Source organism: Gopherus flavomarginatus, chromosome 25, assembly GCF_025201925.1.
Source record: "Gopherus flavomarginatus isolate rGopFla2 chromosome 25, rGopFla2.mat.asm, whole genome shotgun sequence".
NCBI lineage: Eukaryota > Metazoa > Chordata > Testudines > Testudinidae > Gopherus > Gopherus flavomarginatus.
Window position 1 is genome coordinate 6,917,232 of NC_066641.1, and position 214,756 is coordinate 7,131,987.

General features: G+C 52.7%; 3 protein-coding genes across 5 annotated transcripts; all 3 read left to right on the plus strand.

The window, feature by feature from the left end:
- Positions 1-1,333: 1,333 nt before the first annotated feature.
- ACE (angiotensin I converting enzyme) lies at positions 1,334-58,524 on the plus strand. Of its 2 annotated transcripts, none has more exons than XM_050935141.1 (25): positions 1,334-1,826; positions 15,580-15,747; positions 22,765-22,858; positions 24,128-24,271; positions 25,155-25,346; positions 27,216-27,313; positions 28,805-28,977; positions 30,077-30,300; positions 34,423-34,567; positions 36,630-36,728; positions 38,610-38,732; positions 41,421-41,632; positions 42,450-42,586; positions 43,042-43,200; positions 46,580-46,667; positions 47,366-47,509; positions 48,326-48,517; positions 49,784-49,881; positions 51,052-51,221; positions 52,177-52,400; positions 52,652-52,796; positions 53,137-53,235; positions 54,745-54,867; positions 56,829-57,040; positions 57,739-58,524. In XM_050935141.1, exons 1-25 carry the CDS (start codon positions 1,614-1,616, stop codon positions 57,921-57,923), a joined length of 3,861 nt encoding a protein of 1,286 aa, XP_050791098.1. In that variant the 5' UTR covers positions 1,334-1,613; the 3' UTR covers positions 57,924-58,524. The 2 variants fall into 2 exon arrangements, with proteins under 2 accessions (XP_050791098.1, XP_050791099.1); XM_050935142.1 differs by lacking the exon at positions 1,334-1,826 and adding an exon at positions 2,905-2,926.
- Positions 58,525-78,033: 19,509 nt separating this feature from the next.
- On the plus strand, positions 78,034-180,673 carry KCNH6 (potassium voltage-gated channel subfamily H member 6). The gene is made up of 14 exons (XM_050935143.1): positions 78,034-78,109; positions 84,102-84,332; positions 123,041-123,196; positions 137,033-137,244; positions 158,372-158,797; positions 161,577-161,976; positions 162,825-163,024; positions 168,794-169,046; positions 170,449-170,642; positions 172,823-172,922; positions 173,778-174,074; positions 175,689-175,869; positions 177,885-178,080; positions 179,278-180,673. The coding sequence occupies exons 1-14, from the start codon at positions 78,034-78,036 to the stop codon at positions 179,560-179,562; spliced, it is 3,207 nt and encodes a 1,068-aa protein (XP_050791100.1). The 3' UTR covers positions 179,563-180,673.
- A 5,681-nt stretch (positions 180,674-186,354) lies between these two features.
- On the plus strand, positions 186,355-210,406 carry DCAF7 (DDB1 and CUL4 associated factor 7). Of its 2 annotated transcripts, XR_007771516.1 has the most exons (8): positions 186,355-186,720; positions 195,176-195,334; positions 196,157-196,268; positions 197,357-197,475; positions 199,837-200,046; positions 200,819-200,936; positions 202,081-202,310; positions 210,118-210,406. XR_007771516.1 is itself a non-coding variant. In XM_050935171.1 (7 exons), the coding sequence occupies exons 1-7, from the start codon at positions 186,583-186,585 to the stop codon at positions 202,251-202,253; spliced, it is 1,029 nt and encodes a 342-aa protein (XP_050791128.1). In that variant the 5' UTR covers positions 186,355-186,582; the 3' UTR covers positions 202,254-202,505. The 2 variants fall into 2 exon arrangements, 1 of the variants encoding a protein (XP_050791128.1); XM_050935171.1 differs by lacking the exon at positions 210,118-210,406 and having other exon boundaries at positions 202,081-202,505.
- The last annotated feature ends 4,350 nt before the right edge of the window (positions 210,407-214,756 follow it).

Sequence of the window (214,756 nt, forward strand, 5' to 3'; positions counted from 1 at the left end):
TGTGTAGATGGGTGCTGGCTGTGTCCCGTGCCGCTGCAGCAAGACGGGGTGAGCTGGCTACATGCCTGCTTCTGGGTGGGTAGGTATGTGCGCGTTGTCCCAAGCTTTACAGCCGCGGTTCCATGGAGGACGGAAAGTGACGACTTCGGGACGTGTGATGTGACTGGTGGTCAGTAGCCCAGCGCGAGCCATGGCCAAGGTGACCTCAGCCAGCTGCCAACTCATGGAGCTCTAGAACAAAGGAGCTGCCAGAGTGGAACGGCACGGCGATTTGTCTACGCTGAAGTGAGCGCTGCAGGGGAAAGGAACTGGCTCAGCCACTGATAGAAACTGCCCCTCTCCTTCTGCCCGTGAGCCCCACCCTGCCAGCACCACCCCCGCCTTGCCTGGCTTGTGAAACTCATGCAAGCCCTGATTGCCACCTGACCGGATACAGAATAGACCAGTGCTTCTCATTCTTTTCCATATTCCCCCGGCTTCTCCTCATATCTCGGTGGGATCCAGCCAGGACCCCCCTCCCATTTAGTGCTAGGAGAAGGGAAAGGGGGTTAGTGACCCCCCTAGAGGATGCTATCCACAGGAAAAGGGCAGACAAGTCCACCCAGCCCTGGCCTGGTGGGATCAAGGGGTCAGCGAAGGCTCTTCCTGGGGCCTGTTACTCCCCTTGCTCCCAGCAGTGGAATTCCACGGACCCTGGTTTGCATCTCTCCAAGTGCCAGTGGGCTCTGGGCGCAGCCTGCAGCCGGGGACTCCCGAAAGCCACCCTGAGGGTCTGCTGAGCTCAGCTGGGAGACTAGGGGAGGGGAAGCGAGAGCGGCTGGGACGGGAAAGAAACGCCAAAGTGAGGATGAACCTATGCCAGCTCAGCCCAGGCTGGCATGGCTCCCCGCCGTTCAACCGCATCCCTCCAGCTCAGCACAGCCCAGGCCTTGGTGCACCCTCAGCTGGTGGATGGTGCAGGGGAGAAGCTGGAGTCTGGGTGGGCAGAGGGCTGCATGGGGAGGCAACTGGCTTCCCAGAGGGGCAGGGCCTGGCATTCCCCTGGCAATGGAGTTGGAGAGCAAGGGGCCCAGTGCCCAGGGGAGCAGGGATCCTACTTTCATGAAGCTGTAAGGAGCCAGATCACAGAGCCCCCTCGTCTTTCCGTCTCCCTCCTTCTGCTCTTTTCCTTCCCACCTGGTCCTTCCTCTCTCCAGCTTCCCCCTTCCCCTGTCCCGTCTGCCTCCCTTTTCTCTCTCTCTCCTCCTTCTCTATCTTTCTTCCCCCTCTCTCCTCCTTCCCCCTTCTTTCTCTCTTTCTCCTCCTCCTCTATCTTCCTTCCCCCTTCTCCCTCTCTCTCCCCTTCCCCCTTCCTTCTCTTCCTCCCCATTCCCCCCTCCCCAATTCCCTCTCCCCTCCCCTCCCTGTGCTGCATGGAAGGACTTTGGCACCGCGAGTGGCTCGTTCATCGGGCTCCCGCTCCGAGCCGCCGAAAGGAGAGTAAAATGTTCCCGCTTATCTGCTGGGAGAGGCCGGCTCGGTGGGCAGGGTCTGGGCAGAGCTTATAAGCCGCCGGCCGCCGCGGGAGGCTCCCTGGCCAGGCGCTCCGGGTCCGGGCAGACGCGGGTGCCAGGATGCCCCCAGCTCTGCGGCTGCTGCTGCTCTGGCTCGGCCGGGCGGTTGCCCTGGAAGCCGGGCTCCTGCCCCCCGACACCGACGCCAGCGAGCCCGGGGCTGCCCTCTTCGCGCAGGGCTACAACAGCTCCGCCGAGGTGGTCCTGTTCCGGAGCGTGTCCGCCAGCTGGGACTACAACACCAACCTTACCGAGCCCAACTCCCAGCGCCAGGTAGGAGCCCCGGGCGGGGTCCCTGTGGGGGGGTCTTTGGGGCCACGCCGCGGGCTGGCGGGGGAGGGGGTGCAGCCCAGAGCAGCCCCACCTGGGCGGCCCAGCCCCTCCTGGGGGAGCAGGTGCCACTCAGGGTCGGTGCCGCCCCCCCCCTCGCCCCTGCCTAGGGGGATCGGGCACTGGGGAAAGCAGAGCCAGCCCCCCACCCCCGCCCGGCTCCGGCTGACTCTGTGCCGCTCCTGCCTGGGGCTGGCACGGGGGGGGGTTGAGCAGCTGACTGGGACCGGCTGGGAGCTGCGGGGAGCGCACGCGGTCATCGCTCAGGACCCTGCAAACTAGACGGGGCGAGCGGCTGGCCGGGAAGCCGCGGGGATGGGCGGGGATGCTGAAGAGCGGCTCCGGTTCAGCCCTTTCCCCGGGGGCGGCGGGGAGGCTGGTGCCCGGAGCTCCCTGGCCGTGTCCCCGCAGCGCTGGGATGCCGCGAGTCGGTGCCCTGGCTGCCGGCTGGGGATGCTGGGGCGGACGCGTGGCTCCGCTCTGGAGACTTGTCCTAGCTCCGGTCGTCTCCTTCCTGCAGTGGGATCCCGGCTCCCTCTGCCTGCCCATGCTGGGGAGAGGAGGGAGGGTGGATGGGTTCCCCTGGCCTGGGGATTCCCGGCTGCCATAACAGCTCTGAGAGCTATGGGGGTACAGTAGCCACAGGCTGCTCTAGCCTGAGCCGCGGGCAACGGACTGAATGGATACAGCCCCTGGCACCTGCCTTCGGACCCAGGCCCTGAACTAAAGTTTCATTCCTGTGCCAGTGCCCCCTGTGTGCCAAAACCCTCGCTGTGCCAGAGGGCAGCCCCTTGCCCAGAGCTGCCAGGATTGGGGCAGGGTTGTGTTGGGCAGCTGAAGATCTGGCCCATAAGTGATTTTGTGTAGTGTGCATGTGCCTACATGTTTACCGAGGACTTGGCTGAATGTGTTTGTATGTCAGGACATTTCTGTATGTGTCCAACTTTGGTCTAGGTCGATGAGGCCAACCCTTCGATCACCCCACTGACTCCTGTTGGGATGTACCAGGCATGTCAGTGAAGCAGCTAACACTAGATGTGTTTGTAAGTGTGTGTGTGTGTGTCATAAATGTCCATATACATATGTGTGTGCAAATATGCATGTATATGTGGAAGTGTGTGTACAGTGTATAGATCTGGCCACAGGGGAGTGACTCGACCTGTATATATACATTACTCTGTTACTCTGTCCAAGAATATACACATGTGTACATATCCATATCTTTGTATATTCTTGGACAGGGTAACAAGCCTTGCGGATGGTGGGAAGCGGTAGACATGGTATATCTTGACTTTTGATACTACCTCGCAAGACCTTCTCATAAGCAAACTAGGGAAATGCAACCTAGACAGAGCTACTATAAGGTGGGTGCAAAACTGGTTGGAAAACTGTTCCTAGACTGTAGTTATCAGTGGTTCACAGTCATGCTGGAAGGGCATAATGAGTGTGGTTCTGCAGGGATGTTCTGGGTCCGGTTCTGTTCATTATTGTCATCAATGATTTAGATAATGGCATAGAGCAGGGGTTCTCAAATTGGGAGTTGGGACCCCTCAGGGGGTCGCGAGGTCATTACATGGGGGGTCGTGAGCTGTCAACCTCCACCCTAAACCCTGCTTGCCTCCAGCATTTATAATAGTGTTAAATATATTTTAAAGTGTGTTTAATTTATTAGGGGGGTCGCACTCAGAGAGGCTTGCAATGTGAAAGGGGTCACCAGTAAAAAAGTTTGAGACCCACTGGCATAGAGAGTACACTTATAAAGTTTGCGGACAGTACCAAGCTGGGAGGGGTTGCAAATGCTTTGGCGGATAGGATTAAAATTCAAAATGCTCTGGACAAACTGGAGAAACGGTCTGAAGTAAATAGGATGAAATTCAATGAGGACAAATGCAAAGTAGCCCACTTAGGAAGGAACAAGCAGCTGCACACATATAAAATGGGAAATCACTGCCTATGAAGGAGTAGTGCAGAAAGGAATCTGGGGGACATAGCGGACCACAAGCTTAATATGAGTCAACAGTGTAACACTGTTGCAAAAAAAGCAAATGTCATTCTGGGCTGTATTATCAGATGTGTTGTAGCCAAGACACGAGAAGTCATTCTTCCGCTCTACTCCGCGCTGATTAGCCCTCAGCTGGAGTTTTGTGTCCAGTTCTGGGTGCTACATTTCAGGAAAGATGTGGACAAATTGGAGAAAGTCCAGAGAAGAGCAACAAAAATGATTATAGGTCTAGAAAACATGAACTATGAGGGAAGATTGAAAAAACTGGGTTTGTTTAGTCTGAGAAGAGAAGACTGAGTGGGGACGTGCTAACAGCTTTCAATATATAAAAGGTTGTTACAAGGTGGAGGGAGAAAAATTATTTAACCTCTGAGGATAGGACAAGTAACAATGGGGTTAAACCATCCTTGCTGCAACTTAGGTTGGACATTAGGAAAAACTTCCTAACTGTCAGGGTGGTTAAGCACTGGAATGAATTGCCTAGGGAGGTTATGGAATCTCCATCATTGGAGATTTTTAAGAGCAGGTTGGACAAACACCTGTTAGGGATGGTTAGACTTAAGTTCCCTCTAAGCTGTGTGGCTGTGCAGCAGGCTATCAAGGGCCAAGCAGGTGCACAGCCACGGGGGCCTGGACTGGAGAGGAGAGAGGTGCCTCTTCCCCAGCCCCAGCCCCGGAGCTGCCACAGCCAGGGAGAGGCACCCGAGGGAAACCTCTCTCCCCGCCACAGCCCCAGGGCAGTATGCACCCCAAACCCCTCGTCCTCAGTCCCACTCCAGAACCTGCACCCCCAACCAGAGCCCTTACCCCTCACACCCCAAGCCTCTGCCCCAGCCCTGAGCCCCCTCCCACACTCCGAACCCCTCGTCCCCATCCATGCCACACATCACGTCCATATTGGTGCACATAACAAAATTTATTCCGCACATGGATGTAAAAAATTAGAGGGAACATTGGTCTAGGTAATACTTAGTCCTGCCATGAGTGCAGGGGACTGGACTAGATACCTCTCAAGGTCCCTTCCAGTCCTATGATTCTATGATTGGGGGGGAGGGTGTGTGTGTATGTGCACATGCAAGATTCAGATCTAAAACCAAGACCCAGGAGGCCCTTATCCAACACTTCCCCTTTGCTGATGACACAGCAGTGACAACCCACACAGAAGCTTATCTTCAAAACCTAATGGACACTTTTTCCAAAGCCTGCCAAGACTTCAGGCTTACTATAAGCCTAGAAAAGGCAAACATGAGCCAAGGAGTTGAGGAAGCATCATCTATCAAGCTCAACAGCCATGACCATGAAGGGCAGGGATAGCTCAGTGGTTTGTGCATTGGCCTGCTAAACCCAGGGTTGTGAGTTCAATCCTTGAGGGGGCAAAATCAGTACTTGGGAACGAAGGGGGCTGGGTTCCATGACCTTCTGGGATCTCTTCCAGTTCTTTGTAATAGGTATGCCTCCATATTTTTATTTAAGTGGTGAACAAGTTCACATACCTGGGGTCCACTATCGCAGTCAACCTTTCACTTGAAATGGAACTCAACATCTGCATTGGAAAAGCTGCCACAAAACTTTCTAGACTGAACAAGAGGGTCTGGCAAAACAACAAACAGACAGAACACACACACATCTGTGTGCATCATGCATGTGTTCTCAGCTCACCTTAGTATGGGAGCTAGTGTGACCCACTCACCTTCTGGGTGTGGTGTTCTGCCCCATCTAGTGGCACTGAGACCACTTAGAGAGAGAGATTAATGAGTTTGCTCTACACAGTCTTAGCTAACAAGCAGTTGCCTTTTAGCTCATGTGGTAGAGGCACTAAGCTCCGAAGGTCCGAGGTTCGATCCTGCCTGCCGATGACCGGGGTCTGTTGGCGTTACACAAGACATGGACCTTGTACTCTCACCAGGAAAAGAGGCTCAACAGCTTTCTATACGCGTTGCCTTTGTCAAATCTTTGGACCCTCCTGGAGGGATGAAGTCTCCAACACTGAGGTGCTCAAACAGGGCAGCATACTCAGCATGCAAACACGCCTCTGCAGGCTTGAGCATGTGTGCCAAAGGAATGATGGGTGGATCCAGAAGTTCATCCTCTGTGGTGAACTAGTATCTGGAAAAAGACCCAAAGGATGCCCAACATTGCGTTTCAAGGATGTGTGCAAGCAAGACCTCAAAGAAATGGACGTGGACAACTGGGAAGGTCACACTCAAGACGGCAGCCTTTGGAACAAAGCTTAACAAAGGTCTCTGGAGTTCTGAGAGGAAGCTGCTCAGCTTTGCAGAGGAGAAAGGATCTCGCAGATGGCAGAGCCCAAAGGGTCAAAACATCACCTTTAAATGTGACAGATGCGACAGCGAATGTCTCTCTCAAATGGGTCTCTTCAGCCAGGTTCGCAGCTGCCATAAAACCAACGGAGTAAATTCTTTACCCCTCAAGAGTGTGCATACCCAGGGTCTCTCAAGACTGAAGAATGCCTACTATGACATGCATATTCATATGTGTCTGCATTTATAAGAATGTGTGTGTGATATGTGCATTTAAAATATGTGTGTGTGTATGTGTGCACTATGTCCGTCTCCAATGTGTGGTCAATGTCTCCTCCCCATGCATGGAGGAGTCTCCACAATGGCCCCTCACGCATGTCTGGAGGGCCAGCTGTCTCTTTTTCAGAAGGGATTGTCCAGAGGCAGCTCATTCAACAGAGCAGCCCCCTGAAGGGGGGGTTGCGTGGCCATTCACAGTCCTGCCAGGGCAATCAAGAAATCACAGGGAGTGCTTCACTCAGAGGCATCTGCACTCTGTTTGCATTCTCCTAGTCTGGCAGGGCTGGGGACATTACAAGGGCAACATCCTGCTGCTTGATGACTGAAAAGCGGCAGCTATGAAATGATCTCGCTTCAGTGCTTGCAATAAGATCCCCATGGCAGCTATGGCACCTGTAATGGCAGGCTTGCAAACAACTCCGCCCCCTGGATTAAGTCTCCCCCTGCCCAACGAGAGTCTTGTACCCCTTTTAATGGCACAGGAAAAGGGAAAGTGAACTTACGCAAAAGCAAGCAGTAGGGAACCCCAGGCCCCTGCTCTAGCTGCTGGGCGCCACCGCTTCTGCAGGCAAAATGTCATGCTCACCAATGTTAGTGGAGAAATCAAGCTGACAAAAAGGAAAGAGGTCAGAAACCTTGGGTCCAGCCAAATCATGCCCAGCCTGGACCAGCTGGGAGGTCAAAGGTGGCCCTACGTTATCTTTATCTCTCCCTCACTCCTGGGGGAAGCTGAGCACTTGTTATGCTCCCCCATATATTAGAGCAGCCTCAGGGCTGCTCTAACCTACTCCAGTTGCAACAGTCCCTAGGGCTGTCCTGGTGGCTAATGTTCCCTGGAATGCAAGGCCCTTTTGGAGTCTATGGCACAAGGGGTCAAGACTCAAAGCTGAGACGCTAGCCCAAGATTTCAGTGTGATCTCATGCACCATGGGCCAGAACTTCAGCAGCCTGGGCTCTGCCGATCCACCTCAGCGTGCGAGCTGAGACTTTGTGTTTTGTAATAGACGTTTAACAACAGGCACCACATGACTTTGGAGGCTCTGACATTTTAAAAGGAAAACAGGAACAGGGACAGCAAACAGGAACTGTGCTACCAATGTCACAGTCGGCTTAGGAAGGGAGTGTGGGCTAGTGGTTAGCACGGGGGATTGGCAGTCGGCACGGTGGGGAAGGGTGACAGCTTTCTCATAGCATAGCTGGGGCTCCTCCTCAAAGCCCTTGTTTTGGGAGCAGAGCCCTGAAGCAAGGCTGAGTCTAGCAGGCCTCCTCGAGTGACTTTTCTTATCAGCCAAGCCAGGCAGAAGGGAGGGGTGAATCGAGTGGGGCTCTCTCCAGCCTGCCCGAGCTGGAGGCGCTCTGAGTGTCCCTTCCAGGGGGTCTGAATTGCTTAGCTGGCGGGAAAGCGCCAGAATGACACATCTCTTCCATTATCCCAGCCCGCAGCCAGCGGCGTTTGCACCAGCCCGTTGGGTTTCCGCATGACCGGCGCTTGCCTACAGCTCAACAGGGATAAAGAGAACAGGCCGGGTCCTTCGCCGTATAAATTGCTGGAGCTTCGTTAACTTCAGTGGAGCTGTTGATTTATACCAACCAGGGATCAGGTCTGGTAAACTTTAGCTTGTCGAAGCTTCAGCAGAGAGTGTCCTGGGCAAACCCCTTCCTGTCCCCAGCGGCTGATGCTCCAAAGGTCCAGAGGAGACTGATTTTGTCCTCAGATCTACCCCTGCGAGCGGGGAGCCCCTGAGACTGGAAGGGCCCTGGGATTGCGGGGGGGAGGAGACACACCTAATATAGCCTAAAATGTGGGCTGCTATGTGGGCAGGTCTCCTGAGGCACCTGGTCTCCTTTCTGTTTGGTGACTGGCCATCTGGAAGAAGAAGAGCAAATCTGGGCTCCCCTGTGCGAAGGTTTCTTCGAACGGCTGCATGATCAAAACTTGATTTGTGCGACCGCAAAGGGGGTCGAAGCAAAGAGCCGTTCCACACCCCCAGGTGGGGTGACCAGCTGTCCCTCTTTTATAGGGACAGTTCTCATATTGGGGATTTTGTCTCATATAGGCGCTTATTACCTCCCATCCCCTGTCCTGATTTTTTACACTTGCTGTCTGGTCACCCTACACCCAGGCACGGCCGCATGCACCGTTTAGCTGTATCCACCCACATCTGCTACCCAGGAAATGCGGCCTAAGTAATGAAGAGGAGAATGAAATGAAACAACCCAGCCTACTTGGAGACTTGGCTGAAAAGGCTTAAATAGCAGCTAATGAGCTATCCAATAAACACCAAGAGACTGCCCCAAGAATACACACTTAGCATGTTTTCCTTCCCCTGCTGCTATGTTGTCAGATTTGCATCAGGCCCGTCTTGTAAAGTCGGCATTTCCGCCAACAAAATATTAACACACATTACAGGCGAGAACAGCTACCAGAAAGCCTTTCGACCCTGCAGATTGACAGCCGGTCCCCGTGGCCACATGCCTTCTGCTCCTCTGCATTTGTGGGTGAAGTTCATCAGGCTTGGACTGAGTCAAACCCTGGGCTCCTTACTCAGACAAAACTCTCATTGAAGTCAACGGATCAGGCCCTGAGGCCCTCACCCAGACCCTGTATAACGATGGGGCTTGCTGGAGTTGATGGTGAATTCCTAGCAATTACCCACTGGAACAATTGAACCCGGGTCACGGCGGATTCTCCATCTCTGGCCATTTTAAAATCGAGACTGGGTGTTGTTTAAAAGATCTGCTCGAGTTCAAACATGAATTCTTAGGGGGCAGTTCTAGGCCAGTGTTGTGCAGGAGGCCCGACGAGACGATCGCAGTGGTCCCTTCAGGTCTTGGAATCGATGAAGAAAAATAAGTCATCCCAAATTCTCCACCCATTTTTAAACAACTCCCAAGAACCCCTTTGTTGAGTGGCTGGGCTCCAGGAGAAGTTTTATGAGTCTATTACAGGCTTTGCATCAGCCAGCCCAGGATTTTTAGAGTATGAGGTGCCAGGTTCAGTCCCTACAAACGACCCTGCGTCCTTGCAGTTTGTTTTTGAGACCTTGTGTTTTTTTTTGCAGCGAACTCTCCAGGTTGCATCCGTTCCCAGAGTTGCTCAAGCCTGCGGGTAACACAGCCTTGGTTGTTCTCCACAGCGTACCTTCCCTATGACAATGGCCAGCATCTGGTCACTGGGAGAAGAGGAGGAATCTTGCCAAGAAATAAGATTGCCTCCCTGCCTGCGGCCACAGTGCACATAGGAGAGGCCTTTGCGAATGACTGAGCAGCGTGATGCGAACGGGGCTCTCCCCAGAAATGAAAGCACTAACAGGGCGAGCTGCCCATCCCTGGCTCACCTCCTCTATCCTGAGGTGGACGAAGTCTGTCTCTGAGGCCAAGCCATCCCCTGAGATTGCCCACACAGGGCCCACCTAATGCCAGGTGTGACAGCAGTACGTGGGAGGTGGACACCTACCTGCCGGTGCCTGAGGCCACCAAACAGCTGATGGAGATGTGGCTATAGCTCTCTGTCACTAGGGCTAATGCCATTGGCTGGATGTGCTCTGTGGTCCCCAAGGCGCCCGGGGCCCAGAACTACTCCATGCTTTTCAGGGCTAGGGTCCTTTAGGATGGCATTCATCTCTCCCTGCCGAAACTCTGCCTAGGGGGGTTTTGTGCAGGGATGGGGAAGGCTGAAATGAACCATGACTAGCGTTCCTAGAAGAAGAAGAAATGAGCCCTCGACGGGAAGGCCAGTACTGGCTGCAAACCAGCCCCTCCACATGTCCTATGTGAGGGTGTCCCTGTTTGGCTGGCCCTTTAAGGGGAGTCAGGCTTAGCCTCATCTCTGACAGATCGGTCTATCCCCCCTGTAGTGGGGTGGCTCCCCCACTCCAGCGGAAAAGGGGTTAAAGTCAGCCCTAGGGGGAGGCTGTGGCTGAGAGCTGCTAAGCTGGGCTGATTGGGGAAGTGGCTGCAGCTGGGCCACGCCCAATCAGGCCCCAGCTGGCCTGTATAAAAAGGCTGAGAGGCAGGTACCTAGAACTGTCTCTCCAGCTTGGGAGAGAGCAGAGCCTAGCTGCCTTGCAGAAAGGGGACTGGGAGTGCAGCAGGGTTGGGGAAGGGCCAGCTGAGCAGGGGGGATCCAGGCTGGCAACTCCCCAGGCCCACAGAGGTACTGGGAGTCAGGCAAAGGCAGCAGGTCTGAACCCCCTTGCCTATGATGAGTGGCTTTTACACTGCAGTCTGCCCCAGGGAGTGGGAGCTTAGTGATGGCGGGTAGTAGCCCAGACTGAGGCAAGGTGGGGATTAGAGGGTTGGGTCTTCCCAGAGGGGAGGGAGACTGGTGGGGTATTGCCAAGGGGCACTGGGGTCTGGGAGAGACATGTCAGCTACAAGCAAGACACCAGCCTGCACAGGGTACCCAGGCTGGAAAAGAGCTAATTCCCTGAGATGACCAGCAGGAGGTGCTGTAGGGGTGAGTCTGGGTGCATTACACCCCACCTCCTGGCCTCGCACACACACCCAGGTGATCCTGGTCACTAGGAATTGGATGGCTTCAGTCAGTTGTCAGCTGTAGCTGGGAAAGAGACAGGTGGCTTCCATAAAAGCATGGGAGAGCCCAGTGAGGGAGCAGAGCTGCTGAAGGAAAGTTCTCTCCTGTGATGGGCTGAGAGGGGAGAAGGAGGCTCCTGGGGCAGGCTTGTGGGGGAAGGTCAAACCTGTGGCCTGTAGGTAGACTGGGAACAAGGATCTCAGCCTGTGGGAAGGACTCTGGGGAGCAGTGGAGTTAGAACAATTTGTAGAGTGAGGGAGGGGGGTGCTGAGAGCCATTGAACCAAACCACAAATATTTATGGTGGAAATCGCTTCAAGCCGGGGGGAAGCTCTGAGGTAGAAGCTGGAGCTCCAGGGCGAGAGTCGGGAAGGTCAGCAGTGTACGAGCGAGCAGGATGAAGGGGGAGTCCAGGGGGGTGAAAGGCATGTTAAGGTTTATTTTGGGGGCTTCCTGGTGGTGAAGCAGAGGTTCTGTCCCACTTCTTGGCTGAGCTGGGTCTCAAGCCCAACCAGCAGTGGGGGTGGAGCCAGCAGGTGCAGAGCGGGTCTGGCAGGAAGCCCTGATACAAGGTGCCGATCCCCAGAGCAGAGTTTTGCCTCCAGGGGAACTGAGGTAGGGTGAGTAGTGCCACAGCAGGCCAAAAGGGGGCATTGTGGAGACCAACCCTGCCACAGGGGGTTGTGGACTAATGGCTCCATCTATACTTGGATTCTCCTCCCTCCATGCCACAGAGGAGGTTCCCTCTCTGTCGCATGGAGTGGTGTGGAGACCTCCCTGTGTGCCTGCCTTTCCTGCCCCTCGCTGCCGGGCTTGGTTGGCAGGAGGAGCCTGCTGTGACCCCTCTGTGCCAGGTGGAGTGTGAGAAACAGAAAGGATGTGGAGCTGCCCCTGAACTTGCTGGAGTGTAAACAAGAATGCGGAGTGGGCAGTGGGTGATGGAGAGTTTCCAGGCTCATCATCATATCTGCCCACCAGCTGCTCCAAAGTAAAAGAGTCAACTCATCCCTTTCCCTGGGCTCTTAGGGTGGGAATCAGCCCATTCCGGAGCCACCTTTCCATCCCTGCAAACTGAGTGTTTAACATTGCTCTGTATTGTCACCTGACAGCTACTCAGGTGACAGCTGTAGGTGCACGCAGCCTGCCAAGCAACAAGGGGAGGGGCTGGTTGCTGCCTTGCTTGGCACGTGGGTTTGATGAAGCCAGGTTCCTGAAGGCTAACAGTCCCGTTTTGCTCATTGGAGGGAGCCCTGTGTCTGTATAAAATGAACACATCAGTAGCATTTACAGGAATCGCAAATACTTCCGGGTCATTCAGATTTTTTTCAGAGCACAAAGCTAGATCTACGGGTCTCTTTCCAATTCAAAGCCAGCTACCCTGAGGCCGTTGCCACCTGAGAGGGGCTGTGTGACGTCAGATAGTGGGACTGCCTAGCAGCCTGGTGCCCACATCACTAAATAACCCCCCAGACTCCTCACTTGTTAGTAATGTTATAATTAATACTTAGCTCTTAGTTAGCCCTTACTGAGGAGGCCAGTGTCATTGTTCCTGTTTTACAGGTGGGGAAACTGAGGCACAAGATGGCAAAGAGACTTGCCAAAGGCCCTCTAGCAGGTCAGCGGTAGAGATGAGACTAGAACCTAGGTCTCCCAGGCCCATGTGCTAGTCACAAGACCATGCTGGCTCCTGAATGCAAATGGGAGTTGGTTGACTGGAATGTGTGCTCACAACACACACATACTAACATTGAATTCAGCTCTACATTCAGCTATCTCTTCATATGCAATAGATTTTTGTCTGATACATCTAGATGCTGCTGGTGCCTAGACTCAAGAGTGAGGGGCACGTTAGAAATACTTTAGGTAGACAAATGACTAGAGTGATGGGTATGTAACTATGAAATGCTGTTCCTTTTTGTTTTCAGTGCACTGTGCCTTTAAACTTCCCGGAATTCTGCCCATGCGTGTAGAGACATTTGCTGCAGCCTGTTCCCAAGTGAAATGCACACACTTCACTCTCTCCACTGGAGACTGTTTTTTTGTTGGTTGGTTTGTTTCCTTAGTTTAAAGTAAAAGTCCCCATATTGGCAATTTCAGCCATTCCAAAGTCAGGCTACAAAAATCATGAGATTGGGTTAAAAAGCAAGAGTTTTAAAAAATGTAGGGTTCTTTTTTCTTTTCTTTGCCTTGTATTGTCTTTAGTTTTTCGGGTTCGCTTGCCTTATGTTTTCAAGGTTTTCTCTGCAACCACGAGAGCTAGAAACTTGTTTTAAAAAAAAAATTAAATGGAAACCAAGATTCTATCATCACATGACTCCAGGAGTTGGTTCTTTAAGAAAAATTCCAAACATTGCAAGATTTGTGATTGGATCATGAGAGTGAGCAACGCTGAGCTATCTTTGAACCAAAGATGGGATTTTTCCAAAGCGCTCAACCTTGGCTCCTGTCAGGGTCAAGGGGAATAGGGCTGAGACTATTCCCCTAAGGTTGGACTCTCTGTGTATGAAAATATCTCAATTTCCTGTTAATCATTTATGGCCCACTTATAAATGGAGCAGGTTTTTCCCCTGCAAACAGTGTGGTTTATTCAACCTTGCCTGTTGCACGTGCCAGGGCTGCAAAAGATGCACATTTATCCACAAGCCACTTATAGTGCACCTGCTGCCCCTGTTCAGTTCAAAAGTGGGACCTCACATGACACCCTTTCTGTAGCTTGTGTGCCAGCTGGAGAAGCTCCAGGCAGGGAGTAGAACTTGGAGCCATTTCTACATTAGCTGGAAACCGGCTTCTCCTCTTAGAAATGTCAGAGATCAGTGCAACCCTGTGTCTCACCTGATTATTTCCCCCTTCCTAGCCAGATCTCCTGCAAAGCGCAGTCCTTACACAGTGACTTCCTCATGAGCCGCTGAGCCACAGGGCTGGCGAGGTTTTCATCTGCACAGCTGCAGTGCTAGGGTTGCCCAGCATGTCTGGGCAATGAGCCATTGGTGTTGGTTGCCAGAAGCGAGTGGAGGGCAGCAAGTGAATGAACGGGGCAAGCTGCAGGAACCCAGGATAATGAGGGAGGTCATTTCAACAGCTGGGGGAATTGCTGCCGATGGGGATCAAAGCAATCATGACTGAAAGGAGTCCTGCCACCTGATGGGCCAATGGCCTTGCTGGGCATGAATGGTTACACCCATTATCTGAACAAATCCTGGATCTTAATACTGGGGGAAAGTTATTTACTTATTCCTATAATATAAGAACTAGGGGCAACCAAATGAAATTAATGGGCAGCAGGTTTAAAACAAATACAAGGAAGTTCTTCACACAGTGCACAGTCAACCTGCGGAACTCCTTGCCTGAGGAGGTTGTGAAGGCTGGGACTATACCAGGGTTTAAAAGAGAACTAGATAAATTCATGGAGGTTAAGTCCATTAATGGCGATTAGCCAGGATGGGTAAGGAATGGTGTCCCTAGCCTCTGTTTGTCAAAGGATGGGGATGGATGGCAGGAGAGAGATCACTTGATCATTACCTGTTAAGTTCACTCCCTCTGGGACACCTGGCATTGGCCACTGTTGGTAGACAGGATAGTGAGCTGGATGGACCTGTGGTCTGACCCAGCACAGCTGTTCTTATGCATTAGTTGTACAAACCCAGGGGGTTGGCCATGCCCGTACTCCTGCAGCTAGCCTGAGCTGCTGTGGCCACACCGCTATTTTTAGCAAGCTAGAGCATAGGCACTGACTTCCCCTCTGCCCAGTGGGTGCTCGACCCCCCTGCCCCTGCCCCTGCCCTTGCCCTCATTCCACCTCTTCCCCAAAGGCCCTGCCCCATCCTGCCTTTTCCCACCCCAGCCCTGCCCCTATTCCACGCCCTTCCCCACTGTTCCTCCTCCCTCCTGGAAAGTCCTAAGCACCACCAAACAGCTGTTAAGCAGCAGGGAGGGTGCAGGAAGCACTGGGAAAGGAGCAGGGATGCGGCATGCTCAGGGAAGGGAGAAATAGGCGAGGAGGGGGGAGCTTGGCTGCCAGTGGGTGCGGAGCCCCTGCTAATTTTTCCCTGTGAGTGCTCCAGCCCTGCAGCACCCACAGAGTTGCTACCTATGAGCTAGAGCATCTGTCTACCCCTGCTGGAAAGCACCCTCTCAGATACAGTATAGACACACCCCTTGTGAGTGCTGGTCCCTGCCCCAAAGAGCTGACTGTCTCTTTAGATAAAACTCAGTAGAGGAAACAGACAGTGGCAGGTGAAGTAGCACCCCGGTGGTCACACAGCAGGTGGGTGGCAGGAAGAGAACCTGTATCTCCTGAGTCCCAGCCCGGTGTCCTATCCACCAGACCATGCCTCTGTTACAAAGGTGGTTCTCATTGTCTCCATTGTACAGGTGTGGCATTGAGGCAGGGAGCCATAGTGTGCCTCCCTCTTTGCTGGGCTTGTTGTCCCTGCTGGTTGGAGTTGCGTAGGTCTGCCAGTCTGTGGCCCACGCTGGGGCTCGTTTCCGCTCCCTAGAGCCCCACACCGAGTGGGTCACACGCGCTGCAGGGCAGACAGTCCCTGGGAGCGATGGCTAAATGGTTCTCCCAGGGAAGGGGAATATCTGTCACAGAAGAGGCTTTCCTCCTGCCTTCCAGATCTTGGCCTCCCTGGAGGAGCAGAACTTCACAGAGGCCTGGGGGAAGAAGGCAAAGGAACTCTATGGCTCCATCTGGAAGAATTTCACAGACACTCAACTGAAGAGTATCATTGGCTCCCTCCAGACCCTGGGGCCTTCCAACCTGCCCCTGGACAAGCGTCAGCAGGTAGGCGTCGTGCTCGGGTCTCAAGGAGCGGGTGGGGAAGCGACACCCAGTGAAGCTAAGGGTATGTCTACACTGCAGTTAGACACCTGTGGCTGGCCCGTGCCAGCTGACTTGGGCTTGAGCAATGGGTTTTTTTTTTAATTGCAGTGTAGATGGTTGAGCTGGAGCCTGGGCTCTAGGGCCCTGTGAGGTGGGAGGGTCCCAGAGCTTGAAGTCTACACTGCAAGTTCACAGCCCCGCAGCCTGAGCCCGCGAGCTCAAGTCAGGTGGTACGGGCCAGCCATGGGTGTCTAACTGCATGTAGACTTACCCCCAAGTCACTGAGGGGTTGGGGAAGAGAGCAAGAGAATGATCGGGGTGGTGTGTGTGTGTGTGTGTGTGTGTGCGCGCACGCACGCATGGAAGGGGTGGAGTCTTCAGGGCTCAGCTGGGTCTTGGGTAGGCACTTCAGTGGGTCTCGGGTAGGTTTTGCAGGGGTCTCAGGTAGGCGCTTCAGACATAGGAGGTCATCAGAAAATCCATCTTTCGGTTTGTGAATGGAGCCCCGTTGATGGGGAGTCACCAGCTCCGTCTAAAATATGGAGCTCTGCAGCTAGGATTTTCCCAGCTGCTTTTCTGCCTCCAAAGGCCCATTGGCCCCACTGCAGGCCTGCTGTGAGCGGGTGCAGCTCCACCCGCTTGGATGACGGGCCACCTGCCTGAGCCTGCCTTCAGGAGGCGCGAATCTCCATTCACTCCAGCATGAACAGGCAGGGCGAAACCTGGCAAAGAGCAAAGCAGCGGCAGTAGCAGAGTCCAGCGACTGCAGGCGAAAGGCGGGAAACACCAACCCAGACATGCTGGGCCTGCTTCCCACTGTCTCCCCCTCTCCCCCCCCGATAATAACTCTGTGCACAGGGGCCCTGCCGTGCACAGATCTAGGTCTGCCAGATCTGTGCTACCTGTACAAGCGCTCCCGGTGCCGGGCATGTTCCGGGGCAAAGCTGTGGTGGATGGAGGCATGGCTGTGCTGGACTTGTGCTCCAGTGATTCTGCATCCCCGCATGGCCCCATAGGCACAGATCAGCCGGGCAGTGGCAGATAGGAGAGCCAGGTCTCTGATTCCGTGCCTGACTGTTCGTACCACGGCAGTTTGCGTGCTCTGACTAGGTCTCTTATCCAGCTATCAGCTTCAGCGCATGGCCTATGTCAGGGGTTCTCAAACTGGGGGTCGTGAGGTTATTACATGGGGGGTCATGAGCTGTCAGGCTCCACCCCAAACCCCGCTTTGCCTCCAGCATTGATAATGGTGTTAAATATATATAAAAGTGTTTTTAATGTATAAGAAAGGGTCGCACTCAGAGGCTTGCTGTGTGAAAGGCGTCCCCAGTACAAAAGTCTGAGAACCCCCTGGCCCTACGTGGATTTAGTAAATATAGAGTCACGATTTATAACCAGCAGTAAGGCTGTTTCCCCAGCCCAGGAAGGATTAAATACTATGCCCAGGTCACTGGCAGACCCTTTCCTCAGTATATGGTTTGTTCATTCCAAGAACGAACTAGCAAAGTGACCCAGAACAGAGCTGGTCCCCTGGCCACCAAAGGCTGCTGGGGTCAGAGGTCTTTCTCTCTGCTCCAGGACCAGGCCCAGGAGTCCGCCAACTTCCCTCTTGCAGCTCCCGTTCCAGCTGGGTGTGATAATCAAACAGGACGGGCTGGCCCGGTCAGGCCCCTGACCCTTATAAGAGCAGAATCCCTCTTAGTTAGTCACCATGGTTGTCCTTTAAAGGTAAGTCAGTGCATGCCAGTGCTGCCCCAGGGGGGAGCAAGTAGGGCAATTTGCCCCAGACCCCGGGCCCCACAGGGGCCCCCATGAGAATTTTTCAGGTCCTTCACTCGCTCCGGGGGCCCCAGAAAACTCTCGCGGGGCCGGAGCCCCTGGAGCTTCTTCCGGTCCTGGTCTTCGGCAGCATGGGGTCTTTCCGCTCCAGTGTGGAAGGACCTCCACCGCCGAATTACCACCGAAGACCTGGCACTTCGGCAGCAGGTCCCACTTCGGTGGTAATTCAGCGGCGGGGGGCCCCCACTGCGGGTCTTCAGGGCACTTCGGCAGCGGATCCGGGAGTGGAAGAACCCCCCCGCCACCAAAGACCGCAGGCCCCCTGAATCCTCTGGACGGCCCTGGTGCATGCTCATGTACTGTGTGACGCCACGAGGAACCCTCACGCAATTAGAATAAGGCCAACGCAGATGTGGAGGGAAGAGCGGAAAGCCATCAGGGTCATCACATAGGAGCATGAGGTAGCAGGCAGCGTGTTCACATTGGCCCAAAGGAGGCTGATGTTGAAACGGATGGGAACTGACCCTCCAACTCTCGGGCCAGGAGAGGTGCGAGCGGGCCAGCGAAGGCAGAGAGCAGAAGGAGACGATGCTGTGTTGGGCGGCGTGTCAAGTGCCTAAGGAACCACAGGGGAGGGTGTGTGACTGGGAAGTGGATTCTCTTGGAAGAAGTAAACACTGCGAACGAATTGAAACCCAGCGGGTGCCGAGATGCTTCCCATGGGAAGGAGAAGAACCAAGGAGCCAGAAATAAACCGACGGACCCCAGTCCCGCGGAGGCGTGAGACACTGTAGGGAGACCAGAGGGAGGCTGGGTGCCAGGGCCTGTGTTTTTCAAAGGCCCTAGTGATTCCGGGGGCCCAAGCTGAGATTGGTCTGAAGGGGGCCTGGTTTGCAGAGGGCAGATGCTTGGCAGAATCAGGCCCCTTAAAGGCCTCCCAAATTGGGCACCCTCCCCCCAAAAAATCACTCGTCACTTTGGTACATGTAGCCCCAGTGGCCGAGGGGCCCTGCCCCAGGCTTCAGATTGAGGAGAAGAAAGGGGAACGGTTCCTAGCAGCTTGATTTAGAGTCTGAAATTCTGCGCCTCCAGGAGGTGCAGGCCCAACCTCCCGGCCCACGGCGCTGGAGGGCAAAGGCGGCTTTCGGTCACCTTCTCACCCTGGGCTGTCACAGAGGTCAGCGTGGGCCCTGCTCTAAAATCAGCTCAGCCAGCAGCCTCATTCATGACACCCGCCCAGGGCGGCCTGTTGGGCCAGAGAGTCGATGGTGTGGAGAGGCATGGAGATGCCACTCCATCCTGAGAACCGGTCCCAAGCCCTCCTGCAAAGGAAGGCTGGGCCCCCCGCTGTCTACGTAGGTACTTCTCTGCCCCCATCCCCATAGCATCTGAGCCACTCACAATGGTTAGTGAGTGCAGCCTCCCAACATGCCTGGGAGGCAGGGCAGGGCTCTTCTCTCATTGTACAGGTGGGGAACTGAGGCCCAGAGAGGTTAAGTGACTTGCCTGAGGTCACACAGGGCTGTGGCAGAGTAGGGGCTGTCAGGACCATCCTGCCTCTCTTACAAGGTCGCTGTGTCAGGACTGTAGTTTGCTATGGGGCAAGGAGGCCAATTCCATCCTCTCAGACTTTTCACGTGCACTCCCTTTGGCCCCTGCCCCCAACTTTTCACACCTAATGGTCTAGTCTAGATGCTGCTACAACTCCCCTCAACCCCCAAGATTTTTTCTGAAATGACGCCCCTGCTGCCTACCACGACTTTCGCCTTTTCTGATTCCCAGGGCATCAATGTTTCCAAACCTCAGGGCTTCGATCGAAATTACTTTTTCTGCACCTTGCTGGCCAGGTGTGTGGCCAGCAACGGGTGGGAGCCCCCGCCGGAACGGCTGCAACCGCCGCTTTGTTTCATCAGCGACTACTGCTCTTGCCTGGCAAAAAAGCCAGCCTAAGCCAATTTGCCATGCAGCTTGGGCAATGCGTTTGCACGAACGCTCAGCCCGCAGTGGTAAGAGGCTGCAATGCTGATCTGATCGCACTTTGCATTGGTGTAAACAACTCCGTGAGGCAATGGGGAATCAGGCCTTCAGGACAGAGCAGTGAGGGTACAAAGGGCAGGCGTCCTGGAGGCACAGACTGGTATCACATCTGCTACACCATGCCAAGGGGCACTCAAGGGTAGCTGGGGACAAGCACTGGGGTAGTGGCCTCAAATGAACGGGTCAGAGAAGCAAAGACCGCACGTTTTTATTTTGATCCGGGGAGGAAACATCATTGAGATATGAAGGGAACAGGGAGGGCAGGAGTTGCAGCCAGGCCAGTTTACACACTGTCAATAAAATGAACAATGGAGCGGGACAGGGTGCTAAAGAAAATACAGGCAGGAAAGGGGAGAGAGCAGAAATGAAAACAGCAGCAGCTTTGGCAGGAAATCACTACCCAGGCTAGAATATTTCCAGGCCGTTCCTGTGGTCAGGAGAAGCCCCACGGGATGGTCATGGTTGTTACCCGCTCCAGAAGTCAGCAAGCTGAGGGGAAGGGGGAGCAATTAGTCAGGCATGAGTCAGCAGGAAGAGCACCACCTCGTGACTGACTGGCCGCAGCTCGTGGGCGCTCCGGGGCTGCCTCCCATCCATGTGCAGACCCTGCCCAGATCTGAAGAGCCCACGGGGTTAGCGGTGCTGGGAATGTGGGCAGCGGGTTGCTCTGGGGAACACTGGAGACTGGGCAAGTTACTGCTCTCCGCAGAAACCATTTTTGCCTGGCTCCCTGGCGGGCAAGTGGAGTCTGGTTTAAAAGCAAGGGGTGACTCCAGAGACCCCGAGCTCTGCTAAGCCAACCTTCCTCCTAACCCTGAGCAAGTTTAACCAGACTCATTCTGCCTGTGCCCACCAGCACCCCTTCCTCCCAGCAAAGCAAACCTCACCGTGGCACATAGCCTGGCCCTGTGCTGGCGCCAGCAAAGCTCCATGCAGCTGAGTAGGAGGCAGACAGGGAAGGCGCAGGGGGCTTGTCAGGTAGGAATTGCGAGGGTCCAGGCCGCCTTCTGCCCAACAGCTTGTGTTATCATTTAATCAGGTGCAAAGTGCTACCAAAGCCGAAGTCTGCACCCACTGGGACTGGTGAGAGTGTTACACACTCGCTCTGTGCATAGTGAAATCATTTGCACTGGTGAGAGTATTTCACATCTGCAAAATGTAGCAGTAGAGGGAAAGGACATTATAAATAGCTGCGCTCCTGGGCACCTGAAGAGCTACTGCTTCTTTTAAAAGGACTTTCAGTTAGGGTATTCCCCCAGAGCAGGCCTTTCCTCCCAAAGGGCTTCATGGCTGTATCAGTGAGAATCATTTTACCCAGCACTGCAATGCAGCCCCCTCTGGGGCGCAAGGTGGCAGCTGTTCAAAACATGACGCCACACGGCAATTTAGGACAAGATGCGCTAATGACCGTTCCATTGAAAGCTTAAGGAGAAGTTTAGGGAGCAGGATGTGATTTCCCAAACTGGAATTCGGCTGGAACAATGGGGCTAACAATTCTACTTATCTGAAACCCACCGTGGGATCTTTAGTGGTCACGAGTGGTCAGGACCTCAGGCCTCCTCCTCATCATCCAAGCCACACTTCCAGCAGCATCGAGAATGCTCCCATAGCTTCACGAGAAGAGCACCAGCAGAGCCTAGAGGCCTCCACCAGGATCAGGGTCCCATCCTTGTGCTAGGGGCTGCACACCCGCAGAGTGAGAGTCCCTGCTGCAAAGACCCAACCACCTAAATAGACAGGAAGGGAAACAACTTCAGACAGCCAGTGGCAGAACCAGGAATAGAGACCAACTCTTGTAACTCAGCATCCTATCCACCCGGCCCCCCTGCCTGCTGAATACAATTCCAGCAGCACTTTGCTGGCTTCCTGGTCAATCCAAGGAACTGTATTCCCTGCAGATCTGAGTGCTGCCGAAGTCAGTCCTATGGGGTAGGTGGGTCCACAGCCCAGCGTTCACTGGCAGCTGGCTAACCTGGGCTATATTAGGACGCTCCCCGCCTACAGAATGGTTCCCTGATCAGAAAGTGTCATAGACCGTCGATGAGGCAGCTTTTCCTGGCATAAGGGGAGGTGGCCATGCTGGGATGTAGGTGCCTTGGCAGAGCAGGGGGAGGGCAGGGCTGGATTGGCAGGGTGGTGCAGATCAGGCTGGTAAAGATGAGGAGTGGGTGTGAAAACTGGCAGAGGAGAGGTTGTTGCAGAGGACTCATGCGCCTTAGTGAAGAGCTGTGGGTGGGGGGCGGTGGAGCAGGACTAGAATAGCGGTGGGGGCTGTAGGTTGAGCTGGGGGTGTACTGGCAGAGTGGTGAATAGCAGGGCCGCTCTAGGTCAGGATTGAGTTGTGTTGGTAGATTGTGGGACAGGGAAGGGATCCTTTGCACAGCATCTGTCCACCCTCTGTCTGCCACAGTATTCATCTGGCCCTCGGGATGGGCATCCCTCATTTTCGATGGATCCCACATAAGCTTGACATGGTCTCACTAAGGCTGGAGGCAGGAGAGCTGACTCAGGAACTCAGGGTCACTGACACTGTTCGTTACACCCCATCACCACTCCTCATTGTGGGCCGCTGAGCTGTCTCGGCCTGGGGCAGGTTGGGAGATGCATGGCCTGGCTCCTCCTAACCAGTCAGATCAGCTCCCCATTTTAACGAGCACTAACAGCGCACGCCCACAGAAAAGCACACTCCACCTTCATGCATGCACAGCCCCCCTTCTGCCAAATCACTCCTCGCATACAGCCCCCCCAACCACACGCGTGCCCAGCCTCCTTCTTCCACACACATTAAACGACACCAGGCAAACCACACACACAGCCACCCCCTACCTGCATTCCCATTCACCCTCACAAACTCTCACACACAAAAGTACCCCCACAAAACTACATGCACGTACAATTTTTTTCCACCACAACATACTTCTGCACGCAGGTGTGCACCCCTCCCGTCTACACATGCACCAAACTACATGCATTCACAACCTCCCTGGAAAAATGACGTGCACAGAGAACCACGTACCAAAGTGAAAGGAGCCTCAGAGGCGCTGTCAATACGTAGGCGGGGTATCCCTGTGCCTGAACTCTGACTGTATTATCCATGTGTTGAAGGAAGCCCTGATTCCATGTCCTTCGACCCCTAACACTTGCTTTTCCCTCCTCCCCCAGTACAACACCATCCTGAGCGAGATGGACAATATCTATTCCACCGCCAAGGTGTGTCCTCCAAACCAGACCTCCAACTGCTGGGCTCTGGAGCCAGGTATGGTGCCTTCCCATCCCAGCAGGGTAGGAGCCCTCGGCCCAATGACCCATATTCCGTCGCTTTCTGAACATCGAAGCTCCTTGCTCAGGGGGTGGGCCTGAGCCTGCAAGGTGCTGAGCGCCCTCAGCCTCTGCCGGAGCCAATGGGAGCTGAGCGCGATCAGCACCTTCCAGATTTGGGTCCCTTCTCGAGGAGGCAGGAAAGCAGCGCAAAGCCTCCTGCTTGCTCAGTGGCCCCGATCCTCCTGGTCTGTGGGAGTTTGGTCACTGACTTCAGTGGAATTTGGAAGCTCGAAGCCAAGGTTGGTAGTTGAAGGGAAGGAAATCAGACTCCCCAGTTCAGCTGGGTACGCGATGGGCCCTTAGACACTTTCTCTGAAGTCTCAGGCACTGGCCGCTCACCACAGGCAGGTGACAGGGTCCAATGGCATGGGAGCTCCTACGCTAGACAATCCTCCCTGCCCCAAACCCAGGAGTGCCAGCTCCTGCTCAGAGGGGACTGGAAGGCTGCCACTGAACTGGAGATGGGGCCAGGGGAGGAGAAAGGGGGTGTCAGGCTGCTCCTGGTGGACGTTAGAGTCAACAAGCCTTCCTGCATCACAACCTCTGCTCCGTATCAGAGGGTTAGTCGTGTTAGTCTGGATCTGTAAAAGCAGCAAAGAATCCTGTGGCACCTTATAGACTAACAGACGTTTTGGAGCATGAGCTTTCGTGGGTGAATACCCACTTCGTCAGTTGCATCTGATGAAGTGGGTATTCACCCACGAAAGCTCATGCTCCAAAACCTCTGTTAGTCTATAAGGTGCCACAGGATTCTTTGCTGCTTTTACAATCTCTGCTCCCTCCACAGCCGCAGGATCCTGCTCCAGTTTCAGATGTCCAGTGCCTCAGGTGCGGGGGTGGGGCAGCTTGGATCTGGGGTGTTTGTTCAGCATGTTACAGGCACAGGGGCCATTGGGGTTTGGTCTGCAGATATCCCACCATTCCCAGAGCTCTGGCCCACTGTGAAGCCAGAGGACTGTCTGGCAACCCGATGTTTGTGAGTGTTTGGGTCCCAGCTAAGGCCCGTCTCTGCTTGATCCACATGCCGTAGAGAACCTGACGGGGGTTCACACCCCTACCTCTGCCCCAGCCTGTGTCCATGCAGCTGGGGATCTGTGCAGCCCTGGGAAGTTGGGGAGACCTGTTGTGAGTGGAAAGAAACTCCCCCCGCGCGCCACGAAAGCTGGCGTGACTCTCTGTCGTCTTTGTCTCTTTTGTGCCTCAGAGATAACCGACATCATGGCCAACTCCCGTAGCTACAAGAAGCTGCTCTACGCCTGGGAGGGCTGGCACAGCTCAGCTGGAAACCCCCTGAGGTCCAAGTATGAGGAGTTTGTGACGCTGAGCAATGAGGCCTACAGTATGGACGGTGAGAGGGACCTAGGACATTTGCTGTTGCAGGCATCTCTGTCACCAAGCAGAGGGTGGGGGAGCCTCACAAACCAGCCTCCAAATTCAGAAACACCTGGTGGAGGACAATCGCTCCTCCTAGGGTCAGGAGGCACCTCTCCTCCCTGAGTCACCCCATGTCCACAGCACGGCATTGCATGAGGAGTGCATTTGAGGCATCAGAGTCGTGTCTCGCCTGGGTGTAAACCAGGGAACCCCGCTGGTGGAAGTGAGGGGAGAGTCAAGCCTGGGACGTTCTGCATCGTCTCATGCCACATCTGACACTGGGCAACGCAGGATGCCTGCCTCGATGGCCGGGGGTCCATTTCAGCACGGCAGCCCCTGTAGACTGGGGCAGTAGCCGGGGCTCAGTTTCCTCATTGCTGGTGCATTCTTGCTCAGCTACACATCAGTAGGGTTTCCCCAGTGAAATGTAAGTGAGATCAGACTCTGGCCCACTGTGCGAGATCTCTGGGTCTGGCCAAGCTCTGCTCTGCAGCAAAGGGAACCTTGGGGCTGCTCTAGCCTGGGCGTAGCAGAGTTCTGGCCACGCCCCCTTTCATCTGACCACACCCCTTTTCCTCTGGCCATGCCCCTGATGAGTAAAGCCTGGAAAATGAGCAGGGATGTACCAGCTGGGGATTCCCCTCTGTCCCCCACTGGCAGCTCATCTGGAGGGGCAGGTGTCCCTACCCACTGGGCACAGGGCCTCCCTCTGCCTTTCATGCATCCTTCCAGCAGGCATCCTTGCTCCCCCAGGGATGATTTTGTGCAGAAAGGCAAGGAGGGGCGGTCCCCGAAATGCCGTCCCTTGGCAGGATGCTGAAGTTCATTGCTGTTGGCCCCGTGCTCTCCGTTGCCAGGTTTCAAGGATACCGGTGCTTACTGGCGCTCCTGGTATGACTCGTCCACGTTTGAGGACGATCTGGAGAAACTCTACCACCAGCTGGAGCCCCTCTACCTGAACCTCCACGCCTTCGTCAGGAGGAAGCTGTACGAACGCTACGGCCCCACGTACATCAACCTCCAGGGCCCCATCCCTGCTCATTTACTGGGTAAGTGGGCACAAGGCAGGTGCTGAGCCCGCTGGGGAGGGACGCTCGCCTCTCCTACACTAGAGTGTGAAGGCAGTAGCTGCCTGAGGAGGATGGGGGTGTGCCCATGCAGATCTGGGCTGGGCTGGGGGCAGTGCAGGCTGACGTTGTGATAAGGGTATTGGGAGGAGGGTGGACATGAGGTCAGCAACAGGGATGGGGAACTGTGGAGCTTTTGGGTAGCAGTGGGAGGTGGGATTCGGGGAAGGCAGCTGCAGCCCTACGTGCCCAGCTCTGGGTATTACATGTACATTGTACCCTGTGGGGAGTTGTTGGCAGCCAGGATCGAGCCCAAGGCCTCTGGATCTAAAGGCATGAGCCTCCCCTGCCTGAGGTAAAAGATCCAGCACTGCCTGTATCCCAGCCACCCCCAGAGCAGGACAGAGCACCCTGCCAAGTGGGTTCCATACCCACCCTGTACATGTTCCTCTGCTCCTTCCCTGCACCAGCACAGCTCGGGGGCCGCTGGGTGTAGCAGGGGCTGCTCTGCACTCAGCTCCCACAGCAACGCTGAATGAGGCCCAAGGGCTCCTGTGGCGTTGGTGGGCCCCCATCACACGGGGTGGCTGTGGGAGATCCTACACACTGAGGTTCTGCCTTGGCATTGAAGATCTCCAGGGCACTTTCTCTCAGAGAGGAGATTTCCCAGCACCTGCCACTTCTGCATGCTCTGGGGTGACCCCCCTAACTCCAGCGGTGGCTGCGTTTCAACAGTGCTGCCTACCCAGAGTTTGCAGAGTGCTTTGAGCTGTAACATAGTCTCAGATCAGCCCATCACTGTGTGACGCTCACGCATGCTGGTGGCCCCCGACAATCAGGCCATGTGAGCGGCACAGCTGCTCGAGCTGGGAGCATATTGGAGCTGTTCTCAGTTTATCAGCCCAGAGCAGCTGCTCAAGGCAGTTCCAGATCTCCCCAAAGAGAGGAAAACAGCAGAGGGAAGAACCCAAACACACCCCAGCACCAGGTCTGACCAGGAATTCCCAGATATTTAGCACTGGAACAGATTCCTCCACCCACCCGTGCACGCTAATTACACGGCTTTGCAGTTGAATTTATGCCAGGCAATTGGGCGGCGGGGGTGGGGGGGAGCACAAGGGAATGAGAAGTGCTTGGAGCCAAGCTCTGTGCATGAGGTCGCATAGACCGTCGGGAACCACCCTGCATGCAGTAGTTATGGCAGGGCACCACAGCGCCTTCCCAAGGGCTGGGGCAGGGTTAGGAAATCAGACAGTTGCAGAGATCCCGGCAGAGGGCATATGATCCCGCTTCGCCGCCATTGCCCCATCTCCTCCCTCACCTGCTGGCATCAGCAACCTGCTCTTCCGTAGTGCCCGTCATCCGAAGAGCTTCCCGCACTTTTCCCAGCGTCCTCCCTGTTGTCCAAAGGTGTGAAACAGAGTCACGGATTTGCCTTGGAATCACCCAATGAGTCAATGGCAGGGCAGGCAACAGAGCCTGGGAGGCCCTGTGCCATGCTCTGACCATTGGACCGCGCTTCCTCTTATTGCAGCTAGAGACAAGGAAAGGAAACCTCTCCTTCTGCAGCTCCAAAAGGTGCTGAAACAAGGGAGGAAAGTGAAGGAGCCATCATATGCCTTCTCCCAGACGAGCCCCTGCTGCTTTCCAAAGCTCCCTTTCTCCAGGGATGCTCCAGTAGGCGGCTGTCTGTTCTGTTCAGCTGCCTGCAGCCAGGCCAAGCTCTCTCCCTGGAGGAAAGGGTGCTGATGGGCCTGGAGCTCTCTGCCCCGTCTGGAGGCAATCAGCGTTGGTTCATAGGAACAGCTGCCTGCTGGAGCAAACCCCTGAGCTGTGCTGTTCTCTCTCCAGGCAACATGTGGGCCCAGCAGTGGAACAACATCTATGATATGATGGTCCCCTTCCCAGATAAACCCAACCTGGACGTCACCAGCACCATGGTGCAGCAAGTAAGAACCTGGTGGCTATTCGCTGTCCTTGTTTAGCCTCTTGCCCCGAAGTCTGACATGGGGCTTGAGTGCGGGGATTGTGGATAGAGGCAGGTAAATCACCCTGCAAGAGATGAGGACACCCGGGAGGTTTGCCCCCTGCATAGCACAGGCCAGAGGACTTCCCTGCATTGATTCCTGGTTGAACGAGAGCAGATCTTTTAGTAAAACATCGGGTTTGGATATTCAAATTCCCAGTGATGGAGAATGCAGTGCCACAGTGCAGGGCTCATGGGGGTGATCGTAGCACCACCAGCCCAAGGCCAACAGCAGAGGGAGAAAGAGAGGGGGGCTTCCCTTTTCTGGTCACTGCCCCCAGGGGAAACTCACCACAATGAGCCATTTTCAGTGGCAACCGCCTCCAGGTCTGAGCCCCAGGGCGAATCTAATTTTCTGGTGAAGTGTTGATAAAAAGGCTGCCAACTTGGACAAATCTGCTTTGGCCGCCTTCCCAGATTCTCTTAGGCAAGATCCAGGCGAAGGAATGTTCCTCGGTGTGCGCAGCGTGGGAATAGAATGGGGCCAATTCCTCCTGGGTGCATCAGCTGTGTTGCAGGCAAGGGGACTGGACCCAGGGTGGAATTTGGCCCAAGAAAGAGAAAAAAGCGAGAGAAAGGCTGAGAGGAAATGGAGAAGGAAGGGAAGAGGGGGGAAGATAAGCAGCAGGGTGTGAGTGAGAGATTTCTTCTTGGGCAGACAGAGAGACTCCAGGCAGCTGGACCCAGTGAGCCAAAGGAAAGCTCCAGGGTCCCCAGCTTGCATCACCGTGGGCCACTGACATGCTCTCAGCACAGTTAATGGGTGATTCCTCGGCACAGCTTGTGTCTCCGGGCTCTCTGGCTTGGGAGCAGGGCTGGGAAGAGGCCCTCGGTGGGCTGGGCAGGAGACAAGCAAGGGAGGACCTGCCAGCTGATTGAGTGGTAACAGAGCCTGGGCTCTTCCCTCTGAGCATCGTGGTGCGGGGAGGGGGTAGAGGGTTAACGATCCAACCCAGCGGGCCTGATTTGTCTGGGCCCTGCACGTCATGTCATCATCTGCACGAGTGTGTGTGTGGGGGGGAACCACCAGTCTGGTTTGCGCTAATGCAAATGGCTGTGCGAGGCTCCGGGCTGCAGGAGAGGAGCTTGACTTGTTTAGTGTCCTGCTGCTGACATCCTCTTAGCTACCAGCGTCTCTCAGGCTGCCCTGCCTTGGTGTATCTCAGCAGCCTTATGCAGGTACCGTGCTTCCCATAGGAGCCATTTCTTGAAGTGGGGGAGCTGCCTGACTGTATCTATCCTGGGGATCAGCAGAGAGCCCTGTTCTCCAGGGCTGTGAACCCAGCCCCCTTGGGAAAAGACGTGACCCTCCCACTGCTGAGGCTTGCGCTGCCTGGCTGGCGCGGGAGCGTCCCAGCCCCAGGCAGCCTCCTGGCTCGTGTAACGATGGCTTCCCCCGGCTCTGCTTGCCCAGAACTGGAACGCGACGCACATGTTCCGGGTCGCCGAGGCGTTCTTCACCTCGCTGGGCCTGCTGGGGATGCCGCCGGAGTTCTGGGAGAAGTCCATGCTGGAGAAGCCGGCGGACGGGCGGGAGGTGGTGTGTCACGCTTCCGCCTGGGACTTCTACAACCGCAGGGACTTCAGGTGTGTGGGGGCAGGAGGCCAGGCCCGACTGGAGAGAGAGGCTGGGGAGCTGCTTGACTCCACGCACAGCCTGGGGAGGGTGGGTTGGGGAAGGGGACAAGGAATCTGGTGGGATGGAGGGAGCTGAGTGCAGCAGCTGCCAGGGGACACGTCCGGTTGCCTCAGTAGCCCAGCCAGCCGCACTTCTGCTTTCTTCCTAGCAGCTCCTGAGATAAGAGTTAGGCCTGGTCAACACGTACTGCCATAGCTATGTCGGTCAGGAGTGTGACAGCCACCGCCCCCTCCCCCCGCACCTTCTAGCCACGTAACGATGCCGGCAACCTGAGGGTGATCCCCCCCACACCATCTCCTAGCCACATAATCATGCCAGCAACCCAAGGGTGACCTCCCCCCAATCTCCTAGCCACATAGCCATGCCGGCAACCCAAGGGTGATTTCCCACCCCCCATCTCCTAGCCACATAACCATGCTGGCAACCTGAGGGTGACCCCCCCCATCTCCTAGTCACATAACCATACAGGCAACCCGAGGGTGACCCCCGGCACATCTCCTAGTCACATAACCATGCCAACAAACCCTCAGGGTGACCCCCCCTCACCTCCTAGTCACATAACCATGCCAGCAAACCTCTGAGGGTGAACCCCCCCCCGCACCTCCTAGCCATGTAACCATGCCAGCAACCCCTCCAGCAGAGATACAGCTATGGGGGGCTTCTGCCTGCATAGCTAACATGTTCCCATCCCAGGAGAACTCCTCCTCCCGTCGGCGTACGCTGTGTCCACGCTCGGGGGCTGTAGTGTAGCCATTGCCTTAGCTGCAGCTGGGAATGAAGGCGACGTTCCCATCCGGCTTAGCAGCCCGTGTTCTCCCCTCTCCACTGACACCACCTGCCGGAGTCCCGCTTTCCACTGACCCTCCCCAGCACCCTAAGGTCCCTTCTGTGCTGCTGTGAGCATCCGTTACTGGGGGGGAGCTAGTATGTTGCTTCCCACCTGCCAGGGGCTACCAGGCTCCCTCCCGGAACTGAGTGTATCCCAGCAGGGGGGAGCAGGTGGCTTAAAGGGCGCGTGTAGCCAGGACTCTGCCTCTCGCCCTGCAGGATCAAGCAGTGCACCACCGTCACCATGGAGCAGCTGTTCACGGTGCACCACGAGATGGGCCACGTCGAGTACTACCTGCAGTACAAGGACCAGCCAGTCACCTTCCGCAGCGGGGCCAACCCTGGCTTCCATGAGGCCATTGGAGACGTCATGAGCCTGTCGGTCTCCACCCCCGGCCATCTCAAGAAGATCGGGCTCCTCAGCCAAGTCACCCAGGATGCAGGTACCAGTGGGGATGTGCCCCCTAGGCACCGGGAACCAGATACCTCCTCTGAACGGGAGGCAGGGAGAGGGCAGGGCGGGTAGGGGGCTGCAGCATGAGCTGAGATCTGTGGGGAGGAAAAATGCCCTATAGAGCCAGGGCCCTGGCTATGGCTGCTCTGAGCCCGGGCACCTTCCACACACTCTCTCCTGCCTCTGGCGTGCAAGTTGCTAACTCTGCCGTTCACGCCCAAGCGTGTCTTTAGGCTGGAGGGGTTTTGGCTCCCAGCTGTCATCACAGCCCCAGCTGCCCTGTCCCTCCAGCTCTTGTGTCACACGTTGGCTGGTCCGGGAGAGTGAGTCCATCTGAATCCAGAGTGAGCTCTGAGGGGATTTTCTGAGTGCTTCTAGCTGTGGTCGCGCCTTGCCTGGAGACTGCTCTCCGCCCTGGTGCAGCTCATACGTCCCAGGCTAGTGCATTTATTTTCACTCACACCTAGCACTTGTGTGGCATTCTTAAATCGAAAGATCTCAGAGCACTTCCCAAAGTGTGTGAATATCGTTATCGCTGTTTGACAAAGGGAGAAACTAAGGAACAGAGAGGTTAAGGGATGTGACTAGGGTTATATGGCACTTCCGTGGCAGAGTTAGGACAAGACCCTGGCAGTTATTAGCATGAGGGGCCTGTAAGCCACAATTAGCCCATGCTGCCTCCCACAGCAGCACCTGAAAGTAATGGCCTAGATTCTCAACTGGCGTAAATTGGCCTAACTCCACTGACTTCAATGGAGCTACACCAGCTTACACCAGATGAGGATCTGGACCCGGATGTCCAGAGACATGGGCAGCGGAGAGGGCAGCATGAGTCTAAGGAATCCAGCTAGCATCCTCCTGACCAACAGCAGGACAGTTGTTCACTTCCCTTTCCAAGGAATGAACCTTCCCCCCTCCCTCAATCCTGCTCCGGCCAAAGACCTGTTTGGGCTGAGATTTGGGGCTCGCCTGGTTCTGAAGCCCTGGGCACTTGCCCGCCCTGCTGCCCTGGGTACTGCTCGCTGAGGGGCAGGAAGGAGAAACAGCTCATTTAAATAACCCAGCCAAAGGCTAACCTGGCAGGTCCAGGCTTTTCCGTGAAACAAGCGTCTTTGCGAGGAGGAGGAGGAGCGCGCAAGCAAGTGTGATGATGGGAAGGCTCAGCAAAGGTCACTGGCAATTCACTGCTTCTGATGAGAGCGGGTGATTTGCCGCTCGGGGGGAGGACAGCCGGGGCTTTACTGGTGGCTGTTGTGCCTGATCCAATTGCTGATCGCCAAGACAGCGAGGTTAGCAGCCACCCTGCGTGCGCTGGGTCAGCACGGGGAGCAAAGGCTGGGACCTAGACAGCTCTTCCTCAGGGAAAACTGTCCCTGGGCCTGAGCTCGCCGGCTCCCTGGGGTGCTCAGCACCTCTCTGGTTCAGGCCCATGAACGTCAATGGACATTTTGCCTGAGCAAAAACAGCACAAGGACTTGTGGATTATTTGTCCTTAAAATTTGAATGACCACGGGTCCGAGTCTAGTCTCGCTTATCTGAATGCAAAGCAAGAGTCATCCCGCGGCCGGAAGAGCCTTGGGAGTCTCCAGCCAGCGCAAGTGCAGAGTCAGGTCCCAGGTTTTGAAAGGGCCCTCCAGCTTTGGAGTGTGATTGCAGGAGTGGGCTGATACCCGGACACTGAGATGCCATTATCTGCACCCCTGAAGGACTCCCACAGTAACACCTCTGGGTGCTAAATCGCAGGCCGGCTTGGGAACCGGGGCTCTGTGCCTCGTTTGCTTTGAAGCAAACCTTTCTCCCTGCCAACAGAACAGAACTCTCCTGGCACTGGTGTTCCTGGTTTCTTCCTGGAATCTGGACGGAAAGCTCCTTGCAGCCAAGCAAGCCTATTTCCAAGGAGAAGTCAGCTCTCTGGGCTGGGTTTCATGATCGGTGAATTCTGAAAAGACATCCATCTTAGGCCTGGGCCAGCTGTCTGAGTGAAAACGACTAGTTCCTGCTGGAGAAAGGGGAGGCTGGAAAGGATCTGTCCTGGAGCTGGGCTTTAACCAGGCCACATGTTGAGCCAGAAGGCACCAGGTCGAGCCAAATGCATTTTGCAAACTGCTGCTGCAAGCTAGCGGTGGCTTTGCAGGGGAAGGAACGTTCTTGGGATCGTATTTATGCTGATGATTATGATTCCGGCCTGGAGGTCTGCCAGTGCACCTCCATCCTGGCCTGCACAGCTGGAGAGTGCCTTGGGAGCAGCCAAGAACGGGGTCCTATCGGGCTAGGCGCTGAACAGAGAGTAGCAGAGAGCTGCTGCTTGGAAGCGCTAACAACCCAAATGGGCCAGGCAGACTCGGAAGGGAAGGGGTAGGACATGCCAGCAGAGAGGACTGTGGGATGGCAGCAACTGGCATGATTTCTGTACTTATTGGGTGGGCTTAGGTAGGAGGGGATCAGCTAACTGGAAGGGAAAGGAGTTGGGGAGGGAGATAGGGCAGGGATCAGAGGGTAGGGGTGGAGTGAAAAGACTGAGGAGGATGAGGGGGAGGGTTGGAGCAATCAGCCAATCGCAGGGCTGAGAGAGTCCAATCAAAACAGAAAGTTCTCCAGAAGTCCCCAGCTCCCTGTTTGGCTGCTTCTGCACCAACCAGCCCAAGATTCTGGCCTGGCGTACACCAGAAACTTAGGTTGGTCTAGCTACCCTGCTCAGGGACGTGCTAACTTCATGCCCCTGAGCGCCAGAGTGAAGCCGACCTGTGACCTGGTGTAGACACTGCTAGGCTGATAGAAGGATTCTTCTGTCCACCACGCCACTGCCTCTCGAGGGGATGGATTTACTAGAGCGATTGGAACCACCTGGGTCCTGGTGCCACCAGAGTGGGGTTGGAAAGCTGCCTACTCACCACCCAGAGGGGAAAAGTGATCTCTCCCAGGGGCTTGTACAGCAGTGACCTGTGCTGACTTCCAGGTGGTTTCCTCTCTAGGTTGTTCCCATTGAACCCATGAGAGTCATGCCAGTGGTTTCACTAGGAGCAGCACCAACCACTGTGGAAACACACAAGAGACCTGCAATATGCACATGGGATCTGGTTCCCCTTGGCCCTGCACCGTGCGCAGTCGGTTCCCGCTATGCTCAGCGGGTGTGAACTGCTCCCACGTCAGAAGGCACCAATTCACACTCGCTTCGCACTGGCCACAGCACCAGGGGCCTGCTCCCCGTTACACCACCCAGACAACGGGGGAGTCAAATTACAGATACACTCGCCTCTGGGCCCATTTACACTGCCAGAGTGGGGCCTTAGTGGGAGTGAGAGGCAGGCCCAAGGTGCAGAGCAGTGGAGAGCTGGACCTGGGAATTTTCTCGTCCTCGTTAGTGAAAAGGTGATTCTCATCCTGAGCGCAGGTTAGAGACGGAAGAGCCCCTTGTGGTCCCATCCAGCCCAAAACCTGGCCCTGAGTGTGGATACTGAGCCCTTGGGAATCCTTCCCCATGGAGACGAACACCAGCTGCCTTTCCGCTGCCGCAGCAGCTCTCCGAGAGCCAGCTCCAGCGTCCAGCTGTGGGAGAACCGATTTTACGGTTCAGTGGCCGACCTGAAACATTGGGACAAAAATGGTTTTGGGGCGAACAAACCTTGCTTTTGAAGGGGTTTCGGAAAAGAATCCAATCAAATGGACGTAAAATTTGAAACCAAAAGTAGTTTTGAAAGGGAAAAGCACCTTTTTTCGATTTTCTCTTTTTCTGGCTGAAACAATTTGGCGAATTTGGTGTGAATCTCCATGATGCTCTGGGGGAGCCAAAGGTGCAGGGGTGGTTTTTTTGGTGGGGAAAAAATAAAAGTTTTGTCAAAAAAATGTCCCCTCGTTCTAGTCAGGAGAGCCAGGGAGGAGCGTCTAGCGACGCCATTGCTGAAAGAAAGGGACACGTTGAGTCCTGGGCCTGTGTCATGATGCCGTTTCAGCTCCCCCCTGCTAACCTTCCTGCTCCTCTGGCCACCTAAGGAAGCTGCCTTTGCACAACTCCCACCTGCAGGGATCTGGGGGCTCTTTCCAGGAAGCCTGGGCCAACGTCTGCATCCCCCCAGGTCCTTTCTCTGCTTCACTTCGGCTCTGTTTCTTACAGAGAGTGACATCAACTACCTGCTGAAAATGGCCTTGGAGAAGATTGCCTTTCTCCCCTTCGGTTACCTCATTGACCAGTGGCGCTGGAATGTCTTCAGTGGCCGCACCCCCCCTAGCCGCTACAACTACGACTGGTGGTATCTGAGGTGAAGGGCATGTTGGTGTGAATGCACATATGTGTGTGGTTGATGAGCATACATGTGCATGCGTGTTTCTTCCTGCACAGGTGTGGGTGGGTGTGTGCACATGTGTGTATGTGAACATGCGTGTGTGAAGCGTGAATAGTTTTGTGCTATTTCTGGCTTGAAAGATGCACCAGGCAAACAGATGGTGATTGCTTGTGAGGTGCCCGGATTACTTCACCCTCAGCCCCAGAGTGGGCTGAAATGAATAGAAACAGTGTAGTTGGCATTTGACCCTGAAGAATGGGCTGGGACAAATGTGGCTGGAGAAAAGAAGAAACTGACCCAAACGTCAGACCTGAACCTTTCATTGAGGTGGGCAGGTCAGATACCTTTGAGCAGCCATTGTGACCACCTCTGCGCTCGTGTATCCTGGTTGGGGTCAGAAGGGGAGGAACCTTGTGACCAAGGCCGCGCCTGTAATATTTCTGGGAATGGGGAATACCAGAAATCTATCAAGAGAGCATGTCCTTAGCTTTGGGAACAGGCCAGTGCTCTGATAGATGAATGGATGGATGGGTGGGTGGGTGAATGGATGATGAGTGGGTGTATATGTGGATAGTTAGATGGGTATGTTTGTGCGAAGATAGATAGATGGATGGGTATGTGGGTGGGTGGGTGGATGGATGGATCAGTGATGTATATGTGGATAGAGGAATTGGTATGTTTGTGCAAAGATAGAAGCATGGATATGTGGGTGGATGGGTGGATATATGTGGATAGATGGATGGGTATGTTTATACGAAGATGGATGGATGAGTATGTGGGTGGATGGATGTGTGGGTGTTTATGGATAGATGGATGGGTGGGTATGTGGGTGGGTGGGTTGGTGTATATGTGGATAGATGGATGGGTGGGTATGTGGGTGGGTGGATGGGTGGGAGGGTGTATATGTGGATGGATGGGTGGATATGTGGGTGAGTGAATGGGTGAGTGGGTTAATGTATATGTGGATAGATGTATGGGTGGGTATGTGGGTATATGGGTGAGTGGATGGATGAGTGGGGGTTGTATATGTGGATAGATGGATGGGTATGTTTGTACAAAGATGGATGGATGAGTATGTGGGTGGGTGGGTTGGTGTATATGTGGATGGGTGGGTATGTGGTGGGTGGGTGGGTGGGTGGGTTGGTGTATATGTGGATAGATGGATGGGTGGGTGGGTGGATGAGTGGGGGGTGTATATGTGGATAGATGGATGGGTATTTTTGTACAAAGATGGATGGATGAGTATGTGGGTGGATGGATGCGTGGGTGTATATGTGGATAGATGGATGGGTGGGTATGTGGGTGGGTGGGTCAGTGTATATGTGGATAGATGGGTGGGTGTATATGTGGGTATATGGGTGGGTGGATGGATGAGTAGGGGGGTGTATATGTGGGTGGATGGGTGGGTATGTGGGTGGGTCGGTGTATATGTGAATAGATGGATGGGTGGGTATGTGGGTGGGTGGATGGATATGTGGGTATATGGGTGGGTGAGGGGATGAGTGGGTGGGGGGATATGTGGATAGATGGATGAGTATGTTTGGTGGGTGGATGGGTGGGGGGTCTATATGTGGATGGATGGGTGGATATGTTGGTGAGTGGATGGGTGAGTGGGTCAGTGTATATGTAGATAGATGGATGGGTGGGTATATGGGTGGATGGGTCAGTGTATATTTGGATAGATGGGTGGGTGGATATGTGGGTATATGGGTGGGTGGATGGATGAGTTGGGAGGTGTATATGTGGATGGATGGGTGGATATGTGGGTGGTTCGGTGTATATGTGAATAGATGGATGGGTGGGTATGTGAGTGGGTGGATATGTGGATAGATGGATGGGTATGTTTGGTGGATGGATGGATAGAAATATCTGAAATTAAGCCCCAGACACATGCAGGTTGTTCACCACTAGCTTCCCCTCTTCCTCCTCATTGTTTCTTGTTTACTCGTCACACCCCGAGGGGCGGCTCATCTGTCTGATTCTTTCAGGCCCCTGCCAATGCTGTTCATTTTGTCCCCCCCACTCCTTTGTTTTACAGAACTAAATATCAGGGCATCTGTCCTCCCATTGCAAGGAATGAAACCAACTTCGACCCTGGTGCAAAGTATCACATCCCCGGCAATACCCCCTACATCAGGTACTGGAGCTGCATGTGACTTGCTTCTCGGACCACTCGCGTGGTGGGGGGGCGCTGGGCCAATCCACCGTCCTGAATCTGATAAGCCTCCACTCTAGTCCTTTGGGGCACGTTTATCTGTATCGCAAAAGCCACAGGAAGTGGCTGCAGCTTGCTGTCCGGATCAGGCAGATCCGCAGTGAGGGGCACCCGCAGAGCTCGCAGCTGTACCTATCTATCTCTTCGGCGGGGAGTTCTGCAGGCCAGAAGGCAAAGCTCTGTGGGGCCCTGCACTGGAGTAATAAGGGGTGAACTATGCTGTGTACTAGCTAAGTTGCTATAAAGTGCCTGGGCCCCAGTGAGCCTTAAAATTAGTGACAGCTCCGAGAGACTCTCCTATAGGGCCTGGGTAACCTAAAGGGATGCTATCGCCCCAATACTCTTGTTTGTCATGGCACAACACAGAATCACCATTGGCAGAGCTGTGTAGGGAGCCCAGGTCTGCAATGATGGGGTACTGTGGGTCAGGATTGGGGTACAGCACAGTGTGGGGAGCCCAGCTGTGCAATGATGGGGAGCTGTGGGTCAGGACTGGGGTACAGCACAGTGTGGGGAGCCCAGCTGTGCAATGATGGGGTGCTGTGGATCAGAACTGGGGTACAGCACAGTATGAGGAGCCCAGCTGTGCAATGATGGGGTGCTATGGGTCAGGATTGGGGTACAGCACAGTGTGGGGAGCCCAGCTCTGCAATGACAGGGGGTGCTGTGGGTCAGGTTTGGGGTACAGCACAGTGTGGGGAGCCCAGCTGTGCAATGATGGGGTGCTATGGGTCAGGACTGGGGTATAGCACAGTACAGTGTGGGGAGGCCAGCTGTGCAATGATGGGGAGCTGTGGGTCAGGATTGGGGTTCAGCACAGCACAGCGTAGGGAGTCCAGCTCTGCAATGATGGGGTGCTGTTGGTCAGGATTGGGGTACAGTACAGTGTGGGGAGCCCAGGTCTGCAATGATGGGGTGCTGTGGGTAAGGACTGGGGTATAGCACAGTACAGTGTGGGGAGCCCAGCTGTGCAATGATGGGGTGCTATGGGTCAGGATTGGGGTATAGCACAGCATGGGGAGCCCAGGTCTGCAATGATGGGGGGTGCTGTGGGTAAGGATTGGGGTACAGCACAGTGTGGGGAGCCCAGCTCTGCAGCATCAGGAGACCAGAGTACAGGGCAGAGGCAGTGAAATGTACCCAGTGCTTCTGTCTGACCCCAGCGCTCTCTCATCTCCTCCCCTTTGTCAGCACAAAAACCCCTGGTCGGACTCTGAAACAGCCTAATCGCACCAGTCACCATCTGAGCACTTCCTTGCTCAGGCCTAGAATGATTCCAAAGATGTGAAGAATGTAAATGGCAGGACGGTGGGTGGGTGTATAGATGGATGGGTACCGGGGTGGAGGACCTCCTCCCTGCAGCAGAGATCAGCTGGTCTCTCCCCTGTTCCCATTGCTCAGCCCTGAGGACTCTGCTCTGGCACTAAATGAAATTAATGGGCAGCAGGTTTTAAACAAACACAAGGAAGTATTTCTTCACACAGCACAGTCGACCTGTGGAACTCCTCACCAGAGGACGTTGAGAAGGCCACGACTATAACAGGGTTCCAAAAAGAACTAGATAAATTCATGGAGGGTAGGTCCATCAATGGCTATTAGCCAGGATGGGCAGGGACAGTGTCCTTAGCCTCTGTTTGCCAGAGCAACAGGAGATGGATCACTTGATGATGACCTGTTCTGTTCATTCCCTCTGGGGCACCTGCACTGGCCGCTGTCAGAGGACAGGATACTGGGCCAGATGGACCTTTGGTCTGACCCAGCATGGCCGTTCTCATGTTCTCATGGCACATGCTTTCTTCACAGGTACTTTGTGAGCTTTATCCTGCAGTTTCAGTTTCACAAGGCCCTGTGCCAAGCTGCCAATCACACCGGCCCCCTGCACACCTGTGACATCTACATGTCCAAAGAGGCGGGAGCGAAACTCGGGTGAGAGCCAAGGGGGGATTTGGAAAAGAAGGGGGTGAGCTGCTCAGCCCGGAGCCCCAGCCCTAGCAGGGCGGTTGGAAAGGACCACAAGGGATCACAAAGGGCAGGAGGGTGGGGGTCTTTATTCCCCACTAGCCTCTCTCTCATTCATTCCCTCTGAAGCATCGGGCATTGGCCACTGTCAGAAGACCTGAGATTGGGCTAGAGGGACTGTTGGTCTCAGCCAGTATGGCCGTTTGTATGGGATCAGTGCATTGGTTCATGTGGGGCATATGTGATGGCCTTGCTCCCTACAGGCCAGAGGTCCGGGAGGCTGTCAGTCTCTGCACTAGGGCTAGCTGAAGTTTACCCTTTAGCTCAAGTGGTGGTGTGGTGGTTTTAAATGCCTGAATCCTTGTATAAGCCCCAGCTAAGGACAGGTTCCCAATACAGGGATGGGTGGGGCAATGTGCATAAAGACTGTTTTCTGCAAATCTATAGAACCTCAGGGTTGGAAGAGACCTCAGGAGAGCATCTAGTCCAACCCCTGCTCAAAGCAGGACCCATCCCCTGTCATATTTTTGCCCGAGTTCCCTAAATGGCCCCCTCAAGTATTGAACTCATAACCCCGAGTTTAGCAGGCCAATGCTCAAACCACTGAGTGATCCCTCCCCCCAGCACTAGTGCAACTGCAGGCCAGAGCGAAGCTCAAAAACAGAAAGTCCAGCTGTCAAATTTTTTAAGATGCCTAAGTGATTTAGGGGCCTGGGTGTCATTTTCCCAAGTGACCTAAGCACATGGTGAGAAGAGCTGCTCCCCTGAGCCCGGGGCGGCCAGCTGATCCCCTGAAGCCTGGGAATCGATTGCCCATAACACCGGCTGCAGTGACTCAGGGCAGACTGTTAGGAAGCAGGTCACAAACCCCAAACTGACTGTGAATTTCACACTTAAAGTTCATCAACCAATTAGCGAGTGTGAACTCCTCAGGCCCTATAACAGCCTATGCATGGAGACCCCTTGAATACCCCCATCTACCCCACCACCCAGGTGAAGGTACTTTTGTGACAAGAATCACAGTAATATTCAGGTTAGTCCCAGTCTCAAAGGACCAGTCACTGACCCCAGGTCACCCCAAAGCTCTCACACCAAAGCCAACACTTGTGGCCAGTGTTATCATAAACTATATAAAAATTGATTACATTGGCAAAGGAAATTAGAGAGTTATTTCCAGGGTTAAAGCAGATCAATATAGCTACACAAACCAATTACAATCAAGTTTCAAAAGGTAATAGACGTTCTATAATCAGCCAGCTGTATGTGTCCTTTAGGGCTAGCCCAGGGTAAGCAGCGGGAGATCTCTTGCTTATATCTAGAACACCCTGGGCCCCCAGCATCCAAGCAGCATAGAGATACCAGGTTCCTTTTCCTTGGGGTTTTTATTCCCTTCCTGCCATGTTCTCTGAGCTGCAAACTCAGCTGATCAGAGGAATCCACTTACATGATTCATCTTCATGTAAGGGCAGAACAACAAAGTCTTTTATCCTCTTTAACAGGGCTTTTCCTGTGGAGGGAGGGGGGAGATTCCCAGGCCTCCGTGGGGGAGGGGGGCTGCACCCAAGGTCTGTGTGTGGCAAGAGCAGATTTGGGGGATGAGGGGGGAACCACCCCCCAGCACAAGCCGGTGCAGTGGTTTGGGTCCGGGTCACTCCGCTTCCTGTTGGCCTGTGATTGCAGGGTGGGCCTGATCCCGCACTCACAGTGCAGCAGGAAGTGGAGTGCCCCGGTCCCAGCCTGCTCCACTCTGCTCCCCTGGCTCTCAGCCTTGGGACTTGGGGGACAGGGGGAACCTCCCCCCAACATTCACCGGTGGGGGAGCTGGGAACCAGCAGAGCGGAGCGGGCTGGGGCCGGGTTGCTCCACTTCCTGCTGGCCGGTGAATGTGGGACACTCCTGACCCCTGCTGCAGTCCCACAGGACGTAGTTCAGGGGAAGGGCTGGGGCTGGGGTGTAGCTGGGGTGGGAAGAGGCAGGGCAGGGGTGGGGCAGGGATTTTGGGGAAGAGGTGGAATGCGGGTGGGGCTGGGGTGGAGCAGGGGTAGGAAGAGGCGGGGCAGGACCAGAGCAGTGGCAGGGACAGTTTTCTGGCCAGGGATCGGGCTGGCCGCTGGAGCAGCGCACAGCTGCGTAAGGCACCAGGAAATTTGGAGCAATTTGGTGCCCTGCGTAGTTTGCCTGTGGGTAAGGACGACCCTGCTCTTTAACATCCCACAATAGTCTGTGTGGTGTCGATGGACCTTTCCTGTTGGGGAGGACATAACACATTCTGTTGATGATTAGCACTTAGTAGTAATTAACATCTCTCTCCTGTCTGGAGAGTCACAGAGGGTCACAATACAACTGCTCAAATATTACACTATGGGGCACAGATGCTATCAGTGAGAGTAATGCAGGCAGCCACTCACAAGCGTTCAGTAAAGTCTAGACACATTTTTATCATTCTAATACCTGTTTTAATAATACTAACACACAGGGGCGCCAGACTGATTCCAGCTGTGTGTGTGTCAGTGTTCAATGGGGACTTTGGCATGAGCTGGCACCTGCTCTGCCAGCATCACACCCGTATCTTGATGTGCAAAACCACACATGCTGTGCTTGGGGCTGTCCATCTCATTGTCTCTTGCTGGCCTTTGCTTTCCCGGTTCTCTGCAGTGAGGTGTTGAAAGCTGGCTCTTCCAAGCCGTGGCAAGAGATTCTCTTCAATCTGACTGGCACGGAGAAGATGGACGCTGGGGCCTTACTGGAGTACTTCAGCCCTGTGACAGAATGGCTTCTGCAACAGAACACCGAAAAGAATGAAACACTGGGCTGGCCAGACTTTGAGTGGCGCCCGCCTGTCCCTGATGGCTACCCTGACGGCATCGGTAAAGCCTCAGCACTGTCCCTTTGCCCCAGAGCGGGGTCATGGAATCACAGGGTTGGAAGGGACCTCAGGAGGTCATCTAGTCCAACCCCCTGCTCAAAGCAGGACCAATCCCCAGATTTTTACCCTCATTCCCTAAATGACCCCCTCAAGGATTGAGCTCACAACCCTGGGTTTAGTAGGCCAAAGCTCAAACCATTGAACTACCCCTTCCCTGAAGGTCCAGGGGTGTTGGGAGGTGTCCCCAGATGGACACAGCATGGCATTGCTCAGAATAGACATGGAAGGTGGGCGATGTCTCTGCTAGAGCTCAGTGAGATGGGCTAGTCAGAAATAGCACCGTTCTCCAGCTGGGCTCCGGAGAGCATCACAGTCATGTGCTTCGTGGGGCACTGCACCTTCCTTTGAAACATGTGCCGTTGGCTGGACACCTGATCCACAACTTGATGGACCAATGGTCTCCTTTGTTATAGTAATTCCTGCTCTCCTGATGTGACAGATAATCCATGAGGTAGCATTCTGTGCTGCATTCTGGTTGGCTGACTGGTACAGTCTAGAATGCCGGGCTCAGCCGGGCTACTCCTGTCCAGATGGACAAAGGCAGATGCTCCACTAGCGTCAACCTGCCACTCATCTGTTGGTTCTCCTGTCATGTCCCTCTAAGGGGGCCCTGGGGCAGGAAGTGGAGCCCACTCAGGTGCGTGGAGAGCCTGTGGCACTGGTGAGAGCTCAGTCATGGATTCTCCAAGGAGGTTCTGCTCACAGAAGGGGAAGAGCTCATTTGGCAGCTTTATCCAGTGGGTTTTTGCCCCTTATAGATAAAATAGCGGATGAAGCCCAAGCCCAAGCCTTCTTGGAGGAGTACAACAGCACGGCCGAAGTGGTGTGGAACGCCTACAGCGAGGCGTCCTGGGCGTACAACACCAACATCACGGACTACAACAAGCAGATCATGGTATGAGACTGGGCTGCGGGCCACACAGTGTGATGCTGACAGCAAAGTCAGGCAAAAAGCGACAAAAAGTCCCATAGCACCTTATAGACTAACAGATGTATTGGAGCATGAGCTTTTGTGGGTGAATACCCACTTCATCAGACGCAACGAAGTCAGGCAGGTTGTACCCAAAGTCCACTGCAGACAAGCACGGAAAACCAGGGCGGCTCCTGCTGCTCCCAGGGCGTGAGCATCCACATACTGATAGCCACAGAGTAGCATTCATATGCTGGGAGGTGCCTTTCTCCCAGCATCCCTAAATGAGTTGGGCCTCATTTCCTAGACCTAGGTCTCTGGCCAGCCCGCGGGGAGAGCATGCCATAGCTGCCGATTCCACGCACCAGTATTCTTAGCGGGGGCTGTGTCTGATCACCCCAACCGGGTGATTCCTTTCCTGTCCTCCCTTGGCCCTGCAGTTGGAGAAGAACCTGGAGATGTCAGCCCACACCCTGGAGCACGGCATGCAGGCCCGGCAGTTCGACTACTCTGACTTCCAGGACCAGGGCATCAAGCGCATCCTGAAGAAACTGAGCGACATTGAGAGAGCCGCCCTGCCTGAGCTGGAGCTGAAGGAGGTGAGATGAGGGGGAGGCAGGGTGTTCTGTGACAGCACCCAGAAGGCCCTGCTTAACATGGAGTGGATTGTGGCCTCCCACGTCTTCCACGCGGCGCTGAGACAGCACGCTGGGAGCTTCCCAAGCAGAGGAGGCACAATCCCTGCCCCATGGGGTTCACAAACCAAAGACTGTGTCCCAGCATGCAGTGTGGCTTGGCTCTTGAAATGCAGCTGGAGCGTTGCATGCTGGGGCCTGTAATCTTCTATGAAAGGGGTGTGCAGCTGTGGGCTGCTTTGCATAATTCTCTGTGTTACCGTTGGCTGGAGGGCTGTACCTGGGCTAGCACTGATCCTGGAAATAGGGTGACCAGATAGGGACAGTCCCGATATTTGGGGCTTTTTGTTCTATAGGCGCCTATTACCCGTACCCACAACATCACATTGGGATGGGATGGTGGGTTCCCAGCAGGCTTGGGCAGGAGGCACAACGTCCCCATTAAAACACCGATTATTCCCAGTCACAATAAAGAGACTTTACTGAGCAGGTCATTTTGCCCCTAGAGAAATGCTTCTCTCGACTCCCAGATACTCCAGTGTGACAGGCCCATTTTAAAAGAGGCCCTTTGTGTTCTGTGCTATTGGGGCAGACCAAGGTGTGTGTGTGTGTGTGTGTGTGTGTGTGTGTCTCTCTCTCTCTCTCTCTCCCTCCCTCCCCTAGGTAGGACACTGATTAAACCCCCTCCCGATACCCGACAAATGAAATCGGTGTTTCTCCCATAAACACTGGCAATTGTTACTTGTATCGAGGGGCGTGTCTACACGGAGCTGTAATGCACACCATGGGGGGCAGGGGTGAATTCTAAAGCACACTAATGTGTTGTACGTTGATTGGGCCATGTAGACCCCTGGTCACCAACCGGTCAATTGCGATCCACTGGTCGAACCTGGCGACTCTCCCAATCGACTCCATCTCGGGTAGCATAGCGGGGCTGCCACAAGGCAAGTTCCCTGCCTGCCCCGGCCCCACACCACTTCCAGAATTGACCCCCATGGTGGGGAGCAGGGGTCTCCGCATGCTGCTTCTGCCTATGAGCCGGGAACAGGGAACTGTGGCCAATGGGAGCTGAGGGGGCAGTGCCAGCAGAGAGGGGCAGCGTGTGGAGCCTTCCAGGAGCGGCGAAGGGCCAGGGCAGGCAGGAAACCTACCTTAGCCTTGCTGTGCTGCCAACCCAGGAGCCTCCTGCGGTAAGTGCCCTCTGGTGGGAAGCCGCACCCCGAGCCCCCTCCTGTATCCCAAGCCCCAGCCCTGAGCTACATCCCAGAGCCAGAACCCCAAGCCCCCTCCTGCACCTCAAACCTTCTCCTGAACCCCAAGCCCCTGCCACAGACCTGAGCCTCCTCCCAAAGCCAGCACCCCAACCCCCCCCGCCCCAGCCCTGACTCCCTTCTCAGAGCCAGCATCCCATACCCCCTCCTGCACCCAAGCCCTGAGCCCCCTCCCAAAGCCAGCATCCCAACCCCCATCCTGCACCCCAAGCCCCAGCCCTGACCCCCCTCCCAGACCCAGCACCCTTTTACCCCCTCCTGCACCCCAAACCCTATCCTGAACCCCAAGCCCCTGCCTCAGGCCTGAGCCCCCTCCCAGAGCCAGCACCCCAACCCCCCCACCCCAGCCCTGACTCCCCTCTCAGACCCAGCACCCCATACCCCCTCCTGCACCCAAGCCCTGACCCCCCCACAGCCAGCACCCCAAATGCCCTCCTGCACTCCAAACCCCCTCCTGTACCCCAAGCCCCAGTCCTGAGCCCCCTCCTAGAGCCAGCACCCAAGCACCCTCCTGCACCCCAACTCTCTGCCCCAGCCCTGCCCCCCTTCTCAGAGCCAGCACCCTCTATCCCCTCCTGCATCCCTGCCCCAGCCTTGACCCCACTCCGAGAGCCAACACCCCGTACCCCTCCTACACCTCAACCCCCTGCACCAGGCTCATCCTGGAACCCTCTCCCACACTGTGAGCACCTCATCCCCAGCCCAGAGCCCGCACCCCCTCCCAAACCACAGCCCCCTGCCCCAGCCTGGTGAAAGTGAGTGAGGGTGGGGGAGAGCAAGCGGGGAGGGGGGAGTGAGTGGGGCAGGGCCTCGGGGAAGGGGCGGGGTAGATCCTGGGTTGCCGTTAAATTCAAAAAGTGATCTTGGGCGTAAAAAAGTTGGAGACCCCGATGTAGACCCTGCTAGGGTGCCCCGAAGGTTCCTTAGTGCCCTTTCACACTGTGCTGTTTGAAAAAACACGATGTTAGAGCACAGGAGGGAACATTACAAAGAGAGATGCTGGAATGAGTCATGTAGATTGTAATTCGTCCCAGTACATACAAAGAGAAAGGCCTGGAACTCCCCTGAGTTTTGGACATCTGCATAAAACTCAAAAATTGCTAAAAATAGCGCCCCCCCCAATAAACCCAGAAGTGCTTGTCATGGGCCCTGCTCCTCCTAACACCTCCTGGAGATTCTCCTTTAGTTCCACATGGTGGCGTCTGATTTCTTTTCTCCAAAACCTGAATGCCTGAAAGTCAACATATGTCAATGTGGACATGCAGCCATGGTGCCGTTGGAGTTGGATTTCCACACGCCCACGTTCTCATGTATTGTTTAGGTTCCCCAATTGGACACAATGTCCCATGATGCACTGCCTGCCATCCCCCAAAGGGGAGATTCTGGTGCATCATGGGAGATGTAGTCTGACACCGTAGCTCTGCCTGTCCAGAGAACTGGGGCATGAGGCGACTGATGTATGGCTCATTTTCAACGGCTCCATTAGTACAGTTATGCCAGGCGTGGGCTGCCACCATTAAACCACTTGGTTTCCCATGTTCGCTCTCTCTTGTTGAAAGAGACTGGTGGGGGGGGCAGGGAGGAGCATCGGCTACTGCCCAGAGCACCATAGCGGGACTCAGGATTCCCAGGCTCCAGCCTCCCTTACAGGATAGACAGAACTCCCACGGAGTAAATGAGGGAGATTTGCATACTGTGTGTTGGAGATTCGGGCCCCTGGGGCTGCCACTGGCTCACAGATTGAGCTTGGGCAGGTATTGTCTCTCTGTGCCTCCACTTCCCCCATCATACACACACACCCTGTGAAATGGGGATGTTCGTTCCCTACCTTCCCGGCAATGGTGAGGCTGAATTCATTCATGTCTGTAAAGTGCTTTGAGATCTCTGGATGGAAGGGCCAGAGAAGGGTGGCTGGAGACAGGCTATGCTGTTGGATTGGGAAGTGGTCCTGCTTTGAGCAGGGGGTTAGACTAGATGATCTCCTGAGGTCCCTTCCAAGCCTGATATTCTATGATTGTCTCCGAGTGCAGAGCAATAAGCAGGCATTTAAGTGGATACCATTTCTTTTTCAGTACAACAACATCCTCTCGGACATGGAGACCACATACAGCGTAGCCAAGGTCTGCAAGGGACAGGACAAGTGCTATCCATTGGATCCTGGTAAGATGTAGCAAGGCCTCCAGGGAACGGTAGGTGCCCACCTCCACCACCCAGCACCTGAAGTTCTCTGAAGATGCCCCAGAAATTAAGGCTGGGATCTCCATATGTCTGTGCAGCAAACTAGGAGGAAAGAGTTTGACAGTTCCCAAATGCCTGGGTAATTCCAATCTCATTTGATCTCAGCGTCAGGGCTGCAACCCAACGGAGCCTAATATCAAATCTGGTCTAGTATCAGTGTGTTAGCCAACCCTACTTGATTGCTCTGGAGCAACTCGGATCTCCCCAGCAGAATGAGGTTCCACCACAGAGCACGTGAAATATAGAGGATGGGTTACATTCACATGGACAATAGAGAAAACTCTGATCTACAAGGAGGGCTTTGGGAGAGGGTGACTTAGAGGGAAAAGCAGAGTCAGAACGATGGCAGGGAGCAGCGGTCCCATGTGGTGAGCTAGTGGGGAGTGGGAGACGGTCCTGCCAGGTGAGCTCATGAGGACGTTTGCAGTAGAGCCCTAGGAGGAGAGCCTGGGCAGGTGAAGGAGGACTGGGCGATGGGGAACCGATCTGGGGTGGCTGAACTACGGGTAGAAGAGGCTGCGGCTGGGGACGTGGGTTCAGCAGGGAACTCCAGGGGTGCCCAGGTCCCGGCACGTTACGCAGCACAGCAGGGAGTCCATGGTCGTTTCCTCCCTTTGTAGACCTCACCGACATTCTAGCCAAGTCGCGGGATTACGACGAGCTCCTCTTCTCCTGGAAGGGCTGGCGGGACGCCTCCGGGAAGGAAATCAAAAGCAAATACAAGAGATATGTGGAGCTGAGCAACAAGGCAGCCAGGCTCAATGGTGAGCTATGGAGCTGCCTTCCCCAAAGGGAGAGGGCTCACCGCTCCCTAAAGACACAGCCTGCCCGCTGGCAGACCCTCTCCCAGATATGCTCCTGTCCCCTCCCCTATCCCTGCCCCACTGTGCTCCTGTCCCTGCCCCATTGTGCTCGTGTCCCCTCCCCTATCCCCATCCCACTGTGCTCCTGTCCCTGCCCCATTGTGCTCCTGTCCCCTCCCCTATCCCGCCCCGCTGTGCTCCCACCCCTGCCCCACTCCACTCCCATCCATGCCCCGCTGTGCTCCCGTCCCACCACACTCCTATCCCTGCTCCCAATGCACCCCCATCCCTGCCCCACTCCGCTCCCATCCCTACCCCACTGCAGAAGATTTATCGTAGGCCTCCAGCTCCTTGCGCCCAACCCTGAGCTCCTCACTCAGGCACAATCCTCCTTTTCCTCAGTGCCCAGTTCCCACCGAGCCTCTACGTTCCTTAGGCTCCTGTGACAATCTCACTACAGCCCCAGGCGAACGCCTCGCAGGGCTTCACGGGCTTGGCTGAAGGGAAGTTAAGTGAAAAGCAGCAGCCCCGAGCAAGGTCCTGGCTGTGGCCTGGAAAGGGGTGAGGGGTCTCTGAGAGCCCAGCGTGATGGGAGCTAGATGAGGGAGATGGGGAAGGTCACCTGGAGCCAACCGCAATGGCTCAGTCAGCCGCCCTCGCCCCACACTTCCAGCCCCGGAGTGAGGGGGCAGGGCCGTCCCTGGGGCAGGGCTGGTGCAGCCCGTGGAGATCAGCGGCAGGGCTCACGATCCCTGCTCTCCTCCTCCATCTGGGCAGGTCACACGGACAACGGGGCCTTCTGGAGATCCCTCTACGAAACGCCCACCTTCGAAGCCGACCTGGAGCAGCTCTACCAGCAGCTGCAGTCCCTGTACCTCAACCTCCATGCCTATGTTCGCCGCGCCCTGTACAAGAAATACGGGGGGGAGCGCATCAACCTGAAGGGCCCCATCCCAGCTCACCTTCTCGGTAAGGCCCCCCGGGCACGGCTGGGGCCATCGCATTTCTCTTGGGACTTTATTGTCTGGGTGCTGGAATGGCCTGGGGCCATTGACGGCTGAGATGGGCCACCTTCTCCTTTGCCCCCCACCCCAGAGACCTAACACCCCATCCTCCCAGCTGGCTTCAGTGGCCAGTTTTCCGTGGGGCTGCGAATCAGGGGTGAGGTTGTTAGTGGGTAAGGGCCCCTTTGAACGCAAAGGCCCCCGTCCTTTGAAAAGCAGGGCCCCTCATTAGGGACCGGACTACCCTGCAGGCCCAGCACCGGTGAGGCCTGATTTTTCAAAAAGCCCAGCACATTGGGTGCTGCACATGTTGAAATCGCCCAGAGCTCTTTGCAAAGTCTGGCCCCGGTTACCAAACTCTGGGCATCCAACCATGTGAACTGTCTGATTTACCCCGAGTCCCAGCGAGCCGGCTGCCAAGGCAGGAGTTCTGCTTTGCAGTTCGCTGCTCTGCATACTGGGTGATGTTTTCCCCACTCTCTGGGCTCTTGGCCCCAAGCTGAAGCTGGATGTCCAAGCCAGGGCAGCTCCATTTCTGTCTCTCTGGCCCCATCACTGCACTCCCTGAGCACCTCACAAGCTTATATGTAAGGGAAGGGCAGGGCATTATCCCCATTGTACAGATGGGAAACTGAGGCCCAGAGTGGCTAAGGCCCAGATCCTCAAAGGTATGAAAATTCCTAACTTCCACAGAACTCAAGAGAAGGCAGGAGCCTGAGTACCTGTGAGGACCTGAGCCTGAAACTTGCCCAAGGTCACCCGGGAGGTCTGTGGCAAAACAGAGAATTGAACCCAGGTCTGCTAAATCCTAGTCTCGTGCTCTAACCATGGGACTGTCCTGCCTCTCACTGATGACAGTGACGTTACACTGGCTTTCGCCAGCTCTTAGCCAGGACCTTTCCATGCAGGGACTCATGGAGTCGTGTGCTACCCCGAGAACAGGGGTGAACTTGAGGACAGGAGGAGGATTTCTGTCTGGGAGGAGGACGGGAGGGGCAGGGAGGCTGAGTGGCATGACTGGCTCCCTTCCCTTCTTTGGAAACCAGGGCTGAGGCTTTCAGAGCCACCCCTGGGATCCACTTTCCAGGCATCCAAAGCCCTTTGGCATCTTTGAAAATAGCCTAAGGTAGTGCCGTCCCTTCTGGCTCCAGGGCTGGGAGTAACTTTGCCTTTGTTCTTTTCTCCCTTTCTCCTCCCCTTCCTGCCCCCAAACCCCCTTGCGGGTCTCTAGGGAATATGTGGGCCCAGTCGTGGTCCAACATTTTTGACCTGGTGATGCCCTACCCTAGTGCCACTAAAGTGGATGCCACCCCGGCCATGCAAACACAGGTCAGTGCGCTCAAACCCTTTGAGACTGCTCTTGGGAACTCCTTTTCCTCTCTAGGTGATGCTGACTTCCCTGCCCCTGGGAAACCGTCCAGGTCTCAGAATAACCAGCAGCCACTGGGCCTGATTCTCCTCCCACTTACACAGCTCAGAAACCAGTGGGATACTCTGCTGTAAAACAGGAGAGAATCAAGATAGCACCTTGCAGAGAAAATCAGAGTTCTGCTGCTGGCTCCACCTGGTAACCAGACCAGGTGGGTCCTATTAGCTCAACCCCGGGTTGAAAAGGGGGGAATCTCCTTTGCCTTGCACCTTGTTCCATCATTCCCAGCTGTGCTAAGTGGGTGAAAATCACTCCCAGCTCAGAATGTCAGCACCCGCCACCCTTGCACGGGTTTAAAATAACTATAGAAGGTGCAGTGCAACAAAATCAGGGCACAAGCACAGAGGGGTCCTGCGGGGACCAGCCAAGCTCAGGAATAAACAGACTGAGGTTTATATTTCGTGTTGCTTACTGCGGGGGGGCTGTATGGGCCAGGGAGTCAGTGTTAAGTATCATCTGGGCTTTTTACCCACAAAAGCTTATGCCTAAATAAATCTGTTAGTCTTTAAGGTGCCACCGGACTCCTTGTTGTTTTAGTGCTGTGTTAGGCGCCACCGGAGATGCTCCTTGGAGCTGTCCCAGAGCCTCCTGTTACTGAGCACTTCCCACACTGCAGTCCCCCGCCCCAGGAGATAATCCCTGAATCTTCGGCCTAGGACTGTCTACACTGGGGGTTCGATCAGCTCAACTAAATCGCTTGGAGAGGGGTGTGTGTGGATTTTCACCCCTCTGAGCGACGTAGCTCTGCTGGTTCCCAGTATGGGCCCACCCTGAGTCCCTCCTTCCCCATGGCCTGTGTGTGTCCGTCGTCGCTCTGTCAGGGACAGTGTCAGAGCCAGCCCAGGCTCTGCAGGAATCCTCCTTCCCTCCCTCTGCTAAATACTCCAAGGCCCTGCTCCTGCTCCCACTGCAACCAATGAGAATTTGGTCCCTGACCCGGATGGGAGCGGGCTCTGGCCCTGAGTTTCAGAGGCGAGAAGTGCTGCTGTGTTACCGTCCCCGGCTTCCTGCCCATCTGTCCTGGAGCGATCCTGCCTCCAGCTCCCATGTGCTCTCTGCTGGCTGCACAGGGCTGGACCCCGGAGAGGATGTTTCAAGAGTCGGATAAGTTCTTTACCTCCCTGGGCCTGATCCCCATGCCGCCGGAGTTCTGGGCCAAGTCCATGATTGAGAAGCCAGACGGCCGGGAGGTGGTGTGCCACGCCTCTGCCTGGGACTTCTACAACCGCAAGGACTTCAGGTGCCTCCAGGGACAGGGCTGGGCAGTGCCCCAGGCTGGCACTGGGACAGAGCAGAGGGGTCTTAGCAGAGCAATAGCCAGTCCTGGCTGCTCCCTGGCCCCCGGGACGCCCTGCCTGATGGGCCCCAGGCTGCTCCCTGGCCCCCGGGACGCCAGGCCCAACAGGCCCCAGGCTGCTCCCTGGCCCCTGGGACGCCAGGCCCGACAGGCCCCAGGATGCTCCTTGGCCCCCGGACATCCTGCCCACAGCTTTGATGTCTTGTCTGTTTGCCAAACCCAGTGTCAGGGCAGGATGTTCCTGGCCCTAGCTGGAGCTGGATTTTGAGCCCTGGCCCAGGGCAGCAGGCAGATTGACTCTGTCAGTGGCTGGGTATAACAACACAGAGCCACACTCTGTATCAGGGTGTCTGTCCAGCACCACTTCAGGCCTGCATCCCTGCAGGGAGCCTGCTCCAGCCCCGGGAACTGCATGTGGGTGGGTACATCTGTCCAGTTAGAACAGCCCACCGCAGGGAGCCTTGGAGCCCAGATCCAGGGACTTGTGCTGCAGGGCTGAAAATAGCAGTTGAGGCTCCAAGACCCTCCTGCCTTGCCAGGTTTCAGAGCCCAGGCTCCAGCCCAAACCCCAATGTCTACACTGCTGTTTTCAGCCTGGCAGTGCGAGCCTGTGTCAGTTGACCAGGGCTCTGAGACTCGCTCTTTGTTTAGGTGCGTATCTGGGTCTGTCTATCTGGGTGCATCTGGGTGCATGTTTGGGTGGGTCTGTCTGTCTGTCTGTCTGGGTGCGTGACTGGGTCGGTCTGTCTGGGTGTGTGTCTCTGTCTGTCTGAGTGCATCAGGTATTTCTATAGGTGCCATCATAATAGTTGCTTGCTTGCTTTCTCCCCTTCTCTCTTGCTGCCCCACCCCCCAGTAACCTGTGTGTGCTCTCTCTCTCTTCTCCCCTGTGTTTCAGGATTAAGCAGTGCACGGTGGTGAACATGGATGACCTGATCACCGTCCACCATGAGATGGGGCATGTCCAGTACTTCCTGCAGTACAAGGACCAGCCCATCTCCTTCCGCGACGGGGCCAACCCCGGCTTCCACGAGGCCATCGGCGATGTCATGGCCCTGTCGGTCTCCACGCCCAAGCACCTGCACAGCATCAGTCTGCTGGATCAAGTGGAGGATAACAACGGTGAGCTGGCTGGGGCCTGGGGGCGGCTCACCAGGGCTCCCTGGGAGTTAGCGCGCCTGGGAGGGGGCTGGGGGCAGGTTGTCAGCTGTTGGTACTGAGTGCTGTTGGCTGCTCATCCAGCTGTTGGCTTAGAACTTTCCAAGGCCCAGCAGAGGCTGATGATGTCGATGGGTTGACGGCCAGTGGGGGTGGCGATGGATCTGCTGGGGGTTAGATCACTGACCTCCCGAATGCTCCCCCTTCCTTTGCAGAGAGTGACATTAACTACCTGATGAGTATTGCCCTGGATAAGATTGCCTTCCTGCCCTTCGGGTACCTGATGGACCAGTGGCGCTGGAAGGTGTTTGATGGGCGCATTCAGGAGCACGAATATAACCAACAGTGGTGGAACCTCAGGTCAGTCGGAGGCTTCCGCCTGACACTGGGGACACGTCGGATCCACCCCTGGGCAGCACAGGGCTCAGAGCAGTTCTCTGCCACGTGAGGTCCAATCTGGGGAATCTACCCCTCTCTTTTCAATGGAGGATGTGCCTCTTGCAGGTCCCATTGAGTTCCAAAGCTTCCTCCTGTCTCCCTCCTCGCCAATCTTGACAAGGTCTCTGGTCATCGCTGCTCTCGCGAGCCCCTCTCTGGTTGTGTGCCCCCTTCCCTGCTCACAGGGCGTCCCCCTCCCATCCTGTGGAGCTGTGCTGGCTGGAGGTCCCTAACCACCGCTTTCTCCTCATGCCCTCTGCAGGTTGAAGTACCAGGGGTTGTGCCCACCTGTGCCCAGGTCAGAGGATGACTTTGATCCTGGTGCGAAGTTTCACATCCCAGCCAACGTTCCCTATGTCAGGTACGCAGACCGGGCCAGGGTTACACGCCTGTGCCCTGGCCCTCTCCTACCAACTCCTTTCGCCTTGCTTGGCAACGAGCCCGGCTCAGCCCGTAGCCACTCATCTGACCTGGGCGGAAGGGCTGCAAAGAGAGGAGGGACTGATGGGTTGGGCAATGGATGGGCATGGGTGGTCCGGTCTGTAGATACTAGACCTGTCCAGAAATGACAAGAACTACAGCCCAGGGGTTATCTGTCTGTCAGCCACGTGCACAGGGAGCGGGTGCACCTGTGCCAGGGTGTCCATGGTCACTGCCTGGGTGTGAGCCTGGAAAGGCTGGGGGGGCTGTGGGAAGCAGGGGTGATGCAAGCAGTGCAGTCATTCACGGTGGAGCTAAGCTGCCGTCCTGAACTCTTTGAATGATTAAAGGGCCCGTGTTGCTTTTTGTCAGACTGAGGGGTGCTAACCCTGATGTTCCAGGCCAATCCCAGCTGGAGCTGTTGCAGTCCTGGATCCTAAGCTCCCCCTTCAGTCGGCTGGGAATATAGCAGCACCTCTGACTATTGACATCGGTACATCATAGTTTATTAGTGTTGGAAGGGACCTCAGGAGATCATCTAGTCCAACCCCCTGCTCAAAGCAGGGGCACATCCGAACAAGCACTTGAATGTGGTCACGTGTAGGGTGACCACCTGTCCCTGACTGGGCAGAACAGTCCCTAAATGTACATTTCAAGCCCTGGTTCTGGGCTGAATGACTCCAGGACAGCATTTGTCCTGGATTCCCTGCGGCACTGCTCTGTGCCTGCCCGAGGCTCGGGTGTGCCAGCCTCTTCCTGGTGGGATGGGGGAGCTGAGGTGGGCCTTGGTCCCACCTTGCCATGGGGTCCCCCCTGCTCCTCCTTTTCCCACCCCCCCCCCACCTGAGGCCCCAACCCTGGCTAGGCTGGAAGCCAGAGCTGGGCAGTAGGAAAAGTCGCTCAGGGAGCCTGGATGGCTGTGAGGAGCCCCAGACCCTCCATCTGCCCTGGGAGGCATGCCCTGGGGAGTGGGCACCTCGACCGCACACCCAGGGCTGGTGAAGGCTCCGGGGTTCCCCACAAGCTAGGGTGACCAGATGTCCCAATGTTACAGGGACAGTCCTGATATTTGGGGCTTTTTCATATACAGGTGCCTATTACCCCCCACCCCCGTCCTGATTTTTCACGCTTGCTGTTTGGTCACCCTACCCACAGCAGCCCAGGCTCCAGCCTGGCCAGGGGGTGGAGCCTCTGGGAGAAGAGGCGGAGCATGGGGCAGGGGCAGGGAGTGGGGCGGGGCTCCTACATGTGTCCCGTTTTTTGCATTTGGAAAAGTTGGTCACCCTGGCTCCATGCTGTATAGCGCAGGGCTGGCTCTGAGGCCTGCTGCTCCACGGACTCTCAGACAAAGCACATGCGTGTCCAGGTTCCACCTGGCCTGGAAATACCTGAAGTGGCCTGCTGAGGCCCCAGAGCTGCTGCTCAGGCTCGCTCCAATCCCCCAATCCAGGTACTTTGTCAGTTTTGTGATCCAGTTCCAGTTCCACCAAGCCCTCTGCAAAGCCGCTGGTGACACAGGGCCCCTGCACAAATGTGACATCTACCAGTCCAAGGAAGCCGGAACCCTGCTGGCGTGAGTATGGCAGCGGGGAGAGACCTAGGGAGTCCTCCAGAGCCTGTGTGTTGGGAGTGAGAATGCCCCCTCAGATTTCTCCTGATGGCCTTTTCCGGTTCCTGGGCCCCCGTTTTAAATCCCCCCTTTAACCCCGGGGACATTTGCCTCTGTGATGGGAGTGAACGGGTAGGGCAAGTGACTGAGGGCCAGGACTCCTGGGTTCTCTTCCCAGCTCTCCAGCTGACTCAACAGGAAAGTCATTTAAGCCTCCTGTTCCCCATCTGCTGCCCCACCAGCTTCCCAGAGGGCTGCAGTAGTGACTGTTTGTCAGGTGCTTTGGGATCCTTGTGCCAGTCTCCAGTACTGCTGCATTCGCCTCCACCCCACCCTGCCGGTGGCATGGCCGGCTCAAGGTGGTGGAGGTGGAAGGAGCAGCTGAATTCCCCAGGTTATCTCAGTGGATGTGTCTGAGCCAGTCAGTCTCAGCCGCTGTTTGAAAGGGGTTGGCCGCGTTTGTGGGAACGGACTTGTCTTTCGCTGGGGCAGAGGGCCCCAAACTGTGGGACGCACCCTGCTGCGAGGGGCTGGGTTGGAGGAATGTTCAGGGTGTGTGTGGCAGAGCCTGGGCCAGCCCCCATGGGGAGGCCAGGGAGGGAGCCCCAGTCTGCCCCCAGTTCCGCTCGGCCCCCGGTTTCCAGCCCTGGCCATGGCTTTGGCCCTGGCTGCACCTCAGCCCCCAGATCCAGTCCTGGCTTCCAACTGCAGCCCCTGCTCCCAGCCCTGCCCTGGCTCCCGGGGGGGTGGATAGATTCCATTATTGGTGGCGGGGGGGGGCCTGACAGAAAAAGTTGGGGGACCACGGCACTAGGGAGAGATGGTGCAATATTAGAAGCCACCACTAGGTGGCGCCTTGGTTTCTGCAAGGATTAAGGCTGGTTTTAGGGAAGATCCCCCCCAGAAAAGCAATACCAGACTTAACCCTTTCACTGCTGCATGGATCTGCAGCGAGACTGCTCTACGCCGGAGCAGTGGGTCTTCCTCTGAGCTACGGTGCCCTGTGTCAGCATGGCCTAGTCCTGCCGGTTAAATGGCCTCCCTCTCCACATCCTCCAGCGCACCTGCCTCGCGCCCCATTAAAGCCCATGGCTCAGCCTCCGCCCTCTGCATTGGTAACGTGCCGGCCTTGCCTGCATGCGATCGTGGCGTCCCCTAGAGGAGGCCTTTGGCACAACCCACAGGCGCTGCCTAAGGGTCTGGCTGCCCAGCGGTCGGAGGCATGCGGTGACACGCCCGAGCTAGCTTCGCTCTCGCTGGCTTGCACACGGACAGCAGAGCCCCTGAAGTACGTACTTGGGCAGCTCATGCATGACACCGCGGCTTCGCTGCTTTTGGTACCCATGCCAGCTAGCCGGGCTGTGCCTCTGCAGTCATCCACCTGACCAGGGCAGCCCAGAGGATTCAGGGGGCCTGGGGTCTTCCCACCACCGAATTGCTGCCGAAGACCCGGCACTTCGGTGGTGGGTCCTGGGGTGGAAGGACCCCTGCCGTGGGTCTTCGGGGCACTTCGGTGTGGGATCCCGGAACGGAAGGACCCCCCCCGCTGCCGAATTGCCGCCGAAGACCCGGCACTTTGGTGGCGGGTCCTGGGGTGGAAGGACCCCCACCGTGGGTCTTCGGGGCACTTCGGCAGGTGGTCCCGGAACGGAAGGACCCCCCGCTGCCAAATTGCCGCCGAAGATCCAGAGTGGAAGAAGCTCCAGGGGCCCGGGCCCCGCAAGAGTTTTCCGGGCCCCCCCGGAGCGAGTGAAGGACACTGCTCCAGGGGCCCCGAAAAACTCTTGTGGGGACCCCTGCGGGGCCCAGGGCCTGGGGCAAATTGCCCCACTTGCGCCCCCCCCCCAGGCGGCCTGTGCCTGACCGCCTAAGCGGTCCCCGCGTCAGCCGCAGCAGCACCTAGAGGAGCTCGCTCTCCTCCGCAGGGATGCCATGAAGCTGGGCTACAGCAAGCCCTGGCCGGAGGCCATGCAGCTCATCACGGGGCAGCCCAACATGTCGGCCGATGCCCTGATGACCTACTTCAAGCCGCTGACGGACTGGCTGATCCAGGAGAACACCAGGAACGGGGAGACCCTGGGCTGGCCCGAGTACAACTGGACGCCGTACGCGGGTTCTTCCAACTCCAGCGGAGGTGGTAAGAGTTCTGCCCTGCCGGAAACGCGGCGCGTTACGTGGGAGGCCTGAGTCCCACCGCCACTGTCATTCCCAGCCAGCCCTGCTTGCTGGCAGGCTCTGGGGAGAGACCACGGAGTGAAGGGGTCACTGACACCAGACTCCTCCCTCTCCTCCCTCCAGCATGCAGCGGGGAGGGGCTGCAAGGGTTGGGGTAGGAGCTTTCGCTGCTGCTCTGTGGGATTCAGCCTCCAGGGCTGTCAGTCATCGCCGGCATGAGGTTCACACTCGCGGACCAGGTCCATTCACGGGTGGGGTTGGAAGGGATTGAAATGAGGCTGCTCTGTTTGGGAAGTGGGAGGGCTGGAGTGGGGGAGTGCAGGCAGCTTCCTGTCACAGTCGCACCCCACACAACGCATCATGAGGCGCTTAGCTCACTCGCTGACAAGACAGCCTGGTGCTTAGGCTCCTTCACCCGTACACCCGGCCCTGGCAAACCAGTAGCAACAGACGCTTCCCCACAAGCCAGAGGCCTGTTTTCAAACGCTCGCTGGGCAGGGACCCACCCGTGGGTCTGGGGTGTTTGTCTGCCGACAATCCCCTGGGGCTACGTGGCTCCACTTGCGCAGAGGAATAGGGCCTTCGCAGATCCACCCATTTGCCGTGTGCCCACCCACCAAATTGCTCCAACCCCCCCTTTTCTTCTTACTTCTCAATCAGGTCAAGCACAGTCTAAAGTCAGTTTCCTGGGGATGTCACTGGATAGCAAGCAAGCCGCGGCGGGCCAGTGGGTCCTGCTTGTCCTCGGACTCCTCCTCCTCATTGCCACCATCGTCTTGGGAGTCAAATTCCGCTTCTCAAGGAGGAGGGCTCACAAATCCAGCTCGGAAATGGAACTGAAGTAATGCCGAACCTCACTCCTTTCCTTTGCCATGTGTGCCCACATGGGCCTAGTGTGTGTGTGTGTGTGTGTGCGTGTGTGTGTGTGTGTGTGGTGTGTGTGCGCACACATATGGGCCTGTGTGTGTCAGGGGCGTGTGTGCGAGCCTCATGTGGCGCTGAGGCAGGAGTGCAATCGGATGCATAGGACTCTTCCTTCCAATCAGGTCAAAACTTTTGGACTATGCAAGAGCCAAAGCAGAAGAGAATTATTTATTTGTCAGTGTTTGGATTCCCGGAAAAAAGAACCCCAAGACGAGGAGTGGGGTCACGTGGCTTGTTTCTTATGCCCCCTGGGGCTGATGGGCCAGTTTGAATCAACGTTGCATTGATGAATTCCCTAGTGATTGGAAATGGTTTTATTAATTGAGCAGGGGGGTCGGTTTGTGCCTGGAAGTCATTTCCGCAGCTCCGCTGTGCGGTTGGCTCATGTTCGCAGTGGGAAGCGTTTTGCGGGAAAAGGGCTGTTTGCTTCCCAACAGAGTCCCTCCCTCAGGCGTGCCCACCTGCCAGGCTGTTTACATGCATGGATGAAAAATAAAACATCATGTTTTTCCCCCTGTAAAATGTCCCTGTTGTTTATTCAGGGAGTGGCAAGAGGCAGCCTTCTGTTATACTCACAGCACGTACACATACAGATAACAACAGAAATCCTCTTGCTGGAAGGTTGCAAAGTAACAGTTTTATTTCTTAGAATCCAGAACCCTAACACGCAACAACCAAAACCAGAGCGAGACAAAGCAGGCTGCTCCTGAAAGCAGAGAGGCACAACTTACCCTACCTTACTCTGGGCTGGCTTGCTGCAAGCTGCCTCTGATCACATGCTTCCCGACAAAGCCCCCTAGCCTGTGACCAGGACCAGGAAACCCCTGAGCACGGTAAGCAAGTGATAGCTTACAGTTTTAATACAGTTTTCCATACACCACACCCTCTGTCTCTAGACCCTCCAGGGCCAAAAAGCTGGTTAGAAAAGTGAGGAATGAGGAAATAAAGTCAACCACACCTTCCCCACCAAACAATCCCCTTTTCCCTGTGGACCAAGCTCACTTCTGGGAGATGCTACATCAGACCTCCCCTGTGATGATATTTTTGCTGCCACACTGCCTCAGAAATGAAATATGTCTGCATTTTGGTGTGGATGGATTCAGCAGTGTGCTTAATTTTACATGAGTAGTTCCACTGAAGTCAGTGAGATGCCTCATGAGTAAAGCATGTGCCTTCATAGAATATCAGGGTTGGAAGGGACCTCAGGAGGTCATCTAATCCAACCCCCTGCTCAAAGCAGGACCAATCCCCTGACTGATTTTTACCCCAGATCCCTAAATGGCCCTCTCAAGGCTTGAGCTCACAGCTCTGGGTTTAGCAGGCCAATGCTCAAACCACTGAACTACTCCCGTGCTTTGCTAAATTGGAGCCTTGGATTCTTGCTTGCTTGTGCTCCAGAGCTGTGCCTTCAGACCATGTAGCTTCTCCCAAGCATACACGTGTGTCCGATTCTCCATACTTAAACACCACAGCTCTGGACTCAGACCCCTGGGGGCTGCACAGTCACACGCCCGACTCCGTTGTCTGAGAGCAACACCTTGGAAATTCCCGAAACGAAACAAAAAACCTTCTTTGAATCGTGTGTTACAATTGCTAAGTGGCTTGAGATGGGCTGGCTGGCTGGACAGCTGCATAACCTGGGTATGTGGCCCCAGAATCTGCTTCCATCCCTATGGTTCACACGGCTTACTGGGTATTTATAAACCACGGCGCTTTACAGAGCATGGAAAAGACCTGGGCCCAATTCCTCCCCCTTCCCCCCCGGTGTTGCCCCTTGGGAGGGGGTGCAGAAGGCTTCCACCAAATGTAAATGAGGGAAAATTCTGCTTTGCTAGTGTTCTGCTTACACAGAATGACTAAGGCCCCATTCCCACTGCCCTGGACAGTCACAGGCGTCCTTACACCCATTTTGTGCGGATGTCAGTGACCCCCCAAGTTATTAGGCAATGGTGTATCGGGCCTGTTGAACCTGCCCTGAAGAGGTCCTGGGCCAATACAGCAGGAGACTGAAAAGGCAGCACGATCAGCCTAGCGGTGATGTTTCAAAGAGCCCGTTTGGCGTCCATCACCTCTGAGACACTCGCTAGATAGACGTGGACTTGCTACTGCAGGTGGAACTTAGCACCTCAGCTGCTCTTTAGGTACAAGCTGGCCAGGAAATGGGATTTCCAGTTGGGGAAATTCTGACCGTTTGAAATTTGATTTTATTCTGGATTTGGATGAGACGTAGACATTTCCGACTGCTTTGGACTTTCCACTCGGTGGGAAATTTTGTCGCTTCGTTTTGATTTGGAACAAAACCAAAGGTCAAACTGTCGGAATTTACCGCAGAATAGAAATGCCAGAAAAGGTCAGTTTGCAACCATTGCAACGTTTCATTTTGATAATGTCGGAACCTTACAATAGAATATAAAACGTTGAATCTATGCAGGGCTTCTGTTCTGGGGGGTTATTTTGTGGGGGTTATTTTTAGCAATTTTTCAGTTTTATGTAGATAGCCAAGAATTGGGGGGGGACGGGTGCTTTGGGAATTTCTTGCTTTCTATTATAATCAATCTCTCTTTGTACTGTTTCCTGGAGTGCGCTAACATAGTTCTGTTTCAAACCGCACTGCATTAAACTTTAGTGCACACCAGCAGGGTCTACACAGACCAATGAGTGTGCAACACCCGCATGTGCTTTAGAAATCACAACCCCATAGTGCGCACTGCTGCTCAGTGCAGACAAGCCCTTAGATACAAGTAACCAGTTCTGGTGCTTAGCCAATAAATGCTGATTTCTTTTTATTTTAGTTTAGTTGTATCTGGAGTGTTTTATTGGTGTTTATTGGTTAAAACCTAATATCAGAAGCCCTAAGTATATATAATATTAAATGGATAATATAATAATCCAGTGGTTTTCAACTTTTTCATTTGCGGACTCTTAAAAAAAACATTTCAAATGAAGTTGCGGACCCCTTTGGAAATCTTAGATGTATTCTGCGGACCCCCAGGGGCCTGTGGACCACAGATTGAAAACTGCTGTTCTATGGTAACAACCTTTTGATATTAGGAATGACAATATACAAAAACCTGTAGGAGAACACTTCAATCTCCCTGGACACACAATAGCAGATTTAAAGGTAACCATCATACAGCAAAAAAAATTCAGGACCAGACTTCAAAGAGAAACTGCTGAGCTTCAGTTCATCTGCAAATTTGACACCATCAGCTCAGGATTAAACAAAGACTGTGAATGGCTTGCCAACTACAAAAGCAGTTTCTCTTCCCTTGGTTTTCACACCTCAACTGCTAGAAGAGGGCCTCCTCCTCCCTGATTGAACTAACCTCATTATTTCTAGACTACTTCTTGCTTGCATATATATACCTGCCTCTGGAAATTTCCACTACATGCATCCGACGAAGTGGGTATTCACCCACAAAAGCTCATGCTCCAATACGTCTGTTAGTCTATAAGGTACCACAGGACTCTCTGCTGCTTTAACAACCTTTTGTGGCCCCCTTAGAAATAGTCTGCAGCCCCCCAGGGACCACAGGTTGAAGACCACTGTAATAATATAGAATGTTGATTTCACTGACGTTTGCTTCGGAAAAGTGTCCAAACGATTTTCTTGTCTTGATAAGGAAAAATGTTTCCTTGTTTTATCTGGTTTTGAATAATTCAAAGAGACTAGATACAAGTCTAAAACCAAAGAAAGCAATAGAACATTTTTCCTTTATCAAGGCAAGAAAATCAGTGTGATTTGTTTGGACACTTCTCTGAAGAAAATGTCAGAGAAACTGATACGTTCTTGCAAAACGGTTCAACTTCAACTCACCGGGATTTGCCCGATGGACATCTGCTCTGTCAGAAATGGCCTGACCAGCTCTAGTTATGGGGGGGTGGGCTGCAATGGGGGCCTGGGCTTATTAGTCAGATGATGAAGCCAGTGGAAAATTCCACTTGCCAGGCTTGGGGGAGTTGTACCCCAGTTAGCTGATCAGTGCCCTGCGCTCCGCTTGAGGTTCGCAGCAGCCCAGCTGCCATGTGTTTATGTAAGAGCAAGGAGGGCACTGGAGTCAGCAATCAGCTGCATGCCTCCTGATCTCTCTGCCTCCCCCATTATCTCTGCATCAGGCACACTGGGACTCCCCCCGCCTTTCTTCTCCTGAGTCTGTAAACAAGACCAGTATTTACTCTGCGGTGATTAGGCACAAAACTAATCCCAGGCCAGGGATTTATTGCAGCCTTAAACAGCCAAGAGCTCAAACAGCCCCCAGTGTCAGGGGCTGGAGAGCTGAGAGTTTCCATACCATCGTCCTTCTGAGGATCTCCAAGCCCCTTCCAGAGGGGAAACTGAGGCACAGACATGCTACAACAAGTCTCTGGCAGAGTTGGGAATAGAACCAAGGAATCCCCACTCCCAAACGTGCATTGAATCCTGCCTCTTTGCTAGATGCAGCGCTATACATCGCATACTTTATGTAATACTGCTAGCTCTGTGATAGGACGTGGGACGGCGTGTCTGACAAACTGCTTTTATCATGCACTCCACTGCACTCTGCCCACTGATCCGCTCCACCGGAACAACTTCTGACATCCCACCCCACTGCCACCAGGAATGTTCCTCCCCCAGTCCCCTAAGTGAAGTGCAAGATGACGCCATTTCACCTTAGGTGGGGGACAAGTTTAAGGGCTGGAACCCTTAAGTGCTAGAAGCATTAGCTTCCTCCTGTGGCTGAGTTTGGAATTTTCCCCATCCCAAGAGGCGCAGCTCTTGTTGGTAGCCTGGGGACTTTGTGAGATCTCAGCCCTTAAGTGAGGGGATTTAAAGGGAACTGAGTTTGGATCATTTATTTTCCAGGTGTTCAAGTAGGATTCATTATTTGCCCCCTTCTGAGGCCTGTGCCATTGGAATCCTGGCACCCAGACGGCCTGGCTTTTCAGGCAGAGGACTGCAAATGCTCAGCTGTCTCTGACAGGTTTGGATAAAACATGTGGCATTAGCCAAAGCAAGAGCAACCCATTGTATGGAAATCAAAACATGCATAAGTGCCCTTTGCTCCCCTTCTAGGATTTCTTTCTTCTATTTCTTACAAAAATAGGAAACCCAAAGGAAAAACTATTACAATGGGATGTCACAGTGGGGTCTAAACAGCTTGCTGGGTCACTGTAGCTGGGTATAAAATGATCTGTCATCGTTAGGGTTCAGAGTTAACAAACCAACTTACCAAGAAGGGGTTAAAGAGCTCCTTTGATCACATTTAGCCCAAGCCTGCCACACCTGTGAGGCTTGTCAAGCCTGGGGAGGGTGGCCCTTTAAAAGGGAGGATCTCAGCTCAGTGAGAGGTGGCCCTCTGAAGCAAGCAGGATTGGAATGCAGGGCTTCCTTACTTCCTGGGGAGAGTGCTCTGGCTTTGGAAGCCCTGTCAGTAAGGGGAGTGGCTGGCTTTGGAGCCCTGGAACCCTGCTTATTTGGATGCCCAGGGGGTAGGCATTTGGCTCTCCTCCCAGGGGCTGCTTCTTCCTCACACTCTGTGGGCCTGCAGGGACCCCACCTCTTGTGGATTATAGAAGTATTTTGCTTTTTTAATGATTCATTTTGACTGCTGTGAAGGGGAAAAACTCCCTAAGAGACACAGCTGGAGGGCCATGCCCTGGATTCCGAAACCCATCTAAGGTAATGCTGCTATTCAGAGGAGGAGCGCCGGGATAAGAGAGGTGCCCATCCTTGCCAGAGAAATGGTATGAGGCTTATAAGCGTTTGCTTTTCATTGGTTACTATTGGGGAAACATCAATCTCGCTGCACAGGCTCGAACAGGTGGGGAAAATATTTCCACTGACCATCAGAATTTACAGCAAGGCAAAGGAAGAGAAGCGCTGCTTGCAAGTCAGTTAGTTTGCGCTAAGGGTGTTGACTCTGTATTTTAACATGTGATGTTGACAACTTATTTTAACAGCTATAAAACTAACTCTTTGAATCTCAGCCTTTACCGTCATTACATTGTTAATGTCTCATGCACACACACACCTCCATCATTTCCTGCCACTGTGGCAATTTAAGTTGATAAAAGTTGAAGGGGGGGCAGGGAGGGAGCCTTAGAAATGAACCCATTGCACCAATGAAACAAGCCAGGGCAGCTGGCCCTGCTCACAGCTCAGCCTTGAACAGATGTCACTGCATCAGTTACACTCCAGTCAAATGCTGAAGGTTTTATGTGTAAGGGGAGGGAGGGCTAGCTTTGCTTCATGAAAGCTCTGAGGCACAAGATGTAGCCAGATATTGGTATTCCTAGCTGCTGTGCGCTGGCCCAGTTTGACCTGTGGTTTTCAGAAATCTGATCTGTGCCGGGGCTTTCTGTACAATCACTGCTGTAGCTCTCTCTGCAACCCTGGGGCACTAGAAAATCTTAATTTTTTTTTAACGCTCAGTTTCTCCCATAATCACAGGACTCCAGGAGCTGGGACTTTAAGAAGGCCCAAATAAGACTTGTAATAAAATCATGAGAGCTGGCAATGTTGCAGAGTGGTCTGCGTGGTCTTGTTCTGTCCTTCCCCTGTATTTAGCTTGTGAGCAGGATGCTTGCTGAATGGCAAACTCCAAACATAGAATCATAGGTTATTAGGGCTGGAAGAGACCTCAAGAGATCATCTAGTCCAACCCCCTGCTCAAAGCAGGACCAATCCCCAAATCCCTAAATGGCCCCCTCAATGATTGAACTCAGCCCTGGGTTTAGCAGGCCAATGCTCAAACCACTGAGCTATTACAAGTTTGGTTTAAAAATCAGGAATTGAAGAATAAACTATGGGTTCTTTTTATTTGCTTTCTGGCCTTTGAGCACTTGGGTCACATTTGCGAGCTTTTCTTGGCAACCAAGTGGGCTGGAATCTTCCTCTCTTATTTTAAATGAAAGCTGAGCTTTTCAGGAAATCACAGGACTCCAGGCACTGGGGCTTTAGGGAAAATACCAAATAGAAGAAGATTCACGATGAAATCACAAGAGTTGGCAACTGGAGAAGGTGGATTTTGGACAAATTTTTTTTTTTTTGCTAAAAAAAAAAATTGGTTTCACTGAATTGCTCATGTCAAACCCTCTGCTTCTCCCTATACCCCGAAAAAATAATAAAATCTGTAAGGCTAAATACTTTGAGGTGTAGGGTGTGTGGTTTTTTTTTTAAGCCTGAAATCAAAACAAACCACTTTGTTTGACCTACAATGATTGTTTGATTTGCTAAAATTTTAGTTTTTGGTTCAACCCCAACCACTTATATTTTCTTGTAAAGTGCCTGTGAACCAAAAAGCCATTATTAATCACACAGCTGGATTGAAGACATTGCTCTTGTAAATTTCAGCACCCTGGCCCACAATCTCAGGGGGGAAATGGAAGCAGAGAAGCTGACAACAGGGGTGTCGGTAATTTCCTGCCTTGCTGTGTGCCACCCATCCAGATTACAGCACCCCAACAACGCCTAGCCTTTTCTGAGGGGGACATGGCCCAGTCCTCCAGGCCGCTGTGTCTCGTCTCTTGTAAGAAAGTGAGTCTGATGACCGGGCTGCTGAAATAGCTAGGAAGCCTGGGGATTAAGCAGACAACTATTTTCAGGAGTCTGCTGATTAACAGTGCCACAGGGGTGCCACCATATGGCCATTTTAATGCAAGACTGATGAGTGCAGCACAGTGGTGGCCTCAGTGTTACAGCACAGGACAGCATTCCAGTGCAAAGTCACAGGCTGTGCAAAGCACCACGTGCAAAGGTACAACGGTGTAGTGCGATACCACCGTGCAACACAATGTGAGAACACCGTGCACATAGCAATGCCGCGCTGCATGCCCTGCAGCTTCTCCAGCATGTCCCGTGCAATGCCGCTTTGGGGCATGCAGGCTGCCCAGAGCTGCATTTTTCATTTTATTGCCAGCTGAACGACAGCTGGGATGTGGTGGGTTTGCTGCTGGCAGGCGGGGGAGGCACCTGTGGAGCTGAAGCAGAATTATTGGGAAGGATGGCGACACTCCACAGCTGGCTAAATCCACCTCTCACCTGGGGAGGGCAGCATCCATCTCCGTGAGGACGGATCTCGTGGCTGCCAAGTTGCGCACATCACCAGTATGTCTGGTATCGACGCAAGCCTGGGGGTGGAGGTGGCAGATCACAAGTGAGAGGGGGCCAGTGGAGGAACGGTGCCTGAGAAGCTTGTGGTGTCGGTCAGCTCTGTACAGCAGCTACGTTCCCTCCTGAAATCCACAATCTTTGGGAGGACACGGTCAGCTGCCTGGATAAAGAGGATGCAGCCAGCAGCCTGAATCCCTGCAGAGGGAGCAGGGAAAGCAGTGGTGTCCACCATTAGACTTAGGGTGACCAGACAGCAGGTGTGAAAAATCAGGACAGGGGGCTGGGGGGTAATAGGAGCCTATATAAGAAAAAGACCCAAAAATCAAGACTGTCCCTATAAAATTGGGACAACTGGTCACCCTAATTAGACTTGCAGAGCACTCAGCTTGGAAAAGGGCTTTGATGCAGAAGGCCTCGGATCTACCTGAGCTGTGCTTGAAGCACGGCCTGGATCAATGGGGGTGCTGGCTCTGGGACAGCCTGAAATGATGCCCCTAAGGGATCAAGGGTGTGGCTCACTTCTCCTTCTCTGTTGGCCGTGTGTGTGTGTGTGTGTGTGTGTGTGTGATTTCTCCTCTCCCCAATATCCTCTGGGGTGTTATCTTTAGGGGGGTGGAATTCGGTGGCAGGATTAAAGGAAGAAGGGTTAGGAAAGGCTGGGTGTTTACGGGGCACCCTGATGTTGCCTCCCAAGAGCAGGGCCCATCAAGTGGCACCCATGGCCCTGTTGTTATGTCTGGCTTAGGGTGGACTCCAGCTGGCTGCAAAGAGACTTCAGAGGATCGGCGGGGCTCCACTGAGCCCAGCCCTGTTCACCCAGGCAATGACCGGAGCCTGGTGCCATCACCAGGTTCCGGGGAGGTTTCAGTGAGAAAAGCCACTATTCCAAGCCCTTGGGCTGCAGAGCCGCTTCACAGGCACCTCCCGTCCTCACTGCATGGGGGTGGGGAGGGATCTGTCCTACTCGACCCCAGTGTGATGGCTCCTTCGGAAAGCCCAAGACGAAAATCAATACAGACAAGTGCAAAGTCCTTCACTTAGGAAGGAAAAATCAAAGGCATAACTCTGACATGGGGACTCACCAGCGAGGAGGTCGTGCTGCTGAAAAGGATCCAGGGGTTATAGTGGATTGCAAATTGAATATGAGTCAACACTGTGGTGCAGGTGCAAAAAAGGTTAATCTCGTTCTGGCCTGGACAGGCATGGTGGATGTAAGACACGGGAGGTCATTGTCCCGCTCTGCTGGGCACTGGGGAGGCCTCAGCTGGAGCACTGGGTCCAGTTCTGGGCACTGTGCGTTAGCAAAGATGTGGACAAATTAGACAGAGGCCGGAAGAGAGCAACAAAAATGATCAAAGGTTTAGAGAACCTGACCTCTGGAGAAAAGACTGGGGGAGTAGGGGGCAGATAACAGTCTGCAAATCTGCTAAGGGCTGTTAGAGAAGGGACTGTAATCAATTAATCTCCATGTCCACTGAAAGTAATGGGCTTAATCTCCAGCAAGGGAGATTTCAGTTAGATATTAGGAAAAGCTTTCTAACTGTCTGGAACGGGCTTCCCAGGGAGGTCGTGGGGTCCCCAGCCTTGGAGGATTTTAAAGATCTGGGTGGACAAATGCCCCGTAGGGTTGGTCTGGGTTTACTGGGTTCTGCCTCGGTGCAGGGGCCGGGACTCCTTGAAGTCCCTTCCAGACCCACGTTTCTCTGATTTCTATTACTTTGGCCTCTGCACCCAGAAGAGGACACAGTGCAGAAGCTCGAATGCTGCAGGAGAGATTCCCCTTCTCCCGTGTTCCTGGGGCTGGCCATGGCCACAGGCCACCATGGTGCAGCCACTAGCTACTGAGGAGAAGGTTTAGGCTGTGGGGGGGCTACACAAATCCCTCCCACAGACCTGCTACCTCTAATCCAGGCCCATCTTCCCTCCACATGAGCAAAGGCCCTGCTAAGTCCATTGCCCTCCCCTACCCCAGGGGCCAGCCAGGGCCTGGTCTATTGCCCCGGTTTGGAGGTTCTATTATTAGGCTGCAGCGAGATGCTGGCCCAGGCCTCCCAGCTAAGGCAGGAATGGGAGGGGGCACAGGGATAAGTGGTGCCACATTCCTCACATTCTCTCACCCACAGGGACAAGAAGCTCATGGAAAATTACTGCTGGCACGGGCAGAAACAGTCACTCTTCAGAGTTAGTCACACAGGGACCCAGGAGGGGTGACTGCCTCTTGGGAGGAGCCCAGCGGCTCTCAACAGAGAGGAGGGGGAGGCTGCTTCTCAGACCAGCATAGCCCCAGTGTGGGTCGCCTGGCACCCCAGGCATCACCCCATGCCGGGAGCCAGGAGTGGGAAGCACAGGGCTCTGAGCTGGACTATTCTCTGGGGGCTCTTTCAACCCCTTGTGAGGTCCCTTTCTGTCTCAGAGCCCTGCAGAGGGATGGGACCTGCTCCAGGGGAATTACGCTCCTAGCCAACCGCTAGGAGCGAGAGGAGATTTGGGTCCCAGTGCTGGGGCCATGTGCTGTGTCAGAAGCAGGATCCACCCCCATGGCGCTTTTGCCACAGGGAAAGCTCAGGTATGTGGCGACAGGGGAGGGAGTACAGGGCTCCCTGCTGTTTGGGAGCGGTCAGGTGTGCTATGGAGTGTAACTCTCTGCATGGACAGCAGATGTCCCCACTCATCTCTTCCAGGGGCCTGGGCTGTGTTTGCCTGGAATGCTTGGACCCAGGGCATCATGGAGCTGGCTGGAAGCTGGGACTGGGGACCCCCTGATTTCATTTAGCAGAGGAACAGAAGGGAAGCTGGGGTCTAAGCCAAGCACCATCAGTGTTACATCATAGAGCAGTATTCCCGTGCAAAGTTACGTGCAATGCAACTCTGCACGACATGCAATGCTGCAACAGTATAGTGCAAAACAATTGTGCAACACAATGCGGCATGAAATGCGACAGCACAGTGCACGGAGAAATGCCATGCTGCATGCCCTGCAGCTTCTCCAGGCAACCCCTTAGCTGCGCTGAGTGGCTGCTTCATGTCCTTTCTCGTCAGCTCTTTCCCTAGTGTAAGTTCGTCCGTGATCAAATTCCTGATCGACACTGATATCCTGACCCGACAGCAAACACAGGAGGCCGGAAGCCAAGTGCAAAGCGAACCAGAGAGCTCAGAGCCGTGGGGGCAGATTTGATCCTAATGACTTTAGAATCCTGCACCCAGCAAGAGGAGCTAAACAGGCCAGGTAGCAAAGGTCCCTAGTGCATTGCTGTCAGGCTGGCTTCTTGTTATTGACTGTCATGTGACCAAATGCTGGGGTTGCCATGTGGAAGTTGTGGAGCTGTGTGTGTGTGTGTGTGTGTAAAAAGCCAGATTCTGATCTCGGTTCCACCCGTGTAAATCCAGAGGACATTCATTATTAACAACATGAATTCACACTGACACCACGTGAGGTCAGAAACTGGGCTATTGTGCTTGCTACAAACACACCATCCGGGGGCATTGAAGATGCTGGAGTCTGCTTGGGATTCAGGAGCCAGTAGTCAGCTAAATATTCATCTGGCCTTGACCCTGCCTCTCTCACACAACACAGCATAATATGGGACCGTCTGATGAGACAGCTAGGGAAGAGGTTTGCAGTCACAGCGTAGCAATCGGCGCGTGGATCCTCGAATCCAGCACGCTGCACTCTCATTAGTACTGCTAAGAGCTTTCTGCTCCATGGCCTTGTAAGGGGCAGTGGAAGAAAGAAAATTGCTTTGGATTCAAAAGCAATTCGGTTTTTACTGCTTGACAATGGAGCGTATAGTGGAAGCACTTGATGCTACATCTCCCCAGCCCTGCGCAGCATGGGAGATTGGGTTTCACCCAGGGTTAAATTGTGGATGGTATGAGATGCCCCCAAACATACAAACTCCCCCCTCCCATGCTGTCACCTGGAAAGGACCCTCCCTGTCAGAGTCAGAATGACAACGACCTGCTTGGCCTCTAGACGTTACTGCAGTATCGATGGGCAGTAACAACCCCCATGGCTAATTAAAGACAATAACGATGCTTGTGTTTTATTCAACAGAATGGATCGTTTCGTGGGATTTTGCAGGAAGATGGTTACAGCAGGAGGCAGGACTTGTGGCCTCTATTCCCAGTCCTGACACAGAGTCGCTGTGTGACCTGGGGATGCCATAGCACTTAGCTGTGCCTCGGTTTCTTCACCAGCAAAATGGGGACAATTATGTTTCACAGAGGTGTTGGGCAGCTTAATTCATGGGTGATTGTAAAATGCTTTGAAGCCTGAGAGCCTCTAATGGAAAAAGCCAGAGGATTCAAGGACTGAGATATTTGTGACTCGCGCCGTGAGGAACTGGGCCAGGTGATGGGGTTTATGAGGGGGCCTCTGACTCATGCAAAATGAAAAGATCAGTGTTTTCTTGCTCTCATCTTCAGCACTCCAGTCCAATGTCATCCCCGCCCCCACGGCTCCCCTCTGATGAATGGGCTCCTGTCTTGGAAGGATGAGTTAATCTGCTGGGAGACTATTCCGGGGAGATGACATCCTCCATCATGCAGCCTGACAGGCTGTTCCGAGTGCCACTGACAGGCCAGAGACACCAATAAGTCACCGGGCAGAGGTAGTCGCCCGCCTGTGCTGTCACTGGACTCACAAGAGCCTGCTTCAGCCATGGAAGAGACTCAAGCAGAAATAGATGCAAACAAGTGAGGGGCTTGCCTAAATCTCTGCCTTCTCTTTAATCCCCCATGCCCCTGTTCTACCAGTTTGACTCTATTGACTTCGATGGAGTTACTCTTGCCTGGCACGGGTGTAAGTGACAGGAGAATCAGGCTGAGAGTGCAATCCACTGGGTTTAGGCTCCTGAGTCATTTAAAAGTACCCCAGCGAAATTAGAGACTTCATTTAAAGACAGCTTGGAAAGAAAGAAAGAAGCTTGTGCCTTTTTTCACGTCTCTAGGATGGAAACAGAAGCCCTGAGAAGGGGGTGGTTTGTTTTTTTAAAAAAAGGTTTTCTTTCCTGCTAATTTTTTACATTAGCAATTTCAGGTTTTATCTGCCCTGGAAAATTCTATAGTGACTGGAGAGCTAATGAAACAAGGATCTCGTAAGAGTCAAGAGCGTGAAAGTTGAGCAATTGAGAGGAAAAGGAGAAGGGTGGTGGCTTTTGTTTGTTTATTTGTTAATCTTGGGGCTCGCTGGACTTGGTTCAGCTCCAGGCTCTGCCACAGGCTTTATGGGTGACCTTAGGCAAGTCACTTGGCCTCTCTGTGCCTCAGTTTCCCCACCCGTAAAATGAGGATAATTATACTGGCCTTTTTGTAAAGTGATTTGAGATCTACTAATAGAAAGCTCTGTATGAGAGCTAGGCATTCATTGTTATTGGTTTTTGCCAGTGAAAAGGGAGGAGAAAAGGGTGACAAAGTAATAAAAAAAAAGGTATTTTTGTTTCATATCAAATTGAAATGAATGTTTTCTCTCATTTCACTTTGATTAAAAATATAGAAAATTTGTATTGTTAAAAAACAAGAACAATTTTTCAGCCCAAAATGCCTGTGACAGAAAAATCACGGAATATCAGGATTGGAAGGGACCTCAACTAGTCCAACCCCCCGCTCAAAGCAGGACTAATCCCCAGACAGATTTTTTGCCTCAGATCCTTAAATGCCCCTCTCAAGGATTGAACTCATAACTGTGGATTGAGTAAGACAACGCTCAAACCACTGAGCTATCCCTCCAGCCATCCCTATTTAACCACTACACCACCTGAACATTTTGGAGAAAAGGTATCTTTGTTGAAAGCTCAGCACCAGCTGAGAGCAAGTGCCTATCATAAACATCTGTGAGACCTCCCACCAGTGCTCCAGCAAAGTCAGGGGTAGACGGTGTGAATATGCCTGATGTTTTAAAGCTAAGAGAAAAAAAAACCCTCTTTAAAACAAAAACACATCAACTGTCACGACTTTGTCATAAAGGGGACTTTTTTTTGAAAGGGGCAAGGACCCAATTTTTAAAAAGCCCTTTGAAGGCAAAATTCTCTTTGGTCTGAGAAAGCTGAATTTCCTTACCAGCATGAAGAAAAGAAAATGCCATTTCAAGCCTAGATCTAGGTGAGCAATGACCAAAAGCCACAGCCTTCTGGCAGCCGGTTGGTGGTTAAAGTGAAACAAGTGAGTAGGTCTCAACCTACCTCTTAGTGGACTTCAAAAGCACCGGAGAATGTAACAAGGCACTTTGTGCTTGCTGAGCTGCAGGCAGCCCTGTTCTGGGGAACAGCCTGGCAGACAGGTGCTGGGGATCATCGGCCGCAGCTGAACGGCATCAAGTGATGAGTCACAGGAGAGTGGTATAAATGGGGGCTGGGCGAGGCTGGGAGTCTATTCACCTGGTGTTGGAGCAAGAGGGGAGGGATAGTTCAGTGGTTTGAGCATTGGCCTGCTAAACCCAGGGTTGTGAGCTTAATCCTTGAGGGGGCCATTTGGGGATGGGCCCTGCTTTGAGCAGGGGGTTGGACTAGATGATCTCCTGAGGTCCCTTCTAACCCTGATAATCTATGATTCTATGACGGTCAGAGGGCAAGCAGGCTCTGGACTGAGGAATGGCTGAGCACTCAAAAGCACTTCGCTAACTGTCCAGTTCCTGCTGACTCCCAGTGGGAATTGGTTGCCTTCCTCCATCAGGTGCTTGTGACTATTGTGTAGGTTCACAGCCCAAGTAACCCCCCGCGTGTTACTGACAGTGCCCTCATGAGAAGCCTCAGCAGAGAGGCCAGTGATTGGATGGGCCCTGGAACCTGAACTTGCTTCTCCAGCACAGGAGTGAGGTCTGTTGGCTAGAGCCAGTGTGGGGAACTGTGATGATGGAAAGCTACAAGGGCAGAGCATGTTCTGGGGGAGGTGCGGGGCCTGTCAATCCACAGCTGAATTCACATGCACCTGGTTTACAAAATACAGCAGATGGTGGGGAAAGGCTTGAAAAACCATGTGAGCCAGGTGAGCATCCAAACTCAACTCTAATGCAGAGATGGCTGATTTGTTTAAAAAAAACTAGAAGAGGATGTTTTTTCCTGCTGACTGCCTCTGTGGAGCTGCGTTCATATCAAAGGCCCTAGCCCGCTGGAGCAACACCCACACTGGAAACTTGTCAGCTCCAAGACTGGGGGAGGTGAGGGTGTGAAATTGGAGTTGGCATCAACCCCTTGACTGATTCCCCCAGGTGTGTGCTGAGCGATCCTGGAAAGAGCATGTCCCAGATCCTGGAGAGAGTTTCGGGGAGGGGAAATCTAGTTCCCGTTGGATCAGCATGTACATCTCAAAGCACTTATACTGGTTATACTGGGAAGGCTAATAGGCTATACTAGTTCAAGGCCCCTTTATACCAGTATAGCTACATCCACCCTTGTGGTTGTATCTTTATAACTATGTCAGTAAAAAAATCACACCCCAATCAATATAATTTTCCTGGGTGTGACCCGGCCTTAGTGGCCAAGGGTTAAAAGGAACAGAGGTTCAGACCCTTAAAGGTATCCAGGCTCCAAACAGCTATTGAAACGGAGGGGAGTTGGGTGCCTAAATCCCTTTGAGGATCTGGGCCATAGCCAATACATTGTCATGTCACTTTTGAAAGAGGGTCTTAGGCTCCTAAATCAGTCAGCTGCTGCAAGGCTGAGCAGAGCAACACCTCAATGCCTTTAAAAATCTAGGTCTTATTATTTAAATACATGTAATCACAGCTAAATACGCCTCCCCCACATTTCCTTGTTCCGTATCTCAGCTACCGTAAATATGGCAACGCGTGTTCCATATTCAGTATGGACGATCACTCCTTGCAATAGGCAAATATTTTACATCCTGCCTGTACTATTTGGAATCCTCCGACCCTCTTTGTTATCTTCCCTCCCAAACTAAACAATGCTTGGCTTGCACTGGCTTTCACAGCCCCACGCATGGCTCTTTAGCCATTTACTTTAGTGAGATAGGAAGAGATCTCTGATAAGCTGGAGGATTTTGTTGACACCGGAAATCAGACTGGTTCCTACTTATGCTATCCCTCTCCAGAAAGATGTGGAGAAGGGAGAGGAGGAGGCAGGAAGAGAAGAAAGAAGCGAGAGAGAAAGAAAGAGAACAGATACCAGGGAAAGGAGATGCAGAAAAAAAGTCTGATCCTGCACAATTAAAGTTAATGGGATTTTTTCCATTGACGTGAATGGGAGCAAGACCAAGCCTTTTAGCCTCAATCCAAGAAGGCATCTCTATTTTGGACAATTCTTAAGAACCAGTTTAATTTTACATACATGCTTAAGTCCCTGGAACTTATTTAAGCACGTGTTTGTGAGCTGTCCTGACTAGGGATGGAATTAAACATGCGTTTGATTGCTTTCCTGAATCAAAACCTTAGGTGGCTAGCTCTTTGGGACAGGGACTATTTCATTCATTTAACGTGTGTACGTTTCCTAGTGTTTGTGACTGGTCCAGTTCTGGTGTTCACACCTCAGGAAGGATGTTGGAGAACTGGAGAGGGCTCAGAGAAGAGCCACAAGAATGATGAGAGGATTGGCAAGCCTGCCTTACCATGAGAGGCTCAAGGAGCTCAACCTTTAGCTTATCACAGAGAAAGTTAAGGGGGGACTCGGTCTGTCTGGAAGTACCTACATGGGGAACATAAACGTGAGAGAGGGCTTTTTAGTTTAGCGGAGGCAGAACAAGAGAAAATGGCTGCAAGATGAAGGTAGACAACTTCAGATTCGAAATAAGGCATGCATTCTGAATGCAAAGGGTCATGAACAATGGAACAATTTTCCAGAGCTGTGGTGGATTCTCCATCCCTGGAAATCTTTAAATCGTGGCTGGAAGTTTTTCTAAAAGATCCATTCTTGTTCAACCACAAACTATTTGACTTGACGCAGGAATTAACTAAGGGAAATCCTCTGGCTTGTGTTATACAGGCAGTTAGACTAGGGTAGGGGCAGGCAACCTATGGCACTGGTGTCAAAAAGCAGCATGCGAGGTGATTATCAGTGGCACTCACAGTGCCCAGGTCCTGGTCACTGGTCCACAGGGCCGGCTTTAAGCTGATTCCCCCGATTCTCTGGAATTGGGCCCCACGCTCCAGAAGGCCCTCTTAATTTTTAATTTTTTTTTTTACTTGCCTGGCTGTGTGTGGGGAGGTCAGCTCTGAGGCTTCAGTGACATTTCAGCAGCAGTGGGGGGCAGTGTCTGCTCCAGGCTTTGGCAGCATTTTGGTGATGGTGGTTCCTTCGGTGCTGAGGAAGACCCGGAGTGGACCCCCCACCGCCGAAGTGCCGCCGAAGCCCCGGACCACCGCCAGGTATTCAAATTGGGCTCCGCCATTCATAAAGCCGGCCCTACTGGTCTGGGGGGCTCTGCATTTTAATTTAATTTTAAACGAAGCTTCCTAAACATTTTAAAAACCTTATTTACTTTGCATACAGCAACCGTTTAGTTATATATTATAGACTTATAGAAAGAGACCACTTAAAAATGTGAACATGTATGACTGGCACGCGAAACCTTACATTAGAGTGAATAAATGAAGACGTGGCACACCACTGCTGAAAGGTTGCCGACCCCTGGACTACGGGATCACAGTGGTTCCTTCTGGCATTGGAATCTAAGAATCTAATGGGGCCCTGACTGATTGTGGCCACTAGGTGCTAACATAATAATTTTATTATTATTTATTATTATAAATAAATGTGTCAATTGGGTTCATTTTTCAAACATCCGGTATTGGCTTGCAAAAAAAGAAGAAAAATCTGGGAGACAACAAACTCAGTCTGTGTTTATTCTATTGTCTAAGGACCCTGTTAATACATCATAACACTTCGCCTTCTCATACAGCACCTTGCATCCAAGAATCTCAACAAGTGCCTTTGAAAACCGTGGTGAGTATTATCCCTATTTTACAGATGGGGAAGCTGAGGCACAGAGAAATTTCCCCTAAATTCTCTCAGCCCATCAGTGAGAAAATAGACCCTCCAGAAGCCCTGACTCCCAGTCCCCGCTCCTCAGTTCTGCCCAGACTGTGAAGCTGCAGCCCTGTGATACAGAACAATGTCTCCTCAGTAAATCACAGTGAATTATGACCCAGACGGCTGTGGAAACTGGACTGGAGAAAAGGAGTTTTCAACAGTGGAACAAGTTTTCTCTGCGAGGGGGAAGGTCAGATTTCACGAGCGCCACAGATAAAAGCAGCAGCCACACTCTGCAAAGGGCTTTGAAATCTCCTTTCTTTCCTCTGGATCAGGTTCCCACGGTACAATGAGCAGGCCCGGGTCCCTGCTCACGGCTTTGTATCACCAGCTGTCATCAGAGGCTGGCAATTGTGTGTTTCCCTGTGATGAGAGTATTGGCGAGGCGCTGCCGGAATACGCAGTGGAACTCCCCTGCTAAACGCCAGCCTGTAATCCTCTTCCACCAATTTCATGCATGGAAAGTGGTGCATAATTCAAATCAAAATCCCCTCCGTGGCCACGGTCCTCCGATCATGGGGGAGGGGGCGGTTGATCATAGTCCAGGGGGGCGCTCCGGGAAGGTCACCGTGAAGGAGATCAATGATTAAGACTATGGGCTGCTCCAGGGACCTGGGAGCCCTGAGTTACTTGGAAACCCGTGGGGGTGGGCGATATTTCTGTGCTGAGACTGGCTGATCTGCAGGGAAAGCAGCCACCCATTCCCCTGGTGGGGAGCAGGGACTGGAATGATGGGGGAGGGCAGGTAAAGAGGGTCACAGCTGGATGGTGCCCAGCACAGTGGTTTTCCGCCTTTCCCATACAGGGGCCCCTTTTCCCTGCCAGGATCCGACCAGCTCTCCAGGGACCCATCTAGCCAGGCCCCTCTCCCATTTAGCAGTAGGAGAAGGGCGAGGTGGTCACCACCCACCCCACGACTTCTCTCCCTGTAACCTCCGGCTTAAGCAGCCAGGGCCTGGCACCGGGGCTCCTTGATCGGGGGCTACTGCCCTAGAAGTAAATGAGCGCCCTCAAGTACTGTCTATAGGGGAGGGGGCGCCCAGTGGGAGGGACACTGACCCCCAGCCGCAGGGCACGGGGCAGAGGTGCTGGGGGAGAAGAGAAATGGGAGGGGGCTGGGGGCGAGCTTAGAAGGGACCCTCAGTCCCACTGAGACACTGGTGGGAGCGGACAGTGGGTTGGGGGGATCCGGCGCTGTATATTACTTACACCCCACAAGCAGCCCCCCCCGGGAAAGGGGGGGACAGGGCAGGAGCCCCCACATTGGATGGTCCGGGGCTCCCTCCTCCCATCCCCCGCCGCGGTCCGGCGCCCTCTGGCTTCTTCCGCCCCCGGATTAGCGGCGAGCCCCGGGCGGCGCTTCAGCACCACGGCCGGGGGACAGCTCCGCCGCCCTCCGGGGCACCCCCCTCCCCGCCCCCGCGGCCGGGGCGCCGGAGCAGCCGGGGAAAGGCGGTGGCTGGGCCAGGAGCGGGGAGAAGCCCGCCCCTGCGATCCCCTCCCCACCCAGCAGCATCCGGCGGCTGCCGCCCCCCCGCAGAGCCGCTCCGGGCGGGGCTCGGGCTGGGACCGGCTCCCGGGGCCGGGCTGGCAGGGAGGCGGCTGGAGACTGTCAGGTTCGCAGCTCTCGGTGCTGACAGCTCCGGCCCCGAGCGCTGACGGGGCCGCGGTGACTAAGCACATCGAGACTCCCCGGGGCTTTTCTCTCCGCCTTTCCACCCGGGCCTCCCCAGCCCAGAGACCCGCCCCCGCGCCGGCTCGCACTGCCCACCCGGCCGGGGCGCCGAGCGGAGGGCGGGGAAGGGGCTGCCCCGTGCGGGCTGGCGGAGCGTGGGCGGCCCTGGGAAGCCGCAACAAGCCTTCGGGGCGGCCCGGGGCTAAGCCCCGGAGCGACCGGCGGCTCCCCCGGAGAGCGGGGCGCAACTCCCCGGCGGCGGGCAGGCTCGGCCGGGCTCCAGCATGCCCGTGCGGAGGGGCCACGTGGCCCCGCAGAACACCTACCTGGACACCATCATCCGCAAGTTCGAGGGGCAGAGTGAGTACGGGGGGTCGGGGCCCTTCCGCGCCGGGCACCGCGCCCGGGCAGGGGCCGCTCGGGGGACTTGCCAAACTTCCTGCCTAGTCCTCAGCCTCGCTGAGACCCAGCCATGGCCAGTCCCAGAGACAGGCGGCTGGATAGATGGGGTGGGTGGGAGAGAGAGTCTGGTGCTAGATGGATAGATGGAGTGTATGGGGGTAGAGATAGATTGTTAGATAGGTGGGTGTGTATGGGGATATAATGATACATAGATAGGGGGTATATGGGATAGATAGATATTGGGGGTGTATGGGAATAGATAGGTAGGTAGAGTGTATGAGAATAGCGATAAATAAATATATTGATTAGATAGGTGGGTGTGTATGGGGATATAATGATAGATAGATAGGGGTATATGGGAGAGATAGATATTGGGGGTGTATGGGAATAGATAGGTAGGTAGGTAGAGTGTATGAGAATAGCGATAAATAAATATATTGATTAGATAGGTGGGTGTGTATGGGGATATAATGATAGATAGATAGGGGGTATATGGGATAGATAGATATTGGGGGTGTATGGGAATAGATAGGTAGGTAGGTAGAGTGTATGGGAATAGCGATAGATATATTGATTAGATAGGTGGGTGTGTATGGGGATAGATAGATTAATAGCTAGATAGGGGGTATATGGGATAGATATTGGGGGTGTGTGGGGATAGATAGGTAGATGGAGTGTATGGTGATAGAGATAGATAGATTGATTGCTTAGATAGGTGGGTGTGTACGGGGATAGATAGATTAGATTTGCCAGATGCCATCAACCGAGACTGAGTGGGGTGGACTCTGGTCTCAGTTACACCAGTGTAACTCTGGAGTAATTCCACTGAAGTCAACAGAGTAACCCTGGATTTACTAACATATCCGAGATCAGGAGCTGATTAAAATGTAACGGGGGGAGGGGAAGGGGGAAGAGAGGATAAAATCTTTTTTATCTAGAGGGCAGAATGTTCAGCTAGAAAATGGCCAGGTAGAAGTGCTTATTTTAGTGCCAAATGGGCTGTCTGGCCATTTGCCTTAAATTATAGGATGCTCCCAGGCAGCCTCCCCTGACAAAATGCTGCCATTGGCTGTTGCTAGAAATAATCCCTTTAAATGAATTTTACCTGGGTTTCTTTTTTTCACCTCTAACACAATGAATGGGCTGTGGAGATCTCTGCTTCTACGGCGTTTGTCATAGTTTGGGGGAGGGCAGTTCTCTGGAGGTAGCCGATTCAAGGGGAACTGTCTTTTTTAGACTTGTGAGGTCTGATACCCCGTGGGGTAACTTACCCCAATGCCAAGTGAGTGCACAGTGGGTGCCCAGTGCTACCAGAGCAGAATATACAGAGATCACTTTGCTCACCAGCTGCAAGGCACCAGAGAATTAGGACCTCTGGGTCCCTCTAGCAGCGTAAATCACCCTGTCTCCCATTGCAGAGTTTGCTGGGGAGACAAACTTGCTGCCTTTCCTCGCGACATGATTGATCTGTAGTTGCCAAAAGAAGAGAAGGGCCCTTGTGGTGAGGGACATGATCCTGTGAATGGGAAGTTCATGTAACTTGCCTTGTTTATCCATCTAAATTGGCAAGGTGCATCCCTCGTGCCAGCCCAGTGGTGGGGAGGGGAGCGCTAGCTCATCAACAAGCAGACAAGCCTCCCTCGCCCCCTGCCAACTCCCAATGTTGTGACTAGGCGGGACTGAACTTGATAACTTGCTGCTGCAAAGCTGCCTGCTGCCACTCTTGAAACAGTGCCCCATAGTCTTCAGCTGGGTCTACCTCTTAAAGGGACAGCTTCACAAAAAATAAAGGCCTGGTCACTTGCTCTGTCACATACACACACACGGCTCCTTCCAGCGGTAGGAGCCCAGTCCTGATCCCCATTTTGGAGGCAGGATTTCAGCTCATTCTCACCAGGATCCCCCTGAGGTAGCGCAGTGTGACGGATTGAGCAGAGCACGGGGCTGAGAGCCGGGAGCTGCTGGGCAATAATGCCTCGCTCTGCGATGCCTTGGGCATATGGTTTAACCTGTAACCCAGGCAAGTTACATCTCACGCATCCCAGTTTGACGCCAGCTGCCCCTGATAACTGCCGAGGTGAGTGAGAGGAGGAGCAGGCCTGAAAGCTACCAGCTAATAACATCCCCCCTCTTCTCCCTAGCTGAGGTCTCCTCCGTGGATTCGGCCCACCTACACACACACACTGTACCAGAGTCTCCTTTAGTGAAGGCCAGTTGCGTGCCCCTCTGATCCGGCTTGTATTTGCCCGTCTGCCTGCTGTGACTCAATGAAACAATCCAGGAGTTTAATTCCATTTCCCTGTAAGCAGAGTTGCGCTGCCTAGTTAAAATCAACAGCCTCTTTTCCCTCTGCCCACCCACCTGGCTGCTCACTCCCCTCCCAAGCTCTGCTCTAAGCCCCCTCTCACTGAAACTAATCCTCTCCCAGTGCCAGAGCGTGGCAGACCGGCGCACTGGGCGATACGGAGTGATGGCATCCACTGAGCAAGCATCTAGCTCCATCTGCCAGTGGGGACGGAGTCATTTAGTGAGTGGAGCAGGAAACTCCACCTGGATCCTGGGTTCTGTGTCTGGCTTTGCTGCTCACTCGCTTCTTCATGCCACTTCTCCTCAGTTTAGCCAGCTTTAAAATGGGTCACAATAGTAACACTTCACCAGCTCACTGAGGGTGCTGGAGCGCCATTCAGGAATGTTTGCAAAGCGCTTTCTCATCCTCTGCTGAAAGGCACTAGGGGAGTGAGAACGGCTCTTCCCCAGCTCTCTGCCATGGCAGGACTGCGAACAGGGGCCCGGGGGTTGCTTTTGGGTCCCTTGAGGATTGCAGGAGGCTTCTCCAGATCTGTAGTGAGCGTGGCCCTTTGCCAATGCACATTCCCCGGGTCAGGTGGGAAAGGAGGCAAACAGCAGAACTGGAATAAACACACTGCAGATGCCACTCCTGTGTAATCAGCGAGATTAATTAGGGAGTGCACTAATAGCTAGCCCCCAAATGTGCCTTCTGTGTTTAAGAGCTGGCTCTGGCTCCAGCCAGAAGAGATGCCAATGCTCGGGAGAGCCATGTCCTCACACACCTGCTAAGGGCACATCCCGCTTGGGTACACCCCGGCCCCTAGGTATCCACTGATTTCAGTGGGGTGGAATCAGGAGCTGAATTTGGCCATGAACTTCCCGCTTGCTGCTGGTCTGAGCAGCTGTGGCCTCTACCTCACTAGATTACGTCAAGGACAGGAGATGAGATGTGTGCTCTAATCCTCTCGTATCATCAGCCTGAGCTTTGCAGGACAGCCTCCCAAGAGAGCGAAAGAATGGCAACAGACAGAGGAACCTTCACTGATGGAGCAGGCCAACCCCTTCCCTTACCCGTTGCCTTCTGTGGAGTCATTCAAAGGCTTCCCTGAGCCCATGACTTCCATGTCTGTTGTCCCGATGGCAGGGGAGTTGTGGAACAAATTGCCTAGAGACGCTGTGGAATCTCCATCGTTGGAGGTTTTTAAGGACAAACACTGGTCAGGGGCAGCCTAGCTCAATGGTTTTCAAACTGTGGGTCAGGACCCAGTACTGGGTGGTGGAATGTAAGGCACTGGGGAGCAGCGGCTAACTGCTGACTGGGCTGTTAAAAGTCCTGTTGGTGGTGCTGTCTGCCTAAGGCAGGCTAGTCCCTACCTGTTCTGACACCAAGCTGTGCCCCAGAAGTGGCCATCAGCAGGTCCGGCTCCTAGGCTGGGGGGCCATGGGGCCACATGCGCTGCCCCAGCCCCGAGCACTGGCTCCAGACTCCCATTGACCGGTTTCTGGCTAATGGAAGCTGGGGGGGCGGTGCCTGCGGACAAAAGCTGCATGGAGCCACTTGCGCACCTCCGCCTAGGAGCTGGACGTGCTGCTGGCCACTTCCGGGGTGCAGCACAGTCCACGGTGCCAGGACAGGCAGGAAGCCTGCCTCTGCACCCCTGCTGCACCGCTGACTGGGGGCTGCCCGAGGTAAGCCTGTGACCCAGTCCCCTGCACCAGCCCTGAGCCCCCTGAAACCCAGAGCCCCTTCCAGCACCGCAAACCCCTCTTCCCCAGCCCCACCCCAAAGCCTGCACTGCCAGCCCAGAGCCCTGACCCCCTCCTACACCCCAACCCCCTGCCCCAGCCCAGAGCCCCCTCCCACACCCTGAACCCCTCATTCCCAGAGTCCCACCCCACAGCCCTCACCCCCACACTCCAACCCTCTGCCCCAACCCTGAGCCCCTCCCATACCCCAAACCCCTCCTCCCCAGCTCCATTGGGCCATGGGCATCAACAGTTTTCTTCAACTGGGTCACCAGGAAAAAAGTTTGAAAACCACTGGTCTAGCTTAGGGTTTGGCAACCTTTGGCATGTGGCCCATCAGGGAAATCCGCTCATGGGCCGAGATGATTTGTTTACCTGCAGCGTTCGCGGGTTCAGCTGATTGCATCTCCCACTGGCCGGGGTTCGTCATTCCAGGCCAATGGGGGCTGCGGGAAGCAGCGGTCAGCAGATCCCTCGGCCTGCGCCACTTCCCGAGTCCTTCCCCTGGCAAATGCCAGATTATTCCCTGCTGTACGTGTGCTTGTGTTTGGTCCCGTCTAACTTCAAAGGTCACAGCTGATGGGGCTTCTGCTGCTCCCCCAGGAAACAATCCCACGGGTGAGCCGATCTCACAGCCAGGAAGCACCTGCTGCTTCTCCACCAAAATCTCCTCTTAGACTGAACGTCAGGAGCAGCTCCCTGGCACTGACAACTCTTAGACGGTGGAAAAATCTCCCAAGAGGAAGGGCTGGGACCCACATCACACAGGACATGTAAAGTGGGCAACATGCCAGACAATGGGCTGTAGGCAACAATCCTAGGAGACAGTGTGGTCTAGTGGTGAGGGCCCTTAGCTGGCAGTCTGCGCCCAGCTATGCCACTGACCTGCTGTATGACCTTGAGCAAATTACATCACCCCTCCAGGTACCAGTTTCCCCTCCCATACTTTGTCTTGTCCATTTGGACTGTAAAAGCTGGGACAATCTCTTACTATATATTTGTACAGCACCTTGCACTGGGGCCCTGATCCTGATTGGGGCCTCTAGGCACTATTCAATAAATAATATGGTCATGAATAGATAACCTGAGGGTTTGTCTCATTTTTTTTAATTGCTCCATTTTATTATTATTATTATTATTATTTGTCTTAAAGTAACGGCCAGACTCCCCAGTGGAAAGTAGGGGATGCTTTCTGTCTCCCTGTCTGCACCAGCAAGGAAAGGAGAAAGCGCCTGTCACAGGGCTGGCGCAACCCATCACAGCACCCCTGTGCTCACAGCTGTCTCGCTCATCTGCAATGATGGGGAGGGAAATACAGAGAAAGCAGGAGGCAGTTTGGAATATTGCTAGTGGTGGCAGTGGCACAGTGGACTGGGAGTCAGGCTGTTTTGGCTTCTAGTCCCAGTCCTGCTGCTGCTACACTGGGCAAGTCGCCGGGCCTGTCAGTGCCTCAGTTTCCCCTTCTATAAAATGGAGATCATATACATAGGTATTCTGCCATGTTTGATATCTGTCAAGTGCTTTGACATCACCCAGACGGGTGATGGTTTTAAAATTCCCCTTGAAGCCCTGTTTCAGCTAAAGAAATATCCCATTTGGTGCTGGGGAAACCCAATGGTTTATATTCTGATAGCACCCATAGGCAACAGCTGAGATCAGGGCCCCACAGTACTGGTGCTATACAAACAAGTAGGGAGAGATGGTCTCTGCCTCAAGGAGCTTACAATCTAAACATCTTGCCCTCAGACACCCTATTTGCGTGAAGACTACAAGGCTGGTGCCCAGGCAAATCTTTGCACCCAGCTCTGCAGGTGGAGAAGCTCTTGTTACTCCCACCTGCACGTCCTCCGCTAGGAAGTTCACTTGGGGGCAGTCACCTTCATTTTAACCCTTTGCTTCCCATGCATCTTTGCAGACCGCAAGTTCCTCATCGCCAATGCCCAGATGGAGAATTGCGCCATCATCTACTGCAACGATGGCTTCTGCGAGATGTTCGGCTACTCCCGGGTGGAGGTCATGCAGCGCCCCTGCACCTGCGACTTCCTCACTGGGCCTGAGACCACCAAAAACTCCATCGCGCAGCTGACTCAGGCCTTGCTGGGATCCGAGGAGTGCAAGCTAGAGATCCTCTACTACAGGAAAGACAGTAAGAGCTCCTCATTGAAATAGCCACGTGGGCAATCCCTGGATTACTGGGCCTTGTGTGTAGCTAAGTGGGGGGGTGTATTCAGGGGTAGCCATCCTAAGAGTTGTTTGCTAGGGGGAGATGATTGCTATTTGTGCAGCACTGTGGACTGGTGTCCCTCTGTACAGACGAGCCTGATTCTCCTCTCCTACTGATGTACTTCTACGGATTTCCCCTAAGCTACTCCTGATTTACCCTAGAGTGAACAATAGCAGAATCAGCCCCCAGGACCCTGCCTTGAGAGGCTTAAAATGAGGAGGGCTACCTTCTGCCCTCACCAACGGGGTGTCAAGAGGAGCAAACTGTCACAGAGTGTGGGGGGAGACAAGGCCCTGCTCCCCCGGCTTCTTGCGACTCACCGTGACTCTCAGCCAGCCAGTAAAACAGAAGGTTTATTTAGACGACAGGAACAGAGTCCAAAACAGGTCTTGCCGGTACAGACAACAGGACCCACTTTAGTTAGGTCCATCTGGGGAGGCCACAGCCCTGCTGGTCGAGGTGCCCCTCTCCATTTCCCAGTCAGCTCTAAATGAAACTCCCTCCAGCCTCTCACTCAGCCTCCCCCCGGCTCCTACCCCAGCCTTTGTGTCCTTTGTCCAGTTTCCCAGGCAGAGGTGTTACCTGGCCTCCAACCCCCCTCCTGAGTTCTCAGGTTACATGCTCAGGTATCCTCCCTTCCCCAAGGCAGCACAACTCCCCACTCAGCATTTAAATAACACAGCATTTAAATAACACATCAAGAACATTCCCACTTCGTCACACAAGCCGCACAGGATCTGGCCTTGAACTGGACTGAAAACACGGCAGAACTGCTTGCAGATCCCAGGCCTGGAGGGTGTGGGGGTGGGGAGCAGTATGGGGGGCCGGATATGACAGCCACTGTCATGGAGATCACAGAGAACATCGTTATGGGGCTCCTTTGCTCAGTCCTGATTTTTCCCGTTCATTGCGATAAGGGCCCTATCTTCTGCTTTCTCCAAAAGTGACACCTTGTAACCAACCAGCCCCAGTTCTGCCTTCATGGCAGCTTGGGTTTCAGAGCAGATGCACAGATCTGAGAGCAGCCCAAGCTTGCAGGGGAGGGGAGGGGGATTTCTGTAATCAGGTTCCACCCATTCTGAGCATCCAGAAAACACAATCAAATCCAATGGGCCTGGTCCTCCATCACCCTGCGCCTTGTGGTGTTATTTACGCTGATGCAAAGCACGTGTCACCATTCCAATTTGTAGCATTTCCCCTTCCGGCAGGATCAGTCCCATACTGCACAAGTGGCAGGATCAGACCCAATGGGCCCATTTTAAAGAGGCCTCCCCAACTGAGTCTGTGAATGGGATCCTTAGTCTGGCTGCCCCACGTGAGTCTGGGCTGGGGAAAGGTTCCCTGAAATATTGTCTATTTCTAAAGCGATAGAAGGTCTTGAGCAGTCTTCTGGACTGAACTCCTCTTGTGCTTGGGATCCCAGGTTCTGACCCAGAACCTTTTGCCAATGATTCACACCTCAAAGTCCAGTCCTGGAACTTCCCAACCTATCTCCCTTTCTGGACCCCGTCCCATAGTATCTGAGCACCTCACAGTCACAGCTGCCTTTATCCTCATAACCCTCCAGGAGGCAGGGCAGAGCAATTACTGCCATGTTCCAGGGGTGGGAGCTGAGGTGCTGTGATGGGGTGTATGCCTCACTCTGGCTCTGAAAGGGTTAAGGGGAGCTGGGGAGCTTAATTAGTGGTGGCACCTGGTGGGTGGGCCAGGCCCAATTAAAGATGAGTGCTAGCTGGGGAAGGAGCCAGGTGGTTAGTACAAAAAGAGGGGGCCCACCCTGAAGTAGGGAATGCTGCATCCTCTCTGGGTAGCAGACAGTGGACTAAGTTGAAGAGGATGTGGGGAATCTAGAGCTGAGACTTTTCTCTCATGGGGGCCAGGAAATGGAGCAAAGCTGCTAAGCTAGTGGCTTGTTCTGGCAGCATTTAGACCTCCAAAGAGGCAGCCCAGGGAGGTGTTTGAGTGAGGAGCGACACAAAGGGGCACCTGAGAGGGATAAAAGCTGGAGCCTAAGGAGACCAGAAGTGGCTGAAGTCTGTATTCTCATGGGGGACTTGTTGGAGGACTCCAGGGGCGAGCCCTGCAAACCCAGCTCTGAAAGAACCTAGAGAGGCCGTGCGGCCTGAGAAGAGTGAGCCATCCTGGCACCTGAGGAGAATGCAAGTACATGGTGGGCACAGGAAGGGGCTATGGGAAAGGCTGGCTGACAGGCTGAGGGTGGCTGCAGGGATGGCTCTGACTAGACAGACCTTGCCTGCTCACTACGGGGTCTCTGGGCTGGAACCCAGAGGAAAGGGAGAGATGGAGTTACCTCACCAGCCCATGGGGCAGGTGGTGCAAAGCCCCCTGACAGAAGAAGATAAGAACTTTTGAAGTCCTGAGGGTTGAAGGCCCATGGGGCCCAGCATCAGGGGCTGAAACCTGAGGTAAAGGACACTGGACTCTTGTGGGTTGGACTTGGTTACCCCAGAAGGGGTGGGGCTAAAAGCCAGCTGGCCAAGTCCCAAGGAGACCACTACAGGGCCAGAGCGGTTGTCAGCCCTAGATGAGGGGCGTCTGCTACACCACATCCTGCCTCGAGGGCATGAGCTGAAGGGACGTCTGCTCGTCCACAGGCACAGAGGTACCGAGGTCACCCACTGGAGGTCTGGAGAAGAGCAGGGAGTGGAAGCTGGGTCATAGACTTGCACCCTAACCACTGCACCATCCTTCCTCCCTTAGAATACACCCATGGGTGCAGTGCCCAAAGTTGGGGTCAGGGAGGGCTCTGACTGTATCCTGCTGCCCCTGGAGTAGCTGACTCCTCTGGTCAGGGAGATGGGGCTCAGATTTGCTGCACTGCCAGTCTTCTGACGCCAGCTGTGGCAAACAAGGCTTCCTCCTCCCACCTAAGCAGCTGGGGAGAGAGGGGGCTTTTTAAAGCAAAAACAAGACTTTCGATGCACATTACAGGATGGGCCATGGCTCTGCCCTGTAATCTGATTGGTTAGGGTATAAATGTAACACTGACAGACCCTGGTTGTCAGCAGGCAGGATTGAACCTGAGGCCTCGGGTATGAGCAGCTACAGCATGAGCTGAAATCCAACTGGTTGTTAGCTAGGGCTGTAGAGCAAATTCATTTGATCTCTCTCTCTCTCTCTCTCTCTCTAAGTGGTCTCAGTGCCACCAGATGAGACAGAACATCACACCCAGCAGGTGTGTGCGTTACATAAGCAGGAGAACGTGATATTATTTGGACTTCCTCCTGATGCAAAGCCCCTGGAAATCAATGGGCCGACACCCACTGACATCTGTGGGCTTTGGATCAAGCCCTGCAAGCACTGACTGAGCAGAAACTCGACTGTTAATTCACGGCTCCGCTTCCCCTCGGCCAGCGTGGTCCCGCTGTACCCAGGCAGCCTTCTGCCAGCGGGTTCCAAGCTCCACTTCCCCCTCTAGCAGAAGGTGGCTTGTGCGAGCGCAGATGGAATTACATTAAGATGAAAATGAAGCTTTGCTGGGAAATGCTGGTGATTAATTCTAATGCTGCAGGGAGTTAGTTAAACATTGAGGGCTTGATGCTGCAAAGAGGCAGCATACGGAGCCCCAGCCACAGCCGATAGGTGGTCCCCTGGGAGAGGGCTTAGAACATTAGATACTCGCTAGATATGCAAATCTTGTGTTGTAAACAGCCTGAGGCACCTTATTAGTTTTTTCTCCTTGAAACCCCAGTGGAGATGTAGGGGTGGGGAATATTGTTCTAGGTATGAACACCAGGCTAGAGACAGCCTCTGCCCTGAAGATAGGGTGACCTGACCAGACAGCAAGTGTGAAAAATCAGGACAGGGGGTGGGGGGTAATAGGAGCCTATATAAGAAAAAGACCCAAAAATCAGGACCATACCTATAAAATCGGGACATCTGGTCACCCTACCTGAAGACCTTACAACTAGACAGATGGAGGGTGAGGAGGACGGGGGGGTGGTGATGGTGGTGGAGGAAAACAGACCTTAAGTGACTTGCTCAAGGTCATGCAGCAGGGAAGCTCAGAATAGACAGGAAGGGCATTGGCCTGTGTGACATCGGGCAAGACATTCCGCCTCTGTGCCTTGGTTCCCCGTCTGTCAAATGGGGATAATCGCACGGCCCTGCCTCCCCGGAGTGTGTGAAGCTAAAGGCCTTAAAGACAGAAGTGAGGGGGACACGTATAAGTGCTTTAGATACCTAGACTAGAACCCAGGTGTCCTGCCTGCCATCCCAATGCCCTATCTGCTGGCCACAGCACCTCTCATCTCACCTGTCCCTGTTTCACTGTGTGGGTGACCCGGCATGGCACTGCTGTAGGTCAGCAAGAGCTGCCGTGCGCCAGGAGGCTGATGGCCCAGATTAGCACGCAGTGAATGCTGTCCCCATTTGAATGAGGGTGACTTTCACCACTCTCCTACCAAGGGGAAATAACACTTCCCTTCCTGCAGCTCTGGATTCTGCTCCCCCTGCATTCCTGGAGGCCTCCCATTACCAATGACTTGCCGCACGCATCAGTAACACAGACCTCATCAGAGTCTCTCTTCTAGCAGGGTTCTTAATTGCTCTTATTCCAGTTTAAAATCTGGTGTTTGGTGATTTGCCCCTCTCGCTAAGCAGCTTTAGTGACCAGGGCAGCGTCTATTGCCCTGCACTTTCCCTTTAAGAGCCAGGGAACTGGGGCACAGGGGTCTTGTCTTCTCAGAAGGATCTACTGTGTCCTTCTGCCCTGGGGGTGGGGGTTTCTTCCCATTAAAGAGACTGTGCATACTGACTATGAGGAGCCAAGCATAGGTGTGTCTTAAGGGCCTGATCCTGCAAGGTGCAGAGCTCCTTCAGCATCTCCGCTAGACAGACCCTGGGGAGACAGCCTGTGCTTGCACAGGCTATCAAGTGGCAGCAGGAGGAGAGCCAGAGCGCTGATGTTACAGGATGGGTGGCCGGAGTTGCTCAGAGGCTGTAGATAGAGATTTTTCCTCCTGCCTTCGGTGTTTGCCAGGGCTCCTTAAAGAGGGAAAGGTCTCTCTGCCAGCCCTGCTCAGAGACTGATGGTTGCAGCCACCGGGGGAGAGAGAATCCTGAGGTGCCTATTGAACTGACAAACCACAGCTACAGTGACGTTCCGACTACAGGCAGCCCAGATAGATGGGCGAGGCCGGACTGGTGCAGTATGCCTGACCGAGCCACTGCATTGTCTGGGCCTCAGGGCTTGAGTTGTAATGGAGACTTGACCCCATTTCTGTAGGCACAGCTGGGTGCTCGGATGTCTAGGCAGTCAGATTTGCATCCCCAGTTAAGTTGGGGTGAGGTGGCTCAAAGAGTCCAGCACTGAAACTCTGGCCCCTGATGTTCATGGGTCCCAGCATGCCCCTCCCTCCTGTGCTTTATACTGGGGGAAGATGCCAGATTGACAGCCCTGGTGAATGGTGCCCTCTGTTTATCCAGATAGAAGCTCCTCCTATTCTGCGCCGTGTTGTCAGGCTGATCCTGAGCTCTGCCTCCATGGGCTGTTCAGTCTTTGTGGCATCTGCTGAGTTGCACTAACTGGCCCCTTGGCTTGGGTCAGTCTGGCTGGTTCTGGGCAATAGGGACCCCTGTCCACTAGGAAGTGGCTGGGAACCCTCTGGGCTGACTTACTTCACAGAGGCACCACCAAAGCTCTCTCAGAAGAGGTCAGTCTTCAGCAACCACCTGCATGGACCCTGCGAGCTAGAAGCGAAGAGGGCCAGGGCTCCCTGGTGTTACCACTGTATGAGAATGTTGGAAATTCTCCCCAGTGGTTTTCCCCACCCCAAGGTGCCCTGAGCCAGCTTTAACCTCACGCTTCTTCTCTGTGCGGTGTTCTGCTGGCCACAAGAAAAGCTCAACAGTTCAGCACTTAACCTGGGAGAGCGGCTGCCGCTTTTTGTAATGCCTCGAAGAAAGCAGGTCTATTTTTAAAACCCTGCCCCACTGGCACTAGGCTTTTTGAGGGGAGCATTGTCTCCCCGCAGCGCTCTGCCTGTGAGCATTCAGCCCATTATAGATGGGGCTTATCGGCAAAGAAAGGGGCCTGCGTTCGAGGGACCTGCCGCTTAATTACACAGCAGAGGCTCCAAATCCAATAATCCTCTTTTTTTTTTTTTTTTTTTTTTTTTTTTTTTTTCCTTTTTCATAACGTCGCCACAAATCTCCTGGCTCTGCTGTTTCTGACTGCAGTGCAGCCGGCCCGGCAGCTTGCCTGCTCGTTGCATTGCTTTTTACGGCCTGCCGGAGCCACGGTGATACCTAGTGGAGACACAGCCGCTCCTCTGACTAGAAAGGAGCCACTGCTGGGTGCTATACTGCTTGCTGGCAATTACCCACCAAGGAAACTGCGATGAGCATCAGAACTGTGAGGGAGGGGTGTGGTATTTGCACTGGGTCCAGAAGCAAAAAGTGTGTGTGTGCCCATTGACACGTGTGTGACTCAGCTGTCCCTTGGACGGGGTGGATCAGTACAGGGTAATGGCCCATCAGAGGAAGGATGCCACAAGACAGAGGCTGGTTGCTTACCCATCTCAGGGACATGTAATCTAATAGATCTTTCCAGCTCTATTGGTTCACTCAGTGCAACTTCCTGAAAGGGTGAGAAATCCCCCTTCCAACACAGGCTGCATTAGAGGAATGCAGGGGCAGGTCTAAACAGCACCCCTGAGCCCCACCATCTCGGAGTTGGTGAATTCAGATCCACACATGGGCTTTGTGATGGGGCAGGGGCTGCTTGGGCTCAGAACTTCTCATCCAAGTCTGTTGCTTCTATCTCAGACTCAGTAACGCCTCCTGCCACGTAGTATTGCATTGCATCCTCTGTACAGACAAAAATGATCCCTTGTCACAAGTTCTGCTTCCTCCCGCTTGCACTCCTTATGGCTGGCTCCAGACCTGTGCTGTTCTGCAAGAGAGGGGAGCTGATTAGGACAGGTGTGGCAAGAAAAGCCACCTCACCTGCTCCCTGGTGCTCTGACAAGCAGGGCTCTTCATCCTGGAGTGGTTCTCCTGCTAAGGGCTCCAGGGCTGACAGCTTCCCCTGCCAAGAATGGGAAGGCAGACCCACCAAATTCATCTCCCCTCTGGATCCTTCCCATGACTCCTATTCTGGGCTCTACCACTGCAGGATGCTGACTGATATTGGCAGCTGTCATTGTTCCCATTCCACTGGGACTTCCACCTGCCAACATCCTTCTCAACTGTGTTTACTGAGTTCTCATAGGTGGCACCATCTCTTTGTAAATCGGTGGATCATGAATTCTTAAAGGCGCAGGTCTTCTCTGCACCGCAAAGATAGCAGGGCCTCCTTCTTACCTTAAAGTGGATTAGTTAAACTATATTAACCCCCTGTGTGGATGCTCACATTTGGAATTAAATTCACACCTTTAGTTAATTTGGATTCATTTTCCTGAGTGGCCCTGTGTAGACAAGCCTTTGGACTACAGGGTTCTATTCCCAGCTTCACCACTGACCTGCTGTCACAATTTCCTCCTCCTCCTCCTGCCCTTCATCACATCACTGGGCGGGGGGTTGCTTCAGGATTGGTTGCTGGGAAAAGCCTTTTGATGTCCTCAGATGAAAGGTGCTATCGGAGGGCAAGGTGGAGAGACGATGCTTATAACCTTGTCCCTCTGCATTCTCGCTTTGAGAGGACTTGACGTTGCTGACTTTAGCATCTGTCACTTTGGCTCCTGTAACGGATCTGCCATTCCATGGTCAAAGCGCTGTAGAATCCTAGTGGTTACATGCATCCTTGACTACTGGTACCTAGAGACCTACCCAAGATACAAGCTTTGCTGCTCGAGAGGCAGTGTGGTCCAGTGGGTAAAGGCATTGGTGCATGAGCTGTGGGTCTATTTCCCCACCCTGCAGGTGCCTCTGGACAAGATGCTTCACCTTTCCCTCTGCTTGTCTACTTAGAGTGTAAATTCTTCAGGGCAAGGACTCTCTCTCTGACTGTCCAGCCCCTAGCACCACAGGGCCTGGAACTGGGGCATTTAGGATGCTACTACAATACTGATTCTAGTGTCTGTTAGTGGAGATGCTCCTCTAGATGGAATGGCAGAGGGTTGCTGAATGGGTCAGCAGTGAAATAAATGAGGGGTGTTGGCAAGTCCATTAGGCTTGGGAGTCAACACCCTACTGGGATGGGTGGGGGTGGGGGAGTCCACGCTGCTCTCGAGGCTGTTTAGTTTCATCTGCAAACTCTCTAGGGTGGCTTGAATGGCTTTCCTCAGACCCAGGGGTGGCTCCAGGCACTGGCAAGCCACGGGGTGTGCTCTGCCGGTCACCGCGAGGGCAGCAGGCAGGTTGTCTTCGGTGGCATGCCTGCGGCGGGTCTGCTAGTCCCGTGGCTTTGGCAGACCTCCCGCAGGCGTGCCGCTGAATCCGTGGGACCAGGGGCCTCCCGCAGGCAAGCCGACGAAGGCAGCCTGCCTGCCGTGCTTGGGGCGGCAAAATACCTAGAGCCGCCCCTGCTCAGACCTGAGTTTCATGTGTGCCTGGTGCTTTAAAAGGGATCTCCCAGGAGCCAGTGAGCTCATGTTGAGCGGTCACAATAGCCAGTGGGTGGAGGGGGGATGCGGCAGCCAGAGGCGTGAGCTGGTTAGTGCTACCCTCCGAGTCCCTTGTCAGGCAGCACCTGTTGGGGTAAAAGGAGAAGTGTGAGTATGTGGGGGACGGGTCCTTCCCAATCTGCCCCGCACCAGGTCCTGCGGCCACTGGAAAGCAGCTGAAGCCTGGACGTGGCTGGTTCAGCATCCCTGATTCATCCTGTTCAAAGCCAAGCGATCGGTGCAAAGTTAATCTCTTTACAAGATGCCTGACAGTGACCAAGCAGGAAAGCCAGGAGGTTAATTACAAGATCATTTGCTTCAGGCAGCTCCCATGGCAGGGAGGGAGCCGCCAAGGGTGACAGGCCCATCCATCCCTGCTCACACTGTGTTTCCTGGCCTCTTCCTTTCCTGGACCACGGGGAGTAGCTCTGCTCTAATGTGCCCCCACCAGGAGAGAGATGGAGGCAGCCTGAGACTTCGCTTTCCTGCAAATAGGAGGAGCAGCTGTTGCTACAGTTCATGCTCTTGGATGCAGACTGGCATTTGCTTTCCCTCCTGCACCTCAGAGGGCCCCAAACTCTGCCACTGCCCAGGCCTAAACCCCTCTTGAGGCAGCCCTCATGCTGGGCTTCCAGAAATGCATCACGGGCTGTGCTGAGCGGAGATGCTGCGCTGCTGGCTTTGGTCTGCAAGCTGGTGGGAGGGAATCCGGGGGGGTCATGAGAGTGGAATCCCCCAGACCCTGGTGGCAGTGTCTGCTGAGGGGCACTTTCTAATTCAGATGCAGCTCTAGGCTATGTGGGGCTGGCTCTGCATGGACGAAACAGGGCCTGGTTTTCCATTGCCCTGAACGTTGCATTGTCTCTTGTAGCTGTGCAAAGTGGGTGGAAATCAGCACTGGGCGCCCAGCTCACACTCAGTTTGCACGGATGCAAATACTGCCCAAGGGCTGGGCCAATGGAGAATCGGGCCCAAAGGCAGGGGATGGGGAGGCCCCTGAATAAGAATATTTTTCCCTTTGCTGATGAGGGATGCCAGACATGGGTGAAATATTGCTATAGCCCAGGGAGCAGCAGCTGGCAGCTTCTATTAGCATGGAGTGGTTTTCTTTGTAATCTGCAGGCATCTGATGCTTATGAATATGAAACTGGCGACACCAGCTAAAGCCACTGGCAGCTGGTGTGTCAGCCTCCTTCGTGCAGTTATAATTTGCAGCACCGCCAGCTATTCCGGTCCTGGCCCTTCACCCTACCCCAGCTTGGTGGATGTTCCTCCACCTTGACCTGCAGCACCTTCTGTTATCCCAGGTCTAGTCCTCACTGGTCAGAGACAATCAGTGGTGGGGCCAAATGGGGCTGTGAATTAGGGATTGCAGTGGTCCCAGCAAACTCACTTCATTTGGGACTCCCTCCCCAACCGGTCTCGGGAGGGGAGGGGAGAAAATGAGTGGTGGGAACTCCACAGCATCTCTTCTCTGCGACTGGGCCTCCCGCAGGGAAGCGTCTGCCTTGCTCTGCTGCTTTTCCAAGCTCTGTGTTGGCTTCTCAAACGATGCTGGAGCTGAACAGCGAGGCTTGAATTCTCAAAGGTATTTAAGTGCCGAGTTAGGCATCTAACTGCTTTGGATGTACTAGGGCCTGATTCTCTGTCTTGCACCTCATGCAATCATCTGTATTAGTGCAAAGCACTTGCAAAATGCTACCCTGCCACACTGCTGCAGTAGGGGCCGGAAGGTTGCCTTGCACCCTTGTGTTGTAACTTGCCCCAGAGCAAAATCCCACCTACCCAGTGCATCCAGTGGGTGGCAGTATTTCACACCCACTTTGCACTGGGGTAACCCACAGCACAAGACCACAGCAAGGAGCTCTCCCACCCAGGTTGCTTACACTGAGCCCAGAGATGGGATGTACAGAGAGTACCAGCAGGAAGGATTTCTGCTCTCCCGGCTATCCCCTGGTGAAGCTGTCCTGGTGGTTTCCCTGTTGAATAAACACCTTTTCAACATGTTGCTAGAGCCCCTGAGCAGCCAGGAGATATTGGATTCCAGCAGGGGGATTGAATTTACTCTGGGAGAGAAAATAGACCTGAGTCTCCATTGCCCAGCACTCTGGGCAGCAGTTTTTATCTGCACCAGGTGACTGGTTTGGTTGTATTTTATAGCTGGTCGGCACAGGTGTAAATGACCATATGAGAGTTCAGTGGAGATCCAGGCAGAACCAGTGAAGGGAGACCGATGTGATGCTTGATCTAAGGCTCCTGGTGTTTACAATGTGTCTTTGAAGCGGAGCATTAGGCCCCTAAAGCTGAGCACATCCGACCGCTCCCAGAGCTCCTGGAAGCAGCTGTACCTGGGTACTCAGCCTGAATGCTTCCACCTCTAACTCCTCCCCGGGGCCTGCGTCTCCTCTGCCTGGCACCATCTGTTGTCATTGACACCATTCAAAGTGAGCTAAAATTCAGCCTTCCCCGGTCACTCCCACCACTAGGGAGCATTTCACACCCACCTGGCACAAATGTAAGTGACAGCACAGGGTCCAAGGCAGGGCCAATTCAAGCACCGTGGCCGCATCTCTTCTACAAAGCTTCGTAGAGGTTGCCGGCGTGGGTGCATTACTCCAAGCAAGTTCTAGGGTGAGCTGCTGTGCCCACAGAGCTCGGATATCTCCATGTTGCCAGCTGAATACTCTCAATTTTATTACAAGTTTGTGATATTGGGTGCTTTCCTTAAAGCCCCAGTGCCTGGAGTCATGTGAATACGAGAGCATCTCCGCTTTCATTTTAAAAAGTAACATTTCTAGCTGCAGAGAAAGTGGAAAACTTGGCCTGAGTACAACCTCAGAAGGCAAATAAAAAGAACCCAGCAGTTACTGGGCAGTTTTTTGTTTGGCTTAACAATCCTGAGATTTACAATCTTGTGGTGTTTTTTTGGGGTGGTCTGACTCATCTCTTAAGGCTTGGGAATACTATAGGTTGTGAGCTCTCTGGGGAAGGTAGGTCTCTTTGTGCTGTGTTTTTTGTACAGCACCAAGCACAGTGAGGTCCTAGTCTGTGACTGGGTCTCCAAGGTGCCACTGCAATCTAAATAATTGTAGCCGGTTGATCACATTGCTCCCGATCACTCTAGGGTGGAACAGGGGCGGTGATAATTGTAGCTACTACTTTGCTAGCTCCGAGGCAGCCTTTCTGTTAGCTCTCTTCTCCAGTATATAAACCCCGTGGACACTACGGCTCAGGCCATGGCCAGGCCATGATGCACACTGAAGTGTGGCATCTGAGAATTGCTTCTCTGCTGGGAGCCTGCACTCTGCTTGTATGCTGAGTGCAGCTGGTGCACTGCCTTTTTTGTGGCCCTTGGTTGAGCAAAATTTGGGAGGCCCTGGCATTGCCAGGGGCCTGTGTAAAGGGACCCCATGCTATTTCTCTTTCCCTGCCTGGCAGGATAGTCATAAGTAGAGAGAGGGCTCTGACCCTTTTTTGGCATGGGAACAGTCCCCGCATTGACCCGTCCATCAACATGGGATGAATTCCACACTCAACATCTTTATCCTTTTAACACTTCCGCAGGCAGATTCTGTCACAGAGAAACACTCACTTATGTCCCTGGGGCTGGTCCCCACCTGAAGTGACTTCACTTGGGGCTGCGGCTGCTTTCATCTCTCTTCCCATGCTGCACATACGCAGTTACTGATGCAGTGTCTGACTCCAGCATCCGACGCCAAACAGGACTCAAAGAATGACACGTTCCTGCTGCTGGGAGCAGAATCTGTCCATCGTTCCTGCTGAGTAACAAACCCCCTCAGCTCCAGCCTTATGGGGCTCGGTTAATGCAGTATAAATGCTGTGAAATTCCTCTTTCCTTATTAACGGGAGAGGCAGGTGAGCTGTGAGATATGGATCAGGTCTAGCAGTGTTGGGAGAGCAGGGTTCTGTTCTTGGCACTGTCACTGACTCTCGCCTTGGTGTGGCACCATGTCCCCGCTCTGCCTCAGTTTCCCTTTTGTGAAACAAGGATCAGGTTACCAAAACCATTATAAGGCTATCAAGCAGTGATATTTGTTGCTGTGCTACACACAGTGGCCACTAGGAACTTCCCTGGGAGAGAACTCTGCTCCCTGGCTCCTATCACTTGAACTAAAGGAGAATATCTATTCACTGTTAGCAGTGTAGGGTGTCTGACACATAGGTGAGCTGTTCCAATACAGTCCTGCAGAGGGCACTGCACATATACAATAGCTGGTTCATTACGGTACTAATCTGCCTCACAGACTTTTGGCAGCAGCATTTCAGCCTGAAGTCTGCTTTGCTGGGTAACCTCGGGCGAGTCATTTTTCCCTCTGTCTCAGTTTGCTGCTGTAATATGGGGATTGTGGCACTTGCCTGCTTTGGACCTAGGGGTGGAAAGCGCTGGAAGAGGGTGCAGTCTTTTCCCATCTCTAGTCTCTGCAGGACACATCCTGGGGCCTCACTCCATTTCCCCTGATCCTGACTGGGGCAGAGCGCCCCCAAATGCTTGCAAAAATCTGTGGGAGCTTTGGCTGAGAGGATCCCCGGATTTGGCCCGAAGAGCCTCTGTTTCATGAAACCAACTCGGCACCCAGCCCCGCCCCAAATCACTTGCTGACTCAAGGCTTCTCAGTGGTGCTTGGCTCTGGGAATTCCCAGCTTGGGGCCCCCAAGCTCTGTGCGAGGGCATGTGAAGTTGGCCATGTGGTGTGCACACTAAGGCTATTTCCAATGAAAGGACCCCTGTCCCCTTTGGGGCACAGGAGAGCGGTGCATAGGCTATGCCCGGCTGGGATCTCAGGAATGCCATGGCGTCACGACACTCGGTTTAATTGCTGCCAATTTCAGTGCCCAGCTTCCAGCTAAGCTGCATTAATGCCTGAGGGCTGCAGAGGTTTAGCACGGAAAGGCCAAAAGGCTCCATGTTATCCAGCATCATTCACTGCCTTGGAGCCTCACATTAGGCTGCCTTTTGCCAGCCCCTCTGGTCTGGCTGGAAGTTGGCTGGGATCCCAGGGGTTGATGGGGTGGGATTGGTTCCCTCACCCTTCTCCCTGTGGCCAAAGCCACTCGAGTGCCCCATCGGCAATACGCAGCATTGAAGGGACCTGAGCAGCCTCAGAGGGATACGAGTGCCAGGCTGCGGGGGGCCCTGCCATTAGGGTTGAAGTGTGAGGGCAATGGGAAGGAAGCAGGACCATAGCCATTTGCGGGGGGTGGGATGAGGAAAACTCCCAGACTAGATTACCAAGGCCTGGGTACCCAAAAGCAGCAGGTGTTGTGATGCTGACCAGTACCATGCCAGATGGTTAGGTGCCTTAGAAATCACTGTTAGGTGCTGATTCTCCTCTACCATGAATGTGGAGAGAGAGAGAGAGGTGCTGTTGGGTGTGGCTGCACGGTAGCTGGGAACATGACTTCCTGGGCAGGTGGGCAGACTCTTGTTAACGGGGGGCAAGTCTTTGGAGCAGAGAGACTAGATCCTGGGCATCCTGCATCCTGGGTGAGTCCTCTAACCACTAGTCATTGTCCTGCTTGTGCTCTCTGTCTCAGCCCCCCCTCAATTCTTCTCCCTCGGAGTCGTCTGGGTTAGAGAAGCAGGGGAATGACCCTTCAGCTTAGTGGTTACAGCACCTGCCACTAATGTGGGAAACCTGGGCGCCCACATTAGGAGCCAGTCCTCTGCTCTAATGACTTTTTAATTGGTTAGCCAGAGTGTAACAGCTTCAAGAGGAGAGAATGGGGGAAGCCCATGTCAGAATACCCCAGTGTGCAATAGTTAGAGGACTCACCTGAGAGGTGGCAGATCCCTGTTAGAACACAAGAACAGCCGCACTGGGTCAGACCAATGGTCCATCTGGCCCAGTAGCCTGTCTTCCAGCAGTAGCCAATGCCAGGTGCCCCAGAGGGAATGAACAGAGCAGGCAACCATGGAGTGATCCATCCCATCATCCACTCCCAGCTTCTGGCAATCATTGGTATGGACACCCAGAGCATGAGGTTGCTCCCTGACCATCTTGGCTAATAGCCATTGATGGAGCTATCATCCAGGAACTTGCCTAATTCTTTTTTGAACCTGTTATACTTTTGGCCTTCACAACTTCCCTTGGCAATGAGTTCCACAGGTTAACTGTGCATTGTGTGAGGAAGTACTGTACTTCCTTTTTTGTTTTAAAGCTGCTGCCTATTAATTTCACTGGGTGACCTGGTTCTAGTGTTATGTGAAGGAGTAAATAACCCTTCCTTATTCACTTTCTCCACACCGGTCATGATAGTATAGACCTCTCTGAGACAGGATACTAGTCTTCTCTTCAAGCTGAACAGTCCTAGTCTTTTTAATCTCTCCTCATAGGAAAGCTGTTCCATGCCCTTAATCATTTTTGCAGTCCTCTGTACCTTTTCCAATTCCCATTTCTTTTTTGAGATGGGGAGCGCAGAACTTAATGCAGTACTCAAGGTGTGGGTGTTCCTTGGATTTATGTAGTGTCATTATGATATATTTTCTGTCTTATTGGTCTCTTTCCTAGTGGTTCCTAACATTCTCTTCACTTTTTGGACTGTCACAGCACAGTGAGCTGATGTTTCCAGAGAACTATAAATAATGACTCCAATATCTGTCTTGAGTGGTACCAGCTAATTTAGACCCCATCATTTTATATGTATGGCTGGCCTTGTTTTCCCAAGGTGCATTACTTTGCATTTATCAACACTGAATTTCATCTGCCACGTTGTTGCCCAGTCACGCAGCTCCGTGAAATCTCTTTGCAGCCTGCCTTGGACTTAACTGATTGCACAGATCCCTTATCCTTAGTGGGAGGGGGGCTGCACTGAGGCACTCAAACCCAGGGTCTCCCATCCCTGGTAAGTACCATAACCACTGTGGTGAAAGTTATGAGGGATTTTCTCTTCCTCTTCCACTCCCCTGGCTCTTTCATGTGAACTCACTTGAAGGGTCCAACCTGGTAGGTGGCCTCTGAGCAAACCTACTGGATCAAGCCCTGTATGTGACTTAGGCAGCTGTGCATCTATCTTCCCTGGTTTGTGACTTGTGCTGGGGCTTAGTTGGGAAGTAAGTGTTGCCCACCTGGGGTGGGGAGGCAGCTGTGCACATGCTCAGAGGCAGAAAAATCAGCATCTAGGGAATTTTTACTGCAAAAACTTGTGTAGAGTGAGTTTTTAGGCAACTACCAGATTCATTTTGTGTGTTTCAGTGGAGCCTAAAACAGAGATGTAGGCACCTAATTTCTTTTGTCCATCCAGGCCCTAGTCCTCCTGCTCCTGCTCCCGCTCCCTGGCCAACACAGACCTGTCCCCTAGGGATTCCTCAGTAGTATGGAGAAGCCTGATCTCAAATGACTTCCACTCCCAATAGATCTCTGGCACTTCCAGATTCCAGCCACGGCTGCCAGATGTTTCCTTGATTGGGTCAGTTTTCCTCTGCTTAATTTCATCCCATTGCCTATGCTCCTTTGAGTCACTCTAGGCAAAACATCCAGTGGAAAGGTGTCACACAAACATTTCCATGGGGGGGGGCGTGTGTGTGTGTGTGTGTGTGTGTGTGTGTGTGTGAGCTTCCTCCCTCACCCTTTAAGTCCCCCCCCCCCCCCCAAGTCCACGTGACGTCCATCTCACTGCGAGGAAAATCTGTGCTCCAGCCCAGGTTACTGCTGCTGCCACGCTTTTGGTGAGCAGTAGGTGTGGGATCTGATGGGGCATCTGTGCTGAGCAGGGGGAGAACGGTCCCGGCTTTCTCGCTGGTTTCACGTTACTGGGATATTTTTAAATGGTGTGAAGCTGTAATGGCACCTGTGCGCCAGAAGCCTGATGCTCATTACCCAGAGCTGTGTAAAACCGCCAGGCTCTCATGTCCAAAGCCAGCTGACTGCGCTGCTGTCTCAGGAGAGAAAGGCAAGAGGAGGCTTGAAAGTGTTTCAAATGGCTCCTGGCTTTACCTTCTGGCAGATGCTCCGGTGGGCAAGGGTGGTGCTGGTACCCACGACTTGTTCTTGGGCTGGTCAAACATTTTGTGACTGACGAGGTTTTTTTTCCATTGGAAAGTGATTGGAGGAAATTGAAACGTTTCGTGGGAATGTATTGATTTTTGCCAACATTTCAATGGGAAAGTACCCCAGTGTTTCATGTCAACTTGATTGCTTCAACTTTTATGTTTCAGCTTTTATTAATGAGATGATTTATCAATCAAGTTGAAATGAAGCCTTTTGGTGTTTCTGAAACAAACTTTTCAGAATTCTCATGTGGCAGGAAATGTCAAAATTTTGACTTTTTGCTCCAATTCGGGATGTGAAAGGCAGCTATGGGAATGTTGGATGATCCTATGGAATGGAGGTTCAGTCACCTGTACCCTGTTCCTGGATGGGGACCTGGGGAGAACGAGACACACACACCCATTTCTAGTAGAGGGAGCTGTCAGTCCGGGTCAGAGTTCATAAGCAGATGCAGATCTAGGCAAACTTATTCACCCTCTTACCCATGCCCCCATCACACACAATATCAGGGAGTGGGATAGATGTCAGGGATTGGGCAGTCTGGCCTAGTAGTTAGAGCGGGACCCAGAAGGCAAGCAAAGAGTGGGAGCAGAGCTGGAGTGGGACAGGAGCTGGGCTAGGAACAAGGCTGGGACAGGAGAGACCGGTGTAAGCGTTGAGCAGCCAGTGACCTATTGCTGAGCTTAAATGCAGACCTGTTGGCTCCTTGCAGCCGTTTGGGCGGTTCTGCTGCAGCCCGGCTGGGCTCATTAACCAGCCTGAGGGCTGCACTGGCTGCGCCCTCCAGCACAGCGGAGCTGACCATGGAGGGGAGGAAGATGAGGAAGTGGATAGTTGGCTTTGCCACCTCTTGTGACTTCTTTCACTTTGGCAGAGCTGGAGCCTGTTTCAGCTCCCTAGTGAATCTGAGCCCTTGATTGGCTGCCCACCCCACGCGCCCGCCTCCTGGGGCAGAGCAACCAATCAAAGCTGCTACAGGACACAGGCAGATTCCCCACCCCCCCAACCTGAAGCTATTTTCACAGGAGGGGAGGAAGAACCCTGCAGCTCAGGGCAGCTCTGCTCCATCCCCCTCCCCTAATGTGAGCAGCAAGGACAGGAGGGAGCATCTGCTCCTCCCTTCTCTGCAAGGCCTGGCCTGGGACGGGGGAGAGGGGTGAGGAGCCCTGAGAGCTACAGGAGGCACGGGGGGGTTGGGGGGGCTGGACTGAGGAAGGGCCAGAGTGGCAGAATTGATGTGGAGGCAAATGGCTGGGGGGGGGGGTAGAATTGATTTGGGGGGGGAAGGGGGACAGGACTGATTTGGTGGGGACTGGGTGGCAGAATTAATTACTGGGCAGAGGGATGGCAGATGTGGGGGTTGAGACCCTCCCTGCTGCTTTTTTCAAACCGCTTTAAGAACTGTGTGTCGGGGAAACTGTGTGTGTACACACTGCACACGGCCGCTGAGGGAAGGCTGTTTCTACCTTCACCCTTTCTGAGCCCCTCCCTCGTGTTGCCAAACTGGGGGAGGGTCACTCATTCTCTGCCCCCCTGCCCTTTCTCTCCTGATCTCTCTCCCCTGCTGCTCCACTGTGCTATTTGTGGGGCAGACCCCTGACAAGCGAGCTGGGTGCGATCACGGGGAGGGGGCAACCTCTGGGGAGAGATGCTTGTGTTGCCTCAGGAACCCCAGACTCAGGTGCACCCTGGAGAACCGCTTATGACTGAGCCATGAGAACCCCAGCCCCATTCTCGTGCCTCAGTCATAAGCAGTTCTCCAGGGTGCACCTGAGTCTGGGGTTCCTGAGGCAACACAGGGGGGTTGAAAATCCGAATTCCTTTCGTCCTGCCCCAGCCCATACCAGGGGAAGTTTGTATAGGGTTGTTGGCCAGGGTTCTTTACGGTGCCGTCTGCCCATGGTGCTGTGCGTGCTGAGGTTTATTGATTAGATGAATCCCACTTGCCTTGCAAGAAATAGGTCTCTTCATCTCCATGGTGTAACGGAGGGCGTTTGAACGTACAAGCAGGCCCATCCAAACTCCTCCGAGCCTGTTAGGACTCTGAGGCTGTGCCATGTGTCCGCGGAAAGGTCATTGCCCCTAGAATCACATTAAAGTCTCAGCTTTGACCCTTGACGTGTGCTCACGAATGGTTGCCACTGAATGCATCCTAGACTGTTAGGAGTCAAAGATTACTCCCTAGGCTGTTCAGACATATGGACTGAGTGAACAGGGGCCCAGCCTGGGAATCCGGATTCCTGTCTCCGATAGTGACCAGCGAGGTGAGCTTGGCTAATGCACTTCTCTGTCCCTTTCTTTCCACATCTGTACCAAGGAGACGACGAAACCTACATTGGGAAAGTGCTTTGAGATCTGTGGATCCATATGTGCAGAATAGATAATGATGTACTGTATGGTGCACTGACAGCATGGGCCTGCTTTATTACCTCAGTGGCTGTTTATGCTTATTCTATGAGAGATTGGTGGCCACTAATGGTTTTATCTCCATCAGGGAGTAAGCACATGAACCATCGTTTCTGTAAAATTCCTAGAAGGCTACTTAGGTGCTAAGCTAAACTCAGCTTATAGATCTCGTTCATTTCTCAGTCTGAACACGTTTACCCTGAAGATACCTGATCATCGGCCAGGGATCTCGGCTGGCATTTAACATTGTGAATGCCCATTTGTTGCCCCGATGAGATGGAAAATCAAGGAGGCAAAAAGTAACAGTGAAAGACTCAACCCATCCAGTCCAGCCTTCGCCATCTGCAAATGCTCTCTCATTGGGAGAGGCCTCGGGGCGGGCTCACTGCAGTGGGACACAAGGGCACTGAAATGGGAGGCCTCATTTTTTTTTTTTTCAGACGCTCTCAGCATGGCAGGTGCTAGGCGGTTGGGAAAACCTAGCCCTGCTGGTGGGCGCTGAGCACTAGAATGACTGGTCCTGAATCTTTCTCCCTGTTTGGTCCCACAGTGGAGGTTGGGATCTTTCACCTCCATGCCCTTGCCATCTCCTGGGCTCTGTTATATAACCCTGATGTAGATTTAGCTACTCTGCCATGAGACCCTGTGGATTAAAACTAGGCCGGGGAGGGGGGACTCAGTGATAACTCCCAGGGGCAGATTAATAGCTTGCTTTTTTTTAATATTCATAGAAATGTCGCTTTTGTCTCCAACTCCTGGTAAACCCTGTGTCCTGTTGATTAGTTTAATGCTGATGATACAGCCAAATACATTAACCACTCTAGCTGCTGCAGGGGATAAGCTATTGGGGAGGGGGGGAGGAGGACAGCTTCTATTATGATGATTTTTATGTTATTAAATGTTTGCCTTTATCAAGGTCAAGGGACAGGAGGGGCTGGGAAACTCAAGCCCCCTATTTATCTACAGTAGCAGGCAAGGACAGGCTTCTGGCTGGCTGGAGGTGGGGTTAACCGATCTGGGGGCCTTTGGCCCTAGGTCAGTGGTTCAAAGCCTGCCCAGGTCAATAGCAACTGAAAGGGGCTCTCATAGAGGCCACCGATTGGCTGAGAGGTAAAAGGAGCTGGTGGATCTCTGTGCAGTTCCTAATGGACGGGAGACCACATCCAAGCCCTTCCCGTGGCAATGAGGCCTCTGTCCTTGGCTAGAGACTCAGTGAGCCATGGGGACTGAACTCCTCCCATGGCCTGGTGTGGCCCCATCAGGTTGGGGCCGAGGCGGGTTAGGAAGGGACACTGCATGTGGGGGAGCTTGTGCTGCTGCTGTGCCCATCCTGTAGATAAAATCAGGGCTCTGGTCTCCGGGGCAGTTGAGCCAGAGCCTTTCACAGCCTCCTTTGTGATCACAACGTCAGATAAATGAATGTTAAATAAACAGCAGGGCAGCAGCCTGGGGCAAGGCCACCCACCAGCCGTGACCCGGCCTGAGGAAGGAGAAGGTTCTCTGTGGTGGTTTTGACAATGGAGTTGAGGTGGCCGAACCTGCTGTGCGCAGCTTTCCTCCTGCTCCCATGGGCTGCGCTCTTTGTCCGTGGCAGATGGGCCGCACTCCTGCCTGCTTTCACCCACTTCTCACGCCCCTCCTGCCAACCCAGCGCTGCTGTGGAAATACCCTGCTGCTGACTGCACAGCAGCAGGCTGGCTTCTCTTTAGCTGAGAGAAGTGGAGCACAGAGAGAGGCCCCTGCACCTGTTTGCCCCTGAATTGTGGTGCTGTGTTTCCAAGAGGTGGACACTGGGATCTAATCAAATGTCTTGTGTTTGCTATGGCAGAAACGCTCCTGAAAGAGAGACGTGTCTTCCTGTAGGGTTGGCACAATCCAACCCAGTCCATGAGTCCATGGAAAAGTTTATATGGGCTTGGTAAAGGCTCAGTGTGTAGGATGCCCTCTAGTGGTCATTAAAATTACAGTATTTCTTAGTACAGGAAATGCCTGTTGGACTATACTGCTTAGAGGCATTTCCACACTGGAAAAAGTCCAGATGTTTTAGAGTAGGCCTGCACAACTCATAAAGCGGCGAGGGCCACATTACTCCAAAGAAAACAGCTGAGGGCCGAACACGCCCCCCTCGGCCCAGTGGAAACACTCCGCCCCAGCACCGCCCAGCCCTGCAGAAACAAACCCTCCTTTCCCAGTGCTGCCCCACCAAAACAGCTGTGGGCCAAAAAGGAAGGCTGGGGGTGGGGAGGTGATACTTGATTTTAAATCAACCAGGGGCTCCCAGCTGAAGAGCTGGCTGGGAGCCCTCAGGGTCAAATTAAAGGGCCCGGGGCTCCGGCGGCTGCGGGAACCCGGAGCTTTGTAGGGCTGGGGCAGGGATTTAAAGGGCCCAGAGCTCCTGCTGCTGAGGGGAGCCCGAGCCCTTTAAATCCCAGCCCCAGCACATCCGCTGGAGCCGCCACTGGGATTCAAAGGGCTCTGGGCTGCCCGTGGCAGCGGGGAGCCCTGAGCCCTTTAAATCTCAGCCATGGCCAAGAATCTCTGTGGGCAGCTCAGAGCCCTTTGAATCCCTGCCGCGACTGAGATTTAAAAGGCTCTGAGCTCCCCACCGCTGCGGGCAGCGCAGAGCCTTTTGAATCCTGGCCGCAGCTGAGATTTAAAGGGCTCTGGGCTCCCCGCTGCTGCGGGGAGCGCAGAGCCTTTTGAATCCCTGCCGTGGCTGAGATTTAAAGGGCTCTGGGCTCCCCGCCACTGCGGGCAGCTCAGAGCCTTTTGAATCCCGCCGCGGGCCGCACAGTGAGCCTCTGTGGGCCACATGCGGCCCGCGAGCCGTATGTTGTGCAGGCCTGTTTTAGAGGAAGGTGCGAGAATCCATGTAATAGACAACAATGGTGTAACCGGCTTATAGAGGATGTTGCAGGTGGAGGTTGCATTATGCCTGAAGCAGGAGTGGGACTCTGGATCTGTGTGGAGAGGGAATGATAAAACATGGTGAATTGTTTGCAGCCAACACCAAAGCCTCTGGGGCTGATTCTGACTTGCCCAGTCTGGTATAAATCTGGAGTAACCCCCTCCTAAGTGTGAGAGCAGAATTGGCCTTTGTTTTGCAATTTCCTGTGTGTGTCTGTCAGGCCCACATTATAATTCTATGTTGTAGCTGCTCACGCTTCTCAGTGATCAAAACAGGAAGGAAAAGTCACAATCAAGAAGAAATTTAACACCTTTACACACCCCATATGTGTTAGACAGCAGGGTGGGTGTTGCATGGGAAGCTGTGATTACATTCCTGTTAGAAAAGCTGTGGAGATGCATTTACAACATGTGCAAGCAGGAGCAAATCTGCTTTCTGATGGGCTTTGTCCTAGGAATAAGCCAACTTGTTTGGGATGGAAAACAAAGACTGATCCAAACCACCTCCTAGAACTTGCATCCTTTCTTCTCTGAGAAGAAGCTGGGTGGATGCATAGATTCAAAGGCCTGAAAGGACCACTGTGGTCATCTGTGTTGTTCAGGAAGTCAGACTAGATCATAGACTCTAGGAATTATTTTGGGGAAGTTTGATCTTTCAGGAAAGCAGCCAATCTTGATTTTAAAAATTGTCAGTGATGGAGAACCCACCGCAACCCTTGGTAAATTGTTCCAGTGGTTAATTACTTTCATCGTTAAATATTTACACCTTTATTTCCAGGCTGAATTTGTCTAGCATCAACTTCCAGCCATTGGATCATGTTCTACCTTTCTCTGCTAGATGGAGCCCGTTATTAAATATTTGTTCCCCGTATAGATACTTAAACTGTAATCAAGTCATCCCTTAACCTTCTCTTTATTAAGCTAAGTAGATGGAGCTCCTTCACTCTGTCACTCTAAGGCAGGTTTTCTAATCCTTCAGTCATTCTTGTGGCTCTTTTTTTCAGCCCTTTCTAATTTATCAACATCCTTTTTGAGTTGTAGGCACCAGAAATGGACAGTTTTCTTGCAGTGGTCGTACCAGAGCCAATACAGAAGTAAAATAACCGAATTACTCCTACTCAAGATTTCGCTGTTCACGCATCCCAGGATTGCATTAGCTCTTGGCCACTGTGTCACACTGGGAGGTCATGTTCAGCTGTGATTATCCACCCAGACCCTCCAATCTCTTTCAGAGCCTCTGCTTCCCAGGATAGAGTACTCCATCGTAAAAGTATGGCCTACATTCTTTGCTCCTGGATGTATGCAGTTACATTTAGCCAAATTAAAATACATATTTTTTTGCTTGTGCCCTGTTTACCAAGCAATCCAGATCACTTTGAATTAATGACCTGTCCCCTTCCCTATTTACCATCCCCCAATTTTTGTGTCATCTGCAAACTTTATTAGTGATTTTGTTTTCTTCCAGGTCATTGAGTAAAAATGTTAATGACATAGGGCCAGTACCAATCCCTGCAGGACCCCACTGGAAACATACCCGCTGGAGGATGATTCTCCATATACAGTTAGTTTTTTGAGACCTATTAGTTAGCCAGCTTTTATTCCATTTAAAGTGTGCTGTTAATTTTAGATCATTGTTGTGTTTTAATCAAGATGTGATGTGGTACCAAGTCAAACACCTTAGAGAAGGCTATGTATATTGGGTCAACCAAATAACTAATCTCATTTAAAAAAAAATCTAGTTTGACAGGATCTATTTTCCATGAATCCATGTTGATTTGCATTAATTACATTACCTCCTTTAATCTTTATTTTTAATTGAATCCTGTGTCAGCGGCTTCATTATCTTGCTTGGGATCGATGTCAGGCTGGCATGGATATAATTATCCATGTGTGTTTCATATTCCCACTGCCTCTATACATCCTGCTTTCCATTGGGACAGGAAATGGAAGAACTGAAGCACTGTGGTGTTTCTAACGTGACCTGAATCAGGAAGCACTTGGGGCTCTCCTGAGAATGGCATGTTTGCAGCCTAGTTTCTAAATCATAGGGTTAAGCTTAAGGGAAATATCAGCTGTTTTAACCCAGTGGAACAGAAACATTGCACCTCTCACTGCTACTCATGCTTTCCCTAGTTTGTTTCTGGTTCATATCCTTTTCAACTCTGTGCTGAATTGCCACCACCAAAGAATGAGTGAAGCAGCAGTGGCAATTCGGCAGCAGGTCCTTCTCTCCACCAGGGACTCGGGGACATGCCGCCAAAGAAGCGGTGGTGGTAGAGCTGCCACCGAAGTGTCACCGATCGTGGTAGAGTTGCACCCCTCCACTTTGCCTCTGATCCTAGTTAGGCACCTAAATAAGGACCAGTTAGAGGCAGCTCATAAATGCTTAGACCAAGTAGATTGGCTGGACAGAGATTGGGTGGATAGAGAAGATATAGCTGGATAGACAGACAATAAAGGGTTAGGTGAAAGGAGAGCGCTGGTTGGCGGATAAAGACAGAACTGGCTGATGGTTCCCTTCATTAGTCAGTCTTTTGTCACCCACAGCGCCCCAGCAGGTCCCCAAACACAGGCTTTCTAGAGCACCAGAGGTGAAGGAGATGCTATCTGCAGCTGGTGGAGATTGCTCTGAAGTGCTAATGAGACATTACATCAAGCAGACGGAGCCCAGCAGGAGATGGGCAGACGTAGCAGGGGAACAGAGTCAGACTTGGTGGAGGATGAAAGTTAAAATAAGAGTTGAGCAACTTATTCCAAGAATTTGCGGTGGGGGAGCGGGGGACTGTATGTATGTGGAGCAAGGAGTCTGGCCTCATGCCATGGCTCTCCAGGGGCCTCTCCCCTTCCAAGCGGGAAGGGACCACCACTTCCTTGTTCTCTTTCCATCCCACACAAACCAGTAGCGCCTGTAGCCCTCTGTCCCCAGAACAGGTAGAGAAGGGGCAGTGCTGGGACAGGTTTTCTCGCACACGCTGCTCCACCAACCTGGTGAAGAAGGGAAGCTAGGCTAGGGATGAAAAGAAAATTCAGTCTCCAGGGCCCGATCAGTCCTTGGCAGCTCCACCAAGCCTGCTACCAATGCTGCCGTTCATGCATGGTGGTTTGTAACCTAGGAAGTGGACTTGGACCCACCTCCCAGAAGAGCCAGCGCTTAGGAAAGACTCTTGGTTCATCCCAACCTGGACTGGATTTAAGCCAGTGATCTCAAGCCGAAGGCCTCTGTCCCCATAACCATGAGCTTGGTATCAGCTCACTTTCCAGAGAGTGTGATGTTAAAGTCATAGGAAACCCTCTCCCTAGTAAAGGAGCAGAACCCTGTGGTCTCTGCGGCAGCATCCCTGGCTGGGGATGGGAGTGTGGGTTCAGAGAACAAGAGCTGGACTCCAACTGCCAGAGCAGATGTCAAATACCTCAGGGAGTGTCTTCTGTTGTGGTGTTTCAAGGCCAGGGGAAGCAGGAGGTGTCAGATTCTGTGGCTGCCTGAATACCCAGGTCCCTGGGCTCACAGACCCCTACGGTAATATGGTTTGGATCAGATTTGAACAAACTTGCAAACATGGGGCTGTTGCCCCATTTTTTTCACTGCTCCTTCTCCTTTTCAAAAGCCAGCGCTGTGCTTTCCCTCTCCTCACTGCCTGATTCATTTTCCCCCTTCAGCTCATCCCCCATCTCTCCTCCATTACCCCTTTCTGTTTCATTCCCCTGCACCCAGTCTCCTCCCCTCCTCACTTCCTTCTCCCTCCTTGCCTTTCTCCCCCCAGCCCCTGCCCAGAGTTAACTCTCCCCTGACTGGAAATCTCTCTGCGCCTCTCCTCTCTCTGCACCCTGCTCCATTAAGTCTCCAAGAGCTGAATTCTTAAACACACAGATTAATCTCCAGGACATCTGCCTGTACCGCCATAAATCACCTGCAGGCACCCCCCTCTGGCACTGATTATGCCGCTCTACCTAGAGTCGCGCCGATCCAGGCCCAGATACAGAGTCATTGGCATTCTGTAGACGTGATAGTGGATTTTTCCATTCAGCGTATTCCCACAGCAGCTCAGCACCTGCTCCCCATGCTGCCGGCCAGACAACACCCGTGCTAGCTTAGGAGCAGTGCTCCCGGGGTCTCCATATAGGCCCTTCCTTGCTGCAGTACAGGGGATACTCTTGTGACAGCTGCTATCTTGGCGGACACAGAAGGGTGTGACTTGGATCCTGCTGAGTCCGTAACAGACTCTGATCCTCTGCAGAGCGGGCCTGGAGCACCCGCTCACCAGTGGGTTATACAGTGCTGCATGCCTCCACCCTGAGCTGATCTCAGCCAGCAGCTTCCCAACTGCAGAATTGCCTGCGGGCCTCTCCACCTGTCGGGTGCAGAGCCAGCGTTTGGGCTGGCCACAACTTAAAAATGGTGCAACCAACTCAGCTGCAAAGACCAGAGGGCAGATTCTCAGGATGACAATCGAGGGAGCGAGGCTGATTTACATACCAGCTGGCCTGAGGATTCTCTCAGCCCAAGCACCCCTTGGGGAAACGAGGCCCCAGAGGCAGAGTGAAAGGAGCTGGCCTTAGCTAGCCTCTCCTCTGACAATGCCACACCTCACTAGAACTATTCCTTAGGCCTAAATCCTGGGATATGACTTGATGGGGGAGGAGAGCTCCCACCCCAGCTGCTACCACCAAGGCAGCAGAGCCACCCTGGCCAAAACTTAGCCATGAGGAAAGCCACAAGCGGCCAGCTAGTTATTAATGGATCAAACTGTAGCCTGGTGGGGTTGTCCTGGTATGATGAAGTGGGACTGTTCTTAATGTTTCCTCTGAATACTGTGTAGGTGCCTCAGTTTCTGGCCGACACTCTGTCTCCTTGCAACTAATGACCTGGGCCCTTCCCCCCTGCAAGGGATGCTAAAGGTGTGGGAGAACAAAGAGGTCAGGTCACCTCCTGACCCGGGAAAAGAACTTGGCAGAGAAGGAGGGGGGTGGAGAGGGTTTCAGTTTAGAGCTGGCTGGGGATGGAAAGTGATGGCAGATGGGGTTATCTGGCTTACTGGGCCCCAGAATGGACCTGTTCTCTGTACCTACAAGCTCTGTTTTAGACCGTGTTCCTGTCGTCTAATAAACCTCTGTTTTACTGGCTGGCTAAGAGTCACGTCGGACTGCAAAGTGGGAGTGTGCGCAGGACCCTCTGGCTTCCCCAGGACCCTGCCTGGGCGGACTCACTGTGGAAAGCGCACGGAGGGGCATATGCTGAATGCTCCAAGGTCAGACCCAGGAACGTGAAGCCGTGTGAGCTTCTTGCCCTGCAGACAGTCTGCTCCGAGGGAGAGGAGGCTCCCCAAAGTCCTGACTGGCTTTGTGGGGAGCAGTTCCAGAGCATCGCCCGGGGACTCTTGACACCTGGCTCCAGAACAGGCAGTCCGAGAGCTTGGGTGGCAGAGATTCTTCTTGCCTGTGTTTAGGGAAAGGAATGTGATCTAGTAATTAAACGTGACGCTGGGTGTCAGGACTCCTGGGTTCCCTTTTTAACTCTGGGTGACTGTGGTGTTGGGTGCTTTGAGCTGGAGCCTGGGACTCCTGTGTTCTAGTCTCGTATATCCTCTGGGTGCCTCTATTTCTCCATCTGTAAAGTGTGGCTGATACTCACCTGTCTGCCAGAGTGGAGGGACAGCATGAGCTGCGAGGGGCTTTCTGATCCTTGGCCGAACGCAGGGCAAAGTATAATTGTCCCCGCCAGCGGTGATGCTGGAAAGGCCAGCAGAAGCACAAGGCATCCCGTTCCAGCACTGTGCATTCTGGGAGCTAGGGACCCTTGCCATCTCCCCTCAAGCCCATCTAGGGTGGGTAATGGCTGGGCGAGCTTCCACAGCGCCTGCTGCTGATTTGGGATAGACACACGAGAGGGAGATCCCAGACCATTTATGCACTGCCAGGTTCGAGAGCTTGGTTCCCTGTGCGACCCCCTCCGGCACCACCCACTGGTTCCTGAGCAGGTGTGCCCTGCTCAGCCTGGGGCAGCTGCTTCCAGCAGGGTGGTGCTTCCGCTCCTGGGATTGCAGGGCGGACAAGCACACCTGCCCATGCTGGTGTGGGGTGTTTCCCAGTCTGCTCGTGCTTGGGTATAGTAGCACAGGCTCTGGCCTGGGCCGGGTCTCTCCCTGCTGTGACTCCACCGCAGGCAGAGAGGAACTGGGCACGTCCAAGCTTCCGGCCGCAGTTCTCTGCCAAAGCCCATTAGTATCTTATTGCGCTGCGTGGCTTGAGTCTCAGTTGGGCTCAAAGCCGGCTCCTGATATTTCAGGCAAAGCTTTTGGAAAATTCCCGTTTGCCTTTCCCCTCCCCCTTTTCCTGCCGGGCATGGAGAGCAGCAAAAGGCTGGGCAGCTGCACCGGTCCCCTGCCGGCTGGGAAATTCAGAACCACCCCCAACCATGCCGGCACCCTCCTGGCAGTGGGGGCGAGGCACAGACATGGCTCAGTGTTTGCGGCCAGCTTGCATTTTTGTAAGGTTGGCACAGCTGCGACATTTTGGGGGCGGGAAAAATGGCTGGCCATCTTCGGGTTTTCTCCTGCCGTCCATCACCGGGGTCTCAGAGCACCTTCCATGTCAAATCACCAACAAGAACACAGTCCCTAAGGCGTCTCATGGAATCTCTGGCCCCTTCTCCCTTTTCAAGGGTCAAAATGCTGCTTAGGATGGGGGGATTTCTTGGGGGGGGGGAGTTTGTTGGTAGGCGTTTGGCACAAAGGTCCCTGATCCCAACCCTGGTAATGCTGGGGAAAGAGCACACAGCAAACATGGGGGTCCAGAAAAGGAATCTGCTCATTTAAAATGGGCCCGGAAGTGAGTGTGACCTTTGAAAGCCTGTATTGATTATTCTGTTACAGGTCCCTTGGCTTCCTGCAGCTCTGTAAAGCCCTCCCCCCGCCCCTTCTGCAGATCTGCAGTTTGCCTGCACTTCTGATCCACGGGTCTCCAAGCTCTTCACAAATATCCATGAGGCTCACGGGGGGGAGAGCGGGCGAGAATAATCTGTTTTACAGGCAGGGAAACTGAGGCACAGGCAGAGATTAATGCCTGGTTTTCAGTGGTCGGTATCTCACTGACATCAAGGAGCTCTGTGCACTCAGCTCCACTGGGGCACTCAGGCCAACTTTCCAAGTGCTCCAGCCCCGATGTATTCAGCCCCCAAGCGACTGGTTTTTCCCCAGAGCCCAGTACGGAGGTGCAATATTAGGTGCTTTGCAAAATCTGGCCCCGGCTGCCAAACCAAGCCCCATTGTGAGTGCTGAGAAGAAAGCCCAGCAGCCCTGCCATCCCCTGCAGAGTGCGCTATATTCCTGGCTCTGGAACAGTGGCTGATGGGGGGAGGTCTGAGACGAGGTCTGGCCCAGGCAGCTGCTTCTCAGCCGAAGTAAAGCTGGGACCCTGGGAGAGGAGGGTCCTCCTTGGGTGTTCTTGCTAGGTGTGGACGGCCCTGCTGGGAGGGATGGCTCTGTGTCTATGAGAATATTCAGCGGCCAAGCAGCATCTGTGCTCGCACAGATGGTTCCCCTCCAGCGGCCTGCTTGTGAGATTGAGAACATCCCGGGAAACCACTGTGCCCTGCTCTGTGCCCTGCCTGGGAAAGGGGACACTGGGCCAAAGGCTGCTGAAGTCAGTGGTGGTACGGCAGGGATGAATTTTAGCCCAATGCCCAGATCTGAGCTGTTACACCAACTTCAGGCTTGATGTGAGCAGATGCAACTCCCACTGCTTTACCGCAGGGCTGGCTTGACTCTAAGGGTCTCTGCATTTTGCAAGGACTAGCTGAGGCCTGTAACCAGGGGGATATTGCAGCTACCCTCTGACCAAGTGTGACACATCCTGTCCCCAGGCCTCTAATCTTTGATCTGGGCTGGGGCATCAGGAGGGGTTGAAATCATCCGCTGCCCAGGTGGTTGCATCTAGCCCGGAAACCAGGAGACTTGCTCCCTGGGAATGGTCCACATGAGCCCTCAAACCCACTGTGATGGGGGCAGCCCTGAAGTTAGCAAAGGGTTAACTACAGCGACCCTCCTCCTCCGGATGTGCAGCAGGGTAACAGGGCAGCGGCTTGCCTCACCTGGGGGGCCTGGTCCAACCCGTGCACGGTGATCTCCACACAGGCGGGAGGATTGGGATTTGGACAGGCACCGAAGAGGGTGGACTGGATGGATTCAGAATTCTCCCCTGGATCTCATAGGCTGCACCAGCTGCATATAGGGGCCGTAATGGACTACAGCGACCTGGGGGAGGATTTCCCCAGCGTGGAAACTGTGTCGTGCTGGTATAAGCGGCTCTGTGCTTCCATCCACACAGACCCTAATATAGGAGGAGAGCCGGGGCATGTTGTGTCAAAAGGGGGGGTGGGACTTGGCTCCCCAGGAATTCCAGCTGGTGCAGCAGCCTGGAGGTAGCTGGCAGGAGTCTGACCTAACTTACCCTGGCCCCCAGCACAGGCAGAATCTGGGCAGCATGAAGGTGGCTTGCAGCATCCCTGCCCAACCAGCCCTCTGGAGAAGGCGAGTCCTGGCTCCAAGGGCTGGGTGCTGCCTCCCCCACTTTGTCATCTCCTCAGCCATTTCCCTTCCCCCTTGCTGCTGGGAGCCGAGAGAGCCTTTCTCAGGAAGTCCCTGCCAGCCCGGGGTCCAGATGGCACAGTGCGAGCTTGTCTAGCAGGGAGAACCTGTGAGGAGCAGCCAGCGCCTACCATGTGCAGCTGTGGCATCTGGCTCTTAACCAGTGAGCGCCCAGAGTCAGAGGTGGTGGGGATGGGGACAATCGGGCAACTCACTGGAGAGCCGGGTGCCCCTGGGCAAGGGGGGGTGGGATCAGCTGAGCGTCACGGGAGGGGACAGAGACTGTAGTGTTTGCAGAAAACACAGCCCTCTATGGTCTGGTCTGTCCAGCCCACGGGGCCCAGACTGTGGCCTGCTTCACCAAGGTAAATCCTGGAGGAGCAAAGACCCCCAGGGCTAGTGTCCAAGCTGGGACTTTCAAAGCTGCCTAAGAAAATCTGGCGTGGAGAGTTAGGTGCCTAAATACTTCTGAGGATCTAGGCCTTGGATTAATGAAGGTGCAGATCTAGGTGCCTTTAGAAAGCTCCGCCCTGCTCTAAATGGCTTGTTACAGAGAGAGGGGGGAGAAAAAGAGAGAAGGAGAAACAAAGGGACTCTGCATTTCTCCCTGCTCCGCAGTTTCCCCTGAAAGCTGCTTTCCTCTCACTGGTCTGTTCTTCTCTCTTCTCCTGAGATCCCAGAGTCACTTCCAGGGGCAGCATCCAACTCCCCACTGGACACCAGCAAACAGCGGGTCCACCTCCGTCTGAAAGGACATGCACCCTCCCTCTTGGCTCAGCTCAGTCTGGCACCCTCTGCAAAGGTGCTGCAACCCAGGCACCAGACTCAGAGGGGGCTGGCGTGGGGGGGAAGAGGGGGGCATTGCTCTAACTCCATAAGGCGGAGGAGTCCCCTGCCCGCCTCTTGTCCTCACCTAATCAGGCAGAAGCCTAGTGTGAGGTCCCTGGTACCATGGGGTGCAGCTGGATTCCAGTGCATCATTTATAGGAGGTAGCATAGTCTGGCCTAAATTACACCATCACTTACAAAACGCTGCACAAGGGACTGGGAGTCAGGACTCCTGGGTTCTGTTCCCAGCTTGGGAAGAGCGTAGCCTAGTGATCAAAGTGGAGGGAGGAGACGGGATCAGGTCTCCTGGGTTCTGTGCCTGACTCTGCCCTTAATTCTCTTGTGACCACGGACCCCGTCTCACTCTCTTGATGGGGATACTAATAATTCCCTCACTTTGTAAAGTGCGTCAAGCCCCCCGGGCAAAAGATGCTGTTTGATTGCAGAGTATTATTGTCCCCGCTGGTTGATGTTTTGGGGAGAAATAATCTTCATTATGGGTGATACCTGATCCCAGTTCTCTTGGTCATTGTTCGTTGTTCATTAGCATTCACCACGGGCTGGTCGTTTTCACACACTGGGCATTAGTGGACACGGTTGGTTTTTCATGGCATGTGATTAGCGGCTCTGTCGAGTGGCTTTGGTTCTCATTGGATGGCTAGAAACATTTTAAAAGAACTAAGGTAGCTAATGAATCTGGTCCTTTCTGGGTTGGAATCTTCCCATGCATCTCCATTCAGGCAGATCTTCGAGATTTCACAGACGTTACCATGCATACCTGGCAGCTGTACTCCTGCATGTAAACCACTTCAGCACTGTAGTGCTTCAGTGTAGACAGACTACAGCGACGGAAGAGGGGATTCTCTCATCCTTGTATTTAATCCACTTCCCCAAGAGGTGGTAACTAAGGGCTTGTCTATGCTGGGAACTTACATCGGCATAGCTACCTCTCTCAAGGGTGTGAAACAGCTATACTGACTGTAGACAGCGCTAGATTGACAGGAGAATTCCTCTGTTGATGTAGGTACCGGCACTGCCACTTAGGGAGGTGGATTACCTTGGCTGACAGGAGAACCCCTAGCGCTGTCTACACTGGGGGTTAGGTCGGCTTAACTATGTTGCTCAGGGGTGCAGATTTCTTTCATACCTCGGAACATTGTAGCTGGGTCAATTTAACTTTTGAGTGTGATTTGACAGCCCAGCAAGCCCAGCGCTGCTTTTTAATTCATAAAAATATTGGCAAATTAGGGTGGATGGTTTGGGATTTTTTTATTGACTATTTCATCAGCTCTGATTCTTACGTGACCAGCCCGTCCCTCGAAGTGGATTTTGCTCTTGACAATACTAGCCCTGTCTCCCCGCCCACCTCACTCTCTAAATGGATTTAACTGATATCTATTGAAGAAAAGAATCCCCGCTGTCTGTCCCTTTAAAGGGATTTAACTGTGTCCATTGCTTTCCCATTCTTTTATGTGTGTGCATAACTGACGTCAGGGCAGATTTGAAAGTTCTGAGATGCCAGCCATCTGCTCCTGATTACAGAAGCCTGAGCTCTTTAAAATTGCATGCAGAGAGGAGATTGTTCCCTCCCCTTTCCCCCAATGGCTGGGAGAAAGGGCTAGGGGGATGCTGGCTATGTCAGGGAATGAAGCTGCCGATAGGAACATCAGCGCGACATGGTGCCTGTTGATGTGCTAATCCCCCTTGCCTGTGAACTGCTCGCCTGTTAATCGCAGAGCAGAATGAGGGAGATAAGGAACCAGTGCTGTACAAAACAGAAACTAATTGCCACGGAGAGAGGCTTGGCTGCTTTCTGCAGAGCCCTGCCTGGGCGAGGGTTTGAAGAACAGGAGCATATTCTCTGTCTCTCTCACGTGCCCACCTTCACCGTCCTATCTCAAGCACAGCGAGAGATTGCCGCAGATTTTCTCAGACTCCTCTAGCAAGTGCAAGAGCTTCAAATCCCCAAGCGATCCAAGGAGGAAAGCCGTCCCATCGGGGCTAGCGTGCCGATGGGGTTTCCTGTTGCCCAAAGGTGCCCAGGCACATGAAGATGGATGATGCCAGAGCCGTGCTGCATTGTGTTGGTGCATTCCCCTCTCAGGATAATACTAGCATACGCTAACATAGCAGCTTTCATCCCAAAGGATCCCAAGGCATCTTGTAGATTGCACACCTCCAGAGCACACCTAGAAATGCAGCTGTTTCTAGGGCAGGGCAGCTGTTTAACACCGCAGCTGTAGGACACCCAGAAAGTGAAGCAGAACTGAGCCCCGTCTCCCAACATTTCCTTCCAGCCTGGGAACCTTCCGAGAAATCCTGTTCTCGCCCATTGCCAAACAAAATATGAAGCCTTTCAAAGGTCACCCAGCACCAGGCATGATTGCATACCACTCTAGGAGAGGGTTGCCATAAGATTTTAACTGTAGACTCTCATCTAGGTCAATTGCAATTAGCCTTGTAGAGTATAATCGGCAGGAGGACTGTCATTGCGGTGCCATTTCATAGTGGCCCAGCATGGAATTGTAGTGGGCATTCGTGATGCCCTGGCATGGAATCACAACGTAGTTTCGTGGTGTCTTAGCATGTTATTACGATGATCCTGTTGGGATCCAGACAGTGGGCATGTTATTGCAATGATGGTTAGCAGGTCTATACAACACAGCTTTATGATGTCTTGGCATGTTATTACAAGGGTGTTAAAGCATCGAAGGGAATGGCAAGCAATGACCGTGCCACTTCATGGGGCCTTAGCATGGGATTGGTATGTATTTTAATGGGAAAGTAGGAAGTAACTAGAATGGTACTGAACACAATACTCGGTGTGTATGGCTTAGGGTGACCGGACAGCAAGTGTGAAAAATCAGGACAGGGGTTGGGGGGTAATAGGAGCCTATATAAGAAAAAGCCCCAAATATCCAGACTGTCCCTATAAAATTGGGACATCTGGTCACCCTAGTATGGCTTTCCTAGCTCATTATTCTCCGGCTGTCTCTCTCTCTATCACGGATGACATACTTGCATCTTCATGCTGTGATACCAAAATCCTTTCCAGTGCATTTTTGTGAGGCTGCCTGCTGCTTAGAAGTGGAGTTAATGACCTGACCCGACTCCAGGCCCTGCTTCCATCTGTGATCGGGGACGGCTGGCTAAATAGCAGACTGCGGAGAATGGTATGCTGAAATCATACAGATCTGGGTCACCTCGTTACACGGATGATGTTTGACTCCAGCATTCCATTTGTGTGCGTTCTGCTCTCCCAAGACGTAGTTATCTAGTCTCCGTGCCAGATGAATACAGCTCGTCAAATGCCATTGTTATTAAAGCCGTACATCTTGCCTCACTGAAGGAAACTTCTCTCCCCGGAGACACTGTCTTATTAAATGTGGACAAGGCAGCCCCCGCTTGATTAGACAAAGAGGGAGCCAGGTGCACTGCATGGATCTTTATTAGCCTGTGTTTGAAAAGCTGCCTGCTGAGTTACAGATTCAAATATTTGTGACCCTTCAGGATAAAAGTGTTTAAATGCTCATTAAACTCAGATGCAGGAGAACAGTTATTAGTCTTATCTAGTGGCTCAAGCCAGGCTCTGACACAGAGTCTCTTGAGACACTGAGTGAGTCAAGGCTCTGTGCCGCCGTTTGCAATGTGGCAGTGCAATGAACTGGCAAATGCATGTATGCCCTGCTCCCGGGTGGGGTCTGAACAACTCACAGGCTGACAACTGGACAGCAGGCGAGGCCCCGGGCTTCAGGAGCAGGAGGATCTGAGTGCTAATCTATCCCTGCTTCTGTTCTGACATTCCTCATTGGGGGGGGGGACGCTGTATCATTGCACTGCCCCAGCAGAGGACCAGGAACCAAACTGAGCCTCGAGAACCACTGTTTGGTCCCCGCTGGCTCCAGGCGGGAAGAAGGCTGCGCCAGCCAGCCCTGTACCTGGCACATCTCATTTCCCTTTCTGCTCTGGCTCAGCTGCATGGCCACTGTGTTAGAGGGGGTGGAGCCAGGCTGTGCCCACTCCTCTCCCATCGGCACACCCAGACTGGCGATGTGGGTTCCCCAGGCTGGGTGGGACATTTCTCCCACCCCACCCCACCCTCCGCTGCCCTGCACAGGTGTGTGAGGCAGCTCACAAATGAGCTCTGGGAGAGGAGTGAACAAGTAGACAAATGATGCACAAGGCTTGTTTTTAATTAAGCCGTTTAATTTAAACCGATACTTAGAGTTGCCACTGTTCTTGCATGGCAATTAGCTATTTATTGATTATGAACCGCAAGTCTCAGGAGGCTAAATGATTATCGATGAGCTTATATTTTGTTCTGAATTTTTAATTACCAATGCTTAAAGTGCCAATTAAAAACTAATAAACATAAACAAGTGTCCTGGAAACAACCCGTATACGTCAAAACTGCATTGGCTGAGACACTCCACGTAGGCCCACGTTTTTAAAAGAACTCAGGGCCAGAGCCCCAAGTCCTCAGCACCAACAGCTGGAGCCAGATATTCAAGAGCTCAGTTCCCAATGTGCACTCAGCACTTTGAACTCCTTAGAAAACACATTTTTCCTCCCAGATGACTGATAAAAATAGCCCGGAGCTGAGAATGGATCTCTGTGGGATCCTACTAGACACGCCCCCATTTGATGATGATTCCCCATGAACGATTACATTTCAAGATCCATCAGTTAGCCAGTTTTTAATCTATTTAATGGACGCCGTTTTGATTTTGTATAGGGCTAACTTTTGAAACTGAATGTCGGGCAGGACTATCTCAAACTCCTGCCAGAAGTCTAAATGTATTACATCAGCGCAATTACTTTTATCAACCCAGCTTGTAATCTCATAGTACAATACCCAATTTTCTGGCTAGGCCCCGTTGTCCATGAATCCCTGTTGATTTGGTATGGATTAGTTTCCCATCCTTTAACTCTTTATTGATAGCCTGACATGATATGGGCCTCTAACTGAGAGAGAGTTGGAGGAAGAGAATTGTGGCAGACAGATAGAGACCAAAAAAGGACCACATCAGTGTAAATCAGTGGTTCTCAAACTATTGTACTGGTGACCCCTTTCACACAGCAAGCCTCTGAGTGCAACCCCCCCCCCCCCGCCCCGCAAATTAAAAACATTTGTTTATATATTTAACACCATTATAAATGCTGGAGGCAAAGCAGGATTTGGGGTGGAGGCTGACAGCTCGCAACCCCCCATGTAATAACCTCACCACCTCCTGAGCCACTGTTTGAGAACCCATGATGTAAATCAGCAGATGGCCTCACTCCGTACATCTGCACACTGTCCTCATCAGATCAGCAAGAACACACGGGCCTTTCCCCAAAATCTTTTCCTTTCTCCTCCCTGACTTCACTGTCCTGAATCATCAGGGAGCATTGCTGCATGCTGTTAAATAACTACCACGTTCCACCCCAGAGGTGGCTGCATTTTGATAGGGGGTGACGCGTATCTGGTCCGTAAAGAGCTGTGAGATCCCTCCCACAGGAGATCTGGTGCTTGTGGAAATGCTTGATACTTTCATTTCTCCTGCATGTCTCAGCCCAGCTCCCCCTGTCCTAGTGGCTGATCCTGCTCATGGCAGAGTGCCTTGAAAAATGAGCTCTGTGGCTTGTGCACGGCTGGAGGGCTGCAGCTGGTGTTGTACTGAGGCAGGACTAAATCCTGTCTTTGTTACCTCTCCTCATCCTGCTTCCTCCAGCCCAGCTGGGGTAGCTGCTGTGTCTTGGTCCTCCAAGAGGGTGTGTTATTCCCTCTGCCCCCATTGGACGGCAGTGCCATTCCTGGGCTAGGAAAATAGCTGCGTCTATCTGCTTGGCCTCTAGCAATAACCGTCAGGTGGCTAGCCCCTGATGTGGGCTATACTAGCCATGGCGGAGGTGCAGGGGCTCTAGATGGGGCGGGGAAGGACTGGAGGCTGCTGCAGAGTGGAGAGTGGTAAGGGCCTGGCTGAGGAACAAGGGGTTTGGTCTCGGGTTATCTTGATTCCTGGTTTTCATTGGCTGATGGGCAGCAAAGGGGATGGATAATGAGTGGGAAGAGGGGAAGGTGCTGGGGGAACTTTGGGGAAGTGGAGGTTGATATGGGATGGGGAGAGAAGGCGAGGTGCGTAGGAGGGTGGTCTCTGGATGGAGCTGGGGAGCCCGCTGAGAGGGCAGGAGGGGGTAGTGTGGGAGACATGCGGGGAGGAAGCTACGGGTGGCAGCTGATCCTAATTAACCTAATCACCTTGCGTTCTGCATGCACGTCCCCTGACCCTTCATGCCCAGCTGCGTTGGGCTCCAGTTGGTTTGGGCGCTGGTGTTCCCAGGAGCCGCCTTGCTGAGCAGGCATGGCTCTGTGGGAGCCCTGCGAGGAGGGGAGAGCCCATGGGAGGAGAGCACAGTCTCCTTGGAGGCAGTCCCACCTCAGTCTCACCTGGTCTGAGCCTCTTCCCATCTGGCCATAAAGAGATAAAGCTCGGGGATGAAGAGCCTGATCTCCTCAGGCCTTGTGAAGAATCCACCGCCCCAGGGGAAGTTATGCCTCTACCGAGCGGGTCACTCAACCACAGCCAGTGCGTGCTGCACACGGCAGCTGCTCATGCCGTGTCCTTAGAACAGGAGGGAAGGGACATGGATACCAAAAGAAATCACCGCCCAGGGGAGCAGGTGACCCATGGGCGACTGTGCATTGCTGGTCCCCCTCCATGTCCGATCCACAGAGGGTATGAGGTTCTTAGAGCCCTGGCCAGGGAGCCATGCGTGACCAGACAGCAAGTGTGAAAAATCAGTATGGGGGTGGAGGGTAATAGGAGCCTATATAAGACAGCCCCAAATATCAGGACTGTCCCTATAAAATCGGGACATCTGGTCACCTAGCTGTCTGCCAAGATGGTGGCCATCACAAGCAGAGTTACTGCACTGGCAAATGCATCTAGCAGCCCCCACCCTCCTGTCCTGCTATTTATCTGACCCAGCCACTGCTCTGCCACGGAGCTTCCTGCTGCATCCCCAGAGAATCTGCTGCCCCTTCCAGCTGCTCGGAAGGCACGGTGGGTCAGCATTAGGCTGGCACCTACAGCAGCCTGCGGGGAGGTGAGTTTGGCTTGTTGCAGGCTGAGAGCGCGCTGCCCGCAGGGGGCTCTGGGAATATTTCTGAGCTCAGCTCGCTGGCCTTAGCCATCAAATACCCAGAGGGGACCCCGCCCTGGTGTTCTCTCCTCCCAGGTTTTAGGGCATGAGCTGTACTCGATGGGGGGTGGGTTGCAGTGGTGGTGGATGCTCTAGATTCCCCTCCCCCTGCTCCGATCTGACCCCTGCTCCCTGTCCCATGGCAGCGTCGTGCCTCCGGTGCCTGGTGGACGTGGTCCCGGTGAAGAACGAGGAAGCAGCCGTCATCATGTTCATCCTGAACTTCGAGGACCTGGCCGAGCTCATTGCCAAGAGTGCCAGCCGGAGTCTCCACCAGCGACTGTCCCAGGGCTGGCGCCAAGGTGAGCGAGAGCTGGGGTCCCCAGGCGGGGATGATGGGAAGGGCAGGGGATTGTGTAGGGTCCACTTGGTGAATCCGACCCTGGAATTTTCTCTGGAACTCAGAGGTGCCTGAGCCATGGGGTTGGTGACCTAGTTCAGGGTCTGAACTCCTGACCAAGCGGTGGCCTCGTTGCCCATTGGCTCTGGGAGGCGGCATGTTGCCAAAGGAAGATCTTGAAGACTTTGGAGCCGTGGAGAGCGACTCCCCAGCAGTGATACAGCAGGACAAGGAAGCAGCTCTGCAAAGAGATGTGTTTGGAGCCTAATCTCGCTGGCCAAGAGGAAGCTGAGTCTTGGGAATCCTGAGGCAGATCCACCCCCTGAAGGAAGCCCTCCCTTCAGACCTCCCTGTCCCTTTGCATTTGCCTCCGCCCATGTGTGCACACGTTTATACCTCGCCTAGATGTGTCCTAATGCCCCAGCTTCCCTCGGAGGGAACTGGACCTCCCCGCACAGTACTTGTACCCCGCCTTGCCTGTCACCCAACCCTCCCCGACAGCTCATCCACCCCCACCTAACCAAACTGGGCCTGTACTGCCAGCATGCCCAGGCCTCTCCTGTACCCCCATCCCTCCCATCCATTGCCTGTGCCCATATAGCAGCACATCTGTAACTGCCTCCCATACAGCTGCACCTCCTCTCTAGCTAGCTTTCTGTAGAACTTGCCCATACGTTGCTTATAGCTGTATTTTCCTATCTATACACCTCACCATCCTCTGCCTCTGTACATACCCACAGCTACCCCTGTGTCCTAGATACACTCTGTACATACTCTGCTTCTAGCGAGGTACCGCTATTAAAATACAGTATCTCTGCTTTACCTGTACCACCAGCCCCCTGTCCTCTTGCCCTCCATGGATTGCCCTTTTCTTCTCGCACACTGCCTGGAGACAGCCTCCTAACCGGGATCACTATTGCTCTTCCACCAACTGGCACATCTGCTGCTGGCCCTGTGTTCATACACGGGGCTCAGAAGCTTGGAAGGAGGTCCCACCAAGGTCAGGATTCCCAGCGAAAGCTGAGTCAGTGCCCTCCCCAACTGGCGAGGCCATCGTCCTAACGTTCTCTCGGGTTTAATATTGTCTGTTGGTTTGGAGAGATGCACCACGGCACGCCAGCCTCAGTCTCAGGAGACAGACACTACCGTCAATTACCTGTAATGACACTAGTCTTGATGCTATCCCGGGGCAGGCCCTTTAAATATGTTTTTGGACTGAAGGTATTTCACTATATCGTGTGTGTGTTAAACTTCCAGCCAGTTCTGCAGGCGGGTTTGCTGGGTGGTTGCATATGCTCACATGTACGTGGAATCACTGTGAATCCGTATGGCAGCAGGTGGGGAACAGGGTTCTGGATTTGTTTTCCTCTCAATAGGATCAGCTTAAGCGAGTCTCTAAAACACACCCTCGGAAGGTGCGGAGCTAGAAACATTTTTGTCCAATACAGATGTAATACGGGGCTACCCCGGCAGGTGGAGGTCGTATGCGCAGCTTCTGTAATTTCGTGGGGACAGTGTAATGGAGTCTTGGACCCACAGCGTGAGAGATCAGGGACAAGCCACAAACTCCGTTCGGCTGGCTCCTGGCTAGACACTAATGCTGCTCTCACCAGCACAGCCATCGTCCCCTGTACTCCAGAGCTCATGTGCCACAGCTGCCCTTTGGAAGGCCAAGATCAGGGATCGGTTTTCAGAGCATGTTAGTTTCCTAAGAAACTGACAGCCCAGCACATTTTGCATGTATCTCCCCCTTCCCTCGCATAAACAGTCCGTCTCTTTCTAGTGCAGCCCTGCCGCGCTGCATGGCAATCACACCTGTCTCACAACTAAACACGTTCTTTAGATAGGGAGCTGGAAGCCAGGCAAGAGGGGGTAGAGAAAGCTTCTAGACCAGTAATTCTCAACCAACAGTATGTGTACCCCTGGGGGTATGCAGAGGTCTTTCAGGGGGTACATTAACTCAGCTAGATATTTGCCTTGCTTTGCAACAGGCTACATAAAAAGCACTAGTGAAGTCAGTACAAACTAAAATTTCATCCAGACAATGACTTGTTTATACTACTCTATAGATTCTACACTGAAATGTAAGGACAATATTTATATTCCAATTGATTTATTTTATAATTATATGGTAACAATGAAAAAGTCAGCAATTGTTCAGTAACAGTGCGCTGTGACATTTGTATTTTTATGTCTAATTTTATGAGGAAATAGTTATTAAGTGAGGTGAAACTTGGGGGTACACAAGACAAATCAGACTCCTGAAAGAGGTACAGTAATCTGAAAAGGTTCAGAGCCAGCGGTCTTGACAGAAGCTCTCCAGTGAAGTTGCGAGAGCACTTTCCTGATTCCAGTAAAGTTCCTTGTTCAGTGTTGGAAGAAAGCGACTCTTTTTCCGAGATTCTTTCCCATTGTCACATGACTGTATCAACACATCTCAGTTTGACTTATTAGGAGCAGTGAAGTCACGAGTTTTGCAGGTTGTCACAATACCATCGTCCGCCCTGGACGTACTGCAGAGGTGACAGAGTAATCAAGTTTGAGACGCACGTAATCAGAAGGGATTTTTCAGTCTCATCTGACGATTATCCTCCTGGTCTCAGACATTCTCTAGCGTGATTGTTATCTGCACGGCAAGATTCAGACTCCTTCTGTGTCGGAGTTGTTTGTGGTGTGGGGAAATATTATTTTTTACAGGTAGAAAAGTTTGGTTTTGGGTGTCTCTTCTCATCATTCAGATTTTGACTGATCAGATTCTCCTCCAAGTTAGCATTACAGATTCACCATTTCTTTTCAGACCAAAAATGGAAAGTTTGGCCCCTAAAAAAGAATGTGCCAGAAAGTTACAGAGCAACAAGGGGAGGGATAGCTCAGTGGTTTGAGCATTGGCCTGCTAAACCCAGGGTTGTGAGTTCAATCAAGGAGGGGACTATTTAGGGATCTAGGGCAAAAATCTGTCTGGGGATTAGTCCTGCTTTGAGCAGGGGGTTGGACTTAATGACCTCCTAAGGTCCCTTCCAACCCTGATATTGTATGATAAGGTGGGGAAGAGGTTATAAATGAAACTGCTTTGCTACTGTAACTAGTTCATCTTGGCTGGTCAATGGTTAGCTCAGGTCAGCTAACAGAGTTTGGTTAGCCCAGGACTTTTGGCCTGAGCAGTTAGCCAAAATTCTGGGCCTTGCATGGTTGTTTACATTTGGATGAAAAATCTCAGAGGTGAGTCAGGTCTATTCTTGAAGTAAACTTGTTAATTTGCAAAGAAATGCCCACAAAGTCCTGTTCCCCTGAACACAGTGGAAACAGGCAGTTTCCTTGCTCAGAAATTCCCATGTCTGCCACTCCAGCGAGCTCTGTGCCCAAGGAGCTCCGTCTCTTTGCTTCTTTTCAGGGTCATACTCACAACTGTTTTTTTTTCTGCTGGCTTGGTTCCTCATACCACCCTGCAACTGATATCTTAGCCACTGTGTTTGCAATGAGGGAAAACCCTGTTAATCTACCTGGCTTACCTTTGACCTGTTTTGCAGCCTAGTCCTTGGGTGGTAGCCCCCATTGTGGGCAGCTGCCGTTACTACATAAAGGGGTTTGATTGCTTCTGTTGAGCCTAAAAAAAGAGTATTTGGCACCCCCTTTGGCTTAAGGAGGTCTGTGATAGTCTTTGGGTTCAAGACCATCCCTGGGAGCCATTAGCACCTTCACCTTAGCACAGTCCCCCACCCCCCTCCAAGTTGGATGCTGGGCTCTTTTGAGAATGTGGCCCTTATTTAGGTGCCTAAATGGGAACTGGGCTCTGATCTGGCCTCAGTTGTGACAGTCAGGTCCTTGAAAATCTGGCCCTAGTGAAAGCCAGTGCGAGGTGAAGATTTGAACAGATTGTTTGTTCGGAACGGGCCAGCCTGAACTCTGGCATTTGGCAAAAGCCCAAAAAAGAACCGCAGGCAAGGTCTCGTGTACTAGATTCTTTCTCTGTGCAAGCTCCTCCACTGCCCCTTCTCCACAACCTCCATCTAGCGTTCTCCAGCATATAATGCATCTGGCTCTCCCCAGCCTTACAGCAGAGACATCCATAACAATCCATGGCCACCTGGCAACCTCATGGTTGTCACTATGCTGTCACAGCAGCCACTTGGGACTTCATGGCAGCAGAGTAGGCTTTGGAACCTCCTGATTTGGAATGTGTGCTTAGGCCCTGTGGCTTAGCTTAAGGAGGAATCTCTGTTAGCAGTATAAGTCCTATGACACACGGCTGAGCAGTTCTGATTCCATGCAGCAGAGAGCAGAGGTGCCACCTGCACACTGGACCAGATCCCTGCAGTCTTGTCAATGGACGTGATAGGCAGAGTCACTGTCAAAGGCTTACCTCGCATTTCCTAATCCCCGGGGGCTGTGAGTTTGGGTATGATATATATCCATTCTTGTACATATGTATTTGCATGTGTGAGTATGACTTATTTAAAATATAGTGACCCAACCATAGGTTTTAAATGACGTGCAATTCAACCACCCTGGTAATTTTTATGACACACTTACTATCTGTGCTTTAACACAAGTTTTAAATGTACTAATAATAGTTGTTCATAATTATACACAAAAACTATCCATATACATATGTTGATACATGTATAAATGGTAATCTGTCATTTCTATTGAATAATTAATGATTGTTCAGATTTATATAAATATTCTACACGTGTAGAACATATTACTAGTTTATATATGAAGTAATGTAGATGTATATATGTGTATACATAGTTTTGTGTATAAATATACAAAATTATTAATAGTACTTTTAATACTTATGGTAAAACATAGATAGTAAGTATATTGCAAATATAGCAGTGAATTGTACAATATTTTAAGTACAGTCGAACCTCAGAGTTACAACACCAGATTTACGAACGGACCAGTCAACCACACACGTCATTTGGAACCGGAAATACACAATCAGGCAGCAGCAGAGATTAAAAAAAAAAAATACAGTACAGCACAGTGCTGTGTTAACCATAAACTACTAACAAAATAAATCGAAAGCAGCATGTTTCTTTTGCACAGTAAAATTTCAAAGCTGCATTCAGTCAGTGTGCAGCTGTAAACCTTTGAAAGAACAAGCATAACGTTTTGTTCAGCGTTACGAACATTTCAGAGTTACGAACAACCTCCGTTCCTGAGGTGTTAGTAACTCCAAGGTTCTGCTGTATGTATTGATCTATTACTTGTACACTATTTAAAATACTCTACTACATCTGTATGGTACATATATGCTTTTATATATATATGATTGTGCACCTGTTGTATTGTATTACACACACAAACTATGATAAAAGAATGATTGAGGTGGCAAAGTCAAGCACTCAAAGGTTAGGAAATGCCAGAATTAAGGCTGTTTTTACAACCTTAATTTGCGCCCCTGGTGTGTATGCATTATGTTACAGTCTTTAATGACAAGTATCAGAGAGGTAGCCATGTTAGTCTGGATCTGTATCCACATGCATCCGACGAAGTGGGTATTCACTCACAAAAGCTCATGCTCCAATACGTCTGTTAGTCTATAAGGTGCCACAGGGGTGGTCTTTAATGACATACTCATACGTTATTTTTTTCCACAGGACCCCTGCCTCATTCAGAGAGAGCAGCTATTCAATGTTTTCTTTTCTTCCCTGTTCAGTGTGTGGCCCTGGGCCTTATGTCCTGCAGACTGTTCAAAGCCGGCTTTGAATACAGACATATTCATTTCCTCTTTGGCTTTTCTGTGGCGCGTAACACAATACTGTGAGGCCTAGATCCTCCAAGCTATTTAAGCATTTAACTCCCATTTAAGTCTAGGCCTGAATGCTTCACAAACATTAGTCAATGGATTTTCACAACACCCCTGTGCGGAGAAGCAGCATTAGCTACATTTTACAGAAAGGAACTGAGAAACAGAGAGAGTGAAGTCAAAACTGCCACTGATTTTGGGTGCTCACGTTGAGGTATGTGGGACCTTAACATTGTATAGCACCTTTACATGTTCAAAGCACGGCTCCCATTGCCTTCACATGCAGCTGAGAGTGCTCAGCACTTCGGCGAATCCAGAGTCTGAAGTCAGATAGCCAGGAAATGAGGAACCACCTGAGAAAAGTTTGGTTTATGTGACTTGCCTAGCATCATACAGGAACTTTGTGACCTGGGCAGAGGTAGACTCCAGGTCTCCAGACCACCTTTCAATTGCCTTAACCATGAAGCCATCTTTTCCATGCCTGCAATCCCCTATCCTATCCACTCCACCTTCCAACTTCAGCAGCAGATGAGGCAAAGGTCCTACAGACAACTGCCTCCTTTATTACACAACCCTGATTCATCCACTGAGCAGGGCCATACTGTGCGTTGAATGAGGCAAAGGTCCACTTGAAGAAATAGTATGTGATCATGTAATTAGAGGCTGTATCATAATGTATGTGCACAATGGGGCTGAATTAAGGTTACACAGACAACCTGAACTCTGGCATTTCTTAATTTTGAGGGCTTTGCAACCATAATAAAGCTCTATTAACATAATTTTTGTGTGTCATTTCCCAGGTTTTTAAAAGAGAAAACTTCAAAAAACAGGAATTCCATCCTGTGACATCATACTGGCACCGACATGGGTCATCAGCAGGGCTGGAACCTCTAGATTCACTGCACAGACCTCTGTCATATGAGTTTAGGAAATAACAGGTAGCAACAGTACGTTGTCCTCCTCTGTGTGGGCCAGCTCTAGAGGAGGATGGGGGACTTTGCCAGTGAGTTCAGTTCCAGGCTCTGGAGGAGAGTGGGCTCTAGTGGCTTCAGCCTTCTGCGTCCTCTCTGCAAGCTTGACCCCTTCTGCCCCCCCCAACCTATCCCAGTCCAGTATCTTCCCCCACCCTGGGATCTTTACCCCCGCTCCATTCTTATCTAGCCAGGCCTAGATTCCCGCTCCAGATTCCCAGGCCCCTCTTCCCCTCCTGCTAGCCAGTCCCATTTTCCCTCTCCCAGCTCCTCGTCTGAGCTATTTCTCTCTTTCCCCGCTGACCTCTAGTCACTCTCTCCTCCCTCTACCCACATCCCCCAGCCCTACTGGCTCCCAGTTGCCTTCCCTGAGCAAATCCAATCTCAGTGTCCTCCCCCCAGGTCCTTCTCCCAATCTCTTTGCCCAGCCAATCCCAGTTTACACCCATCCCAACTCCTAGTCCCAGTTTCCATCTCCCCACTGCCAGTCCTCTCACCTTCCCACACCCTTTGTCCCAATCTACCCCCACTGCTCCTTTCCCAGGTACGGCTTGTATCCCTTCTGCACTCAGATCCAGCAGCTTCCTCCTCCTCTTCCTTGCCTGGGCATTAATAGTGGGGAGCGCAGGCGTGGGCACAGGCAACCCTAACTCTAGCAATCCCCAGCTTTGGAGCGCTTGGCTGCGCAACCCGATTGATGTTCTTCTAACATCATTTTGGTGCAGGGTAGATTGAGGCTCATTTCCAAAGCACACCTGGGAGATTTAGATGCTCAGCTCCCATTCTGTCCAAATCCCTTAGATGGCTTTGGAAATCTCAGCTGTATATTTCCCAACTCGGGCAGCACAGATAAATCAGGGCAAGTGCTAGCATTTCCCTGGGGGAGAGAATCCCCACCAGGATTCTCTTCTCATGGGCAGGGGTTGGGAGAAGGTCCTATGAGCTAATGACATCTGACTGCACCAGGAGAAAGGATGACCTGATGTGTCCACCCCGCTAAGGAGAGGCATTTGGGCTTATAAACTGGACACAGAGGTGGGATGGAGCCAGTGCTCAGAGCTCTGGGTCCTGTCCCCAGTGAAATTCTCCATGTGGCCTTGCACGGCACTAGGAAACTTGGATTTCACTGTGCAATCCCAGCTGTCCAGGAGCTGGTCTCTGTGGCTAGTGTAGGGACTGTGTCTGTGCTTAATTTGTAACAAAAGAGGCTTTGAGACTCAAGCAATGATTTACTTTCATAACTGATGCAACAGGTGCTGGGGGCTATGAACCACCACCAGAGGTGCCAGGGCTAAACCCTGGCACAAATTAAGCACTGGACTGGATGACAGCTGGGTCCAGGCAGCCAGGGGCCTGGGATACAGAACCGTTCCTCTCTAGGACACCCATCCCAGGCAGTCCTGGACTGATAGTGACCTAATGTTACCATTGGCGGGCCCTGGGCCGGCCCAGCCTCGCCGCCTGTTGGTTCTGCCCCTGCCAGCCAGATTCTAGAACCAACAGCGGACTCCAGAGCAGCTGAATGTTCATCGCAGCCATTGGCAGCCAGCCGATCCGGCCACCCGCATGGGTGCCTCCCCGTGGCTGGGCACAGCTCAGCTGTGTCTCTGGCCCTCCTGTGCCCCCCCCCTCGCTTTGCCCAGGGCACCTGCCTTCATCTGCAGCTGAGCTGTCCCTGGCCCTGTCCCACCTGTGTCCCACACTCGCTTTGCCCAGGGCACCTGACTTCACCTGCAGCTAGGTTACATTTGTGTCTCTTGTGTTCTGTTTGTGTTTTTCTTTTTAACAAGGTCAAGGTAAGAGGTTGAAGTTTAGTCTCCCGTCCCTGCGGCGACTCAAAATCCAGCGGAAATCTCTGCCCACCAGTGAGTTTGATGGAGTAGCCATTGACTATGGAAAGGTAACCGTAGACTTTGTACGATATAAGCTGATACATTAGGTCAGGACCCAGCGCTCTTCCTTGGCTCTCCCCACCCTTTCCCCTTCAGTAGCTGCTGTGGCAGTGTCTGAATTTAGTGTCTCTTTCTCTTAATGGTTAAACTCTGAGCCAAAGCTGTGGCTAGGTAGGGACTTTGTGGTTGTTGCCTTTGTTGCTCAGAACTTCAGTGGGGACAGACCCTAGAACCTCCTGCATTAAGAGCTCCAGCCCTTACCACTAGAACTAAAGGAGCATCTCCATTAGCTGCTGGCAGTACGTAGCCTGTGGTGCATAGTTGAACAGCTCTGTTTCCAACCAGGAGGAAGAAGTGGCACATATATACATACAACTACATATGTGCATTCACACACAAGCCTTCATACCACTGCTGTCAGGTGGCAGCACAGTTTAGTGCAGCGGTGAGGAATGCCTTTTGGAACCCCCAGGGGGTTGGATTGGGGTTAGGGGTGAGCTCATTAGTAATTCCTTTGCTGAAGTGTTAGCAGATTCTAGAACCATTTGAGCGGGAAGGGAGCCTGGAAAGATTGCTAAATACACTGCTCTTAAGAAAGGACATAGCGCTGGTTTGAGATGGTGGCACTGGAAGCTGCATGGATCTGGTAGAAATCAATGGGCAAAACTCCAAAATTTTGCTGCAAATATTCCCTGAAATTACACATTTCTTAAAATTGCCTTGCTAATCCTTATGTCACTCTCATGCGTTATCATAAGCCCTGGATTTCAAATACATTCTAACGAGTCATCTTGTCCAGTCTTCCCCACTATTGTACAAGCAAAGATTACGTTGTCCCTATGCGTTAGGGCCAGCAACAGTCATGACTGCATCAACTTAATGGGGTAGGGAAAAGATTCTTGGCCTGTTAGTATGAGAACTTTTTAAGAGGTTCTCATTATCCTCTTGGCTACTGCAAGTGTTCCAGGTATGTACAAGTAGCAAGCACATACTGTGCGGCCAAATGTTCTAGATACGTCTAGGTAGAAGGCACCTGCTGTGCTACCAAATGTTCTAGACACATCCAGGCACAAGACACTTGCTGTGCTTTTGAATGTTCTAGGTATGTCCACACACAAGGAAATCATTGTGCGGCCAAGCATTAACTATGGCCAGGTAGAAGGCATCTGCTGTGTTGCCAAATATTTTACGTACGCTCAGGTACAAGGTGCTTGGTGTGCTGTCAAGTGTACTTGGTATGTCAAGAGAGAATACAGCTGCTGTGCGACCTGATGTTGTAGGTACATTTTGGGTAAAAGGCACCAGTTGGGCTGTCAAAGGCTCTAAATATGTCCACATAGAAGACATCTGGAGTGTTGCCAAATGCCTCTGGGACAAGCTGACTTTCTATTGCCTTGAGTGGAGTCTTCCCTGAGTGATAGCTGCTTAGCAAGAGCAAAGGGGCCATCAGCAAAAGAGTTGGAGGTAATAAAAGTCAGATCTCCGTGATCCACTTTGCTTAGCCAGAAAAGGCTGCGAGCCTCAGAATAAAAGCACAGCTCCATCAGAAACTCAGCGAAGGTTTTTGAGGAACAGCATGGTGACAGAGGCTAGCAGCCTGGAGAATGGCCTGGCTGGGGCTGTGCAGAATCTCAGCGGACAAAGCAGAGTTGAGCTAGTGCCAGTACTTTGGCAGGGTGTTTGGTGTGAGGTGGGATTCGATTGGTTTCCCTCAGAAGAGTCATGGACAGCACCATATTTCTGGTAGCCAAACCCTGCGAGAGCCTGAAATGTGCAGTTTTTGGATTTTTACCCTGGCTGATAGCGGGGAAACTCCTTAAATCCTCGGGGCCTGGTCTCTGTTGGGCCCAAAGGCAGAAACGTGACACTTCTGGGGTGCCGAGATTTCATGCAGCATGCGTTCCGGGCTAGGGATTGGTTGTTTTTCAGGCTTGCCATTATACAAGTCTCTTAAGTCAGGAGACTCGCCTCAGTCTCCAAAAAATTGAGTGTAGCAGGCACCGAGGAGAGGGTGGGAGAGGAAAACCTGTGAATAACTGAATCTGCACGTCTGGCAGTTTTCCCAGTGGCATGGTCCTGCTCTCTGGTGTGGATTAGGCAGCATCTGTCAACCGCAAGTGAAGGGCTTAGTACATTGGTTGTCTCAACTCCCTCAGCAGGCAGTGGAGAGAGGAAAGGACACGTTCAGCTTTTCACTGTCATGCCTTAGGAACACTGTGAATAGAAGCCACTTCGTGCCAGGTAAATCCACTTCTAGGGTTTCCTCTTTTCCTCCTGTTCCAGCCTATTTACTCTCTGCTAGTGGCTCAGCAATACCTCGCAAGCTACCCCATTCTCAGCCAGGCTTACTGGAACGGGACGTTGTTGGTGGATCCCACAGTCATACATGGAGTCGGGGCTCGCAGGCTCTTGAGGCTGGTGGGATTCCATTAGCCATGTAACAAGGTGTGCTTGGTTCTGGTCCCAGCCCTCTGTCATGACAGCAGTACCCAGCCTCTATCTTTCCTCTGTCCTGACCCTTCTCCCCTCCTGCCTCAGCATTCCAGGACTCCTCCTAACCAAACGCTTTCTCCTGGCTGTCTTCAAGCCCAGGGGCAACTCCCTGATTCTGAGGGACTTGAAGACTCCTCCCAAGGAGAACTGTGTCCAGTCAGAGACCGAGTCCCTCCTGGAAAAGGAGAGGAGGCCAAGCCTGGAGGCCATCCCCACCGTGCATCACTGGTCCCCGAAACGAGAGCCTCCCTTCCTGGGCCCACCGGGGTCCGACGCTGCTTGGGGCTTGGCTCAGCCTCGACCAGGGGGCAGCCTCCGCAGGGTCTCCTCCTTGGACAACTTTGAGGTCACCAGGTCTGAGTTCCAGAGAAAATTCAGGGAGAGGAGGGCAAACTCAGGTAGGGGAAAAGCACAAGCAGATGTGTCACTACCAATGGGGAGGTGGTGCAGAGCTCTTCCAGCAGATGGGCCCTCCTCTCATCTGCTCTGAGAGTCCCTGGGGGCGTTTTTCACCCTACATTGCCTTAAAGAAGCAGCAATAAGGGGTGTGTCTCCCAGAGCATAAACTGACTCCAGTATGTTTCCCAGTGCGGGACTCTCTGGATGTGTCTTGGCCTGTAGATCCAGCTGTGTCTCTACGGCCCAGTTCCTGAAATGAATTTAGGTGCCTAACTCCCACTGACACCAATGGGAGTTGAAATCATTGAAACCAATTGGAGTTAGGCGCCAGTTTGCCTTTGATCTGGGTCTGTGTATAAAAGTCTCTGAGTGAACCCGTCTGCACTGTAATCCGCCATGTCCAAACCCCTCCAGGCTCTTTCCTGACTCCGGTCCCCCTGCTCCCAACGGTGGAGGGGTGAGTTTAGATGAGTGAATACAGTAGATATAATACATATCATCTTCATGTTCTGAGGATGAGGGCCCAAGTATTTCATCCAGAAACCCCATCCCCGTGGTCATGGCGTGACATTGACCTTTGCAGAGGATACTGAATTGGGAAGCATTGGAGATATCATGAACAATGTCAAGGTTTTGAAATGTATTTTGTTCTGCATTGGAATCAAACGTGAGAGAGAGCCAGGCCGGCAGAGCCAATAGCTCAGAGGTTCGGGCACTCACCTGGCAGATGATTCGGGGCAGGGTGTCACGGTGTCTCAGATTGTGCCCACTCTTGGCCCTGTGCGGTCCGTGGGGGAGTGCCCCTTTCAGTGAGAGAGCCCTTTTCCTCAGGGTCCACTCGCTCCTGGGGCTGGCCCCTTCACCTCCTGGAGCTGCACCTCTCTGAGCCTTAGCACATTTGTTTCTCGCCATGGGCCCCCTCAGGGAGTCCACTCGCTCTGGAACCCCCGGGGCCTCCACCCCCCGAAGGGGATGATGCCCCCTGTTCTCTAGACTGGAGTGACTCTCAGTCAGTGTAAAACAGGAGGGTTTATTGAGCGTTGAACACAGCACAGGAAACTCTCTGACCCTCAGGCCTGGCCTCCCTCAGCACAGTACCTTCCCTGTCTTCCCTGCATCCAGATCAGCCCTGCCTGCCTCCTCTCTCCAGCCCTGAGCCCCCTTGCTTCTCATCTGGGCATCTGATATCACAGACCCCGCCTCTGTCCATTCTCTTCTTTCCAGGTAAACAGGGTCCTCTGGGTCTCCTCTCCTCTTTGCCCTCCTCTGGCTGGAACCGGCTGGTTAGGTCATGGGGTCCTCTCTTCACAGCCCATTGTCCTCCCACTGGCCAGAACTGGCTGCAACTCCTCAGCTGGGTCTCCAGGTCATCAGGTCACCAGTCATTGGGGTGTCCCTCCTCCAGGCCATTGGCTGGGGTCCCAAGTTCCCTCTCCAGTCCCTTGTAACCACAAACTCCCTCTCCCCTCACCTCGTTAAACCAGTAACACCCAGGGACATTGAGTCCCACTGCCTCTGCATGCATCCCACTGGAAAACCACGAAAAAATCCCCCACTTCATCACACAGGGCCTTGACACTAGATCCCCCACCTGCCAGGCGTGTGCCCTGACCACTGCTGTGCGTCTCTCTCTATCGCACCAGAAATGCCATCCTGCACCAAAATGTCATTGCAGCTGGCACTTTTCTGCAGTGAGTTTTGGGTTTGGCAAATCGGCATTTTCTGACTTAAAAAAAAAAAGACGTTTAACTGAAAAATGTCCAACCGGCTCTACTGCAGACATGCAGAGAGGACAGAGAAGTAATCCAGAGAGACCTAGAAAGGTCGATTTCAGAGCAGCAGCAATGTTAATCTGTACGGTGAAAGAGACTGAATTCGGGAGGGGGGGAAAATGCAAAGTGAATACACTGGGGAGGAAATAATTGATCATACAGTCCCACGATGGGAGAGCGAGAGCTGAGGAGCAGTAAAGCTGAGAAAGGCCTCAGGCCTACATTTTCAATAGCGCAGAGATGCATTTTCAAGTGTTCGGCACCCACAATTGGAGCTGGATTTTCTGAAGAGCCTTAAATTGGGCACCCAAGATCACAAGTGGCTTTGGAGAATTTTGGCCTTTGTGTTTGGGTACCAATGCAAAATGGGCCTGTTGCAATAGCATTGTGTCTCCAGATAGGTTCTCTCAGATGGCTTATCCTGGCTCCCTTGTCCACAGAGACTAGGACGCTGATGGTTAATCGTTGTTTTTGTTGCCCTCCTGAGTGTTTCTCTCCTTCCTGGATTTGCTCCAGAGGCCTCTCAAGTCAAGCCCAACCCCCAGAACTCCACCTCGGACTCGGACCTCACGAGGTACCGCACCATCAGCCAGATCCCGCAGTTCACCCTCAACTTTGTGGAGTTCAACCTGGAGAAGCACCGCTCGGGCTCCACCACTGAGATTGAGATCATCGCGCCCCACAAGGTGACGGAGCGCACGCAGAATGTCACCGAGAAAGTCACACAGGTATGGGGCGGGAGTTCTCCCCAGGCCAAGGGCACTCATGGGAGGTGGAGGGAATGATCATGCTAATTCATGCAGCAGGCATGGGGCAGGGTGGGGTCATGCTTGGTCATTTGTGGAGTAGATTTGGAGGGGAGGGGCAGATCACATTAGTTTGTGGAGCTGAGTGAAAATTGGAATTTCTGTCCCACAAGAAATTGCAATATTTTGACAACTTTTTTTTTTTTTGGTGGGTCAAACTGATGAAATCTTGAGATTTTTCATGGAATGAAAAGTTCCGAAAAGTGTTGAGTTGGAAATGGCCAAATGTCACGTTGGGGCCAAGTCAACGTTAAACGGCATTTCCCTACAGGGGTCGCACTGAGGCTCAGGCCCCCATTCTCCATTGTGGGCTGGCCTCCCTGGCCAGACTATGTCTAAGTCGGGATCCTGGGGGCTGAGTGAGGCCATTCCCCATCAGCCATAGCATGGTGGGGACACTTGCAATCGTTTGTGGAACAGCCTCAAGGCAGGGGGAGATTCTCACATTTCACGGAGCAGCTGAGCAGGGACAAGGAAGGGTCCCTGCGTGCTTGGTATTCAGTTCCACGTCTCCTCTCCGGCACGGCCGGGGCTGGGGACGGACACACCCACCTGGCAGTGTTTCACTCTTTCTGTCCACGCTTATCTCTTCGCACCTGGGCTTCCCCATGGCCGCCCCACTGAAAGCTGTTCCCAGCATTCGTGTGGGCTCAGTGCATGTGTGTGACTCTCCAGAGGGCTTCCCTCGCTCATGGCAGAGAAAGAGATTGTGGCCAAGATGGGCTCCAGACCTGTTCTGACATGTTTTTAACCCTAGAAAACCAGCATCTACAGGATGCTGGCCATGACGCTGTCTGTCTGTCCAACCCAGGGGGGCTGCTCTAGGGCAAACCTCACAGTGACTAGAAACCATGTGCGGGGGAGGTCACACTGTGGGGTTGCTGTCACTGTTTGGAGATACAGTCACTAGGGCTTGCACAGGGCTGGATTGTCATTGCCCTTCTCAGCCATGCAGGGGAATCACCAGGAGGTCGATTCTCCCTTAGTCGTCTGCTCGGATTATGGCTACTACTTGCCTTTCACCCTCTGCTACAAACCTCTGAGGGGTGGGGCAGTAGGGCAGAGAGCAGTGGGGACTAGGAGGAGCCCGGGCCCATGGCTCCACCCCCTTATTTATTAGCCAGGCAGGAGCTGCTTGAGCAAAGATTTGAAATAATTCCTCCTCCCCCAGAACAAGGGGGGAGCAGGGATACAATGGGGCAGATGGCACAGTTATGATCTAGCCCATAATAATCACCATCTCCCCCCCTCCTCCCTGTTTCTCATCTGCTCGGTTACTTGCTGGGAGATGTTTGGGCTCAGGCCAGGTACAGATCAGCTCAGCCCGAGCCTGTGGGCCCTGCCCTCCACTGGTGATCAGTGGAGCTTTGGCGAAGGGAGTGGGCCAGATCCTCAGCTGGCGTAAAGTGGCATCGCTCTGTGGAAACCTTGGCGGATTGATGCCGGCTGCGAGGCTCTCCCTTGCTGTTGGCTGGCATGACACCGTCGCTCTTTCCTGGCACCAACAAGCTGTTCATCTTGGCAGCAAACTTCCATGACAAGTGTCATTTTCCTGGGTGAAAACTCTTGTTTGTGTCTCAGTAGCAATGGGAGCGGGCAGGGAGACCTGCATGCTGGGTGGGTGGGTGTGTGTGTGAGAAATCTGCATCTTCATTCATGCACCCCTGAAATAAGTCAGATTGACTTTTTTTTCTTACTCTTGAAAGGCCACAGGCCTGGCATGTTTTTCAGCCCAGCTGTGGGGAGAAGGGGATGTACCTGCCTTTGGCATGGCTGTTCCTGGCCCCCCGCCACTCTTCTAGAGATCCCTCCCCCACCCCCAGCCAATCACATGGCTGGGCCATCTTTGCGTGTGCTGTGGAGGTCTCCTTTCTGTGCTTTGAGTGCAGGAAGTGGTGGAGGTGACACCTGCGAGCAGAGCTGCTGATGGTTCCTCTGGCAGCCGCCTGGTGGCAGTGTCCCTTCACCATATGGGATGCTGAGCAAGGTGATGGGATTTCCATTTCCCAGGCTCCTTGGAAGAGGGAAGGGGACGCAGGAGGTTCCATTAACTGGGAAACACCCAGCTGTCTCCTGCCTGCCTACGGGTAGGTCAGCAGAGAGCCCGGGACCAGGGGGCCTCTAATGCATAGACTGAGACTCCACATCCCTGGTGGTATCCATGGCCTTACACGCCCAACCGCAGGGATTCCCGCTTCCACCCGCAGGAGTGAATGGCTCAGCAATGGCCCCTTGAGCTCAGGGAGTGAGACCTGCAGAGAGGCACAAGTAGAAGAGCAGGAGGTCTTCAGAATGGAGAGAGGTAAAGAATGGTGTCCCTGGGGGATCTGTACTGGGGCCAGTGCTGTTCAACATATTCATAAATGATCTGGGAAAAGGGGTAAACAGTGAGGTGGCAACATTTGCAGATGATACAAAACTTCTCAAGATAGTTAAGTCCCAGGCAGCCTGCAAAGAGCTACAAAAGGATCTCTCAAAACTTGGTGACTGGGCAACAAAATGGCAGATGAAATTCAGTGTAGATAAATGCAAAGTAATGCACATTGGAAAACATAATCCCAACTTTACATATAAAATGATGGGGTCTAAATTAGCTGTTACCACTCAAGAAAGAGATCTTGGAGTCATTGTGACTAGTTCTCTGAAAACATCGACTCAGTGTGCAGCGGCAGTCAAAAAAGTGAACAGAATTTTGGGACTCATTAAGAAAGGGATAGATAATAAGACAGAAAATATCATATTGCCTCTATATAAACCCATGGTACACCCACATCCTGAATACTGCGTGCAGATGCGGTCACCCCATCTCAAAAAAAGATATATTGGACTTGGAAAAGGTATAGAAATGGGCAACAACAATGATTAGGGGTATGGAACGGCTGTCGTATGAGGAGAGATTAATAAGACTGGGACTTTTCAGCTTGGAAAAGAGACGACGGAGGGGGGGATATGACTGAGGTCTATAAAATCATGACTGGTGTGGAGAAAGTAAATAAGGAAGTGTTATTTACTCCTTCTCGTAACACACAAGCCAGGGGGCATTAAATGAAATTAATAGGCAGCAGGTTTTAAAGAAACAAAAGGAAGTATTTCTTCACACAACACAGTCAACCTGTGGAACTCTTTGCCAGAGGATATTGTGAAGGCCAAGACTATAACAGGGTTCAAAAAAGAACTAGATACATTCATGGAGGACAGGTCCATCAATGGCTATTAGCCAGGATGGGCAAGAATGGTGGCCCTAGCTTCTCTTTGCGAGAAGCTGGGAATGGGCAACAGGGGATGGATCACTTAATGATTCCCTGCTCTGTTCATACCCTCTGGGGCACCTGGCATTGGCCATTGTCAGAAGACAGGATACTGGGCTAGATGGACCTTTGGTCTAACACAGTGTGGTTGTTCTTATGTTCCTGGATGGCTTGGGAGGGATGGGCCCAGGCGCAGTGCCACCTCATGGCAGAACACACAAAGGAAGCTGCATCTCTGGGTGTGTGGAACTCCTGGGCTTCAGAGTCCCTGAATGTTGCTGTAGGTCCCATGTGTGCTCTGCTCATGCAGAGGGGCTCCCTGCATCCTTTCCCCAACCCCCTGTTCACCTGTGCGAAGCAAGTTAGGATTTTGCCCCAAATTTTTTATTCTGGGAAGGTCTTTGGGTCATCTGTGGAACACTCTGCTGCAGGATGTGATTGAGGCTAATAGCTCAGTAGGTGCCAAGAAGGGATTAGACACTGAGGAATAACTATTGCAGAATCACTAACTAGCGTGCAAATTATACAAGGGCTTTCAGTCCCCGGGATCTGGGACCTCCCCACAAGAGAGACAGGAGGTGGAGGGGGTGAGTGCAGGACTGGCTGCTAGGCTGGGTTCCACCTCATCAGCAAATAAAAGACAATGGTTTTAAAGAATCACACAAGATATTATTCAGGTTTAACTGAACGAACTAAAAGTCATTAAGACTTGCTCTGATGTGGAGTGCAGACAGGATGGTGGGAGTGAAAGCAGATATTACCCGGGGGCAGTGTGGGAGTAATTATTATTATTAATAACTATGTAGCAGCAGTACCGTTTGTTATCCTTTGCACCTAGAGAGCACATTTCATCCAAGACACTTGCAAGGCTCCTGTGAGCTCCTTGGGTTAGGGCCTGTCTCTTCTTGAGAGTCTGGAAGGTGCTTCCAAGGGGTCAGTCTCTTTATCTCCTTTTTACAGATGGGGAAACTGAGGCATGGGGAGCACAAGTGACTTGTCCAAAAGTAATGCAGGACATCTCAGGCAGAGCCAGGAATAACATCCAGAAATCTTGGCTCCATGGCCCAATGCTCCATCTACTCTGCCAACCTGCCTCCCAGACCTAGAAAAGGACACGAGCAGTCAAGGCACCCAGGTTGCCTGCTTTAACCACTAGACAGCATTCTCTCCCCGAGCTGGGAAAGGAATCCAGACTTGCAGACTCCTGCTTTAACCACTTGATCCCATTCCCACTCCCAGAAGCAGGAACAGAGCTCAGGAGTCCTTCCTTCTAGTCCCAGGTTGTAACCACTGGACCCCACTCCCCTCCCGAAGTTGGGTAAAACAAAACCAGTGTCCTGATTCCCAGCCTGGTGTTCAATCCACTAGGCCCCAGAGGGGTCGGTAACATGCTCTTAAACTAGCTGGCAAATGCTGGTACTCAGAAGAGAAGCCTCATCCAGCACCCACTTCCCCCACCAAGCCCCTAGGAATGTCTCAAGGGGCCCAATTCTCCCCTCTCCTGCTTCCCCCTAAAAGCCTCCATCCTGAGCGGCACATTGACTTTGGATGCCATGTGCACCAGGGCCGGAGGGCTCAGCGAGCTGCGATGCACAGGGACCCGCTGCTAAGCGACGGGGCTGATGGTGGCTCAGCCACACCAGCCTGTCGATACTGGGTCATTAGGCGGCTGGGAGGTGACGGGATTGAAGCTGACTGGTCCCTGCTGCAGGCGGGAGGGCCAGCATCGAGCCTGTGTGCTCCCCACTGGCCCTGGCACGAATCCACAGTGACTGGTCTGGGAAATGTCTGTTTCCCCTGCCCCTTAAATCTCCTTTCCAGCTGGGTTCTGGGTGGTCTCTGCTGGATCTCGACCCCCTGCGCACCGCATTTAATCACTAGATGCCGTTCCCCCCAGAGCTGGGCAAGGAACCCAGGAATCCTGTCCCCCAGCCCCTGCTGCAACCTCGAAATCCCACCTTCCTCCCAGAAGGCAGAACAGAATGCCGGAGTCCTGACTTCCAGCCCCCCGTTCTAACCACTAGGCCTGAGGTGGGCAAACTGCCCATCCTGCCCGGCCCCCAAGCTCCTGGCCTGGGAGGCTTGCCCCCGGCCCCTCCCCTGCTATCCGACTTCTCCCGCAGCCTCAGCTCGCTGGCTCTGCCGCTGGCACAATGCTCTGGGCAGCGGGGCTGTGAGCTCCTGGTGGAGCGCAGCTGCAGAGCCCGGCCTGACCCGGTGCTCTGTGCTGCACGGTGGCGGCAGGGTGGCCTGGCTCCAGCCGGGCGGCGCAGCTGTAGTGCCGCCAGCCACCGGTACTCCAGGCAGCGCGGCAGGGGGCAGAAAGCAGGGGGGTTGGATAGAGGGCAGGGGAGTTCGGGGTGGTGGTCGAGGATGGGAGTGTGCATAGGGGTCGGAGGGAAACAGGGGGTTGAATGGAGGGGCAGTCAGGAAGGAGGGGGAGTTGGACGGGGAGGCAGGGGGTAGTCAGGGGCAGGGGTTCCAGGGGCTGTCAGGGGACAGGGAGAAGGGGTGGTTGGATGGCGCAGGGGTCCCGGGGGGGGAGGAGCTTCAGGAATGACAGGAGGGGTTGGATGGGGTGGTGGGTGGCGGGGACAGTCAAGGGACAGGGAGCAGGGGGGGTGGATGGGGTGGGGATCCCAGAGGGGCTGTCAGAGAACGGGGGGTTGGATGGGGCAGGAGTCCTGGGGGAGGGGGAGGCAGATAGGAGGTGGGAACCGGGCCATGACCACCTCCCCTAACCAACCCTCCATACAATTTACAAAACCCGATGCAGCCCTCAGGCCAAAACGTTTTTCTGCCCCTGAACTAGGCCATACTCAGGCCCTGCTAGCGTCAGCAACATACACCCAGCATCCATGGGGCTGACGGCTAAGCCCCCCACCTCCCCCACGCTTTCTAGTTCAAGCCTGGATCCCAGGTGAGATGAGCCTCTCCCCTCTCAGCCTGGGTCCCCTCGGGACGCGTATTCGCATCAAGGAGCTGTCATCTAATCAGGCACAGGGGGCAAGGTTCATGGGGGCTTCCTGGGGCTGGAATAATGGGGGGTGGCAGAGGGGAGTAGAGGGACAGTGGCAGAGCTGGCTGGAGGGAGCTCAGGGGAGCAGCAGGTTAGCATTGAGGGGGCTCAGCAGAGCTTGGGGGACCTTGTCCCTACTGAAGTGCTGCCCTTTCTCCCTCCCATTTCACGGGGGTCAGGCCCAGGTAGACCAGGGGCGGTCACTCCCCATGTCTAGCCTGGCACTGCGGGCCCCTGGCCCAGGTGAGAGGCTGGGGAGGCCTGATTACCAGCTCCTGTTTTCTCTGGAGCGGCTCTTCACACCTCTTTGGCTTGTAGGCACTGAAATGTCAGCCCCGGCTGGGTCAGCGCAAAGAGTGATAGTCATAAGGGAGCAGGGCCGGCTTTAGGCCGATTCGCCCAATTCCTGGGAATTGGGTCCCGCGCCTAAGAGGGCCCCGTGCTGTAGGCGCCTTTTAAATTTTTTTTACTTACCCGGCTGCGGTCTGCTCCGGGGTCTTCCATGGCCCCGCTCCCCTGACCAAAGCGCCGGCGGGAGCGCAGCTGCCCCACAGCCCGGCTCTCTCGGCTGGAGGTCTGACCAGAGCGCCGCAAGCCCCACAGCCCCGCTCTCTCGGCTGGAGCTCTGGCCGGAGCGCCGCAAGCTCCGTGGCCCCGACTGGAGCTCTGGCCGGAGCGTGGTAAGTCCCGTGGCCCCGGCTGGAGCTCTGGCCGGAGCGCCGCGGCCCCGCTCTCCTGGCTGGAGCTCAGGCTGGAGCATGGCAAGCCCCGTGCCCCCGGCTGGAGCTCCAGGCCCTTTAAATAGCCCCCAGAGCCCTGGGATAGTGGGGGGCTTGGGGGCTATTTAAAGGGCCGGGGCTCCAGCTGCCTCTGCTGCACCCCCTACCCTGCCCGCACCAGCCCCGCCCCCCGCTGCCTGCAGCCAGCTCTGCACCCCGTGCCCACAGCCAGCCCCTACCAAACCCCCTGCCCTGTCTCCAGCCAACCCCTGTGTGATGCAGTAGGGACTGTCTGTGTGGGGAGCGGGAGAGCAGGGGAGGACTTTAGGAGATGGACGATGCCAGAGCCTGTAACCTGAGCTAGGTAAGGGAGGGGAAAGGTCAACACCTTTGCCCGGGAAGGGGACAAAGGAAGGGAGTGGCAGGAGGGAAGCAGTTGGAGTTTGGGCTTGGGGCTGTGTGGGTGGAATTCAGGGTATCCTAGCTAGGATCCAAGCACCCTGAAAGCCCAGAAGGACTCGGTGGAGGGGTCCTGACTGTGCCTGCAAGCTCTGCTGTAACCTGTGTTCCTGTTGTCCAATAAACCTTCTGTTTTACTGACTGGCTGAGAGTCACTGTGGGTCCCAGGAAGAGGGGTGCAGGGCCGGACTCCCCCACACTCCGTGACAACTGGTGGCAGCGGCGGGAGATACTGCACCCCGTGGACGGCGCTTCCTGCAGTAAGTGACTGGGGAGCAGTAAAACGAAGGGGTGGTTAACCCCTGGGAGTGTGTGCCCAGTGAGAAGGACTTTGCAGTAACAGGGTCCCCCGGGGGATTGCAGCGAGCGGTCCCAGGGGCGGAGGAGTCTGCAGCTCGACCCTGGCAGAGAGGTGGTGACCTCAAGAAGGGCTGGTGCACTAGGGGTCCCCCTGGAAACCGTGGGGAGCGGCGAGCACCCCGGCCTGTGAGTGGCCAGCAGGAAGATGTATGCCAAGCGGCGCAAGTGTGACCTGGTGGAGCTGTGCAAGCAGAGGGGGCTGCACCCAGGGAGACGCACCAAGGACCAGCTGATTGCCCAGCTGGAGGAGGGAGACCGCATGAATGAACGGAGCCCTGTCGCTGAGGGAAGCAGCCGAGCAGATGCAGCGCAGGCACCAGTGTCTGTCCCCGCTGGGAGTGGTCAGCCGGCGGACGAGGGCTTCCCGAGACCCCCCCTTCCTAGGCGTAGAGGAAGGGCGGGGAGGAGCCCAGTGTATACCGAGGGCACCGTGACACCCCCGGCCAGCAGGGGATCTGCCCGGCGAAGCCCACCCCCCAGCAGGGGATCCTCCCGGCAACGCTCGGCATCCGTGGAGCGGATGCGGCTGGAATATGAAAGGGAGCTGAGACGGGAGGAGCTCGAGTTAAAGAGGCGAGAGCTGGAGGAGAAGGCGAAACAGCGTGAACATGAGGAGAACCAGCGCCAGCGTGAGCAGGAGGAGAAGGAGAACCAGCGTAAACATGAGCGGGAGGAGAAGGAGAAACAGCGTAAACATGAGCTGGACCTGGCCCAGCTGAGGAGCAGTGAGGCCCCAGCTGCGGTGAGTGAGGGGGGACCCAAGCCTACAAAGAGCTTTGATAAGCACTTGCTGCCCCGGCGTAAGGAGGGGGAGGACATAGATACCTTCCTGACGGCCTTTGAGAATGCCTGCGAGCTGCACAGGGTTGACCCTGCAGACAGGATCGCAGTTCTCACCCCCTTACTGGACTCCACAGCCGTGGAGGTGTACAGCCGACTGAAAGGGGCGGAGGCAGGGGACTACGAACTGTTCAAACAGGCCCTGCTCCGCGAGTTTGGGCTGACTCCTGAGATGTACCGGAAAAAGTTCCGGAGCCAGCGTAAAACCCGTGAGGTCACATACCTACAACTGGTCAACCGGGCGCAGGGGTATGCCCGCAAGTGGACAGCTGGGGCCCAAACTAAAGAGGACCTGCTTGACCTATTCATACTGGAGCACCTGTACGAGCAGTGCCCGTCCGACCTGAGGCTGTGGTTGATGGACCAGAAGCCGGAGAACCCGCAGCATGCAGGCCAGCTGGCCGACCAATTTGTGGACAGTCGGGCAGGGGATGGCAGGGAGGAGTCTCGAAGGAGCAGGCCTGCCTCAACGCAGAGAGAGAGTCAACATGGGACCTCCCAAAGGGGGCCTATGGAGAACCCCCCCAAAAGGGGAACATCCAGCGGCAGGTCCCTCCGACCCACTCAAGGGGACCCACGAGATATGGGCTGCTATCGCTGTGGCCAACGAGGTCACATACGGGCCCAGTGCCCCAAGCTCAGGGACAGACCAAGCAGACCCAACCCGCAGAGAGTGGACTGGGTAAAAACCCAATCGGAGGAGGGGCTACATTCCCAGGAAAGGGGGGTTGGCAACATACCACCTATGGATGCTCCCGGTTCCGGGTTTTTGGTTTACCGGGTGGGCGCGGGGCTGCCCCTCCGGAAAGAGTGCATTGTTTCCCTGGAAGTGGATGGGAGGAAGGTCACTGGGTACTGGGACACGGGCGCAGAGGTGACGCTGGCCCGGCCCGAGGTGGTGGCCTCAGATCGGATGGTGCCTGACACCTACCTGACCCTGATGGGCGTGGGCGGGACCCCATTCAAGGTACCCGTGGCAAGGGTACACCTGAAATGGGGGGCCAAGGAGGGCCCCAAGGATGTGAGGGTACACCAATATTTGCCCACTGACGTGTTAATGGGAGGGGACCTTGAGGACTGGCCTACTAACACCCAGAGTGCCCTGGTCGTGACTCGTAGTCAGAGTCGGCAAATGGCACTGCACCCCGAAAACGGGGAAGGTACTCGACCTGAGGTGCAGGACCCTAACTCAGGGAGCGGGGAACGCCCAGGGGCACGGTACAGAGAGGCTGCGGCCTCAGACCCAGCCAGCAAGAGAGAGCCGGTCCCCATTCCTGTCCCAGCTGCTGAGTTCCAGGCCGAGTTGCAGAAAGATCCCTCCTTGCGGAAGCACCGGGACCGGGCTGACCTTAGTGCGGTACAGACCATGAGGAGAGGTTGCAAGGAGAGGTTCCTGTGGGAGAAGGGGTTCCTGTACCGAGAATGGGCTCCCCCAGGGGAAGTAGAGTCATGGGGGATCAGGAGGCAGTTGGTGGTTCCCCAGAAGTTCCGTCACAAGCTGTTGTACCTGGCCCATGACATCCCTCTCGCAGGGCACCAGGGAATCCGGCGCACCAGGCAGAGGCTGCTACAGAACTTTTACTGGCCTGGGGTCTTTACCCATGTCCGACAGTACTGCCAATCCTGTGACCCCTGCCAGAGGGTGGGGAAGGCCCGGGACAAGGGGAAAGCAGCTTTGAGGCCTTTACCCATCATAGAAGAACCTTTCCAGAAGGTGGCCATGGACATAGTGGGACCTCTCAGCAAGACGACCCGGTCAGGGAAGAAATACATCCTGGTGGTGGTGGATTTTGCCACTCGCTACCCCGAGGCAGTGGCCTTGTCCTCTATCGAAGCAGACACAGTGGCAGATGCGCTGCTGACAATTTTCAGCCGGGTGGGGTTCCCCAAGGAGGTCTTAACGGACCAGGGGTCCAACTTCATGTCGGCCCTGCTCCGGTCCTTATGGCAGAAATGTGGGGTCCAGCACAACTGGGCCTCAGCGTATCACCCCCAGTCCAACGGGCTGGTAGAAAGGTTCAACGGGACGCTGAAGATGATGCTAAAAACATTTATGAACCAGCATCCGCAAGATTGGGACAAGTACTTACCTCACCTGCTGTTTGCGTACAGGGAGGTACCCCAGGAATCTACTGGGTTTTCACCTTTCGAACTGTTGTATGGAAGGCGGGTGAGGGGGCCCCTAGACCTGATGAGGGACGAATGGGAGGGGAAGGCCTCTCCCGAGGGAGAGTCAGTGGTGGAGTATGTCCTGACCTTCCGGGAAAGACTGGCCGAGCTCATGGGCCTGGCCAGGGAGAATCTGGCCCGAGCCCAGAGGAGGCAGAAGGTCTGGTATGACCGCACAGCCCGAGCCCGTGCCTTCGCCACCGGGGATCAGGTGATGGTTCTCATCCCCGTGAGGAGAAACAAACTCCAGGCCGCCTGGGAAGGGCCCTTCAAGGTTATCAAGCAACTGAATGAGGTAAACTATGTGGTGGAGCTGTCAAACCGGGCACATCACCGTCGGGTGTACCATGTGAACATGATGAAACCATACTATGACAGGGGGAATGTGGTGTTGGCCGTGTGTGGACATTGGGAGGGGCAGGGAGATGACCCCTTAGTGGATCTATTCCCTGGGACAAAAACTGGTTCCCCCCTGGAGGCGATTCCCCTCTCTGATCAGCTGACCCCGGGCCAGCACGCTGAGATCAGAGGGGTGCTGCATCTGTACAGACAGCTGTTTTCCAACCAGCCTGGACGCACTAATTTGACTGTCCACCGGGTGGAGACCGGGTCACACCCCCCTATAAGATGCTCCCCTTTTCGGGTCACTGGTAAAACTGCCCAGGATCTTGAAAGAGAGGTCAGGGACATGCTGGCTTTGGGGGTGATCCAGCCGTCTTCCAGCCCTTGGGCCTCGCCAGTAGTGCTGGTTCCCAAGAAGGATGGGTCAATCCGGTTCTGTGTGGACTATCGAAAGCTCAATGCCATCACCGTATCTGATGCCTACCCTATGCCCAGGCCTGACGAGCTCCTAGACAAGCTGGGAGGTGCACGGTACCTCACCACTATGGATCTTACCAAAGGCTACTGGCAAGTGCCGCTGGACGCAGATGCCAGGCTGAAATCGGCCTTTATCACCCCTCTGGGGCTCTATGAGTTTTTGACCCTGCCCTTCGGCCTCAAGGGAGCGCCGGCCACCTTCCAGCGCCTGGTGGATCAGCTACTGAGGGGGATGGAGAGTTTTGCCGTGGCGTATATTGATGACATCTGCGTCTTCAGCCAGACCTGGGAGGACCACGTGTCCCAGGTTAAACAAGTCCTGGACCGACTCCGAAAGGCTGGGTTAACAGTAAAGGCTGAGAAGTGCAAGGTGGGGATGGCTGAAGTATCTTACCTGGGCCATCGGGTGGGGAGCGGCTGCCTGAAGCCGGAACCAGCCAAGGTGGAGGTGATCAGAGACTGGCCTGCTCCCCAAACCAAAAAGCAGGTCCAGGCCTTTATTGGGATGGCGGGGTACTATCGAAGGTTCGTGCACCACTTCAGTGCCAGAGCCGGCCCCATCACTGAACTGTGCAAAAAGGGGAAGCCAGACAAGGTGATCTGGACTGAGCAGTGCCAGGAGGCTTTCCGGGCGCTGAAGGAGGCTCTGGTTAGCGACCCAGTTCTGGCAAACCCAGATTTTGACAAACCCTTTATGGTGTTCACCGATGCCTCAGACACGGGACTGGGGGCGGTGTTAATGCAGGAGGATGAAAAGGGGGAGAGACACCCCATCGTGTACCTGAGTAAGAAGCTGCTACCCCGGGAACAAAGCTACGCGGCCATCGAGAAGGAATGCCTGGCCATGGTGTGGGCCCTTAAGAAGCTAGAGCCATATCTCTTTGGGCGACACTTCACCGTGTACACCGACCACTCTCCCCTGACCTGGCTGCACCAGATGAAAGGAGCCAACGCCAAGCTCCTGAGGTGGAGCCTGCTCCTGCAGGACTATGACATGGACGTGGTCCATGTGAAGGGAAGTGCCAACCTGACAGCGGATGCGTTGTCCCGGAGAGGGGACCCTGAACTTCCCCAGGTCACTGGGCAGAGTGACCCCGCTCAGTTCAGTCTCGAAGGGGGGAGAGATGTGATGCAGTAGGGACTGTCTGTGTGGGGAGTGGGAGAGCAGGGGAGGACTTTAGGAGATGGACGATGCCAGAGCCTGTAACCTGAGCTAGGTAAGGGAGGGGAAAGGTCAACACCTTTGCCCGGGAAGGGGACAAAGGAAGGGAGTGGCAGGAGGGAAGCAGTTGGAGTTTGGGCTTGGGGCTGTGTGGGTGGAATTCAGGGTATCCTAGCTAGGATCCAAGCACCCTGAAAGCCCAGAAGGACTCGGTGGAGGGGTCCTGACTGTGCCTGCAAGCTCTGCTGTAACCTGTGTTCCTGTTGTCCAATAAACCTTCTGTTTTACTGACTGGCTGAGAGTCACTGTGGGTCCCAGGAAGAGGGGTGCAGGGCCGGACTCCCCCACACTCCGTGACACCCTGCCACACACCCCTGCCTGCACCAGCCCTGCACTGCCCACCCTGCCCTGTCTCCAGCCAACCCCTGCTGCACCCCCCTGCCTGAAGCCAGCCAGTCCCATACTCCTGTCTCCAGCCCTGCCAACCCCTGCTGCACCCCCCTGTGGCCCTGCTTGAAGCCAGCCCGCCCCACACTCCCCTTGTCGCCAGCCAGCCCCACACCCCTTGCCCTGCCTGCAGCCAGACCCTACCTCCAGTCAGCCCCGGCCCTTCCTCGAACCAGCCCCATGTCCACTGCTGCCCTGCAGTTCCCAGGCCAGTAACCTGCACACCTGCTTCAATGAGGGGGGCAGGAAGCAGTGGGGACCCAAACATGTGCACACCCCTAGGGAGTGGCAGGGACCCACACATGTGAAACGGCAGTCATTAATAACCAATCAACAGCATATATGATGCAATGTACATAATATACAATTGTATTATTTATATAGTTATGGAAAGTAAATAATACATGGAAGAAATGGAAGGCTTTTTTTTTACACTTTTTTCTTTTTAAGTCATCCCTGCCAGAGCCCCACCGAAAGTGTTCGAAGGCCCTGTAAGGGAGTCGAGGTGCCTGGATCCTGCCTGCCAGGGGATGGAGGGGTGAGAAAGAGCTGGGAGTGGGTTCCAGGGGACGGGGGAGAGATTGACAGGCCAGGGGAAGGAAAGTGCGGGGGTAAGAGGGAAGGCAGAGGTCAAGTAGGAAAATGAGCTCAGAACGATACAAAGGAAGCAGAGCTGCGCCATCCAGGGCTAACCCCCTGCCCAGCCTGGGCTGGACTCCGGGGTAGTTTTGGTGGCAGCTCCTTTGGAAGATGTGGGCGGGGTCTCGCGGGAGCCCTCAGAGCCACCAGACCCTGCTCCGACGAGCCCTGCTGTAACACCTGCTGCTGGCTGGCTCCATGGGCCCTGCCACTGGATCAGGCCCCAGAGTGTCCCCTAGACCTGGGCCCAGACCCACATACACTCGCAGCAGCTGCTCTCGAGCAAGTGTGCTGAGGGTGTCCCAGCGCGTTGTCTTGTCCCTCACCCCCCATGCAAAGGGAGCACAAAGTGCTGCTTAACCACAACAGTGGTGATGTCCCGCCGTGTGGCACTGCTGCAAGTGAAGACACCGAGTGCAAGGCAAGAGGGAACTGGGCCTCGTGTGCCTCCCATGGGCCCACCTGGGGTCCGAGCATCTGCTCAGGACCAAGAGAGATGCCCCTGGCCGAGTCCCCGCTCATCACTTGCAGCTGATAAATAATTCACAGGCAAGGCAAAGCTGGTGGTGAAATCCCATTAGTGCTCCGTGTAAGTAACGACTCAGCAACTGGGAGAACCAGAGGCCGACTCTGGCAGTGTGTGATTGACAGCTGTGGCCTCAGCTTGTCTGGGGTCACTGCTTGCTTTGGCTTCAAGTGAACGGAGCACAATGGCCTCATGCCATGGTCTCTCCTGTGGCCTGGGACAGCAGGAGCCATTCATCTGTTCTGACGCCAGTACTGGGGTCCTTACACAGCTGATCCCCAGACTGCTCCCAACCAAACCAGTCCCCCCGGGCCCAGCCTGGCAGCAGCAGGAGACTGGCAGGGTGGCAATGGGCAGCCCCAGGGAAGGGAGCTGCAGGAGTCAAGGTGAGAGGCCGAAGGCGGGGAAGTGGCAGGATGATGTGGCAGAGGCAGTGATGGGAGCGCAGAAGAGGGAGGTGGACACGGAAGCTGTGCTGGAGGAGGTTCCTCCTGGGAGACATTGGCTGAGATGAAGCCACAAAGTCCCCTGGCCAAGGCAGGCAGGGAGGAGTTGTTACAGGCAGTGGAGGAGCTGGTCCTCATCCGGCCCTGTGTATAGTGGAGGCCTCAGTCAGGATCAGCGTCCATCCTGGTGGGTGCTGTATGGACACCTGGGGTAAGAAAAGCCCCCGTCCCGCAGAACCCAGTCTCAGGAGAGCTGGGTGCCCAGGGGCCACACTCTAGGACCGTGAGCTGAAGCATCTGGCACCAGCCACTGTCGGAAGACCGGATCCTGAGCTAGACGGACCACTGGTCTGACCCAGTATGGCCGTTCCTGTAAGCTGTGGTGGCTTGTGGGCCCCCTTCTAGGTCTCTGAGGAGCCTCCAGGCTGTGCAAGCAGGGGCCAGAGGGAGCGCAGCCCTGTCTGGAGAAGAGGCAGGCGCAGGAGGGCTGCCCCTTGCAGCAGGGAGAGGATGCAGTGGCTTGGGGCCAGATCTTCAAAGGCATTTAGGCTCCTAACTCCTGAGTATCATGGGCCTTGGGGTGCAGAGTGACAGAGCTCAGACTGGGGCCCCACTTCCACCGAGGTCTGGCTGGCACCAGCTCGTGTGCAGGCCGAGAGCATTACGGCATCGTCAGTCCCCTGGGGCATGTTGTGTGCCCCAAATGCCTCTTCCTCACCCAAGGTGCCAGGCAGGTTATTGGTGCCCTGGTCTGGCCTTCAGCACGGGAGACCTCAGTCCAAAGACTGGCTCACTGAACAGGGAGACAGGAATTCTGGGCACCCTCACCCTAGCTTTCAGCAAACACTGATCCCCATCACCAAGCCACCACCAAGTCAGGGCTGAGGTGCAGTGGCAGAGCTGGGTGTGGGGAGCCCGGGGCTGGGATAGCTGGGGGCTATGGGTCAGGATTGAGGGGCACCAGCAGAGCTGGGTGTGGGGAGCCCAGGGCTGGACTAGCAGGGGGCTATGGGTCAGGATTGAGGGGCACCAGCAGAGCTGGGTGTGGGGAGTCCTGGGCTGGACTAGCAGGGGGCTGCAGGTCGGGAGTGAGGGGCACCAGCAGAGCTGGGTGTGGGGAGTCCAGGGCTGGGATAGCAGGGGGCTGTGGGTCAGGATTGGGGGGCACCAGCAGAGCTGGGTGTGGGGAGCCTGGAAGGTCAGGGTTGAGATGCATCGTCAGGTGTTGGGATCCACACTGCCTGCTCCCCAATCCTGGGCTAGCTGGGGGTGTGGGTGCTGCCAGCCAAGCCTGAGGACCGTCAGCTAAACTGTGCGGGGCTCTGAGTGGCACCACAGCATGTCAGTTCCACCCGCTCTCTTTCAGCGCACTGAGCACGGCAGACAGTCTGCCCCAATGGGGCCGGAGGGAGACCCTGGCAGTGTTGACAGGGGAGGGTCTGAGTTCCCTCGCAGAGGCGCCAGGCAGGGTGGTAAGTGCCCTGTCTAGCAGGTTGAAGCCACACTGTCTGGCAGGCAGCAGACACTGGTAGTGGGGCTGGGGTGGGGCGGAGGCTGGGTCTCGTGTGATCACAGCTCTGCCCTGGGGCGTGATGTAAGCACCAGAGGTCTGTGCTGGGGAACACGGATCCTCTCCCCGCCTGTGCCTCGCTCCCTGCTCACACACAGCCTTACTCCCACCACAACATGAGTCTGAAGCTGAAGCTGAAGCCGGTAAGCAATGAGACGAATGGACGGGATGGGGGTACGGGCAAGGCTGAGACGGGGGGCGTTGTTAATTGAGTCCCTGCTATTGCCATGGGGAGAGCTGCTCCAGGGGAGCATTTGTCCCTAGAATGAATTAAACCCCAAGGGGGAGCCAGGACACATTGGCTCTTTTCTTTTTTAGGGGGGGAGCCGGCCTTTCCCCAGGAAACAACTCCCTCTTGACCTAGCCAGCCCTGCTCTCTGGGGAGGCAGAAACTTTCTCTGCAAGCGGGGCCGGTGGTGGGAGGGTAGGGAGCTGGCGTGGAGCACCCTAGACTCCCTTGTGCCCTGGACTTTTAAAGCCACAGAGGGGTCGGCCGCACACGTCTGTGATGAACATACAAATCTCTGGCTGGGAACGAGCCTTGAAGCCCCTTACTGAAGCATCAGCGTCAGCATCCCCTCCTGCACTGGGTGCATCAGGCTAGTCAGAGACCTGCTGGGGGGGGAGAATAAGCTGGGTTTGGGTTGATGCAGTGAGCCAGGATTGAAGAGGGGAAGGGGAAAGACATGATCTTTCTCCCCTCCTGTTCTGCAGCCAGACGTCGTGTGGGTTCTAGGAGTTTGGGTCTCACAGCTACTTAAAGCAAACACACACACACCCGGCAAACAGGAGACACTGGCTAAATCTTGCTCTTGGTTACTCCAGAGTGAATCTGGAGTGAGCCTGCTAAGGTCAGAGAAGTTACTCCAGATTTACGAGTCATACCCAGTGGTTCTTGGATACGAAGGCAGCAGATGCCTTAGAAATCCCATAGAGGAATGGCAAGTGTGAATGGGTGCGTCAGCTTCGCAGATGACTGGAGATGGTAGATGCAGGATTCCTTCCCTAGATGGATGCATTGACTGGGGAGGATAGCTGGAGTGGCTGGACAGATACACAGACTAGCTGGAACTTGGGCCTTGGCTCTGGGTTGTAATTCTGGGGGATGTTTTTTCTCTCTCATGTTTTGTTCTGAGTTCAAAGGGTCCCCAAATTCCTCCACTTGGGGCAGGGTCAGCCAAGCGAGAAGCCTTTTTAATTCCACAAGCCAACCCCCCTTTCTCCTTCCCCGGTTCCGCCGATTAGTATTGAAACGGTTCGAAACCGAAAGGCTGGAGCTCGAGCAGGTGGTGTGTGCCGGAAGCCGGCAGAGAAAGATAATACAGAACTTGGCACGTCAGCAGCTTATGTGCAGCTCTCAGATCAGGGCAGGGGAACTCAGTGTTAGCCACCCCCCAAAGGCTAGACCCACGGAGGGGCTGAGACCACCTAACTCCTACTGCCACGAGGAGTCGCTCAGGATCAGGCCCCTGTTGGGATGTATCATATGGGCTTCCTGCTCTGCTCTGATTGTTACTCAGGGTCTGATCCAAAGCCTAGTACAATCCACTGGAGTTCTTCCTGTTGGCTCCAAAGGACTTTGGATCATGCCTTGGCATTTCTGCCAGGCTTAAAGCCAGCTTGATCCTGCCCCCTGCCCCCTTTGCATTGCTCGGGGGATCTCAGTTCCCCTCCCCTTGCCCCGATTTGCTCCTGTTGGGGTGAGGAGGTCAGTTCCCTGACCCTGCCAGCACTGCCTCTGCACATCCCCCTTCGGAACGATTGGATTTCGGTCACTTTTTCCACTCCCTCTCCCTCCCTTGCCAGACATGTCTTTGGCTTTCCCAGCTCTTGATTGGTGGCTTCCTCCCCACCCGGGGCCTGGCCATTGATTGATTTTGATTAATCTGCGGCAGGCTCCTGAATGCCCTTTGCCGGGGTGTGCACATGTGGGTCTGGGCATGCGTGTACCCGTGTGTGTGAGAGATGCCATCTTGCTGTGGGGGAAGCGGGGCCTGGGTGTGGGGAATCTGAATCATGCCATGGTCCAGCAGCTGTTAAGTTTCAGGACGGGCAGGATTTACCCTAACGGTGGGGCAGCGGTCAAGGGACTGGCAGTCAAGAGGCATTGGGTGGGGAGGCGGATGCAGGGCAGAAGGACCATTGGTCAGTGGAGAGTCCCTGGTTTGCAGGGCTGGCTAGTGGATGGCAGGGTGGGGCTGAGACACACATATGGTGGTTGCGGGGGGTCAATCTGCATGGGGAATCGCTGATCTGGGTTTGTCCCAGACAGCTGGGTTTGTTAATGCTGGGGCTGATGAGGGGCGAGCACATGGAGGGGACTGTGGACAGTACCTAGAGGGACACCCACACTAGGGGCAGTGGGGCAAGGAGCGGCCAGCCAGGTCGAAGGAAACCCAGGGAGGCCAGTGGATGCTCCGGTAAAGCTCACCCCCAGAAGTACGTGGTGGGGGGGAGTAGGAGGATCAAGAGGCAAAGGCACAGCTGGGGTTCCTGCCACACCTCTAGGACCAGGCCGCCTGCTGCCCTCACATCACCAGTGACCCCAGGGCCAAGCGAGTGTGAAACACGCCCATCCTGCCCTGGCAGCGCGTTACCCCCCTTGGCAATGGAGCATCAGGCCCAAAGCGCTGGAGGGATTAAGAGCCTTGTCCTCATTGCTCACTGGCACAAATCAGGAGTGACTCCATGGACACCAGTGGTGTAAACCTGGTGTCAGGGGGAGGAAAACTGGGCCCTGTGGGAGTTTCCATAGTGGCCGTCACCGTGGTGTCTAAGCATTATGGGTTAGCGGCTCAGAGGGCAGTGAATCCCAAACACAGAGCAATGGCAGAGGAAGCCTCGGGAGGGGAAGAGGAAAAGGAAAAGGAAGGCCCCCTCAGGCGCCTCTCGCTGGGCTATGGGCCCTTTAACTTCTAGCCAACGAGTCAGCAAAGAGCCGGCACCAACCAGGCCGGGGCCTTTCGCTCCACCCTGGATGTGGGGCAACCTCCTGGCTCAGCCACGGGCATAGGCAAACGGACGCGCCGTGTTATTCATGGGATGCCAGGCCAGGGCTCTCGCTGTGCAGCGTGGTGCAGCTCTGCTTGTGAGCAAGGGCCGCCCTGCTGGGCTGGCTCTCCTCCGCGGTACTTTTGGGTGGCTCCCTCCTCCCTCCATCCTGCTGGGACGCGGTGCAGGAGATACTGGAGCAGAGCAGGCGTCTGGCCTCTCCTTGGGGCCCAGGACGTCTAGAGCTGCTGGTTCGACTAGTGTTTGGGACCCTGAGGGCTGGACATCCTTCCCCTGCCCTCCGGGCAGCAGGTGCCAACCAGATGGGTTCCGGCTCCCCTTGGATTTGGACAGACCCTGAACTATCCATCTGTTTCGTGGCGATGAACTCTCTCCTGGGTAGAGCATTGCATTAATCACTCCGTTACTGTCTGTGCGGGTTTCACCTTCCTCTGAAGAGCAGTCTGCGTTGGCCACTGCTGAGACCAGGGCCCCAGGCTAGGTGGCCCTGTGGTCTGATCCAGGCTGACAAATCCTATGGGACCTCCCAGCTGCCTCCCACTGCAATGCAGAACTTGACAGCAGTAAGGGCAGAATTCAGATCCTTCTGCTCCTACAGCTGAGGCCACTGTCATATCAACCAGCTTCGGGGCTGGGGCACCCACAGGAGAAAAATGATGGGTGCTGAGAACCCATGGGCTGCCCCCCTATCAGCCCCCTCTCCCTTCCCTGCAGCACCTAGTGCCCACTGGTGGGCCCCACAGATCAGCGCCTCCGCCTCCCTCCCCACGCCTACTACCTGCCGCGGATCAGCTGTTTTGAGGCATCAGGACGTGCTGGGAGAGAGGGGGAAGGAGCAAGGGCACAGCGTGTTCGGAGGTGGGGGTGGAACTGGACATGGAAGAGGTGAGGTGGGGGCAGGAAGAGGAGGGGTGGGGTGAGGGATTAGGGGAAGAGATGGAGTGAGGCGGGGCCAGGGCAGAGCCAGGGTGAGTACCCTCTGGCAGATTAGAAACTCAGTGCCAATGAGTCAACTAAAGGAGAATCACTTTAGCTGTTAGCAGTAGAGGGTCTATGACATGCCACTGATGGCATCCAATGGGATGCTCCTACACTGGCCAGTTTGTTACATTGTGGCTGAGATTTTGAAAAAATGGGGGTCCACTGTTAGACTCCTAAATCCAGGGTTAGGCATCTAAACAAATCTGACCTGAATTCCATTAAGCGCTTACTGCAGTTGCTCTGAAATTCAGGCCAGATTTATAGCTTCTCTTTAGGCGGCAGTCATTGCTTCCTGCCTTGAAATGGGGACGAGGAGCTCTTGGATAAATGGAGTGACAGTCTGTTTCGTAATGTCCCATCTTGCCCCACCGTTGAATGGTGACCAATGTCCCTAGGCCTGTTACAAGCAACAGCACGCTGGAGGCAGGAGAGCGAGCTCACCTTATTTTGGGGGCGGTGACATTGGAAGAACACCTGTGGGGGAGGGCAGAGCAGTTGGGAGGGTTGATTGGGGAAGAGATGTTGAGGACACTTGGTGCCATCAGGCAAAGTTTGGCTCCAGGACCTTCTAAACCCACCTTCCCCCTGGTTCTTGCATCCCCTGTGCCTCTCCCATGCTCATCTCCCCGGCAGGTCCTGTCTCTCGGCGCAGACGTCCTCCCAGAGTACAAGCTGCAGGCGCCGCGGATCCACCGATGGACCATCCTGCACTACAGCCCCTTCAAGGCGGTGTGGGACTGGCTGATCCTGCTGCTGGTCATCTACACGGCTGTCTTCACGCCCTACTCGGCTGCCTTCCTGCTCAACGAGGAGCAGGAGGAGAAGCGCTGGAACTGCGGCTACTCCTGCAACCCGCTCAATATCATCGATCTCATCGTGGACATCATGTTCATTGTGGACATCATCATCAACTTCCGCACCACCTATGTCAACATCAACGACGAGGTGGTGAGCCACCCTGGCAAGATCGCCATCCATTACTTCAAGGGCTGGTTCCTTATCGACATGGTGGCTGCCATCCCCTTCGACCTGCTCATCTTCCGCTCTGGCTCCGATGAGGTGAGCAGTGGTACGATGCAGAACCCAGAGACCTGGGCTCAGCCCTTAGAGGGTAGAGTAGAGACCAGTCTGCCTGGGGTTTCTGGTGCCCAAACGCCATGTTGACGAAGAAATTACAGATGGGGGAGGGAGTAGGGTGACCAGACAGCAAGTGTGAAAAATTGGGACAGGGGTGGCGGGTAATAACAGCCTATATAAGAAAAAGACCCTAAAATTGGGACTGTCCCTATAAAATCGGGACATCTGGTCACCCTAGGAGGGAGAGACATGGCTAGATGGACAGTGGGGTGGATGGATGAATAGATAGATCTATCTACCTGGCCTACTCTGCCCCCTGCTGGAGGCACCCTGACAATCTCCTGCGTAGGAGAAACCCATTCAGGGCAAGGTACCAACAAGATTTAGTCCTCCAAGGGCCTAGAAGGGCTGGGAAAAGACAACAACCAATCAGGAGCCAGCAGATGAGTTAAGAAGGCTTGCCGGTGCCATCTCCTGGGGAGTGTTGTGTGAACCTGGGATAGGAGAGGAGCACTTCTGGGAGGTGGTGTGGCCAAAAGGTTATTTTGTTTTGGGTTTGTCTGCAACTTTAAAATAGCAGATAGCCAAAGTCTGAGTCCAGCCTTAGAGGACTGGCATGGAGACACTGCAGGAGTCGCCTTGCTCTGAGCGGGCTGTCCTAGATGGACAGACAGGGAGAAAAGGGTGTATATAGGAAGAGATGGCTAGGGAGAGAGACGGGATAGAGGAGGGAAGAGATCAAAAGAGAGGGAGAAAATTGATAAAAGGGCAGCAGAGAAATGCCTTTTTCTTGGTATACACCAAGCAGCTGTGAGCTGAGATGTCATTGAGTTATTTGCCAACAGCAAATATAGCCAGAGGGGTGCAGCCTAGTGCTTCTGACTGACCCCCCAGTAACAAGCCACTGTCCACACAGCGTGGTTCGGCTGTGGGGGCTTCCCCATCGAGGAGTGGCCCCTGCCCCCTGGAGGAGGAAGGAGACTGGAGTAGACGGACCAGAGATTGTGATTTAGTATGGCAGGATGCTGGGTTAGAGCACTGATCTGCCCCAGATATCGAGGAGCTGCTGGACTAGCTGGCTCTGCTGTGGCCATTCTAAGCCTAGAAAGATGTTTTCGGGAACGCCTGGGGATGATTTTACTGTTATTTACTCGTGTTTGGGTAGCACCCAGAGGCACTAACAGAGACCAGGGCTCAGCGCTGTACAGACACATAGCAAGAGAAATTCCCTGTCCCGGTTGAAACCGACAGTGGGCAGGAGGGGAAGTGATTTGCTCTAGGTCAGCGTTCCTCAAACTTTAGCAACCTGAGGACCCCCGTTTTGATTTAAAAAATGTTGAGGACCCCCAAGCCTCTCGCTCATCTCCAGGCCCTGCCCCCACACTACCCGTTTCCCCAAGGCCCCAGCCCTGCCCCACTTCTTCCCACCCCTCCTCTTCCCCAATTCTTTCCACCCCGTCCCCCAGTGCCTCCAGCACGCTGGGGAGTGAGAGTACTCCAGGGGGTCCTCCCCCTCCCTCCCTCCCTCAACTCTTCCCCCTCCCTCCCAGTGCCACCCACAGACCGGGGAACAGCTGTTCGGTGGAGTGCAGAAGCCACTGGGAGGGAGGGGAAGGAGTTGATCAGTGGGGCCAGCGGCCCCAGACATGATTCCATCCCCTCCCCCAAGTGTGCCCCCATCTCCGCTCCTCCCCCTCCCTCCCAGCTCCTCCTGCACACTGCTGAACAGCTGTTCCCTGGTGTGCAGGCAGCACTGGGGGGAGGGGGAAGAGTTGATCAGTGGGGCTGGTGGGCCCCCTGGAGTACTCTCACAGACCCCCAGGTGTTCGTGGACCCCAGTTTGAGAAATGCTGCTCTACGTCATACAGCAGGCCAGAGATAGTGCCAGATATAGCAGCTCCTGAGGGCCAGGATGGCTTACTGTCGGGGAGGCCTGATAAGTCAGTCTCCAGTGTCAGGTGTTTGGGGGGTTCCCTAAGCCTCTCGATGAGCTGGCATTGTCCCCTGGCCCTGCCGCCGAATCCTGGTGTCACCTCAGCCAAGTCCCTGTCCCCTCTGCCTCCATTTCCCCACATGTAGGCCTGGGTGAAAGGTGCAGAGGATGGTACGGGCCGCGTGGTTGTGCCTCTGTTATTCTGACTGGAATTTTGTAGCTTGCTAGTTACCATGGCCTCTGTGGCCAGGAGTCTTGTTACTCTGGCCTGTCGCCCTGCCCCATCAGCCAGGGAGAAGCTCAGCAGGAATTGATTGGCGTTTGGGTTCACAGTTGGGGGGATTGGCCTTTTTTAATCAGCAACACCAGCTCCTGATATTTCGCACATCGTTAGCCCCAAGGATCTCAAAAGCAAATTTCAAACACTCATTAATTATGCTTCCCTCCATCAGGGTTATTACCCCCTTTTAACTGAGCACAGAGAGATTAGGGACTTGGCCAAATGAGTGGCAAGGCTGGGAATGGACCCAGGAGTCCTGACACCCAATCGTCTGCTCTTGTTAATAGAGACCTCCCTTCTCAGAGCCAGGACTATATCCGAAGAGTCTTGGCTTCTTTCCTAAACCACTAAATGGTCCTTCCTGTCCAGAGGACCCAGGAATCCTGACTCCCAGTCCTCTGTTCTAACCACTAGACCACACTGTATCCCAGAGGCACGAATGGAACCCAGGAGTCCTGGTGCCTCATCCTCAGTTCTAATTGTCGTCTCCACTGAGGACTCCATTTGGTTGCTGGCTGATTTCCCTTCCCCATTTGTCCTATCTGTAGACCACCACGCTGATCGGGCTGCTGAAGACAGCCCGGCTGCTACGCCTGGTGCGCGTGGCCCGCAAGCTGGACCGCTACTCCGAGTACGGGGCGGCCGTGCTCTTCCTGCTCATGTGCACCTTCGCCCTCATCGCCCACTGGCTGGCCTGTATCTGGTACGCCATCGGCAACGTGGAGCGGCCCTACATGGAGCACAAGATCGGCTGGCTGGACAACCTGGGCGACCAGATCGGCAAGCGCTACAACGACAGTGACCTCTCGTCCGGCCCCTCCATCAAGGACAAGTACGTCACCGCACTTTACTTCACCTTCAGCAGCCTCACCAGCGTGGGCTTCGGCAACGTCTCCCCCAACACCAACTCCGAGAAGATCTTCTCCATCTGTGTCATGCTGATTGGCTGTGAGTACCTTGCCAGGCCGCCCAGCCTGGTTCTGACTTGCCCTCCTGGGCCACATGACCCTCAGCTGGGGGACCTCCCATCTGCTGCCCACTCCCCATTCGCTCTCCTGGGCCATGACCTTCAGCTGGGGGACCTCCCCACTCCTGCCTGTTCCCACGCGCCCTCCTGGGATGCAGTGGTGGCCAGAGGCCACGGGCTGCTCTGGGAAGAGGGGTGGGTTAGCTCATATTGAGAAGGGTGGGGAGAACTTGCCTGGCCCAGCACCTGGGTGCAGACAGCTGCCTGTAGCAGGTATTCTCTGCACTGAGAACACAGCTTGGCTTGAGGAGGCTCCTGAGAGTCAAGTGTAGGAAACTGGCAAGCTCCCATCCATGACAACCAGAAACTGCCTGTACTAAGCATTTGAAGGGGTCAGGCAGGGGGCACTAGACCAGAGAGAGAAATGGTTTCTGGCCACTAAGAAACAGGGTAAGGGACTTTTGCATGGATTGATTCCCACCCCCCAGCCTGACCCAAGAGACAACTCCAATCCCCAGTGTGCTTTGGCCCTACAGCCCCCCATCCCGCTTCCAGACATGCCCCCGATTCCCAGCATGAGTCTCCCTAGCCATCCATAACCCCCCGTGGCTGGGAACCTGCAGCGGCACACAACCACCTGGATCAGCAAGGGAAGCAGCATGACACATGAGGGCGGCGGGAGGGGATCAGGTGTCTTGGTGAGAAGGCAGCCAGGAGGGGGTTGGAGCTGCTGTCTGTGGGGGCAAGCATCCAGGAGCAGTTCCAATCCTAGCTGCACCAAAGGTCAATCCCTTCTGCGGGATCCATGACCCCAGCCCTCTCCTTGCAGCTCTGATGTACGCCAGCATCTTCGGCAACGTCTCTGCCATCATCCAGCGCCTGTACTCGGGCACAGCCCGCTACCACACCCAGATGCTGAGGGTGAAGGAGTTCATCCGCTTCCACCAGATCCCCAACCCGCTGCGCCAGCGCCTGGAGGAGTACTTCCAGCACGCCTGGTCCTACACCAACGGTATTGACATGAATGCGGTGAGTGCCTGGCTGATGAGAGGGGAACCACCTCCTCCACAGGTCTGAGCTGCTGCCAGGCAGGGATCTGGGTCCCGGGTCCTGCAGAGCCACTGTCAGTAACCCTGAAGCATCCGTGGGGAGGGAAATGGGAAGGGAACTTACGGTGCTGCTTGCCTTGGGAAGGCTCCTAGCCCTGTGGTGGGCACCCTGCAGAATCCCGAGCCCACCTCCACTCCCCTCTGTCCCACAACCAGTGCTTTTAGTTCAGGCTGGAAGAAAGCAGAGCAAGATGAGATCACGTCAGTATCGCTTGGGAGCCATGTGTGAACGAGCAGTGGGACCAGGCAGACCCATTAGTTAGCTAGCTAGATACTCACTACTTAGCTTGTTGGCTGGGGAGGTCAGGAGAAGGGAGGAGGCTAGGGTGCACTCTCCTAGGCTTTCCCTGGCTGGATGGCAGGCTGCGTGCTGAGCTGCCTGTGGTTTGGAGCTGAACTGAAAGCCCACTGCTATGCTCCAGCGTCAGTTTCCGTTGAGTGCTGGGGAAAGGCTCTGGAACTCGTATCCAGGACCAGAGCAAAGCAAGCACGTGCTTGGGGCAGCACGTTTCCAGGGGTGGCATTCCAGCTGACGTCTTCAAAAATTCCAACATCAAGCCCCAGCTCTCCTCAGGCAACAAAGGGCCCACCAGCTGCCTGGATGTGGGGGGCAGCGGCCCTCCGGGCTACTGTGACAAAGTCTGCCTGACACCGGAGTCTGTCAAGAGCGACTTCATGTTCCTAAAGCCCGAGTCCCCCGAGGAACAACGAGAAAGCCACCAAGAACTTACACAAAACCCCGAGCGGCCAGTAACACCATCACTAACCCTGCTCTGCAGTACCGCTGGTGGGGCTCACCAGGAGAGAGTGCCATGAAATACCCCTTCAAGGGTTACCCTGGCTTTCCCTCTTCTTCTCTCCCTTCCCTGCCCTCTTGGAAATGAATCTGAGCCAGGAGAAATCCTTTCATTCGGGCACAACTTTTTTAAGATAATGATCCAACCCTTTGACCAAGTGGCCGTGTCAGAATTAGCACCCGTCAGACAGCAGGCAATTCTCCAGCACGCTCCTTACCCATTTCAGTTAATGATTTGGAGAACGTCAGGCTCATTTTAAATTAGCGAAAGTAGCAGAAAGCGCTCAGAAGCAGCAGCAGCCCAGCCCCTATTAAGACTGAAATATGGAGCGTGCCCAGGAAAGCCAAGGGCTGTCTCCGATCGCGGGTGCACAACCCCGTAGCCTTCCTTCAAGAGACCCGGACGTGACACTGGGGCAGCAAAGCAAGTGGTGATTTAAGCCTCTTGAAATGTCCCTCTCTAGTCTGTATTTGCCCTCCGCACATATTACAGGTGGCACGAGTTACTCAGGCACTCCAGCGGACCAAGGGGCTTTTCAGCACCTCTGTCTCAATAAGAAATTCAGGTAGATACACCCGGCTCAAGCAGATTCAGATGCAGTCCTTGCCCAATGCTGCATCAGTATCGCACCCAGTAAAACAAAACAAAACAACATTGCAAAGTACAAACATATGTAAAAGCCAAAAAAAAAGGGGGGGGGGGTGTTTGCTTAGGCAGCAAAAAACCCAGAGCCGGCCCTGCTCGTATCGATCCAGCCTCCTCTCTGCGCCGCTGGTTGCTGAGCAAAGCAGGTTGTGCTTTGGGTGACAGGGAAAGGAAGGCATTTAAATAAACTTCAGTCCAGTTTAATTAGCATCTGGAAAAGCCGCAGTGAGGGAGTGAAGGGGATCAATGGGAGAGCAGCATTATGAGAGAAAGGCCTTTGCTCAGACCCCTTTGAGCCTTCGCCATCGGGAGAGGCCCTCCTCCTGAGACGTTAGCCATCCAGAACGGACTGCTGTGAACCCCAGAAGACAGGACAGTCAATTATAAAAAAGAGGCCATCTCACCTCTTGGGCGAGGAATGTATTCCCCTCGCTGGGGACATCATCGGGTCAGCTTGCAGATTTTCACCCTGCTCCGTGTGCTTGACAAGCACCAGGTCAAGGCAAAATGGAAGCCAAGCAACACAATATGTAATTAACCTGCGGAACTCACAGCCACGTGATATTATTGTAGAAAATAGTTTAGATTAGACATTGATAATAATAATTAGGGATGGGCCCAAGCCAGAATGCTAGATATTGACCTCCCACAGCTTTGGAAAAATTCAGATCCTGATTCAAAATTTGCTTCTGGTCCATTTGCATTATAATGAGCCAAACGAAACCCCAAGTCCAAGCACCCCAAACTTTGTGGCTGGGGTCTGTTTCTCATATTAATCCTGAGTGCTTTATATTTTCAAGGTGCTATACAATTATAAACTAATTACTCACCCAGCTGCTCTGTGAGATAGGTCAGTATCCCTACTCCCATTTTAAACATGGAGAAACTAAGGCACAGAGCCAGGGGCAAGTGACCAGCCCAAGGCCACACAATGAGTTAGTGTCAAAGCCAAGACTAGAACCCAGGAGTTCCTGACTCCTAGCCTGGTGTTCAATCATTAGCCCAAGACCAGGGGACCCTCTGGACAGGTACTAGGGAGAGCGCCCTGAGTTGCACCATGCCCACTGGCTGAGAAGAAATGGGCGGAGTCCCACAATTGCTAGGACTAGCTGGAGCTATGGGAGGGAAGGAGTTGTTTTCTTCCAGTCCCGCTTCCAAGCTCCAGCACCTAACCCAGTCTACCCCTACACCGGGCCCGGGAAGTGCTTTGGAGCCTGCTAAGGGACAGCAACGTACTCAGCTTCCACCTGGCGCACACGACCCACTCATTCGAGGGCAAAGACAAGACAAGCTAAGGCCGTGCTAACTCTCCCACAGCCCACATAACGCAAAACCCCGTGTTTCTTATAGGCCATGGCTACATGGCTCGTGGCAGCCCAAGGCAGAGAGAAACTCGGGCTAGCAGGGCTCATGCTACAGCACTAACAAACGGGGCCGCCCAGAGGATTCAGGGGGTCTGGGGGTTTTGGTGGCGGGGGGCCCCAGCTTTGGCGGTAATTTGGCAGCGGGGGGTCCTTCTGCTCCAGGACCCGCCACCGAAGTGCCCCGAGGACCCATGGCGGGGGACTCCTCGCTGCCAAATTGCTGCTGAAGACCCGGCACTTCAGCGGCGGATCCCGCTTTGGCAGTAATTCGGCAGCGGGGGGTCCTTCTGCCCCAGAGCGGAAGGACCCCCCACCGCCAAAGACCCGGAGCGGAAGAAGCTCCGGGGGCCCGGGACCCACGAGAGTTTTCCAGGGCCCCTGGAGCGAGTGAAGGATCCTGCTCCAGGGACCCTAAAAAACTCTCGTGAGGGCCCTGCAGGGCCTGGGGCAAATTGCCCCACTTGCACCCCTCCCGGGTGGCCCTGCTAACAAAGCTGCGCAGGCAGCGCTCTGAAGTTGTGGTGTGGGCTGGAACCTGGGCTCTGAAGCCCTCTCCCTAGGTCGCTGCGGTGGGTGGCGTAGACACAGCCGCACAGTTCCATAGATGTGGGGCTAACTCTGACCCAAGAGTTGTTGCGGGGGTGTTTTGTGTTACGGCTCTTTGTTATCCTGAGTCCAGTTCCTCTATATTTACTTGTAAGGAATACTGTTAATTGGGAAATCTTATCTGCTCTACTGATCCGTTGGCAGCTGACCATAATGGCAACCCCCTTGTCATTTAACATCTATGATAGTACAGAGTTTAATTAGGAGAGCGTGTCTCCTCACCAGCAGACGGCATCATTCAGTATAGATCTGGGGGCTGGCTTTTGGGGTGATGAATCTCGTCACTAATGTGCACCTCTGTTTTATTACTGCTTCATACTGCAGCAGCCGCGTGCAGCCCCCGTCATGAGCCATAACCCCGTGGCCCTGTGTGCCGTAGAAACACAGAATCAAAAGATGATTCCCTCCCCCAAAAGCTTTCAGTTGAAGCACGGGACAAGAGACCGCTGGTGGATGCAGCCAGACAGGAGCACAAGGGAAATCGTGAGGCCATACTGGTTGGCATGACTGGCACTGGTTCACCACATCATTGTCAAGTTTTTTTTGGCCGGCATCCTGGCAAAGGAGAATTTAAAATGGCTTTTATTTTTCCCTGGGTTTGCTCCACCCCTGCTGTGCCTGAGGCCCCACCCCCACTCCATCCCTCCCCCAAGGTCTTGCCCTCGCTCTAACCCCTCCCCCAAAGCCCCTGCCCACCACTTGCTGCTCTCTGCCCTCCCCCACGCACCTCCCACATCCACCAAACAGCTGGTTGTGGTACCTCCCCAACAGCTGATTGTCAATGCCGCAGAACAACTGTGGCTGGTGGGTGCTGAGCACTCACTATTTTTTTCCTCTTGGGTGCTTGAGCCCTGAAGCACCCACGGAGTCGGTGCCTGTAGCTGGGAGAGAGCTCGAGAAGTCATCAAGTCCAGTCCCCTGCCCGGAGGCAGGACCAAGTAAACCTAGACCACCCCTGCCAGAGGTTTGTCCAACAGCCCTCCGGAGATGGGGATTCCCCAGGCTCCCTTGGAAGCCTGTTGCAGAGCTTACCTACCAGTTCTAAAGCTTTCCCTAATGTCTAACCTAACTCTCTCTTGCAGCAGATCAAGCCCGTCACTTCTTGTCCTACCTTCTGTGGACAAGGAGAGCAATGGATCCCCGTCCTCTTTCTAACAGCTCGTAACATATTTGCAGACTGTTACCAGGTCCCCCTCAGTCTTCTTTTTTCCAGACCGAACATGCCCTATTTTTATATCGTTTCCTCCTAGGTCAGGTTTTCTAAACCTTTGATCATTTTTGTTGCTCTCCTCTGGACTCTCTCCAGTTTGTCCATATCTTTGCTAACGTGCGGAGCCCAGAACTGGACCCAGTGCTCCAGCTGAGGCCTCCCCAGTGCCAAGTTGACCGGGACAATGACCTCCCTCCCATGTCTTACATGCGACCCTCCTGTTGCTACAGCCCAGAACGATCTTAGTCTTTTTTGCACCTGCATCACAGTGTTGACTCATCTTCGGTTGATGATCAGTTATTGGTGACAAGAAGGGGTCTGTCATGTGGTTGGTGAGATTTCAGGTGTAAAGGAAGGAAGGGGTAACTGCAAGCAACCATCAGTTTTATTTTATTGTTTTTTAAACAGTTTGGGGGTTGGAATTTCCCAAGTGTTTTTATTTGTTTTTGGGGAGTCAATGAGGAGGCAGCTTCTAAAATCAGGAAGGAACCAGCTGGATGAGTCACTAGATTATTATAAAGTGACCTCACCTAGAGCCAGGCCAGTTCCCTTTGTGCTGGTTCTACTGAAGGCACCATGCTGACTTGCTCCTAGAGGGCTGGATTCGCAGTGCAGGGCCCAGCATGGGGACTGAAGGTGGGGCTTCTGCCCCCCCTTATCCTGGGGCTGCCACAGGCCATTCAGAGTTCTCCTGACCCACCTGCCCACCCCCGCACACACACACTCTCCACCCCTCTGGTTCCCACCTCCTTCCACAGCTGGGAACAGACTCCCAAGCCCCGACCTCTCAGCACATCCCATTGGAGCCTGCATCCAAGAGAGCTGAAGTCCCCCCAGTGCTTGAGGATTGTGCCGTGAGCGGACGGGTTGGATTGTCCCATTACAGACAGAGCCCGTAGTCATTGGCCGTGTCCGGCGCAGAGGCTATGGCTTGGATCCCTTTCTCGATGTAACTGTGATACGGGAAGCCCAGGCTGTGCTTGCCTATAGAATGGCCGGGGGCGGGGGATGTGGGGTTCATCCTCTGGGCCTGCTGTGTGACCGGCTGCCCCCTCCTCCCCATGCAGGTGCTGAAAGGGTTCCCCGAATGCCTGCAGGCTGACATCTGTCTCCACCTGAACCGCACCCTGCTCCAGAACTGCAAGGCCTTCCGGGGGGCCAGCAAGGGCTGCCTCCGAGCCCTGGCCATGAAGTTCAAGACGACTCACGCGCCTCCTGGAGACACCCTGGTGCATTACGGGGATGTCCTCACCACCCTCTACTTCATCTCCCGCGGCTCCATCGAGATTCTCCGGGAGGACATTGTGGTGGCCATCCTAGGTGGAAGAGTCCTTCCTTCTGGCGTGTGAGGTGGGGGGGGGGGCAGGTGGGAGGTGGGGTAGAGAGAAGGGGCTCTGCCAGAAGAAAGCAGGGTACCGTCCCACTCCCCTGATAACTCCCTGCTTCAGGCAGCTGTGAGACCCCCCCCAAAAGGTCACCCAGCCTGTGGACGGAGAGGAGGGAGCTGGTTCCCATTCCCCAACTCTAGGCTTCCACTAGCATCCAGTGCTGCCTCACTTGTGAGAATGAGCCAAGGCCTGGGATCCTCTCTCTGCTGTAGTGAGGCTGGGAAGAAGCATCCACCAGGGCTGGGAGGCGGCAGGAGGCTGGGAGAGTGTGTTTGGAAGATGCCAGCAGTCGGGTGGATCTGTGCTGAGTTTGGTCTCAGTCCACCCCTGGCTCTGACTAGCAGTGGAGGAACCAACTCAGATCAAATCAGAATCAAAGCAAACCCAGCTCAGACCCCTGGACTCCGCCTGTTCCTAGGTTTGGGAAGAAACTGGTGGGTCCCAACTCCTCTACCCCACTACCCTGTTCTTTCCCAGAATGCTGCTCCCTGCAGGCTAGGGCCAGAAACACTGCAATCCCACACAAGACGGCTGATCTTGTGACATCTCTGGTGCAGCCTAAAGCAAGAAGCATCGGAGATCATGAAAGAGGAGGCCTGTTCTCCCAGCCCTCCAAACCCAAGAGGTTCTGAGAGTTGGGAGGAGCACTTACATCTGCCAATGTTTCATCCTGTCATGTCCCTGTGGGCAGGGGAAAGCCAAGACTCGGCTGTCACGAATTCCACGGGGATTTTTATTGACAGACCCTTTGGGTTCTCTCTAGCTCCCAGTCCATGTGGCCCCATGTCTCCACAGCAGGTCTACCCAGCATCCTGGCCTGGACTTAGCAGTTGCGGAAGGGAGTGCTGACTATGCTACAAAGCTGACTAGACTCTCACAGTTTTGTGAGGTTCGCATGTCGTGACCTCAGCGAGGGCTGGTGAATTTCAGCACTCCTGGCCTAATGGGGGACAGTCTTTTAATTCAGTGTTAGAGCCCTGGAGAGGCCCATACATGGCATGTTACAGAGCAGCTGAAGGGACAAGGCCCCTGCCCTACAGAGCTTACAAAGATCAGCCACAGCGCAAGTAGCAAAAGGATGGGCAGAGGAGGCCTTGAGGTGGGGTAGATCTGGAGAAGGGAGGCACGGCAGAAGGTGCAAAGCGGCGAGCAGGAGGAGTCTAGTGGGTTAGTCAGGGAGGACACAGAGGAAGGTGGGGAGCTGGAGGAGAGGAGTTCACAGACGTCAACTGCTGAGTGAATCAAGACTTCAGCAGAGCAATCTCTCTAAAGCCTTAGAGCGCTGGGGACAGCTCCACCACCCATGCCCTCATGAGCCTCTCTCCACTGCACAGGGAAGAACGACATCTTTGGGGAGCCCATCAGCCTCTATGCCCGGCCTGGGAAATCCAATGCGGACGTCCGGGCACTGACCTACTGCGACTTGCATAAGATCCAGCGAGAGGACCTCCTGGAGGTCTTGGATATGTACCCGGCCTTTTCTGACAATTTCTGGAGCAACTTAGAGATAACCTTCAACCTGAGAGATGTAAGTCTCAGGCATAGGTGTGGAGAGTTAGGAGAACAGAGGCAGCTGCTGCAAATTGTCCCCATCCAAATTGCTGGGGATGAATGGGGCCGAGGGATGCCAAAGGCAATGATGCTGGGGAGCATAGACTGATAAACGCTCTGTGCTTCTAGCTCAGGTCATTCACATGTTTTCTAGGCACCAAGGGCTATGTTTTCAAAGCCTTGTCTGAGCTTTTAATTGCTTTCGAGTCAATAAGAGCCAGGTTTTGAGAAAAGCTCAACACTCACTCTGGGGATTGTGAACATCGTGATTTTGGCCCTAAATTTTCACAAGAGCCCAGCCCATGGGGGCATGTTAGGTGGCTTGATTGTAGGTGCTGAGAGCTTGGAAATCTGGTCCTGAGCTCTTCTGGAAATTTGGATCCATGAGTCCTGCAGCTAAACTCCCTTCCCCCTAGTTTTGCAGGACCACAGCACTATTAAAATATCTCAAAGGTTATTTCAGGCTGACGCAAGGTCATCGTGTTGCAATACTATGCCAACAAGATGTGTTGACGTTAGGTTGTGATGGGAGGGAGTATGGGAGATGTGACAGTGCACAGCACGGGGTCATACAGAGTCATCAAACGGTGACGTTTTGTTGTGACAAGACAGTGTTATGCCATGACAGAGTGGTGTTGTGACGGCTTGATGCAATGGGGCCACATGGCAACATGGTGGCATTGTGAGGTATCGCATGACAATGTTTTGCTGTGACATGTTGACACATGACGTGGTGCCGTTGTCTTGTGTTTTGACATGATGCTGTTCTCACAACATGAGGGCATTGTTTCACATTGTGATGTAACGTGAGGGCATTGTTTCAACATGAGGCCATGTCATTGTGTCACAATGTAACACTGATGTGACACAATGGTTTGAGTGAGGGCATGATGTGGAGAAATTGGATGTGGAGAAATTGGAGAGGGTCCAGAGAAGAGCAACAAGAATGATAAAAGGTCTTGAGAACATGACCTATGAAGGAAGGCTGAAGGAATTGGGTTTGTTTAGTTTGGAAAAGAGAAGACTGAGAGGGGACATGATAGCAGTTTTCAGGTATCTAAAAGGGTGTCATCAGGAGGAGGGAGAAAACTTGTTCACCTTAGCCTCCAATGATAGAACAAGAAGCAATGGGCTTAAACTGCAGCAAGGGAGATTTAGGTTGGACATTAGGAAAAAGTTCCTAACTGTCAGGGTAGTTAAACACTGGAATAGATTGCCTAGGGAAGTTGTGGAATCTCCATCTCTGGAGATATTTAAGAGTAGGTTAGATAAATGTCTATCAGGGATGGTCTAGACAGTATTTGGTCCTGCCATGAGGGCAGGGGACTGGACTCGATGACCTCTCGAGGTCCCTTCCAGTCCTAGAGTCTATGAATCTATGAATCTATGATTTCATTGTCATGATGCGGCATGTCATGTTATTGCAGTGTGCGGTGATGGTCTTGTCATGATGTGCTTCTCTGGTCTTGACATGATGTGATTTGTGTCACGTTGTTACAACACTGTGACTAAAGGCACTGTCCCATATAGATGGCATTTCCATGGTGATGTCATTGCATACGGATGATGTCATGTGATGACATCACCATGTAAACATCATGACTTTGGCATCAATCCAGAAGAGTACTCTGAACCTTTACCCATATGCTTAAGTCCAACTGACTTCAGGTATCAGACGGGGGGTCAGATTGCTAAGGGAAAAAACAGGAATTCCAAAGCCTTCAGCCAATCACAAATAAGCTTATTCAGAGACGTCCCCGCTTTTATGAACAATCAAGGCTGTGATTGGCTGAAGACTATGGAGTATTTTTTTTCCCGTAAACATTATCGTTAAATCCTGCCCGGCAATCTGATTGGCTGCCGCCGTTTGTTTGTTTTTTCCAGAGACACTGGCTGATGAGTGTGTGAGAGACCCCCCTAACTCCACTAATGTCCCGGGGCACCCCCCATCTGCCCCCCAGCACACTATACCATGCCCCCCAGGGCACCGAGCCTCGGGGGTCTCTCATCACACCTCAGGAGGGTCCAGTTCAGTATCTCCTGCCGGCGGGCTTGGGGAGAGGGGACTGGGAGCAGGGTCTGCAGAGAGGCACCGCAGGGTTTCCTTGCGTGGCACTAACAGTCCCCTCTCGCGCTCGGTGCCCTCTTCCCTCTCAGGCAGACAGCATCCCCCGCTCGCCGCTCAGCGAGGACTACGACTGCTCCTATCGCCACGTGCGCCGGCGCAAGCATTCCCTCTGCCGGCCCCCCAAGACCGGTGAGTCGTAGCCGGCCGGGCTCGGCCTCCTTGAATCAGTGGCAGCTGCTGGGCAGGACAGGGAGGGTGTGAACAGTCGTCTCTGCCCCCCCAGCACCTTCTCCCTCCATCTGCTTCTCTGCCGTCCCCCATCTCCCCAGCGCCCCCCGTCGCTGTGGTACCAGCACTACAGGAGGGACTGGTCTCAGCTATGCCAGAGCTGGTTCAAGCCAATCTGGGCCCCTGACTCCCCCCCGCCACCCCAACTCCCCTGCCAGGGCCTGGGGCGGGTCTGTGCACCATGGCGCAGGGTGGATCTGGGTGCTGGCGCTTGTGAAGGGCTGTGGGGAGGGGAGGTAGCTGGCCTGTGCCCTGCCAGGGCAGTGTCCTGACAGCTGAGCGCCCCGGGGGCAGCCCGCCCTTCACCCCGGGCAGTGCTGCAGCAGGAGCACTGGTGGGAGGGCAAGGGTTTGAGAGCCTCGGCTGACCAGTGCCTTGGGGGGGCGGGGGGGCTCTTACTAGCTTATCTGCTGCTGGCACAGCAGGGCCCAGGCCACTGTCCATGAGGCAGTGCAGGGCACTGACTGGATCACGTTGTGCCCGCCCTGAGACATAGTATTGTCTGGCCTGGCCCCCTCCGCGAGGCAGCACTGGGCACCAGCCGGCCTCTCCTGTTCACTGTCTATTAATAGACAGCCTAGGCGCCATCCAGCCCTCTCCACCCCCTCATCCCCATGAAGCTGGGTAAGGCTCCCCATGGTTCTCTCGTGGGCTCCTGAAGCCCCTTGGCATCACGATGGGGATGGGGTCTGAAGGGGCTGCCCTGGCGTGTCTGTACTAATCTGTCTGCACCCCCACACACACCCCGCCCCACAGATCCGGACGGGCTGGACACGGGCATCTCGGACGCCGAGCAGTACCACACCTACTCGGAGCTCACCAACCTGCAGGGCCCCCTCAGCAAGGACCAGTGGGACGACCTGTGCAGCAGCACCCCGCCTTGCTCGCAGACCAGCGACGAGGAGGCCAAGCCCCCCAGCCCCACCCAGGCCGAGCCCTCCTCTGACTCCGACAAGGATGACTTTGCCCCAGCCGTGCTCAGCCTGGTCACCCCCAATGTCAGGGGCACCGATGGCAGCAAGCAGGTGGTGGACGACAGCCAGTCCTACGCAGGTAGCGGTGATTGTGTCTTGGGGCGCTGCCGGGAGCCATGGGGCCCAGTGCTGGCTATCAGGGGAGGGGAGATGGGCTGAGATCCTATTGGGCCCCGTTAACCCTCATCTCTCCAGTGTCCAGGGTTTGAGTGTGACCACTGGGGGGCGCCGTGGGAGGGAGAAAGGAGAGTGTCCGGTTTTCGGGAGATGGAGGAAAGTCTGGACCTTTGGGAGGAGCAACCTGGCTCCACACAAAACCTGCATTCTCTGTGTGAGGCCACATGGGCCTGCCTAGGATCTAGTTCTGTGGGGAATCCAGACAGTGATGGTATCACGACACAAACCTCAGCCTAAGCCAGAGGTGGGCAAACTACGGCCCGCGGGACCGTCCTGCCCAGCCCTTGAGCTCCCCGCTGGGGAGGCTAGCCCCTGGCCCTCCCCCACTGTTCCCCCCCCTCACAGCCACGCCTCCGCGTGGGCAGCGCTCTGGGCGGCGGGGTTGTGTGCTTCTGCCAAGCAGTACGGTGGTGTGTCTGGCTCCAGCCGGGCGGCCCGGCTGCCAGACATGCTGCTCTGAGTGGCATGGTAAGGGGGCTGGAGCCAGGGAGGTTGGATAAGGAGTGGGGGGTCCCGGGGGGCAGTCAGGGGACAGGGAGCAGGGGGCGGTTGGATGGGGCAGAGGTTCTGGGGGGCAGATGGGGGACGGGGGGAAGGTTGGATAAGTGTGGGGTCCCAGGGGGCCTGTCAAGGGGCAGGGGTGTGGATAGGGGTCAGAGCAGTCGGGGACTGGGAGCAGGGGGTTGGATAGGGGATGGGGTTCTGGGGGTGGTTAGGGGTGGGGGGGTCCCAGGAGGGGGCGGTTAGGGGACAAGGAACGAGGGGATTGGATAGGGGATGGGGTTCTGGGGGTGGTTAGGGGTGGGGGGTCCCAGAAGGGGGCGGTTAGGGGACAAGGAACGGGGGGGTTGGATGGGACGGGAGTTCTGAGGGGGGCAGTCGGGGGCGGGAAGTGGGAGGGGGCAGATAGGGGGCAGGGACCAGGCTGTTTGGGGAGGCACAGCCTTCCTTACCCGGCCCTCCATACAGTTTTGCCTGGTGGCTCCTCGGGCCTCCTGCAGGACTGGATTGGCTCTAGCCCTGGTTCCCCCGGCCATGTCCTGGCGGAGTTAAACTGCCCCTGCCCCAGTGAGTCTGCGACTGTCCGTCTATCAGGAGTGGGTGTGGGTTAGGAGCCGAGCTCTGGTTCTTTGGAGTGGCAGGGGTCATGGAGCTGGTCTCCCCCTTACACTGGAGTAATTCACACCCCATCCTGGCAGTGGGCGCAGCTGTTCTGTTCCGCCTACACACAGGGCTTCGGCATTACCCCCCCTCTCTCCCCATAGCATGCCTGCCCCGACACCCTGCAGAGCGCAGGCAGCCTCTGGGGCTGGATTCTGTGTCTCACTGGGGCTGCAGGGAGCGCCTGGACCCTCCCCGGCCGCCCACGGGTGCAGTGCTGATGCAGATGATACAGCAGGGAGAGCTTGTTTGGGACCACGGGGTCGGGGTTTGCTGACCGGGAATTCCTGGTGCCGGGGTGGGGGGGTTATCTCGGATCTGCTCCAACAGCAGCTGTGAACTCTCCTCTTTGCAGCTACCCCCAGGGACGTTCCAAACATGTTCGCCTTCTGGGAGGACAGACGGCCAAATCTCCACCCAGAGCCCCTGCCACATGCGTCCTTGGTCCACAATCCCGGGGCCAGCTCTCTGCGCTTGGACTACGGGCAGGGTCAGATCGAATCCCGACTCGAGCTGCTGCAGGCTCAGCTCAGCAGGTGGGTGCAGCTCCTCCGAGGCCGGAGCCTGGGTTCCTGCAGTGCTTGAGTGGCTCAGGGTGCTGCCCCTTCTGGGCAAACCCAATGAGTGGCATCTGCCGCCCCCCCATTAAAAGACCCACATGGAACAGGGCTATTTAACAAAGCTCTGTGATGTGACGTGGGCTCTCCTTGCTGGCTACTTTGGGTATTGCATGTCCATGGAGCATCCTGCCCTACCGTGATTAGTGGTGACATATGGAAGCAGCTGCTAAAGTATTTCCTCAGCAGGACCCAGCCTGGATTTAGTTGCAGTGGCTCCCACAGAATTCAGTCATGAGGTCAGGAATCGAAGGCTTTGCATTTACATTTGCCGTTGTTCACGTATATGAAGAGCGGCCCCCTTCCTCCTGCTCGACCATCTTGGGCAGGTGAATTGTTCGCAAAGCCAGTCACTGGCGACAGACGCTTGCCGTGTAAACAGTAAGGAAGGGGCCAGCATTCAAATGAGAAGGGAAAGGAGCCCAGATCGGTGAGACCTGCCACTTCAATAGTGCAGCTGGAATTTCCACCGCTGGGGACCGAAAGTTACCCCCATGTGGAAGCAACTCGATAAAGACGTGATTTTCAGTGGCTGCCTGCAGCCCCCGTTCAGTGCAGTGGGAATTGTGTGTGCTCAGTGCCTCTAGGAATCAGGCCACTTTTATCTAGGTGCCTAAGTGGAGATTTCGGTGTCTCACTTTAGGCCCAAGAAGTATTTGCCCTGCTTCACTCAGCCGTTTTTTCACTGACTTCGTAAAACTCCCATGAGCTATGCCGACTAGGTATGATGCACCCCCTGGTGGCCACATAGTGACAGCAGCAGGCTCCGCGGAGATCGGAGAAAAGGCCCTAGCCTGCCTTTTAATTTTCATTTGTTCCTCTCAAAAAAAATGGTCCCTTTGGGTTGTGATGTAAACGTGGGACTATTCTCAGTCATTCTTCTCCAGAGAGGGGTCCCAGAACTCCATCCTGCCAGACCCACGTTGAGATAGGGACAGCCCCGAAATCCAGAGCCAAATCTGCAGCCAGCCTTCCCCAGCACTCCTGGGAGTTTGGCTTCTTGGTTTGGGCCTGGCTATTGAAGAGACAGCATGGCCCAGTGGATTAGGATCAGGAGACCTGGGCTGTCTTCCTTGAGGCAGTTACTTGACTTCCCTCATGCCTCTGTTTCCCCTTCCACCTTCTGTTATGTCTATTTAGATTGTAGCTTTTCGGGGCAGGGACAGTCTCTGATTCTGTGACTGCACAATGCCTAGCAGAATGGGGCCTGATCGCCACTCTAGTTGCCTCTAATTGCTACTGTCATATAAATAATAGTGTAAATCCACAGACCGTGGGACCTGCCAAACTGGATCCAATCAGCTCAGGGATCCATCTAGCCCAGCGTCCTGGCTCTGACAGTGGCCAGCAGCAGACACTTCGGAATGTGGAAGAAAAACTCCAATAGCCAGCTCATTTGCCCAGCCTGATCCCAATAGCGATTGGTTTAAGATCTGAGTTTGTCTCTCTTCCAAGACCCTTGGTTAGCATTAGCCATCCTAACACTGGGTGTCCTTGTGACCCAGCTACACAACAAGAAGATACAAATGAGGCTCCGGGCTGGAAAACGCCTTGACCAGGCTGTTTGGGATAAGCCTTTTCTCCTGGGCTGGCTCTGGTGGGTGGTGACTGCAGCATCCTCTGTCTGTTGCTGGAGCTGGCTGTCTGACCATGTCCTCGCCAGCCTGAGCTAGGAGGATCGGCAGCAACACTGGAAAATCAAAAGGCAAGGATGGCGCTTTGACAAACCCCACCCCCCGTGTTCTGGCCACTCCCCGAATTCACTGGTTCCCATGCCACCCTCAGTGGGCCGCACTGGCTTGGCCTTACTGGGGTTCCAGAAACTTTGCCAGCTCAGTGCAGCCCAAACAAAGTCCACTGCCCAGGCAAAGCCCCAGATGAAAGAGGGTGATCCTAGGAGACACCGTGCTAACGCTGGTTGATCTGTCCCACAGGCTGGAGTCCAGGATGTCTTCAGATATTACTATAATCCTCCAGCTCCTGCAGCGCCAGCTGTCCCAAGTGCCACCCGCATACAGCCCCATCTCGCCGTCCTCCCACAGCCTGGCCATGTACACCATGGGCCCAAGGGGCATGGAGCCCGCTCCACCGTGCACACTGCTGCAGGAGGACCCGACTCCTCCCGGGCAGGTAACTCCCGACCTCATCCCGCTTCACAGCAAAGACCAGTACAAGCGCTGAGCCCGAATTGAGGCTGAGGGGGCTCTAGGGGAGATGTCTCTGTCTCTTCACAGCAGAGAGCAACTTCCTCCTCCAGAGGAGCAGGCTAAGGGGGTCCCCTGGCAAGTCATTCCGCGAGTGACCCTGAGGTGAAGGAAGGAGACTTGGCTCTCCAAGGCTGCCCCTGCCTTCCAAGTGCAGAGAGTGCTGGGCTGAGGGTCCAGGATAGGAGCTTCTCCCCTCCCACTTCTCCTCACAGTGTGGGGAAGGGTCTGGCCATGGGGGAGGCAGCTTCCTTTCACCAAAGTGGGAGATGGAGAGACCCAGGAGATGTTGCCACCTCACCCACTGCTTCTCTCTGGGCGAGGTCCCCCTGCTCCTGCTTCTTCTCTCCCTCTCTGACTAACCCAGGGCCATTTCAAAACCCATCATACCCCAGGTCATCCCCTCTGGGCTAAGCCCTTGGGACTGGAGAGGGGATGAAGCCCAGCAGAGACCTGGAATGAGAACACCTAGTACCCCAAAGCCATTCTTTTGGGGTGCTGGAGGTAAAGAGAGTAGAGTCCCCTTTCTGGCATGAATCAGCTGCTCCATCCTAGCTTGCTTGAAGTCACCACTGTCTCTGGGGGAGCTGCTGCTGCTTTGAGAGCTCAGGGGCTTGTCTACACTTCAGAGCTGCCCCACTGCAGCACTTCAGTGCAGCCACGACCTGCACCAGTGGGAGGGATTCTCCTGTCAACCTAGGTAACCCACCTCCCCGAGATGCAGTAGCCAAGTCAATGGTAGCTAACGCTGTCTACACAGGGACTCAGGTCAGCTTAACTACACTGCTCAAGCCAACTTAATTTTCTGGTGTAGACCAGGCCTCTGAATCTGTTGAAACGTGGCTCCAGCACTGGGGGTTGCGCCATCACTAGGGCAGCAGGATTTGACCAGTGGGAGTGTGTGTGAGCTGTAAGGGGTTTCCCAATGACGGGGTCAGGGCTTCTCTTTTCCAAGGTGTCCCCATGAAAAGGCAAGAAGCTCCCCCACTGTATGGGCTGGCACCTCCTGCTCAATGGGCTTCTCTCTCAATGGGACGCTATGGCCTCTTGGCCAGAAGACCCTAGTTGCTGAACTTTAATCTCATAACAACACACCCTCATTTCTCCTTTTCTTCTCCGTCAGAGCCCAAGCTACACAGAGATAGAAAAGTTCCAGCTGAAATCCAGGGACTCCTTGTCAAGCGGGGTACACCTGTTGGCGGCCTCAGAGAAAACCATGACCATCTACTCCCAGCCAGAGCGCCATTCCCAGACCTTCCCCAACCCAGAGCCCCACCAGAGGGCAACAAACACACAGGGACTCTTTCGCGGCTCTCGTTTCCCTTCCCTCCCCGAGCATCTTGAAGCCTCTTCTGAGCACCTAGACATTCAGAGACATCTCTCCGACCCGGTGCTTCCCGGCAGTTAGAGATGCGCACGCGCCGAGCAAAGCCAAGAGGAACCGCAACTGAGAACTGGTTTCGCTGATTTCAGTTTTGAGTGTGGGGGCGAGACGGGGAGGACAAAGTTATTGGCTCAGGGGTACACTTTGTAGCTGTCCTCTGCCCCGGTGGAGGGGAGTGGAGAGTGGAAGGGGTTCAGAGATCATTGTTCTCCAAAGGCTTATGTAGAGTAGATTCAAGTTGCACATTATAGAGTGCACCCAACGCGGCTTTTTTTGATGGCCACCAAGAAGCCAACGGGCTGGAGGAGCCAGATGGCACCAGCCTCCTCTTCCTCGCCAAGCCTTCCTCCCAGTGTTGGTGCCACCAAAATGGGCCACGACTGCAGGAGGAGAGTGAATGCATGGCTGGGAGGCCACCTTGCTGGCAGCTCTCTGGGGCAGGGACCACCTCGACATCTATGTTCATACTCCGCCTAGCACCACGGGACCTTTGCACACTACCATACTGGGGCTGTTCATCCTGGAGACGATGTTGTCTGGAGGAGGAGAGGGAAGGAGGGATAAATGGCATCGGATAGTGGGAGAATGAAGGAGCTAGAGGTGTAAAGTCCAGGGGATGGGCAGAGGAGAGGAGTCATCCCTGTCCTACCTGGCTGTCATTAAGAAACGAGGGTGGTGGTTTCCACCACTCTAGCACGCTTCAGCACAGGTCCCTGGCCAGCAGCCCCTAGAGCAAGGCTGACTCTAAGCTTCAGCCAGGCCTGAGAAGCTTTCCTCCAGCCCTCATCCAACTCTTGCAAAGCCCCCATAGCTTCCCAGACAAACTCAACTGTGACCCGGCGTGAGTGGAAAGCACAAAACTCATAAGCACAATCCTGGAAAGAGAAAAGCAAAACCAACCCCCAGACACATTGTTTTCAGCCCTCGCCTGGAGATCGTCTCTTTTGATAATGGTTTCATAGATGCTTCCCACACACATACACACACACACCGAGGGACCCTGTTGCTCCCCTGCAGGAGAAAACCCGCCTAGCAATGCTGCCTTCCACTCGGTTAGATGCTGTAGAGGTAGTCTTGGCCGCTGGCTCACGCCGTGTTGAGCTCCCTGTGAGAGTAGCAAGACTGTGAGCGTTTCTTAGTGTCCACTTTGCTAATAAATATTTTTTGGCACCTAAAGTGGCTCAAGGCTGGGTTTTGTCGAGGAGCCGGGAGAGTGGCTGGAGTGAGCTCATGGATGTGGAGCTCTGAGCGCTACCCTGACCCCGTCCAATACTGGAGCTGCTTCAGAGCCCTGGTCTTAATCTACAAAGATCTCCGGGACGCTCTCTGTCAGCTGCCCTTGTCGGGGACTCCAGGGCCAGTGGTGCTCAGAGCGCAGCTCTCGCGGATCCCAGACAGGGCCTTCGTCTGTGGAATTCCCCTTCGACAGAAATGAGAATATGGCTGGATCTCAGCACTTGGTCTGACCCAGCGCTTTGCAAAGGCCGTTCTGTAAGGACAGCCTGGCCTGCCCCCGAAATAATCCAACATGCCCGCCACGCTCGCAGCCAAGCAGAAATCTGAGAGGGTGGGGATTTGAACAGCCACCTCTGACAATGCCAGAGGCACCTGATCTGCTTGTTCTCCCCTTTGTCCAGAGAGAAAATGAGCTTTGAGGGCACTCAGATAACTGATGTGGGGACCCCCTGCTTTCTCCTGCCGTGTGCCTCAGGCTTCCCACCCTGTCGCCACGGGGGAGCAGCCACATGGAAACTGTGCTGTGAACCCTCGGAAAGGCGTGAGGCACCAGGGCACAGCGCTTCCTTTATGCATGCACAGGGCAGGCTTTCTCCACCTCTGTAGCAGTGGACTCAGGAGATGTTGGCTCTGTATTCAGAACCGGCTTTATAGCTAGGACTCCCAGAGGGCCTAAGGGGATTAAGCACCCAACACCTCCCTTTGAAAATTCCCAGCTTCTATGCTCCATGCATTTAATTGGTCTTCTTTGCACTTTCGGCTGAATGTCCTAATGTGGGCCGTTTACCTGGCTGACCTGAACACTGATGGTCTCAACAACCATTTCAAGGATGGGCTACCTGGACAACACCCTCGGGAAGGACAGCTCATGGTAAAGCAATGAGTTGGATGCTTTTGTCTAGGGCCCCGCAGTCTCTGATTAGAAGTGCAGCTGCATGAACTCTGCTGCCTCTTCAAGACCTCGGAGCTCATGGCTCCAGAGACTGCAGCGTTTAAAGGGTTGTAAAAATTAAGCATCCTACTAAATTGCCAGGGCTGAAAAACACCTGCGTTGGAAGCAGATGTGGCGGTGAGACTTTAAAATGCACAATGGCAATTTCCAGAGAGGCCAAAACAACGCACAGGCACAAAGGATTCGGAGTGAAAGATGGTTTTCATTTCTTTCAGTAACGGGGTATAAAGGCAGGACATTTCCAAAGCAAATGCCTGTAATAGCTGCGCTCGCAGTGCACAGCTAAATGATCTGTATGTCAGCACTGCTATTGCTAGTGTGTGTGTGTGTGTGTGTCAGTGACACATCCCAGCACAGGTAGCTGGGGCTTTGTCGCTCCATAGAGGCTGGATAACATACAGAGAAGAGTGAATTTGCTATTGCCTTTGTACCAAGATGTTTTCTCCTTTAGCTCACGCAAGAGAGACTCATGCTTCTAGATCTAAAGGTTCCCCAGGTCAAATTCGTGGACGAGCCAGCCATGGGTATCAGTAAGTAAGGGAAAATGTGTGTACGGTAACATGGTACAGTCCATGAGCTACCCTGAGGAACTGGGCAATGAGATATACCCCCTTTCATCCCAAAGCACTCTACACACTGCATATATGCACCAGAATTATTTCACCCACCAATGAAATGCAGCCACCACTTGGGTGGAACGTGGCAGCTGTTTAGCACTCCTCAAGAGTTTAGGACAGGAAGTGAAAAACCTCATCTCCAACTGAAATGGCAGGCTGAATTGTAGCTGGGCAGGATATTACTGGAATTGGCACCGTGGCAGGTCAGATATGATGGGGAGGAATGTGGTGTGAAAACACACTCTGATTCTCCCTTCTTGTGCCATTTGTTGGCATCCACACGTGTGCTGCCTGGGTGTCACGTGGTACCAGTCTGATTCTGCAGTGCTGCACGCACCTGTTTGTGCAGGCGTCAATGACCAGACCAGGCGCAGGGCAATGAAGAGACAGCTGCTGAGATGGGAATTAGGCCAGAAACACGAGCCGATCCGCCCTCATCTTACCCATGGCACCACTTTGGGTTCTGCAGCTTCTCCAGCAGCCCCATGCTGGGGCATTGGGTCAACACTGACTCCGTGCTGCCCGTTCATTCATAGCCACCATAGTCACTCAGGGCGGATAGAGTGTGCCAGTGAACTGCAAGCTGGATCCAAGGCAGCTCTTGCATTAAAGGACGTGGTAGAGATCAGAGAAGAGAATTAGTTAAGCTGCAGCCAGGAGGAGTCTGACCTGTGCCCTCCCAACCAGCACCTCAATGACTGATGTCCTTGCTATACCTGAGCAACGTCGCTATGGAAACTGCGCCGCAGGATTCAGCAGGTGCCCAGGGCTCTCCCGTAGCAGAAGGCAGTGGGCAGCTGCAGCCGTGCGAAAGGGAAGGGGAGTTTGTGCATCATCCCCTGACCCCGGTCTGGTTTCTTCACAGCCGCTCGGCGGAGTGGGGGGAGAGCCCTTCTGACTGGGAAGCTCGCACTGCTGCTGCTTGAGCTGGGCTTGAGCTGTGAAGGGGATGGTGCCATCTCAACGCCATAAAACACTGTGGGGAGAAGGGGCTGGGCAGGGGGTATGTGCTGGGGGGGAGTGGACCTGGGAGGTTCTGTGGTCGAGGTGTGTGTACAGGGGAGGGTTCTGAGCTGGGCCACAGCGGGACAGAGGGATTTATAGGCTAGGCATGTTTGAAGAAAGCAGTGAAGCTGCTGTGGCATGGATCCTGGCGCGGGGCAGCAACCCGAGTGGGGCAGGCTTGTGCTGGGGTGACTAGCCTGCACAGGAGCCCACGCTGCCACTTCCTCGCCACCACTGCCACCCGCACCAGCCAGATTAAAGCCAGTGGCGGGACGCTTGCCCACGCTGCAATCCCAGCTTCCTTTGCAGTGTGAACGTACCCTTCAACCTGCCAACCCTGGGCTGCACTCACTGAGCCGGCTTCTCCACCATGCTGCAGCACCTGTCGCTGTTGTGTCTTTCACCCCAGCCCTGTATCCTAGGCCCCTGCTGCGTGTGCACGCACACACACACACACAGACACACACTCTTTCTCTCTCTCTCTCTCCAACCATGCAGCTACTTCTATTTCAGGACAACTTTGGTTTCATCTTTCTGCAGCAGCAGGGACATTCCAGCCGCAGGCATATTTTCTCCCACAAGGCTCCTACCTCTGCCTGGAGAGCCAAAAGGCTACTAAACTCCCATAGGATCTCTGGCACATGGCTGTGTCTTTCATCCACACAGCAGCATTAACATCCTACCAGTCCTCCTCGCAGACAGCAAGCTAACCAACCACCAATGAGTTTAGGAAGAAACTGCCCCTATGGGCAGGTTCTCCCATAATGAGCCACTTCAGAGTTCCTTGCACCTTCCTGTGAAGCAGCGGGTTCGGGGCACTGTCAGGGACAGGATGCTGGATGAGATGAAATTGACAATTCCTCTGTTCCCAAGTGTCTCTTCGAAGGGATGAGAAATGCCTACAACGGGGATGCTTGTATTTCAATGACTCTGATGTAGACACAGAAAATCCTGCTTTGTCCGTTCAGCACCTGTCCACGGTAAATCTCACAACACTGAAGTGAATTTTAGTCCCAGGCCAGGAAAAGTGACCAAAGTCTGAGGAAGAGCTGTGCCTGCTCAGGACAGCACTGCACCAGAGGCACCTACTCCACGGATGGTTATGGAATGCGGGCTACTAGATACAGCCTGTGGGTCCCGGAGCCCCATTCCTGTGGATTCGTAGTGCACGTAAATGGCTCCAACCTCTTGTCAAGCGACATGTCCAAATCCTTCCTCCGTGTGCTGCTGCAGAAAACCACAGAGAAGTCACGTAGGTGGAATCAGGAATGCCAGCTCTGTCACAGGCCTGCTGCAACATCTTCCCAGTCACTTACCTCGATCTGTGCCTTGGTTTCCTTATCTGCAAAATGAGGAAAATGGTGCTACCCCCACCTCATGGGCAGTTGTGAGAACTACAGTAATGAGCAGTTTGTAAAGCACTTAGAACAGGAAAAGCCTTATGTAAGTGGCAAATACTTTAATTATTAATTATTATTATTATGCACCTAGGAACCCCTGTCAAGACTCATGGCTGCTTTGTTCTTAGCACTGTACAGACAAGAAACAAAGATGTTCGCTGCCCCAGAGGCTCCACATGATAGACAGGACACCACTATCTTATTCCATGCTAAATTATCCCCATTTTACAGATGGGAAACTGAGGCACAGAATGAGGAAGTGACTTTCCCATGGTCACACAGAGTCCGGTAGCAAAGTTGGGAGCAGAGCGCAGCCAACTCCCAGTCGTATTATTTAGAAAAGTCATGAGAATAAAGATTAACCTGGCACTTGAATGAAGGCAGCTGCGGAAGCCCGAGTCCCTTCTCTTGGATGTAACAAGAGTGAACGGGCTTGACCAGAACGTGAAGGGCCATTTTAGCCACTTTTCAGAAGAACTTTGAAAGGGGCTTCTGTTTGCCGCCACTGCATATCGGCAGTGCCATTCTCCCTCTCTCACCCAAATTGCTCCTTTTTGGCTAACAAAGATCGCAACAAATCTCACGACTGATGTTGAATCATCCCCTCACCAGCTGGCCTATAACTATTCAGACCTCTCTCTTGGCCTTTGTGACACAGAGGGCAGTAGCTACCTTCCACACTACAACAGTGGGGGAATGAGAAATTTTGGCCAAGGACACAGAGATTATTTCCTATGCAAAAATCTAGCCACTGACATTGGTACCTGCCTAAACAAGTACTGCAATCTTCTGAGACTGGCCCCATACAAATTAGACTTTTCTCTGCTTCCCCTCCCATGCCTTAGGAGAGCTGTCAGTAACGGTGCAAAGATTTTGAAAAATGTCCCTAGCATAAGGCAAGGCCTTTATGTGTTTCCATCCATGTGTGGGATACACTCATTGATACCCACAGCCCAGCAGTGACATTCTGCCTCACCCGCCCTTTGAATAAACCTACAAGGGTTGACCTTGGGCATGGCTTTCAAAATTGCTCAGCACATGGACTGCTTGGCCCAGCTGAAAATCTTGCCCTTCTATTACTGCTCAAATGGGAGCTGAGCTCCTTAGAGGAGCCTGATCTGTCCCAGGGTGGTTACAACCCCGCTAAGTGTCGGAGCTGGGATTCGAACCTCTCTGCCTGCAGGATACATCTCAATCGAAACCTCAAATCGCTCTGCTGAGCCCCAAGCCCCGCCCGCTGCCCAGCAGCTCACCCCTGACTGACATTTTCGTCCAGCCAATAGGAGGCCAGGGAGCTAGACGGTCCCGCCTCATGAAGGGGCGAAGCCACTGCGACCCTTCGCAGCCAATGAGATGTTGAGAAAGCACATGCCATCCTTATAGGGCGGGAACGAACGGAGTGGCAGGTGATTCTACTAACGCGGCGCGCGCCTGCTTAGAATGAGCGGTACAGTGGCCAATAAGAAACAGGAACGCTTCTGACTGGCAGGTTTCCCACCCAACGGCTGTAAGGGATGTCCTGAGTGGCGGTCGCCTCAGCCAACAGACGCGCAGCGGGCGGGGTAGTCCGCGTGGTTTCCGCTCCTGTTGTGTGAGGGGCCGAATCCCAAACGGCCTCCGCCGCGGCTCGCAGCGCCTCCCGGTTTGGAAGCCGGGACTCGGGCCCAGGAGCCGGCGGCGCCCTCCACCCGCGTCCCCCGCTCGGCCCGTCTGCGCCCGGCTTCCGTAGGCCCCGCTCGGACCGGGACACCCCCCCGCCCCGCGCGCGCCTCAGCTGGGCCCTGGGCCCCTCCTCGGCTGCCTGTGGCCCCCGCCCGCGCCCCCCGGCCCCGCCATGTCGCTGCACGGGAAGCGGAAGGAGATCTACAAGTACGAGGCGCCCTGGACCGTGTACGCCATGAACTGGAGCGTCCGGCCCGACAAGCGCTTCCGCCTGGCGCTCGGCAGCTTCGTGGAGGAGTACAACAACAAGGTGCGTGGGGGGCGGGCTCGCCCCCGGGGCCGGCTGGGGGGCGCAGAAGGGCAGTGGGCTCACAGGGGTAGAGTTAAGGGTAGGGCGGTGGGCTTGCGGGGGCAGAGTTAAGGGTAAGGTGGCTGGGCAGTGGGATCCCAGGGCTCGCGGGGGCAGAGTTAAGGGTAAGGGGGCCGGGCAGTGGGATCGCAGGGCTCGCGGGGGCAGAGTTAAGGGTAAGGGGGCCGGGCAGTGGGATCGCAGGGCTCGCGGGGGCAGAGTTAAGGGTAAGGGGGCCGGGCAGTGGGATCGCAGGGCTCGCGGGGGCAGAGTTAAGGGTAAGGGGGCCGGGCAGTGGGATCGCAGGGCTCGCGGGGGCAGAGTTAAGGGTAAGGGGGCCGGGCAGTGGGATCGCAGGGCTCGCGGGGGCAGAGTTAAGGGTAAGGGGGCCGGGCAGTGGGATCGCAGGGCTCGCGGGGGCAGAGTTAAGGGTAAGGGGGCCGGGCAGTGGGATCGCAGGGCTCGCGGGGGCAGAGTTAAGGGTAGGGCGGCTGTCTTGCTCCGTCCCCGGCTGGCGGTCACTGTCTCATCGTGGAGTTTTTTGTGTGGCATTTCCTCGGGTATTCGGTGGAAGCCCCTCTTTTTTTCCCAGCACTAGAAAGTTTGGTCTGCGGTCAGTTTTCAGTGGTATGGAATACTGATGGCGTCATGTTAAAAATGCTTGACCTTGCTTCTGAAGGCTTCATTGTTGTGGGAAAGGTTTTGCAGGACACAGGAAGGTTTTTCCCCATTCAAGATCTTTCTCCGATGGCCCTCTGGGAGAGGAATCTCCTCTCTCTGTTCCTCCCAAGGTGTGCTATAGCTTCTGGCTGCTCTCTCCAGATTTAAATAAGAGACCTCATCTTCCAGGAGCAGCCCGTGTAATCCCTCTTACAGGCAACGTACTTTATTACTAGCAGCAAGCTCATAAGTGCTATAACTTCAGCTGTTTTATATGAATGTCTCTTTTAGATAAGCCAGGCTGGGGGTCAGGATGCATAGTCCTTTTGTGGAGCTGTATAATGGGAAGCCTCCGAGCAGGGAAGAGTACAACAGAGTTGGTGTAGGGGAGTGGGATGGCTTACAACTTTCTGGAGAAATGTAACAAGGTGGGGCAGTTTTGGAGCTGGGGTGGCATCGTCTACAATGGCTAAATTGTTGCCCACATAGCACTGTAGATGACCAGAGCACTATCCAAGTGTAATGTGTAGTTGTTTTAACCAGCAGCCTGTATGTGTGTCACGCTCAGTTAGTGAGTTGTGTTGGGGCCATGGAAGCACAAATGGCACTGGGACTGTCAACTTGAAAACAATTCCTTTGTTAAAAAATTAGTTAAAAATACCTTATGGCACTATACTCTCCCTTGCATTCCCATGCCAACTTTGTCATTTTACAACTGCATTTTCCCATTTAAATCTCCCATTTCTGTGTGAAAGACCCATACAAACAGGAGGAAACTGACTATACAGTGCGCTGTTGAATGGACTGAAAAAAGTGTGTTTCAGTTACAATAATATTAGGTGCTGTAATAGCAGATGGTAAATTTGCAGAGAGATATGCAAGTTTCTCTTCTAAGAGTGTGGGGTGGCAGTAGGGAGGAAAATAAAGTTGTGTTGGGTTAATGCTCATTTTTGGGTCAAAAGAGATTTGGTCTTTGTTATAGTAGCAGATAATGAATTAATGTAATGACAATTGCCACTTCCTCCAAAAATTCTCTTGACCTGAAACTTTCCAGCTTGGTTTCAACCCAAAGATTTCTTTATTTTTTTTTAAATGCTAATTAAATCCAGTTATCTGGTTTGAGTTCTTTGGGAGGGAAAACACTAACACTCTTTGGAACCCCTTACAGTGGGTCATTTCAAAAGATCTGAAAGTTAAAGCATTATAGGACAAATGAGAAACACTCCCTGAAAAATGCGATGACAGCTATTGTCAGCATTTTTCAACAATTTTTCACAGTATGTTATCTGAGATACCAGTGTTAGCCCTGTACTTTAGTATTTTTCTATGGTAATTTTGTATTTGTGGTTGGCAAAGGGTGAGTTTTCAATAGCTTCTGCTGTACAAGAACTGTCTCAATAGGCTTATCTTCTGAGACTCTGTCAGTGATCTGACGCTACCCTGTCAATACCATCAAACTGACCAAAATCTGAGAGGCTAAAAGAACAATGGTCTCATAATTAAATCCAAAGCATTTGATTAAGAAATGCAGCTGCACATTCTAGCTATATGCATGTTGTCAGGTAACAATCTATTGTAAATATGATGCTCTAGCACTGTGTATGCAAAGGACCTAAAATAAGAAACTCAAATGGAGATTGGACTAGAAGTGGTAGGATTGATTAAAAGAGCATGGGCAAGGTTCTGTGCTGTGACTCTTGACCGGTAACGGAAGGTTCAGCTTATGTGAAGGGGGTTGGGGATTAGAAGGCGTCTTTGCCATCTTTGCACTTCCCTAAGTCTGGGCTATTTCTAAAGCGGCTCTAACATTTCATAGCCTTACCTGTGTCCTGGGGATATTCCCAAGTGGACTCTTATGGTCCCGCATCTGTCCCATTGTTTTCCATTCCCTCTGAGTATTGGAAAGTGGGAGACTTGCATGTAGAATTGAAGATAGAGGGCATGATGGGTGGGGTGCAAATCTGTTTGCCTGATATTGCTTTAGAAATAAATGAAGATACATATTTTCTTCAGTCTTCTAAAAATTGAAACAAGATCTTCAAACTTCACATTTGGCTGTTCCTCAAAAGGGCTGTTGATCAAACACTGCCAGACTTGTTGACATCATGTATAGGTTTTCAGTTTCATGGTGCTAACAAATATCAACAGTTACCCATGTAAAAAGATACCTAATAGAGGCAGAGAGATTGCAGTCTTCATTAAATAAAATTGTAGCTATTGCTTAGAGTATTGGCAGTGCTATTGCTTAGAGTAATGGTAGTGTCTCCTGTACTTTGTCTTTGCTCTGCATGGTCTCTGACACCTCCTCATTCTTGATTGCAAACAAAACCTACAAGCACTGGGATGTGATGGTTGTTACCCTACTGAGACTCTTGTGGTAATGATGTAATCCAGTTTACTGAATGTTGCAAGGAAACATTTAGGAAAATGGAGGGAAGTTTGTCCTCCAGTGGTGCAGATGCCAGCTAACTATATTGGGGTCATGCTAGTTGAAAAGTGGCTCTTTCAGATCTAGTCCATATCTATTCATGAACTATTCAGGGATTATGAAAGAACTTATTTAAGTTTTCAGTTAAATGGAGCTTTGTAATATGGGGCTGTCAAGTACATGACAGTTCTTGGTTTGATAACTGATTAGTTTCAGGGACAGGAGGAGGATAGCTTTATAAGGCAGGTCTGAAAACTGTCATCCTACATGTGCCTTATCTCAGCTGGCAAACTTACATGGCAATCTCATAAGGGAGCCTAATGACCTAAAAAAAATTAGGTACAGTCAGCAGCATTAAAGGAAAAATTAAAACTAACACGACTTTTCATATTCATAAACTTTAAAGCTTCAAAACAATTTTTCTTAAGTATTTTATTCCTCTTGACTTCTCTGCTTCTCCTGTGTTTCTAATGCATTACAAATCAACATTGTAATGCATATCATCCCTTTTGTTGCTATTTTTAGGAAGGTAGATTTCCTAAAAGCAGGCCAATATTACTATCTCTTCCTTATATACAAGAAAAATACATCTGGTGCTTTTAAAGAGATTCAATCCTCCTCATGTTCACTTCAGCAGAACTGCCTACAGTGAGGGAAGAAGTGCAGTGGATGAAAGCAGGACAGATTCTTATCTGATTTGTATTGTTTTGGATTTCTTCTAAAGGGCATTCCCTGATGCAAGATACAAAATGAATAATACAACAGCAGTTTACCCCCCAACCTTGACAGACAAAATATAACCCCCTATAAAATCTAATTTATAATTTCCCTGCCTGGGGCGGTTCAGGCCCCACCATCTGTAGCAGTCCATAGGAATAGGTGCGTTTCTTGCAGCATGCCGGGAAGGCCAACAGACATGAACTATTTTGGATCCAGGGAGCTTAGCTGATTGTAACATTCAAAATCATTTAGGGCTTTGTAGGTGAACAACGCAGGTTCAGACTGGAAACCAACAGGAAGCAGTGGTGTGAGCTGTCACTTGGTGTTACTCATCAGTGGTGTTCCTCCACTCCGGTAGACTGCCACGTTCTGCACCCAGTACGTTTATGGATTCATTTCAGGCACTGTTTACAAGTGAGTGGCATGACTGATTAGCCAGGGGTGCAGATAGGACTCTTAATTGTTTTCAACAGTCTCAGCTTTTCACTTTTTAAAAGAAGCAAGATTTTTAGCTGTCAAAGTTGTAAAGAGACACTTCAGTCACACTTTCAGGGTTAACTGCTGTCCTAGTCATCTGAGTTTGCAGGGGGTTTGATACAATAATCAAGTTGTGAATTGCCCCATTTGTTTCAATGGGTACAAACTCAGATGCAAATGTCACCACTGTAAACTTTCATTACTCATCAAAGCATATAATACCTAGATCTTAGAGAACTTTTCATTGGTAGATCTCAAAGCAGTTTATCATAATTCCCATTTTACAGATGGGGGAACTTAGGCATAGGAGAAGTGGCTTTCCCAAGGTCACCCAGCAGGCCAGTGGCTGAGCTGGGAAGAGAACTCCAGTCTCCTGAGTTAGTCTAGTGTTCTAGGCACTAGACAGCACTGCTTATAATGACACAGTCTTATCTCCACTCATCTGAGGCTAAGCTTTTAACAACACTTGGCAGGGTTAAAGAGGGATGGATTGTTTTCATTTTCTTGAAGAGGAGGCTCAGTTTTAAAGTCTAAGAAATGCTGATTTGAAGCAGTAGATTTTCCCCCAGCTGCAGGAAGCTCTGCAAACTCCCCCCTGTGCCCCCATTTCCTGCACCCATCGCTCTCAGCTGCAGGGGGAGGGATTACTGTACGGGGAGCTGCTCCCCCATCTGTCATCCATCCAGACCCCCTCATACCCAGGACCCTCTTGCAGAGCCTCATCCACCCACCTACCCCCCTGCATCCAGAACCCCCCTGACAAGCCCCATTCACCCTGCATCACCCCAATGAGCCACCCACACCTGGATCCCCACCCCACTGTGCCCCAACCAACTGCATCTGGATTGCCACACCACTGAGTTCTCCCCTGGCATCCTACCCGACCGCCAAGCTCTATCCTCCCTCCCCACCCTCCGCTGAACCCCAACTACCTTCACCTGGAACCCCCTGCAGTGTCCCATTACCATTGCATCCAGAACCCCCTAACAAGCCCCTTTGCATCCAGATCTCCCCTGCACCCAGATCCCCCGCTGAGCCGCCCACAGGCAGATGGTCCCACACAGAACCACACACACACACCGGGATCCTCTCCCTCCCCTCCACTAAGCCCCTCCACACTTGGATTCTGCCGAGCTGAGCCTGCCTGCCTGCCTGCCTGCCCACACCTGATGCACTTAACATGGAGGGGCAGGCCTGGTCCTTGCGCTGCGTCAGGGTTGGATGCTGAGTCCATGTCCTGGGGGAAGCTGTAGAGTGATCTCCCACCTCTGTGCAGCCAGTGGCCCGTGCTTCCCCATGCCATGCTGGAGCCTCCACATTTATTTGACAAATAAAATTTGCAGAATTTTAAAATATTGTGTGCAGAATCTTTTTTTGGCACAGAAATTTTACTTTCTTGGTGCAAAATGCCTTCAGAAGTAAAGTATTGCTTAGAAAAGTTATTGTAATAAGCCGCCTCTCTGCCTGAGTGCTGGAAGAAGGTGGGAAAGAACTTAGAGGAACTGAAGGGGCATGCTCCTGTTTGAGCGCCTGTTTGTGGCTGAGTATGGTGTTTCAGTCCTCTCGCCCTTGATGCCTCCAGCAGATTGCTGACTGACCTTGGTGGGTCTTCTGTGGCTTGACACTCCAGTCAAGTCACAAAGTCCAAATGAACCCTGCAACGGAGTGTGACTCACCACTGCGGCGCCTCCTGCTGGATGTCCCGGGGATCAGATATGCAGTGCACCATCTTCTGGTGGTGTCTCACCCACTGTCACCTCTGCTCCTGGACCCATGTCATCACAATGACCGCAGCATCCTCTTCAGGACACAGCCCTCCGGCTGTGTCACACTTGGTTCTTCCCCCTTCCAGGGGACAGCAGTCCAGCCACTTCCTCAGTGGTGATTGGCATAAGAGGAGGACCCAGGCCTATCCACTACTGAGTCTTGGCTCAGGGACCCTGTAGATGGCAGCCACATGCTGTGTCCCCTCCAACCCCTCAGTCAACTTCCCTGGGCCACTTTCCCGCAGCCCCAGCATCTTCTCCACCCTTGTCTCAGGGTCTCAGCATGCCAGCAGTCAGCCAGGAGCACACTCTTGCTCCCCTGATCCTGCCCAGCACTGCTCTGTCCAAGGTGCTATCTGCCCTCTGCCTGTAAGGCAGACTGTCCTCCAAGCTCCAGGAAGTGACTGACCTGCTCTGCCCTGCTGCTCTCCTTGCAGCCCCTCTCCAATTAGCTATCTCCTGCACAGCCTCCCTAGGGTTCTATTAACCCTTTATGGGCTAGTGTAGGGGAGATGCCCCATCACAAACCTCTTTTGGGGTATTAGAGTCCAATAAACACGCTGTTTTCCCTCAGAGGGTCTTCAGTCCTGGCTCTGCGGCCTTTAAATTCGGCCCTTTGTTCAGGCTCCCAAATAAGCTCCATCGCTTCTTGGGGTTTATACCACTTTACCTGTGGCCGGTAGGGGAACTTGGGCCCACTCGCTACTCCAGGTTCCAGCTGATGGACCCTATAAACAGCCATATATGGCTTGTTTAAATTAATTGCTGACTCTTCCTTGGGCCTCTTGCTACCTGGCCCCTTTAGGTTCACCCTAATCTCAGGGTTAAGGTTCTTGGATTCTCCCTCTGCAAACTGAGCTGTGCAAAGTGCAGCCAGAAAACAAACTCTGGATATACCCTCAAGTTTCTTTTTCCAGAGAGCAGCACCCTTCCTTGCCCCCTCTGATCCCAGCCGGGAACTGAATGGCTAAGGCCAGGCAGCTCCTTTTATCTAAGCCAGCAGGGCCCTGGTTAGCTGTAGCATTCACCTCTAGCCCATGGAGGACAAGGCCTGAGCAGAGACTTTCATTGAGCAGGCCACAAAAATACCTAAGGTTTTGTCTACCCTGGCACTTCCGTTGTTAAAGGTTTTGTTGCTCAGGGGTGTGAAAAAACACCACCACCGCCCCCCTTCCCCCCCCCCCCCAACAACAAAAGTTTTAACAACAAAAAGCGCTGGTGTGGAGAGCGCTTCAGCAGGAGCCACCTCCTGGTGACGAAGCTGCTGCCCCCATTGGAGGTGGTTTTATTTTGTCGCCAGGAGAGAGCTTTCCCGGCAATAGAACGGTTACACTGTGCACTTTACAACAGCACAGCTGCAAGGTGTGCAGTGTAGACATAGTTCAGTTTAGAATGCAGTGAAGTGTTTGAGAAGTTCAAATTATTCCCCACTTTGTGCCTTAATTTGTGCTTGTCAATACTAAATTTCATATACCACCATGCTAAAAATCTTTGTTTAAAGGAGCAGAAAAATTTAAAGTTTGATTTCTTCTTCCAGGTCTTGGACTATTTGTAATACTGTCACTCTGACTTTGTCACTTGTGTTGTACCGTCTGCTATGATTTTTAAGCACTTTGCTGTTGGAGACCTGGGGTGAATCTTTTGACTTGGAAACTGATTTAAAGTCATTTAAAGAGAATAAATATTGCACCCTAGCATGTCACTTTCATTCACTTACCTTGCTATAACCATATGCTTGGAAAAGAGGCTTCTGTAATCCATATGCATCTACTGAAACCATGAAGTGCTCTGTGAGGTTTATATGTGGGAAGACTGGGCATGTTTCCTTTTTAAAGTTGATACAAAGTTTTTTGTCAATCTGAAAGCAGCATAGGTGGAAGAGAAGAAATCGCTTTCCTCATTTGGGGGACAGATCTGTGTTCTGGTTACAACTTTGCAACTCACCTCTCAGTGCTCCAGTTTCTCCTTCTATAAAATGAAATTACTTAATACTTTTGTACCTCAGAAAGAGCTGAGTGGTTTGGTTTTGTTATCTCAAAATGCTTTTAGAGGGGTTGCTTAGTTGGCAAGTACTAGAGAAGTGCAAAATATAATGGTAGTGGTAGATCAATGACTTGTATTTAGCAGTAGATCTGTCCTACCACAGACTGTATTCCTTAAAGTTGAGAAGGTGGAAGAGAGGGAGGTATCTTTCCGCTTGTCAAGATGAACACTGGCTTTTGTTTTGGCATATCATTAATAGACTCTTAACTGCTAATATAGCATTTAAAATGCAACACTTGATACACATCTTAATACTGTTATATACATGGTTATTTTGCTAAGCAGAAAAGTGAGTTTTTAATTGATAGACATTTTCTTACAGGTCCAGCTTGTTGGTTTAGATGAGGAGAGCTCGGAGTTCATTTGCAGGAACACCTTTGATCACCCATATCCTACTACAAAGCTCATGTGGATTCCTGACACCAAGGGAGTATATCCAGACCTATTGGCAACCAGCGGTGATTACCTGCGTGTGTGGAGAGTAAGTAAATAGCCTCTTGAAAAGGACCATGTATGTGCCATTAACTGCATTGCATTTTGATCCCCTTCTCTCCCAGTCCCATTTCTTTTGAGCCCACGTCCAGACTAACCCGCTGTATCGGCGGGTTAAAATCGATTGCTCAGGGATCGATATATCGCGTCTAGTCTGGACGCGATGTATCGATCCCCGAGTGCGCTTACATCGATTCTGGAACTCCATCAACCCGAACGGAGTTCCGGAATCGACACGGAGAGCTGCGGATATCGATCCCGCGCCGTCTGGACGGGTGAGTAACTCGATCTTAGAAATTCGACTTCAGCTACATGATCTAAGATCGATTTTCCTCCCCTAGTCTGGACGTGGCCTGAGGCACCTTATCTCTAGCATTATGCTCACCAATATTGCTGGGGGGGAGAGAGGGGAAGGACCCATAATTAAAAGCCAACGTAGTGGATAATTCTTTTACCTACGTTTTCAAAGTAACGTAGAACCCTCTCTGAATAACAATACAATGGCTGTGAGGTAGCTTGAGAATTCTAGCAGTGTCGGAATTATGAAAGTAGCTTATTAAATGTGATCGCAAGGCTCAATAGTTGCTTTTGTAACAGAAACTTCTTAGGGGAGAGCATATGTACCTTTCTCAGTTTTACTTCAAACAGTCTGAAAGCTCTTCACAATGGATAGATATTTATGAAAGAAACTAATGTCAAACACAGTTAAGACCTGAAGTTCTGAAGGCCTGTGCTCTATGGGGCACCTCTTGGATTTTGCAGCCAGGCCATTCAATAAGGCAGTCATTGTGTATTTAACTTCTTTCTGAAGGTGGGTGAAACTGAGACCCGACTGGAGTGCTTGCTGAACAATAATAAGAACTCTGATTTTTGTGCCCCGTTAACGTCGTTTGATTGGAATGAAGTGGATCCTTATCTTCTCGGTAAGACTGACACATTAAATACTCAATATAAAAGTGACCATTTTGAATCTAGACCAGGTGAGATGGACTGGAAGTTACTACGAGCTCATGGGCGTTCAGTGGCCAGGTTTCTACATCACAAAAAACCTACTCCCTTAAATGTCACAAAAGAACAGCCCACGGAGACTGAACTCCACTCCCTCCCCCCTAGGCATCTCCAGTTCAGGGTTGTGCATGTGGGTTGGGGATGTTCCCTGCTGCTTGTGCTCAACCTATATGTTGAATAGAGGGTTTCAGTCTTCAGGCCTGTCAGATTGGCACCTTTTGTTAGTGTTAAATTTATACACAGACTATTCTGACTCAGTTCAGCTATTTGATTGTAGCTGAAGATGTTGGACAGAATATTGCCCCACAGGTACCATTGCACCATGTTTGTTACAATGAAATGCCTCTGCAGCAGCAGGAGTTAAACCAGGTGTCTCACTCATTTGGAGCAGAGAGCTAAATTCATTATTTAATTATAATCTGTGGGGTGGGATATGAATCCAGGATGGTGTGTACTCCCCTTGATCCATAGTCAAGACCTCCTATAGCATCAGGGGGAAGCTTGAACAGAGATCAAGGGGGCAGTACATCCTTTCTGTAGTAACATTTCATCTTTTGCGGCATTTCCCACCCCTGAAGGGTTTCACTACCACCTTACTGGGCTCTAGAGCTGATGGTCCAGTCAGTTTTGTATAGGGCGGTGGAGTTCGCCCCACTGAGTCATTATCTTGGGCTGTCTGTACATTCAGGCAGACATGATATCGCTTTATGATTGGTTCATCTTTGTAAGGCTTTCTTACAGCTGTGAGGGCTAGAGACTTGACTTAAAAATTTCTGCACAACCTGAGTCATGTGGACCACACATGTTGTGCAGGCCAGATCCAGCCTGTGATGCATGGTTTAATTCAGGCATGTCAAACATTTTAATCGTAATATTTTGCTCATGCAGAGTTCTCTTCACCCAGAGATCTCAAAGCACATCTGAGACTAATCCCATAAGTGATAAGATTACATTCCTGCAGATCTATGTTAGTACCACCATTAACAGACAGTTTTTGTTTCAGGTACCTCTAGTATTGACACAACCTGTACTATCTGGGGTCTGGAGACTGGGCAGGTATTGGGAAGAGTAAATCTGGTATCGGGCCATGTCAAGACCCAGCTTATTGCACATGACAAAGAGGTGATGATATTACTCTTCCTTTTTCTCATTCATATAGCTGTCTGCATTACACCTGTTAAAGGTCTACAGAATGAACGTAGCTCCCATTTTTCTCCAGAAAAATCTGAGGATTTAGAAAAAAGACTTGGAGTCTACATTACATATCTGTCTAAAATTAAGTTGCTTGTAGCCTGAGAATTCTACGTACTTGCTTTTACTCATTTTAGACGGTGGACCTGCAGAATATGCTTGCTGTTTTGTTCTAATTTGTATTAAATTTATAAAATATTGCCAGACAAAACTTAACTCCAGTTTAAAGTTGAGAGCTATATTTGTAACTTAAAGGTGGTAAAACTTTTCAATGTTTTCTTCATTTATAATCTCACTTTAGGTTTCTTTTAACTTTAATGTTTTTTAAAAAGGGGGGGGGGGGGCGACAAAAAATGGAAACATACAGTTAAGGCACCCAAATCACCCTGTAGTGACAGCAGCCTTTACACTTTCCTTCTTTGTTCCTTTTATACTTAGGACATTTATATCAGACCCTCTCATGCAATTAAGGGTTTGTAGGATCAGGCCTGTATAGTATAAGCATTTTTCTAAGACTTATTCTAACTGCCTGTGGTGTGTTTTTTTGTTTGTTTTTGTTTTTAAATGTGTTTGCTCCCTGGCTCCATTTATGAGGGAGTGGAGCAGGGGTTCTTTGCTGCCTGTGCCTTTCTGAGGAAGCCTCTGTGAGCATTTTGATGGGGTGGGGAGAAAGGAAAGGGTTCTTCATTCCCTGGGTCTTTCTGCCCCTTTTACTTCAGGGAGCGTTAAGAGTCTTTAGTAGTTTTATTTAGACTTGAGCCTATGTTCCCCAACACAGTTCCTACCAACCTCTTCTTTCTCCCCCCCCGCCCCAACTGTCTTCCCCAAGGGTTCCCAAAAGCTGAATGACATGTCATACCATAACACACATTGTTTTTTATATAAAATAAGCGTGTTGTAAAAGTCGTCTCGGCATGAATTTGGGATGCAGGTCATTCTAGACAAAACCTGTACAACCCTTTGCCCTATAATAGACCTTTTGTTTCTGCCACACTTCCCAAAAAAGCTAATTTTAGTAGTAAAACTTTCTCTTCTCTCCCACTGTTAAAGCTAAGTAGCATTAGTATCTGGACTCCTACTGCAGAGGCCTCCAAGGATAGAACCAGAACTGATACATTCTTAAAGTCCTCTCTAAAAAATTATGTACATCTAAATTGTCATTTCTCAGGGGAACTATATTCTGAGCTAGGGAATAGGCTGTATCTCTTCTATCTCTAACTGCTTCATTTGCTAGTAGGTGCCATTTTATATTCTGCACCATGGGTCTCAAACATGCGGCCTGCAGAGTTATTTGCTGCGGCCCCCCAAGCTCCCTGTGCCGCCGCGCCCCCCCCCCCCAGAGTTATTTCCTGCAGGTGCCAATCTCCCCTCACCTGCTGCCCTTTTTTTTCCCCCCCAGTGTGCGGCATCCCCACTCCTCTGCCTACCTCCAGGTGCTTCCCATTTGGTGGCGCTTAGCGCTTTCCAGGAGGGAGGGGGAAGGAGTGGGGAGCGGTACGCTATGGGGAGGAGGCAGAGAAGAGGCGGGACAGGGATTTCGGGAAGGGATTGGAACAGGGACAGGGAGGGGCAGAGTTGGGGTGAGGACTTTGGGGAAGGGGTGGGAAGAGGCGGGGCAGGGACAGGGCCTCATGGAAGGGGTTGGTGGGGGGAGTGGGGCTTTTGTACCTTTTATATGAAAAGGTGTCAGTGATGCGGCCCTCGGGCCAATGTACTACTCCTCATGTGGCCCTTGTGGTGATTTGAGTTTGAGATCCCTGTTGTACACCAAGATACCTGTAGTATTTGCTATAATTCATTGCAATTCCCTGGTAAAATCAAATGCCTGACATAGTAAATAGTTAGTGATGACACTCTCTTTAGATGGAAAAGCCCTCTTAGTGCATTCCCCAGACAGAGATCATATCTGGGAATAAACTGGTGCCACACTGGAGCTTAAGATTTCTGTATTTTTGTCTGTGAGTAAGTATATGTAGCACATGCAGTCCAGCTATGTAATGATGATATTTGTATTGGAGAGGAAAAGGCCCAGATGTAGATAATGAAGACGCTGGCACAGCTGCTACAGCTGTGTGGTTAGCACTCCTAGCATGCTCCCATCTCAAACTGCTTAGAAAGCAGTGCTGTCACTACTTTGGCGTGGCTGTGTGCTGTTCTTGTGTTTGCAAACGCTAACTGGTAAGAGGAGGAGGAGGAGGAATTAATAGGGCATATTCCTTGAAAATGGAGAAGTGGGAGCCAAAATGAATGTTAAAATAATGCCATTTTCTTATCTCCCCTATCACTGAGCAGGTATATGACATTGCATTTAGCCGCGCGGGTGGCGGGAGAGACATGTTTGCATCAGTTGGTGCAGATGGCTCGGTGCGGATGTTTGACCTTCGTCATCTGGAGCACAGCACCATTATCTATGAGGATCCACAGCACCATCCGTTGCTGCGTCTGTGCTGGAACAAGCAGGATCCCAACTATCTTGCAACAATGGCCATGGATGGTATGGAGGTAAGGCACTGACCATTTGCCCTATAGGCTTCAGCAGTTGGACTTTTTAGATGGGCTTACTGATTAGTCAATGTTTGTAAAGCACGTTGAAGGAGAAGAGCACTACATAAGTGCTTAATATTGAGGATCTGGGACAGGGCTGTAGATACGGATTGCAAGAAGCCCGGCTTCTGAGAAAAGTATTGTAATGAGTTATTCTATGGAGTTGTTCACTGCATTGTACATTGCTCATTTTCCAAATGTACTGAAGTTCTCATACTTGCGGAATTTCAATATTAACTCTTATGAAATCAAGTCAGCTTTTATTTTAAATGTCTGCATACTTATTTACATCTGGTAATATGCAACTGTAGGTCTTGGGATGCTGCAAGCTTGAGGAGTTGAAAGGCTTCTTTAACCTGTAGCTGATTTTGAAGCTGGTCCTTATGCCTCTGAACTGATACTCCTAAGTTCCATTTTGCTCCAGGGACTCCAAAAGGCACTGTAGATTTTTCTTTAGTTCGACATCACCAGTACCCCTCCATGGAGTTGTAACTTCATAATTCACTCTCCCTGTGTTACATATTACATAAGGTGTACAGAGTGATTCTCTAGCTGCTTTCAAAAGTCCTTGGCAAGCAGATATTATTTTAAAACAGCTTTTGGTCAGTTGTGTGTGTCTTTAGAGAAAGTGCTGTATTTATAACATTCTGCCAGAAGGTTTTGTTTTCTTTTGTTTTTGCTTTTTCTTCAGGAAACAAATGAATAAACATTTTTACTTTTGCTTCTGAAGGTGGTGATTCTCGATGTCAGAGTTCCCTGCACACCCGTTGCCAGGTTAAACAACCACAGAGCATGTGTGAATGGCATTGCCTGGGCACCTCACTCTTCCTGCCATATCTGTACAGCAGGTGAGCATGGGGAGAGATCTTTTCTCCTTTTTCGCTCTCCCCTCTTTGGTCCTGTTCCCCAGGAACTTTCTGAATGTATGAACTGCTATCCTGGGACCCCTGCAATCATTTCCACTATCTCGAATCTCTCCAGCTCTTTGAGCAAAAAAATAAGACTAGGGCCCTAGATATATATCCAGGTGTCATAGGTGCTCATTGTATTACTCCCGCCATTTCCCAGTATTCTCCAGGGAAACCAAGAGGCTGCTGCCTCTTAAGCAGTTTGGGCATTGGGCTGTCTCACCTTGAAAATGAGGGACTGTGTCCCAGTGTCTGAACTGCGAAGGAGGCAACACCTTTCTTAAGTCATGAATGTTGGAGTAGTTCATTAGCTGTTAGGGAATGCACCTAAAGCTAACCACCTTATTCAAAGGGCTGTTTTCTCTCCTTGTCATAAAGCTATAGTGGCTAACAGTGCTCAAATTCTGCATTTTTAATTTATGATGAATTTAGTGTTGCTTCTGGCTGAATATTTTGCGGAGGGCCCTTTTCTTGCTGAAGGTGTAATATTTCTGCACACACAGAGAGGTTCACTATAAGGCTTCTTAACATCCATTAGACCATACTTTTGGTTTTGGCTAAGTGTGTGGGCTCCCATTTAAGTCACTGGGAGCTGTGCAGCCATGTCTGTAGTCAGAAAACAGTATTAATTTTCTAAGAAAATTGGGCAGATGTCCTTGGACACAAAGCTTAAAACCATGTAAGGTAAAGACAGGAAAGGTCTCTTAGGTTCCATCTAGTCCATCCCCTTGGCCGACGCAAGATTGTTCCTGCCAGTGTATATTCAGTGCATTCTCCAGGTGCAGGTTCTTAAATGTGCCTATCGATGGTGGTGCCACCATTTCCCTTGAGACTGTATCGCAGATTTGTAGTGATCTAAAGATCTATACAAGCAGGGTTATGGTGGAGTGAAGTTGTTTCATTTTATGTGATCTTCATTTCTCCATATTTGGGGAATTGCCCAGCTTTCCATTATTTTTTTCATTTGGACATCTCTCTGTATTTTAGCTTGCTTTTGAGACTATATCCCTCCAACTAGCCATGTAAAAATGCCTGTACCTACTTCTGAGATGATTGATTCAAATTCTTTCTTACCGGTTTGTAGCGGATGACCATCAGGCTCTCATCTGGGATATCCAGCAAATGCCTCGTGCCATTGAGGACCCAATCTTGGCCTACACAGCAGAAGGGGAAATCAACAATGTACAGTGGGCATCGACTCAGCCGGACTGGATAGCTATCTGCTACAACAACTGTCTGGAGATCTTGAGAGTGTAACACTATTGGTCTGTGCCAAACTGAGGCAGGGCTTTATAACTTCCCCTCCCCTCTAAAGTAAGAACAAACATGTTTCAAGTGGCCAGTATCTTTTGTTGCTTTGCATCTACTGTTCCAAGAAACTGTTACAGGAGTTAATGGCAGGTGTCGGCTGTCCCTACAAGACTCAGAAAATGAAGGGACGCACCCAGCCTCTTGGACCTTCTGGGTTTTGATTTTAATATTTTTCTCAATTAAAAAGTTCTGTATATCTGTTTGTTGACTGTGTTAATGAGCATTACAGGCTTTAAATGACTGTTTTAAGTTGCTGCATATATCCATGTGTTTGTCAGCCAGCTGAGGCAGCACATCCAATTAGTTTGATAGATGTAAGTGCAAAACTAGGTGGAAAGAAAAGACATTAATATTAACCACTGCCTTTGCAGGAATTTTTAATCATTCCTGTTACTGTCCCTAAACCGTTTGAACGTTTGTATGTTTTTATATATTGGACTAAGTTTCTATTAAGTAGGCTCTTCACTCCAGTTCTTATTTTTGATATGTGATCCACATCCATAAGCCCCAAGCAGGATCTGTTGATGACGATGGGTCATAAGCATCATTGTAGGTTTCCTAGCAGTAAAACAGTTGCTGTAGCTGTTGCCTTGGCTATGTGCCCCTGACCACACCTGGTGCTGTGAAATACCATGACTTGTCGCACAGTTCTTTCATTTTAACTGACGCTAGAGGCAGTTGTTACTGTGGTGGGCCTTATGTTAGATCATAACTGAATTATTGAGTCTCCCACAGCTGTATTACTTAACTGAATGGTGACAAGATTCACAAGGAGAAGATGCTAGCGTGACTAGAGCTATTTTTGAAAACATTTAATAAAAAATGCGACTTGTAATGCGTTTTGGATAGACACTTCCAATCAAATGATTCCTCTAGAAAGCTTCCTATCTGAACCAAACTAAAATGGTTTCACACTTTCTAGCTTACTTGATTGGCAACTGTAATTCTAAGCAAAATTTGTATCTAACCTATACCTTGGAGGTTTTTTTGCATTTGGCTCATCTTCCTGGGACTTCTAGAAGGTGAACATGTGAAGAGCTAGCTTTCCTTCCTAAGAGCAAGGAGAGAAGCATTAGCATTGTACTGTCAGATCTTGCTGGATGAATGTGATCGAAGCAGTTAGAACAGGTGGTCTGCTGTCCAAAGGCAAGTCATGCCCCTGTAAAGGAAAGTTTCCTAAAGTACCATACAGGGTTGGGTCTAAATTAAAAGGAGTTGCCCAATGTGTGTCTCAAATGGAGACCTTGTTTTGGCTCTAGCTGTCATTCTTACATACTGCAACTCTTGTAAGAGGAGCAGGATAGGTATGGTGTGAGGGGAGCCTTCTGTTTTCATCCAAGTTACCTTTCTGAAGTGGAAAGGAAAAGGAGAGCGAGGCCGTCTCTCTGTCACCATGATGCTTTATGCAGAAGGATAGCAAAATTCTTTGTCATTTGAACATGGCAAGTAGTTTGAATGTTGTCATTTTTCTTGTTTTGATCAGCTAACTGCAATACCCTTACAAATGAGAAGGTGACAAACTGAACACCGCACTGTGGTGAGGTCTAACCATCCCCTTGTTCTGTAACAATAGACTGAGCTGATGAGGTCAAGATCCAGATCAGCTGACCCTGACTCCTTACCTGGAGAGACAATCTTGATCTTGACTGAAAACCAAAGGCAGCATTATACATAAAAAGGCAACATTTAATTAATTTTTCTAAGAACATTAGGCTTCCAGTTTGAAGTAGCTTCAGTTGTATACACCGTCTCTCCCATGTCCCCAGTCAACTCTCTTGCAACCACAAGTTTCTATTTTAAATGCTCTGTCCCTCTTGTTCTGAGACCCAGACAAACAGCAAAGACTCTCTACATAGAGTCAATGAAACTAAATGTTCAGCCTGCTGTCAAGTGCGGATTAAAATTGAAAAATAGAGATGTCTCCTTTTTCAATTATAATCTTAGATGTTTCTGGTAACAACAAGCAAAACCTATCCTTCAGGTGACTTTAAAAAAAAAAAAATAGAAAACAATATACAAAAACATCTTATTCATCTGATCACCTCTCATTAGTGATGGATATTTACTCCCGTTAACAGTGCAGAGCCATTCTCTGGGAGAATGAGATACATTCTTTTCAGTCTCACACATTGTCAATAAAATTCATTACGTTCCAGTTGCAGAATTTTTATTGATGGGTGAGCCATAAAGAACTGTCTGGTGTTCAGATTCCTAATATGGTTGCATGTTAGCTTACACATGCATCTCTGGTATTCTAAGCACATTTGCTCCAGAAATTATTGATACACAAGTGTGGAGCCACACGTTAAACTTGGTCCCTCTTCAAAGTAGAGCTGTGCCTTTAAAGTTAAACTTAAATATGCAAGCATGTTAAAAAATGAAAGTTGTGTTTCTCATAGCAACATTGATTTATATTGTGTAGGCTGTTTTCATTTAGATATACTTGTAAAAATATTACATGAAAAATTCTTGCATGTGTATCTAAATACAAGTACTAGGTACAGAGTAAACAAGCTAATGTCAGTGAGAGAAGCATAAACCTTTTGCTTCCTGAACTCTGCAAACTAAATGTGTTTACATAACATTGCAATAAGTTTTGCATTTCATGTTTTGGGGAAGTAGGGTTTTGGGGGAGATGGGGGAGGACTACTTTCATAATAATATTTGAATAGTCCCAGTTAAGCTTTGAAGTCTTATTCTGTTGATGTAAATTGTGTAGGTAAAGGTTGAGTTGCTGCTGCTTGGCTGCAGACAGATTTCTGCAAGGCTGAGTTAACAGCGTAGCTGTACATCTGTTTCTAGCTGCGGTCTTCAGAAGGCAAAAGTGATAGCAACATAATGTTTAAGCTGAAAGCTTAGTTTTTGCAGAACTACAAAGAATGCATCAAAAATGGTGGATCCTATGATCTTAACTTTCTTCTTGTCCACCGTTTTCTCCAGTCTCTCTGATCCTGACAGGTTCATGTTTTAATGAGAAACTTAGTTTCCTGCAAACTGTTTGCGGTCAGGTCAGACACTGAGCTTATGTGGTTTCTCTGCCCACTACAGGCTGTATTAGGCAGAATGGTATTGAACATGCTCATTGACTCTTCTCTGTAGATTCTTGTACTATGTGCATTACTGTGGTATCTGAACAACTTTAAATCACACTCTTCCTCCCACTCAGCTGAGTGATGGTCATGGAGAACAATTCACTTGGAGAAGTTTTAGTTGATACAGTGAGAGCTCTTTTGCGTTAAGGAAAGTGAATAAACATCCAGTTGAAAAGGGATTTTCCTCAAACTTTCCAAAAATATAATCCCACCCTGACTAAGAACAGAGTTTAGAGAGTGAGAATTGAGCATGTGAAAATGAGACTAAATGAGTACACGTAACTTCATAGCTTCCATTACCAGCAGAAGTGGTTCTGTTATGTACACTGAGGAGACCTCATCTTGGGGCCTTCCTCCATAAGATTTCTTGCAGAACATTTGTGGCTTTGTCTATAGAGATTAGGCTCCTGATCCAAAGTTCCTTGAATGCAATGGAAGCACCTGCTCACTTGGCCAGTTGGACTGCTTTTGGCTTCGTTACTTGCTTTGGGTCATGTCCTGCTGTCATTCCATGGGTGGAACCCCAGGGAAGCCAGGGGACATTGTATGGCACAGACACTACTTGTTTTCAGAAGTCATTTGGTAGCTAAATGAGCATTGCCTGAATATTACCCCAAATCTTTCTAGAGAAGGAGTTTAGTAATACAAATGGCATGTCCGTATAGGTAAGGAAATGAGGCTTCAATGCCCTCACCTTCCTACTCTCACAAAAGGGGCAATGAGGGAGGAGTTGAACTATCCATCAGTTCATTTATTTGCATGGCAAATTAACCCCCCTTCCCCGAGATGTATATGGTGCTGAGGGTTAATGACCAAAAAACAACTCAGCAGCAGATTCCACCTGCTGAATAGTCCAATTAGATGTGGAAATCTTGCACAGTTCCTTTGTGCTGATGAATTCAAATACCTCAGCCCACCTTACATTTACCACTTGCCAAGTCTCCATAAGCATTATTTCTTCCAGAGTTAGTGGAAATAACTGGTTTAGTGACTCATTTTGGTGGTGGCTCTTTAAATGATTGTGAGACTATACAGAGAAACTGCCTTTAAAGAATTTTGCATTGAGGTGGGAGAATAGAAATGGAGACCTTAGACCAGTGGTTCTCAACCTGCGGACCGCTTGTGGCCCAATCAGCACACAGCTGTGGCCCATGTGACATCCTCAGGACCATACATGTAGCATATATATTGTGTGGGTGCAGACCACACAAAACAGAGGACTGCATGTGTGGCCCACAATGGTAAATAGGTTGAGAACCACTGCCTTAGACCTTTACCTAAGCATCAGTGAGCTTGGCACAGAAGTGAATTTCGTAATGGGACTGAAAGTGCCATTTCTCCTCCAACTTCACTAGTTTTTGTATCTTTTCTCTGGCTGGCTAATTCCAGCCATTGAGCTGCATTTGAAAAACCCAACTGCCCGGGATACCAACTATAACTATGGGCAGTTAATATGTCTTGGCTCTCAGCCCAAAGATGAGGTGAGACTCTAAAAGCTAGCTGGAGAATGAGCCAGTGCATTAGTGTGTTAAATCTGTATATCACTGAATTAAATCTGTCTGTGGTAGGTTGCTGCAACTAAACTTGCCCTGCCATGTGCTAGGATTTAATAGTCAAAGTTGCTTTGACAATCTCTTTGAGTAAGAAATTCAGTGGTCTCAAAGTACAGAAAGAGAAGAGTTTGACACTGCAGGTTGTTCCTTACTTTAAGGCCCCCTGGGTACTTTCTTGCTTCCCATAAGAGTCAAAATTCATGATCCCTTCAAAATTTACTTGTGATCACACATCTGCATTGCTTCTGATTAGTTTTTTTGAACAGTGGCTAATAAAGGTCAGCAGCCAGAACAGCTGTGAGATCTGTAGATTGCTCCTTAACTGGGATTCGATTGGAGAAATGTATGTCTGTGCTAATGTATTGGCTCATACATACATTTTTTTGGACTCTTGTTTTAAAATATAAGTTCAGGAAGCTGAGCACGCCGGTTTACGTGCTCTAGATGGAACTTTAGCAGGTATATTTTTGTTAGGGTTAGGAATGGAATAACCTTCCTACCTCAGTACTTTAAGGCTGGCGTTTGACTCTGAACCCTGTGTCTGAGTAATAAAATCTTAAATACAATGTGAGAGTTTCCTGAATGTTGCAGTTCCAAACTGGCTCTGGCTGGCAGCACATGGTGACCTCTTTCACGCCAAAACCACCTGAAAAGCAACACCAAAAATGTGAGCACTTGAAAATGCTGTTAACGCTACAAACAGTGAGGCTTTATATTCAGATGACAGCATGATCCAGGAGGGATCTCTCAAGCACTTGACTTTGCCTCTTGCCCAAACAACTTTTTTTTGCTTCATTTGGGTACTTTTATTATTGCCTAGTTGTGTTTGGGGGACCCTGGAATTAGGTGCCCTTTCAAACATATGGCAGTAATGACAGGTGGTTTGGGTAGATAGTTATCTTGGGATGTAGGTGAATTCTGCAGTCTTTGTCAATTCCATAATGTCAGGAAAATTGATGCAGCTTTCTGTGACTTAAGATGCAGAATTCAAAGATCTTTGACTTGTCAAAATTCCTTGGTGCTGACTACCTTAACCCTTTCAGTATATGCAGCACAGGCAGAAATGGATAAATCACAAGGTGCAGCTCCATGCACAGTAGGCCTGTACAATTGTTTATACCTCCCTCAAGGTATTGAAAGGGTTCGTTATCCCACTACTGCCACACAGAATGGTTCTGCCACTTCAAATTCAAGGGAAGCATTATCCAGTCAGTGGGCAGTTAAGGTATCTCTGAATGACTAGTTGCTTTTCACTCCAAGGTCACTGGTTCAAATCCCAGTCTAGGCATTGTTTTGATCCGTGGTCTGTATGAAATGAGGTGGTTTCCAGATCTGATTCCTAATGGGCAGGGGTACATTTGGCTCTAGATGGGCCCCCTTATTAATGTCTGCAGAGAAGCCTACGGATTTAATGGTAGGTGACACTTAAACAGCACTTTTTCCATGCTTGCTTGGCAACCAAATTTCCCTAGGGAAGGTCGCTCTAAGTCATAGGTGAGGTACATTGGCAAAGGTATGGTGAGTGAAGAAACTTGCACTGCCCATGCTGTAGCCAGAGGATCGATCTCTCTCTCTCTCTCTAAGGTTTTTGATCCAGCACCTTTCACCAGCACTGAAATAGTAACAAACGTGACTAGACACCAGCTACCGGGGTGCTTGTCTGGCAACTGGAGACAGAACAAAGAGGCAAGAGCAGGTCTAACAGGAAGTTACACACTATTGTATTGGACTTCTGGACAGCCTTTAGTCTGCCTAGTATTGCAAACTCTCTCTTCTGGTGCACAGATACCATCAGTCTAGAATTTCCTTGCTAGTGAGGAAAGTGACCTGCTTGGCATCATTTTCAGATAAGCTAATAAAGGACAATGCTGAGGGGTTTCTTTTAATTCTTGCAAGGTTCTGCAGCCACAACAAACTACAGGCCCTGGTTCCATCTCTCGTCATACACGCAAGTCAGCGTCTCTTAGAATGTCTGTTTTCCTGTTTGTAAAATGTGCAAGTTTCCTTCTACGCGAGAGAGGGTACAGGCGACTCTCATCTTACGCTGGGGTTATGTTCCGCTGTCAGCGCGTAAAGCAAAAAACACATATGGTCAAAATTACATTGAGTGTAATGGCGGGCTAATTGCCCGCGCTACAGGAACGGTATTTAAATTATTTTTCTCTTTGCTGACTGTGCAAAGCTGAATTCTTGCATGTTAAATGTGCATAAGATGAGACTCGCCTGTAATTGGTCAGGCAAATCTGAATGAAGGCATAGAGAACTTGCTAAACAAAGGAGGAAGGACTCTGGCAGTAAATAGTACTGCTGTAAGCAATGTGGTATTTTGACAACCTGGTGTATAGGAATTTGTGATACCTGCTATTTAAAAGGATCTTTTTTTACTTGGGTTGCCAGCAGTACGCAATATAATGAATAAATCTGTCGAGCCGAAACTTTTTTTTTTTTACTACTAGTAATTAAGTAGAAGATGTTCATTTTGTTATGTGTATTCCCTTCTGCTGTTCCCATTTCAAGTCCCATTGTGATAACTTCCTGAAGGTGTGATCTTTGTAGCATGATTGTACAAACATACATATGAAATCCCAGATTTCTTGTTCTCACTAAAATATGTTAAAGCAATAGCGATTTTACTGCTGTCATGCATAGCCTAAGGTGTGTGCACACTTTTTTTCCTCTTTCATATTGCTTGAGATTTGCAACTTTGCTACTATACTGTACTAGAGGAATCCTAGCATCCCATTATCGGGCAGACTCAGACACATTGCTATGAGTAACTGCAGTGTCCTGGTATTCCTTTTTTAATTATTTTTATGGAGACACAATATCAAAGGTTTTGTTACAGTGGATTTTAACACCCGAACCCTGGAACCATATTATTGAAACTCTGTAAATTAAGTCAGTCTTTTATGAAACCGCTCAAAAGTGGAATGTTGCATCCTTTTATGCTATTTCCTGCTTCCTATGTAGTTTTATTCAATTTTTTAACCTTTTTCAGTTTCAGCCTCCTGTGTATTAGGTACAGTATTTTCTGCCTTTCATACTTTGTAATAAAAATTGAACATTTATAGATTGACTGCAGTTTGCTGTGTGGTGAGTTAAAACTGATTGCAGGTGAGCAGGAAAACTGCTTAAAACATGATTTTGTTTTGTGTCTTGTTGCAGGTTCACTGATGTGCGGAGAAAGGGGTTATTGGTTTATATTTTCCATGGGCTTCTGAGGCTAATAAAATTCAATGATCATCTTTGTTCTCATGTATCAGAACTTTACCAACTCAAAGTTAAGTTTGCTAGTAACACGTTACAAAAACTACATACAAACAGGTCAGTTCATAGAGCTCCATTTGAAAAGCTCTTAACTGATCCGTTAAAGTAACATACATAAAGGTTTATTACTTTTCAGGTAATTATTCTTCAAATAAATTTTTAAAAACCCCAAAACGCGAACACTTATTACCCTGGTTCTTTGGATTCTCTTTTCTTTCACAATTCTGGTCTTCATTAAATGGCACTTTCAATGCACAATAATAAATCACCAGTATCTGTCTATAATGATGAAAATAAAGGGTGGCAGTTGGATTATTTTTTAGTTCAAATGACGACTTGATCCCTGAAGTTTTAATCAGTTGTAAATTTAGGACAAAATCATCCTACAATCTTAACTGTGGAAAGCACTGTTCATTAACTACTCAGTCCCTCCAGTTTTATTGGCTTCTGAAGAGGCACCTTGCCTTCTCAGATGGAACCATTTGTTTTCTGTAATACTGAAGGAGAGGTCAATTGATGCCTGAATTGGAAGTGCCACTTTACTTCATAAGAGCCCGGTAAAATAGGTATGTACTGACATTAAACAGTTAACTCTCATATGCAAATGAATGTGATTGCATTGGCTGCAATTCCATAAGCTATCTATTGTCCATGAAAATAATCTTGTTTCTGGATCTCTATCTGCCTCTTGTTCTTAGAATTTTGGTTTCAAAAGAAATGCTTACTAAACTTTATGGCCCCAAAGAAAGGAGTTACCTCTGAAGACACTTAGCATACTCGTAGCCCCAAAACAAAGACTTCTTGTTCTAGTAATCGAGGTTTAGAGGAAAATAGTGACATTGGCCTTTTGCTTCTTTTTGTCATAATATTCTGAAATGTGTTTTACCCTAGAAAAGTTTTTTCGATCCCCATGGAGCTGCTTCCAGGATCTAAACTTCATTGTTCTCCACGGAAACCTTTCCCAATTGCCATCCACTTAGTTATTGCTGTCTCCACTGACTTCTCCCTGCTGCTGTCTCTGGTGGGTGCTTTTCCAACAATTAGTCAGTATACCAGGGTGTAGCGAGTAAGCCACTTCCCGCTTAGGACAAATACACTTGTCTGACACTTTTTAAACTCATCCTGACTTGCCTTGTATAGCTTCATGCTCTGGGATATGTGAAATCCAGTGAAGTCTGGAATAATGGCTGTTCTTAGAAGGCTGGCTTGTGCATCCAGACACCCGGTGAGAAAGAGATTTGTCATCTCGATCCCCCTTCCTGTTCCCTGTGAGCCCCAACGTTACATTTCAGTGGGCACTCGTTACGGGCCTATATCCACATTTGGTATCTGCACACAACTCACACTGCTGCCCTTGCTTACCATGGCAGAATTCACTACTTAGCACGCACATACTCCAGTGCGCGGTGCTATAGAAATCTATCCAGATGAAACAGTATCCTTTTCTAATTCAAATTGATCTGTTGATTGGAAACTTTTTTTAATATGATTTGCCTTCCTTCACCTTATTTAGGTCCATAGCCTGTTTGAACATGACAGAGAAGGTACGTTGTCGAGCACACTGAATCCCAACTGTGGAGAGCTGGATGGTCATGTTAGGCTAGATTCACAAAGGGACTTAGTCATTGTGCCTAACTCTTAATCCTAGTGATATTCTAGGAGCCTCACAAAACCTGTGTTTAGGTGCTCAGGCGCAGCACATGAGAATGGGATTCTTGAAATCCAGCATCCTGGGTGGGGAGCTGCCTAAGCTAGCCAATGGAAGATGCTGAAGAGAGGAGTGTGTCCGAAGTCCGATCCCAGAGTTGGGTGCTCTCGCTGTATGGGATTCTTGGCTGTGTACCCTCTGGTGGAGCCAAGTGTCTAAAGCAGTTCTTACAAGGGAAGAAAAGAGGACACCCCTCAGCCTTGTAGCCCACTGGCTCTGGGATGTGGAAGACCCCAGTTGAAATCCCCACCCTTTGCCTGAGGAGAAGGGATTTGAACGTGGATCTGCCACACCTTAGGTTTAAGCAACCACCAGTTTTCAGTTCAAAGATCAGTTTGTCTATCTGTCAAGATAAGGCCTGAGCCAGAATTCTGCGTTGGAAGTTTTCCTGCTAGCAGCATGAGACCTCCGCCATATAGCATCCCGACTGAAGTCCCCAATGATCAGTTTATTATATTCTACACATAGATAAGTGTTCATCCTGTTCTTTAATGTGATTTGGTCATCTACAGCAGATACCAACTAGTACCCCATCTTGTACTATATGTATTAGGGGTGATCATAAACATTCTAGATCATTTGCTTCTGAGTGTCTCTGAAACAGGTTAGGCCATTTTTGACAGTGCCATCCCTTTTGCCTACTTGATCCTTCCTAAAGAGGAGAGTACAGCTCCTAATTCTTTAAATAAACTTGCTAAGAGCCCCCTCTGCTGAGCTGATAGAGATCTGCTAATCATGTTTGCAGATGATCCTTCTTTCACCCATTGAGCAGCTGTGGTATTTTTGATATTGGCCAAGATCATTACTGATAGGTGCCATCAGAGCAGAGCATGGCCCCATACAGAACCAGCAGAGAATGGGGCAGGTGTCCTAATGGCTCCCTGGGGAAGGAGGCAGCCCTGAGTGTGTCTCTAAGAGTGGGTGGATGGGTGTGGAGGTGATTCTCTTTTGCTTCAGAGGAGTGTCTGGTGCCTTTAGGTAGGAATGAGGCCAGGCTACACCCATCCTGCCACACGAGACACTGCCCTGCAATTGGATTCTTAGCTATCGATTCATTCCTGCATGGTCCTGCTGCCAGTTTTCAAGCAGTTTTATACCCATTTTATCTAGGTCTCCTTCACTTTTGGTTTAGGCCTAGGGATGGCACAGACAACTCTGGTAGCTGATCTCATCCTGGAGAGAGGCTGGAAAATTATTATCTGTAGGGCCCCAGGTGAGATCAGGGCTCCATGGTGCTAGGCGCTGTATGTACACATAGTAAGACAGACCCTTCCCTGAAGAGCTGACAGTCCAGGTAGGCAAGATAAATGAAGAGTAGCAGAAGAAATGCAGAGAAGTGACTTGACTTGTGCTCTGTATCAGATATCCATGTTGATACTTGGATCTCTCAAGTGCTTTTGCTGACGTTGACCATGAGATGATGGCACTTACAGAACCTATGAGGAGTAGATCGTCTCTCTTAAGTAACTTCACTCCTTTTCTCTGAGAAATCCTAGCAGGAGATTATCAGGTGAGTAAATACCTGCTGCAAGGGCTCAGGTGGGCTTCCACAGGATTCTACCTTGTCACATCTCCTGTTCAATATGTGTGTATATGGGGCTGTTGAGAGAGCAACTGAGGAAGTTTTTAGCTCAATACAGGAGGCAGCATGGAGGCAACTAAGATCCACAAGAAGGATGCATGTCCTGAAACAAGGAAGCAGGAAGGAAAGAAAATAAACCGTATGTGTAATTGCAAGGATCAAGAGGTATTTGAATCAAACAGGTATCCTTCAGAAAATGGAAATTCAGCCAAAATGCAGGGATGATGATTAAGACACTGGATTGGAACACAGGACCAGGGAATTGAACCCAGGTTGTCTGCCATAGACTTCCTGTGGGACCTTTGACAAGTCCCTTATTCTCTCTGTGCTTGGCTCCTAATCTGTGAATTGGGGATAACACTTCCCTCTTGATTTAGTACTGTATAACTGCCTAATTTAAAGAAATAAAACATACAAAATCAGTGATAAATGATTAAACAGGCTAACTGAGAGGTCTCTAAACAGAACTGTTGATGGAGAACCAGAGAGTAGAGGTATGTCAGTGTTCTTGTGTGGCTTGGTTCTGAGCCCCAATATTTTTATCAATAATCTGGAAGAAAATTCCAAATCCGTGCCAGTAAAGTTTGCAGGTGACACACAGGTTGGTATCGTGGCAAACAACGATGAGGAAGGTCACTGATAGAGAGCAGTCTGAATCACTTGGTAAACTGGAGGTAAGCAAACGTGTTTTGATGCAGTTTGTTTCCTGGAAAACAGCAACTCTGAAAGGGGTTTGGGGGCCATGGTGGATAACCAACCACCTGAATGTGAGTTCTCATCTTCATGCTGTGGCAAAGAGAGCTGACTTGATCCTCTGGAGGTATAAATGGTGTGAAGAAGGAACTATGTTAACTTGAAATTATATGCTGAGATACATTGTGGGACGAAGACAAAAAAGAACATCTGTTGTTGGGTTCACAGGCACAAAGAGGCTTAGACTCCTGGATGGACACGCTACTCAGCCTGTCTGGTGGGAGCTTTGGGGGGTTGAATTTGGAGGCGCATCAGTTTGTTCCAGAGGGGAGAGGGAAAGATCACAGAGCAGGCTGGGAAGCTAGACTGTGATCAGGAAGAGAAGGGCTGCTGCACTCAGTAAGATTAGGCTTGCCCTCTGGGAGTAAGTGGGAGAACAGCTACTGTTACATTTGCTAGATTTAATCTAACTAAATAAAAGTACAGTGTTTTTTCAAACCTAGAATTTGGAGGCAGTGACAATCAGTGGGATTTTGAAGAGAGGTTGGGCCCTC

Coding starts and splice junctions, on each gene's coding strand:
- ACE (XM_050935141.1), top strand. CDS start 1,614: ATGCCCCCAGCTCTGCGGCTGCTGCTGCTCTGGCTCGGCCGGGCGGTT. Junction 1,827..15,579: donor AGCCCAACTCCCAGCGCCAG/GTAGGAGCCCCG, acceptor CCTGCCTTCCAG/ATCTTGGCCTCCCTGGAGGA. Junction 47,510..48,325: donor CAAGGCAGCCAGGCTCAATG/GTGAGCTATGGA, acceptor CCATCTGGGCAG/GTCACACGGACAACGGGGCC.
- KCNH6 (XM_050935143.1), top strand. CDS start 78,034: ATGCCCGTGCGGAGGGGCCACGTGGCCCCGCAGAACACCTACCTGGAC. Junction 169,047..170,448: donor CATTGTGGTGGCCATCCTAG/GTGGAAGAGTCC, acceptor TCCACTGCACAG/GGAAGAACGACATCTTTGGG. Junction 174,075..175,688: donor CGACAGCCAGTCCTACGCAG/GTAGCGGTGATT, acceptor TCCTCTTTGCAG/CTACCCCCAGGGACGTTCCA.
- DCAF7 (XM_050935171.1), top strand. CDS start 186,583: ATGTCGCTGCACGGGAAGCGGAAGGAGATCTACAAGTACGAGGCGCCC. Junction 186,721..195,175: donor TGGAGGAGTACAACAACAAG/GTGCGTGGGGGG, acceptor ATTTTCTTACAG/GTCCAGCTTGTTGGTTTAGA. Junction 195,335..196,156: donor ATTACCTGCGTGTGTGGAGA/GTAAGTAAATAG, acceptor TTCTTTCTGAAG/GTGGGTGAAACTGAGACCCG.